This window comes from Polypterus senegalus, chromosome 15 (genome assembly GCF_016835505.1).
Source record: "Polypterus senegalus isolate Bchr_013 chromosome 15, ASM1683550v1, whole genome shotgun sequence".
NCBI lineage: Eukaryota > Metazoa > Chordata > Cladistia > Polypteriformes > Polypteridae > Polypterus > Polypterus senegalus.
The window spans coordinates 123,833,072-124,115,068 of NC_053168.1; the positions used below are offsets into that span (position 1 = coordinate 123,833,072).

At 41.5% G+C, this 281,997-nt stretch overlaps 3 protein-coding genes across 4 annotated transcripts; 2 read left to right on the forward strand and 1 right to left on the reverse strand.

The window, feature by feature from the left end:
* The first annotated feature begins 24,617 nt into the window (after nucleotides 1-24,617).
* Nucleotides 24,618-193,649, forward strand: LOC120515381 (pleckstrin homology domain-containing family G member 4B-like). 2 transcript variants are annotated; one of them, XM_039736316.1, is made up of 24 exons: nucleotides 24,618-24,694; nucleotides 91,145-91,342; nucleotides 96,572-97,844; nucleotides 109,315-109,518; nucleotides 116,303-116,426; nucleotides 123,453-123,546; nucleotides 126,349-126,435; nucleotides 132,584-132,700; nucleotides 136,713-136,811; nucleotides 137,478-137,620; nucleotides 141,424-141,562; nucleotides 145,792-145,914; nucleotides 146,009-146,200; nucleotides 151,511-152,337; nucleotides 156,761-157,013; nucleotides 159,012-159,101; nucleotides 162,006-162,230; nucleotides 164,802-164,972; nucleotides 167,844-168,021; nucleotides 169,030-169,146; nucleotides 174,604-174,873; nucleotides 180,036-180,256; nucleotides 184,966-185,029; nucleotides 192,874-193,649. In XM_039736316.1, exons 1-23 carry the CDS (start codon nucleotides 24,644-24,646, stop codon nucleotides 185,008-185,010), a joined length of 5,241 nt encoding a protein of 1,746 aa, XP_039592250.1. In that variant the 5' UTR covers nucleotides 24,618-24,643; the 3' UTR covers nucleotides 185,011-185,029; nucleotides 192,874-193,649. The 2 variants fall into 2 exon arrangements, with proteins under 2 accessions (XP_039592250.1, XP_039592251.1); XM_039736317.1 differs by lacking the exon at nucleotides 184,966-185,029.
* Nucleotides 193,650-195,623: 1,974 nt separating this feature from the next.
* On the forward strand, nucleotides 195,624-203,205 carry lrrc14b (leucine rich repeat containing 14B). The gene is made up of 2 exons (XM_039737272.1): nucleotides 195,624-196,580; nucleotides 200,862-203,205. The coding sequence occupies exons 1-2, from the start codon at nucleotides 195,676-195,678 to the stop codon at nucleotides 201,499-201,501; spliced, it is 1,545 nt and encodes a 514-aa protein (XP_039593206.1). The 5' UTR covers nucleotides 195,624-195,675; the 3' UTR covers nucleotides 201,502-203,205.
* Nucleotides 203,206-233,275: 30,070 nt separating this feature from the next.
* LOC120515525 (adenosine receptor A2a) lies at nucleotides 233,276-234,348 on the reverse strand. Its single transcript, XM_039736585.1, has one exon. The coding sequence runs from the start codon at nucleotides 234,346-234,348 to the stop codon at nucleotides 233,320-233,322; it is 1,029 nt and encodes a 342-aa protein (XP_039592519.1). The 3' UTR covers nucleotides 233,276-233,319.
* Nucleotides 234,349-281,997: the final 47,649 nt, after the last annotated feature.

Genomic DNA, 281,997 nt, shown 5'->3' on the forward strand with positions numbered 1-281,997 from the left:
GTGATGGTGCGAGGAACCTCATCAGAATTGGCCGATGTTAAGAGTTGTGACCAGCAGGGGTCAGTGCAGGGGCTGCTGCTATTTTTAAGAAATATAAATGATTTAGATAGGACTATTAATAACACGCTGGTTAAGTTTGCAGATGATACCAAGATAGGTGGATTAGCAGATAATTTGGAATCTGTTATATCATTACAGAAGGATTTGGATAGCAGACAGGCTTGGCCAGATTTGTGGCAGATGAAATTTAATGTCACTAAACGTAAAGAATTACACATAGGAAGTAAAAATGTTAGATTTGAATACACAATGGGCGGTCGGAAAATTGAGAGTACACCTTATGAGAAGGATTTAGTAGTCGTATTGGACCGACGCTATCAACTTCCAGACAGGAGGTTCTGCTCAACCTTTATAACACACTGGTGAGGCCTCATCTGGAGTACTGGGTGCAGTTTTGGTCTCCAGGCTACAAAAAGGACATAGCAGCACTAGAAAAGGTCCAGAGAAGAGTGACTAGGCTGATTCAGGGCTACGGGGGTTAAGATTAAAAGAGCTAAGCCTCTGCAGTTTAAGTAAAAGAAGATTAAGAGGTGACATGAGTGATGTGTTTAAAAATATGAAGGGAATCAGTCCAGTGGATCGAGACAGCGACTTTAAAGTGAGTTCATCCAGAACACAGGGACACAGTTGGAAACTTAAGGGTAAATTTCGTACAAACATTAGGAAGTTTTTCTTTACATAAAGAACAATAGACACTTGGAATAAGCAACCAAGTAGTGTGGTGGACAGTAAGACGTTAGGGACTTTCAAAACTCGACTTGATGTGTTTTTGGAAGAAACAAGTAGATAGTACTGGTAGGCTTTGTTGAGCTGAATGGCCTGTTATCATCTAGAGTGTTCCAAAAAACTGTGACGATAGCTCAAAATTAATTTTAGCATGTCTCAAAACTCATGAATAGTAGAAATAAATAAAAGCTTTAGCACATCATACACTTATGATGTATTAAAGTTTTTCCAGGTGTACCGTTAAAAGAAGCTTCTCTTTAGCCAGGGTAACTGGAATGGCAGCGGACTAAACTCACCTATAAAACGAGAAAAGAGAGGAGAATTCTTTGGATTAATGTAAAGAAGGAGTGAAGATGATTGAAGAAAAACAAAGATGTGGTTGGAGTCTGAGTTTGGGGTGCAGGGTGGCCCCTATCTTACACAGCTTCTCTGACGTGGAAAAAATACCAAAGCATCTTAACAAAAGTCCACCCAGACAAAGGGAGAACAATTAAAACCGCACACAAAAAACGACTGGCACCAAGATTCAAACCCAGGACTCATCAACTACATGACGGTACCACATTCAGAAATTAAAAAAGCCCACCTTCAATTTTTAATGCCCGCCTATCCTAACAAGCAGTAATAACAAGATGGGGTCCATTGGTCATAGCATAGAATGAGAGTTGTCATTGAAGAGACAAGTAAACCACAGTGGTTTGGGGCAGCCACCGGTATATTGTTTCCCGGCTGCAAAAGAGTGAATTGTTGTGTACATTTGAGTACAGATTCGAGTCCAGAACAGGACTGTCTTGATGGGGCAATGATGGTGGTTTTAAAGGAGGGGACAGGAAGTGACATCATCATGGCCGAAACTGGAAGTGATGTCATTGGACCCGGGGACCGGAAGTTGTGTCCTCTGAACCAGGCGGAATTTCCCAAATTCAGTCCGCAGTGGAAAGATAGAAAGGGTCAATACCCTCTGCCACCCCCTGGTCTGGCATGGAGTCATCTCTCATTTAGGCGCTTTAACTGCACTCCCATGAGCACTTGTGTGACAGAGTGAATATGCGGCCTGCAATTAAACAATTAGGAGGTGACCTGGAACTGATCAAAGCGGCCATAGAAAATAGCTGGATGGTGCAGTAATCTATTTAACTCGGCTCCAGTTTCATAAAATTGCTTGAAAATACGGGAAACTGCTAACCACAGTGGGCCATTAACACACAGGAGCTGGGCGGTCTTCAGGTTAAACAGATAAAATAAAACAAAAATCATGCAAATGGAGCGTAGGAGCCAAGAACAGACTGTGCTAAGGATTGCAGGACAAGGTGGGAGGCGAGGTTAGAATCTGTAACCTTGTGCTGACAAAAGTGTCTCCTTAAGCCATTACATCATGGTGCCTTTCCCTGATAAGGAGACTGCTCTTCAGGCCCAAAGCAAACACAACTGAAAGGGGGGCTGTCAACGTTCTGTAAACAGTCTGATGTTCCCAGCAAGAGACTTCAAATAATGAGCTTAAAATCTGTCCTAATATGCATTCTCATGTTCATTGAATTAGCTTTCTTCATATTATTAGCACTGATAGAGTTTAAACAGTAGCACAATTTTAAAAATACAATGTCATAAAAATGGTAAGACATTCCGTCACTGTGACGTTTGCTGAGCATTCGTGTAACTGCACGGACTTTCACAGGGACAAAGCATTTAGTTAGCGGATGCCATTTAAGTCCTGATTTGAGAGTTCAGTAGTTCAGCGTCAGCCACTAGGTATTGTTGTCCATACTGCACAAAATCCTTTCCTTTTAAATATTGTAGCGTCCCCCCTGGGTCCAGAACTGAGAGATATACATGTGGAGTATCTGGAGAAGCAGCCCCTTAAGCAGCAGGTAGGGGAGAGCAGACACTCCACTTAGAGGGCACCTTGACTGTGCCGCCCGGCTGCTAAAGCCCATTGACCCTAATGCGTGGCCACCGGCAAGTCTCAGATATGGACCCTGGGTGCCTCTGACCCCAGGTGAACGGACTGAGGTGGTACCGGGCAGTGTGTATGAACAAACAGAGTGACAAAGCCATTATAAGTGGGGGTCCACATCAATGACAGGTTGGACTGGTCTCAGAACAAGTAGGAACTATAGAAGAAAGGGCAGAGCAGGCTCATCTTCCTTAGGAGACTGTGCTCCTTTGATTTGGGAAGTAACATCCTTCAAAACTTCTACAGCTCTGTGATGACCAGTGTGGTGTGCTGGGCTGGTAACCTCACTTCAAGAGAGGCCCACCGAATCAACAAGCTAATTAAAAGGGCAAGCTCAGTTATAGGACCCCCTAGAGGTAGCAGAGGAGGAGAAAAATTATAACAAAACTGAGTGTCATTATGAACAATGCTACACATCCTCTCTCCATGACACAGCAACACTGAAGACTTCAGGCAATGAATTTCTAAGAAGTGTGTCAAGAAACGCTGCTGGGGCTCCTTTATATCAACATGAATATGCCTGCTTAGTGTGTCACTGGGACTGGCACTGCCAAGTCAGAACTTTTCTTTCTTCTTAATTTTCTTGCTTTAAAATGTGGCCATCAGGGGGCACTCCTGCTCCCCAAACTCCTGGCACAAAGGCTCAGACACAAGTATAAAATGAACAAGAGGATTTATTTTGGGAAATTCTCCTCCCCGAAGTGTTTCCCATAGCACAGTCACAGACCAGCACACAGCAATACTCTTTGTCTTCTCTCTGTAACTGTCTTCTTCTTTTTAGTCTCTGCCTTCTTCACTCTTCCCAGCAAGCTTCATCCTTCCTCCCGACTCTGTCTTCCAAAGCTGAGGCAGCCAGCTTCTTTTATGCTACACCCAGGAGCACTTCTGGGGTTCCGAAGCCGTAGCTTAGAAGCACTTCTGGGTGAGGTGAGAGCCCGACAAAGTAGTGTTCCCCACTCCCTGCAGCAACCCCTGGCAGCACCTATTGAACCCAACAGGGCTGAGGCCAAGAACTCCTGTTCACATGATGCCCTGTGGGAAACCGTGTTGCTGCCACAACCCAGGGAGGCTGCCGTTTAGCAGAGTAGGGGAGGCAATGCCCAGGGAAAGCTGTCTATCCCTGTCCTTCCATCTTGACGGCATCTTGGCAGGGTAAGGATGCCAACTGTCCCTCACATTAGTCATTCTGTCATGAGTTCAGACAAAACTGTGTGTGTTTATTTATTTAGGCAATGCCTCTCTGGGTACAAATAAAGTTTTATCTTATTTTATATTATCTTATCTTATGCTGTCTCTGAAGCTCTCAGCAACATGAGAGAAGCGGCTTCTGAAGAATCCAAAAGGTCCTTTATAGGGCTGATCACCAGCATTTAGTGGAAAGACGCTAATTCCATCTCTCTGTCTCTTGCACCCCAGGGTCATTACAATATCTTTTCTCTCAAGTATATAAGGCTGCCCATTTGCCTTGTGTCTAACTAGAAACCTGTCATAACACACCACTGCCGAAAAATGTTGGCAATACTTCCTGAACCTCATCCAGAATTTACAAGATAAGTCTGCAAATGATTCTATGGTTAATTTCTCTTCTCATCTCATTATCAAGCTTGCTTAATCCAATTGTGGGGTGGGGAGCACTGGGTGCAAGACAGGAAACAGAGCAGGAGAGAATGCCAATACAACAACAACAACATCAACAACAACGATGACATTTATTTTTATAGATAGATAGATAGATAGATAGATAGATAGATAGATAGATAGATAGATAGATAGATAGATAGATAGATAGATAGATAGATAGATACTTTATTAATCCCAAGGGGAAATTCACATACTCCAGCAGTTGCATACTGATAAAAAACAATATTAAATTAAAGAGTGATAACAATGCAGGTATAACAGACAATAACTTTGTATAATGTTAATGTTTACCCCCCCCCGGTGGAACTGAAGAGTCGCATAGTGTGGGGTCTCCTCATTCTGTCAGTGAAGCAGGACGCTGACAGCAGTCTGTCACTGAAGCTGCTCCTCTGCCTGGAGATGATCCTGTTCAGTGGATGCAGTGGATTCTCCATGATTGACAGGAGTCTGCTCAGCGCCCATCGCTCCACCACAGATGTCAAACTGTCCAGCTCCGTGCCTACAATAGAGCCTGCGTTCCTCACCAGTTTGTCCAGGCGTGAGGCATCCCTTTTCTTTATGCTTCCTCCAAAGCACACCACCTTGTAGAAGAGGGCACTCGCCACAACTGCCTTATAGAACATTTGCAGCATCCTATTGCAGATGTTGAAAGGCGCCAGCCTTCTAATGAAGTATAGTTGGCTCTGTCCTCTCTTACACCAAGCATCAGTATTGGCGGTCCAGTCCAATTTAACATCCAGCTGCACTCCCAGGTTTTTATAGGTCTGCACCCTCTGCACACAGTCACCTCTGATGATCAGGGGGTCCATGAGGGGCCTGGGCCTCCTAAAATCCACCACCAGCTCCTTGGCACATTTTCATACAAATGATGGAGCTCAAACAAGATGAAGAAAGAGAAAAAAGACAAAATAAATAAGAAAATAGAATTAGGGAACACTAATTAACATAGAATAAAAGTAAGGTCCAATGGCCAGGGAGGACATCTACCTAACATAAATGACCTCACAATCAGTCCTCATGGTATTCAGAGTTCACATGGAAGAACTTGATGATGACAGTCATGTGGACTTCTGGCCTTCAATCCATCAATGTAGGGACATCACGGTGCTTTGATCAGGAGGTGATGGCGCAGATTGCCACCACCGAGAACCGGAAAAAGAACAGAAGAGAAAGTTGGGGTTAGTACGGATTTTGGAGCCACTAGGAATGATAATGATAATTCAATGCATATACAGTGTATCAGGATTAATCTAAAATGAAGCTATGAGAAAGCCATGTTAAAATAATGAGTTTTTAGCAGTTTTTTAAAGTGCTCGACAATCAGTACAACACAGTACATCACAGAACTGCCCCAAACACACAGACAAACACAAACCACAGCCAATCAGAGGGGTACAAATGATATTATTTACTGTGTATTGATTTCTCAAAAACCTCATGAGAAGCAGCTTAGGACTATTAGTGGAATCAACCACTTTCTCCATCCAGACTGTACAAAAGCCAGTAAGAAGGCTAATAGGACATGAGGTTATATAGTATGTTCCCATCTTTTTGACTTCTGGGCCAACAAAAGTATGAGAAACATTTCACTGACCCTGTTGGTGGAAATTAAAGAACAGAGGGGGTGTCCCTCTTGGAGTTTGTGGGTCATGGGCTGCTACTGATGGGTTGTGAGCTGCTGTTGTCATATTGGTAGTGGGTCACAGCGCGTCATGAGTGGCTCATGCTTGATAAAGGCACTTGACTCAGCAACAATTAAAGCCATTGACAATAGAGCGTGATCTGTCTACAGAGACCCCAGCCCTTCAAGGTCAGAGGATCATCCTAAAGTCTCCAATGGTGGGGGGGATCCTCCATCCTTGATGGATTGCAAAGAAAGTTTCATGAGAAAAAATGACTCACAAGACCATAAAGGTTGGGAAATACTGGTCTAGATTAAGAAGCACTTAATTGGAATCTGAATCCTTGGAGAATCAAGGAATGTGAACACCTGGAATATCAAGTGTTCGCATTTACTAATATTACAATCATCATTACAAAACGTTTTTTGTTTTATGCAAAGTACAACAAAAACATGGAATAAATTATCAAGTAGTGTGGTGCAGTGGACTTTAGGGATCTACAAAACTTGAGTTTATGTTACTTTGCAAAAATGAGGTAGATAGGATTTTTGAGCTTGGTTGGGCTTAATAGCCTGTTATCATCAAACTTGTTCTAATATCCCAATTTAGAGGAGCCAATTAACCTAACCTAACCTAACCTAACCGTCACATTTTTCAAAGTGAGAATTGACATGTTGAGTTACCTGGAGAAAACCCCCTCAAAACATAGACAGAACATGCAAACTCCACCTGAGGAACACCTTGACGTGGTTTACCCGCTGCACCGCTGTGCTGCCCCTGTGCTTGATATAACTGTCACACTCGCAACTGAAGAGCCTGTTTCGCCAGGGCATGTGCAGGTGGTCCTGACGTTGTGCAATTTAAACACTTGGAGTGGGATATTTCTTCCTCCTCTGCCCTACAGCCCAGATCTTGCTCTCTGAGATTTCCACCTCATTGGAGCCACCTTGAGTGAAGAAAGGTTTGAAAGTGATGATGAGGTTAATGCAGGATTAGGACTGGCACAAGAAGGGGATACATGCTCTTATTTCCCACTGGCACTTACCTGTTGAAGTTGCTGGGGATTGTTTAGAAAAAAGAGACGTGTAGCAAATACATTTAGTCATCTGTTAAGTAGGTCCAAGCAATAAATTAGGAGAAATAAAAATAATTGTGTGGTGAACAATTCTATGGAACCCCCTTGCTCTGTAATATTCAGTTTTTCGTGGTGGCAAAATGGTAGACAATGATCCTCCTGTTTCCTTTGTATGTGTGTGCCTGCAATGATGGAGTGGTGACCCTCGCTGAGGTTGCTCGTGAAAACCCTGAAGTGGATTAAGTAGGCTTGAGAATGTTATATTATATCTTGTTGTGCTACTTAGACTTTTACACTGAGGAGTGTGGTGTTACATAACTAATTAAATTATCACTGGAGACGACGCATTAAAATGATGTTGTCTTAGAGGCTTAAATGCTGCTCTCAGCTTTCATGGCTTCATTTAAATTCCTCTTAGACGAGTGGCTCGCTGGAATACGAAACTCCCTGACGGTGAATACCTGTGGGTCTTTCTTGTCGAAAGTGCACTTAACTAACAATCACTATTTACCTTGTAGAATGGAAATCCTAAAAACTGTCTCCTAGGTCTGATCCTTTCCTCTTCTTTCTCATCTTGTTGATTTTGCATTCTGTGTCTGTTTTCATGCTCCGGCAATCACAGCAGTGTCCTGAAATGATGATTACTAAAGAAGAGCTAGAGAACTGCTTGTTAAATGGACTCCTCTTTTGAACTTATTGGCACCCTTTGTGTCCATAACTATATACACAGGCCTGCTTAATGGGCAAGCTTCAACTTACTGGAAAATTTGATAAAACATCAATAATACATATTTACAATGCAGGCATACACTCACCTAAAGGATTATTAGGAACACCTGTTCAATTTCTCATTAATGCAATTATCTAATCAACCAATCACATGGCAGTTGCTTCAATGCATTTAGGGGTGTGGTCCTGGTCAAGACAATCTCCTGAACTCCAAACTGAATGTCAGAATGGGAAAGAAAGGTGATTTAAGCAATTTTGAGCGTGGCATGGTTGTTGGTGCCAGACGGGCCGGTCTGAGTATTTCACAATCTGCTCAGTTACTGGGATTTTCACGCACAACCATTTCTAGGGTTTACAAAGAATGGTGTGAAAAGGGAAAAACATCCAGTATGCGGCAGTCCTGTGGGTGAAAATGCCTTGTTGATACTAGGGGTCAGAGGAGAATGGGCCGACTGATTCAAGCTGATAGAAGAGCAACTTTGACTGAAATAACCACTCGTTACAACCGAGGTATGCAGCAAAGCATTTGTGAAGCCACAACACGCACAACCTTGAGGCGGATGGGCTACAACAGCAGAAGACCCCACCGGGTACCACTCATCTCCACTACAAATAGGAAAAAGAGGCTACAATTTGCACGAGCTCACCAAAATTGGACACTTGAAGACTGGAAAAATGTTGCCTGGTCTGATGAGTCTCGATTTCTGTTGAGACATTCAAATGGTAGAGTCAGAATTTGGCGTAAACAGAATGAGAACATGGATCCATCATGCCTTGTTACCACTGTGCAGGCTGGTAGTGGTGGTGTAATGGTGTGGGGGATGTTTTCTTGGCACACTTTAGGCCCCTTAGTGCCAATTGGGCATCGTTTAAATGCCACCGGCTACCCGAGCATTGTTTCTGACCATGTCCATCCCTTCATGACCACCATGTACCGATCCTCTGATGGCTACTTCCAGCAGGATAATGCACCATGTCACAAAGCTCGAATCATTTCAAATTGGTTTCTTGAACATGACAATGAGTTCACTGTACTAAAATGGCCCCCACAGTCACCAGATCTCAACCCAATAGAGCATCTTTGGGATGTGGTGGAACGGGAGCTTCGTGCCATGGATGTGCATCCCACAAATCTCCATCAACTGCAAGATGCTATCCTATCAATATGGGCCAACATTTCTAAAGAATGCTTTCAGCACCTTGTTGAATCAATGCCACGTAGAATTAAGGCAGTTCTGAAGGCGAAAGGGGGTCAAACACCGTATTAGTATGGTGGTCCTAATAATCCTTTAGGTGAGTGTATATTAAATGTCGGTACAGAGTGAAAATTAAGGTAAAGATCGTATCAACACTGACTTAAGATACAAATGTGTTGTCCGGATTGATTTGTATAGTGGGTTACAGCAAGAGAGCAAAAGTTTGTCTTTTTTTAAAATGTTGACCATTTTGTCATTGCTGCCCAAAATCTATTTGTCCCATTTGTCATCTGCACTACTATTTCTCTTCTTATTAATCGAGTGTTATGTTTCAGCCAGGTTTGCCACCTCGCTGCTGGACTTCAAAGTCTTATTTAATGTCTGTTTTCTTAATATTGTTATTCACTTAGTTTCTATGTTTCTATTGTTAAGTTCCATGTGTTTTTTCGGTGGTTCCCCAAAATGAGGGACTCACTTGGCTATCACTGACCGGGACTGTCCTCAACATTATAAAGGCAAGGGTTTCCTGCAGTTGCTGGCAGTTCATCTTGAATGCTCTTGGGAATCAGTGAGTGCTTCTCTGTGATTTTTTATGTACTTTTGTGATTTATTGAAGTTCTTGACCCTTTAGATTTGTCAAAAATTTCGATCTCTGTGGAATTACAACAGCAAATTTAGAACACGTGGGTGAGGAGCAAACGCGCTCTTTCCGCCAGCTCTCACTGCTATAAATGTAATGTTCTTTCTTAGCCAAATATTTGCCTTACCTATGTGTGTGTAAAGAATGCTGATGAGATATGAAACATAAGCAGTAGTCAATGCTGCCAACTGAATAGTGAATAAGCTCCTCTTTTGGGTTCATATATTTGTAATTTTGACTCACCAGCCATGAACCTCACCACATATCACTGATTTGAAGGTACGAGTGTGTTAAATTCCATCAATTACAACAATTAACACTTAGCATGTGTGGTTGGGTGCAGGAATGGCAGCTCGTCCAAAGGAAAGATTTGAGGCACCAGCAGGGTCATCCTGTTTTATATCTAAAAGTATAACAAACAAATGTGTGCTTGTTCGGTGTACGTGTCCCACAAAACAGGGCTAATACTCCAAATAAAGCAATTGGCTGGTTAGCCACAAGTTAGGTCACTCTGTAGCAGAGTTCTGTCCGGCAAGTAGCTAAAAATGACACCTCCTTCTGAGAAGCTTGGGCTTTTATGGGGAGTGAAGTGGAATGGGTGGAGTCACTTGCCCTCACTGGGTGATTTCTGGGCACTGTGTAGAGAGAAGGAGATGACAATGTTAGCAATAGCGCCCCCTCTTGTCCTGGAGGTTCATTACATACCTCGACAGAGCCTATAATGAGATCCTATAATCCTATGATCCTATGATCCTATAATCATATGCATGAATATTGGTTATTTCACAAATTAGGAGATGAACATTATAAGAAATAAATGACCGTAACTGCAAACTACATGTCTCATTTTTCTGACAGCTTTCCTACTTTCTAAATATGATATAAAATTTGTGTGAATTTATATTTACTAGCCTTGATGAAGTGCATTGGAATCCATCTGTGAGAGAAATGACATTACTTTAGGCATGCGATAACATCACAGACATAACAATAATGTGCACCACACATGGAAGCTGAAAAAACTTTTTTATATTGTTTTTTTTTTTTTGTGACTCTCATATGAGTCTGGTTTATGGATGAAGAAAAACAAAAGAAGATAAAAGTTTACACCACCATGAAGGAGGCAAGCAGCATGTGAGCTCATTAGAACTTAGCCAAGTTTCTTTCATGATGGGTAAGTGATAAGTTGGCATAAATTATATTTTGTCTGGACAAAAAGATCATTCTGTGCCTAATGTGGTTATGTGAGCAAGTCAGAATAACACAGCTGCTTTTCTGAGAGCTCTGGTGCGTCTATAATATGCTGTATGCTGTACTGTGCCATCATGTTCTGTATAAGTGAAGAAACCTTCCACCGGTAACAGAACCAGTCTGGGTTATGAAGCTGTTAGAGACGAAACACCATTGCTCACCCAGGTCACTAGAAAGCAGACAACCCTACAGGTGCCAAAGAGGCCTAAACTTCGATACTGTTAAATTATGAGATCATGAAGAGTTGGGGTAAAGGCAGCACATATGCCCAGTGTGCTGGCACTCGTTAGGGTCTGTGGCAGCAGGCAAGTTTTATATCAAAATGGGGCGACTCGAGCTCCACAAGGGGTCTGTGTGTGTTCATCCTGGGGCTGATCGCACTTGCGTGTGAGGGTGCAGTTGGTTTCCTCATTGACTTTCTGTGAGTTGTAATGACGACGGCAACGCCATAGAGGTGTAAAGGGGAGCCTGAGCGAGTCAGAAGGGGAAAGTCTTAAAGAACTGTGAAGGCAACAGAAGAGGCAGGCAGACGTGGGGTGGGCGGTGATCCTGTGGAGGAGCGAGCTGACGGCACTCCAGGGGTGGATCATCCCTGCTGAACACTTATCAAGGATTGGGGGCAAAAGATGCGTCTTCTCTAGGACGTGGTAGATGCCAGGATTTGACACCAAAAATAAATGGAACTAAAGGTACCTAAATCACAAAAGGGCGAAAACAAAGTTGAGTCTAAGGAAATATAAAAGAGCTAAATATTGTTTCTTTTTCACCACAAAACACACAAAACATATACTTATCATCATTATTTTTTTATATTTTTAGAAAACAACTCCATGTATTATCATCCACTGTAGATAGATAGATAGATAGATATTACTTTTAGCATAGTAGGCAGGATAAGATAGATAGATAGATAGATAATGAAAGGCACTATAAGATAGATAGATAGATAGATAGATATAGATATTACTTTTAGCATAGTAGGATAGGATATAGATAGATAGATAGATAATGAAAGGCACTATAAGATAGATAGATAAATAGATAGATATTACTTTTAGCATAGTAGGCAGGATAAGATAGATAGATAGATAGATATAGATATTACTTTTAGCATAGTAGGCAGGATAAGATAGATAGATAGATAGATAATGAAAGGCACTATAAGATAGATAGATAGATAGATAGATAATGAAAGGCACTATAAGATAGATAGATAGATAGATAATGAAAGGCACTATTAGATAGATAGATAGATAGATAGATAATGAAAGGCGCTATATGATAGATAGATAGATAGATAGATATTACTTTTAGCATAGTAGGCAGGATAAGATAGATAGATAGATAGATAATGAAAGGCACTATTAGATAGATAGATAATGAAAGGCACTATATGATAGATAGATAGATAGATAATGAAAGGCACTATAAGATAGATAGATAGATAGATAGATAAATATTAAAGGCTGCAAGTCTGAGTGTCTGTGATTTTCTTTGCCTTGTTCTTTATGATTTTACAGAAACAACTGCTTTACAGTCATGTTGGTTCCTTTTAAGAAATTTTATGTAACTACCTGTTTTGAAATTCTTGGATTGTATATTTCTTTGAGCTTGATGAAAGAGATAATATTCAAAGAGAAGAGGAAATACAACAAAGTTCCAAACAGTAGACTTAGTGCCCTGGAAGGAGCCCCTTTCTTTCTGTCTCCACTGCTAGTGCTCACTAAAGGTGTGTCTCCAGTCGTGAGGGGGGCTTTATTGATTAAAGTCTTAGCCTGTAAAGTGCAAGTTTGCTAGTTCAGCCCCCACTGGCCCAGTGTGTGAGCTGACCTCCCTCCACTCTGATTGTAGCTTTATGATGATATCACCATCCTAAACTGTACATTTAAGTTCTGCCTAAAAGTGTGCCGTCATACAGTATGTTTTAAGCTCCATGGGCTGTGGCTCACAGCAGAAAGTTCCAATAGAAACTAAACTTTTCATGGAGGGAGTGTTTCCCTCTAGTGGCTTTGTCTGGAAAGTGAGTCCAGTATTTGGTGTGCCTGCAACTGCTTACATTATAGAAACACAACTGTATATATCAGAGGGCTTAAAGTGACTGTGATCATAGAAAGAAGAAATATTAAATGTGAGTTATGTACACCGAAGTGGATGAGCAAACATCAAGAGTGTGAAACAAAAATGTATTCATTGGAAGACAATGCTGTAATATACTTGCTTCTTGTATTGAGCACAATGTGTTGGTGTTCTCTTTATAAAGAAAGGGTACAAATTAGCTTCAGTCAGAGTATCTTTGGCATTCAGTTTATTTATTATGGCTGAGGAAAGCACAGCAAGCTCCATGGATAAATGTTTGGGTTACCAACCCGGTCATCCCTATTTAATTCTGTCCATAAAATAGCAAAAAGGGCTGCTATGCATACCAATATAAGGTTCAAAAAATAAACAAAACAAGAAAGCCTTCAGTCTAAGCAAATGTCAGGTTCTGGTCAGGGTGGAAGGAGCTCCATCTTGCTGTGCCGTTTGCTCCAAAATGAACAGATCCTTCCAGCAGCTGCTGACTTTATAGGTGGGGACCCAGGAAGGCAGAGTCATTTACCCTCACTGGGTGTCTCCTTTGTACTGCGGGGTGAACAAAAATGGAGAAAGTTAACGGAAATGGGGATCACCAGAGGGTGATCCACAAACGTGCATGCGTGACATTACACATATGCCACACTTATGACAAATGTTAGATGAGGATAACAAGAACAATAAATTATGCAATATGATTAAAGCCCATATGAAGCTATTAAAGATTTAAAGACCAGGTGGGAATGGAGAACAGGAAAATGAAACATACTGTAGCAACGCTGATGCATAGTGACACAAATCTTTGTGATCCTTAAATTAAATATTAGATGGGCCTAAGAGGTCAGGACATCCAACACCTATCTGAGCAATCTGCTGGTGTCGCTTATTGATTAATAAATCAATCAACAAGACAATCAAACTTGTATTTATATCTCACTAGCAAAATACCCACGCTTCGCAGCGGCGAAGTACTGCCTTAAAATTTTTATTAAGAAAATTAAACCTTTTTAAACTGAGGGAAAATATACCTATAATTATTTGTTAAGGATCTCTTTGTATACCACATTGTCAGTTCGGCCCTCCGGTTGTAATATGACCAAGCTGTGCGCTGAGCTTACTCTTGAGCATGCAACGTACAGTTGGCCATGTGAAAAGCAATATCGTCACAAATCTCACAGCTTGGATTGCTGCTGTCATAATCGATTTGAGTTTCATGGTTTGTTTCAATTACGACAGTATTTGTAGGACTTGTGTTGAAGAGACATTCGACATCTGTCAAGCGTTGTAAGCATACAACCGGTTTCATCGATAACTTTGCATCCAGCTTTTGAGAGTTTAAACATTCATAAACATCAAAGTGTCCACTACTGAAATTGTCACCTGTCAATCTAAGATGTTTAAGAGGCATTGGCGGTTGTCCAAAGGTGTAAAATATTTGGCCATTTCGGTACACTTGAAAGCGACAACCGAACAATTCAGCGGCAGCCATCAACTCACATGCAGAACCATAGGTGAAGGGCTTAAGCATTTCACTCTTCTAGTGCTCCTGTGTAGTATAATTATCTCCTGTACCGTCATCAGTCCACACCTTGAACCTTTCCCAGTCATTCAATACATAAGACACAATGTTCCTCCGGATATCAAGAGTGAGCCTGATATGGCCGTGCAATATGTAACATAGAGAATGGAAAAGGTAGGTGCCATCTCTGAGCATGGAAACCACTCGGTAAGTGACAGTTCTTTGATCGATGGTGATCACCTCGATAGACATGTTAATGGGGGTACGGTTGGAATGATAAAGGAAATGGGTACCTGAACAATGTAATGTAAGTCTAAAACACCTACAAAATAACTATAATCGTAATAAATGAACAATAAAACAGCAGAGAAGCCGTGGATTAAATAAAAAGGCTGTAGTTATCAGCAGGGAGACGTGAATCCCGTGGCAAAGCAAGGAAGGGAATGTAAAGACTGGAGCGACAGACGGCCTTATATAGGCAGGCAGCCAACAACGTGGGAAGCGTTGGGATGGGGGACCCAACACCGTCTCACACGGTGACCGAGCTGCAGGCTATGGACGTATATATGTACGTAAGTAGGATTCAGTTAGCGTTGGGAAACCGCGTACCAAATTTCTTGTAGATGGGCCCATAAGTAACAAAGACCATTGAAAAGTTCAATATGGTGGCCGACAGTGGCATCATACCACAGAAATAAGTACATACATTGGTTTCGGTTAGCGCAGGGAAGCCACCTACCAAATTTCGGGAAGATGGGGCCATAAATAAGAAAGTTCAACATGGCGGATGTTGTCAACCGTTATGACCATTACGCGTAGAATTTTGAAATGAAACCTGCTTAACTTTTGTAAGTAAACTGTAAGGAATGAGCCTGCAAAATTTCAGCCTTCTACCTACACGGGAAGTTGGAGAATTAGTGACGTTGGCAAGTTCAATATGGCGGCTGACAGTGGCATCATACCACCGAAATAAGTACGTACATTGGTTTCGGTTAGCGCAGGGAAGCCGCTTACCAAATTTCGTGAAGATGGGGTCAGCCTTCTACCTACACGGGAAGTTGGAAAATTAGTGACGCTGGAAAGTTCAATATGGCGGCCGACAGTGGCGTCATACCATCGAAATAAGTATGTACATCGGTTTCGGTTAGTGCAGAGAAGCCGCCTACCAAATTTCGTGAAGATGGGGCCAAAAATAAGAAAGTTCAACATGGTGGACGTTGTTGTCCGTTATCGACCGTTATGACCGTTAAGTGTAGAATTTCGAAATGAAACCTGCTTAACTTTTGTAAGTAAGCTGTAAGGAATAAGCCTGCCAAATTTCAGCCTTCTACCTACATGGGAAGTTGGAGAATTAATGATGAGTGAGTGAGTCAGTGAGTGAGTGAGTGAGTGAGTGAGTGAGTGAGTGAGTGAGTGAGTGGGTGAGTGAGTGAGGGCTTTGCCTTTTATTAGTATAGATTCTTTGTTGGGTCTACCATTACAAGCAATTTAAATGATCATATTCAAGTAAATCCTGGGTACCTGCTTATGTGTTTCTACCTGCAGTACCAAAAAGAACCACAAGGTTGTGGTGTCTCTGGGGTAAGACCGCAGGTCCAATTGTTTCTCTTTCCTGCCATTGTCCATATTAATTCATGGCCATACATAGTGCATTTTCAATCTATACAGTTTTTTTCATACTGTATATGAACTTTTACAGTGTGTGAAATAAAACAAGTGCAGAATAAATAAGGAACATAACAGGATAACACGATGTCAGTTGGGTGAAATGCAGCCATTGTTTTGCAGTAAATCCTAAATGTACTGACAACACTGTAACCTTCAGTAAAGAATATCGAGGACCTTCAAACGTACATCAGGAAATCAAGAACAACATGGCAGAACTACATCTACGAATAAAAAGTATTGTAGCACTAGTTGTCGTAGTATTGTAATGCCCAGAGGGGACTGGGCAGTCTCATGGTCTGGAATCCCTACAGATTTTATTTTTTCTCCAGCCGTCTGGAGTTTTTTTTTTTCTGTCCCCTGGCCATTGAACCTTACTCTTATTCGATGTTAATTAATGTTGATTTATTTTGTTTTATAATTGTGTCTTTCATTTTTCTATTCTTTAATATGTAAAGCACTTTGAGCTACTGTTTGTATGAAAATGTGCTATATAATTAAATGTTGTTGTTGTTGTAACAAGTACTGAGTACAGTGAAATTCTTACTCGTATGTCACACCAACATACAACACAGACATAGCATGGAAGGACAGATACAAGTCAGTCAGACTGAGGGAGACAGGATTAAACCAAAACAGCAAAGACAACTGAGATCCTTAAAGGAAGATGAAATCAACTGAGTCCCCATGAGAATACCAAGCGCCACATGTCATCTTAATTGGTGACTTTAAACCAGCCTTGATTGAATGAGGTGTGTGTGTGTGTGTGTGTGTGTGTGTGTGTGTGTGTGTGTGGTCTGTGATTGAATATCTCCCTGTCCAAACTTAACTCTAGAACTGTTAGGTTAACCTGAAACACAGAGCTGGATCAAGGGGTGTCCTTAATAGATGGATGGATAGAGTAATACTCGTGCACTCTTAGGTGACGTCCATACTACTACATTTTCTTAAATATTAGTCTCCATCTTCGCCTTTTGTCCACACTACTGCATGGAGACCTTTGAAAACGCTCTCCAGAACCGTAAACTTCTGAAAACTCCAGCTTGGTGTTACAATGAGGATGGGCGAAAACCCTAATTTCCCTTTGGGATTAATATAGTTTATCCAATCTAATCTAACCTAATCTAATTTAATGTAATTGAATCTAATCTAATCTAACCACAATCTTAATCTTAAAATATTAATGGGAGACTCTGAATTTAAAATTAATTTCTTAGGGTCCTATATATTTTTATAACTACCTCTACCCTTTAACCTAAATTTAACTAATATATACTAGCCCTGATCTTAATAAAATCCTAATGTTAAATTACTATTTGCAGCCAAAATGTAACCCTAGAGATCCTAAAAAAAATTTTAAAACAAAAATATATATAGTGCCTTACTTTAGGTTTATAGGATGAATTATAAAATGCTATATATTTCAATAATGCTGATGGATACAGCTTAGACATGACTAATTTATTTTTGAGGTTTATATAGATCTCAATGGTTAGAAAAGTTTATATCATAACAGATCTTTAAAAGACAGTATTTTAGGATTGTTAATATGAGCTTATTATTCACCAGGAAAGGAATATTTACGGCATTAATTAATTTATTCTTTATTTTTAAAGTTAAAAAGGTATGATTATGCAACTGTATGGTCACTGCGATGATGAAAACTAAGTAAGTCAGTCACTGTCCAACCCGCTATATCCTAATACAGGGTCACAGGAGTCTGCTGGAGCCAATCCCAACCAGTACAGTGTGCAAGGCAGGAGCAAACCCTGGGCAGGGTGCCAGCCCACTGCAGGGCACACACACACACCAAAACACACACTAGGGACAATTTAGGATCGCCAATGCACCTAACCTGCAGGTCTTTGAACTGTGGGAGGAAACCCAGCCAGACACGGGGAGAACATACAAACTCCATGCAGGGAGGGCCCTGAAAGCGAACCCGGGTCTCCTTACTGCGAGACAGCAGTGCTACCACTTTGCCACCGTGCCGCCCTTGAAAACTAAATGTACCAGAGAATGGCATTTTTGCCCTTGACTCTTCATTCTCTCCTAACCTAACCTAACTTAATCTAACCTAATCTAATCATATTTTATCTAATGTAATATAACCAAATCTAATCTAATCTAAAATGCAGACTTTCAAAAATGCAAACACCAGCCAACTCCGATTTTTTCGTGTTGATTATGTAGGCCTCCCCTGACCGAATTCTGCACATTACGACGTCTCATTGCCTGATTGGTCACCCTTCACTGAGGAACACCACATTCCAACATAGCGGACATCTAAATTACGCTTTCTGCAATTTGAACGCTATTATAATTTCATGTTCGCTACAATTTTGTGATGAATCTCAAGGCCCTTTACAGGATTTTTCGACCGATGCACGCATTGCCAGTGTAGGCGAATGTCTACGTCTTTTGCGTTTTTTGGTCGTTTTAGTGTGGATGGAGATCTGTCTGTAAATGATGTGAAAATGCTAGTGTGGGTGGAGAGCTCGAGCTTTCTGTTAAAAACACTGTTTTTAAATGAAAACATAGTGGTATGACCATAGCCCTAGGATGCTTGCTGAATGTGTTTTAATTACTTTGACTTGACCCAGTGATTTAATTTGTTGAAATTAGCATGTGCTTTTGTAATTCAATTGAAATGCCTGCAATTTCAAACAACATTTACTATAAACTATGAATATGGCATTACTGCTGTGGACTTGAACCCGGACACAGACAGACGGACATCTTAATTTCACCACACACTGTTGATTTACACTAATATTTACAATACTGATGTTAGTCACGTGCACTCCCCAGTGCCTCTTGCACCGTTTCCCCAAACGTCCAGGCCACACAGTCACAATGCCTCTCTCCTGGCCGCCTCCAGTCCTCTCTCCAGCTCCGTCTCCCTTCCACCCGACTTCCGCTATCGACTAAAGGGAGGCGGCCCCTTAAATAGGAACCCGGATGGGCTCCAGCTGCTTCCCGGAACTCCTCCATAGCCACGCCCCAGTGTGGCGGAAGTGCGGGTGTCCCCTGTCATCTACCCCCCAGCACTTCCTGGTGTGGCGGAAGTGCTGGGCTAAAGGGGATATTCAGGCACCGGGGTGCCACCTGGCGGTGGCCACGGGTCCCTACAGGGCTGGGCTTCTAAGCCCTGTACCCGTGGCCCCCAACATAACCAGGGCGGACGCCCCCTCGCGGTCTGGAGGAGGCACAAGCCCTCCTCCGGTCCTCCTACATACCACACTGCATACACAATTAGCCAGCCATTTTGTCCTAACAATAAGTCAGTATGAGAAACTGTCCCGGTAAGACTGACACCCCAATTACTTATCCAAGTTGAAAGCCAAGGCACTGTCTGTCACGAGGTGTTTGGTAACAGGACCTGCCTGATGCCCTGCCCTCTGCCCTCCTTTCTGCTGCCTAGTCATGGCTGGTTGTTAGCAGCAGGCATTATAAGACTAGCGCACCACAGCAAATCCTGCAGCTCATGAAGTCATTAAACACGGTACGAGCTTACAACAAGTACAGTTCAAAAAAGCGACAGCGCGTCTGAGAGAGGGAATTGTTTTCACAATTTTAAACCACCTCTGCACCATCACTGTGGCCATGATCTAACAGGCCCACCGCGGGTAAGTGGCAAGTCACTCACTGACTCACAATGTTTTGTGGTAAACACACAGGGAAAAAAATGTCGACAACATATTAAGTCATACAACTTTAATTAGACGTTAAATTAAAATTACGAGCCATCTTGTCAAACAGACGTCCTCATATCGCTGGAAAGCACCATTTAGTTCACCTTCATTTAAATGTAACACCATTGGCTCTCAGATGACCCTAAACTAGATAAGGGGTGGGCGGTCATTGGAATAACTCCACTAAAGTTTTAGAAATCGACCAGTCAGTCAAATGTTCAATTATTTTACATCTTTGGTTGTACACATCGTTTGAGTAATGCTTCACAGCATTTTATATACAATGCAGAGCTATTCAGAGAGATCCCTGTTTTAAGTGCTCTTAAAATTTCAATTAATACATTTTTATTTTAATTGCAGACATACAGAACACATCATTTTGATTTTTGTCTGAAAGAAATTTGCAAAAGAATATTGATTTTATTATATATTAACTGTGTAAGCCCGTGCTGTAAAAAGTCCCAGGGTCCTAGAAACTATTGAAATCGTCAGAAAAAAAATGAAATGTAGAGATGTCAGGTAATTGAAAGGAACTACTCTGAGCGTCTCTCTCCTAGGAGGAGGAGGAGGAAACGTAAATGGGATGCCGTTTTGCCGATGTGCTCGCCTTGCATCTGCGTTAGCAGCTAAGCGACTTTGTCTTTCTGCGGAGGTTTCGTTTTGCTAACGTGCTGGCACCACTTGTGTTATTAGCGGCTACGCGAGCTTTCTGTTTCCTCGGAGGCGAAGCCCTTACCCCAACTCCACCTCTCACTTCCGGGTTGGACAGACAGACACACACTTCCACGCCTAGACGTTTATATATAAGACAGAAAAATATATACCTTAATCAGAAATACTGTAATAAAAGCAACATCAATATTCATTTTCATACAACACCTTTCATATAGCATCTCCTCCTGCCTGATTACTGACTCAAAGAGGTTTGATCAGACTTGTCTTAGCAGAGGATGCGTTTCTTTTTTAAACTGATATTTAAAAAATGAATATTATTTTATTAATAATAATTAATATTTCTTCCACATAGGTGGAGGCACGTGATGTCACAGGCTATATCACCGGTGGTCACGTCATAACAGTGAGGGCCTGTATTAAATACAAGCCGGCGACCAGGCAAATTAATGGCACACAATAGTTGGAAAATGTAATGGTTAAAATTAACAATACTAAGAGAAATATTATAAAAATAAGAAAAACTACAAAAATTAAGCATACATGGAAAAAAATCAAAATTGTCCATCAGCAACACTATAACTATACTTTCTTTCATAATCTAACATAGACCCTTTACTTGATCTATCTATCTATCTATCTATCTATCTATCTATCTATCTATCTATTTTATAGTGCCTTTCATTATCTATCTATCTATCTATCTATCTATCTATCTATCTATCTATCTATCTATCTATCTATCTATCTATCTATCTATCTATCTATCTATCTATATATCTATCTATCTTATAGTGCCTTTCATTATCTATCTATCTATCTATCTATCTATCTATCTATCTATCTATCTATCTATCTATCTATCTATCTATCTATCTTATAGTGCCTTTCATTATCTACCTATCTATCTATCTATCTATCTATCTATCTATCTATCTATCTATCTATCTATCTATCTATCTATCTATCTATCTATCTATCTATCTATCTACTAGATGATATCCTTTCACATCAGTCTGTTAAGCAGCCTATGAAGAGTGCTATACTAAACTAAATTGATTGAAATTGGGCTCACTATCTTAAAAATCTTTGAAAAATACAATGACTATTTTATGTAATTATTCAGTCTCATTTATGTGACACACTATCTATTAGTGATTAACAAAACAAAATGATGGTATTTCAATCAAACAAATGGTGGAATGCACTAGTAATGTATCTGACAGAGACACCGTGACTGGAGATAAGATGTCACCTGAAGGCTGTTTATTATTTCATTCATATTTGTGATACTATCAACTAAAATCCCATTAGGGAAGTGATCAATGAAGAGGGATTGCTGTCTTTATGTTTTCTGCTTATCTATGCACGATGTTGCGGAATTTTATTTTAGTACATAACAGCTGAGATCACCACTGTAACAGTTCTAAAGGACATCCTTTATTACAACTGATCTGACTTATAAACATCGCGAGTTCACAAATACAACTAAAAAAAGTGAAATCATATAAGCTTATGAAAGCTAAGCTAATTTGCATATCATAGATGTAAACACACACTTTACACCCATCAAAATACAGAGAGTAGTGCAGCCCATCTTATCCTATGTTTTGTATTGATGGAAAGGCCCCAAGACACCTACATACAGTAGATTAAAAATCTTCAGAAAAGAAAACATCTTATTGAAAAGGAAATTCTTATTTATAAATGCTACAGTTAGGGAAAGGGTTAGGATCTAATCACCTCCATGGTAAATGTGCTGGAAGTGATGGGCACATGAAGTCTTGGCTAAACAGTCAATTTCCCTTACAATCCATTGTCAAGCCAATTCAAATCAAGTGGTTTTATCATACCATCTGTACACCATATTGAAGAATACAGAGGCATGAAACAACATTCTCCAGGACTGCAGTGCAACAAATACAGAAACAGAGGACAAGTGCAAGACAAGTAATGAACTGTACTATACTATACTATACTATACTATACTATAAATAGATAATAGGTAAATAAATTAATAATAGGTAATACATTGAAACAGATAGCAATGAATACATACATACATTCATACACACATAAACACATAAATGAATAAATAAATCTATCCATCCATCCATTTTCCAACCTGTTGAATCCGAGCACAGGGTCACAGGGGTCCCACCGCATAAATAAATAAATAAATAAATAAATAAATACATACATACATACATACATACATTCATCAGTGGTAACAAATGTAATACATATAAATAAACTACTAGGATGAGATCTACAGTAAGGAATGGCACAGAGGAATGGCCCAAGGGGTACAAGCTAATATAGATCCCGGCAGAATGGGTTTGAATGCAATGGAAGATGGAATGGAAGTGAGACAAAAGAGACCATGAGAAAGGTGGCAGCGGTCCTCCACAATGCTGTATGTTTTCTGGATGCAACACTTAATAAAGATTTCCTTAATGAAGGGCAAAGAGTTCCCAGTGATTTTTTTCTATAGGAGGTAGGACCTTGTGGTCAGAGGCACTGCAGTTCCCAAACCAGACCATGATGCAGCTGCTCAGAACACTCATGATGGTGTCCCTGTAGAATATGATGAGAATAAGGCAAGGTTCCTTCTTTAGTCGCCGAAGGAAGTGGAGATGCTCCTTTGAGGAAGTGGGGATGGAGGTGGACCGAGTAAGGTCAGCTGCCAGGTGCACACCAAGGTATTTGGTACTCTTCACCAGTTCCAGCTCTGTACAATGGGTGGCTGGGCCTTCCTGAAGTCTTTCATCTTGTCCTTGTTGCACCTGTACCAGCCCACCAAAGGTCTTATCTCCATTCTGCAAGCTGGTTCCTCAATTCTCCATTCTCTTAGCTGGCTCTTGCTGATGAGACCCACCATAATTGTGCCCTCAGCAGACTTAATGATGGTGTAAGAGCTGCAGCCGGGCAGTCACTCTGTTGACAGTAGTGACTCAGCAGTTTTGATTGGCTACTGTAAAATAAAACACAAAAAGAATGTAATAGCAAGTACAGTATGTTCAATGTATAATGTCAGTCATTTTCTTCTTCGTGAACAGTTAAGTCCTTTCACGTTTATGGTGCACTGCGCCCTTACCTGACTTCATTGCCGTTTTTGTGCGATCTGCTCTACTTCGTGTCTGTTGCTTCTCACCGGCCATCACACAGATCCAGTTACGATGACCGGTAAATCCTAATTTGCACGGTGGAGGTGACTAAGCGTTCTGACGAGAGTCCATTTACGCCTCCCACTCATTCTACTACACACCTTGGCGGACTAAGCCTGCTCGATGTTTGTAGAGTCTGTTGGCTCCTAATGTGAAAATGTGCTTTAAACATTAATGTCGTTGTGACTGTATAAGAGATAAATACGTAAATGAACAATTTGAATGACTTCTTTCGTGTCAGCAGATTTCGTTTTGAAGCATAAAGCGGTCTGTGAGAGCACGCATATCGCCACACGCTCCCACTGAAATGACAGCCGTGGGTCACCTCCTCTCCACCTGTCACGGTCACTTGTTGCAGCTTACACTCTTTGGGGTCCTTGATCCCCTTCAACACAGTAGGGACGATGAAAGTTCAGGGGATTCCCGCTGCCGACAACGTTTTTAAGTTGTTTTAGAAAGCAGGTGGACCCCCTGCTCATTGGTGTTCAGCACAAAAGAAGTAAATAATCAGCGCTCCCCCGCGGGGCACACACATCAGTACGGTATTGTTTGGACAGGAGGCTGATTGTTTCTGAATGGTGAAGGAAGTTGCATCAGTATGCATACTAAATGGGCAAGGAGTGGCTTCTTAGTCAGGGACACAGTCCTAGAACTCAGAGTCTCTCCCTCTCACTTTATCACTCTCGCACAACGGGAAATGTTTTGTCTCGCCGTGCTTCGATCGGAGAGTTCACTTGGTTATGCGTGCGCAACGGACAACTGGAAAAAGCGACTATGAGGCGGGCGCCTCAACAACACTTTGACACCTGACCAAATCGGATTGTAGGGGACATTAATCCCCCCATCGTCACCCCCCCCCAATCCCCTACTCCGCCTTCCACCCCGACCCCCTACTATTCACTGGACCCCACTACATCCCCCACTCTGGATACTTTGTGGAACGCATGCATCTGTCATCATGAATCAACGAATACGAGCAAGGAGCTGCGATACTTATCTCAGCATAAAGGTAAGAGCTGCAACAGTTCCTACCTTTTACTGCTTTGTATTTATCGGACATGCCTGCTCAGCTTTGGGTTACCGGATCGGAAAACAAAACAAACAAACACAAAAATTCTAAAGGCGCTTCTTACGTTTTTGTACAGCAAGACTGTTTGTTTGATTGCACCTGTGGAACCTAGTAAAATAACTTTGAAGGTGCGGGATGTGAATCTGAGTGCACCGTGTGGGTGGGAGACTTATTATGGTGGTGTGGTGGTCTGTGAGTGTGTATAGGGGTGGGGGGTTAAGGGAAAATTCCTTTTTCACAGACAATAGTCCATTGGAATTTCGCTCTCCCCTATTAACAGCAACCTGATCACAGGCTGCATTGTCCCACAAATACTGATGGTACAAATGAACATGTTCCCGCGGCGAGTTGTACAAAGTTGACTCAATGACTTATTATGTGTTGTGCTGCTAGCTCTTAAACCGCTGATTTTGAAGGCAGCTCAAATCCTGCTCTCTCTGTTGACATCACATGTAGAATGGATACACGTCTTATCAGTCTCCAAGCTGATTTATCAGTCACTCCTCAGAACCCCTTTTATTACCCCACCTATGAAGGGCGAATGTGCTTTTATACGTTACTTATTTATGATTATTACTACGAATATATCACCAGATTTTTTTTTCTTAACAAACCTCTGATCTGTTTCTTTCCGAACGCAATAATGACAGTCTGCACTTTGAATCACTCAGTATTGACTCTTAAGAAGTTTCGTTTCACTCCGTACACTTACCGGCTTTAGATATCAACACCTTATAGCAAAGTTGTTTGTTAAAAAAAAAAAAGGATTTCCAGATGGGAGAGAAATGTTAACATAAAATATAAAATAACCCTAAAACGGCTTGAATGGAGTTTATGGTGAAATACGCTATAGTAAATACAGATGAGTGGAGTGAAAAAAAAGCATTTCACTATTTTATAGTGCCTTTCACATCTATCTATCTATCTATCTATCTATCTATCTATCTATCTATCTATCTATCTATCTATCTATCTATTATATAGTGCCTTTCATATCTTATCTTGAGAGTTTTCCCCGGATTCACTGATTTCCCTGCATGCACAGATTAGATTAGCTGGTGAATTTAGATTGACATCGACATTGTGGTAAAGAGTGTGAACCTGTAATGTTTTGCCTTCTGATGTTTTTGTGATGTACTCTGGTTCTTCTTGTCTCTATAATAGAATATGGAGGTTCAGGAAGCATAGATGCCACATAACAGGGGGTCCTCAATCACGGTCCTGGAAGGCCGCAGCGGCTGCAGATTTTCCTTCCAACTGGTTTCCTAATTAGACCTCAGGTCTTGCTGATAATAAAACTTGGTATTTAACTGTACCCCTTGTTAGTGCTTTCATTCATCCAAGAGGAATTGTAATTGTGCTGTAGTTTCTTTACCTGAGAGCATTATCCAAGTGTTTTGTGAACCAGATCAGAATTAAACTTAACGCTCCTTCCAGTTCTCCTTTTATTTATTTCTAAACATTTTTTTTACACACACACACTTTTAATGGTGCAAATGCACTGGTTTAAAAGGAAGCACGTTGGCTGGAGAGCTGCTGGTTTATTGGTTATCTGCATTTTATTATTAACTAATGTCTGATTAATCAAACAGGCAGCGATTCAATTTTTAAATACAGCTGCTAAAACTAAAATAGGCAATTAAGGGTTCTGAATTGTAACAGGCAAGATAACTAAAATTAAGCCCAAAAATGGATTGCTTTAGTAGTAAATAAGTGGGCTCTAATGTAAAAAATTGGTTGAAGTGGAAACCTGCAGACACTGCGGCCCTCCAGGACTGTAACTGAGGACCTCTGATCTACATTGTAATTAAATTTGTCTTTGATAAATGGAAGTGCTAACAAGCCATAGAGTTAAACACCAAGTTTCATTTATCATCATGCGGCCCTCCAGGACCGTGATTGAGGACCCCTGCCATATAGGCTTAGCACAGTGGCACAGCAGTAGCACTTATGCCTCGCAGTAAGGAGTCCAGGGTTCACATCCTGGATCTTCCCCACATAGAGATTGCTTGTTCTTCCCTTATGTGGTTTTCTCACACAGTCCAAAGACAAGCAGGGTTGAGGATGCTGAATTGGCACTCGTGCTTGTCAGTCAGTTATTGTCTAACTTACTTTGTCATGAACAAGATCGCAGGAGTCTGCTGGACCCTATGCCAGCTAGCACAGGGCACAAAGCAGAAGCGCCTCTCCATCACAGGGCACAGAAGTACACACTAGGGCTAATTTAGGATCACCAATTCACCTAACCTGCATGTCTTTGGACTGTGTGAATAAACCTATGCAGACATGGGGAGGACATGCAAACTTCATCTAGGGAGAACCCGGGACGTGAACCCTGGTCTCCTTACTGTGAGGCATCAGTGCTACCTCTGTGCCACCGTGCCGCCCCTATTAGTGTATGTTTGTGTCTAAGTGTTCACCCTGTGATGGGCTGGTGTCCTGTCTAGGAATTGTCCCTGCTTGGTGCCCGATGCTAGTTAGGATGGGCTGCAGCTTCCCTGTGAACATAATCAGGATAAACTGGGTTTAGGTAATGGATGGATATAAATGTATACATAATCTAGTTAGTGAACAGCTGTGTCATCGAGCATCTTCAAAGGAAAACAAAAAAGGTTAAAGGTTATGTCCCTGCTAAAAAGGAAAGAAGGATAAAGACACAACGTTTTAGCTGTACATTTCAAACAACATCATCCAGCCAAAACGTTGTCTTTTACTTTCTTTCCTTTTCAGTGTGGAAATAATTTTTAACCCTCTTGCTTGTATGCATGGCTGACAATGTTGGGGTTTCAATGCTCCTAATGAGAAGATGGATAGTGTCCTGGGGGATCTCCTCCCAGATCTGGACCAGGGCATCACTGAGCTCCTGGACAGGCTGAGGTGCAGCCTGGTGGCGTCAGATGGACCGAAACATAATGTCCCACCCAGAGGTGTTCTATTGGATTTAAGTCAGGCGAGCGAGCGTGGGGGCCAATCAATTGTATCACTTCATTTACCCTCCAGGAACTGCCTGCGTACTCTCACCACATGAGGCCGGGCATTGTCGTACACCAGGAGAAACCCAGGAGCCATTGCACCAGCATAGGGTCTGACAATGGGGCCTATAGAGGCCTGTGTGTCCCTCCATGGATATGCCTCCCCAAACCATCACTGACCCACCACCAAACCGATGTTACAGGCTGTATAACGTTCTCCACGGCTTCTCCAGACCCTTTCATATCTGTCACATGTGCTCAGGGTGAACCTGCTCTCATCTGTGAAAAACACAGGGTGCCACTGGTGGACCTGCCAAGTCTGGTATTCTATGGTAAATACCAAACAAGCTCCATGGTGCTGGGCAGTGAGCGCTGTGACGTTGTGACGTTGGCCCTTCAGGTCACCCTCATGAAGTCTGTTTTTGATTGTTTGGTCAGAGACATTCACACCAGTGGCCTGCTGGAGGTACTCTGGCAGTGCTCATCCTGTTCCAGATACCGGTCAGTCCTGCTGATGGGTTAAGGACCTTCTACGGGCCTGTCCAGCTCTCCTGGAGTAACTGCCTGTCTCATGGAATCTCCTCCATGCCCTTGGAGGAGACAGCAAACTTTCTGGCAATGACACATATTGATGTGCCATCCTGGAGAAGTTGGACTACCTGTGCCACCTCTGTAGGGTCTAGGAATAGCCTCATGCTACCAGTAGTGACACTAACTGTAGCCAAATGTGAAACGAGTGACAAAACAGATGAGGAGGGAAAAACGTCAGTGGCCTCCACCTGTTAAACCATTCATTCCTGTTTTGGGGATCGTCTCATTGTTGCCCCTCTAGTGTGCCTGTCGTTAATTTCATTAACACCAAAGCAGCTGAAACTGATTAACAAGCCCCTCTGCTACTTAACTGAACAGATCAATAGCCCAGAAGTTTCACTGACTTGATGCTATATTCTAATTATTTTCCTTTCGTTTTTTTGAGCAGTATATACTGTATATATTTTTTTTTTCAAGTCCCGCGAGATGAGACTTTTGCCGAGAGATTTTTTCAAGTCCCGCCCTCCTCTCAACCAGTTCAGGTTAAGGGCCCACGCATACGGTCCTCTCACCTCTCATTTGTATGAATGCTTTTGTCAGAGATGCTTCCTGCGCTCTCAGCTTTTATACATTTTAACGTTTTCCTCACTTTATGTTCCCAATAAAAGAAGACTTATTATGTCCAAATCTTATTGAAGTATTTCATCCTGAAGGGTTACCAAAAATAGAAATGAGTACACAAGCAATCTTAGCACCAAGAAACGATGAAGTCAAACAAATTAAAGCGAAAATTGTTTATCGGTTACAAGCCAAATTGGTTAAATGCATATCAATAGACTGCTGAAACAGTTGGTGGTGATGGTGTGGAAGATGAGAACATATCACAAAGAATATCTACAACCATTAACACCGTCCACTCTTCCACTTCTTTACTCTTGAAGAAGGATGTATCGTAATGTTAGTGCATAATTTATGTCTGAGTGATGGGCTGTGCAATAGGACAAGATTAGTTGTATTCAAAATTGGTTTAACAATTCTGACATGTCAGATTTTAACAGGTGACAAGAAAGGTAATGTAGTTCCTCTGCCGCGGATAACATCAGACACCAAAGGAGATCTTAATAGGCCATTCGTATTAAAATATTTACAGTTTCCCATTAGAATAGCTTATGCTGTGACAATTAACAAATCACAGGGACAAACATTCGAAAAAGTCGGTTTATTTATTAGAGAGAAAGAAACGAAATTCACTCACGGGCAGTTATACGTTGGACTGTCGCGATGTAACTCCAAACACGGAATCAAAATAAAATGCGATATTGACGAAAAGTTAATTCCAAATATTGTTTTTACTCAAGTTTTACAGTAAAAGTGTAAGTTTAAAAAGTATTTGCATTAATTTCAAAGCCAAACAGAACAAAAAAGAAAAAATTTAAATTGTACATCTGCTTCCCCATATGTGAGCGGCAGATCTGCAAAGTGGCTAGCGTGTTAGTGTGTAGGGTGTTGGCGAGCAAAGTGAGATTGTATATATAATATATATAGGGCGGCACTGTGGCGCAGTGGTAGCGCTGCCGCCTCGCAGTTAGGAGACCTGGGTTCGCTTCCCGGGTCCTCCCTGCGTGGGGTTTGCATGTTCTCCCCGTGTCTGCTGTTTCCTCCGGGCACTCCGGTTTCCTCCCACAATCCAAAGACATGCAGGTTAGGTGGATTGGTGATTCTACATTGGCCCTAGTGTGTGCTTGGTGTGTGGGTGTGTTTGTGTGTGTCCTGCGGTGGGTTGGCACCCTGCCCAGGATTGGTTCCTGCCTTGTGCCCTGTGTTGGCTGGGATTGGCTCCAGCAGACCCCCGTGACCCTGTGTTCGGATTCAGCGGGTTAGAAGATGGATGGATGGATATATATATATATATATAGTAACAAAGGCACTTTATAGGTGCTGACCCGACACAGACTGGCACATCTTCCCTGTGACCCACAGGCACAACATAGCCCCAAGCATACCAAGCAAAACCCACACAGAACTTCTTTGCACCACCACTCCTCCCGGCAAGCGTAGTCCTCCTCCTCCCGACTCAGGCTCGGTGGCTGCTGGTCCCTCTTATAAGGGTGTGGTGAAAACACAGCAGGAGTCCCAGCTGCAGTACCTGTAGGAACCAACAGGGCTTCAACTAACTCCAATTCCCATGGAGCCCTGCAGGAAACCGAGGCACCGCTCCAACCCAGGGGGTTGCCATCTAGTGTCCAGGGGGAGGTATTGCAAAGTTCATGGCTGCTCCCCCTGAACATATACCGAAGGGGCATATGGAACCCAGCTATCTGCCACTATATATTTATATATATATATATATATATTGTGAACCTTGACCCGGACACAGACAGACGGACATCGTTGTTTACCCAACACACGTTTATTTATAATATTTACAAGTTCAGTGCACTTCCCAGTGCCTCCAGCACCGATCCCCCAAAGTCCAGGCCTCACAGTCAAAATACCTTTCTCCTGCCCGCCTCCAGTCCTCTCTCCAGCTGCGTCCTTCTTCCACCCGACTTCCGCTACTGAATGAAGGGAGGCGGCCCCTTATATAGGAACCCGGATGGGCTCCAGCTGCTTCCTGGCATTCCTCCGCAGACATGCCCCAGTGTGGTGGAAGCGCCCTCCGGGTGTCCCCTGTCTCCTTCCCCCTAGCACTTCCTTGTGTGGCGGAAGTGCTGGGCTCCAGGTTTCTCCAGGCACTGGGGCGCCGCCTGGCGGTGGCCACGGGTCCCTACAGGGTTGGGCTTCCAAGCCCTCTATCTGTGGCCCCCAACACAACCAGGGCAGCCGCCCCCTCGCGGTCTGGAGGAGGTACAAGCCATCCTACGGTCCTCCTGGGCGTCCCAGCAAAGAGTACGCAACACGTGTTTCGCCCTTATTTGGGCTCATTAGGCGTACCCACTCCACTGCACACCTTGTAGGGATTGAACCTTGGACGTCAGCATCAGAGATGAAGTCTATTTACGCTGCACCATGGCGAGTGGTTCATTTTATATGACAGCCTGGAGATTGGAGTAATTACATTCATAGCATCTGTAGTCTGAGTCCCGATCTGATTGTATGGGTATAACCACCTACACAATCAGATCGAGACTCAGACTACAGATGCTATGAATGTATATATATGTATATATATATATATATATATATATGCACATTTAACAACTCTTTTTAAGACTGAGCACTTTACACTCAGACCATTTAAACTCTCGAGTTTATGCAGTGTGTTGCAAGTCCAAGGGCGCCTCATCCCTGCTTTACCAGGATAGTTTAGCATGTCTCCATTCCAGCCTCACAAAACATCAGGGACAATCCGAAATAAACAGACCTCGAGATAAAGCCGTGAGCGCTCAGATCGGGCGTGACGTCTGCAATGAAGCCAAAACAATTAGCACAAAACAAACATCAAACACGTTATCAACTGAATTCGAGACATGGAGCAGGTGTGCTGCTGAATAAAAGAAAAATAAAGAAGCAGGAGTTTCATTTACAGCGTTGCACTGTCGAAATTACGGCTTATGAAATGCATGACAATTAACTAAAACGCCTCCTAATTAAAAACCATTTCATTCTGGTGAAGAGCTGGCTTTTCAGTTTATTACTTTTATTACCGAGCTCTTTACCTCGCTTGAACTCGGCGTATTTACCTACGCCCAGTCCTCTACATATGCAATCTCATACTCTTTCATTTTCTAATCATTTCCCATGAGTAATGGCTGTCAGTAGTGTTCCTGAAAAGCAATAAATCACAGCTGGACCGTGGACTGAAACACCAGGTTCCCTGTCTGGGCCGAGTCGGCATGCTCTGCCTGGATGTTTTTTTTTAAATGGATTTGTAAGTGAAACCTGGCATCACACTTTCTGTCTCGTGCTGAATGCTGCTGTCTTTCCATAACCTGTAATGAAACAGTAGGATTAGAAAATGCACAGAAGGATGATGTACAGATGACCTCATTATCAATGCATAAAGGGAGGCAGAGGAAAGATAATAGTGCTGGTTAAAAACGAAATAAATAATTCAAAAGAAGTAAAAACAGGTTACTGGTGAAATTAATAAAGAGCTAAGAAAACACTGGCCTTTCAACAATAGTGAAACTGAATATGCCACTTGAGAATTGTTTTTAAAAGGCCTTTCAGAAAGGGCGTGCCTTTTAAACCTACAAAGCCAATAGTCATTGTTCACAAGTCTTTTCTTTCCTCTCTCTATCAAAATATTGTTGGGAGATATTCATGCAGAGTAATATTATGGCAATGATGAGTTATAGCTCCTTTCACTGAAAAACCCCAGAGAAAAGGTCCATCCAAAGCAATTCAGACTTCAGGACACATGGAACCAATGCAGTGAGTGATAGTAATGGAGTCATTGCAAGGTGGCAATCGTAATTCTTATTAGTTATTATAATAGTTATTCACCAATAAGACAGAGGTTGGGAGCATGCGCTGATTACAGGGAGTTGGTGCACCCGCCACAAAATGAACCACCTGGATTGAGATCCGGCCGTGCAACGGGTTACACCTCTGCGCCACACTGAAGAGTATGAGGTTTTTTACGGTGGCTGGAGTGCCAATCCTACATCTGTCCCCCAGGTTTTTCCTGCATATTGGTGGTCCTTCTCACAGGGTTGGATGCAGATTAACATCATACCCAGGACGGAGCAATTGCAGGCTAAGGGCTGTGGCAGTAGGGGGCGCTAGTGCTCCCTTGAACCCTCAGGTAGAACTCCAGACACCGGGTAAAAGTCCAATACTTTTTATTTCGTTCTTCAGTGCACCAAGCACCCTCCACACTACTCATACACCAACACAATAATAACTATAATCAACAATCCACTACTAATCACTAAATACACACAATAATCACTCCTCCTCGCCCAGACACTTTGCTCCTCCACCTCCCAGCACAGCTCAGTGTCTGGACTGAGGCACCGTCCTTTTATAGCCCCTGACCCGGAGGTGTTTCTGTCCCATCAATCCATTGTTCCTTATTCCTTCCGGGTCAGGGCAATCAGTCCTTTTATTCAACCCAGGAGCATGACATTTCTTCCCGTCACGTACTCCCAGGTCATACGGCCTCACAGGGCCCATAAGCCCCCCCCACAGCGACTCCTGGTTGTCCCCAAGGTATCCAGCAGGGCTGTGTATAAACACTACAAAGTCCATAAGGCCCTGCTGGACCTCGGGGCACGATCCTGCTGTCGGGAGAGCTCCTCCTGCCGGCCTGGGGGTGATGAACGGCATGGGAAGCCGGCAGTCCTCCACAGGGCCCAACGGAGTAGAGTCACTTCTGATGTTTACGAGATTCGAACCAGCAACCTTCTGATAGTTGGTCCAAATCCCTAGCCTCAGGACCACCACTCCACCTACCAATAAGACAATAGATGTAACATCACAACTTATTATAGACGGAACACATCTGACCGTATATTATTTGAATATTGTGACAATTCTTAATATGAATGATCCAATACCTGTCATACAGTACCCTCTAATGTGTGTACAGACCAATATGTGTGCGTATAGTCATTTCTTTATTTACTTCTTTGTTTACCTACCAATTTCTGTTTTTATTTATTTAAAGAGCTCCAGCAAAAAGCTATTTCTCCACCTGAGAACAAATCAAGTTTGTTCTATCTATCTATCTATCTATCATATAGTGATTTTCATTATCTATCTATCTATCTATCTATCTATCTATCTATCTATCTATCTATCTATCTATCTATCTATCTATCTATCTATCTATCTATCATATAGTGATTTTCATTATCTATCTATCTATCTATCTATCTATCTATCTATCTATCTATGGAAGTATTGGATCAGAATTTGTGTTTGCTGCTCACTGAAGACATTTGGGTTTGAGATCAAAGGGTGAATTTTATAAGATGAGAGTTCAGAATTTCAGCTCTTACTGTATGCCATGGTTTTGAGATCTAGATGTGTTAAACAATATAGAAGATAGCATCTTTTACATATAACAGACCCCCCAATTATTTAGATGAGAAAAGATATAGGAAAACTCTGAGTCCATTTGCCTTGTTCCAAACCAGGGGATGATTCATTGTCTTGTTTCAATTTCCAGTTAGCTCGTTTTTGTTTTATGCTGCAAAGTTTTAAGTGAACTAAACATGCCAGTAAACACCATGTGGACTTCTTTTTGATAGATTTGGCAGCAGCCATACCATTCGTATGTCAGAAGTGGTCAGCCTCTTAAAGTTAAGCATGTATGGGCCATTGGGAATTACCAATCCACCTAACCTGCATGTCTTTGGGAGGAAACCCACGCAGAGAACATGCAAACCCCACACAGGGAGGATCTGGGAAGCGAACCCAGGTCTTCTAACTGCTAGGCAGCAGCGCTATCACTGCGCCATCGTGCCACCCTTCCAAATCATCTATCCTTTTTTTTACTGGTGACCCAATCTTGCCCTTTTTAGTGTCTTCAAGAACCATTTCTTATTTAATGTCAGAACTGGTAGTGTGTGTGTGGGGGGTGCTTAGAAATTTGTTGCCAACTGTCATAGCGAGGGGAGGAGGAGGTCCCATCATTAATCACTGCCAATCATCATAGCGGAGCAATGTCATTTGCATATACAACCCACAACGGCACACTTTACAAATTATATGCAACCCATTCCCATTAAGTACAATGGTGACTCTCAACACTGTGTGACCTAATGGCAGCAAACTGCGACCCAAAACCCATAGTTTAGAAAACCCTTTTCTGTCCAGTGTGTGGATTGAAAGATCAAGGCGTGTGCCCTTGGGCTACTTTAGGGGCTGTACAATTGCCACAGAGATCAGATGACTACCACATTCAATCGGGAATATCTGGGAGTGATGGTGCTGGGCACCAAAGATCAAAGACTAAGTGAAGCCCCCTGATGCCACCCCCTCTCAATGCTACTGTTCCAGAAGCAGCCACGCCAGCCCAAACCATGACATTACCTCCGCCATGCTTGTGGATCATGCTCGTGGATTATGGATAATGAGCAGATCCTGTCTTCCTCCACACTGTAGCCTTCTCATCACTTTGGTAAAGGGTAATCTTGGTCTCATCAGTCCATAACGTTTTGTTTTAGATCTTCTGTGGCTCATCTCTGTACTGTTTTTGCAAATGCCAATATGGCTTTCCAATTCTTCCTGCTGATGAGTGGTTTGCATCTTTTGGTGAAGCCTCTATTTGTCTGCTGTAATTGTCTTCTTGAAACTATAGATTGTGAAACCTTCACTCCTGCCCTGTGTAGATCGTTGGCATTTTCCTCATAGTTCTGCCTTTCTTCTGTCATCACCTGTTGTTGTTTACCTTGACTGTCCTGTTTCAGAACATTCCAGATTGTTGCGTTAGCTATGCCCAACGTTTGTGCAATGCCTACGATTGATTTCTCAGATTCCAAATGGCCTCACTTTTCTCCTGTAGACAGCTCTCTGCTCTTCATGTTGGTTTATGCCTTTTAAGAACAAATCCAGTCTGCACAGGTGAAACCCGTGGCTAAACCCGCGTGTTCATCATATTCAGAGCTGTTTATCATTGAAACGGTCAACCAAGCAAGACACACCTGGGGAACAAGAAACATCTGTCACTCACACGGACCCACCTAAAAAACTGGGTGGTCTGTTACAAAAAGTGCAATCTTCTACACTGTTTTAACATCTCCAAGATGGCAATACCAGGAAATAAAAGCTGAAATTCTGAACTTTCATCTCTTCTCATACTCATCTTTTGATCTCAAACCTGAAATGCCTTCATTGTATAACAAAAAACAAATGAATTGGTCTTGGTGTTCCAATACTTTCGGATGGAGCTATATTTGATATTATGAATGACAATCTTAAAAGACAGTTCAGGGTTGTGTGGCTGGAGTGGTCTATTATTATTATCCATCCATCCATCCATCCATTATCCAAACCGCTATATCCTAACTACAGGGTCATGGGGGTTTGCTGGGGTCAAACCCAGCCAACACAGGGTGCAAGGCAGGACACAAACCCCGGGCAGGGCACCAGACCACCGCAGGGCATGCACACACACTGGGGCCAAGTTAGGATCACCAATGCACCCAACCTGCATGTCTTTGGACTGTAGGAGGAAACCCACGCAGACACAGGAAGAACATGCAAACTCCATGCAGGGAGGGCCTGGGAAGTGAACCCAGGTCTCCTAACTGTGAGGCAACAGCGCTACCCACTGCACCACCGTGCCGCCCATTATTATTATTATTATTATTATTATTATTATTATTATTATTATTATTATTATTTCTTAGCAATTAGGAAATGTACTCTTCAATATTCACCTGATCCCTTATGCCAATGAGTTTGGGGCCCAGTCTGTTCCCATTGAGTCAAGAAGGATGCACCACATGTCTAGCAATAATGCCCTTTAAATGGGTGGCAGCTGGCTATTAATGCCAAGTATTACCAGCTTCCTTACTAATGGTTTTGTACCACTGCAGGTGCAGAGGTGCTCAGAAGCCTCCCATTAACGGTGTTAAGATGCCGCACATCTTTGAGGTCTTAAGCAGGTGTCACGTATTGGTTGATTTTTTTCCTCTCTAAGATGCTGCATGGGCTGGATAGACATCCCGGCCAGGAGAGAGGATGGTTCCTTACCCGGACGGGATGACCAAAAGGGATGGACTGACAGCTCACTAGGAAAGAGAGACATCGCTGGAAGCTTTTTATTCCCCCAGCACGCGAGATGGCAGCAGCCCTAGAAAACCAGCAAGGCATGCCGGGAGATGTAGTTCAGCAGAGCAACAACAACAACAACAACAACAACAACGTTTCTTTCTATAGCACATTTTCATATAAATAATGTCACTCAAAGTGCTTTACATGATGAAGAAAGAGAAAAAAGACAAAGTAAAAATTAAAATCAGAGAACACTAATTAACACAGAATAAAAGTAAGGTCTGATGGCCAGGGAGGACAGAAAAAAACAAAAAAAAACTCCAGACGGCTGGAGAAAAAAATAAAATCTGCAGGGGTTCTGAGGCCACAAGACCACCCGGCTCCCTCTAGGCATTCTACCTGACATAAATGATCAGTCCTCATGTTATTCAGGGTTCTCATGGAAGGACTTGATGATGACGGTCACGTGGACTTCTGGCCTTTAATGTAGGGACATCACAGTACTTTGATCAGGTGGTGGTGGTGCAGGTCGCCACCACTGAAACCTGGAAAAAGAACAGAAGAGAGAGTAGGGGTTAGTACGGATTTTGGAGCCGCCATGAATAGTAATGATAATTAATTGAACATGCAGAGCATCAGGATTAAATTAAAATCAAGTTATGAGACGGCCATGTTAAAGTAATGTGTTTTCAGCAGTGTTTTAAAGTGCTCTACTGTATTTGCCTGGCAAATTCCTATTGGCAGGCTATTCCAGATTTTAGGTGCATAACAGCAGAAGGCCGCCTCACCACTTCTTTTAAGTTTAGCTCTTGGAATTCTAAGCAGACACTCATTTGAAGATCTAAGGTTACGATTTGGAATATAAGGTGTCAGACATTCCGATATATAAGATGGAGCGAGATTATTTAAGGCTTTGTAAACCATAAGCAGTATTTGAAAGTCAATTCTGAATGACACAGGCAACCAGTGTAGTGACATCAAGCAGACCTGCTGGAGTCACTGCGGGCCACGAGAAGGCGTTGCAGGGAGACAAGCTTCCTGTTATAATGGACTTCCATGGGACCCAGAAGTGCTTCCATTGGGCAATTGCCCTGGTACCGGAAGTACTCCCGGGTCTGCAATAAAAGGGACCGCACTGCCTCCCAGCTCCGACTCCTCTGGATAAGGGAGTGCTGAGGAAATAAAACGTTTCCAGCGACGTCTCTCTTTCCTAGTGATCTGTCCGTCCATTCCTTTTGGTTCTCCCGTCCAGCCCATGTGGCATGTACACCTCCATGAAACCTCATGAGATTATAACTATGACTATTGATACAACTGGCTGCATGGTTTCTGTCTGTATGGAGTCTGCACATGTTCCTTGTGCCTGCACAGGGTTTCCTCAGAGTACTCGGGTTTTCCTCTCACACTGCAAAAAGATGTGCAGATTAGACTAACTGGAAACTCTCTGTGATTTTGGGGTGTATGTTAATGGATCCTGTAGTGAACTGGTCAACAGTTGCTGCAGCCCCTACAACCTTCAAATGAATTAAATGATTTTGAGAATGCTATGTTACTATTATTAATATCAACCCATGGCAACCTCTGACCCACCGGTGACCCATTCATTGAGAAACACTAGTTAGGATGACCCACTGTGACCCACTTGCAAACCAACAGTCCCCACAATCCAATGGCTGAGAAACAAGGCATTACATGGACCCAGCAAGTGTGCAGCAAGAAGCGAAAATCAGTTTGTGCTTCTCTATTACCAGTACTTACAGTAAGCGCACCACTGACCCACAGAGCCTTCATTGCAATGACCTGCACACTTCGTAACTGACATACAGCTAAACGGCCGAACAAGGATGGAGTCGTAAGTCATCACATGACTTTATATGGAGTGCGGTCATTAGCTGTCACTTGCCCTTACATCCCTCTTGCTTTGTGTTTCTTGCTGTCTCTGCTCAATGAACATCCTTTCTTTTCCTTGTGCCTCGCTTAGATTTTTAACTTCTTTCTCATGTTCTAATCACTGGTCGTCTGAAGAAGAGCTCATTTTGGGTTATACTAATACAAAGTAGCAACATTTTAAAAGGTATTCTTGAGGAAGCCGCACAACATGCATGACCCTGACACGTGTAAATGCTGCTATGGAGGTGGGCATATTTTCAGTATGTAAATACTGCTGTGTTACACCCAGGGCCGGCGCCACAATTACGACAAATTAAGTATTCACCTAGGGCACAGATCATAAAGGGGGGGGACCCAGCCGCACAGGTTAGCTACCTGTCAGTCGGTTGGCCTAGGGTGTAACATGACCTAGCACCGGGCACAGTTGGGTACGGGATGCTTTTCTAAGTTATGCCAGACAGTTTAGTATGTTATGCCAGTCACAGATGGATACCAGACAGACGATGGGCATTTTGTTATTTGTAGTTGACTCCATATTCCATGAGGAAATGTTGGGGTTCCAACCCAGTTGTCTCATCCAACCAAACAAAATAAACACAAACAGTCACTCTGGGCAGAAAAATGCAACAAAATGGTCTGAAAAGTAAGAGATAAGTAGTCAGACTTGACAGTTCCCAGAATGTTGGTCATTTGTCACCAGATAGGACCTGTGGTGTGTTCTGTTCAGAATGGTACTCCTCCTTGCCGGTGCTTGTGGGATTGACAGGTGGGGGACTGGGAAGGGGAGGAGTCAATGGCCCTCACTGGACACGGACTACGGGAAAAGTACAAGGTTAGCGTCAGAGCCCCCTCTTGACCTGGAGTGGTAGTACAGATGAATTCGGAGAGAAATCCACAGATGTGCATGTGTGACGCGTTTATATCGATATATAGAAATAGTGAATCTGTATAAGTCTTATGAAGCAATATAAATAATACTTGTATACTGAGTACTGTTATTTTTATTATTATTACTGTATATTCTAGTTTGGCAATACTGTTTTAGTAGATTCGATGCTATTAATTCTAATAGTGAAACGCACTACTTACTCTTCTCATGTTGCTAGTCCTACTGTATTCAGAAATGGTCATAATTATGAACGGAATGGACACAGGGCTGAGTTATTACAATAAGAATACACAAGTTCTCACTTTAGCAGATGAAGTAGCTTTGCTTTTTAATTAATTGACGAGGACAGTCCTCTCCCAGATGGCTTTGTTTTGTTTCTTTTTTCCAAAAGCTGCTGTTTGATTTTGTGCCCTTTGATTCAGTGCCAGCGCTTTCATGGTCCATTGTACCTGTGGCCCCCATTGCAGTCTTCATGTTCCCATGAAACGTGAGACAATGCTGTGTTTTCATAATTGGCAGAACAGTCGTGGCGCTACACCCTTGCCATCAGAAGTGCTCTAGCCTCAGGCCTGCTGGAGCAAGCAAAGCATGAAAAGTCTACTCTGTTTACGTCTGGATGGTGAAAGGTGAAAGGGCTGAAGGGCAATTTAAAAATCCCACGATGCAATTTGATGTTTAAAAACGAGACCATTTTATCTCTGTGGTCGGCAGGCGTAAGTCTGTTGTGTTTTGTCATTTTATTTTTTTTTTGTTGGTCAGATTTTGTTTTCTGTAAATCCTTCCGTGACTGATGGATGACATTTAATTTTTGTATTTCTTGCTTTCTTTTTGTAATCTATTGCATATTCCTGTTTTGTAAAGTATTTTACAGTGGAATTAATTATAAGAAAGAAAGAAAGAAAGAAAGAAAGAAAGAAAGAAAGAAAGAAAGAAAGAAAGAAAGATGTAAACTTTCATTTATGCATTTGTGTCAAATGACTTTCTAAATTAGCAGAAATAAAGTTCAGCAGGATGTGCAGCCTTTATGTTTTATAGAGCGGACATGAAACACATCTCGCTCCTGTAGGTTTTCATTGCTATCAAACTCTTAATCAGTATCTACTTCATTTCCGTAATGAACACCACGGCAAGGGGCTGCCCCAAGTGAAGAAACCGAGGCAGCCTAAGCCCCTTGCTGAGGACCACACAGCGAGTCATTCATTACTTTGTCATTTAATTTGGGATTTTTTTATTCAGAGAAGCCAGCAGCATGGCTTTTCCTCGTTTTAGGAATATTAACAATAACCCATTCTAGGATTACAAATCAAGGAGCAAGGCAAGGCAAGTTGCTAATTTCCATTTAAAATCTGGAAGATGTGGAGTAAAAACAGAATGATTGTAAATGGAAGGTGTAACCATAAGGGGGCACCACTGAACCCCCAAACCCAGGACACAGTAAAATCCAACACACTTGTAGGGTTAACTCATAGTTCTTTATTAAACCTTGGCATGTTCCAGACGACTTTTCCAAAGATCTGTTACGCAGTCACAATAAGCCAAATCAATTCTTCCTCCTTTCTTCGTCTTGTTGAGTGTTGCCCGCTGCCTCCCAACTCTGACTCCTTGATGTGAGGCAGTGGGCTCCTTTTTAAGCTGGAATGCTTCCATTGCCATGCCGTGTCTTCTTGGATCACTTCCGGACCATAAAGAATGAAGGAAGGTCCTCCCCTGACAGCACCCTCTATAGACACCCAGGGACCCCAACAGGGTTGCACTTCTGGACTCCAACTCCCAAGCACCCTTGCAACAGTCCTGACTTGGCTGTCACACAAGGTCCACTGCCGCCAGGTGTATGGGGGAATGGAACTGCTTCCAACTTTCGGCTTCTGCTGGTTTATCCATTATTTTATACTAGTAACGGTGCACTGCACGATAACGTGCAATGAATAAAGTTGACTTGGGCATTCCTAGTTTTCCTCCTCTTTCTCTGTACGTTTAGCATTCATTTGCTCAGAGGTTGATGCGCTTGCCACTTCCTGAGCAGCTCTTCTTTTCTCCACCCTAGCGGCCCGCTTCTTCTCTTCTTTCGTTGGCGTCTTTTCGGGTTAAAGCTGATTAAGTCAGCATTTGTGTTGTAATTACTTAGTATGGTTTCTTTAATTTTTCACTTAAGCTGGTACTTAACTGTTCAATCTGCTTCAAGAATGATTTAAGATATGAAGAAGTAGGGTAAGTGACGGCGAAGATGGTAAGGGTTTAAGAGAATGGCGCCTGTACACATGTGCCACACAGCTGCCCTGCTGACCGCTGCCAAGAGTTGATTCTACAATAAAATAAAATAAAATAAAAAGTGGAATAACCTTGGAGGTCAATCATCACCCCGAAAGCGGATAGTAGACGTCACGTAGTATATGTGTACCAAATTTCAGGTCAATGGATCAAACGGTTTACGAGCTACATGTGATTTAAAATCCTGGACAGACAAACGCACAGCCACAGTAGCATATTATATAAGAAGATTGCAATGTAGCCAAGAAAGCAAAATGGGGTTGACAACCTAAGATGTTTGGGGTGCCAGCTGGGTAACCACTTTTAATATAACAAAATGGAATATAACAAATGCCTCAAAACAGAAAGCGTTATTAGGCTAATCAAGAACCAACAAAAGATTGGGAGCTGAAACAATCTCGGGTGTCAGTCTGACACATGATGCCATGCCGTCCAGAGGCAGGCCAAAACTACAGGTGATTTAAAATCCTGGACAGACAAACATGAACTGCTGGCTTTTTTCTCATTTGCATCTCTTTGTTTATTGACAGCTGGTTAAAAACATAAGTCACAATTGAGAACTCAGCTGTCTAAGGGTTAGGTTAGGGAAAACGCAGGGCTCCCACAGGCTCTGTCCACAATGCTGCTAAGATGAGCTGTTTGTTTCCAGTCCGATGGGTGCCCAGAATGCACAGGCCATCAACACCAGTTTTTTTTTTGGGCTGTTACCGAGGTCCCCTTATGTTCAAACTTGTTGGGAAATGTGTCTAGAGTAGTTTTATCCAGTTCCTTTCTGCCCTTTTCCTCTCCCTACTCTGCCATCTTGGATTATGTTCCTCTACTGTTACTGTTAAGGCTTTCAGACCGTGTGTACATTATTGGATAAGTTTAAGATATTATTTTTAATTTTCCCATCTGCAGCTGATGAGGTCACGGAGGCAAATAGTTTAAAAACTTATTCCAATGAGCCAGAATTTAGGTTTAGGATTAGGGTTAGGGTTGGGGTAGGACTGTCTTCGTCCACAATAACCTCAGCATTTTGAAAACAGAGACTTTTGAAAAGCAGTTCACTTCTGAAAACGCCGGCACAGCACTGCAATGTGGATGAGTGAAAACGCAGCGTTTTGGAATCGCAGACTGTCTGATTTGTATGTGCTTATTATGTAGCCCTTCCCTGATTTGATCCTGCCGATTACAACATCTCATTCCATAAATGGTCACCCCTCATTGAAGAAAATGATATTGCCTCGTAACGGATATAGAAGAGTTGTTTTCTGTGATGCTTGTTGTCGAAATGTATTTTGTACAGGTTCAGAAGGCAAATTATTTACCAGTTGCCTGTTGCTGCCGACATTACCATCCCATCAAGGATTTTTACGCCAATGAACATGCGCCCAGTATAAACGGATGTCAATGTCATATGCAAATTTGTTCATTTTAGTGTGAATCAAGGTACCTCCATAAATGATGTGAAAATGTTAGTGTGGGCTGTTTTGATTTGAAAAGGCTGTTTTTAAGTGAAAACATAGTGGTGTGGGTGTAGTCTAATGCTAAGAGAGGTGATTTGTAGTTGGTAGTGTGAACAAGCGAATTAACTAAAGTGAAGCACAATGGCATCGCTTGACAAACAATGATCTTCTAATTAAGAAACTGACTTGTGTAATAGGATTAAGTAATAATAATAATAAGATTTATTTTACATTATTATACTTGTGCTCTTACTTTCTCTTGAATGAACCTGTTAGCGTGACGAAAATGACCTCAGACATAAGCATGACCCTGCGCTGGGTAACCCTGCACGCTGCGCACAGAATGTGGCGATATGGACATGGCACTGTGTATCCAAAGTGGTGAAAACATTTGCTCAGAACAGCAAGCAATTTGAAACTTAGGAATCGTTTATTTTTGAAATTTTCCATTTACTGTTTTCAGCCCATGGTAAACCGCAAATTGAAACTGAATTCACAGATACGGGGCTTTTACTGTATTTGTAGTTCAAAAAAATATATTAATAAGATTAAATCTGAAATATAAGGAAACAAATGTCTCCCTTAATATACTGTAACGGCCACATTTAAAAATATTTTGTGTATCAGACATGCAATACACTGTGTGTTCACACCCAGACAGATCATTCATGGCTTTTTACCTGGAAAGTGATGGGATAGGAAAAGGGTCCTTGTTGTTATGAATCTGGAGTTTGTTTGCTGTCCACTCATAATTTCTTTTCTATAGATAGATAGATAGATAGATAGATAGATAGATAGATAGATAGGACTGGCACTATATTGCTATATGATGCTATATGATAGATAGATAGATAGATAGATAGATAGATAGATAGATAGATAGATAGATAGATAGATAGATAGGCCAGTAAGCTTAACATGCACCACAGGAAAATGAATGGAAGGAATTACTGCTGGGAACATTGGACAACACATGGCAAGAACAGGAGTTTTAGTGAGTAGTCAGCGCGGGTTCAGGTGGGGAGGTCGTGTTTTACTAATATGCTGGAATTCCCTGAGAGACTAACAGTAGGATACAATCGGAGTTGAGCTTATCATATTAATTATCCTGATAATCAGAAATCAAGGCACATGCCCCGGGATGCGCACCCATAACACCCTGCCTGCAACCTTCGATTGGGATAATCAGCACCAGGAAATGGATGAGTTCATCAGATCTTATTGCAGGCTGCATGGAGGCCATTCTTGTGAAAAGCTCCTGGTGAAGGTTCCCAAACATGTCATGTCTGATATGTGGATGACTCAGTGTTGGGACAAAGGACACTACCACCCCCATCGCTGTCCTACTCGGTGTAGGCTTGTGCCTTAGAAATAAGCACACTGAGGCTAGAGGTCTCCATGCTGCACTCCCTTTTTTTTTTTTAAACAGTTTCCCACGTCTTCCCTTTCCCATTGAATCCCCCCGGAGTCGCCTTCCTCGAGTGTCAAGCAGTCAGTGGAGACAGTTCGGTTTTTTTTGAGTCTGGATTAAGGCCCCAGGACAGGGCAGGCAGCGTTGCAGGTTAATAACATTTGTACAAAATCCTCAGCGCTGCATCAACATGCTTGTGGTGCAGCGCTGGAAAGCGGCTTTTTTTCTGTACACGGAGGTGGGTGTATTGTTTCGAAAAGGCAGCAGCTAGCAGCTGTTTGTAAAAGAGAGTGAACAATGAAGGCCTTGTTGGTGAAAACCGGGAGACAGACTGCACAGCGGGCGTAGTGAAACTCGGCTAGAGTGACAAACGGTGAAAGGCAAAATGGAGAAAAGGGGGTCGGATTAAAATGGCATTGGGGGCAGTAAACTTTTATTAAAAAACAAGGCTCCACTGAGACCTGGTGCTCCTCAATCCTGGTAATCAGTGGCACACATCATCGTGGCATGGAGTTTCACAGAATGGCTGCTACTTTGGGTTTGGGAGGAGGTTGACCAGGTGTTAATGGACAGGTTACAATGTGGGTTGTAGGTGAGGTGACATAGCATAGGTCACAAGTGCGACATTATGGCTTTGTCAATAGCAGATATTTAACTAAGCATGAGAACGCAACAAAATGGGAATAGAAGCTGGTGTATAGGTATTAGAGCAGTGGTCTCCGACCTTTTTTCCCCTGAGAGCTTCTTCTTCTTCTTCTTTCGGCTGCTCCTGTTAGGGGTTGCCACAGTAGATCATCATATGGATTTGGCCAAATTTTTCACTGGATGTCCTTTCTAACTTAACCCTCCCCATTTATCCGGGCTTGGGACCGGCAGAAAGAAACACACTGGTTTGTGCATCTTCTGTGGCTGGGTTCTTTTTTCCCCTTCACAAAATGAAAATGGCCGAGAGCTATTCATCTTTTCTAACGTCTATCCTCATAGCTTATTTCAACCCAAACAAACTTAATACGCTTGTTTTGCCTGAACAAATATAAAATGTTGGTGTCCACAACTCACATTTTACATTAAAACATCACATAAAATATTGAGTTCACCTGCAAGTGTATTTTGTATGTCTAGTGTATCTCACACGGTTGAATTAAAACATGAATGCTGTCAAAACAGAACAATGCAATTCCAAATCCACAGATATGACTTCTTCATTTGTCATTTTGTCACATGTCACTGTGTCACTTTATTCACAGGTCCAGTTGCACATGTGATGTGTTTTTTAGTTAGTCAGATGACTGGCACTGAGGTGTATGGCGGAGTGGAGCCACTGAGGTTCGCTCTTCTGGGGTCATTTCAATGTTCGTCTGTCAGTCTCGTTCTGAACTTTGACTTCATGACATTCACGCCAGACTCTCAGAGGTATGGAGACCCAAACAAAGCAGACATTTTCAGAGCTGCTTGGTGAAGATTCTTCTAGTTATCTGGCTCTACTGAGCTCCAGAAATGCTGAGAATGCTACTGAGACTTTAACTGCACATCATTTTGAAGGCTTACTAAGATATAATAAATAAAATCCAACGTCTGTATGTCTGTCCACTTTTCACGAGAGATCTATTTAACGGATTTAGACCGGGGTGTTTTTTTCTATAATTTGCTAGAATATTCCGGTTGATTTTGCAACTTCTCTCGTTTTGCTATGTATCAGAGTTCGCTTATTTGTGCGAATCCAAGAGAGATGCAGCGGGCCGAGGGGAGGAGGGCAGGGCCCTCCTTATTCACGTGCCAGCCTCGGGGCATGTGCCTTACCTTTGCTTAGCTAGCGAACGAGAGAACTACTTAGCGGATCCGAGATCCACGCAACAAGCTGGAGGGAGGGGCCTTCCTCATAGATTCGTCAGCTAGCGAACGAGAGAACAATTGAATTCAACTTTGTTTGATATTTAAAATAAAGTGTTACTTAGGAGACCAGACGTCCACGTGACCGTCATCATCAAGTTCTTCCATGAGAACCCTGAATACCATGAGGACTGATTGAGGCCATTCATGTTAGGTAGAATGCCTAGAGGGGGCTGGGTGGTCTCACCCTGGAACCCCTGCAGATTTTAGTTTTTCTCCAGCCATCTGGAGTTACCTTATTTTTATTCTACGTTAATTAGTGCTCTCCTATTTTAATTCTTATTTTGTCTTTTTTTTCTCTTTCTTCATCATGTAAAACACTTTGAGCTACATTATTTATATGAAAATGTGCTATTTAAATACATGTTGTTGTTGTCTTGACGATTGTGAGTCCGGATATTCTCTTAAGTGTACAGCACATTGAAAAGATAGATTGCAATTCAGATTGTGGATCGTGATTTTGTGTTAAAAGGATCGTGATATGATTTTTTGGAAAGATCGCCCATCCCTCATTTGACTAATCAAGTTTTCAAATTTACGTAGAATTCATTAACCCTTTGGCGATCTACTTGGAAAGGGACTGTGAGCTACCGGTAGCTTGTGAGCGACGTGTTGGAGACCCCTGCATTAGAATCCTTGTAAAATGGTAACAACTGGCAAATCCCAAATTAGTGCCACACCCAGACCCAAATGGCAGTCATAAGCAAGATGAAGAATATTCTGTTTGTATTTTGACTGGCATCCTGGCTGGAGCTGTGCTGCCTCGGATCTTTACCCAGCCGGGATGCCAAGGGCATGGAAGGAAGGGGAAAGGCAGCTTACTCAGGGCATTGCCCACCCTGGGCTACGTTGCTACCACGGATTCCCAACAGGGCAACTACCATTCCCCTTGTGCCCTGTGATTCCAGAAGTGAGACTTCCTCCTGCAGTTATGCAAAATAAAAATAATTTCTCCTAAAAATGTGTCTGCTTGTGTGGACCTCATCATACTAGACACTGTACCCTACTGGGATCCCAGCATTCTGAATCAGGAAGTAAAAAAAATATCACAATTATATTGCATTGCACTTAAACACCTAAATATAGTGTATAATAGCAATTCATTTTCTGTTTTTAAAGCTATTCATTTCTTTTTGTTTTGTTTGGGTTCATTTTCGGCTATGTGCTCTTACAGAGGGGGCTGCACAGCTGCTTCTCGAGTCACGCCCGCTGGTCGCAGTGCCACTTTTACTAAGAACATCTCAAGCTGCCTCTTGGCACCGTCCGCCGCTGACAGGTTAGTCCTGAGGATCATCGAGATGACAGACCTGCTCTCAGATCTACAGCCTCACCTCTGAAGAGCTGATGTCATGCACTTTATTTACCAGGTCATCACTTGTCAGCAGCTGCTTTGTTTCCGTGAAAGACGCCCGTCTGTGGAATTTGTGTGTTATTACAGAGACAGGAAAAACATCCATTTGCCAATGAATCTGATGGAACGTTCCTGCTTACGCAAAGACGCAGAGGCTCTCACATGGGGAAAGCAATGGTGTTCCGTACTTGGCGTCTTTAGTTATTGTGTAACATTTGAAAAGGAAGCTGCAAAATGGACTCTACACATATACTGTTAAAAAAACATGAAAGGAGGCATTTTTAATCCGAGTATAGCATCAAGTCAGTGAAATCTCTGGGATGTCGATCTGGTCAGTTAAATAGCAGAGGGGCTTGTTAATCAGATTCAGCTACTTTGGTGTTAATGAAAATAACAAGAGGTGCACTAGAGGGGCAACGATGAGAGGACCCCCAAAACAGGAATGAATGGTTTAACAGGTGGAAAGACGCCACTGACATTTTTACCTCCTCTTCTGTATTTTCACTCGTTTTGCATTTGGCTACAGTCAGTGTCACTACTGGTAGCATGAGGCGATACCTGGACCCTACAGAGCTGGCACAGGTAGTCCATCTTCTCCAGGATGGCACATCAATACATGCCATTGCCAGAAGGTTTGCTGTGTCTCCCAGCATGGTCTCAAGGGCATGGAGGAGATTCCAGGAGACAGACAGGCAGTTACTCTAGGAGAGCTGGACAAGGTCCTTAACCTATCAGCAGGACCCACTGGTATCTGCTGCTTTGGGCAAGGAGGAACAGGATGAGCACTGTCAGAGCCTACAAAATGACTTCCAGCAGGCAGGGCGCTAATGTGAATGTCTCTGACCAAACAATCAGAAACAGACTTCATGAGGGTGGCCTAAGGGCCCAGTGTCCTCTAGTTAACGCAAGCTAACTTTTAGCCTAACATTCATCAACATAAATTTAATGATTTCTGAAATATCGAGACAGATTACTTCATGCAGGAGAAGGAATAATGCAATCGCTCAAACATTTGCCTCTCTAAATTTAATTTGTGGACTGTTCTACCCAAGGCTAAGCAAATGTACGTGCAAGCTGACAGAGAACAATGGACACGTGCAGACTACAAAATCCTTAACAGTAACCGGGTTAAGGGTTTACATGGCTACATAATCGGATTATTCGCAGACAGATCTACCTCTGTTACCCAGGTTCCTCAGAGGCCAATAACTACAGTGACCAGACATCCCGGTTTATCCGGGACAGTCCCTATTTTTGGATCACCCGTCTCGGCGACCCCAAAAGATCAGGAAATCTCCCGGCCTGTGGCGTTTTCCGACAAAATGTGTACTTTTCCCTAGAGGCCTAGAGCCCATTCAGTCTTTCTGATTCCAAATCATACTTTCTACCCATCATGGCATCAGACGGTTAGTCGACCTTCTTCTGAGTCTGACGCCTGCTGGTGGCCATTGTTTGCAGTATGGAAACGCACGGAAGGCGAGAAGGCAGAAGCGGACGCATCGTCGGATGGTATCGGCCGTGCCTTGTGATACGACACGTTTTGGCTCTGCTACGCTCTGAGCCAGGAATTATCTTATTATTCCTGCTCTGAGCCTGATATAAGAGCTGATGCCTGATTCAGTCATTCACTCGTCAATACGGCGTTCGAGGTGAGCCGTTTTCACTGAAGTTAACGCTTAAACTTAAAAGAGTTAAACTTGCCAATTTATTTTGTAGGACAAAATTGAAAGTGCTGACAAAGTTTATTTTTTTAACTTTAATTTTAACTCTTTATTCTTTAAGTAAGTACTGCTGTACACACTAATTTATAATAATAATAATAACTCAGCAATTGCAGGTTAAGGGTCTTGCTGAAGGGCCCAACAGAGCTGTATAGTCTCACGTCTGCCGACTGTACTCTCTGTAAATTTCGTCATAGTTGTGATATTATATATATTATATATATATAATATCACTATTAATATTATATATTAATAGTGAATGAATATTTGACACAAGTAACAACAACATTTGCGGATGCTTGCCTGTTCCTTATACTTACAGCTGTATTTTACTTTTTTTTCCTTTAGTTTAGAGTGTGGAGTCGAGTGACATTGCTTCGTCCCTTGCCTCTTTGGAATTTGGTTTGCTGTTTCTTCTTTTGAAGTCGGGACACGCACTAGCAGTAGCACATGTACGTGAGATGCAATATTGTGAATGAAGCACGTTTATCCTGCAAGTGTTACTGACCTAATAATGTACACTAATGAGTTTATTTGCTCTTCAGGAAAGCGTGTCTTTCAGTCAATTTTCACGAACTGTTTTTGGCAAGATCTAGCCTGTAATTTCACGAAAAATAGAATACAATGGTATAGAACCCTACTTTGAAAACGGGTATATGTTTGTGGTTTAATAATATGAGTGTTTCAAATGGAAGAAACTCATACAGAATAAGATGAAGGAAATACGAAAATAGGCATTTCCATTATTAAAGTCTATCTGGCTTCTGGGGGGCTCCGCCCCCCTGGCCCCCCGCCTGGTGTCCCAGGTTGCCCCCAGAAAAATCTGGTCACTGTACAATAACCCAATTCTTTTATTGAAATAAGAGTTTACATGGCACTTTAGAAATCACGTTTCTATGAATAATCAGGTTATTGAAGTTCAAGTAGACACACTAAACGAACTCTTCATTAAAAAATGACTAAATTTAGTTTTGCTAATTACCGTATATACTCTCGTTTAAGTTCTCCCGCGGCTAAGTTGGGGCTTGATTTTACCGTATAATTTCTAGTATTTTATAATGTCGGTCCTATAAGTTGAATGTGGAAAACTCCCACTATTGGTCCAAGAGATTTTGATATGCACACTGCCTTTTATTCTGTGTATTGTGCCTACGTGACCACACGGTAATACTCAAACTATTCCGAAGCATAGTTTGCATTGTTTTGTGTTTTTTGGTATCTCACACCCTCACACACCTTTATCATAAGAGCATCCCTTATCTACGACGGAGCATTCGATCAGATGAAAATATGAAGCTGGTTTTAAATTAAAAGTGGTAACTGTGCTGCTGCAACAAAATTCGATGTGTCTGAGAAACTGATGCGAGATTGGAGGAGGCAAGAAGAAAAAAAAAATAGTATTTTTGAACGGGTGTGCAAGCTGGGGTCTGATTTTATGATTGATTTTTTCAGGTTTCAAGACTCGACTTAAACGCAAGTATATACGGTACTTTTACTCATAAGCTCCACCTACTTGTTTTTTCCTTGCTCTTGTAATAGTAAGTTTGTCGCTATTAGAAGATCTACGGTTACGACTTAGAGTGTAGGGGAACAGGACCTCCAATATATAGGAAGGAGCAAGATTATTAGAGCTTTATACACCATTAATAGTCCTTTAATTCTAAAGGATACTGGTAACCAGTGTAATGATGCCAAGACTGGTGATATGCACTCAAATTTCCATTTCTTGGTTAACATTCTGAGCTAACCGATTGATGTCCTTTTTGGTATTTCAGCAAGAGGTGCAATACAATAACCTAATTGGCTAAAAACAACAACATGAAATAATTTTCAGCATTTTACAGTGCTATGAGATGGCTAACTTTTGCAATGTTCCTTAAAGGAAAAAGTGCAATTCAAAATATATGCTTAATATGCAATACCTTCATTAACACACTCTCCCAGTCAGGTAGAGGAAAAACAAATTGCTGTGCAGATGTTGCTGCTCTTCTTTTCCTTTCTACCATTGAGGTGGTTACCACGTAGTTTTGCAATTTTTTTTTGATGTAAACACATGAGCACAGGTCACTTTACTGTCCTTTAGTATATTTAATAAAGTTAATTGATCAATAAATGCAATACTTATACTTTGAATTCAGAACATATATGTACTATTTCCTGTGATATTATTAATAGATGGGCTTACAGGGACTGTGCTTTTATTACAGCAAAGTAACTATCAGGTTACCTAATTTTTTTTTGAATTTCCAGAATATATCAGGCTATATTAGATTCGATTAGATAAACTTTATTAATCCCATGGGGATAAAGGATGTCTTCTTGCTTGTCTAAGTACTTCAGCATCTTGTCACCTTATTTTTTTTCTACAGTGTACTTTATGCTCAGCAGATGTTGCTGCTCTTCTTTTTCTTCCTGCAATAGATGTACATGAAGGGAAGAGGCCAAGCTTTTATTACAATGAACTTTTCTGGCCACCAGTAAAGTAGCCACCAGCTTTCCATGACCTAAACTTTTTTGAATTTCCAGAATATATCAGGCTATATTAGATTAGATTAGATTAGATAAACTTTATTAATCCCATGCGGATACAGGATCTCTTTTTGCTTGTCTATGTACTTCAGCATAGTGTCAATTTATTCCTTCTGCACTGTGCTTTATGCTCAGCAGATGTTGCTGCTCTTTTTTTTCTTTCTGCCATTATGGTGTTTATCTGTTGGTTTCTCAACCACAGATCATAGCCACCAGCTTGCCACTACCTACATTTTTTCTTTTTGAAATTCCAGAACACATCATGTCATAAACTTTCAATTAAGACCAACATCAAGATTCTAGCCTCAGCAGCTTGCGAGTAATCCTGTGACAGATGGACAAACTTTAGCATTTTATATATACTGTATACTCGTATATATATATATATATATATATATATATATATATATATATATATATATATATATTGTGATGGACGGCTGGGTTCCATGCCCGGCCGGGAAGCCCCTGCTATGCATGTTCCGGGGGAGCAACTTTAGACAGCTCAATACCTTCCCCGGGATCCCTGGCAGCCTCCCGGGCCGACAAAGATTCCCCAGCCTCCCACCTGGCTCCTTGGGAGGTGGAGTATTCCATAGCCTGGTTGAGAGTTGGGATGGCCTCTAGGGGGTGCTGCCGAGTCTCGAGAACCCGGGTGGACGAGTCATCAGCCCCACCCAGAGGTGCAATTGGGACCAGGTGGTCAAACACCTGGAACACTTCTGGGTGGGCTATAAAACGGGCCAGCCTCCACCACTCAAGGGCCGGAATCGGGAGGAAGAGGACGAGGTTGCCTGGGAGGAGTGGTGGTGCAAGGTGGAAGAGTTGTTGTGTTGGAGTAAAGTGCTTTTGGGACAGTGTTAGGCCTGTGGGACACAGGGAAGATGTGTGCCCACGGTTGAAGACTAAAATAAAAAGCCTGTGTGTTTTTTACACGTGCCTCTGCGTAGTCTGTGCCGGGTCGGGCGCTATATAGCGTCTTTCACAATATATACTGTATACAGATTGCTAATCAATGTTGATTATTCTATTAACTGTATCTTGAATTGCTAATTGAATTGGAATCCTTTTTGTGTCAGTGATTGTTGTACGATTGATTTATTAACTCGTACTGCAGTGGTTCTCGACCTGTGGGACGGGTCCCCCCTAGGGGGGCATGAAGTAACAAAAAGGGGGGAAGATGTGAAAAAAAGAAAACAAGAATTGAAAATATGAAAAATACATCTATTGAAACCAAAACAAATGAACTTAAACTACATTCTGATACTAGAAAAATGAATATAGAGTTAGATAAATGTTGATAATTAAGTAGGTATAATAAAATATGCATCTATGATATATCATTAATTAAAAAAGAACAAATTGATATTAGTGGGCTCCTTTCAAAAAAACGCTAGGGAGGTGCAATTAAAACTGTTATGAAAACTCGGTTCACAAATATGTAAAGGTTGAGAAACGCTGTTGTACTGCATTATTTTATGATTTTTAAATATATATCAACTTCATTGTAATATTTGTAATATGAGTTTTATTACTGTTTATCCTAGAGTATGTTCAAAGCTTACTGCATGACACATTGGCAACGATGAACATGTTTCTGATCCTGAGAGGAAAAAAGGATTACATCACAAATATAATCAAATGTAAATAATTAGTCATCTGCCTGCTCGGCAAAAGATAAAGTGTTTTTGGATTTTTCCGTGTAGCCTTCAGCTGTGCAATGGCAACATTGAACTTCCAGCTGCTTCCCGTGTTGAGATGCCTCTTAGGCTGCTGTTTCCTTTGACATTTAACTTGTCAGATGATGCTTGGCACAGAGCGAAGTGCTCTCTGTTTCCCTGTTTCTCAAGAAAAAAAGGTTACAAAATTCTAAAAAAAGTAAATAATAATAAAAAACCGCCCTATCAGATAGAAACTCAACCCAATTTGAAGTTGATTAAAATATAGCATTTGTTAAAGCCTGGTGCTGCAGTGATTCACAATGCTGTCTGATAATCCTGTTGTCTGGGTTTAAATTCCACACCTGCTTATTATTGTCTGTGTGGAGTTTTCTACCCAACTCTGTGATGATTTTCTTGCAGGTTGTCCATCTTCTTTCCCTCATCCCAAAAATGCGTGCGTCTTAGGTAAACTGGCAAGTATAAAATAGCCTTGTGGTTGTGTGCAAGAGTGGGCCTTGCAATGGACTGGCACCACATTCAGGACTGGTTCCTACCAAGGTAGGCTATTAGATTAAACAGATTTGAGAATAAAATGTACTACTATGGCAAAACTGGAATGACATTTACATTTTCAATAGCAAGACGATGGTTGTGTGTGAAATACTTAAACCAGCCTGTCGGGCACCAACAACCATGCCACGTTCCAAGCTCACTTCAGTCACCCTTCTTCCCCATACAGATGCTCAGTTTGAACTTCAGCCGGTTGTCTTGACAATGTCTACATGACAAAATTCGTTGAGTTGCTGCCATGTGATTGGCTGACTAGATAGTTGCATTAACAAGCAGTTGAACAGGTGTACCTAATAATGTGGCCAGTGTGTGTGTATTTATATATAATGTGGTTGGCTGGCGCCCTGCCAGTTTGTTTCCTGCCTTGTGCCATATGTTGGCTGGGATTGGCTCCAGCATACCCCCGTGACCCTTTAGTTAGGATATAACGGGTTGGATAATGGATGGAGATATATATATTGTGAACGATAGGGGGCGCTCTCGCTCCCTTGAACCCCTGTCCACGACTCCAGACACCGTTAAAAGTCCAAATGTTGACTTTATTTTTCTTCCACAGTGCACAAAGCACACTCTCCACCACAATACTCATATAAATCAACAATTCTCAAATAAATCAATCCTCCAGCTCCCAGACGCGTTGCCACCCTTCCACCCAGCTCAGCTCATTGTCTGGGAGCTCCCACAGTCCTTTTATATCTCCTGACCCGGAAGTGTTTCTGCCCAACAGTCCACAAGTCCTTATTCCTTCCGGGTCAGGGTAAATAGTCCTTTTCTTCAACCCGAAGTCCGCTCTTCCTGTGACGAACCTCCGGGTCACAGGGCACGAAGAAGCCCTCGGTCCTCCCTGCAGCTCCCTCCTGTGGCCCCCACGGCATCCAGCAGGGCTTTGCATAAAAACTCCAATGTCCATGATGCCCTGCTGGTCTTCTGGGGACCTCCACGCTGCAAGGAGGGCTCCACCTGGCGGCTTGGGTGTATTGGCTGGGATAAATGGCCGGCCATCCTTCACAATATATATATATATACAGTATTTATATATATATATATATATACTATATATATATATATATATATATATATATATATATATATTGTGACGCCCAGGGTACGTACAGCATGTATACAGACAGGAAGGACACGACTTTGCCCCGCAAAACACAGTTTTATACACTCCAGCAATTGGCCCCCTTTCATAGGGCACCCGGAAGGAGTCCAGGTGCCCAATGAGCTTCTTCCAGCAGCACTCTCTGACGTTCTGACAAATAGGACCCTGTAAAAGTCCAGGCAGCCCCTGGCAGTGGCCACAGGCCGCAGCAGGGTTGAGCTGCCATGCTCATAAACTCTGGCCCTGCTGTAAACCAAGGGGGCTGCCCTCTGTCGATCTTGAAAATACTCTCTACCCCGGTCCTTCCATACTCAGGGCGTGTTGGTTGTTGATGCCTTTCTTGGATGGGAGGCCATAGCAGAAGGACAGGAAATGTCAGCTTCCCATTGTCATATATCCCCCCAATACACTGAGTGGCATCAGCCCCTGTTGGAGCTCCCATTTGTACAACTGCAGCACATAGTGAGGGTGGCAGTCCTGATGGTTTTCCTATTGAAGTACTTGGGTGCTGCCAGGGGGAGCTGCAAGGGAGCAATGTTCCTACTTTGGGGGGGGCTTCCTCTTGACCCTGAAGTGCTTCCAACATTGAGTGTTTAAGTTCAAAGAATATGCGACTTGGCCATTACTCTTCTGTGTTCAGCTTAGGCTTATAGGGACTGAGGAATTTGGTTTAGCAGTATTTGGTGAAAAATAGGAATTAACCCCAGATCTGACACCAGGCCTTCACAGGGCAAACGTATACATAAACCATACAAAGGGGACATCCCACAACACCCTAGAGGCAGGGGGCACTTCAGGGAGTACCACTGAATCTACACAATTCCATATTCAAACCACCAAAACAGAAGGTTGTGCTCAATTACTAGGACGTGAGCAGCAAATGATGCATTTGTGCAGACTTTATGTGTCCAGATCCTTTGGGTCTGATGCACCTGCTTACAGTACATTGTAATCTTAAACTGAACAGTGTTGCGCCGTCTTTTCCAGGTCCCCAAAATCAAGCAACTACTGAGTTGGCAAGGTGGGATCCAGGATGAGTCAAACGCGTAACAAAAGAACATTTTTACGTTACATAGAAAGGTTTTGTGAAAATATATAAAGGAACAAAGCACACAAAATTCAGAAAAAAGTTTTCACACGTGCAGAATAAAAAGCAAAAAAGGAAAGTAAGGCTTCTTCTCTGTCTTCTAAAGAAAAAGGCTTTAACTTCATTGTTGATTTATATTCCTTCATATGTTTGGTGTTGTAAATGTTTTTTTTGGGTCATGTTCAAGTTGACTGATCATAAACTCGATTGCCTTTCGTTCATCTTTCAAGCACAACAGCACGGCCTTGAACTGAAGAAACCGCACCACTGCTTCTTTCAGTTTCTTAGTCTGTGAGATCTTTTACGGTTTCAGTTTTCTCCTCCACGCTTATTGAGTTTACTACGCAGCCTTCGATTTCGGGATCATCTCTATATATAGAAAATCCAATGTCTGTCTGCCGGTCCACTTTTCACGAGAGAACTACTTAACGGATTTAGATCGGGTTTTTTTCTAGAATTTGCTTTTGTGACTTCTCTCATTTCGCTGTGTATCATAGTTCGCTTATTTGTGCGAATCCAAGAGAGATGCAGCGGGCCGAGGGGAGGGGGACAGGGCCCTCCTTATTCACGTGCCAGCCTCGGGGCATGTGCCTTACCTTTGCTTAGCTAGCGAACGAGAGAACTGCTTAACTGATTCAGATCGGGTGTTTCTCTATAATTTGCGTGAACATTCCGGTTGGTTTTTTGCGACTTCTCTCATTGCGCTAAGTATCATAATTCGCTTGCAGTATCGATTTATTTGCGCGAATATGAGAGACATGCAGCGGGCCGAGGGGACCGCCTCACTCACGCGCGCCAGCTTTGGGACGTATCTTACATTTGCTTAGCTAGTGAATGAGAGGACTACTTAATTGATTCAAATCGGTTTTTTTTCTATAATTTGCATGAACATTCCGGTTGATTTTGCGACTTCGCTCATTTCGCTATATAGTTCGCTTGCAGGAGTGTTATATATTTGCACTAATCTGAGACAGAGGCTGTGGGCCTGGGGGGGGAAGCATGATGTCAGGAGTGGGGAGCCGGGCAGGGCCCTCCTCTCTGTCCTATTTCACTACTACGCAGGCGAAAGCTACAGGGGATGGCTAGTCTTTAATGAGGAAAGTCCCCTTCATCAGGTCTTTTTGGCCATTCGTGTTCTGGCTTTAGCAGGAAGCTCGGGCCTTGAATCCGCGTCTTACTTTGGATGAAACTTCTTATGATCGATCCTCCTGATGCTTGGTCAGCTGGATTTAATGCGGTTGTGACATACCTCCATTGCGAGGTCTGAGGGTGTTCTCTTATCACAGTTAGCAACAAAGGTTCTGAAGCGAGCAACTTCATTTGCAATGTACCTTAACCTCCTTAGCGTTATAATTTTTTCTCAAAAAAACATGCAAAAAAACATTGCTTTTTGTGGCTTGAAAAATAACATTATTAAATGTCATCTTTCTACTGTAAAACGTGCAAAGCAATAAATGTCAGAATTGTAGAAAGTATAATAATGATACGAATAATAATGATTAATAATAATAATAATATCAACAGCACGCTCTACATGTGCAAGTGACGCAAACATCACTTTCGGATTCACTAGGTTGGTGTAACAGAGCAAGATACAGAGAAGAGGAAGATATGGAAAAAGATGATTTGCTGTGGTGACCCCTAACAGAAGAAGAAGAAGAATTTCAGTTTCATGGATCGTCTTAATTTCACTGCCTGAAGACAGATTCATTCCATCATCACTTCTAATGAGAGGAGTTTCTTACGATGCGCCATTATGAGGCTAGGAGATGACGTGTCTACACCGTTGCCCGGGTAACGTTTACACAAGGCACGCCTACACTGTTGCCCGAGTATCTCTTGCCACTAACGCTGTCACCACTTTCACGACCTGAATAATGACACGAGATGTGTGTACGCTGTTGCCAGAGAGACACCCGGGACTAATACCTTTAGCTCGGCTTTTACAGCCCGATTGACGCTCGGCAGTCCAAAAAGTTGACTCTTGTAGGGGAATTAGCCATTCATGTCTCAGCATTTTATCTGTTTTAACAGCTACTGTTAATTCCAACCTTGGTCTAGTGACAGGTTTCAGTGGTGCCTCTCTGGACTTCCCCATTAAAAATAAACAATGTCTCTTGTGTTCTTCATGAGTCAGGAGAAGATTAGAAGCAGAGTCATTACAATCTTCTGAAGTGTTACCAAAATGATGCATTTGTGCAGACTTTATGTGTCCAAATCCTGCGGGTTCGATGCTCCTGCTTACCTTGTAATCCTCAAGTAGCTGCAAATCGTCCATCCTTTTTCTCAATTGCTGGACTTACTTAACTTCGGCTTCTTCATCCTATTGGGTCCCTTAAAATAAGTTTAGCAGGCAGTATAACTGGTGCTGTGAATTTCCCCTTGGGATTAATAAAGTATCTATCTATCTATCTATCTATCTATCTATCTATCTATCTATCTATCTATCTATCTATCTATCTATCTATCTATCTATCCTTATTGTGTATAGCACATATCTATCTATCTATCTATCTATCTATCTATCTATCTATCTATCTATTATTGTGTATAGCACATATCTATCTATCTATCTATCTATCTATCTATCTATCTATCTATCTATCTATCTATCCTTATTGTGTATAGCACATATCTATCTATCTATCTATCTATCTATCTATCTATCTATCTATCTATCTATCTATCGTGCTTTTCCTATCTATCTATCTATCTATCTATCTATCTATCTATCTATCTATCTATCTATCTATCTATCTATCTATCTAATAATCCAAGTGGGTCATAAACTGAACTGACAACTGCCAGAATACCACATCTTACGGCGGGCCTGTCTTGTAACACACATGGAAGTGTCTCGGGTTTCTTCTTGCTGCTGTACAGTAGGTGGTAGTGCATTGCCCCCCTAAAAAGCAAGAGGGCATCACACGAGGGAGTGTCACTTTGGATCTCATTGTTTGAAAGAATTCTGCTGAACAAAACTTATGAAATGAGACCTAATCCACACTCCCTCATCAAAGATATAAGGATTGTGGGAAAAAATGTAAAAACTGAACAAAAAGGAAATCTAAGCCCTGCTTCTGTCAAAAAGAAGTCAAAGGGCAGCTCCCATGGGGTAGTGAAGCATTGATAAAATATTCCTTCTGAGCATTATAATCCAAACAGAAGCGGAGACAGGAAACAACACAGAATAATATTTACATCATGTAATTTCATTTGTGGACTATGAACATCTTTTAGGCGTGTATTCGTGCATGGGTACTATATTACAAAATGACCATATCTTTTCCCTGCTATACAAATTCATCATTTTTTTTTTTTAATGATTTTGCTGCACACTGTAAATCTCTAATAAAAGGTAAAATTTTATTCTGTCCTCGGACTTCTGAGTTTAGCAGAACTGCTACACACAAGTGGTCTGATGCTGCTCGGATAGGCTACAGTCCCCCTTTGATTGTTAACCGTAAGATCAATTTAGGGTACTGATGGCTGGCCTGACAGCAATGAACTCAGAGCAGGAATCAGGGCTATGGCATCATTCCATATCAGGTTTGAAACTAGAAAGGTGGACTTCCATTGAATGAAAAAGTATCATCCATCAATAAACACATGGAAGATATTATCAGGAAATCCAATGATTGAAGTTTTTAAAATCTTGAAATTAATAATAATCATAATTCTTTACATTTATATAGAGCTTTCCTCACTACTCAAATTGCTTCAGTGAATGTGGCAGTATAATTTGAAGTGTCCACTTGATGATTTTTATGGTCTACATGACAAAAAAAATTGGTGGGAGAGCCGCAGAAATCTCAACATCTTGCATTACTAGACATCGAGATGAGTCGAACGGTACGTCGTGAGACTTTTTTCATACCAGTGAGTCAGGAGACGTTAGACAAAAAGTGATTTGAAAGCATTCATGAACACAATGTCCATTGAAATCCCAGGCAGACACTGGAGAACATAAAAGCTCACAAGTGGACCATCAACAAGCTTGGGATATGATGTGAGGCAGCAGTGCTAACCAGTGTGCCACAGGGCAATGCCTGAAGGCAGACCTTAGCAATCAACCAATCAATCACTCAGTGTTTATTTGATACCAGTAATGGCGCACTGCTATAACAATAACATGCAGTGAAGACACTTGACTTATAGCTTTCATGCTCTTTCTCTGCCATTTACCATTCGTTTGCTCAGAGGTTGATGTGCTTGCTGCTTCCTGAGCAGATCTCCTCTTCTCCACTCTAGCGGCCCGCTTCTTCTCTTTCTTTTGTTGGCATCTTTTCGCATTACAATTGATTACGTCAGTTTTTGTGTTGTAATTACTTTGTATGTTTTCTTTAATTTTTCACCTAAGCTGGCACTTAGGTTTTGAATCTGCCTCAAGAATGATTTAAGATAGGGGTGGGCCACAGTGGCTGCAGGTTTTTGTTCCAGCCCAGTTACTTAATTAGAAAATGATCCTTGCCAATAACTTAATTTAATTGCTTAGTTACTGCTTTAACTCTGCAATGTCATGTCATTCCCATATCCTAGATTTTTTTCCTTTCTAAGGATTTCAACTAAATGATTTGTGGCCGTAAATGGGGGAGCAATTCTCAGTCCTTCACATTTTTCTCTTCACTTTCCTTCCAAGTATTTAGATAGATAGATAGATAGATAGATAGACAGATAGATAGATAGATAGATAGATAGATAGATAGATAGATAGATAGATAGATAGATAGATAGATAGATAGATAGATAGATAGATAGATAGATAGATAGATGGATACTTTATTAATCCCAAGGGGAAATTCACATAATCCAGCAGCAGTATGCTGATACAAAGAAATAATATTAAATTAAATAGTAATAAAATGAAAAGAATTAAAATAAAATTAATGTTCGCATTTACTCCCCCGGGTGGAATTGAAGAGTCGCATAGTGTGGGGGTGGAACGATCTCCTCAGTCTGTCAGTGGAGCAGGATGGTGACAAAAGTCTGTCACTGAAGCTACTCCTCTGTCTGGAGATGACACTGTTCAGATGCAATCTTCATGACTGACAGGAGTTTGCTTAGTGCCCGTCGCTCTGCCACAGATGTTAAACTGTCCAACTTTAATCCTACAATAGAGCCTGCCTTCTTAACAGGTTTGTCCAGGCGTGAGGCGTCTTTCATCTTTATGCTGCCACCCCAGCACACCACCGCGTAGAAGAGGGCACTCGCCACAACCGTCTGGTAGAACATCTGCAGCATCTTACTGCAGATGTTGAAGGACGCCAACTATCTAAGAAAGTATAGTCTGCTCTGACCTTTCTTACATAGAGCATCAGTATTGGCAGTCCAGTCCAATTTGTCATCCAATTTAATTTATTTAATTTAATTAAACCAATGAGTGCATGATAAATAGGCAAATGGAATAAATGGAGAAATGCTGGTTTCTTTTGTCATTTGCATCTTATTGTTAATAAAGAGTAATTAAAAACAGAGAATGCAGCTGTTTACGACTAAAATACGCAATAGGAGTTCCAAATCTTAACAAGCAAGACAGCTAAAATGAAGCAGAAGTGTTACTTGAGCGATAAGTACTTCTTATTAAGCAATTGGGTTGGAACAAAAACTGTGCCCCGCCCAGGATCGAATTTGCCCATCCTGATTAAAGATGTGAAGAGGTAAAGGAAGTGGCGGCAAAGGTAGGGGATGAGAACGGCGCCCGTATGCATGCGACGCACGGCCGCCCTGCTGGCTGCTTCTGAGAGTTGATTCTGCAATAAAATAAACAAAAAAGGAAAAAATAGTGACCCCCATATAAAAATGGGAAAAGTTAAGAACAAAGAAAAAGTATGTTTGCCACGCATACATGCTTGGGGACCACCTTCTTGGCTCTGGCGAAGTAAGCAATTCCACCCTGGGAAGAGAGGGGACGCTGATGCTAGCAATATCTTCTCTTTCCTGCTTCCGGAAGCAGCACGAGATACCCACAGAAGAAGCTTAACCCTCATGTCTAGAGAAAGCCCCGCCCCTTCCGGTACAAGCGCTATAAATTCGGCCTGCTTGTAGACGGCATGGCATCATGTGTCAGACTGACACCCAAGATTGATTCAGCTCCCAATCTTTTGTTGGTTCCTGATTAGCCTAATAACGCTTTCTGTTTTGAGGCATTTGTTATATTCCTTTTTGTTGTATTAAAAGTGGTTACCCAGAGTTGGCCTTAGGGTGAAGCAAACGAAGCGACCACTTCGGGCCCACAGCTGGAGGGGGCCCACTGAGCCCAAGATTTGTTTTTTCCTTTGATGTGACGCTGCTGCGGAGGGCCCAATGGAGCAACAGACTCCTTCACTAAAAAGCTAAAATGTAGCTTTATCTGGTAATGTATCGTCACTAAAGACATTTATGCAGGCCCATTCCGACCTCCATCACTCAGGGCCTTGCACGACAGTCTGCGCTGACAGCCTGCAAATTTGGCACCTGTCAGTGTGTTACGGTTACGGGTGTCAGTGTCAAACAGAAATCGTCAAAAAGTGATGGCTGTAGATGGAGCTCTGCCCCGGACCCCCTAGCTGCAGGGGTCGGGCCCCTTACGAGGCCCTCAGTATCAGTTTGCTTTGCGCCCGAAATTGTCTAGGGCCAGCTCTGGGTTACCCCAAACTTCTTAGGCTGTCGACCCCATTTTGCTTTCTTGGCCACATTGCAATCTTCTTATATAATACACTACCGTGGCTGTCCGTTTGTCTGTCCAGGCTTTTAAATCGCCCGTAGCTCGCAAACCGTTTGAACTATCGACCTGAAATTTGGTACAAATATACTACGTGACGTCTACTATCCACTTTCGGGGTGATGATTGACCTCCAAGGTTATTCCGCTTTTTATTTTTATTTTATTTTATTGTTGAATCAACTCTCGGCAGCGGTCAGCAGTGTGGCACATACGTACGGGCACTATTCGCATTCCCTACCACCTTCGCCGTCACTTCCCCTACCTCTTCATATCTTAAATCATTCTTGAGGCAGATTACAAAACTTAAGTGAAAAATTAAAGAAAAACATACTAATTGCAGCACAAGCACTGACTTAATCAGTTTTAATGCAAAAAGATGCCGACGGGAGAAGAGAAGAAGCGGGCCACTAGGGTGGAGAAAAGAAGAGCTGATCAGGAAGCAGCAAGCGCATCAACCTCTGAGCAAACGAATGCTAAACAGAGACAGAGGAAGAGGATGAAGACTAGGAGTGCTCAAGTCAAGTGTATTCAATACATGTTATCATGCAGTGTGCCGTTACGGGTGTTCTTATAAATGATGTCTCCTTATGACATTTCTAAAGCAAATGTTTATATATTGCAATGTGTACTGCGACCCAAAATACTTAACTCCTGTTACCTCTACATTATTCTCTCAAACTGAAAGCGGTGAAGAACTGACCAGTCAGTTCCCGGCATATTTGCACATTCACTTCCCTTAAGCATTTCATCATCATCCTCATGTTACACATTGCTGCCCACCGTACTTTTCCTAAAGACTCACAGATTACAGATCAGTGTAACACAATAGATATGATAACATTGCGTGTATTATTAGCAGAACTATGAATAGAACTCCTGATGAGAAATCTAATTTGGCTCCCGGCCACTCTCCCACATGTGCCAGATGCAGATTCCCATATCTGGAAGCTGTCACTCATCACCGTCAATGATTCGTTAAAAAAACTTTCAAAAAATAAGTTGGTTGATGCTGATCTCCGCTTCACCCACAATGACAGCCTGAAGCAATTGTCTTTGGATTTAGCGTTTAACAGGCCGTGCATTTATATCCATCACACACACAATGTAGTGCTAACTCAAGTGGTAACTGCTCCTAATTTGATCCTCCTTAGGAAAGCTGGGCTTGAAACTTAATTTCTAAAATGTTTGTAAAATCATAGTGCCGGGATTTTTACATATGATGATTACTGCCTGGAAGGTCTTTGGGAAAGCATTGAAATTCAGATTCACCATCTGTATGGTAAACAGTGTGGCGTTCATAGTAAGGAGGTGTGTAGGTTTAACTTACATTCCTGTTTAAATAAAACCACTAAGGACATAACGTAACTCAGGCTCAAATTTTTTGCCATTGTAAAATTAGATGAGTTTATTATATAATATGATATAAAGAAAGTCAAGCAGTAGAGTGTTTAGGTTCAAGTGCGTGATCATGAGTACATAAGTACAATGAAATTTATACTCTCGTCTCTCCCACAAACTAGTGACAGTAATGCAATACCAACAATATATAAAAAAGGACAATGGATGTGTCCACATTATAAAAACAAATAGGCAGACAAAATGGATTAAAAGGGCTGGGGAGACAAAGGAAGTCCTGCCAAATAGCCAGTTGTTGAACTACACAACCTGAAAAATAATGAATACTGAATAATAATAATAATAATAATAATAATAATAATAATAATAATAATATGGGAAAGAGTAGTGGAAGCTCAGTTAAGAAGTGAGGTGATGATCAGTGGGCAGCAGTATGGTTTCATGCCAAGAAAGAGCACCACAGATGCAATGTTTGCTCTGAGGGCATTGATGGAGAAGTTTAGAGAAGGCCATAAGGAGTTGCATTGCATCTTTGTGGACCTGGAGAAAGCGTATGACAGGGTGGGGAGAGAGGAGCTGTGGTATTGCATGAGGAAGTCGGGAGTGTCAGAGAAGTATGTAAGAGATGTACAGAATATGTATGAGAGAAGTGTGACAGTGGGGAAGTCTGTGGTAGGAGTGGCAGATGAATTCAAATTGGAGGTGGGATTACATCAGGGATCTGCTCTGAGCCCTTTCTTATTTTCAATGGTGATGGACAGGTTGAGGGACGAGATTAGACAGGAGTCCCCGTGAACTATGATGTTTGCTGATGACATTGTGGTCCGTAGCGATAGTAGGGAGCAGGCTGAGGAGACCCTGGAGAGGTGGAGATATGCTCTAGAGTGGAGAGGAATGAAGGTCAGTAGGAACAAGACAGAATACATGTGTGTAAATGAGAAGGAGGTCAGTGGAATGGTGAGGAGGAAGGAGTAGAGTTGGTGAAGGTGGATGAGTTTAAATACTTGGGATCAACAGTACAGAGTAATGGGGATTGTGGAAGAGAGGTGAAGAAGAGAGTGCAGGCAAGGTGGAGAAAAGTGTCAGGAGTAATTTGTGACAGACGGGTATCAGCAAGAGTGAAAGGGAAGGTCTACAGGATGGTAGTGAGACCAGCTATGTTATATAACTTGGAGATGGTGGCACTGACCAGAAAGCAGGAGTCAGAGCTGGAGGTGGCAGAGTTAAAGATGTTAAGATTTACATTGGGTGTGACGAGGATGGACAGGATTAGAAATGAGGACATTAGAGGGTCAGCTCAAGTTGGAAGGTTGGGAGACAAAGTCAGAGAGGTGAGATTATATTGGTTTGGACATGTGGAGAGGAGAGATGCTGAGTATATTGGGAGAATTATGCTAAGGATACAGCTGCCAGGGAAGAGGAAAAGAGGAAGGCCTAAGAGGAGGTTTATGGATGTGATGAGAGAGGACATGCAGGTGATGGGGGTAACAGAGTAAGATGACGAGGACAGAAAGATATGGAACAAGATGATCCGCTGTGGCGACCCCTAATGGGAGCTGTCAAAGGAAGAAGAAGAGGAAGAAGTAATCCATTTCTGATTGACGTATTTTCCTCAGCCCTTTGATTCTTGTCTGCCTGGTTTTATTTTTCACTGACTAGCTCTTGCTTAGTTCATACAATACAATGTATTTTTTGTATAGACCATAATCACACAAGGAGCGCTGCAATGGGCTTTAACAGGCCCTGCCTCTTGACAGCCACCCAGCCTTGACTCTCTAAGAAGACAAGGAAAAATGCCCAAAAAACACCCTTGTATGGAAAAAAATGGAAGAAACTTTGGGAAAGGCAGTTCAAAGAGAGACCCCTTTCCAGGTAGGTTGGGCGTGCAGTGGGTGTCAAAAAGAAGGGGGTCAATATAATACAATGCACAGAACAGAACAAATCCTCAATACAGTATAAAATAAAAATATTACAAGTACGGAGCAAAATTTAGCAGTAGACGATATCACATAATATGATTTGGATTTGTTTAGAGTCCTGGAAACCAAAAAAAAAACCCTTGTAGGGAAAACAAATGGAAGAAACCTCGGGAAAGGCAGTTCAAAGAGAGACCCCTTTCTGGGTTTGGCATGCAGTGTGTTTTAAAAAAGGGGGTCAATACACAGAACAGGAAACAAGTAATCATCAATACAATATATTAGTGCAATAGAAATATTACAAGGACAGAGCAGAATTCAACAGTAGATGATATTACATAATGTGATTTAGATTTGTCCTGGAGACCTCGGCCATCAAACTGCCTCCCCCTATTGGCCATTCCACAGCTGAGTCAGTCAATCCGATGAAAGATCCCCTCTACCCAACAATTCCTGCGATCCTCCATCAGGGATGACTTTACCTTAGGCAGGCAAAACAACTTGGCAGGTGGGCCGTGGCACCAAGTGCCACATTGGAGCGAGAAGAGAAACAGAATAGGTGAGGGTTAGTAACAAATTCTAACTATCATGTTACTTATGTTTTAGTGCTAATGACTAACAACAGACATGCAGTCTGTACAGTTAATCAGCAGCTCTAGTCAGGGTGTGCTAAACTGAAGTAGTGAGTCTTCAGCCAGGATTTAAAAGCTGAGACCAAAGGGGCATCACTTATTGTAGCAGGCTGACCATCCCACAGTTTAGGGGCCCTGTAACTAAAAGCTCGACCTCCCACTGTTATTTTTATTAATCCTTGGAATCGTAAGCAGACCGACATCTTGAGATCTTAATGTGCACTCTGGTTTGGAAGTCATGAGAAGTTCAGACAAGTAAGCTGGACCTTGGCCATTTAATGCTTTATATTTTAAAAGGAGGATTTTGAAATCTGCCCTAAACTTAACTGGGAGCCAGTGTAAGGATTTAAGAACTGCAGTTATGTGTTCCTATCTTCTTGATCTTGTAATAATTCTTGCAGCAGCATTTTGGATTAACTGGAGGCTGTATAAAGAACAGTTTGAACATCCAGTGAACACCGCATTGCAGTAGTCAAACCTACTAGAGATAAATGCATGAATTAATTTCTCAGAATCCTGTTTATTTAGAAGCACCTTAATTTCCCAACATTTTTAAGGTGGAAGAAACATGATTTGGACAACTTTGTAATGTGCGCTCTAAATGACATGCTAGAGTCAAAGAGAACTCCTAGATTGTGGAGATTGAGTTTACCATCTCCCGATTATTTTTCTCACAGTAACCCTCGATTGCGTGTTAGCGTCCATAATGCCAGTAACTTAAGACTTGCATATTTTCATAATCTTCAGGACATGGGAGGACAAGTGGAGTAGAGACAAACATCTGCAGAGACGGTGCCCAGGCAGAATTTGAACATCATGCCGGATGAAGGTGGCAGTGCCAACATCTGTGCCACTATGCCATCCTGTTATCCTTATTATTCAGAAGTAGTGCAAGTTATCAGCTTTAGATATGCTGCTGGTATTTGTTTGATACACATGCATTCCAGCTGCCTGTCTGAGCCTCAACATCTGCAGAATTTATTTTTTTTCCTTAAACAGTCCTGTCTGGTGTGAAAGTTTTCTCACAAAGTGCTGCGCTCGGAGATCTCCAAACAGGATTTACTGCACCGTTATTTACACAGCTGTAGCTGGAGATTAAAAAGAGCCACCTTATTGTGGCTTTACATGTCAGTTCTGTAATGCTGGATAAAAGGCAGTACAATAGATACCTTAGAGCCTCGGTTTATTTAATTTCCTAAGAATATTAGGATGAATAAAAACTTTCATCTTTGCAACCATTACCTTTAACGTTATGATAGAAAAAAAGGGAAAATTAAAAGGTGCATCACTGGTGTAGTAGGCAGGATAAATCATGCCATCCTCTAGATAAGCTTGTAACACTTTAAAGACCAGGCACATCACGCACAGTATCTAATTGAACCTCCTTAGCGTTATGTTTGCCCCGAGAAAAATAAGCCAAAAACTTTGAATTTTTTTCAAGCAGAAAAAAAATTTATTACGTGTAAAAGAAACATGTAAACAGTAAAATGTCAATAGAAATACAGTAGGAAAGTTGTGTCTAGTGTCCACTGCTGCACTAATGCGGATTTACTACACGGCTGTTGTGTACTTTGAGCCAGCGCACAGCTCAGCTGTAGACCCATGTTTCTTTACACACTTTCCTTATAATACATGAGTTTCCCGTAAGAGTGTTTTCCAATATATATGTATATAAATACTTTTTAAAAAACACACTTATATTAACTTAAAAAGTGTGCTAAAAAGTAACAAATAAGTCTCTCATACATCACTCATAAAATGAAAGGTGGGCACTTTTGCTAAGGTTTTAAGAAGTGTTTATTTAAATGATGATTGATGAAAAGCACCTTATATAACAGATAGATAGATAGATAGATAGATAGATAGATAGATAGATAGATAGATAGATAGATAGATAGATGTGAAAGGTACTATAAATAGATATGAAAGGCACTATATAACAGATAGATAGATAGATAGATAGATAGATAGATGTGAAATGTACTATAAATAGATATGAAAGGCACTATATAACAGATAGATAGATAGATAGATAGATAGATAGATAGATAGATAGATAGATAGATAGATAGATAGATAGATAGATAGATATGAAAGGCACTATATAATAGATAGATAGATAGATAGATAGATAGACACAGTTTGGTCTGAACAGAATGCCAAATAATAATAGCAGTAGTAATAATACCAAATACTGAGTATTAACATCTTTTGGCTAAAGATTTGTTCACACTTACGCTTTAGACAGTAAATGTGACCTCATCTGGTGGCCCTCCTGGAGTTTTGCTTTCCTGCAGATGCTACTGCTGCTGACATGTGTGCCCACCACTTATAATCATGGCTGGGCTGTGCCAGCCAGCTGCTACTTAAACCCACAAGATGAGCTGAGTGAGAGAACATTTGCCAAAAATGGCCCATATCCTGGCACATAGCGTTATCATAATAGCTTCAGCATCCAGAAATGTGCACAGATGCTGGCAATAAAATCAAATCTCAACAGCAAAAACCCAGAGGGGTGTGATTTGAGAAAGGAAAGGTGAAGTACTGTGCTTCCTGTAAGCAACATCACTGAGCAGTAAAAAAGGAGCAATCTAAATAATGTTAGCAAATGTGCTCATTCTTTTCCCAATGTCACTAAAATCGCCCACACTCAGCACACGAGTTGCAGGTCGCAGATGGTTTGATCCTTTTGAAAGCAAAGTAAGTTACATTCCCAATTACATCAATTAAACCACATCACAGGGAAACTGAATACATGATCAAACCCGTTTTATGTATGTCGAGTATAAAGAAATCAAATACAACACTCCATTGTAGAAGTCCTCTGAATTTTTTTTGCCCTCCAACTTGATGAGATATAAGATGCACAAATTATAAACTAATCTGTTTTATCAAGTTACACTTTCCAGTACAGGATCATTTGTATTTGAGTATCGTAAGGGACACGATGATTCACTCAGTTACACTCACGTAATGTAGAATCCTCAGTCAGTTGACCACAACTTCGGGGACTGGAAGAAGAAAGGGAAGTTCCCATACGAAATGAGGAAAAGTCAAAGAGAACATTGAAAATCTGCAAAGAGAGGTCTACATACAGTGAGGTGACAACAGATCCATTTTAAGCTACCATTTGCAGAATTTACAATTTGCCACTTTGAAAGCAAAGAAAGCAGAAAGCAAGTATTTGATAGGAAGCCAATGTATTGGAATGGAATCAACTCAGCTGTCATTCGACCGCTGCCTTCAAGTCCGGACCGCATTGTGAACGTCTGTGTAACTTAGTGAAGGAGGCCCACTGATGACAGAACTGTATGCTGCTTTGACTTACAATGGGTTTAATTTATCATTTTTGACACAGATTTAACTTTAATCTCAAAATGAAGACATTATGATGGAAATCCAACAAGTTATACGCATTTAACTGAAGGCTTGTCCGCAGCTGTTTTGCCACAAGGAGTGATTGGCTGGTGTTATTATGTTAGAGCTTATCAGGCAGAGTTGTGTTTATGTTAATAGTATTGGCCATTTAGTTTCCATGTATCTATATATCTTATTTTACATTCTGTGAGTTTTATGGGTGGTCCCCCAGGGGATCATTGGACTTGCCACAGCCTTATAAAGGCTGAAGAAAAGTTGATTGTGAATGCACTTGTTCTTGCGTTGAATTCAGTTGATTATTATTGTACTTTTGTGAGAGTCTGAATTTTTGTGAACTTTTTCTCCATTTTTACTTGGTTCTTGGATTTCATATTGGGCCTGTATTTTCCTTTGGGATTGTCTATTTTGAAAGTATGGCCTTATGCGCATTTTTGTATTGTGTTACTCAGAGCTTAGTGCCTTTCATATTTATCTACCTAGCCTTATTGTATATAGTGCCTATCTATCTATCTATCTATCTATCTATCTATCTATCTATCTATCTATCTATCTATCTATCTATCTATCTATCTATCTATCTATTGTGGCCACTAGGGGGCACTCCTGCCACCCAAACACTGACAAAGACAGATGGGAGCACAAGTTCAGCACACACCTTTTTTTATTTTTCCACGCAGGAAATGATTTCTCTCGTTTCCCACCTTCACAGCACAGTCACAAGTACAGCAAACGCAGCACATTTCTCTTCTTTCTATCTCCTTTCTCTCTGTCCGGCTCCACTCCTCCTGGCGAGCTTTGTCTTCCTTATAGCTGGTGGCTCCTTTTAAGCTGGTCCTGGGAGTGTTCCAGGTGACTCATTAATCTGACCTGGTGCCCAAAGTAGGGTTTCTGTCTATCTATCGTGCCTTTCATATCTATCTATCTATCTATCTATCTATCTATCTATCTATCTATCTATCTATCTATCTATCTATCTATCTATCTATCTATTATATAGTGCCTTTCATATCTATCTATCTATCTATCTATCTATCTATCTATCTATCTATCTATCTATCTATCGTGCCTTTCATATCTATCTATCTATCTATCTATCTATCTATCTATCTATCTATCTATCTATCTATCTATCTATCTCCTGTTCATTAGTTGACTGGCACTCCGGCTGTGGTGGAAGGTTCCTTACCCATCCAGGAAACCATGACAAAGGAAAAAGGTACATTGTCCATTATGAGGGAAGGACAGAGGGTGACTGCCTCCTGAGGCTTTGTATTTCCTCAGTACACCAGTTGGACTTGTCCCACTGGTATGGCTCCCATTTGGACACCTACAGGGCTGCATGGGAGTTGTGGCTTTACTGGGCAGCCCTGTTGAGGTTCTCAGGTGCCACTAGGGGGAGCTGCTATTTCATATTATGGAGAGGTTCTACCAGACCTGGAAGTGCTTCCAGTTGGCAATCCTGTTGCATCAGAAGTACTCCAGGGTTCTTGTTGAAAAGCAGCTGCTCCATCTCATCTAGCAGTCAGAGTCAGGAGGGGATGGACAAGGCTTGCTCGAAGGAGAGTGAAGGTGGAAAGTGGAAAGTAAAGGAACGGTGGCTGATTTATCTGGTGATTAAAACGTGTAGAAGGTGTTTTGTTTTCACAACAGTTGTGAGCAATGATTACTCATTGACTCACTCACTCACTCACTCACTCACTCACTCAATCAATCAATCAATCAATCAATCAATCAATCAATCAATTAGGATTGTGCTTAAAAAGTACATGTTGATGATTTTACTATTTAAGAATCATTAGATTCAAATCAGCACCTCAAGGCAATCAGTCAGTCAGTCAATTATGTCTGTCACAATCACACTCACTCATCACTCACTCTCTAGTCCAGCATTTACCAGACTGCATCTAACCAAACCACTTCATGAGCAAATATGTTTCCGTTTAACCTCCAACAACATAAAATGAGCCTCTGCTCGATCAATCAGTCAGTTCAGAATTTATATGAAGACATCACACATAATGGTTTTTGTAATAAAGGGCTTTGGCAGCTGTGATTTCTATGTAAGCTAAACCAGTGTAGCCCAACGACAAAACGCAATCAGATTTGTTCCCTCCAGCTGCTATGCAAGGCTACCAAAACAGAAAGCTTTGATTACCAAACATCTACGCTTTGCAAACCTGCAGAGCAGCTGAGTACAGTCAAAGGTATAAATTATCGGATAAAAGACGAACAAAGAGGGAGTGAAAATAAAAGCAGAGCCACGGGCTGAAGAAAGGATGTGTATGATTTTTAAATGCAGCCATCTACATGCTGCCAAACTGTATAGGGTTTCTGGTTTAAACTAGTTACATACGCTTAATCTTCTTCAAGCTGACAAAACGCTACTCTTCTTAAGTTCATTTTCGCTGCCCAAGAGATTCTTGCTGTACATTTTTTATGACTGCTGTGGTCACTTCTTCTATGGCGAGCACTTGATCTTCCTGCCACACGTCAGCCAGCAAACCACAAACTTATCAGATAAATAAAATGAGATGTGCCCCACAGTTACACACCACACCAAAGATGGACTTCTACATGGTGGTGTGGACAACAGGGAAAGGAGAGCTCCATGGGCCTCACTAAAGTGGAGAAAATGGTGTCACATTTCCTTGTTGTTTCTTACCACCCTCTAAATCCATTTCATCTCACCACCTAACTGGCAGCTTCTCAAGCAGATGTTGTTAGGCTACTGAAAAGTAGAAGGAAAGAAGAGTAGGACCAGGACAGGAGACTTAGCCCAAAACGACAGACATGGTCAAAGTCGTTGACGCAATAGCGATACCCAAAAATCGATTCAAATCAAGATAAAGATTTATTTTTAAAGCAAGACTTCTGTTGAGAATCGATCTTACATAAGGAGACGCATCAAATCTGCGACCTTTTAACTCACCATGTGGCGATGCTGAGGTCATGACCTGCAAGGACACGCCCCTAATCAATAGAAGAAATGTAGTTATGGTGAGAGGTAAAAAAAGGTCATTGACCATTACAAACAAATGGAAGCAAAAATGGTCCAAAATAGTTTATGGACAGGTTATTTAAAAAATAATAATAATAATGTTAAGTATGTGAATCCCTTATCCCCAAGATAATTAGTAAAAAGACCAAAATAATTAAATCTATTTAAATCAACGTGTCAAAATTTTAACAAACAAGCCAGTGTATAAAAGATCTTGCATTACACGACTACTCAGAGTCGATGACAAACCTGATGACTGCAGGTGCTGATCTCATCGTATACGGATATCAGAATACATACCTGGAAACTGCAGGGATGACAAATTAGACGACTACGTGATGTCTTTCCAAGACAGCTTCACATTTCCTAAGCCTTGCAAGCTCACACCATTCACTGACAACTGCTCTCCATATGAAGGATTTACAGTTAGATTGAGTTCGGCTGCTGCCTTGGCCCTTTTTTTCTTTCTGTCTTTTCAGTCTGTTGTGGTTTGTGAAACATCAGACAGACGAGTCTCTGTCTACTGCTTGTCAGGTCCGAAGCAACTGAATCGCTTGTTCCACAGAGCTGAATTATATTCATTGTACTTCTGAGTGAGTGCCTGTTGGTTGTCAGCTTTTATTCAAGTCTGCCTCTACGACTTTAGGCAAAATGAAACTGGTTTGATTTTACTGAGGCAAGTCACAGGCAAGTTAGACTGAGTCACTGGGGATGTCACACTAGATGACTGGTATCACAGAAGCGCACTGGTACTGCCTCCAACTCACTAAGGCTATGTAAATGATGTCTATACCTGAAAATCCCTGGAAATGTCATATAATGTCACCAGTGCCAGATTGTTTTGTAAAATAAGCCAAGATTATTAAGGCCCCAACCAATTGTTCGGTAGGTAACCCATGTGGTTGGGTCCCCGCATTATGATCTGCACCGTAGTGAATGCCTAATTTGCCTTAACAGTAGTGCCAGCCATTAATGTGAGATGTCCTTCTGGCATCATTTTATACATTGAACTTGTGTCAGGTGGGATCAGAATTACAGGTAACAGGGGGTTTCTATTGCATTATTATTACTAGTCATGCTACCTGGACGTTGTCTGGCTTTTATAATAATAATGTTTGGAGCTTTCAGGTGCAGGAGCACTTGGGGCCACCTGTGGAGCTCTAGGGATATGTCTGCAGGTCTTCTACACATCCTTAGGGACAGTAGGAAGCATTCATAAGTAGGGTGTACGTGTACTTTATGGCCAATGGACTGTCAAACCATCTATCTATCTATCTATCTATCTATCTATCTATCTATCTATACTAAAATTAAAGTCTATCTATCTATCTATACTAAAATTAAAGTCTATCTATCTATCTATCTATCTATCTATCGATTATATAGTGCCTTTCACACTATCTATCTATTATATAGTGCTTTTCATATCTATCTATCTATCTATCTATCTATCTATCTATCTATCTATCTATCTATCTATCTATCTATCTATCTATCATATATTGCCTTTCACACTATCTATCTATTATATAGTGCCTTTCATATCTATCTATCTATCTATTTATAGTGCCTTTCATTATCTATCTATCTATCTATCTATCTATCTATCTATCTATCTATCTATCTATCTATCTGTCTATCTATCTATCTATCTATCTATTTATAGTGCCTTTCATTATCTATCTATCTATCTATCTATCTATCTATCTATCTATCTATCTATCTATCTATCTATCTATCTATGTGTTAGTATAAATGTACTGATGATATATTCTATTTTGTGAGATTGATTACTATAAAGTCAATACATAAAATACACATTGATTAAGTCACTTTAACTTGATTAGTACACGTATTTAAAAAACCTAAATTCCTTAGATGAAACCAAAAGATCTGAAGCAGAAGTGCAAGCAAATTGAGATACATGTTAAAAAGAAAATTGTGCAATGAAATGAATGTGCAACACTTTGTAATTACCATTGAGGAACACTTTCTTGCTTTAGAAGTTTAGTCCTGGAAGTCTTTTCAGGCTTTGCCAACCTGCAAGCCTTGCATTTTTAGCTCTGTAATTAATTGTCTAACACATTTATCCAAGGCGACTTATGAGATCAGGGCATGGGGCAATTGTTGGCACACATCCTTTACATTTGGGGGAAAAAGAAGAAGGTGAAGTCACTTGTTTGAGGTAGCACAGTAAACTTGAAGTGGAAAGTAAGCCAGCAACTTTGTGGTTTAAAGATCAGTGGTTTAGTCACTAAATCATCATGCATGATGAACAGCACTTAGTAAAGTGTCCTTCATAGTGAAATAATAGCTTGAAATGCCACCTTAAATTCTAGAAAGAACATCAGTACACTTAGTGGCCACTTTATTAGGTTCACTTGATCCTCCAAATGGCTGCGGCTCAGCATGTACAGAATGCAGACCCAGTCGAGAGGTTTAGCTGCTGATTGGCCTAACATGCGAATGGACACGATTGAGGTTGGTGTGGCTCTTAGTGCCAGAATGTGATGGCTCCAGCATCTCAGAAAGGGTCGCCCTTCTTGGATCTTCACTTAATTGTAGTCTTCAGAGGTTACTAAGAGTGGGGATATGAATAACAAGAATTCAGTGAGGGACAGGCCTTTGGGCAAAAAACACCTTGTGTGGTTAATGAGAAAGGTCAGCAGAGAATGATCGAACTTAGTCAAGCTAACAAAGAAGCCACCAATATATGAGGTGCTGCTTAGGACATGAATCATTCTTAGCAGAGTGCAATGAAATGCTTACACTAAAACACCTCAACTGGTTCCTCTCAACTCCTCTTTGGGACTCTAATGAATCGGTAAACTTCTCAATCTGTCACGGAGTATCAACCCAGCCATCCTACGACAGGATATCATTTCTGCCGCTTGTACTTTTTCAGTCCTTAACCACAGCTCATGGCCTTCAGGAAGGACAGAGACGGAGATTGACTGGTAAGCCGAAAGTTTTATCCTCAGACTCAGCTCCCACTTCACCAGCACAGACCAGTTCGCTTACAGAGCACACCAATCTGCTGGTTGATCTCACTTTCCCCATTTTTCCTTCACTCAAGAACAAGATCCTGAAATACTTGAACTCTTCCATGGAGGCAGCTGTTCCTCACTAATCAGGGGTTAGATTTACGATATCAAGACAGAGCCAAGGATGAATGGATAGATAGATAGATAGATAGATAGATAGATAGATAGATAGATAGATAGATAGATAGATAGATAGATAGATAGATAGATAGATAGATAGATAGATAGATAGATAGATACTTTATTAATTCCAAGGGGATGTGAGGGTGTCTGGATGGTGAGGGTAGAGGTGACATTTTTGATTTATCCATATTATGTTCTCCTCTTTTCCTCATCGGACTGTGACCTTCTGCGTGCACCTGAGTGTAAACACTGAGTGAGTAAAAGCACAAATAATGTAGAAATTATGGACGTCTTGACATCTCACAAAGAACGACAGGCAACTGACATCCAGTCAGTATGCCTTATTTGTTACGGTTAACTTCCTGAGAAAAGGCCTTCAAAAAATACCTGTGCCGCATTCCTAAGAAGCGTATGCACGTTAAGCAGCTTTTACCCAAAGTATTTCTTCCTCCAGGGTCTGGTGAGTTTTAACATTCTTTTTATGACCCCTAAACAGGCCTTTGCTTGCAGAGTAACATTTATTATCCTGTGGTTAAAACAATAATTGCATTGTTGTTCATCCTGTTCCTTTATTTGCTGATGTGCCACATTTTGAAGAAGGAAATCCCCACGTTGGGTTTTAATTATCAGGAGTTAAACGATATGAATGGGAGCTTTCACGAATTTCCCACACTAGCTTTCCTCCGTTGGACTTGCCGCATTATGAATCTGTGTTACCTTGGGCTTTGTGGTGTTAGTGTGCTGGAGCTTCGGCTACCAAACCTCCTCCGCCTCTCTGGAGTGGTGCCTGCAAGCGGGCATCAGCACATGAAGCCACACTGCATATTGGCTCACACGGCCCACTGGACTGAAATGTGAACCGCTTTCTACTTTATCAAGAGTAGTCGAGCAATGCTTTATTCACAAATCCTTAGTCTAATGACAAAGGAATATCAATCTACACTCCGTGGCCACTTTATTAGCTCCACTTATCAAGTAGTAGGTAGGACCCTCTTTCACCTCAAGAACTGCCTCAATTCTTCAAAACATGGATTTAACAAGGAGCACCAAACATTCCTAAGAAATTCTGAACCATGCTGACATGATAAAGTCAAACAGCCCCTGTAGATTTATTGGTCAAAAATTCATCCTGTGAACCTCTCATCTCAAATCTTCCCATTTTAGACTGAGATCTGGGGACTGTGCAGATCATTAGACAAAATGGAGTTACTGTCCAACGAGAACCAGCTTAACAGTTTGGTTTTATTTGACATCAGTAAACATCATCCTGAAGGAAGTATTCAAAGGAAAAAGAGTAGAGGGTGAACACCAAGGGATGCACTAAATAAACTGAGCAAAAAGGCTTGTTCAGTCTTAGGCAGGAGTCACTGGTGGCAGTGGTACAACAGCGGTCACTCAGGAAGCTGCTGACGATCATGGACCATGACTCTCACCTCCTGTATGAGGTTTTGGCTAAGCAGAGGAGCACATTTAGTAACAGACTGAGACAAATGAGATACCCCAAGGAGCGTTCTGTCTCTGCCACTTCTACTTTTAGCTATCAGGATCTAGAAGGAGTCAGTCCTTAGCCATGGTGGTCTTGTTCCCTGTGTGCTGATTGCAGACATCTAGACAGACAATGATGGTATGTGCTATCTATTATATTGTGTCTTATCTATCTATCTATCTATCTATCTATCTATCTATCTATCTATCTATCTATCTATCTATCTATCTATCTATCTATTGTAAAGGAAATCAGGATGTCAATGGCCCAAACCCCTTAAACGAACACATCAAGAGTCTCAGGTGCAAAAAATGGATGGTTTATTCAATCCATATTCCTTCTACAGTAGCACAAAGTAACATAAGCACATGTTTCTCTCTCCACAATTCACAATAATCTCTCTCCTTCCAGCTCTTACCACTGCACTGCCCTCCTCCAGTTGAGTGTTGCCTTTCTTCCTCCCAGCCCCAACACACCTGGACATGGGAGTATGATCCCTTTTATTAAGGACCCAGGAGTGCTTCCGGTGCCAGGGCCACTGCCCTATGGAACTACCTCCGGGTCATGCAGAAGTCCCATTTTAGGTGATGCATATACCTGTAGCGCCCTTTTACAGCACCCAGGGTTTCCATCAGGGCTGTGTTGCCTGGCTACATTTCCCAGTATGCCCTGCCGGTTCCATACTGGGCGCCGCTATCCAGGGCCACTGCCATCTAACATTCTGGGGGAGTAAACAGTCCCCAGTGATATCTTCCAGTTCCGATGGGCTGTCCATCCATCCTATCTGGCCCCCTCTTCCCCTCTTTTAAAACCATCCCATCTTTTGGCTGTGATGCACCTCTATCTATCTATCTATCTATCTATCTATCTATCTATCTATCTATCTATCTATCTATCTATCTATCTATCTATCTATCTATCTATCTATCTATCTATCTATTATATAGTTCCAAAACTCAGGATGATTCAAGATGGCAGTGGAGCCCCTTAAGAAGTAGTCAAAGCTGAAGAGGTGGGCTCCACGTTACTGGTATAGCCGGTCATCAGATCATTTAGGGAGGTAGGAGGAGAAGTATTATGCAGCAGCTCCAGCCCTTGACTCAAGGTGATATTGCTATTTGATGAACCTGCAATTTGCCTCCCAGTCTCAAGTGTGTGACAGTATATATGAATAATCACACACATATTGTTTAATAATGTACAACTTCGTATACAATCCACTTTTGCAACTTCCTGATATCCAATGGCATACAATTAGAGTGCAGGTAGGCAATGTGACTAAAAGCCATGCGATATTACGTGACATTTCCAGCAATGTTCAGTCGTAGCCTTCATTTTCATAATCTCAGTGGGCTCCTGTGAAGGCCAGTCACATAATCATGACCAGCAATTCACTCCAACTAACCAAAGACTCGCTCTGAGAAGGTCACATTTTTTGAATTTTGTTTTTAGTTGCAAGGACAGGCTCTGTGCGAATGAGCTGACAACCAAGCTTGGTTTGTAATATTTTCATTATCATGGTGATTTGTATTCTGCTTTTCCAGATATTCTGATTATTTAATCCATGACTAGTGAGCGCATTAGTAGGTCTGACGTTGAAGAAGTTGCAGCCTTTCATCATTTGCTGTCTTCTGCCCAGCTGCCTGCTTGCCACTTGTTGTTAATTGTCATCATTAGGTGTAACCACAAGTAGGCGCCAATGAGCCCCCAAACCATAGAAACAGTAATGCGCAACACAATTCCAGGTTCATTAAAGGCTTTTAATTGTCATCAACATCTCCTCCAGAACAGAAGCAAAAATATAGCAATACACAATTCTCATTCCACTTCCAAGAGAGCGTTGCCCACCACCTCCTGGCTCTTACTCTGTCTCATTTAAGTGAGGTGGTGGGCTCTCTTTTAAATTTGACCCAGGAACTGCTTCTAGGACCTGCCTTTCTCGTCCAGAGCACTTCCAGGTCATCCAATGACCCCAACGGGGCTAAGTCTCTGGAATCCAACTACCATGCCACACTGTGGGTGTCTTAACCCAGTCCAGCCTTGAGGCCTCAACACTGCCACCTGTCGTGTGGAAGAATGAACTGTTCCTGGTATGCCTACTCACATAATCCATAGCATTAAGGCCTACTGGCCGAGCAAGACTCCTTCCTTTATCCCAGCCAGGATGCCCATCCTTCCTTCCTAGCACCTACATAGGATACAATTAAGGGAGCAAACTGCACAGAAAAAAGGCAAATCAACAGGAAAACAACCCAAATAAATAAAGCATTTAAAGTTATTACAGACTGCGGTGGGCTGGCGTGGATGGTTGAATGAAGTTGTTACAGAAATACAAATGTTTTTATACATCTCACAGATTCTCAAATCACACTGCCGTGCTTTTCTGAACGTAGAATAAAGAGAAGAAGAAAAAAAAAAAACAGACGAGCAAATGAAAATGAGACCAGTTAGAGGTAAAAATGACTCACGGATTGCGAAAACTGGCTGAACAAAAATCTGCAGCCACAGGGAGGGAGTTTGAGAACCGACGGCCAAGACACACCTGTTGACTCAGCCGTAGTATTTAACCCTGCAATCTTGCCAATCAATATTTGTATAAAATTGTGCCTTCAGGGGTCGAAGACATTCCACAACACTTGTACAACACGACACCCAAACATGCAGGGTGTGCTCATGGAGCTGAATGGCATCGGCATCTTCCTCAGGCTCAGAGAGCCAACTGGGGGATTTCAACGTGTGGCCTGGTGGTGTGTAGTATCGCGTTTTGACCATTTGTTTTAATACAAATTCATGCAACATCTATCTCAGACTTAATGTGAAAGTATGCAAGAAATGGAGTGTCTCGCAGCAGGAAAACCGAAGGTTGGTAGGCGTCTGCACAGGCACAAGCGTGTCATCCAGTGAGCGGCTCTTTTACTTTCTAATGACGGGTTGCGTCGATTTCACAAAGAATGCTTCACCGTTGACAATTTTATAAACTACCAGAAGTCAGTGATGCAGAGTCGGTGACTCTTGGCTAAACGGACAGATACGCACGATGGCTCATCAGATTTCTTATTTTTAACATTTTTGATGCTTCTTTTAAACGTTTAACAGGGCAAGTTGAGACTCATCATACGTTACCAGTGAAAAGTTTTAGCACAACTCAGTTTTTCTTGAAATTGAATCAGTTGAAATGCAATGCGTGACCTGAAATGGTGAAAAGGTAAGCAGTAACCTGCCAGAGCTTTACATTTAAAGTTTAGGTTAGCAAAAACTAAAAAGAAAGGACATTTCAGAATATTAGAAATGGGCCTTGTTCAGGGAACAACTAATAGGTGCGACTCAAACCACTTACACCTTAACACCAGCAAGACCAAGGAGCTGGTGGTGGATTTTAGGAGGCCCAGGCCCCTCATGGACCCTGTGATCATCAGAGGTGACTGTGTGCAGAGGTACAGACCTATAAATATCTGGGAGTGCAGCTGGATGACAAATTGGACTGGACTGCCAATACTGATGTTCTGTGCAAGAGAGGTCAGAGCAGACTATACTTTCTGAGAAGGTTGGCATCCTTCAACATCTGCAGTAAGATGCTGCAGATGTTCTACCAGACGGTTGTGGCAAGTGCCCTCTTCTACGCGATGGTGTGCTGGGGTGGCAGCATAAAGATGAAAGACGCCTCACGCCTGGACAAACTTGTTAAGAAGGCAGGCTCTATTGTAGGATTAAAGTTGGACAGTTTAACATCTGTGGCAGAGCGACGGGCATTAAGCAAACTCCTGTCAATCATGAAGAATCCACTGCATCCACTGAACAGTGTCATCTCCAGACAGATGAGTAGCTTCAGTGACAGACTTTTGTCACCGTCCTGCTCCACTGACAGACTGAGGAGATCGTTCCTCCCCCACACTATGCGACTCTTCAATTCCACCCGGGGGAGTAAATGCGAACATTAATTTTATTTTAATTCTTTTCATTTTTATTACTATTTAATTTAATATTGTTTCTTTGTATCAGTATACTGCTGCTGGATTATGTGAATTTCCCCTTGGGATTAATAAAGTATCTATCTATCTATCTATCTATCTATCTATCTATCTATCTATCTATCTATCTATCTATCTATCTATCTATCTATCTATCTATCTACCATCTATTTATCTAGGTTACAACCTGCAGATGTTCTGCAGCAATTCAAGTAAATGAAGCAAACAATTTGCACGAGTGTCTCAACTTCTGTTGATTACTTAAAAACCCCCTCCGTGTGTCTTAAAGCAGAGTTGGAGCAGACTGTGTTACTACACCCTAACGACAATTAACAAATGAAATGAGACAGAGCATTATTAACCTTACAAGTGTAGGCCTATCATTTAGACCAGTGGCTCACAACCTTTTTTTGGCCATGCCCCACCTAGACCTCTCTAAAATCATGATGTCCCCCACTGTAACATATACCTTGTTCTTATTATTACCTATTCAAAAAGTGAACTACTCATGTGGAGGAAGCCCATAATGTCAGTAATTTGGTCTGAACAAGCTTCCAAAGAACATGGAAACAAAAGAGGGAAAGGATAGTTGAAGTACTGACAAATTGTTAAAAAAAATAATGTAATATGAAGTAATATGAAAATACAGCTAATGCAGTTTTGAAAACATATAATAAGAGACGTCAGTCATTGTCCAACATGCTATATCCTAACACAGGGGTCTGCTGGAGCCAATCCCAGCCAGCAATCCTGGGCAGGGCACCAGCCCACTGCAGGGCACACACACACCAGGGACAATTTAGAATCGCCAATGCACCTAACCTGGGGAGGAAACCCACGCAGACACGGGGAGCACATGCAAACTCCATGCAGGGAGGACCTGGGAAGCGAACCCAAGTCACCTAACTACGAGGCAGCAGCGCTAACAATGTGCCACTGTGTCGTCTAATAAAAGATGTGACATTCATAAATATAAAATAAGTTTAATGACAGCTTTTTCTGTAATATTTTGATCATTTAATATTTTTTTTATATTGCAAAATGTTATACTCATTGTTACAATTCATATTATTTTAATGGTAAAAACGATTTCTAAGTGAAAAAACCCAAGCCGGCAGTAAAATCATAAATTAAAGGGTTCTTCACCATCCCTTCTATGTTTATATAAATATATAAATGTCTCTGTAAAAAATAAAAATTATTTATTTTTTTCTATCATTTTTAAAAGTGCATTTCTGTTTTTTCATTTTATAAATTGTTTAACGTACCTAAATTCTCAAATTGCCTCCCTAAAAAATCTAATTGCCCCCATGCCCCCCGTGCGCCCCATGTTGGGAATCACCGATTTAGAGAAACTGCAAAACAAATCCAAGTGTCGGCGAGTCCAGTGGTGTCCTACACAATCCAAAGGCAACTGGGAACTGGAAGAAGCTCTGATAGGAAGAGATGTGGCAGAACCAAAGTCACCAGCCAATCAGAAGCCAAGTTTGTGAGGACCACCAGCTTGCGTGATCACAGGCCCCTCACAGCACAACAGCTTCAAGCACAGCTCAACAGTGCAGGTGGACAAAAGCAAAGTGTCAGTTTGTACTGTGAAGAGGAGACTTTGTGCTGCAGGTTTGACAGAGCGAGTGGTAGGAAGAAAGCCATTCCTTAAAGTATAAAATAGACAGATATGATAATACCAGCTAGGATGGATGGATGGATAGATAGATAGATAGATAGATAGATAGATAGATAGATAGATAGATAGATAGATAGATAGATAGATAGATAGATAGATAGATAGATAGATAGATAGATAGATAGATAGATAGATAGATAGATAGATAGATAGATAGATAGATAGATACTTTATAATACCAGCTGTGGAAAATTGTAAAACAAATCCAAGTGTCGGCGAGTCCAGTGGTGTCCTACACAATCCAAAGGCAACTGGGAACTGGAAGAAGCTCTGATAGGAAGAGATGTGGCAGAACCAAAGTCACCAGCCAATCAGAAGCCAAGTTTGTGAGGACCACCAGCTTGCGTGATCACAGGCCCCTCACAGCACAACAGCTTAACAGTTCAGGTCGATTAACTCTTTGAGGGCTGAATATTTTTTCCGAAAAACTCAGTTTTCTGAAAAGCACACAAAGCGATGGTTACACACATAAATCAACATAAAACGTTTGTTGCTGTGTGCTGTGGCTGCTGATGGTGCATGTTCGGCATGTCTAGTGGCAGTGGGGGCACCGAGGTGGTCAGCAGGAATGCACAGTGGGCTGGTTGCCAGGTTGTCTTTGCACAGCAGGTTGGTAGTGGCCGCGGAGTGACACAATACAGTTTTTACCTCTTCTTATCATAAGTGGTGGTCCTCCCAGGCAAACTCTGCTGTAGGCGCATCAGTTACACGAACACGTTCAGCACCAAAATCACCTGGGGACTGATCAGCTGATGCCGGTACCTGACTTTCGTTTTCGATATCCATCTCCTGGTCACTTGCATCAAATTTGGAGTCTGACAAGTCATAGAATTCAACGAAATTTACGTTAAATGTCCATGGAGTATTTTGCTTTGCACATTCGCTTTTGAGTGTCGCCAGATGTCGGTGCCATTTTAGAGGTTGTTTGCTCTTTGCTACTAATGAATCAAAGTTAATCAACAAAGCTATTTAACTTTCCTTCTAGCAAAGAGAGTCAAACTAAAACGTAAGGGCGAGTTTTGTTGCAGTTTACAGCCGATTATTGTCCTCTACCCCTGAATTTTGACAAAAGTCGACATCAGCCCTGAAAGAGTTAAAGCCAAGTGTCAGTTAGTACTGTGAAGAGGAGACTTTGTGCTGCAGGTTTGACAGGGCAAGTGGCAGGAAGAAAGCCATTCCTTAAAGGACAAAACAGAGCCTTGAAATACCAGCTGTGGACTACTGCAGACTGGGAGAAAATCTTATGGACTGGGGAATAAAAATTGGAAATCTTCTGTTCATCACGCAGTGTGCTTGTATGCCATCAAGTTGGTGACAATATGGTTCCTCAGTGTGTGACATTAACTGTCAAACATAGAGGAGGAAGTGTGACGGTCTGGGGGCAAGGGTGATGACTGGCACAGAGTGACTGGCATTGTGAATGAAAACAACAACCACAGTTTGGCTGTTATATCATCAAAAGGCGCAGGCTACTTTGACAAATCACAAATTTGATAAAAACATAATGATTCCTTGACTTATTATTTTTTATTTTATTTGCCATTGCTTATTTGTTCTATTCCTTGATTTCATGAAACATTAAGACATTAAACTGCACGCATTTCCATAAAAACTGAAAAAACGGAGGAGTTGTAAAATTTTTGACCGGTCATGTAATGTGTTGGCCAAGATGAAGCTGGGGGTGCATGATAGGAGAAGCTGAGGAGGAATTTTAAACTTAGGGATTCTAATAGTTTATAGTAACCCTTAACAACCAAAATGAATGCCAAAAGGATACTGAGACAAAAAAGAAAAGTTCTTCTGCTCTAATCCCTTCCGCTTCCAGTAGGATTATTCCTTTTCAGTTATACAGGAGTGCAGGAGCACATGGCAGGGCATTCTTCTTATGTTTTTTACTTTGCTCTAATTGAGAAATCAGTGTTTTTGGTCCTTTTTTTTTTTGTTTTATATACGTAGGCTTGCCTTTGGAGCTGACCTACATTCAACATTCTTATTTCTCCTCAAAGTGTAAATGTGGCTCTTCTGCTCCAGGGTTTCTTATCCGCCCTCGTTCTTGTATTTATAATCCTAAAACTTTTGTTAGGGTTGCTCAAAGGGGTCCATTGAGAGCTTTCCTGTTGCCATTGTAACAGCGGGGATACAAATACGGCCCTGATATTCTGCAAGAAACATTCAGTCTGCTGCTGCTTAAAAAAAAAGTGCTGAGCTTAAGCTTCTGAAGTGGGCACTGCACTGTACTGGCAATGCCTGCTTCCCCAATTTCATTTTGGAGATGCTCAGAGATGTGGATCTTTAAACAAATCCATTTTTTAATGTAAAGTATGTGTATATAAATAATATTGTTTGTTATGTACAATTAATTATATGTAAATGTATACAATTGATTATATATTTAACATGGTAATTCTTTTGCCATTGTTCTGTTTCCATACTGAAAGCATGACAAACCATGTAAGATGCATATGTAATTAAAACAAGAGGCTTCATTACAGAATCACATGGGAATGACAGTTCTGCAACTCATAATAATTACTTTTGCAAATCAAACCAACAAGAGTCATTAGACTGATGTGTCGGGCAGTAACTCATTTACAAATCAAACCAACAAGAGTCATTAGACTGATTGTCAAGTAGTGATTTGTTCATGAATCAAATGAATGTGAATCGTTAGACTGTTTCTAGTGTAGCGACTCGTTCACAAATTAAACAAATGAGAATCATTAGACTGATTCTTGGGTAGTGACTTGTTCGTGAATCAAAATGAATGAGAAACATCAAACTGATTATCGGGTAGTAACTCATTTAAGAATCAAACGAACGAGAGTCATTAGACTGATGTCTCGGGCAGTAACTCATTTACAAATCAAACCAACAAGAGTCATTAGACTGATTCTCAAGTAGTGACTTGTTCATGAATCAAATGAATGCGAATCGTTAGACTGTTTCTAGTGTAGTTCACGAATTAAACAAATGGGAATCGTTAGACTGATTCATGGGTAGTGACTTGTTCGTGAATCAAATGAATGAGAATCGTCAGAGTGATTCTCAGGTAGTGACTCATTTGCGAATCAAATTGAATGAGAAGTGTCAAACTGATTTTCGGGTAGTAACTCATTTATGAATCAAATGAATGAGAGTCATTAGACTGATTCTAGTGTAGTGACTCGTTCACAAGTTAAACAAATAGGAATCATTAGACTGATTCTTGGGTAGTGACTTGTTCGAGAATCAAAATGAATGAGAATCGTCAGAGTGATTCTCAGGTAGTGACTCATTTGCGAATCAAATTGAACGAGAAGTGTCAAACTGATTTTCGGGTAGTAACTCATTTAAGAATCAAACGAACGAGAGTCATTAGACTGATGTCTCGGGCAGTAACTCATTTACAAATCAAACCAACAAGAGTCATTAGACTGATTCTCAAGTAGTGACTTGTTCATGAATCAAATGAATGCGAATCGTTAGACTGTTTCTAGTGTAGTTCACGAATTAAACAAATGGGAATCGTTAGACTGATTCATGGGTAGTGACTTGTTCACAAATTAAACAAATAGGAATCATTAGACTGATTCTTGGGTAGTGACTTGTTCGTGAATCAAAATGAATCAGAATCGTCAGAGTGATTCTCAGGTAGTGACTCATTTGCGAATCAAATTGAACGAGAAGTGTCAAACTGATTTTCGGGTAGTAACTCATTTAAGAATCAAACGAACGAGAGTCATTAGACTGATTCTCAAGTAGTGAGTTGTTCATGAATCAAATGAATGCGAATCGTTAGACTGTTTCTAGTGTAGTTCACTAATTAAACAAATGGGAATTGTTAGACTGATTCATGGGTAGTGACTTGTTCGTGAATCAAATGAATGAGTATCGTCAGAGTGATTCTCAGGTAGTGACTCATTCATGAATCAGATGAATGAGGGTCATTAGCCTCGTACTCAGGTAGTTACTTGTCTGTAAATCAAATGTGTGAGAAACATCAGACTGATTTTCAGGTATTAGCTCGTTTATGAATCAAACAAACGAAAGTCGTTAGACTGATTCTCAGGTAGTGACTTGTTCACGAATCAGATGAATGAGAATCGTTAGACTGATTATTGCATAGTGACTCGTTCACAAATAAAATGAACGTGAATTGTTAGACTGATTTTTTGGTAGTGACTTGTTCATGAATCAGATGAACGAGAGGCATTAAGCTGATTTGCAGGTAGTGATTCGTTTGTGAATCAAATGAATGAGAAACGGCAGCCTGATATTCATGTAGTAAGTTGTTTACAAATCAAACGAATGAGAGTCATTAGACTAATTTTCTGGTAGTTATTCGTTCACAAATCAAATGAATGAGAACCATTAGACTGATTTTGGTTAGTGATTTATTCATGAATCAAATCAAATCAACAAGAATCATTAGATTTGTATCTTGGGTAGTGACTCATTCTTGATTCGAATGAGCAAAATCGTTAGACTGATTCTCAGGTAGTGACTCGTTTACGAATTAATCGAATGAGAATCATTAGACTCATTCACGGGTACTGACTCGTTCTGGATTCAAATGAATGATAATCGTTAGACTGATTATCACATAGTAACTCATTTGTGAATCAAATGAATGAGAATCGTTAGACTGATTTTTGGGTAGTAAATTGTTCGTGAATCAGACGAATGAGAGTTATTAAGCTGATTTTCAGGTAGTGACTTGTTTGCGAATCAAATCAATGAAAATCATCAGACTGATTCTTGGGTAGTGACTCACTCATGAATCAAATCAAATCAACAAGAATTGTTACACTTGGGTAGTGACCCATTCTTGATTCAAATGAGCAAGATCGTTAGACTGATTCTCAGGTAGTGACACATTTTTTAATCAAATGATGAGAATTGTTAGACTGATTCTCGAGTAGTAACTCGTTCATGAATCAGTCAAGACACATGAATTAGGGTTCTTGCACTGCCACTTTAAAACTTCTATCAGTGAATCGATTAAAGCTGATGACATCACGTAGGAAGGACATGCATGTGCTTTAACACTTCCGTTGAGCTCTAATGAACCGGTTTGTTCATATTATTCACTGAAAACTGTTACTCAAAAAGAGCAAACTGTTTGTGAATCGTCTATCACTCTAAACCAGGGGTTTCAACTCCGATCCTGGTGGGCCGCTGTGGCTGCAGGTTTTCATTCTAACCCTTTTCCTGATCCACGAGCACTTTTTGCTGCTAATTAACTCCTTTTCCCTTCATTTTAATTCCCCTATTTTTAAGGATTCCTTCCCCTGCATTGATTCGTTTCTTCATTAAACGGCAGCCAAACAGAAATGAGATGTGAAATCGGGGATTCAAACTCCAACCAATTTCACTCCAACCAGTTTCTTAATGAGAAGCTGTTAATTAAAGCCGTTATTGAATATCACGACTTGTCGCTGCTTTCGTTCTGCTACAGCAGACTGTTGATTTTCTGCTTTTTCTAAGACCACCGCCAAGATGTTTTAAGGCGCTTTTCCACTGCATAGTACGGCACAGCACGATTCAGTACAGCTCACCTTGGTTCGGCTCAGTTCGGCTCGGTTTGCGTTTCGACTGCAGTTTAGTACCGCTTTAGAGTGGGCGGGATTATTCCGTGTCGTTATAGTTGCGCCGCCTCTACTGCCGTGACACCGTGGAACTTTTACAACAACACGCAGACAACGACAACACTTTAGCTCGACGATGCGCAAGGGTAAGCATCTAAAAAAAGCACGTCACTAGCTAACTTTTATCACTGTTGCAAAGCATAAAATGAACTTAACGGCCAGTGTAACATTAAAATGCTGATTCTGTATATTACAGATCTTCCACATTTTGCAAAAAAGTCGCCGCAACAGACCATCTGTTTGGACATTTAACCGTGCCTCAGAGTGGTGGGATGTGATTGTTCCCGGTTTTACAAACACTCAGTGGCTGGAGAACTTTCGAATGTCTGAAGAAACATTCATCCACTTATGCAACAAACTGCGTCCAGCGATGGAGAGACGCGACACAAACCTCCGCGTGTGTGTACCTTTAAAGAAAAGAATAGCCAGTGACGCAGTAATGACGATTTTCTCCGGCCAATCAGTGACCAGCAGAGTTTACACGTCACGTTTTGGTAACGGTTCGGCGCGCTTGGAACCTCGGCTGAGGTGGTACTAAAAAAAGGACCAGGTACCAGTTACTGTTCCCAGTGGAAAACGCCCCAAAAGTGAGCTGAACTGAACCGTGTCGTGCCGTACTATGCAGTGGAAAAGCGCCAATAGTGACCTGAGCAGACCAACATGGCCGAGACCTTCAACTTTCTTTATTTTCAGGTTAGCTGGTCATGTGGCAGCTTATTTTGTGTCTCATTATTGTTTGGCTGCTCATTAAGGAAAAAGACACAACTAAGGGGTCTGAGTCACGTAGATTAAAACTAAGTTAAAACAAGTTAATCAGCAGCAAAAATGGCTCACTAATTAAGAAGATTGTTAGAATGAAAACCAGCAGCTGCTGCGGCCCACCAGCACCGGAGATGGACACCCCTGTTCTAAACAGAACATTTATAGCAGCAGCTAGTTACTTGATTGACTGAATGATTGGATTAATGAATAATTGAATGAACCTTTGTCATACATAAAATATTCCATCAGCTTTTTAAAATGTTCACACTGTGGAACAAACAATCTAATGACATTTAGAAAGTCTTTAACTACTTCCCAGAATTCTATGGGATTCATTTGGAAGATTTATTGGATGACCCACCTTTGTTTTACAGTGAATTTCTAATATCTGAGAACAGGACTGTGTCATGTCTATGACGTGTTTTATTGCTAACCAAAATATTTAACAGAACAGATAATTGGCCGGTTGACTGCACTAGTTAATCAATGAATCCTTTTTGTTGGTTGTCTGCTTTATTTAAAGATCTCAAAGTGCTTTTGTTAAAACCATACATGATGTTTCTTCCATCTTTTCTTGTTCTTTTGCACAGTTTCCACAGAGAGAGACTCTTATTGTACTTTTGCCTTTTCAGTTAAAGCGAAGATTAAACCGTGTCTCAGAATTGGAGGATTTCTCTTGCCGTGCTAACACTCATTCCCTTTATCCTTGTTAATCCCGCAGGATTCGGAGTCACTTGACACCTGCATTCAGAGCACCTTGTCCGCTCTCTACCCGCCTTTCAATGCCACCGCCGCCACTGTATTGTGGCAGCTCTTTAGTGTGGTGGAGAAAGTGTACCGCGGAGATGGGCTTCGCTGCCTGATTGACTTTCTTGTCCCTGCCAAGAGGATACTTCAGTCCATTCAGGAAGAAACATGCGTAAGTAGAGAATCATCTTTGTTCTTAACTGATATCAAGTGAAATGCGATCTGCCTGATGTCAGCGCTGAGTTGTTTCAACTGGTGGGCATCTCACTGAAATGTGATCACCACTCTTAAGCACAGCTATTGTTAGACAAGAGAAGTCTGTCTGCAAGCCCCCGGGATTTTGTTTCCGGGGATGTCCCACATCTGCGCTTTCTGTGACAGTTCCATTGCGTTGGTGGATTTGTCCCTCACCAGACAGGCAGCATCATGCTTGGAACCGCAAGGTCAGGGGGTCACCCCAGGCCACCAGGTGTGTTTGCACGTATGTTGTGTTTTGTGGGTTACAGGGGTCAGGTGGGTGAGAAAGAAAGTTTAGGAATGTTCAGCCGTGATAAATTAGGAGGAATTTCCCAGAATGGATAAATGAAAGGAAGTAAAGCAAAACAGAGCAGTACAGCCCCTTCAAATTTTGTGGCAAAATTCTAGGTGGTCCCATTTTCTAAGCAAAATTGTGCACAACGTCACAGCAGAAAAGACGGTTTGACAAAGCCCAACAAGTTAAGAGTTCCCAGGTTAGGGAAGCACATTGTTAAACGATTCTCCAGACTGGTTTCCGGGACCGTCCGGTTTTCTAGAGCCCCGTCTGAAAAGGTCAGGGCAAGCTGTGGGTTAGTTGCCCTCGCTTCTCAGAGCTGTGGGTGGAAACGGAGAGACAGTTAGCGTGAGCGCCCCCTCTCGTCCCAGAGTGGTAATGCTTTCCTCAGCAAAACTAGGAAGGGAATCCTCAGGCACACTTTTTGTCATTTTGTAACCTATTTAATCCAGACCAGGGAAGTGGCGGGGTTCAGAGCCTATCCCATCTAGCATAGGGCATAAGGCAGAAACCAGTCCTGGACAGGCTGCCAGTTAATTACAGAGCAAACACACACACATACACATTGGGGTCAATTTACATAACCTGCATATCTTTGGGCAGTCGGAGGAAACTTGGAGCACCCAAAGGAAGCCCAAGAGACACGGAGAGAACATGCAAACCCCATTCAGGGATAGCCCAGGACATGAGCCTTGATCTTCTTACTGCGAGGCAGCAGCTCTAGCACTGTGCCACCATGATGCCTCATGTTGAATGGCATCCCTAAACTGAACAGAAATTTATGGGTGTGGTTTGGTGCACAAGCGCCTCCGTCCCCTCTGCAGCTTCCTGTTTTGAGCTGGACGCTGTCTGAACAAGCGCGTAAACAAGTGCAGAAACCGAATGGAGACTGGCCTCAGAGAGCCTTGCTTAGATTGCTCAATTTCACTTCGTAGGTATTAAGTTGAGATCAGGGAGATTAACACAACGGGCCAAGGCTCGTTCCCCTTGTTCATTTCCCTTCCCTTTGCATAATAATATTATGAACAAAACAGGTGGGGAGTTTAAAATAAATGCAAAAGAAAATTTCCAAATGGGTGGAGAACATTCCATCCATCCGAATGATTTGCTAGGTCATCCTAATAAAATATTTGAAAAGCTGGCAGAGTTATTCATTATGCATTTTCCGATCCTGCTTATTTTATTACAGGGTCACAGGCAGTCAAAGACTAAACCAGAAACTCTGAGGGGACGATCAGCCATTGCAGGGCAAAGTAAAGCATACAAACCTTCAAATTCTTATAACATGAGATGTTTGTTATGGGGCGGCACGGTGGCGCAGTGGGTAGCGCTGCTGCCTCGCAGTTAGGAGACCCTGGGTCCTCCCTGCGTTGAGTTTGCATGTTCTCCCCGTGTCTGCATGGGTTTCCTCCCACTGTCCAAAGACATGCAGGTTAGGTGCATTGGTGATCCTAAATTGTCCCGTGTGTGCCCTGTGGTGGGCTGCTGCCCTGCCCGGGGTTTGTTTCCTGCCTTGTGCCCTGAGTTGGCTGGGATTGGCTCCAGCAGACCCCCGTGACTCTGTAGTTAGGATATAGCAAGTTGGATAATGGATGGATGTTTGTGATATGAGATGAAAGTTCAAACACCCCACAAAATGAAAGTTGAGGTCCTTGAAACTGTGAGGCAGCAGAACTAGCTAATCCCTCTGCCACCATGGTACCCTGAAAGAGAATCCACTGCAATAATTCACATTTTTTTTCTTCATGATTTCATATACTATATATTATTATTCGGCTATTTATCCAAGGTGACTTACAACATTTGAGAGGAGCAAACTCTTAAATGGTGGGTCTGAGGCTAAGGATCTGCACTGGTATCCAGAAGGTTGCTGGTTTGAATCCCCATTACTGCCAAAAGGGGATCCTACTCTGCTGGGCCCTTTTGCAAGGCCCTTAACCTGCAATTGCACCAATGGCTGACCCTGCCCTCTGACCCCAAGGGGTCAACAAAAACTAACAAATTCCTAATACAAGAAACTGTATAAGATGAAATAAAGAGAAAAAATCCCAGGGTTAGAATTCCAAAGCCTTAATCACTACATTTTACCTCCTGCTTAAACTTTGTGCCTTGGCTAGAAATCAAACCTGGGTCAACTGCTTGGAAGGCAGCGATGCCAACCGCTATGCCACCAATGCTATGAGAGTCAGCTTCAAACTAAACGCAAATAGAATGTCAGATTAGAGAAACCTTTAGAATTAATTGCCTTAGCACCAATGAAAAATGGGTGCAAAATTAGCTCAGACACAGGAAGCAGAGGGCGATGGTGCCAAGAGCCCCATCAGAACTGGCTGATGTTAAGAGTGGTGTCCAGCAGGGATCAATGGTGGGATTGCTCCTATTTTTAATATACAGGGTGAGTCAATATTATGTTAACACTAATGGTACTGCTATGTATATGCTTATATACAATTGTTGTGGACATCTGCGTGCCACATATGGTGCATGATGGCGAACAGGTTGAGACATTCCTGTAAATCATCTTGCACATATGAAGTATGTTTTGTGAATAAATTGTTTCCACCATTCAAATGTTAACATAATTTTGACTCCCCCTGAATACAGTATAAATGATTCGGATATGAATATAAACTGGTTTAGAGATGATACTAAGCTTGGTGGATCTGCAGAGAATTGAGAATCTGAGGGACGTGGACATTAGACAGGCCAGGGTAGATTTATGGCAGATGAAATTTAATGTCAGTAAATGTAAAATATTACATGTAGGAAGTAAAATGTTAGGTTTGAATACACGATGGGAGGTCTGCGTCCACCTTATAAGAAGGATTTAGGAATCTTAGTGGACTTGATGGGCGGCACGGTGGCTCAGTGGGTAGCGCTGCTGCCTCGCAGTAAGGAGACCTGGGTTCGTGGAGTTTGCATGTTCTTCCCGTGTCTGCGTGGGTTTCCTCCTACAGTCCAAAGACATGCAGGTTAGGTGGATTGGTGATTCTAAATTGTCCCTAGTGTGTGCTTGGTGTGTGGGTGTGCATGTCCTGTGGTGGGATGGCGCCCTGCCCGGGACTGATTCCTGCCTTGTGCCCTGTATTGGCTGGGATTGGCTCCAAGACCCCCTATGAACCTATGTTAGGATTCAGTGGGTTAGAAAATGGATGGATGGACAGTGGACTTGACACTACCACCTTCTAGACAGAGTTCAAAAGCCTAAAAGGATTAGAGGTTATATAGCGCCTTGACATGTGGAGTACAAGTCACAGGAGGTTCTGCTCAGGCTTTATAACGCACTGGTGAGGCCTCATCTGGAGTTCTGTGTACAGCTTTGGTCTCCAGGCTACAAAAAAAGAAAAAGTCCAGAGAAGAGCGACTAGGCTGATTCAGGGCTACAGGGAATGAGTTATGAGGAAAGATTAAAAGAGCTGAACCTTTACAGTTTAAGCAAAAGAAGATTAAGAGGAGACCTGACTGAAGTGTTTAACATTATAAAGTGAATTAGTCCAGTGGATTGAGACTGCAACTTTAAAATGAGTTCATCAAGATCACAGGGACACAGTTGAAAACTTAACGGTAAATTTCACACAAACATTGGGACGTTTATCTTTACACAAAGAACCACAGATACATGGAATAAGTGACCAATTAGTGTGGTAGACAGGAGAACTTTAGGGATCTTCAAAAATGGAATTGATTTTATTTTGGAAGAATCGGATAAGACTGGTGAGCTTTGTCCAGATTGTCCTAATGTTCTAACTCAGCGCTTCCCAAACTCAGTCCTTGGGTGCTGGTTTTTGTTCCAACCAACGTCTGTTTTTCATTGGTCCCTTAGCCTAATTAAGTCAGTCATTATTTCCCAGATAATTTGGAGTCAATGCAGAAATTACAAACTAAGTTTGGTAGATTTTTATTTAAATGTAATAAGCAGTTATATGGGCAATATGTCATTTTTTTAAGTTATTAACAGTATCCATCCATCCATTATCCAACCCACTATATCCCAACTACAGGGTCACAGGGGTCTGCTGGAGCCAATCCCAGGCAACACAGGGCACAAGGCAGGAAACAAACCCCAGGCAGGGTGCCAGCCCACCGCAGGGCACACACACACACACACACACACACTAGGGACAGTTTAGCATCACCAGTCCACCTAACCTGCATGTCTTTGGACTGTGGGAGGAAACCCACGCAGACACGGGGAGAACATGCAAACTCCACGCAGGGAGGACCCGGGAAGTGAGGCAGCAGCGCTACCCACTGCACCACCGTGCCACCCTATTATCAGCGTTTTCAACCTTATTTTCAGTCTGCTTTTCCCGTTTTTCTGATTATTTAATTGATCATTTACTAATTAGGGGGTCTGACACTGAAGCCGTTGCTGCTTTCACCATCCCGGGTGTCTGCTATGCTGGTGTCACTTAAGGGTTAAGTGAAGGGAGCAAAATACACAGAAAAAGGGGAAAATAATAGAAAAACAACAAAAGAGAGTTAAGCCTTTAGAACTTTAGAAAAAAATATAAATATGTCTAAATGTCTTGTAAGTGTAAAAACCACACTGTTGTGTTTTTCTGAATGCAGAATAAGAGAAAAGTAAAAAAGACCGGCTAATTAAATGAGTTGTTATCGATTACTATCACCGATTGTGAATCTGGTTGGAACAAAAACCTGCAGCCACAGTGAGTCCCCAGGATCGAGTTTGAGGAGCACTGTTCTAACTTTGGCATTACTAAAGTTCATTTCTGGGTTCAAATTTAAAATTCTAAATTTTTGTTTTTGCCTAAAATGGTCAAACATACATTAACAATTTCAGTCTATAAACAGAACACAATGTACGCTCCATCAGTTTAACTTGCCTTTCCGTTTCTTTCCTTGCAGGCAAAGTTCAAAGGCTTTATTTTTTATCATGAAGGATGGCCTCTGTGCATTCATGAGAAAATTATCGTGCAGCTTACATCCCTTCACAAAGTAAGATTGAAACCCGGGGATTTTTACATACAAATCGTTCCACTGGGAAAGCAGTCGGCAAAACTAGTTTTGAAATGTCTTTCACGGAGTGGAGAAGGTATCCAAGAAATCCTGGTCCCGGAAAGCATGTATGGGGGTATCTTTACAACTGAGTTCCTGCAAAATGTGACAGAAGAAACAAATTGTTGCCCACTTCTAAACTGTTTACTGACCACGGGCACAGTGGTGTACAGGACGCCTTGGAGGAATATTGTCAATCCCGTTTTTGTCACCTCGCCAGATAGCATGCTGCCAATTTTTAATGGAAATGCTGGCCATGACCAAAACAGGAATAGTAATGTGCCAAGCGATAATGTGACAGATACTCTTGAAAGTCACAGCTCTCAAGACAGCTTCACCTCAGGTGACACTGACTTAACTGTCATTGAAGTTGCCCCTCAGGATAATCAAGGGAATAATTCTTCCAATGAGGTCTTCTCCCAACAAAACACGACTTTGGTGAAGGAAAACGAAGTTGGGAGTTCTGATAATCAGGACATGCGATTTTCTAACAGTAAAAAGACAGACGGACTATTGCTGGACAACGAAGAGCCGAAAGACGTAGACATGGAAGACAGAGGTCTGCCTCTGAAAGCTGATACTAGAAGTGGTTCACGCGTTCTTTCTTTTAACACAACTGATCTTAGTGATCCAGGACCTCGAAGAAGGCCACTCAGGGATTCTACCTATTTTGAAACAAGACGTTTGTTCAGGAAATCCTACATGGAGGCCTTACAAAATCCAATGCATCTCGGTTCCAGCTCAGAGGAGTCCATCAATGAGGAGACAGTGCAACAGAAAGATAATTGTTTAGATGTGTCTCACACTAGTAGTGACGACAAAGATAACCAAAGAGAATCCATCCCTTGTCCAACCAACAGTGTGCTATCCAGAGAGGTCTCTAGACCGCACAGCCCACCTGGACCTGCTTTAATTGAAGACAATAGGCTAAATCAACGACGGTCTAAGTCCCTAGATCGGACTCCTAAGGGTACTGCGTCCAAAACCCACAGGACGCGTTCATCTTCAGGTGGCCCAGCAAATCGAAGTTCCAAAACAGCTCTGAACGGATATGCCCAGAGGGTCGGGAAACTGGATTTTGATGAAAGTGACAAAGGGTCACAGTGCACTAAGGCAGACGCTGGTAAATAATTCTCTTTATTTTAATCTGGAGCTTTGTCTTTTTTGTAAAAACATTACAACAAAAATATACAGGGAATTGATGGAAAAGCACAACAATGCAAGCAAGTGTGTCGTGATACAAATAATGGGAAAACAACTTAAATCTCAAGGGTGTAATTATTTTCTGGGAGCAGGGAAAAACAAACTAAAATACACAGGAAATGATTTAAGTAAATTAAAGACAGAAAAAAACAAAAAAAAAAGAAAGAAAAAAAGACGAGGCTGTGTCCCTCCTACTGCTGACGCTAAGAAAAGCAGTTTTTATTTAGTGAAGACGGGAAAGACACGAATATCAGATGCAGTCAGATAATTCAAAGTTTTTCAGAAGAAATATTGTAAATAGTCGTTAGATAGACAGGAAATGCACTCTGTGATTGATAGATCATGTGGGAATAACAGGCTGAAATGAAAATACATTTTTGGGGCGTTGACCCAGTGGCCCCCCTTTACTTATAAGACTAAACAAAAACAGAGCTTGATCGTGTAAAAGGAAATGAAATGAAACGAAATCTATCGCCTCCAGAATTATGTGGCAGGTATTAGCTAGGCTTTCTTTTCTGCCGTCTGAAAGGTATGGAGCTCCTTAGCTGTAGTCACTTTGGACAGATGTAGCCCGATGATTCATGTTAGCAATGATGAAATGCCTTGTGTCTTGTGTGTTGTGTGATTTTAATCAACATAGAAAGTATGTTAGTCTAATTACAAATAGAGGAGCTGGAGTTGGTGTTGTTGGTGCCAGAAATTCAGGAATCACAGTCGGAGTCGGTGGTACAAGAAATTGCGGAGTTAGAGTCAGAGTTAATGGTGTCAGAAATTGAGGAGTCACAGTCAGAGTTGGTCGTATAAGAAATTGAGGAGATGGAGTCAGAGTTGGTGGGGTTGGAGTCAGAGTTGATGGCATCAGAAATTGAGGAGATGGGGTCAGAATTGGTGGTACCAGAAATTGAGGAGTTGGGGTCAGAGTTGGTGGTACCAGAAATTGAGGAATCAGAGTTGGAATGGTTGGAGTTGATGGTATCAGAAATTGAGGAGTCAGAGTAGGTGGTGTTGGAGTTGGAGTTTATGGTTATCAGAGATTGAATAGTCAGAGTTGGTAGTGTTGGAGTCAGAGTTGGTGATACCAGAAATTGAGGAGTTGGAGTCAGCGTCAAAGGTTTGTGTACCGACTCCACAGCCCTGCTCTTAGATTTCAATTCTGTGCCCATTGTTGGTGATGTGGGGGTCTGCACATTCTCCCTATGTCTGTGTGAATTTTTTCCAATGTATTCAAGTACATGTAGACAGTGCTGCAGCAAATACATATAGAAATGATAGATTTCAGTTTTTGATTTTTAATAAATTTGCAAACCTTTCTGGAAACATGTTTTCACTTCATTATTATGGGTTATTGAATGTAGATTGATAAGCAACAACAGCAAATTTATCCATTTAAAATGAAATCTACAGTTCAATAATGTTTGCTTTATGAATTAATTATGTTTTCCTCAAGCACACATTTCTAATCTGATTTTTAGAAATGGAACAGAATACTTTTGTTCACAAAATAAATCCGTTTATCTGGCATGGTTCTGGATCTCACACTACCAAGAGCAGCTTTTGGAGCTGGAATTGTAAGCTCATTACTGCGTCTCCATGCTATTGTTGAGACTTCTTATTTTTCATTACATTTGTACACTTTATTTGGGCCGTCATTTCCTGGCTTAATGTGTCACACTTGCTTTCTGGAGTCCTTGCTGTGCAAACTGACAGACACACACTGTTGCTTCAGACGGGTGACTGATGCCACTACTGGACTGTGCATCTTATTCTTATAACTTGTGTGGTGGCTCAGAGGCTAAGGATCTGCGCTGGTATCTGCAAGTTTGCCACTTCAAGTCCTGTTACTGTCAGAAGGGATCCTACTTTGTTGGGCCCCTTAACCTGAAAATTGCTCCAGGGGTACTGTACAATGGCTAACTCTACGCTCTGATCTACAAAGGTCATGTGTCAAGACAATTTCCTCTCTGGGATTAATGAAGTGCAACAAATTTAAAAACATATTCTGTCCTAACAACAACAACAACAACAACATTTATTTACATAGCACATTTCCATACAAATAATGCCGCTCAAAGTGCTTTACATGATGAAGAAAGAGAAAAAAGAAAGTAGGAATCAAAATCAGAGAACACTAATTAACATAGAATAAAAGTAAGTGGCCAGGGAGGACAGAAAAAACAAAAAACAAACTCCAGACGGCTGGAGAAAAAATAAAATCTGCAGGGGTTCCGAGGTCACGAGACCACCCAGCCCCCTCTAGACATTCTAACTAACATAAATGGCCTCAATCAGTCCTCATTGTATTCAGGGTTCTCATGGAAGGACTTGATGATGACGGTCACATGGACTTCTGGCCTTTAATCCATCAGTGTAGGGACATCACGGTGCTTTGATTAGGTTGTGGTGGTTCAGATTGCCACCTCAGAAAACTGGAAAAAGAACAGAAGAGAGAGTAGGGGTTAATACGGACTTTGGAGCAAACACCATGAATAGTTATGATAATTTATTTAATATACAGAGCATCAGGATTAAACTAAAATGAAGTTATGAGAAGGCCATGTTAAAGTAATGAGTTTTTAGCAGTGCTCCACCGTATCAGCCTGGCAAATTTCCATTGGCAGAGTATTCCAGATTTTAGGTGCATAACAGCAGAAGGCCGCCCGCCTCACCACTTCTTTTAAGTTTAGCTCTTGGAATTCTAAGGAGACACTCATTTGAAGATCTAAGGTTACGATTTGGAATATAAGGTGTCAGACATTCCGATATTTAACATGGAGCGAGATTATTTAAGGCTTTATAAACCTTAAGCAGTATTGCAAAGTCAATTCTGAATGACACAGGTAACCAGTGTAGTGACATCAAAACTGGAGAGATGTGCTCGGACACACACTGTGTCTTGTGCAGTGGATCCGTTTTACTGGAACAAGAGCAGTGTAGGAAGCAGCCGTTTGGTTATTCTCTTTTCCTCAAATTATGCAGAACGCAACATTTTCCTATTTTTTCTCTCACATCCTTTTATTCTGGCAGTGCAACAGATTCACATTCTGCTTCACATTTTTTGCAGCTTGCATCCTGACCATCATGACCTATGTGCCAATATCTGTTTCAGTTTTCCTTTTAACACTGGGAGAAAAGAAATAATACAGCATTAGACAAGCCGAGGTTTGATTAGAAAAATACAAATGTAAAATTAACATGCAAAAAATTGTGTTCTAGAACCATTTTGTCATTGTCCAACCTGCCTAATCCAAACCTGGGTCATGGATGGGATTGGGGGTACTGGAGTCTGTCCCACCTAGCAGTAACAAACCCTGAACAGGGCGCCAGGCCATCACAGGGCAAACTCACACGGGCCAATTGACCTAACCTGCATGTCTCTGGACAGTGGGAGGAAACCCAAACAGACGGGGGGGATGGCCTGGGATGTGAACCCCGGTCTCCTTACTGCAAGTCAACGACACTACCATTGTGCTACCATACTCTAACATTGGTGGGGAGAAAAGATCAAAAACATGAAATGTGCAAAAGAAGTTAAAAAAAAAAAAGTACCTTTATAGATCAGTGGTTCCCAAACTGTGTCCTGCGGACCCCCTATGGCTGCAGGTTTTTGTTCCAACCAGATTTACAATAAGTGATAATAACTGATCTCATTTAGTACGCTGGTCTTTGTTTTCTCTTTTCTTTTATTTCGCATTCAGAAAAGCACCGCAGTATGATTTTTATGTTATTAGATATTTATCAATATTTTTATGGTTTGCTATAACTTTAAATGCTTAAGTCATTTCTTGTTATTTTCTTATTATTTTTTCCTTATTCTGTGTCTGTTCCCTTCATTGCATCCTTCTAGCTGTGTTTTCCAAAATTAAGTTCAGCAGCTCTAGCATAAAAATGGAAATTCAACAAAAGCCTGATGTGCTGAAATGATTCCACAGACAATATATCTTCATTTTTAAAAGTTTTAGTTGAAATTTAAAGTAAAACAGTTCACACAAAAAAAAAAGAAAACTGAAATAGCAAAAAAGAAAAGTTCTTGTTAAGAAGAGTTCTGTCAGTCAATCATCGTCCAACCCGCTATATCCTAACTACGAGGGTCTGCTGGAGCCAATCCCAGCCAACACAGGGTGCAAGGCAGGAAACAAACCCCGGGCAGGGTGCCAGCCCACCGCAGGGCACACCCACACACACACCAAGCACACACTAGGGACAATTTAGGATCGCCAATGCACCTAACCTGCATGTCTTTGGACTGTACATATACACACGCACTATGATCTGAACACACACCAGAATGACTAAAAAGCAAGAAAATTAAAAACAAAAGTTCAGTCCCTGTGAGACGTTATGCAGACGTATTGCTGTTGGTATAAAGGAGCCGCTGTCCCGTTTCTTGACACACTCATTGGCTGAAAGTCCTCAGTGTTGATGTGTCACAGAGAGAGAGAGAGAGGGTGCAGCATTGGTCATAATGGCACTCAGTTTTATTTTAATTCTGTCCTCCTCTGCTACCTCCAGGGGGTCCAGAGTGTATCCCATAGCTGAGCCTGCCCTTTTAATTAGCATATTGATTCGGTGGGCCTCTCTTGAACTTTAGTTACCAGCCCAGCACACAAACACTATAGAAAATCCCACTGGCCATCAAAGAGTTTAGAAGATGTGAAGGAGGTTACTTCCCACATTAAAGGACCAGAGATCAGATGACATAAAAACTGTCAAAAGGAGTGACTTCTAAATGTGTTTTATTTTCATTAAAATTGTATGCATTTGCTATAAATATAACAAAGAATAAAAGCAGCCTTGTGGAGAAATTGAATCTATTAGGGTTTGTTTTTTAACAACTCTATTGTGGCAATGATGAATTATGGATTAGTAAAAAACAGCACTATCATCATCTTCATCACTGGCATATGAAGATCCTTTTAATCTGGCATTTGTATCACCTAACATATTTCTAAAGTATGCTTTAAATATTCACTTCTGTGGTAGAAGTCAAAATCTTAATTAAATAAAGAAACGTATCCTCTATCGGGACAAGTTTGATAAAACCTTTTTGAGTCAGTAATCAGGCAGGAGGAAGCTTGTCCATCATTGTCATTTATTAAAAGCATCACAGCAGAATGTTACAGCATGGTCATTATAGTCAAAAAGTACAGGTAGGGGGTTATATTTATAGACAATTGAATTTGCATAAGAGTGCTGAATTAATACTTGCATACCGTACTCTGATTGGTTAGAAGTCATAATGTGTTTAGCATAGAGCACAACCAGCCTCAGATATGAGTCTTTCTCCATTATATCCTTGTCCTACAACATTACTTGAATTCAGCTCTTATTGTGTTATAAAGACTGTATACCTGCCAACTATTAAACCTTACTACAGTGGTTCTCAACCTGTGAGGCGTGACCCCTAGGGGGGCACGAAGTAACAAAAAAAGGGGGCGAAGATGTGAAAAAAAGAAAACATGAATTGAAAATATGAAAAATACATCTATTGAAACCAAAACAAGTTAACTTAAACTACTGTACATTCTGATACTAGAAAAATAAATATAGAGTTAGTTAAATGTCGATAAAAGTTAAGTTTGTATAATAAAACTTGTAGCGGTGTATCGGCAACAAACAATATAGGAATACATTTTATTAGGGTTTCAAAAAAACGTTATGAAACGTAATGAAAACTCGGGTCGCAGATACTTAAAGGCTGAGAAATGCTGTTTTAATCCAAGTCCTTCTGTTGGTAAAGGTTGATAGCCAGAAGTTCAGCAGCGGCTATGAAAAGAATTGGTCAAATTGAGCAACCTCGTCTGATTTTATGATCTAGAATAAGATTTTCATAATTTTTTATATTTTTTTTGAAAACCTGATACTAGGCCTGTGCCAAGTCATTGTCAGAATTAGAATTAGAATTAGAACAATCTAGACGAGAACAGGCCATTCAGCCCAACAAAGCTCGCCAGTCCTATCCACTTGTTTCCTCCAAGAAAACATCAAGTCGAGTTTTGAAAGTCCCTAACGTCTTACTGTCTACCACACTACTTGGTCGCTTATTCCAAGTGTCTATCGTTCTTTGTGTAAAGAAAAACTTCCTAATGTTTGTGCGAAATTTACCCTTAACAAGTTTCCAACTGTGTCCCCGTGTTCTTGATGAGCTCATTTTAAAATACAAGTTTCGATCCACTGTACTAATTCCCTTCATAATTTTAAACACTTCAATCATGTCACCTCTTAATCTTCTTTTGCGTCAGTATGAAGTTTCCATGTGATTTTTCTCCCAGTGCTCCAGTCTTCCTACTACATCTCAAACCACAAGCATATCCAGATAACTGGCAGAGTGTGAATGTGGCTCGAGGCATGACCGGTCCTGGAATAGGCTGATGTCCATCTAGGATTTTTTCCTTCCTAGTTTCCAATAATGCTTTATAGGCTTTATAACCTGAACTGGATTGAGCACCTTTGAGAATGCTGAGGATTTGACTTACTGCTGCCTTGGAAATCTTCAATTTGGAATTGGCTGCGCTCTCACTTAGCGCGTTTGACTTGATCCATGATTAACCTCAGCTCGGAGAGTGAGGTGATATAATCATTGTTTATGTAAATTGAAGGTGTTTCAGAAATGCTCTTCAGCTTTGTTCTTTCAAAGCATAGGCTCATTTCCTTTTTTCAATTGAAGATGCCTTTGTTAAATTAAAGCTGTTAATTACAGTACATGGCTTTTATATGTTATGTCTAGTCAGCTGTTCTTGTGTTAGACAGGAAACAGCATCAATGTACTTCATGTGCCTTTGTACGGTTATTAAACAAAGACGTTTACTTTCAAAATTGAGAATATATCACCAAGAAACCAGTTTGAGCCACCATAGTAATTCATTATTGATTGTGTTGGAGCAGGTTAGCTACATAAAGAAACAATTGGGATTCCTACTGGAATCATCGCAGAATACATTTAGGTCATGCATTGAAGTATTCCATCCATCCATCCCTTTATCCAACCCCCTATATCCTAACTACAGGGTCACAGGGGTCTGCTGGAGCCAGTCCCAGTCAACACAGGGCGTAAGGCAGGAAATGAACCGCGGGCAGGGTGCCAGCCCACCGCAGACTTCTCTCTTTTAAATCCCTTAAATGACATTATAATATGGGAGAGAGGTTAGGAGCACGCACTGATACAGCACATTGCCCCACGACAAACTACCTCAGGATCCCAACTTATGACCTGCGGGTGACACCTCAGCACCACACTACTTTGAATGGAACAGTGTGAGTTTTTTTTTATACAGAGGCTGGAGTGCCAATCCTGCCACCAACCCCCAGATTTTCCCTTGCAAGTTGCAGGGCTGGATGCAGAACAACATCATACGCAGGATGGAGCAATTGTAGGTTAAGGGCCTTGTTCAATGGCCCAAAGGAGCGGAGTCACTTCCGGCATTTACAGGATTTGAACCAGGAACCTTCCGATTGCCGGCACAGACTCCTAATCTCAGAGGCACCACTCTGCCTATAACATGCAGTGATCATAATGCTAGTGATTACAAATACACAAAGAAGTGAATCAACAGCAAAAGCAACATTAACAAAGCAATGTTTCAGAAAACCAATGCAGTCTTGTGCACTTTGTTCATTTATCCTATTCTATTATTTTATTTCAAGAAAGTAACATTGCATATGGTGCAATCAAGTTGAACCTATGCAACAAATACCTTCATATTAAAGTAAAAAAAAATGTGGACGTGGGCGTCAGTAGGGAACGAAGTTACTCGAACTACTCTCTAACATTTCAGTAATTAATACTGCTCTGATACTGAACTTTCTGATCATATAATACGTCATTACGATAGCAACTGATGAGGAGAATTCATAATGAATTGTAGAATTTCGGTATTTGAGGGTTCCTCTCGAGTGCCTCTTTCTCTTGCACAATTTGGCTCAAAAACGTCATCTCATAACAGGGTTAAGTTTTGACTTTGGTGTTGTTCCGTCTAGACTGTCCTCAAGAAACTGTGATACACAGACAGACACACACCCATCGTTGAGATATCGATGTTTTCAGTATCCAGGGACCCTCAAATGTCGAGATACGATTAAAACCAAAGATTGAAATTTTTAACAAATCTAAAGCTTTCTCTCCTCCCCCCACAGACGACAGGTTATAGTGAGGGAGGGTTCAAAGCAGTAAAAGATTTAAAAAAAAATAAAAAGGAAAGTAGGAATAAAAAGAGACAAAACCTGAAAAAAAAAAAACAGAATTCAATCCCCACCCATGAGATAGAGAGGAGAGCCAACAGCATATGAACAGAAATAGTCAGGAGGAAAATGAACTCTTTGAGGGCTCTTTCGACTTTTGTCAAAATTCAGGAGTAGAGGACGGTAATCAGCTGTTAACTGCAACAAAACTCACCCTTACGTTTTTCGGTTGACTTTCTTTGCTAGAAGGAAAGTTACATAGCATTGTCGATTTAACCTCGATTCTCTACGTGAGCATGAGTAGCAAAGAGCAAACAACCTCTAAAATGGCACCAACATCTGGCGAAAGGCCAGAGCGAATGTGCAAAGCAAAATACTCCATGGATGCTTTACATAATTGAACTCTGACTTGTTGGACTCCGAGTTTGATGTAAGTCAGTGGCTCTCAACCTGTGGGGCGCGAAGTAACAAAAAGGGGGGCGTGAAGAAGTGAAAAATAGAAAACAAGAATCGAAAATATGAAAAAGACATCTATTGGAACCAATAGCAAATTAACTTAAACTACATAAGAACAAATTGGTGTTAGTGGGCTCCTTTCAAAAAAACGTTAGCGGGGCGCGATTAAAACTGTCATAAAAAACTCGGGTCGCAAATACTTAAAGGATGAGAAACAGTGATGTAAGTGATCCGGAGATGGATATCAAAAGCGAAAGTAAAGTACCAGCATCATCTGATCGGTCCCCAGCTGATTGTGGTAATAAACACTTTAGTGTAGGTGGTGCGCCTACAGCAGCGTTTGCCTGGGAGGACCACCACTTATGATGACAAGAGGTACAAACCGTACTGCGTCACACTGCAACCGCCTCCGCCACCCACCTGCTGTGCGAAGACAGCCAGGCAGTTGACCCACCGTGCATTCCTGCTGACCATTGAGGTGCCCCCAACACAGCCACTGCCGCCAAACATGACGAACATGCACCAACAGCAGCCGCAGCACATAACAACGGACATTTATTGTTGACCTATGTGTGAAAGCATGGCTTTGTGTGCTTTTCAGAAAACTGAGTTTTTTGGAGAAAATATTCAGCCCTCAAAGAGTTAAAAGAAGGGAAAATGTCCTTTTCCCTTGATACAAATGCTGATTCTAAACTTTTGTTAATTAAATCTTGTTGTATTTTAAAAATCTTTTGAACAGATCCTTGCAGTGAGAATTTTTTTTTTTCCAATTTCAAATAATAGAGAACATCAGTTACCCACTGAGATATAAAAGGTGGGTAGCAATTCTTCTATTTAAGCAAAGTAAGTCTACGTGTTAGTAATACTAATGCAATAAATGACTTCATAGTCAACCTAAAAAAAAATAAAATAAGAAATAAAAACCACACAAAGCATCAGAAAGTTGAAAAAGGGACAAAAGAGACAAAATCCAAAAAAATTTAATCCAGCCCCCACCTGAGACAAAGCGAAAACAGGTTCAAGGTAACCGTGCGAGTCATGTGGGATCAGCAATTACAATCAATGTGTCCTTCTCCACTTTAAGACCATCTGTGAGCCCACCAAACGCAGCTGGTAAGGAGTTACGAGTGATTAAGACCCCAAAACTGTTTGATAAGCATTCAAAGATTTTTCTCCAAAACGATGTTAATTTGGTGCACTTCCACAACATTTGGCCTAGTGGGGCTGGAGCTCGATTGCAATGTTTGCAGGTTGGATCTCACCCTGGATAGCTTTAATGGAGATAAATGCACTCAATAAAAGATTAAAAGAAGTTGACTGATTGTATGCTTTGCACATATGGAGCTGGAGAGTATTCTGTGCATGGCTGCCCTCCACCCCTTTTCTGAGATTTCCCACCGGACTCTGAGATATTTAAAAGTGAGAGACGTTGAGATGGTTTTATATACTGTAGAGGTGCTCATCAGTATTGTTTTCTAGAATAGAAATGAGTGGGAGGTGTGGAAAATTGGGTATGTTTCTTTTATCAAAATTTCTGATTTGAAAGTAGTGGGAAAAAAAATTAAGTTTAGTTAATAATAATAATAATTTTTAACATTTAAATAGCACTTTTCTCACTACTCCAGGCACTTTTCATTGTGAGTGGGGAGCCACTTCAACCACCACTAATGGATGAGGCGATGGCAGCCATTTTTATGTCAGTACGTTCACCACACATCAGCTTTTAGGTGGTGAATTAGAGATTATGGATGATTAGGGGGCCTGAATGACCAGGCCTTGGTGGGCAATTTAGCCAGGACATCAGGATACCCCCTACTCTTTACAAAGGATGCCCAGGGATCTTTTATGACCATTGAGAGTCAGAACCTCGATTTTATGTCTCATCCAAAGATACAATATACTGCTGCCTAAGTGCGTTAGTCCCGGACGTTTTCCAAAGATTAAAAACTGTGTAAGTTTGAGAGGTTTGACAAGTGGTGATTATCATGTAAAGGAGGCATATTTTCATTCCCAAGTGTATTACAATGCTTTAAATGCTTTATTGGTTGGTGTTCAGTAGGAAGGGCACTCTAATGTTATTTATTATTAGTAGTAGCAGTAGTTCTACCAGACGGTTGTGGCGAGTGCCCTCTTCTACGCGGTGGTGTGCTGGGGTGGCAGCATAAAGATGAAAGACGCCTCACGCCTGGACAAACTTGTTAAGAAGGCAGGCTCCATTGTAGGATTAAAGTTGGACAGTTTAACATCTGTGGCAGAGCGACGGGCACTAAGCAAACTCAATCATGAAGAATCCACTGCATCCACTGAACAGCGTCATCTCCATTGCAGAGGAGTAGCTTCAGTGACAGACTTTTGTCACCGTCCTGCTCCACTGACAGACTGAGGAGATCGTTCCTCCCCCACACTATGCGACTCTTCAATTCCACCCGGGGGAGTAAATGCGAACATTAATTTTATTTTAATTTTTTTCATTTTTATTACTATTTAATTTAATATTGTTTCTTTGTATCAGTATACTGCTGCTGGATTATGTGAATTTTCCCTTGGGATTAATAAAGTATCTATCTATCTATCTATCTATCTATCTATCTATCTATCTATCTATCTATCTATCTATCTATCTATCTATCTATCTATCTATCTATCTATCTATCTATCTATTATTTGTTACTACATAATCTAAATTCTTTTGATGTTCTGACCCTTTTTCTTTTCTTGTATCTCTTTTTAATTTGATTCATTTTTTTATCATTCAACAGGCATTCCTCAGCACTGCACACATGAAGAAGAAATCCGAAGGAGCAGTGAAAGCCGCGAGTCCGGCCAAGTTGTCTTTAGCCGAGCCCCCAAATGTGAGAACCTCTTCCTGCAAGGAACGACTTCCGAGCCCACTGCTGGTCTGCCAGGTCATGCGTCCGAGGTCAACCAGGATCTTCTTCTATCGGAAGCTGTTATTTTGCCAGGTGTGAGCACAACGGTTTGTCATCCAAAAATATTTTTAGAGTTAAAGGTTTATTATTTTTGATAAAAAAAAGCATGTATGACGGCTTAGTATGGGGGAGTAACCAATGTTTTTAAAGTACAAGGATGTTGACGTTCACCGCTGACCGCGGTGGCTTTTACCGAGCTCTAAATGATGTTCCCTTTCACCTTAGAGGTCAACAATCACTTAAAGAGAACTTTGCTTGTGGTTAGCTGGTGTTCTCTAGAACATTCAGGATATTAGAGGGGTTTTTTTTTATATATTTTTAGATATTTCATAGATAGCAAAATGGGAGCATTTGGTTATTCCAGAATTAAATAACTGAGCCTGTCAGTGTTAATCCTAATGCCAATGCGGTTTGTGATGTTAACGCTGCTGTCGGTCCCTTCACAGCAATAATCAGCGCCCTTAAAGCCTGTGCTGTGCATTATTGTAATAAGGGCAGTGGCCAGGGGTGTAAACTGCACTATCTTCTTCTTCTTCTTCTTCTTCTTCTTCTTCTTCTTCTTCTTTCGGCTGCTCCTATTAGAGGTCGCCAGAGTGGATCATCTTTTTCCATATTTTTCTGTCCTCTGCATCTTGTTCTGTGACACCCATGACCTGAATGTCCTCTCTAACCACAACCATAAACCTTCGCTTAGTCCTTCCTCTTTTCCTCTTGCCTGTCAGCTCTATCCTTAGCATCCTTCTCCCAAGATACCCAGCATCTCTCCTCTGCACATGTCCAAACCAACGCAATCTCGCCTCTCTGACTTTGTCTCCCAACTGTCCAACTTGAGCTGACCCTCTAATGTCCTCATTTCTAATCCTGTCCATCCTCGTCACACCCAATGCAAATCTTAGCATCTTTAACTCTGCCACCTCCAGCTCTGTCTCCTGCTTTCTGGTCAGTGCCACCGTCTCCAGCCCATATAACATAGCTGGTCTCACTACCGTCCGTAGACCTTCCCTTTCACTCTTGCTGATATCCGTCTGTCACAAATCACTCCTGACACTCTTCTCCACCCTGCCTACACTCTCTTCTTCACCTCTCTTCCACAATCCCCATTACTCTGTACTGTTGATCCCAAGCATTCAAACTCATCCACCTTCGCCAACTCTACTCCCTCATCCTCACCATTCCACCTTATTCTGTCTTGTCCCTACTGACCTTCATTCCTCTCCACTCTAGAGCGTATCTCCAACTCTCCAGGGTCTCCTCAACGTGCTCCCTACTATCGCTACACATCACAATGTCATCAGCAAACATCACAGTCCACGGGGACTCCTGTCTAATCTTGTATGTTAACCTGTCCATCACCATTACAAATAAGAAAGGGCTCAGAGCCGATCCCTGATGTAATCTCACCTCCAACTTGAATGTATCCGTCACTCCTACCGCAGACCTCACCACAGTCACTCTTCCCTCGTACATATCCTGTACAACTCTTACGTACTTCTCTGCCACTCCCGACTTCCTCATACAATACCACAACTCCTCTCTAGGCACCCTGCCATATGCTTTCTCCAAGTCTGTAAACTGCACTATATCAGTATTAAAAATTAGCTGTGTAAGCCCATGCTGTAAAAAGCCCGGGCTCCTAGAAACTATTGAAATATTCAGAAAATAAATTGAAATGCAGAGTCGGCAAGTTTGTTTTGTGGACGTGCTCGCCCCCCTTGTCTATCAGAGGCTAAGCGAGTTTCTTTCTCATTTGTCTTTCCTCGCAGTGTCATTTTGCCAACGGAGTCGCTTTGTTTTAGCTTCATGCTGTAGCCTCATACTTCCGACACACACACTTCCACGCGTAGATATAAGATGTAATTTCACCTTATTGCCTGGCCCAGGACTCTTCATCCATGTTCTGTGTACTCTTATTCTGAGCAGTGTCATGGGAAAACTGTATCTTATATCCCAGCAAGCATAGGGCTCCCGGCAGGAACAATCCCTGGACAGGATGCCATCCCATCGCAGGGTAAACACACTCACACACAACACACTTTACTACATTAATTCACTTGGGAGGCAACCAGAGCACCTGGAAGAAACCTACGCAGATACAAGAAGAAGATACAGGATACAAATACAGGGTGCACCCAGAGCACAAACCCAAGTCTACAGCAGCCCTACCACCATACCGCGTTACCCCTTATTATATAATGAGCAGAGATCATCTTTTTATGGGCTGAAAGTGTACCAGGGGCTGAAATCCATAATCCACAATCCAGTTGTGCTTGAAAGTTTGTGAACCCTTTCGAATTTTCTATATTTCTCCATAAATATGACCTAAAACATCATCAGATTTTCACTTAAGTCCTAAAAGTAGATAAAGAGAAACCAGTTAAACAAATGAGACAAAAATATTATACTTGGTCATTTATTTATTAAGGAAAATGATCGAATATTACATATTTGTGAGTGGCAAAAGTATGTGAACCTCACGGATTAGCAGTTAGTTTGAAGATGAAATTCGAGTCCGGTGTTTTCAATCAATGGGATGACAGTGTGAGTGGGCACCCTGTGTTATTTCAAGAACAAAGTCTGCTCTTCACAACACATGTTTGTGGAAGTGTATCATGGCATGAACAAAGGAGATTTCTGAGGACCTCACAAAAAGAGTTGTTGATGCTCATCAGGCTGGAAAAGGTTACAAAACCATTTCTAAAGAGTTTGGACTCCACCAATCCACAGTCAGACAGATTGTGTACAAATGGAGGAAATTCAAGACCATTGTTACCCTCCCCAGGAGTGGTCGACCAACAAAGATCACTCCAAGAGCAAGGCGTGTAATAGTCGGCGAGGTCACAAAGAACCCCAGGGTAACTTCTAAGCAACTGAAGGCCTCTCTCACATTGGCTAATGTTCATGTTCATGAGTCCACCATCAGGAGAACACTGAACAACAATGGTGTGCATGGCAGGGTTGCAAGGAGAAAGCCACTGCTCTCCAAAAAAAACATTGATGCTTCTCTGCAGTTTTCTGAAGATCACGTGGACAAACCAGAAGGCTATTGGAAGAATGTTTTGTGGATGGGTGTGACCAAAATAGAACTTTTTGGTTTAAATGAAAAGCGTTATGTTTGGAGAAAGGAGAACACTGCATTCCAGCATAAGAACCTTATCCCATCTGTGAAACATGGTGGTGGTAGTATCATGGTTTGGGCCTGTTTTGCTGCATCTGGGCCAGGATGGCTTGCCTTCATTGATGGAACAAAATGTCAGGACATCTGTCCATGAACTGAATCTCAAGAGAAGGTGGGTCATGCAGCAAGACAACGACCCTAAGCACACAAGTCGTTCTACCAAAGAATGATTAAAGAAGAATAAAGTTAATGTTTTGGAATGACCAAGTCAAAGTCCTGACCTTAATCCAATTGACATGTTGTGGAAGGACCTGAAGTGAGAAGTTAATGTGAAGAAACCCACCAACATCCCAGAGTTGAAGCTGTTCTGTACGGAGGAATGGGCTCAAATTCCTCCAAGCCGGTGTGCAGGAATGAGCAAAAGTTACCGGAAACGTTTAGTTGCAGTTATTGGGGGGTCACACCAGATACTGAAAGCAAAGATTCACGTACTTTTGCCACTCACAAATATGTAATATTCGATCATTTTCCTTAATAAATAAATGACCAAGTGTAATATTTTTGTCTCATTTGTTTAACTGGTTTCTCTTTATCTACTTTTAGGACTTGAGTGAAAATCGGATGATGTTTTAGGTCATATTTATGCAGAAATATAGAAAATTCTAAAGGGTTCACAAACATTCAAGCACAACTGTATCTGCACGATATGGAGGCAGTGTTTTACCACAGCAGAGTATTTACAAATGGGTTGAGAAGTTCAAATATGGTTGGACAACCGTTAAGCATGGATAAGAAACAGGATGCCTTTCTATGTCCACTAGTGATGGTAACATTGAACAAGTCCATACTGTGATTCTGACAAAGCAAAAAGCATTTTGGTCCTCGGTTTGATCAGCCCATAAAAAGCGAATCACTACTTGCTGCTCTCCTTTGGTGCAAATGGAAAGTGGAGCGGCCGTGTTTACTCCTAGAAAACAACAAGAAAAATGGACTGATCAAGGCTGAAACTTAACAACTGTGACCCCAGATACGCCACGTCTCCAGAGGTGCGCAGGGAAAGCTGTACAGTCAAACAAACAAAATAAGCGAGGATAATTATTGACTATTGATTTATATACTGTATATAATTTACAGTATACAGTATACATATTGCTTTGTAAATTTTGCTATAAAATAAGTTTAAATTTGATCATAGTGTGAATATCCATCGATCCATTATCCAACCCGCTATATCCTAAATACAGGGTCGCAGGGGTCTGCCTGAACCAATCCCAGCCAACACAGGGTGCAAGGCAGGAAACAAACCCCGGGCAGGGCGCCAGCCCACCGCAGTAGAGTCAATATTTAAATTAATAATGAAGTACAAATAATAGGCATCAGTAAACATCAAAGTGGAAAATTTTAGATTTTATCTACCATATATACTCACGTATCTTGAAACCCGAAAAAACGATCATAAAATCAGACCCCGACTTTTATGCCCGCTCAAAAATGCGACAGTTAATTTTTTTTTTTAACATTTTCTTGCCATTTCCAATCTCACATCAGTTTCTCAGATGCATCAAATTTTGTTGCAGCAGCGCAGTTACCACTTTCTTTCACTACTTCAACAACTTGTAATTTAAAACCAGCTTCATATTTTCTTCTGATCGAACGCTTCATCATAGATAATGGATGCTCTTATGATAAAGGTGTATGAGGGTGTGAGATACAAAAAACACAAAACAGTGCAAATGTTGCTTCGGAATCGTTTGGGTCTTACCGTGTGGTCACGTAGGCACAATAGAGAGAGAGACAGAGAGGTTAGGAGCACACGCTGATACCGCGCATTGCCGCACCCACATTGACAAAAAATGGTTACTCTCTCACGTGGACGTTAGCATATTTTAATCTCTTGTATCAGTAGTGTGAGTTTTCTAAATTCGACTTATATGACCAACATTATGAAATATCAGAAATTATACTGTAAAATTAAGTCCTGACTTATCTGTGGGAGAACTTATCCACGAGTATATACGGTAATCTTCAATTCATCCCTATTCTTTTTATATTGACATGTTAACCTGCTAAGTTAAATGAACCTGTGTCTATTATGATGGTGAGGGCTCAACGATCTATCTATCTATCTATCTATCTATCTATCTATCTATCTATCTATCATGCTTTTCCTGTCTGTCTATCTATCTATCTATCTATCTATCTATCTATCTATCTATCTATCTATCTATCTATCTATCTATCTATCTATCTATCATGCTTTTCCTGTCTGTCTATCTATCTATCTATCTATCTATCTATCTATCTATCTATCTATCTATCTATCTATCTATCATGCTTTTCCTATCTATCTATCTATCTATCTATCTATCTATCTATCTATCTATCAGTGGCGTGATTGGGTATAAAAAGAGCATCCCAGAGATCACAGCCGAGTCTCTCCCAAGTAAAGATGGGGACGGGTTCATCACTCTGGGAAAAACTGTGTGGGTAAATTTAAGAATAATTTTCCTCAATGTAAAATTACAAAGCATTTGAGGATTTTGTCATCTGTGGTACATGATATCATTAAAAGACTCACAAGATGGGACAAGGAAGAAAACAAAAGTGGATGGCTGTGATCTTTGGGCTCTCAGATGGCACTGCAATGAAAGCAGACACGATTCAGTAGTAGGTGTCACTGCCTGGGCTCAGTAACACTTTCAGAAACCATCTTGTGAACCCAGTTCATTTCTTCATCCACAAATGCAAGTTAAAACTCTACCATATAAAACAGTAACCGTTTATAATCATAATCTAGAAACACCATCACCTTCTCTGGGCCTGAGCTCATTTAAGATTGACTGAGGTAAAGTGGAAAGCTGTCCTGTGGTCTGACGAATCAAAATTTGAGATTCTTTTTTGGAAACCATGGATGCTGCATCCTCTCTCGACTAAAGGGGAGAGAGACCATCTGGCTTGTAATCAGCGTACAGTTTAACGTCTAGCCTCTGCGATGGTATGGGAGAGCATTAGTCAACATGGCATGGGTAGCTTGCACCTCTGTGATGGCACCATTAATGCTGAATGATACATACAGGTTTTGGAATAACATATGCTGCCATCCAAAGTCTTTTTTAGGGACCTTGTTTATTTGAGTAAGACAAGTTAAACCGCATTCTGCAGGTATTACAACAGCATGGCGCTGGGTGCTAAACTGGCCTGCCTGCAGTCCAGACCTGTCACCCATTGAAAACAATTGGCAGAATATGAAATGAAAAATACAACAAATGAGACCCCAAACTGTTGAGCAGCTGAAATCTGAGATCAGGAAAGAATGGGGCAACATTTCACTTTCAAAACCACAGCAGTTGGTCTCCTCAGTTCCCAGACGCTCACAGAGCGTTGCTAAAAGAAGAGGTAGACAGGCCCCTACCCCAACTTTTTAAAAAATGTGTTGCAGGCATCAAATTCAAAATGAGTACATATTTTCCCAAAAAAAATGAAATTTCTCAATTTCCACATTTTGTGATGTTTTCAATGAAGTATAGTGGTTGCGTGGTTTGCAAATCATTGCATTCTGTTTTTATTAATATTTTACACTGCACCCTAGCTGTTTTGGAAACGAGATTGTCTCTTATCTATGGTCATCTTTTTTTTTCAATTCACATTATTTGTTATGACTGAAAGTAATTTATTAAATAAGTGACTCTGATTTGCTGGCAGGAAGCAGAGACCGAACTGGACATGCTGTGATACAAGTGGATACCAGAAACAATATATGGGGAAATGAAAAATGCACAGCAAAAGAGCTCTGTCACCTGATGGTGTATTTCTACTCCATTCTGAGGTATGATTTTCTACTGCTTTAATATGTTCTGCTTTGTGTTTTGTCGAATTGAGGGATGAGAAATTGAATATGCAAAGAGGATTACACACAGAGGTTGTAGCAGGGGTGAATGGTGAAGCAGGGCAAATGCCAAATGCTTGCGGTGCCAACCATGCAAAGCCCCATTTAATTCCAGCAACAAAAAAGAAAACTGCAATGAAAAACACACAGACTCATTGGCGCTCTTAGCGGGGGACAATTCCCTTGAATCAGTGCTCTCTTAGGGTCGCATTTTCTCTCCTTCTCTCTCTCTGTTTCTAGCATTTGTTATTGGGATCAGGTCTGAAATGAGATGTCACGTTCCAGGCGCTTCTACCTTTTATACTGAGCAGCCCAGAAGGTCGGGGACGCCTTTGCGTTTGCTGCCCTGAAGCGGTGGAAATTCCTTTGGCTTTGTTGCCCTCAAGGGGCGGAGATTCCTTTGGCTTTGTTGCCCTCAAGGGGCGGAGATTCCTTTGGTTTTGTTGCCCTCAAGGGGCGGAGATTTGTTTGGTTTTGTTGCCCTCAAGAGGCGGAGATTCGTTTGGTTTTGTTGCCCTCAAGGGGCGGAGATTCCTTTGGTTTTGTTGCCCTCAAGAGGCGGAGATTCCTTTGGCTTTGTTGCCCTCAAGGGGCGGATATTCCTTTGGTTTTGTTGCTCTCAAGGGGCGGAGATTCCTTTGGCTTTGTTGTCCTCAAGGGGCGGCGATTCCTTTGGCTTTGTTGCCCTCAAAGGGCGGAGATTCCTTTGGCTTTGTTGTCCTCAAAGGGTGGAGATTCCTTTGGCTTTGTTGTCCTCAAAGGGCGGTTTCTCAAGACTGTGCGGAGAAATGGAAACAAGACTGTTAGCAATTAGTGATGTGCAAAATGATTATTTTTAGTAATTCAATTCATTTCATTTAGTTCACCAAAATGATTCGGATCATTAACTATTGATTCATTCACTTCAAAAACTACAAGCTACAGTAAAACCTTGGATTGCGAGTAACTTAGTTTGCGAACGTTTTGCAAGATGAGCTAAATTTTTTAATAAATTTTAACTTGATAAATGAGCGAGGTCTTGCAATATGAGTAGTATGTATACGCTTTGTCAGCCAAGTATCACGTGATCACAACTGAGCTGATGGTTCTTCTCTCTCTCACTGCAGGATTGTGGGTAATCATCTCCCATGCTCGTTATCAGTCGGCGTGCCTCACTCAACATTCGTACCAGCGTATACTGTTTACTATAGCATGGTGACCACGTGTGTGTGTTGTAACGTGTGAGTCCCCGTCTTACACCCCAAAACACGAGGCTGAGTCTCAGTACTTTAGCAAAACCAGCTTAATTCAGCGTGAAACAGGAACAGCACGGTTATTTATTGTAGCGGGATCTACCGCTCTCCTATACACAGACACAGCAGTCAGGCAAGGCCAAGTAATACTGTTTCCTGCATTTATAACGTTCCTTGCATCACCCATTGATGACAGGCGCTTATAGTGCGACTGCAATCTTTTCGTGTTTGTTTTCGTGACAAGGTTCTACAGCGCTGTGAGCCTGCAGTTGCTTCGGGACGCTCTTCCACGTATCGTCCTGTTGGGTGCATAAAGCCTTCTTTTAAATTTTGTGTCCAAGTGTAGTGACTCTTCAGGCAAAAGCAACTGTCATTGGAGAGGTTTCCTTGTTAAAGTCGCAAAAATAGAAAAAGATTCCAGTGAGCCAACCTATAGCAAGGATTCCATTAGTTAGAGTGAAAGACGTCCTGCACAATAATCCTCCTCCTCCTCCTCTCCTCTCCCTCGTCTTCCCTCACACCAGCCATGAATCTTTTCAAAGGTAAAGTGCAGGTTAATTTGTTTTACTTTTTTTACTTTATATTTTGTATTAATCATTTTTATATGAATATTTTTGGGTTGTAGAATGAATCATCTGAGTTTCCATTATTTCTTATGGGGAAATTTGTTGATATACGAATGCTTTGGATTTACAAGCACATTTCCGGAACAAATTATACTCGCAAACTGAGGCACCACTGTATATTCTAGTTAAAAATCTCGAATAGTATCATAACGGTTGTGGAATGAGCCCCAGACACAGACAGGCAGACATGTTTAAGGTCACCACCACACGTTTATTAACCCTAATATTTACAATGTTCTTGTGCACCACAAACCCCAATCTTCCCCAGGCCAAACCACACTGCCACTTCTTCAGACCGCCTCCTTCACTCTCTTCAATGACCTCGTCCATCTTCCGCCCGACTCCAGCTCCCCTTTAAATAAGCACCCGGATGTGCTCCAGGTGTGTTCCCAGCAATCTCCCACCGACACGCCCCAGTGTGACGGAAGTGCCGGATGCGTACCCGGATGCACTCTGGGTGTCCCGACTCATCTTTCCCCCCAGCACTTCCTGGTGTGGCGAAAGTGCTGGGTTCCAGGGTTCTCCAGTCATGGGGGCGCCCCCCTGGCGGTGACCACGGGCCTCTACAGGGTTGAACTTCCTAGTTCTGAACCCGTGGCCCCCAAAGGAACCAGGGCGGTCGCCCCCTTGTGGTCTGGAGGAGGCCTGAGCCCTCCTCCTGTCTTCCTGGGCGTCCCGGCTGGGTGCCACCCCCAGCCGCGTGCCACACCGTATAAAAACTTAACCACCAAACAATATAAACCATCTAAAAAGCAAGCAACAAAATAAATAATTCATACATGATAATAAATAAGCCTAGATGTCGAAAGAAACACAATATATGAGTGCTTACATCTTTTCTGACTAAATAAAATTGATTTCAGTTGTGGATTATAACCTACGTAAATAGAATGGGATAGGGGAGCATGACAAAGTTGTATGTGCCTACAGTAAGCTGTTAGTGTACGCTGCTGTCAAAACGTTGGCTGACAAAGTTGTATTGTTCATATTACAACTGCACATTTATAAATGTAGTTCTGTATAAAATATTAGCAATTTCCAGTAGATGGTGGGCGGCACGGTGGCACAGTGGGTAGCGCTGCTGCCTCGCAGTTAGGAGACCCGGGTTTGCTTCCCAGGTCCTCCCTGCGTGGAGTTTGCATGTTCTTCCCGTGTCTGCGTGGGTTTCCTCCTACAGTCCAAAGACATGCAGGTTAGGTGCACTGGAGATCCTAAATTGTCCCTGGTGCAGGGGTGTCGAACTCCAGGCCTCGAGGGCCGCAGTGGCTACGGGTTTTCATTCTTACCGTCTTCTTCATTAGTGACCCGTTTTTGCTGCTAATTACTTCTTTTAATTAACTTGACTCCGGCCCTTTAGTTGTTTGTTTTTCCTTAATTAGCAGCCAAACAATAACGAGACACAAAACGAGTCGCCACATGACCAGCTCCCCTGTGCCCATCACACAATATCTGAATATAAAGAAAGGTGAAGGTCTCGGTAAGGCTGATCTCTCAGGTCCCCAAAACATTTGATGGAAAAAAACAGAAAATCAACAGTTTTGGAAACGTCTGCTGTGGCAGAATGAGAGCAGCAACAAGCCGTGGAATTAAACAACGGGTTTAATCAACAGAAAGAATCAGCTTCTTCTGCGGTGGGCTGGCGCCCTGCCCAGGGTTTGTTTTCTGCCTTAAAAAAAACTCACACTGTTCCATTCAAAGTAGTGTGGTGCTGAGTTGTCACCCGCAGGTCATAAGTTGGGATCCTGAGGTAGTTTGTCGTGGGGCAATGTGCTGTATCAGTGCGTGCTCCTAACCTTTCTCCCATATTATAATGTCATTTAAGGTATTTAAAAGAGAGAAGTCTGTGGTGGGCTGGCACCCTGCCCTGGGTTCATTTCCTGCCTTACACCCTGTGTTGGCTGGGATTGGCTCCAGCAGACCCCCGTGACCGTGTAGTTAGGATGTATTGGGTTGGATGATGGATGGATGGATGGAATCAGATTCTTATTAAGAGATTAGTTAGAGTGAAATTGGTTGGAGTTTGAAGCCCCAGTTTAGCTGGTCATCTGTCAGCTCGTTTCACATCTCATTTCTGTTTTGCTGCGATTTAATGAAGAAAGGAATCAATTCAGAGGGCTGAACTCTTCTAACAGGGCTATTGAAATGATGAGAAAGAAGTGAATTAGCAGTGAAAACTGGTCACTGATTAGGAAAAGGGTGAGAATGAAAACCTGCAGCCACTGCGGCCCTCCAGGCTTGGAGTTTGACACCCGTGCCCTAGTGTGTGCTTGGTGTGTGGGTGTGTGTGCCCTGCCCGGGGTTTGTTTCCTGCCTTGCGCCCTGTGCTTGCTGGGATTGGCTCCAGCAGACCCCCGTGACCCTGTGTTAGGATACACTCACCTAAAGGATTATTAGGAACACCATACTAATGCGGTGTTTGACCCCCTTTCGCCTTCAGAACTGCCTTAATTCTACGTGGCATTGATTCAACAAGGTGCTGAAAGCATTCTTTAGAAATGTTGGCCCATATTGATAGGATAGCATCTTGCAGTTGATGGAGATTTGTGGGATGCACATCCAGGGCACGAAGCTCCCGTTCCACCACATCCCAAAGATGCTCTATTGGGTTGAGATCTGGTGACTGTGGGGCCATTTTAGTACAGTGAACTCATTGTCATGTTCAAGAAACCAATTTGAAATGATTCGAGCTTTGTGACATGGTGCATTATCCTGCTGGAAGTAGCCATCAGAGGATGGGTACATGGTAGTCATGAAGGGATGGACATGGTCAGAAACAATGCTCAGGTAGCCCGTGGCATTTAAACGATGCCCAATTGGCACTAAGGGGCCTAAAGTGTGCCAAGAAAACATCCCCACACCATTACACCACCACCACCAGCCTGCACAGTGGTAACAAGGCATGATGGATCCATGTTCTCATTCTGTTTACGCCAAATTCTGACTCTACCATTTGAATGTCTCAACAGAAATCGAGACTCATCAGACCAGGCAACATTTTTCCAGTCTTCAACTGTCCAATTTTGGTGAGCTCATGCAAATTGTAGCCTCTTTTTCCTATTTGTAGTGGAGATGAGTGGTACCCGGTGGGGTCTTCTGCTGTTGTAGCCCATCCGCCTCAAGGTTGTGCGTGTTGTGGCTTCACAAATGCTTTGCTGCACACCTCGGTTGTAACGAGTGGTTATTTCAGTCAAAGTTGCTCTTCTATCAGCTTGAATCAGTCGGCCCATTCTCCTCTGACCTCTAGCAACAACAAGGCATTTTCGCCCACAGGACTGCCGCATACTGGATGTTTTTCCCTTTTCACACCATTCTTTGTAAACCCTAGAAATGGTTGTGCGTGAAAATCCCAGTAACTGAGCAGATTGTGAAATACTCAGACCGGCCCGTCTGGCACCAACAACCATGCCACGCTCAAAATTGCTTAAATCACCTTTCTTTCCCATTCTGACATTCAGTTTGGAGTTCAGGAGATTGTCTTGACCAGGACCACACCCCTAAATGCATTGAAGCAACTGCCATGTGATTGGTTGATTAGATAATTGCATTAATGAGAAATTGAACAGGTGTTCCTAATAATCCTTTAGGTGAGTGAATATGACTGACAGTAGATGGCCCTCTAATGCGTCCTCCAGTCAGTCAGTGAACTGAGATTCATTGTACGGCGTGACACGTGTCTGCACTTCGTCCCTCCATTTGGTGCACAAACTGTTGTACTTCAGTGTACTGTACTGCGAGTGAGAGTGAGTCTCTTGTCTGCAGTTTGTGAATGAATTTGCAATGGTTCTCCAGATCAGTAGGGAGCATGCTGGTTCATTAGGTCAGTCAGTGTACTATTAGACTATCAGACGTTCATAGTCACTCAGTGAGAGAGAACCGATCAATAAGAGATGCTTGGAGTTATCTACCAAGTCTCTCATTGGCTACTTCTCATTATGACGGCTTACTGATAGGCTATGTCTATGGCTATTTAGTTAAGAGGATAGCTCCAGTCTGCCATGGAATTCAATATAAAACATAGCACGCACTGTGGATACCTCATAAAGATTGATTCTTTGACGTCACTGTGCCAGTTACATCATTCAGAGACTAAGAAAAATACAAAAGAACGATTAGTAACAGTGCCATCTCTTGTCCTGGGGTGGTACCACATAACTTAGGTGAGCGTGGAAGGTGACCCTCTGGCACACTTGTGTCACCAGGTGCATTTGCAACCTGCAATGTAAGGTAACTGATTAACACACACAGCACGGAGCATGCTGCACAGACCAGCCAAAAGAAATGATGGTAATAATAATGCTAATATTTAAAAGCAAGAACAATAATGCGTCAAAATAGTAATAATAAATAGGACGACGAACCTAACAGGTATGGAGTGAGCAATGACATCTCTATCTCACACGTAAAGAGAGTGACTGGAGCTTCTCATGTCACAGAAATGTCCTGTCAAGTTAGCCAGCAAAGTTGCTTGTTTTCCTGCTCCTTAGCTAGGCAGGTTGGTGCATGGCGATTGAATCTGAAAGGGATACGGACCCACAATGGACGTAACACAGACCTCTTATTTTGTGTAAAAAATAAACAGTTTCTTTTTGTGTCTGCATTATGTAAATAGCAATTTGTAATTGTATTTCGGCTCTGAAATTTTTACAGCCTTCTAAGCCTGCACAGCGAAATGTGCTGTACAAAAATAAAATGAATTGAGTCTTAGTGAAATAAAAAAATAAGGCATGCAATGTGGCCTACTGGTTAGAGCGCTGGACTGAAATGCAAATTTTCTGATTTTATTCTGTTTTATGTCATTTGGTATGGGATTTGTAAAAGAAGTGTTAATGTGTGTCATGCGCCATCTGCAGGAGTGACAAATGTAATGCATTTTATTACTAGAAATGCTTGTGGTGCACCATCTGTTGGAATGTTGAAGAGAGAGACACACAGGCACACAGGCACGTGTCCTTTTATTAAGGAGGATAAACTGACTTCAAATGTCAAACCCAGATCCACAACACTTTGTAAAAATGAAAAATATACCAAGAAGAGTCTATTTACATGTATTTATTAATTACTGTAGAATTGGATGAGTGTAGTGATGCATATTATCTTCTCTTCCTCAGAAAAGAGAAACAAGAATTAGGCCTGACTGTTGTGGTGGATGGCCGCAGATATCAGACGCTTTCAGTTGTCATTGACGCATTGATGGAGATGCAGGTAGGTGCCTTTAGGCCACTTGATCATTTTTTCTTGCTGTTCTCTCTGGTAATCAGAAGTTTGAGGGGAATGTTGCCTAATGTAAGTTTGACTGTATAAGACAGGCAGAGATAATTGGTGACAGCACCATGAAATTGAGGTCTTCTTCAGTTTGAGCCTTTTTTGAGATATTTTGCAACTCCCTAATTCAGAGTGCTTTACATTACTCAATGAGAGCTGTTTGCCTTGTTTTGAAAGCTAATTACGTTTTAATGATCATGTTTACAGGTTTTACAGTTCACGCAAGGCTGGATTTTCACATGTATATAATGGCTAATGACTGTTTTTCACACTAGTAATTATTTTTCCTTGCCAAACACCTTGTCACTCTTGCTGTTGCAATCTATTTATGAAACTAAAAATGTCCGTGAGAAGGAGTGGGGTGGAGATGGCGGTGTTTGTGCATCCTGCGTAGTCATAGTGGTGTTCAGAGGCTCCTGTTCAGTTTTTCATTACTTCTACCTTATCAACAAGCTACTTACTTATGAAATGTCTGTATTTCTTTTACTTTAATTAAATGAATGAACTCTTTGTTAAATTTCCACATCACAACTAACTAGAGGTTGCAGCTCCTTTATTAATCAGCAGCAGACATTCAAAGCAGCAGCCCAACAAGGCTTTAATCATCGGGCTATTGGCCACCATGGAAGAAAAAGGCATAAACTCATTGAAAAGCAACACTTGTTTAAGAATAAAAAATAAAAACACTGAATAGACGACATCTATTCCTTTGATTTGACTTTATGTATTTATTTATTTAAAGAGCTTCTGTCAAAAGTCCAACTTTCCTGTTAGATAGATAGATAGATATGAAAGGCACTAAATAATAGATAGATAGATAGATAGATAGATAGATAGATAGATAGATAGATAGATAGATAGGGACAAATAAAGTTCTAGATAGATAGGGACAAATAAAGTTCTAATCTATCTATCTATCTATCTATCTATCTATCTATCTATCTATCTATCTATCTATCTATCTATCTATCTAGCATTTCTTTAAGTCTACTAAATATCTTGCAGTTTCAAGATATATGGTGTGTGAATAACGCACTTTGTAAATATCAATAACAGTAACATATAACATATCAATGACAATAACTTGCTGTTTGTGTCCTGACTTAATAGTTTAGTTTTACTTATAAAATGGGGTCAATAAGCAGTAATCAGGATGACTGTGATTGGAGGGTGCAGAGAATGGGAGGGGTGTGGCTTTTGTAAGATGGGTGGGGTTGTATTTGTGTGGGAAAACATGAAAACGAGGCTGATAAAGAACTTGTCTTTGGGGCCTTGTCTAGAGTATTAGACTTCTATAAACGAAAAACCTATGTGTGTGTGTGTGTGTGTGTGTGTGTGTGTGTGTGTATGGAACAGTCCTCTCTGTTCACACTCAACCACAACCACGGGAGTTGGTGTGAATTCCACAAAAAATGTAGAGGCTTATGCAAGTGTGACTTGCACTTGGTGATAATGAATGGAAAAGATTTTAACACAAGGCTGCAACGTAACAAAATATGAAAAGAGTGAAGGGGTCTACAGATTTTCTGAATGTACTGTATGACACTCTCACTCAGCACTAATAATAGAGATGGAATGAAACAAGGCCGCAGAAGTCTGACATTTCCTGTCACTCAGACAGAAACTTTCCAGCTATTAGGAAGGCATACAGGAGGGGAAAGCAGGAGGAGGAAGCACACTCCCCAGCCCTTCAGCAAACACTGGAGAGGACAGGATGACTATGGAAATCATCTACAAAATGAAACAAGGACAGGTCTGGGGTCCCTTTAGACACGGAGCTCACTGTGACAGACAGCAGCAAGGGACTGGAAAATTCAAAATGTTTTGACTTGCCTGCTTGCTTTAAGATTGATGATTTGAATTAATGCAGACTTTAGAACTCAAATCTGCCTCATGATTTCTCTCTATCCGTCAGATTGAAAGGTAAGATAGATAGATAGATAGATATTAATTTTAGTATAGATAGATAGATAGATAGATAGATAGATAGATAGATAGATAGATAGATAGATAGATAGATAGATAGATAGATAGATAGATAGATAGATAGATAGATAGTACTGCTGGAAATTTGTCACAAAGAGAAATGTAGCCTTACAGAAGCTTAATAAATATAGAACTGTAACAAGCAACAACCCCATCAAACATACAGAAGAATTTCATAAAAGAATAAAAATAAAAAGGAGACAATCAATCTCAAGATCCTGAATATACTCTTCTCAGTTTGTCTATATGCCTCAAATCACACAGTTCCGCAGTTTCCGGGGTGTCTCTTTTGTCACATTATAAGATAAGAAAGGTTTATTGTCATTAAGTGACTTCATATTAAGTCAAGATATGTGGAAAGGTGAAATAATTTTAACCCAAAGGAGCAGAAACTGAAACCAAAATTTAATAACAGAAGCGAGTTCTCTACCACACAACACCCCAACTTGGACATAACATGACTGAAAGGCTGCATGGGAAGACACAGAAAAAACTGAAAACCATAGCAGATTGTGACACCAGGCGTGACTCCTAATGACAGTGGATGGACAAATGTTTTCTTTTCTCTTTCTTTCTCTCTCTGTTTCTCTACCTTATTCTCTCAACTGCTAATTCTCTAAAAAAACTGAAATGCTGAACCTTCTTTTCACAGCACATTATGTAAAGCACATCTTTTCTTTTTTGCAGAAATGGCAAGATGTTTCTTGAGAAAGCCCGTTCTTTGGATCAGTAATGTTTCCAAACCTTTCTCCACAGATTATCTTTCCAAACAGCATTCACTCTGTTTTGGTGCTGGTGGACAAAGAGTCTCCATTTAAATGTGAAAGAGACACAGCGATTCAGGTAAATAACAGTTTCATTTACTTTTAATGATGGGATAAGCACACTTCTGTTAAGGTGTATTGGATGATCAATGCAGTGGATGGTCAAGTTTATGGCCAGAGACAGAATCGTTATTATTATTATTATTATTATTATTATTATTATCTCTCAAAATAAATGCATTGTAAAAGAATGAATCTCAACACACTAGAGAGGTTTGGGACAGCCGTCCGTAGATTGTCCCCTGGCTTCAAAAAGGCTTTTGAAATAAGCACTGATGTGCATGGGTTGAGTTCCAAACTGAACTCATTTAGTGGTGGAAAAGATGGTGGCTTTAAAGGGTGATGCCGGAAGTGATGTCATCTGAGGTCAGAAACCGGAAGTGACATCTTTCTTGGTGCCGGGACTGGAAGTGATGTTGTTACATCAGGTAGGTTTTCCCGTATTTGACCTGCAGAGACAACAGAAGAAGGTTTAGCAAACCCCACCACCCGCTGGCCTGGTGGATAATTACCTCCACTTGGTCCACTCAGCTTCCTCCTAATCGCACGTGTGTGAAGACATGCATACATGTTAGTCAGTCATTTTCAAACCCGCTTAGCCCTGAACAGTCCTCGCGGGGAGTGCCAGAGCCTCTCAGCTAGCACAGGGCAGAAGGCTGGAACAAACCCTGGACAGAGTGCCAGTCCATCATAGGGCAAATGAACACACACACACACACACACACGCGTTAGGACCAGTTTATCATCACCAGTTCAGCTTACCTGCAGGACTTTAGACTGTGGGAGGAAACGGGAGCACCAGGAGGAAACCCTCACACAGACACGAGGAGAACACATAAACTCCATGCAGGGAGGTCCTGGGACACGAATGCCTGGTCACCTTTCTGCAAGGCACCCGCGCTACTCCTGCATCACCATGTTTCCCCATTTATACACGTGACAATACCACAATAAAAAGAGTACGAAACAAGCAATTCATGTACACACCGTATTAAAGATCACGTTACAATATGGAAAAACACAGCTGAATGAAAAATGCAGTCAATGCAACGTGAACCAAAATTAATTAAATTACAGCACCCCACCCTTACCCAATTTGGAGAGTTACTTAGAAAAAAAAAAAAGGCCAATTATAAACTAATTCTTCAGATAAATTAAAACACCAGAGGGAAAACAGAAATAAAGGCAGGAGTCTGGCAGACTCCCTCTAGAAGAAACGTTAATAAGATTTTGTCTTGCCAAACTTTGAATAAGCTCTACCCTGTTTAAAAAAAAATGCTTCTTTCATTTAAGCCAGCGTTTCTCAACCTTTAAGTATTTGTGACCAGTTTTAAAATTTTAAGTTTTCATAACAGTTTTAATCGCCCAAGGTTTTTTTGAAAGGAGCCTACTAGGCCCTAAACCTGCAATTGCTGAGCGCTTTGAGTAGTGAAAAAAGCGCTATATAAATGCAAAGAATTATTATTATTGTTATTAATACCAATTTGTTCTTTTTTAATTAATGATATATCATACATACATATTTTATTATACCTACTTAACTTTTATCGGCATTTATCTAACTCTGTATTTATTGTTCTAGTATCAGAATGTAGTTTAAGTTAATTAGTTTTGGTTTCAATAGATGTATTTTTCATGTTTTCGATTCTTGTTTTCTTTTTTTCACATCTTCGCACCCCCCTTTTTGTTACTTTGCGCCCCACTAGGGGGGCCCGCCCCACCTGTTATAATGAAAGTCAGTTGACGAGCTAACAGGGTGCTGTAGGATACCAGCTAGAGTCCAATGTTTCTCTGAGCAGTGGTGTTTAAGGATTAGGGGTGACTCCCGTACGGCTCAGTACTGTAAGTCAGGTAAAGCTAATCGTGTTCCTGAAATACATGACCTAATGAGGCCTGTGTGACGAATCCCAGCTTTTACATTTATAGAATCCATCCATCAAATTTGGATGTGTCATTTGTAACGGAACCGGGGTCGTCAGTGAGCCCCAAACCTCCAACACGATGACATTCAACACTGCACTGTGGTTCAAATAAAGAGTGTTTTATTAACCAAACTACCTCAAAAGTAGCATAAAGCACAGGTTCAAGTAATCTGTATCTCTCACAATCTCCATCCATCCATCCATTTTCCAACCCGCTGAATCCAAACACAGGGTCACGGGGGTCTGCTGGAGCCAATCCCAGCCAACACAGGGCACAAGGCAGGAACCAATCCTGGGCAAATCCTTTGGGTTTGGAGGTCCCCCTGTCTTGCAGGGGTTTCAGGGGCGTCTGCTTCACCTGCTGCTTTCTGGGCACTACAGAGGGGTATTATATGATGATTTCTTATTTCATTTCTGTAGTTAGTGGTCTTTCCCTTAACATGATTATCTAAAAGAGGACTTCACATCTGATGGCTCAATGACAGGGGTGGGCAATGTCGGTCTTGGAGGGCCACAGTGGCTGCAGGTTTTTGTTCCAACTCAGTTTCTTAATAAGACGTCAGTTATTGCTGATGAAGCTCTTATTGCTCAAGTGACATTTTGATGCTTCATTTTAGTGGTCTCGCTTGTTTGGTTCCCCACCCTTAATCGCTCATTTCAGTCGTAATCAGCTGCATTCAGTGTTTTTAATGGCTCCTTATTAGCACTAAGATGTAAATGACAAAGGAGCCAGCAGTTCTCCATCTGATTTGTTCCCACATCTCTCTGGATTCATCATGCACTATTTGGTTTAATAAAACACTTAAGAGAAAAAATATGACAGACTGAAAATGATCCATTTTAGGCTTCAAACCATTTGGGTGATATCCTTGGAAAGGAAAAAAAAAACAATGATATAAGAACCTAACAGTCTGAGATTGGCAAGGATTGGTTTCTAATTAAACAGTTGGCCCTCCAGGACCAACGTTGCCCACCCCTGCTCTGTGATTTTCACAGACCTTGGTTCTTCATTTCTTCTTGAATTGCAGTTCATCAGCAGTGGTAGTGAAGAGCTGCACTCCTTGGGTGCTGCATGTAGTGACCACCAGGGGGCATTGCAGCTCCTCCTGCTGGACACAATAGTAGGACACAAGTTGCCATGTGCTTTAAAGGTTTAATTCTTTTTCATACCTCATATATGGGGCTTCAAAACACACAAACTAAACACTCCGTAACCCTCCCGTCTCTCCTCCACTCCTCCAGGCAAGCTTTGTCTTCCTCCTCCCGACTCTGGCACCCCGTACTGAAGCAGGCTGCTCCTTTTATATAAAACCCGGGAGTACTTCGAGTGTGGCTGGGGAGTATCTCCAGATGTGTTTGAAACTCCTCAAAGGAGGGCTCCCTAATCCCCTTAGCGTCCAATGGCTGCCCCCACAGAACCCAAATAATTACAACTCCCAGTGTGGGTATCCGTAGCAGTACCATAACCCAGAAGGGCTGCCACCTAGTGTGTTGGGGAAAGGCAATGACCTGACTACCTTGTCTTCACTCTGTCCTTCTGTCGCACTGGCATCCCAGCAAGGTAAAGATCCTGGTACAGCTCTGGCGGAGATGCCAGTCCCTGCATGACGTCTCTCACAAGGTTTATACTCATATATAAAAGTTTGGGAACCCATCTGAGCCTGCATAATAATTGACTCACCTTTCAACAAAAAGATAACAGTGGTATGTCTTTCATTTCCTAGGAACATCTTAGTACTGCAGTGTTTTCTGAACAAAGATTTTTAGTGACGCAGTATTTAGTTGGATGAAATTAAACCAAATGTGAAAAACTGGCTGTGCAAAAAATGTGGCTCCCCTTGTAATGTTGCTGATTTGAATGCCTGTCACTGCTCAATGCTGATTACTTGCAACACCAAATTGGTTGGATGAGCTCGTCAAGCCTTGAACTTCATAGACAGGAGTGTCCAATCATGAGAAAAAGTATTTAAGGTGGCCAGTTGCAAGTTGTGCTTCCCTTTGACTCTCCTCTGAAGAGCGACAGACAGCATGGGATCCTCAAAGCAACTCTCAAAACATCTGAAAACAAAGATTGTTCAGTATCATGATTTAGGGGAAGGCTACAAAAAGCGATCTTAAACAACAGTTTCAACTGTAAGGAATGGAATCAGGAAATGGAAGGCCACAGGCACAGTTGCTGTTAAACTCAGCAGGTCTGGCAGGCCAAGAAAAATACAGGAGCGACATATGTGCAGGATTGTGAGAATGGCTACAGACAACCCTCAGATCACCTCCATAGACCTGCAAGAACATCTCGCTGCAGATGGTGTATCTGTACATCGTTCTACAATTCAGTGCAATTTGCACAAAGAACATCTGTATGGCAGGGTGATGAGAAAGAAGCCCTTTCTGCACTCACGCCACAAACAGAGTCGCTTGTTGTATTCAAATGCTCATTTAGACAAGCCAGATTCATTTTGGAACAAAGTGCTTTGGACTGATGAGACAAAAATGGAGTTATTTGGTCAGAACAAAAAGCACTTTGCATGGCGGAAGAAGAACACAGCATTGAAGAAAAACACCTGCTACCTACTGTCAAATTTGGTGGAAGTTCCATCATGCTGTGGGGCTGTGTGGCTAGTTCAGGGACTGTGGCCCTTGTTAAAGTCGAGGGTCGGATGAATTCAACCCAATATCAACAAATTCTTCAGGATAATGTTCAAGCATCAGTCACAAAGTTGAAGTCACGCAGGGGTTGGATATTCCAACAAGACAATGACCCAAAACACAGTTTGAAATCAACAAAGACATTCATGCAGAAGGAGAAGTACAATTTTCCTGGAATGGCTGTCACAGTCCCCTGACTTGAATATCATCGAAAATCTATGGGATGATTTGAAGCAGGCTGTCCATACTCGGCAGCCATCAAATTGAACTGAACTGGAGAGATTCTGTATGGTAGAATGGTCAAAAATACCTCCATCCAGAATCAAGACACTCATCTAAATCTACAGGAGGACAGCGTCTAGAGGCGTCTGTTAGATTTGCAAAAGGAGGCTCAACTAAGTATTGATGTCATATCTCTGTTGGGGTGCCCACATTTATACACCTGTCTAATTTTGTTATGATGCATATTGCATATTTTCTGTTAATCCAATAAACTTAATGTCACTGCTGAAATACTACTGTCTCCATAAGGCATGTCATCTATTAAATAGAAGTTGCTACTTTGAAAGCTCAGCCAATGATAAACAAAAATCCAAAGAGTTAAGAGGGGTCCCCAAACTTTTTCATATGACTGTATGTGGCAGGTGGATGCCATCCCCTCACATGTTAGCTATACTCGCTTCTACGCTTGGAACTGCAGTGAGATTAGAAAGTTAATTGTGTGACGGCATCACTAATGTCGGTGTCGGCGGCCATTAAATGCTCCTGGATATTGGACACGTTCCTTTAGCCTGGAAGACTCGCCACTCCATTCTGTGACATCCTGGAATGACTGATGAGAGGGCTGATGATGGTGGTGGAGCTCAGCTCACTGCACTGATTGTGTCCTGGTGGGCATACAGAGGCCAACGTTGACTGCTTTTAATGATTTTTATTCCTGAGAGAATCCATTATCCTACCCGCTATATCCTAACTACAGGGTCACGGGGGTCTGCCGAAGCCAATCCCAGCCAACACTGGCTAGGATTGTATAAATATTTGTATAAATAAAAATTTACCAAAGTAACCACACGCAACAACATAATGCATGCTTTCATTTTTGTCAATTATGACTAGCCTAAGATAAATAATTTTAATTAAAAAAAATTATTTCTGTCATGAATGTTAATAGAGTTTTAAACTGTTTATAATTATTTCATATTAAATATATTTAGAATGAATCAAACTTCCATCCATCCATCATCCAACCCGCTATATCCTAACTACAGGGTCACGGGGGTCTGCTGAAGCCAATCCCAGCCAACACAGGGCGCAAGGCAGGAAACAAATCCCGGGCAGGGCGCCAACCCACCACAGGGCACACACACTAGGGACAATTTAGGGCCGCCAATACACCTAACCTGCATGTCTTTGGACTGTGAGAGGAAACCCACGCAGACTCGGGGAGAACATGCAAACTCCACACAGGGAGGACCCGGGAAGCGAACCCAGATCTCCTTACTGCGAGGCAGCAGCGCTACCCACTGCGCCACCCCGAGAGATGTTCTTCTTTTTATTATTATGGGTAGATTTCTGACCACCTTTTTTTTCAATTGTCAGTATGAGGTCTTGATGTCCCTGAAAGCCCTGCACAAGCACGTCGACCTGAGTCAGCTGACGCAAGCCTTTGAAGGGTCTTTCCCTTATGACCATAATCAGTGGATACAGTTCAGGAAGGTAAGTAAATGCAAGTTAAGCTCCTCTGCCTTTTACATCAAAGCTGTTTTATTTTGGGATTACAGACGGTTTGCCTTTTTCTTAAAGCTGCGTCAGCATCACTGTGGATGAGCGGCCCTTCATTTTGACATTCTCTCCTTTGCCTGTATAATGAATACGCTCTCCTCCTGATAAGAATAATTTTATTGATCTGTTACTGCATAGTTATAATTCATTCTTTATTTAGTTATTGTATTGTAATGTAAAAGGTGGGCAAGGAGGATAAGCAGAAGAAGCCATTCCTGTCACTTTGCCGTGATGCTCCATTTGCCTAACGTACTGTGCATTGATTGGCTCAGTTCAGGACATTGGCAGCATTTTGCCAATTCACCCTTCCACTGATGCTTTAAGTCCAGACACCTGATCCTGATACATAAAGTATTTTGTGATAAATACTTGATATGCAAGGTGCTATACACTCACAGAACAAATGACATTAAATTGGGTAGGGCCTCCTTTATCTTTGAAAACAGCCCCAGTTGTTCACAGCATGGAGTCCACAAGGTGTTAGAAATCCTGGTCCATGTCGACATGATCGCACCAGGTAGTTTCTGCGGATTTGTCATCTAAACATTCATTCTGTTCTTCCACATCCCGAAGGTGTGCCACTGGATCCAATCGAAATGTTGGGACCAAAATGTATAAAAATCCTATTAAAGGAAAGTCTGTAATGTGCACTTTAATTACATCTGAATTGTCAGTCATTCAGTTATTGTCCAACCCGCTATATCCTAACTACAGGGTCACGGGGATCTGCTGGAGCCAATCCCAGCCAACTCAGGGCACAAGGCAGGAACAAACCCTGGGCAGGGCGCCCGCCCACCATAGCATCTGAATTGTTTGATTTGTAATTTTAAATTGTGGAGCAGAGGGGGAAATCAAGGGAAAAAAAAAAGTGTCTGTGTCCTAAACATTATGGGGGGTGCTGTGAGTGCTTCTCAAACTAAAAGGATGAAACGCAGTCCCTCTTCTTAAAGCCGACCACACGTGAAGACTGCTGAACAGGGTGATGTCACCATCTAGTGGTGCTTTTCAGATACTACACTTTACATTTTTACTTTCTCGTAAACGAATTTATTATAATCGTCCAAAGATTCGATGTCGAGATTTTGATGGATCTTGATGTTTTAGACCTTCCTGGCTCAGAAAATACCATTTTTGGATTTATGTCTGTGTGTGTGTGTGTCAGTATATGTGTGTGTGTGTGTGTAAACCCGATAACTTGAGTACACTTTCACTTAGGTTAACTAAATTTTGCATACAAGTATTAGGTACAAACTTTTGAGCTAGTCCGCTAACCGGAAGTGGTACTTTACCTTTTATTCGGTTTGGTGGCAACTGGGCGACAGTCAACTTGGCAAAAGACAACTCGGCGACATCCTTTACCTGCGCCACCACCACCTACTGAAAGCTTCATGATGCTCAAACAATGATGGACGGATTAAAAGGCAGAAGTCTACGTGACCATCATCATCGTCAAGCCCTTCTGTGAGAACCCTAAATCCAAAGAGGACTGTTTCATTTATATTAGGTAGAATGCCCAGAGGGGACTGGGCAGTCTCATGGTCTGGAATCCCTACAGATTTTATTTTTCTCCAGCCGTCTGGAGTTTTTTTTGTTTTTTCTGTCCCCCCTGGCCATTGAACCTTACTCTTATTCGATGTTAATGTTGATTTATTTAGTTTTATAATTGTGTCTTTCATTTTCTATTCTTTAATATGTAAAGCACTTTGAGCTACTGTTTGTATAAAAATGTGCTATATAAATAAATGTTGTTGTTGTTGTTGTTGTTTACCAGTTAAGTAATAGTTAGGTTCAAACAGATTTTTTAATTATATTTAAATGACAACGTTATTTAAAATGTTGAAAATAAATTTATATAATTGACAATGAACTTCATTTTGCAGATGGAAAAAACTTTATCTTACATTATCTTCTGTAACCAAAATTGCTAATCCTTTATATAAATTGTATTGATTGTAATCATATGATAACATTATTTAGAATACAAAAGGTGACCTGCGAGTTATGGCTTAAGGAATATCTTTACTCTCAACGTATTGGGACTCTCATAAAGCAGGCGAGTCTGTGGATTTCCTGTGCACTATACGTTGTCATTTAAATATCATTAGAAAATCTCTAACTATTACCTAACTGGTAAAGGATGTCGCCGAGATGTCTGTCTCCCAGTTGCCCCTGAACGCTTTTATTCATGCAACTGCAGAGCCCGATTTATTCAACTTTACTTTTCTAATACTTGTTTAATATATTATTCATTTGATTTGATTTGTTGTTGATGGTTCTTTAATGTATATAATCTAAATATTTAGTCATTGTCTAGCGGGCGGTTTACTCCCATACCTGAGTAAATGAGAAAGTCGAGGGGAGACAACTCCCGATTTGTTTTCTTCCAAATGATCACAATCTCCCGTCTAGGGATGTCACTCTGAGTTCTGGAGGCAGCTGAAGTGATGGCAGATTCTCACTTGTTCTGAAGATGTATTTGAAACATGTAATCTATTTCTGTGACTCGTTTCCATTCTTATTCTGCCATTTCACGCACTGTCTAATACTACGTCCGCTTTAGAATAAGTCCAACTTGTTTTGGACGCAAAAAATATTGCTTGGGATACGACCTTTGTTTGGAAAACGACTCACGTACCACCCTTGTTTACCTCTCTCGAGACAAAGCGTGTATGCGTGTCTGTGAATTAGTGCCTTTCCTTCCAACAGATGGTGCATCAAAACTGTTTGTACCATTTGTCATTCCAACAGATGGTGCATCACATACAATAACAATGCTTTTACAAATCTCATATCAAATGGCATATAAGAGATATGTATGCATTGCATTTCTCATTCCAACAGTTGTTGCATCACAAACATTAACTCTGCTTTTACAAATCCTATATCAAATTGCATATAACAGAGATATATGGATTGCATTTGTCATTCCAACAGATGGTGCATCACAAATATTTGTACTAATAAAATGCTTTACATTTGTCATTCCTCCAGATGACACATCTCAAAAATTAACCGTGCTCTTACCAATCCTATACCAACAGAGATATATGAATTATGTTTGTTATTCCAACAGATAGAGCACCAAAAACAGTTGTAGTAATAAAATGTATTGCATTTTTTATTCCAACAAATGGTGCATCACAAACAGTCCTACTGCTTTTACAACTCCCATATCAAATGGTGTTTGTCATAATAAAATGCATTGCATTTGTCATTTCACTACATGCTGCATTACAAAAATTAACACTGCTTTTACAAATCCCATACCTAATGGCATGTAACAGAGACATATGCATAGCATTTATAATCCCAACAGATGATGCATCACAAACATTTGTACTAATAAAATACATTGCATTTTTCATTCCAACAGATGGCATATTAGAAACACCAAAACTGCTTTTACGAATTCCAAGCAAGATGACATGTAACAGAGATGTTTGAATTACATTTTTATCTTAACAGATGGCGCATTACAAACATTAATATTGTATAACAGAGATATATACATTGCATTTTTCATTCCAACAGTTGGCATATTAGAAACATCAAAACTGCTTTTACGAATTCCAGTTCAGATGACATGTAACAGAGATGTTTGAATACATTTTTATCTTAACAGATGGTGCATTACAAACATTAATATTGCATAAAAGAGATATATACGTTGCATTTGTCATTCCAACAGATGGTGCATCTCAAACATTAATATTGTATAACAGAGATATACACATTGCATTTGTCATTCCAACAGATGGCACCTCACAAATGTTTGTAGTAATGGGATAAAACCCTGCAGCCACAGGGAACCCCTCCAGGGCCCTCAGGTCATTATATACTGAGTTCTTTCCTTTTGATTAGTTTACCATTAATTGCACAATCCCCTTGGATTATCTTGTTTGCAACAAGGCCCCTTATTATGTTGGTTTTTTTTTTTTTTTTACAGAAGCTAGAGCCTTTTTCCAGGAGCTGCAACAATGCCATCACATCTCTGCAAAGTTCAATTGCTACCCTAAATGCCAGCTGCACTCTCAATACAGTTCAGGTATGTGTAGCGCCAAACTGTGTGGATTTGAAGCCCATTTGTCTTCTTGAAACAGACTCGGTCAGTGTTATTGTTTCAACAAGTTGTTTTTCTTACAGTGTAATGACCATGTAAAGAAGTCTTAAAAAGGAATATTCTCAAAGCCACTTCATCCAGTTCAGGGTTATTGAGGCTAATTAGCTCCTTGTCCAAATGCAGACTTCAAGAAGAGCATGTATTCAGACATTTCAAACATTGTAATAAAATGATCACATCTTAGCTTAGAGAAAAGGCAATGTTATACAGTAGAAGTCAAATGTGACTGAAAACAACAGGAATATTAGGTTCAATATCTCTTAACTAGTATTTGTGGGAGGCACAGTGCTTAGGGCTTTCTCCTCATAGATCCAATATCCCAGTTTTGCAATCTCACAGCTGTCAGTGTGCACTGTGCATGTCCTCCATATTGTCTGCTAGGGTTTTCTTCTGGTCACTCCAGTTTCTCTCCTACACTTTACGCTAAGATTTTTTTAACAGTTTGAGGACTATGCCATAATTATCCACACTTCACTTGATTAAAAGGCAAAATGAGTTCCTGAATAAGAGTGTGACTTCACTGGACCTCACAAGCAGGCCCACTGAGGTGATGCCTTGTCCATAATTATTTTTTCTTTTTCTTTTTTGTAGGAAGTTGTAAACCTTACTGAGAAGCAAAAATCCCTGATGAGGTTTGTGCTTGATGACACCAGTCTGGTAAGACTGAGACTGGAGGGGGGCACCATTCTGGCAAGACTTAAGAAGGAGGAGTTCTGCGATACAGAAGATTACAGGTAATCAAGCAGAGTGGATATCACAAAATGTCACGGGATACGCCATTACAAGGTGCGACTGATAACTTGCACTCAATGTCATCATTATTTTATGACATTTACTAGTGCTGCTGCCTTCCTGATTCTGGAATGACTTGCCTAGTTGCTGCATGTCTGAAATTTGTATGTATTCCCATGATTGAACAAGCGTTGTGATGGCCAATGTAATGTGAGACACCATAGACAGAGCCGAAAACAGGAGAGCATCCAACCAGGCCTGGTGGAGGATCTCCTATGAAACTAATGAAGCCTGAGCCATAGGGCCCCTAATCCTGGAGGGGGCCCCAGAAGTGACTTTAGTCCACTTTTTGGGTGTCTACTTTATGAGAAGTGTTTTAAAAAAAGTAATAATATTAATTACATAATGGGGCGGCACGGTTGCGCAGTCTTGTCTCGTCCCAGGAATTTTTTATATAATAGAGAGATATTGTGACTGAGGGTGGCATGGTGGCACAATGGGGCAGCGGGTAGTGCTGCTGCCTCGCAGTTAGGAGACCTGGGTTCACTTCCCGGGTCCTCCCTGCGTGGAGTTTGCATGTTGGTCCCGTGTCTGCGTGGGTCTCCTCCGGGTGCTCTGGTTTCCTCCCACAGTCCAAAGACATACAGGCATTGGCGATCCTAAATTGTCCTTAGTGTGTGCTTGGTGTGTGTGTGTGTGCATGTCCTACCGTGGGCTGGCACCCTGCCTGGGGTTTGTTTTCTGCCTTGCGCCCTGTGTTGGCTGGGGTTGGCTCCGGCAGACCCTCGTGACCCTGTAGTTAGGTTATAGAGGGTTGGATAATGGATGGATGGATTACATAATGTAACTCAAAATAATAGTTAAAATAAGTATCATGTAGGCTAGCAGTAAACAAAAAAAAGATTGATTCATTCTAAATATATTTAATATGAAATAATTATAAATAGTTTAAAACTCTATTAACATTCATGACAGAAATAATTTTTTTTAATTAAAATTATTTATCTTAGGCTAGTCATAATTGACAAAAATGAAAGCATGCATTATGTTGTTGCGTGTAGTTACTTTGGTAAATTTTTATTTATACATTTCTATTAACATCCATCCATCCATTTTCTAACCCGGTGAATCCGAACACAGGGTCACGGGGGTCTGCTGGAGCCAAACCCAGCTAACACAGGGCACAAGGCAGGAACCAATCCTGGGCAGGGTGCCAACCCACCGCAGGACACACACCAAGCACACACTAGGGCCAATTTAGAATCGCCAATCCACCTAACCTGCATGTCTTTGGATTGTGGGAGGAAACCGAGCCGGAGGAAACCCACGAGACACGGGAGAACATGCAAACTCCACGCAGGGAGGACCGGGATGCAACCGGGTCTTCTAACTGCAGGCAGCAGCGCTACCACTGCCATCGCGCCGCCCCTCTATTAACATTTATGACAGAAATATTTTTTATTAAATTTATTTATCTTAAGCTAGTCATAATTGAAAAAATGAAAGCATGCATTATTTTGTTGTGTGTGGTTATTTGTAAATTTTGATTTATACAAATCATCTTATAAAACATTAAAATATACTAAACATATAGTATAACAATTTTATTTATGCACAATTAAAATGCAGTAAAAATTAAAATGTAATAAAAATATCTTCTCTGACAGGTCCAGACAGTAAGTGATGTGTTGTGACAGAAAAGGGGGGCCATTGAAGTGGCAATCGCGATGTTAATGTGAATCACGTTAGCATAGCAATCTGGACAAGAATCTTTTTTAATAAAGTGTTCATAAGGATGTAATCATTTAATTACCCCCTACTCAATAAATATTGTATTTAGAAAAGTAAGCTAAATATTAAGAGTGAAATAGTGTTAGAATAGCCTAAGCCTATTGTTTTTATGAACAGAGGTTATCCAGATCTAATTGCTGGTTGTGAAGGGGCCCCCATAACAGTTCAAGCCTCAGGACCCCAAACATGTAGGTCCCCCACCGTTCATGTCTGCTCAGAAAAAGCTTACCTTCCAGCAGCCGAAGTGACCATATGGTTTCAAAACTATTCAAAAATATGACAGTTGTTTAAGAAAATAGTCAAAATGCCCCACCAAGGAGAGGATAACAGTCCACCCCTGGTTTGTAAAGAGCACAGCCGAAAAGAATCTTTATAAAATAAAGACTTTACTCACAAAAAATAGAGAGTATGACAAAAAAAGCAAGAAAGACGCCGAAAGATTTGCCTTGAAAGGGAAACCTAAGATGAAAAAGTCCCAAAAACTCAATCCAAGCATAATCCAATGAGCATAAGCAAAACAGCGAACATAAAAATCATAATACTCACAGGAAAGACAAAATCACCTTCACCAGAGTGCATTCGAATGACATACAAGGGGCTGAAGTTCCCAGCCTACCTATATTGGCTCGGGGGCGGTCCCTTAGGGCGTGAGGTGAAGGTGGCCCCGCCTCTTCAGGAACTACCCACAAAACAAAAAGAACATAAGAAAACATAATTGTACACATAGAGTCTTCACATAAAATGCATAATTAGGCAAATAATATCAATACAGTAAATAACAAGAATTAAAAACAAAGATACAAATGAACAAATTAAGGCATAAAATATAATTGTATACATAAGTCAGGGAATGAACACTGACTTAAATATAACAATGAGTTTTCTTTGGTTACATCAATATTCTTTAGCATCATGTAACATGACTTCTAGTTGGAGGAGATGACAAACTGGACAATTGCAGTTGCTGATCTGGTTACTTAATGACGTCAGATTACATGTCTGGGAATCGTAGCAGATGACAAATTACACGTCTCCATGGTGACTTTGCAGCACAGTTTCACCTGTTCAGAGTATCGCAAACTCGCCTCTTTTTATGACAGCCAATATCATGCTGCCTGCCAATGCTGGTGCTGTATGAATGCTCTCCAGCCATAATCTTTCCCTCTTTAATCTGTAATGCTACATAAAATAGGAGGCATCAGGCAGATGAGCCTCTCTTCTGTTTGCATTGTCCAAAAGTCACATTTCCCATGTTTCAATGCGGCTGCATTGCATGTATTGAACTTGCTGCTGAGTGCTCATTGGCTGCCAGCTCTCACATGCACAGTGCTCTCCCCTATGACTTAAGACAAAATCAGAACTCTTTGATTTTGTCAGGATGAGTCACCGACTGGTGGGACCAAGTCAGTGGGCATGTCAGACTACACGACTTGAATATCACAGGAGTGCATCACGACTGCCCTCAACTCATGCAAATGAGTCTGCGACTTAAAATCATTTGAAAAATCTTGCAATGTGACAGGGCCTTAAGTGTCAAGGGTGTTGGTGAATGGGCCATATTATTGACTGGCATCCCAATGATGGAGGTTCCTTGCCTTGAGTTCCGTGTGGCCAAAACTGGTTCTAGCTCCCTATGACCCTGTAATATAAGTCCATCCACCCATTTTCTAACCCGCTGAATCCGAATACAGGGTCACGGGGGTCTGCTGGAGCCAATCCCAGCCAACACAGGGCACAAGGCAGGAACCAATCCTGGGCAGGGTGCCAACCCACCGCAGGACACACACAAACACACCCACACACCAAGCACACACATTAGAAAATTGAAAAATGACAATGAAAAAAGAGGAAATTAAAGAGCTCTTGACGGTTTTCCCAGACTGGTCACATTTCCATTTGCATGTTTGGAAGGAAACCAAATGACTGCAGCAAAGAGTTCAGCCTTATAGGTCACAGACTTTTTAGTTGATGTTCATCTGCAGAGAATAACCATTGTAACCGGTCATTTCCACAGGGATTCTATTGAGATGGTTACCGCGCTGTACAATCAAGTGGACGAGGAAGTGCACAAGCTGGTGATGCTGTCAAATAAGTCTCTTCAGCACTTGGAAAACCTCCTAGCTCTTCGGAAATTTGAAGAAGGCTGTAATCAGGTGAGTTCAACCATGTGACCTCTCAATTTTTAGGCGCACAGAAATGATGATTATAAGTCCTTTATTATACAGCTTTAATTCTGGAGTTAATAATTAGCAAGTTATATTAATGGATAATTTATAAAATGATATAAGCAATTACTAGGAAATCATACAATGTGATGAGTGGCCAAGGGAGGGCAACATTCCAGACAGACATACGGTACAAGAAGGGACCCAAAAATTCCCAGAATTGTTTAAAAAAATATTATAAAACATAAAGCAATTCCCTTTCAGTCACCTTCAAAATCCTCTCCATGGGCCCTAAACTTTAAAGGGCACGGACCACAAGGGGCAGAGTCAGCTGCCCTCATTAGGTGTGTTCTCAGTGCTGTGGAGAGAAAAGTAGACAATGTTATTTGTGTCGTGGAGAAAAACTCATTCTCGATTGGGAGAAAACATGCAGAGTTTCTGGTTGAGCAATAAGAATAAAACTTTATTGCATAAAGCACAAATCTAACTCAGTTCAATGAAGTGAGTGCTGTTGGTCCGGTGGAACCTCACATTTATTACATTTCTTATCACAAGATTACCTCACTCTATATATTTTTTATCATCATCATCATTATCCATTTTTCTCTCTTTGCTTACACCGCCCATGTCTTCTAGTGCTTAATGGACATTAATAATATTCTGATGGACATATTTGCTGCCATTATCTTGACCTGAGAGGCATGTTAGCCATCTGGCCAAAGGAGTCGCCACCTTTTAATTACCTGCCATATTCTTAACCCTTGGCTTGTAAATATTGGTGGCATTCCAGATTACTTAAGACAATAAAAACAATAAACATAAGCCTTTAATATTTAACTTTTTCATTGCCTGAAGCCATTAGTTACAATATCCATCCATCCATTATCCAACCTGCTATATCCTAACTACAGGGTCGCGGGGGTCTGCTGGAGCCAATCCCAGGGAGCAAGGAAAGAAACAAACCCCAGGAAGTGCGCCGGCCCACCGCAGGTCACACACACACACACCAAGCACAATTTAGGATCACCAATGAATCTAACCTGCATGTCTTTGGACTGTGGGAGGAAACACGGGGAGAACATGCAAACTCCACGCAGGGAGGACCCGGGAAGTGAACCCAGGTCTCCTAACTGCGAGGCAACAGCGCTACCCACTATGCCACCCTCAGTTACAATATCTCTCCATCCATCCATCCATTATCCAACCTGTTATATCATAACTACAGGGTCATGGGGGTCCACTGGAGCCAATCCCAGCGAACACAGGGCGCAAGGCAGAAAACAAACCCTGGGCAGGGCGCCAGCCCACCGTAGGGCACACACACACACCAGGGACAATTTAGAATCACCAATGCACCTAACCTGCATGTCTTTGGGAGGAAACCCACGCAGACACAGGGAGAACATGCAAACTCCATGCAGGGAGGACCCGGGAAGTGAACCCAGGTCTCCTAACTGCGAGGCAACAGCGCTACCCACTATGCCACCCTCAGTTACAATATCTCTCCATCCATCCATTATCCAACCTGTTATATCATAACTACAGGGTCATGGGGGTCCACTGGAGCCAATCCCAGTCAACACAGGGCGCAAGGCAGAAAACAAACCCTGGGCAGGGCGCCAGCCCACCGTAGGGCACACACACACCAGGGACAATTTAGAATCACCAATGCACCTAACCTGCATGTCTTTGGGAGGAAACCCACGCAGACACGGGGAGAACATGCAAACTCCACGCAGGGAGGACCCGGGAAGCGAATCCGGATCTTCTAACTGCAAGGCAGCAGCGCTACCCACTGCGCCACCGTGACAATATCTCTCTATTATATAAAAAAATCCTGGGACGAGACAAGTCTTTTTCATTGAGATACTTTCATGTCCCGCGAGACGAGATTTTGTGTCAAGAGATTTAACCACACCCGGTGCCGGAAATAAAAGACAAAGAGTAGAAGACAAAGTAGAATGTCGTAAAGAATTCAAAAACGTTGGCGCGATACACATTCAGAGCAGGTTAGAGATAATGAAAGTACTAAAATTCGAAAGTCTCAAAAAAGTGATAGTAAAGATTGCATTAGCACAAACAAATGGAAATTATTACTCGATGAAATAACAGAACAGTGAAAAGAGATCAAATATATGGACATAGGTGATATGACAGAAGTATGTAGATATTGTTTGGCTTTAAACTTTAAGTCGTAGACTTATAGATCGTCTAATTTGTTTTGCCATCAAGGTGAAGTAGTGTTTCATTACCAATGAAGATCTGTATCCACGAGAATTAAAAGATTTGTTGTTTGGTGAAAGTGAAATCCACATATGCGTGCGGCAGAGATGTGAAGTGGCTGGCACGTAGCGCAGGCCGGGGATTGGCGAACGAAGCGAGCAGGGGGTAAAGCCCCCTAGTATATACTTATAAATAAGTGTTATTATGAATGCATAGAAATTCCCTATGTTAGTGACAGCACCCCCTGTTATCCTGGAGTAGCATTACATACCTCTGATGAGCCCAGAAGATGATCCTCTGGCACATATTCATGACATAAGATTACCGCTAATTCATCTCATTTATTCTCTATTATAATATACTGACAACATAGCAAGCTAGGAAAAGTGGTTTGCTGAAAGTGTTCGAATACCGATATAAGAAAGTTAACAAATTTACCTTGAAAATTACCTTGTCCAATTTCAATGTGTTTGTTGTGTAGTGTTTTTCCGCAATACTTATATTGCAAAAATTGATTATTGGAAGTAACAGTAGAGAAGAGGGATAAACGTGATCCATTGCTGGCTGACTGACAAGAAGTACATTTATCTGTTAATGTGTCATTTTGTAAAAATATTGAAACGTGCATACTGTTTGCTCACATAGCTTTCATTCAGGTTCCTCCAAACCATTCAATTGGCCAAGAAAACTGGCAGTTGTGCGGCCCTTTAATTGGAAGCTGTGGTCCAGGATTGCATAACCATTCTTCTAGAACTTTCCCTAATAATTGTGGAAGTTGTCCTGGACAATTCTAACACTTTTTCCATTACAGGCAGTCCCCGGGTTACGTATGAGATAGGGACTGTAGGTTTGTACTTAAGTTGAATTTGTATGTAAGTCAGAACAGGTACATAAATTTAATAAATGCTATTGTTGACCGACTGTAACCAAGTGCTCTGCTAATGAATGATGGAGTTTCACCTCTCTCTGACCTTTTTATTATTTCTACTTTATTTTCAATGGTGATGGTTTTTCTCTTCTTTACTGTATCACCAGCACTTGCATCAGATTTGTGTTTCAGAGAAATTGTGGAAGGGTGAAGACTAAAGATTAAGATGAGCACTTCTGCACAGCACTGTACATGAGATCACAGCAGGAAGGCACCCATCGTCAACACGTCTGATGTACTGACGAGAGACAACTTCCTGCTATGTGTGTAACAGTACAAGCAGGCTTGCTATTGAGAATGAATGGGGGCATCGACGGGCGGTTCATCACCAGCCCACCTCACAGTCACTTCCAGTACAGTATACTGCCTGCAGCATCAGCCCACCGAGAACGAACATGGTACTGCCAAAGGCGGGTAGTGAATCGCCCCCATTCAATAGGCAGCCATTCGATGCACACTACAATACTTCCCCCATGCCTCCTCGTTCACCCTCAATGACCTCCGTTCAGCCACAACTGGGTCACGGCTCTACCACAGCATTACCAGTCACCCACCGAGAACGAATGGGCAGTCGTGTGTGGTGGGCAGACAGTGAAAATGCTTGCCGCCAGGAGCCACCCGAGGGACACTACACTGTGCGGGCAGCGAAATCGCCACCCTCCAGCCTCCGTCCAGCCACCGCTTGCAGCGTCCCCAGGCCGAAGATGACGGAGCAGCAGTTACTGAGGTGCATGCGTCGCAGCTGTGGCCCCGTTCGTAAGTCGTAGGTCGGATGTCCATAACCTGGGGACTACCTGTACAGGGCCAAAAGTGCATTTTACCCCAAACGAAGACATCATTTGCTCAAGTCTTCAAACACTGTAATAAAATGATTGCATCTTACCTTAAAGAAAAGACAACGTTATACAGTAGAACTCATATGTGAATGAAAACAACAGTAATAATTAGGTTCAATATCACTTAACTGGCATTTGTGGGTGGCATATTGCTTAGTGCTTTCTCCTCACAGATCCAGTATCCTAGCTTCATGCACGGCACTAATAATCTTTATGTTGCGTCTTTTCAGATTAAGCTGTGGTTCAGTACAGAAAATGAGAAACATTTCACTCCAGTGGACAATCTGACGCTTTCTTTGGATGTACTGAAACAAATGCAACAAAGCTTCACCGTATTTGAGGAAGAGTCTTCGGTACGTACTCTATCCTCTTTTTTCACGCATGTACACAATCTGAAGAATTTTCCTCTGTCGTTAACACTTCTGTTTGTTGTTTTATTTTGTACAGAAACGTCACAAGCAAGGCTTACAGCTCATCAAAGATTCCAAAAATATAAGCAGCTGCCCTCTGGTTGAAGCCACACATCTGGACGAGAAAGTGCAGAACTTCAAGCAGTTTCTGAACATAGCCCTCATTCGAGCAGAAAAGCGCAAGAGTGAGCTGAACATATTGGTGAACCTGTATGAGTTTTATGATACGGTAATTTGGACTGCTGATGAACTTGAATTTAACTGTCAAGGGTATAAATCTAGACTTACTCAGGAAGAACCAATAATCGTAGCAGAGAAATGTAACACTAGAATCATTTATAGTGTGTGGAAAGACAGCCCCCGGACACAGACAGACAGACAGACACCAGAATGTCCTTTATTCACACTAAGCACCACAATGCCTTGTCACCAACAATTCTTTCTTTCTTTCTTTCTTTCTTTCTTTCTTTCTTTCTTTCTTTCTTTCTTTCTCTCTCTCTTCCTTGGACCTCCTCTCCCCTCCTCACAAGCTCCGTCTCCTTCCTCTACTGGTGGGAGGTGGCCCCCTTTATAATGACCCAGATGCGCTCCAGGTGCTCTACCTGATGACACTTCCTAGTGGGGCGGAAGTGTCAGGAGAGTACCCGGCAGCACGTCCAGGTGTGGTGTAAGTGCTGCCACCCAGGGTTCCATAACCGTCCCCTGGCAGTGGCCACGTCCTCCCATAGGCATGAGCTTCCCCGCTCCGTTTCAGTGGCCCCCAAGCAGACCCCGGCAGCTGTCTCCTCGTGGCCCAGGGGAGGTATCGTCCCTCTCGTTGACCATCCAGGTATCCCAGCTAGGTAGGGTCCCCAGCCGTCTGTGACAAGTGGCACCTCAACAATAAAGAAACTTGGGGGCCACATTTATCATTTATCTTTATCATAAAAGATCACTTCATATACTGTACAGATACCATTAAATAACCCCAATCCACAAAATGTCGAAGAAGACACAACACATACAGGTGCTGGTCATACAATTAGAATATCATGACAAAGTTGATTTATTTCAGTAATTCCATTCAAAAAGTGAAACTTGTATATTAGATTCATTCATTACACACAGACTTATGTATTTCAAATGTTTATTTCTTTTAATTTTGATGATTATAACTGACAACTAATGAAAGTCCCAAATTCAGTATCTTGGAAAATTAGAATATCAATTAAGACCAATGCAAAAAAAGGATTTTTAGAAATGTTGGCCAACTGAAAGGTATGAACATGAGAAGTATGAGCACGTACAGCACTCAATATTTAGTTGGGGCTCCTTTGGCCTGGATTACTGCAGCAATGCGGCGTGGCATGGAGTCGATCAGTCTGTGGCACTGCCCAGGTGTTAGGAGAGCCCCTGTTGCTCTGATAGTGGCCTTCAGCTCTTCTGAATTGTTGGGTCTGGCGTATTGCATCTTCCTCTTCACAATACCCTGGCCAATCAAGAACAGGGATACCATGGTCCTTAAACCATGTACTGGTAGCTTTGGCACTGTGTGCAGGTGCCAGGTCCTGTTGGAAAATGAAATCTGCATCTCCATAAAGTTCGTCAGCAGCAGGAAGCATGAAGTGCTCTAAAACTTCCTGGTAGACGACTGCGTTGACCTTGGACCTCAGAAAACACAATGGACCAACACCAGCAGATGACATGGCACCTCAAACCATCACTGACTGTGGAAACTTTACACTGGACCTCAAGCAACGTGGATTCTGTGCCTCTCCTCTCTTCCTCCAGACTCTGCGACCTTGATTTTCAAAGGAAATGCAAAATTGACTTTCATCAGAGAACATAACTTTGGAACACTCAGCAGCAGTCCAGTCCTTTTTGTGTTTAGCCCAGGCGAGACGCTTCTGACGCTGTCTCTTGTTCAAGAGTGGCTGGACACAAGGAATGTGACAGCTGAAACCCATGTCTTGCATACGTCAGTGCCTGGTGGTTCTTGAAGCACTGACTCCAGCTGCAGTCCACTCTTTGTGAATCTCCCCCACAGTTTTGTTTCACAATCCTCTCCATGGTGCAGTTATCCCTATTGCTTGTACATTTTTTTCTAGCACATCTTGTCCTTCCCTTCGCCTCTCTATTAATGTGCTTGGACACAGAGCTCTGTGAACAGCCAGCCTCTTTAGCAATGACCTTTTGTGTCTTGCCCTCCTTGTCAATGGTCGTCTTTTGGTCAACTGTCAAGTCAGCAGTCTTCTCCATGATTGTGTAGCCTACAGAACTCGACTGAGAGACCATTTAAAGGCTTTTGCAGGTGTTTTGAGTTAATTAGCTGATTAGAGTGTGGCACCAGGTGTCTTCAGCATTGAACCTTTTCACAATATTCTAATTTTCCAAGATACTGAATTTGGGACTTTCATTGGTTGTCAGTTATAATCATCAAAATTAAAAGAAAAAAACATTTGAAATACATCAGTCTGTGTGTAATGAATGAATCTAATATACAAGTTTCACTTTTTGAATGGAATTAGTGAAATAAATCAACTTTGTCATGATATTCTAATTTTATGACCAGCACCTCTGCTGTCCACACAGAGTTCTCTTCCTGCTATGATCCTTGTCATTTTCTGGGGTTTTGATGTACCTCATGGTATTTTGTCACCTTAAATTATCAGTATTTTTTGTCCTTTTACTTGTTTGGCAGATGACATCAAGCCATACAACCTCATAGGAGTATTTTGCCATTTTGTACTCCCTTTATCTTGTTGTTTCTAGCCAACTCGTTATCTGTGGCATTGTTGCATTTGCTGTCATCATGCTGCCTTACATAAGACTAGCATAGTAAAACATCCATTTATTAAAATAGACGTAATGGCACAATAATAAGTCTGGCTGTTTCATCATATATTTATGCGCCTCTCTTTACCAGAAATGCCTTACTTCCCTCTTCCTTTGCTGCCTTTTTTCACCAGACCTTCTAGCCCTTACATTCCACTTTCTTTGTGGGCCTTGTTGCCTTTCTTTGTCAGCCATGCTGTTGACGTTGGATTATACGACACACGGACGTACGCCGCACAGTTTACTATCTTACACTGCTCATTTGCCATTGTTCATTGGACATTCCTGCCCTCTCATAGATGTAGGATGACACTATGCCCAGGCAAGGACATGGACATCAGGCAAGACGGGCGTCTTATCACTTTATACATTGTGGACGGGTTCGGCAATGACAGGTCTCCCAGACAGCAAAAGAGAGTTTGGGGTGCCAGTCTGGTTGTCCCTGTTACTGTCCATAAAATGCAAAAAAAAACCCCAAAACAAACCAAAAGAAATAACACAGTTTGTCGTGTGTCCCGTATGCAGAGATTCACTAAACAAGGGGAGTCAATTGTAGCTACTACTAACAGAGATCCATCCAGTGGACGCCTCTTTCCAAGATGCCCGGGGCTTTATGGCGGCTGGACAGGAAGGGCGGGGCATCAAATGCCTTCACCGGGTGGCTCCTCACTGCTGTGGGGAAAAAAGGAGAAGGCAAGGTTAGCGGCAGCGCCCCCTCTCGTCTTGGCAGGTTACTATATAATTCATCTGAGCTTGTGTGGAGGTCCTCTGATAACAATATACAGTCATGATCATTAATTATGTGGTCTGTTAGGCTTTTCTCTGAATGTACTATCTTACTCTTCTTTATTTATTTGGTTTGTACAATACTATATACTGTATACCCTGCCATTCTTTCTTAGACTCTGTGAAGTGCCTTGAGCATGGGAAAGGCACTATATATTGTAAATAAAATGTATTCATCCATCCATCTTCCAACACACTGAATCCAAACACAGGGTCACCTGGAGCCAATCCCAGCCAACACAGGGCAGGAACCAATCCCGGGCAGGGTGCCAACCCACCACAGGACACACACACACACTAGGGCCAATTTAGAATCGCCAATCCACCTAACCTGCATGTCTTTGGACTGTGGGAGGAAACCCACGCAGACACTGGGAGAACATGCAAACTCCACACAGGGAGGACCTGGCTACCACTGCGCCACCATTCCACCCAATGAAATGTATTATTTATTATTATTATTATGATTCAGTTAGCAATATCCGTTGTGCTTTAACGATGGAATTTCCATAGAGATACAATGAATAAAATTGGGTACTGCTGAAACGCCATTGTAAGCGGTCATATTACAGAATGAATATTATTTTTTAATGTATTATTATTGTTTTTCAATAATTATTAATTTATGTGATGTATATATTATGCTAATGTTAGGTTAACTTACTTGAGGTTAGGTTAGCTTAGGGTAGGTTATGTCAGGTCAAGTGTATACGTCATCACCGTGAAAATGACAGAAAGGCATGTCGCTGTGTGTTGTTGGCACCCAGCTTGGTTTGTCAGCGCGGCAAAAATGACATCAGACACAGATGGTCCACCCCCCCTAATATACATCAATGTGTTTAATGCCAAAACTGACCGACGACACACTGGTTGAAACCATATGCCATCATTAAGTGTGACGTGACTGTATAGAGATGGTGGCATGAAATGATCCTAATTTTTGGATAAACTCATTGGATACTTCACATTTCCTTTGTTCAAGAAAACTTAGTATTACTTTTGGTTTTGTTCTTTCACTGCATATTTCTGATTACGGTATTCTCCTCGCGTTTTGAACCTAGCTGCCAGATTATTGTGTGTCCATGTCCTGACCATGTCTGTTATAATGAGTTGGTCTTTTGCTTGAATTAAAGTACTTTTTTTTTCCCCAATCACATATTGTATACTTTCTCGTATACAAAGTATAGGGAAAGTATTGTAATCTTCCAAAGATTCGATGTCGAGATTTTGATGAATCTCGATGTTTTAGACCTCCCTGACTTTCTCGTATATGAAGTATAAGGAAAGCATTGGAATCTGCCAAAAATTCGTTTTCGAGATTTTGATGAATCTCGACGTTTTAGACCTCTCTGAGTCCGAAAATACCATTTTTGGAATTATATTTTATGTGTCTGTCTGTCTGTGTGTGTGTATGTAAATACGATAACTTGAGTACGCTTTCACTTTGGTCAGCCAAATTTAGCATACAAGTATTATGTAGATTTCTATCAACTTTTGAGCTATTTCTGCTCACCAGAAGTGGTACTTTACCTTTTATTCATGCAGTTGTAGAGTCCGATTTATTCAACTTTACTTTAATAGTAATTGTTCAATATATTATTCATTTGATTTGATTTATTGTCGACGGTTCTTTAATGTTCATACTATACAAATATAATCATTGTCTTGCGGTTTACTCCTCAAATAGCCATCCCCATATCTGAGTATACGAGAAACTCTAGGGGAGACCACTCCCGATTTTTATTTAGAAGTAAATCCCTTTCTTGTGGTTCACATCAGACATTTCTAATTAATCCGTAGCAATCCCACTCTTTTTCTCTCTTTATCTTCAGTCTGACACAACAACTCCATTCCGTTTGTGGCATCTCCTGGACATCTGCACAAGGTGATGTTGGTTTATTGAAATTTGACTAACTGTTTTTTATTACGTTCTTTACAGGCAAACCGATGGATTGAGCATTGCCAGGATTACTTGAGGCAAATGAGTGCAGAAAAGGACTCCACTATACCTTCTCTTACAGCTCTTCACGCTTTGCACAGCTTCCACAGAGAGGCTGGCAAATTTTCACCAGAAAACTTCCACAAGCTGAATGAAATGGTGTTAAACCTGAACAGTACCAAGGAGGTGAAACAGTGGAATTCGCACTGGATGAAATGTCAGACTGTACGTCAGGAGCTGGAAGAAATTTTGTCCAGGTCCTCAGAGCTCCCTAAAGGCTACTTGATCGATGGGAACAGTGAAAGGACATGTGGGGATTTTAATCATGTGGACATGACTCAGATGCATGGGCAGAATGTAGACAACAACAATAGTGCAGAAATACAGACTACTTGTCAAATGGACGAAAGTGATGTCAACAGAAACTCACAAAGCAGCCTCTTGTTTCCTGATCCGGAGCGATATATCAAGTCAGCATCGGTGTTTGACGACACCGACAGCGATTGTACTGTTGATTCTTTCTCTGTATCTTGCCAATCCGAGCCTCTTTGCTCACCCGTCTCTCGTCAGAGAAAACATCCGCTGAAGAAGATCATGAAAAAAACTCTAAGCTATGATCTGTCGCAAAGAGACACAAGCCATGGAGAAATCAGCCCTCTGGGATTCACAGGAGTTTATATTAAAGGCCTGGAAATCGGCAACAACATCTCGGGCGACAAAAAGACCCACAGAGCAGGTGTTAACAGTCCACACCTCAGCAGGAGTCGCAGTTTGTCATCGCCTCCCAGCGTGCACTGCAGACATGCAGATGACAACAAACCAAACAGGTAACACAAATCTGTCGAAAAGCATCGGTTGTGCAGTTGATCTGTTAAGGTCAGGGGTTAAAGTGACGATTAGGAAATCTCAATTTCTAACCGTTTCCTAACCCATATTATCACACAGCTGCCATGCCCAAAGAATCTTCTGTTTATGTGCCAACTTCGAGGTAACTCAAAAATGATTTTTCTTTTAGGGAAAGTACATTTTTATTGCAAGTTTTGCTTAAAAACAACATGTATGGAGGAATATTTCGGACAAAATGAAATAAATAAATAAATGCGTAAATAAATAAAAGTACTGTGAAATGTGAGCATAAATAAATAAATGTGTCATGAAATGAGAGCCTTAATAAATAAATATGTCATGAAATGAGAGCATAAATAAATAAATGTGTCACGAAATATGTTTTTCGTTGCTTATTTATTTATTTCATTTTGTCCGTAACATTCCTGCAAACCGTCATGAAATACGGCTTGAAATAAAACTGTCACTTTCACTCGTCAAAGTTGAGAGGGTGGGCTCTAACACGCCCTCTAGTTACTGATTGGTGAATCGATAGCACAAGAATTAATTAGAAAAATGCTTACTACTGCCGCTGAAATGGATTCTGCCGAAGATATTACGTATTTCAGAGGGAGAATTGAAGATTAATCGGAATGTTGCCGGCCCTTTTAGACTCCGATATAGATTAAACTGTTTTTGAAATTATCGAAGAACAGGTGGAACGGACTCTACTACACTCCAGTTCAGGTGATGCAGTACCCTGCTCAGGACGTCCATCCTTTGACATTCCAGCTGAGTCAATAGAACACCTTCTGTTATGCGTTTTAAAAGTACAACCGATTACAGATCTGTATGATGTATCAGAGAAGACGATCACAAGACGAATGAGCCAGTTTGATATACGGCTGTCTTAGTTTAGGTACTTTGACATGGAATGCCTAAAGCAGCGCCAACTAATGTTTTGAACTGAACAACTTTACCACTGATCAGAGCTGTACAGTTGTTTGAAAAAGTAGCTGTGAATATGCACCTGACTTTATACTCGTAAAACAAGGGTCAAATACTCAGTTCTAAAAGGGCCGCCAACATTGTAATTTCTTCCGATAAATCTTTAATTCTCTCTGTGAAATGCGTAATATCTTCGGCAGAATCCATTTCATCGGAAGTAGTAAGCATTTTTCTAATTAATTCTTGTGCTATCGATTCACCAATCAGTAACTAGAGGGCGTGTTAGGGACCGCCCTCTCAACTTTGACGAGTGAAAGTGACAGTTTTATTTCATGACGGTTTGCAGGAATGTTACGGACAAAATGAAATAAATAAATAAGCAACGAAAAACATATTTCGTGACACATTTATTTATTTATGCTCTCATTTCATGACATATTTATTTATTAAGGCTCTCATTTCATGACACATTTATTTATTTATGCTCACATTTTACAGTACTTTTATTTATTTACGCATTTATTTATTTATTTCATTTTGTCCGAAATATTCCTCCATAAACATGCGCTTCATTAGTAAATTAAAATAACACCCTGATTTTACAATGGTATCGGGAATATATTTGACTACATGTGGGTGTATTTGTGAATGTACTGTATGATGGGTGTCAGGGGTTTGGCTGGCGTCTTTCATTTTCTCTGTCTGTTCTGTGGTCTTTTACACTCACCAGCCACTTTATTACACTGCAAAAAGTTTGGTAATGATTCACACTTAATATTTTCAATCTGAACCAATATCATTCTTTTTAGCTTATTGATCCCACAATTTTTAAGTTGAGGCAAACATTTAGAGTGATTGGGTGCAATTCACTTGTTTTATACTGAAGTTAATCAATTTTTTAAGTTGTTTTTTTTTTGGCAGTTGGAAAGCCATCACTCTGGAAAGTTCGACTGGAAGAAAATACAAACACAGCACACGAACAACCTAAAATATTAGGCTAACTGAAATAGGATTTTTATGTTTATTCCCTCCACCATAACTTACTTTGGTACAAACATTTTTTTTTTACTTTGATTGATATCTGAAACCAAATATTTCAAGCTACGACACTAAATGACTAATCTTAAGTTGCTTGAAAGAGAAAATTTACGTTGAATGAACAACATCAATGTTATATTTTTTTCAGTGTAGGTACACCTTGCTAATGCCGGGTTAGACCCCCTTTTGCTGTAATTCTTCATGGCATTGGTTATTCAAGGCGTTTGGAACATTTCTCAGGAAATGTGGTCCATATTGACATGATAACATCAAGCAGATGCTGCAGATTTGTTAGCTGCACATCAATGATGCGAATCTCCTGTTCCACCGCATCCCGAAGGTGCTCTATTGGATTGAGATCTGGTGACTGTGGGGGCCATTTGTGAACAGAGAACTCATGGTCATGTTCAAGAGACCAGTCTGAGATGATTTGAGCTTTGTGACATCCTGCTGGAAGTAGCCATCAGAAGATGGGTACACTGCAGTCATAAAGGGATGGACTTGGTCAGCAACAATACTGAGGAAGGCTGTGGCATTTAAACGATGCTCAGTTGGTACTAAGGGGCCCAAAGTGTGCCAAGAAAATATCCCCCACACCATTACACCAGCACCAGTACCAGCCTGAACCGTTAATACAAGGCAGGATGGATCCATACGTTCATGTTGTTGATGCCAAATTCTGATCCTACCATCCGAATATTTCAGCAGAAATCGAGACTCATCAGACAAGGCAACATTTTTCCAATCTTCTATCATCCAATAGAAGAGTCTGTGTGAATTGTAGCCACCGTTGTCTGTTCTTAGCTGACAGGAGTGGTACCCGGTGTGGTCTCCTACTGCTGTAGCCCACCTGCTTCAAGGTTTGACGTGTTGTGTGTTCAGAGATGCTCTTCTGCAAACCTCGGTTGTAACGAGTGGTCATTTGAGATCCTGTTGCCTTTCTATCAGCTCAAACTTGTCCGGCCATTCTCCTCTGACCTCTGGCATCAACAAAGTATTGTCACCCAGAGAACTGCCACTCACTGGATATTTTCCATTTTTCAGATCATTCTTTGTAAACCCTAGAGATGTTTGCATGTGAAAATCTGAGTAGATCAGCAGTTTGTGAAATACTCAGACCAGCCTGACTGGCACCAACAACCACACAACGTTCAAAGTCACTTCAATCACCTTTCTTCCTCATTCTGATGCTCGTTTTGATCTTCTTGACAATGTTCACAGGCCTAAATACATTGAGTTGCTGCCATGTGATTGGCCGATTAGATATTTGCATTAACAAGCAGTTGTACCTAATAAAGTGGCCGGTGAGTGTACTTTCTCCCGTGGCTCTGTATTGTTTATTCGATGAAGGTTGCTATACATCTCGAGCGCGTCATCGACAACATGACTATATAAAGGTGCCCGATCATCTGAGAAATCAGATATCTTGGGAAAAACCTTTAGTGATCATTCGTATTGATATTTTCTGGTTTCAAATTCTTTATCTTTTCTTTAAATTTATTTAATGTCTGCTCAGTTTTTCTCTGGTTACTTGCCCCCTTTTGGCTATGAAATCCACTGCCATATCCCAATTTTGATGTCTGATTCACGTCTTAAGCTTTATCTCTTTATTTTATGTCTTCACGGTTCTGACCTTTGGCGTGTTATTTTGACTTTGTGATTTCTCCCAATTATCTTCTTATTTAAAATTACTTACTACACAGCACAGGCAGTACAATGAGCTGGGTCCTCATCCAGGACGTTGGCACCAGTCTTGTGCCAAACCCCTCCAGGATATACGGTACCTTAAATTTGAGTTAATTAAGCAAATTCAGAAAACCGATGAACGTGTTCATAAAATAAATGGATTTTTCAAACCAATATTTTTTCTTCCATCAGATAAAAAATATACATCAGAACGGGTAACCCACCTGAAGCTAAGCATGTCTAGGTCCGGCCAGTACTTGGATAGGAGAACATCTAGGAAAAGCTTGGGTTGCTGCTGGAGGAGGTGTTGGTGAGGACATCAGGGGGCACCTACTTTGCGTATCCCAGAGCCCCAGTGCAATGAGGGGGACACTGTGTTGTAAAAATGGCGCCCTCCTTCAGATGAGATGCAAAATGGAGGTGCTCACTCTCTGTGATCCTAAAAGATCCCTGGGCATCCTTTGAAAAGAGTAGGGAGTATCCCGATGTCCTGGATAAACTGCCCACCACAGCCCAGTCATTCTGGCCCCCTAATCACCACCTGTCTCTTATTGGCTATCCCTCTCACCACCTAATAGTGTGATGTGTGGTCAGCATACTGACACAAAATGGCCGCCATTGCATCATCTGGGTGAATGCTGCATGTTAGTGGTGGTTGAAGTGACTCCCCACGCATTGAGTAGTGAGAAAAGCACTATATAAATGTAAAGAATTATCATCAATATTATAACTGTTACTTGTCAACCTCCACAGCAACAGGCTTCACCACATCATGGATGAAATGATCATGACAGAGAGAGAATACGTCAGGTCTCTGGGTTACATCATTGAAAATTACTACCCAGAGATGGAGAGAATGGACCTGCCCCAGGACCTGAGAGGGAAGCGAAACATCATATTTGGCAATCTGGAAAAGCTCTATGATTTCCACAGCCAGTATTTCCTTCAGGAACTGGAGCAATCTGCTGAATGTCCACTGCTCGCCAGCAGCTGCTTTCTCAGACATGTAAGTTCAGTGTGGCATATTCGGGGAACAGGGGATAATATGTTAATATGTTGAATGGCACTATCATGGTATTGGTAGGTGTTAGTTAGAAAAGACAGTTGAATAAAACACGGGCGGCATGGTGGCGCAGTAGTAGCAATGTTGCCTCGCAGTAAGGAGACCTGGGTTCGCTTCCCGGGCCCTCCCTGTGTGGAGTTTGCATGTTCTCTCCATGTCTGTGTGGGTTTCCTCCCACAGTCCAAAGACATGCAGGTTAGGTGCATTGGCGATTTTAAATTGTCCCTAGTGTGTGCTTGGTGTGTGTGCCCTGCGGTGGGCTGGCACTCTGCCCGGGGTTTGTTCCTGCCTTGCGCCCTGTGCTGGCTGGGATTGGCTCCAGCAGATCCCCGTGACCCTGTAGTTAGGATAGAGCGGGTTGAATGGTAAATGGTAAATGGCCTGTATTTGATATAGCGCCTACTAGAGTTCAAGAACCCCCCTAGGCGCTTCACAACACAACAGTCATTCACCCATTCACACACATTGGATTGGTTGGATAATGACTGACTGACTTAGACATGCATCATCTCTTCAGAGTGCTCTAGCATTCTGAATTGGACTAGTTACTACACAACTTTCTGTATCTGCCTTTGATGGTGACAAATATGACATGCAGGCACCACAATGTCACCTAAACAAGTGAATAAGAATTTTACTAAGTAGTTTGGTAGACGGTAAAACTTTAGGGACTTTCAAAACTCGACTTGATGCAATTTTGGAAAAATTAAGTGGATACGACTGGCGAGCTTTGTTGGGCTGAATGGCCTGTTCTCGTCTAACTTTAATTCAAGGTCAGGTCAGGTTGGGTGGCATGAACTGGTGCAGCGCGTTGCCACACCCACCAGACGACAAAACCGCTCGAAATCCACATTGGCAACCTACCAGTCAGACACGTAGTCCAGTCCCAGCCTCTGGAACTGACCCTCTATCCACCGCAGCCAGGTGTTATGTAGGCGTCCCCTTGGCCTGGTCCTGTCGCTTGGGTCCTCAACAATGTGGATCCTATGAGCCGGATCACCCTTGGGGAATCGTGGCACATGGCCATAGTGTCGTAACTGACGCTTCCTCACAGTGCAGATAATGTGCCTCATTCTGGACTCCATGAACATTCGCTTGTTTGCATTAATTCATAGGGTTTAACAAAAATAGAAAAGACAGATATTTGGAATACATGGTCTTCCCATTTCCAGAGGCTCAAAAGTATTTGGACAAAGTAGCATAACCATCAATGTAACAATCAATTTGGTTGAAAATCCTGCCTGAAGTCTGGAACGCATGGCCATCTCCAAGTGCTGGGTGCTGGAGCTGACTATATGTTACACAAAGGCAATACAAATCAGTCTGATTTCAACCATGACATTCAAGTCCAAAGACAAGCAGATAGCACCAGTACAATCGTACAGTGAGAGCAAGAAGAAGAGACAATGGACCCATGTATTCATGAAAACTGGCACCATGGCAAAAAGTCAGTTGGCTGCCAGATCACCTCATTATGAACTGCTACACCACTTAGTGCAAACTGCTATGTCAAATCTAATTCAGCAAATATCTTTCCTTAATCTGATAAAGCTTTAATCCAAGCAGATGGCAGAAGCATTACACCGGTGGTCCTCGCAGTGTCACTGGCAGGACACCACAGATCAGCATAAACTTAAATGGCATTTAATAATTTTGTTTGTGTCTGCCACAGAACACAGAACAAATAATTTGGTGCCATCGGAGGGCCCACTCACATGTAGAAATGGGTCTTGCGGGCCACAAGCACAGCCCTGTCCCCAATCTCACTACAGTCACACTGGAAGGATGTGCCACCGTTAACCTAATGTCAGTTTCGGGGTGGTTTGTATATTATTGGAAGCCATTTATTTTATAGCTAATTAATTAATAGGGAGAAATACAAAAATGTCCCATTCTTCTTCTTCTTACTCTTTGTTTTATTACATTTTATTTTTTTTAAAGGAGGAGCAATTTGGGATGTACGCTTTGTATAGCAAGAACAAACCTCAGTCTGATGCTCTTCTTGCCAGTCACGTCAATGGATTCTTCCGGGTGAGTGCAGCTTGAGAAGATTATCTGGCTACACATGATTCTGTTATCTTCTGCTGCATCATCCTTCTCTCTTTCCTAATTTCTTCTTTTATTCATTTTGTAAATCAAAAACCTTCACACTACCCTGGAATAATTGACTTTTCAAATAGCTTTCAACACCTTTTTGCTAGGTAGTTAAAATGGCATGGTGGCAGGTTCAATGATTCACGGAAGGACATGGATTGTATGACCTGTAGGGGGCATAAGAGCAAAACAAACTTCTGGCACAACCTCACAGACAAAAGTCCGGGGGTCAAATATATGACTTATTGTACTTGTACCTTTAAACACAGGCTCCTTGTAGACAATATGATACAATAAATTAGGGATTCCATTACTCGGTCCTGGGGACCCCCTGTGGCTGCAGGATTTTTTTTCCAGCCAGCTTCTGTTTTTAATTGGACTCCTGGGCTAATTAAGTGAACTGTTATTTCCCAGATTCTGTTTTTTGGGAACAATACGGAAATTAGAAAACTAAGTTTGGTAAAAAGAAATAAATAAATATATAAAAAAATATATATATATATATATATATATATATATATATACACGCGGGGAAGTCAAAAAGTAAAGGGACATTTGAACATTTGAGAAAAGGGGCATTTATTCTAATGATAGAAATGTGAAACATACCTTATTTTTCTACATAACCTCCCTGGACTTCAATGCACTTTTCCCAACGTTTCACAAGTTTTTTGATTCCGTTGGAAAAAAAGTTTTTCGGTTGCATCTGCAACCAATTTTGCACCGCATCAATGACTTCTTCAACACTTGCAAATCTTCTTCCACTTAGCGCTTCCTTTAATGGTCCAAACATTCTTCGTCACATAAAGAAGTTCTTACCTGTTTGAAGCGCTCTATCCATTCGTAGATCTTGCTTTACAATAAACAGTTGTCACCATACTGTGCTTGCATGCAACGAATAATGTCCGCGAATCACTGCCCTCATTTCCTCCTTGGTGCAGATCGACAATGGAGCTGTCATGTTTAACGGTCTGCTACACTCCAACGAATAACGCGGGAATAAGAGTTACACGTTGTACAGAAGTGTTGGCGACTACACTCATTCAGCGCTGGATACGAGCAGTGTTACCAAACTCTGAAAAGAGAAATTAAAAAAATCCCTTTACTTTTGACTTCCCCTTGTATATATATATATATATATATATATATATATATATATATATATATATATATATATATATATATATATATATTTCAAGTATATTAAAATGCACTAAGCAGCTATATGGGAATAATGCATTTTTTTTTCATCTTCATTTTCATCCTCGTTTTTCGGGCATTCTAATTGTTTAATTAATCCATTATATACTAATTAGTGGGTCTGATGCTAAAGTAGTTGCAGCCTTTCATTATTCAGTGTTGTTTGCCAGCATATCTGCTCTGCTTTTTTGTAATTATCATTAATAAGACACAATGAAGGGAGCAAATTACAAAGAGAAAGGGCAACATATAATGAAATTAACAAAAGAGAGTTAAGCATTTAGATCTATAGTAAAAATAGAAATATTTGTAAATGTCTTATAAATGTTAAAATCATGCCTCTGTTCTTTCTTCATGAAGAATAAGAGAAGAGAAAACAAATACCAGCTAATTAATTGAAATAATTGTTATCACTGATTATGATTCTGGTTGAAGCAAAAACCTGCGGCCACAGTTGGCCCCAGGACCGACTTTGAGAACCCTGGGCTTAGCACATTTTAATATAATATATAACCAAACTTATTTTTCTAATTTCTATATTTTTCCCAAAACACAGAATCTTGGAAATAACAGTTTGCTTAATTAGCCCAGGAGTCCAATTAAAACATAGAAGTTGGTAGGAACAAAAACTCGCAGCCACAGTGGGTCCCCAGGACCAAGTGTGGGAATCCCTGAAATAAATTCTTCTCTTCTCCCTCTTTCTTCTTCTTGTTCTTGTTCTTCACCACCTCCTCACCTTCCTCCACTCCTCCCAGGTGAGCGTCACCCATGCTACGCACCCGACTCCAACTTCAACTATTTGTTGGAGTCAGAGCTGGAGGTGGCAGGGTTAAACATGTTAAGATGTGCATTGGGTGTGATGAGGATGGACAGGATTAGAAATGAGGATATCAGAGGGTCAGCTCAAGTTGGACGGTTGGGAGACAAAGTCAGAGAGGCGTGATTGCGTTGGTTTGAAAATTTTCAGAGGAGAGATGCTGGGTATATTGGGAGAAGGATGCTAAGGAAAGAGCTGCCAAGGAAGAGGTAGAGAGGAAGGCCTAAGAGAAGGTTTATGGATGTGGTGAGAGAGGACATGCAGGTGATGGGTGTAACAGAGTAAGATGACGAGGAAAGGAAGATACGGAAGAAGATGATCCACTGTGGCAACCCCTAACAGGAGATGCTGTAAGAAGTGGAAGAGGAAGTGAAAACATGAGTCACCTCCTTTCTGTATGCTGTTTCATTTCCATTAGTAATCAGTCCAATGATGATGGTGGTGTAATCAGCGAACTTAATGATTTTTACTGGTTATATTAAGACAATAAATGTGACAATATAACAACACATAGGGGTGGTTAATTTTGCATTAGGGAATGTGAAACAAGGAACAACATCTGTACAAATTGACATCATATTAACAAACAGTAGTCAGTGATGATAGGAGATATACACAGGCCAAGAACGAAGAGGAATCCTGAACAGATGAATAATTAGATAAGAGCCAATGATAAAGGGGGCAAACGTGAGGGTAACATTGTGACTAAACTCAGTTGTTTCCACATTTTTATAAAAACGAAACTGTGAGCTTCTCTTCTATTTCCTTTGTCTAAAACACTTGGTTTGAGTAACACATAGTTGTTTTTTTATTGATTATAACAGAACAAACAACTGGAGCTCGGTGACAAGATGGACTTGGCCTCTTATCTCCTGAAACCGATTCAGCGGATGAGCAAATATGCCCTGTTACTCAAGGACATGATTAAAGAGTGCAGCAAGTCACAGGAGCAGGAACTGGACGACCTCCGTGCAGCTGAAGAGATGGTGAAGTTCCAGCTACGCCACGGCAATGACCTCCTAGCCATGGATGCTATACGTGGATGTGATGTGAGAGCTTTTTTCTTCTTTTACAACAGTGAACGCTGCAATGTGATTAATAATTAATATTTAGTGTGCTGCGTCGTGCTGCCACATCCGACAGACGAATTATAATGCAGAGACTAGGAGATGAATATAAGTCAGAGCCAAAGCCATCTTCCAAAACTAGAGGATCCGTCTCATCTGTCATCTAAATCCAAAAAAGAGAAACTAAAATACAAAGTCATTAAATTCAGTAAATCCTCGCTATCCGTGGTATTCCAATTCCTTCGATTTCACTAATCTGCTGTTATATAAGTGTAACCCATTTTGTGACACCCGTGGTAGAATTGCAGATCTTCGTGGAGAAGGTCCTCGCAGTGGTGGGGACAGAATTCAGTGGTGTGTATTCACAGACATGCCCAGCAGAAAAATAAATTCCAAGAATCCTTTCGTTTAGCAGTGCAGCGTGTGAGATTGACCAATAATGGGTCTGTGATTCCCTTAGATACTTGGGGCTGCATGGGTGCTTCACTCAGTGGATCGATGTGTGTCTACCTGGTACTAAGAAGTGTGGGTATGCTGTTGAACTCCATTCATGATGGGGATCAGAGCTTAAGTGAATGGGAAATACCCAATAAGTTCGAGCCATAAGCATGTACTGATTAAGACCCTGCCCTTTGGACATACCACCCAACACTACTACCGATTGGATGGTGTGAAGGACAGCCAGAAGGCCCTCAACCTGGAAGCATACAGGGAGACAACTTCCACAGGCCTTTGTTTCTCCAAGACGCTAGATGGCAGCCAACCCAGGCTGGGATCCCTGCATGGATTCCCAGAACGTTCCAGTTTGTCTTTGTGAAACCAGCAATTGCCAGAACAGCGTAGACATATATGATAAAATAAAATCTCTTTATACTCTTGGAAGACATCATTCCATTTATTTTGACCAGAATGCCACAGTCTTATCTGAAATGGGCCACCAGACCAAGGAGATGTTTCACATGTGGTTACATACCAGCGTCACTGTACTTCTATGCAACTCTACTTCTAATTTAATGGCATCTTTGTTAACCAAATATTTCAAATTTCAAATTTCCAAATACTTTGTGCCATTTGTTGTCACTCCATGACTTGTGGCCTTCTATGTAGTGCAAATTAGAAGATTAGAACCATCTGGACAAGAACAGGCCATTCAGCCCAACAAACTTGTCATTCCTGTCCACTTAATTCTTCCAAAATAACATCAAGTTGAGTTTTCATGGTCCCTAAACTCCTACTGTCTACCACACTACTTGGTAGCTTATTCCAAGTGTCTATCGTTCTTTGTGTAAAGAAAAACTTCCTAATGTTTATGCGAAATTTACCCTTAACAAGTTTCCAACTGTGTCCCCGTGTTCTTGGTGAACTCATTTTAAAGTCATTTACATGCATTTTTATTACTCTTTAATTTAATATTGTTTTTTGTATCAGTATGCTGCTGCTGGATTATGTGAATTTCCCCTTGGGATTAATAAAGTATCTATCTATCTATCTATCTATCTATCTATCTATCTATCTATCTATCTATCTATCTATCTATCTATCATATAGTGCCTTTCACATCTATCTATCTATCTATCTATCTATCTATCTATCTATCTATCTATCTATCTATCTATCTATCATATAGTGCCTTTCACATCTATCTATCTATCTATCTATCTATCTATCTATCTATCTATCTATCTATCTATCTATCTATCTATCTATCTATCTAAAGTCGCAGTCTCGATCCCCTGGACTAATTTCCTTCATAATGTTAAACACTTCAGTCAGGTCTCCTCTTAATCTTCTTTTGCTTAAACTGTAAAGGCTCAGCTCTTTTAATCTTTCCTCAGAAGTCATCCCCTGTAGCCCTGGAGTCAGCCTCATCCCTCTTCTCTGGACTTTTTATAGCACTGCTGTGTCCAATTTGGTAGTCCGGAGACCAAAACTGCACACAGTACTCCAGATGAGGCCTCACCAGTGTGTTATAAAGGCTGAGCAGAACCTCCTTGGACTTGTACTGCACATATCAAGGCGCTATATAACCTCACATTCTGTTAGCCTTCTAAATGGCTTCAATAAACGAGAAAGCTAATGCTTGAGCAACTCACTATTTTTATGTCTGCTGTCCTTCCATCATACGAGTGCCACAGGCTAAGAAAGGCGAACAGATGGAAAGGACCAGGAGCTACAGGCAGGTCTATGGAATTGTTCGGGGTGGATCTGTGCACATAGCTGGCACCACCATCTCCAAAAATTGAGCTTTAGTCAGGGTAATCTTAGCAGCATCATAGGCCCCCAGGGTAAAGTAGTGCACTGGGGACCCTGTTGTGATAGCCAAACAGAAACATACATAGGCATCAGAAATATCGTGGGCCCCTATGCTTCTGGGATCTCTAGCCAGTGCCCATTGTGCCCATACATTAAGACAGCCCTGGGCCTTCAGTTAAAAAAATTTCAAAAGACAAACAATTTGTACTAAATGTTATAACAAAGAAACACATTCAATACACATTTGATAATGCCATATAATGCATGGATTTTAAAGAGTGGAAAAAATGATAATTTCAGGTTAACTTGAAGGAGCAAGGACAGCTGCGCTGCCAAGATGAATTTATTGTCTGGTGTGGAAGGAAGAAATATCTGAGACACGTGTTCCTGTTCGAGGATCTCATTCTGTTCAGCAAAACGAAAAAGATAGACGGAGGATACGACATCTACATTTATAAGCAGTCTTTCAAGGTAGGAAAAGTGCATTTGTTCATTTCCAGTTATGGAAATAATTGTTTCTTTCCTTTGTCAACTATTGCTTGTTCAGTCATCAAATGACTTTTAATATAAGTTGCATTCTTCATGGCGTGCAACAGTGTCAGGCACTTTTATGAATCATACAAAAATTAAAGCAACAAGTTATCAATCGTACAAGAATATGACTTAAATTAACACTGGGAAATGTGAGCACCCAGATGGCAGTTGTTCATTCAAGCTTCCACAGGGCACACCCTAGGGACAATTTAGGATCGCCAATGCACCTAACCTGCATGTCTTTGGACTGTGGGAGGAAACCCACGCAGACACGGGGAGAATCTGCAGACTGGGAAGTGAACCCGGGTCTCCTAACTGTGAGGCAGCAGCGCTACCCACTGCGCCACCGTGCTGCCCCTGCTTTCAAGCTCAGGTTTTAAAATTTTTTTAATTTTAATTATCTCTCTATTATAATAAGAGAGAAAAGAAGTAATTTTCTCAGAGAGACACTTTCATGTCCCGTGAGATGAGACTTTTTATCCTGGGATGAGACGTGACTTTTTCAGCGAGATACTTTCACATCCTGCAAGACAAGACTTTGAGCCGAGAGATTTAACCACACTCGGGTACGGAAATAAAAGACAAAGAGTAGATGACAAAGTGGAAAGTTGGAAAGAGTTCAAAAACGTTGGCGTGATACACATACAGAGAAGGTCAGAGATAATGGAAGTACAAAAATTCGAAAGTCTCAAAAAAATGATGATAAAGATCGCATTAGTGTAAATGAAAGCGGAAATTATTACTCGGTGAAATAATGGAACAGCGAAAAAGAGAAAACTTTAAGTCGGAGACTTGTAGATCGTCCAATTCATGTTGCCATCAGAGAAAAGTAGTGTTTCTTCCCAGTGAAGAGGCGTATCTGTGAGAATTAAAAGATTGGTTGTTTGGTGAAAGTGAAATCCCGCGAGAGAAAATTTCAAGCCCTGCAAGACAAGACTTTATGCAGATTTGGAGAAGTCCTGCCCACATCTAAAATATTTACAACCACACACACTGTTCAGTCATTTCTCATTCATGCGAATGCTATTGTCAGACACAGTTCGTGTAGAGAGAAAGAAACGATATTCACTCACGGGCAGTTATACGTTGCGTTGGCACGATGTAATTCCAAACACAGAAACAAAATTCAATGCGACATTGATGAAAAGGTAAAAGCAAAAAGAGATCGAATATATGGACATAGGTGATATGACAGAAATATGTAGATGTTGTTTGGCTTTAAACTTTAAGTCGGATTGCAACAGCCAAAACCGGAACATCTGCGGCTGTCTTAAGCTACAGCTCAGATATCCCAAGTCCTGCGAATGGGACAGCCGTGCTGAAGAGTCTCATTACATCAAAAAGATCTGGATGGGCAGGCACATGAACCACTTGTCCAACCAACAAAGATATTTTTGCCTCCTTTTCATTCAAAACAAGGACTGGGAAAAGGTTTGTGAAAGCGATGAACAAGCAATGTGGAGGATTTCAGTATCAAGATTAAAGAAAGGGGGCGGCATGGTGGCACAGTGGGTAGCGCTGCTGCCTCCTCGCAGCTAGGAGACCCGGGTTTACTTTCTGGGTCCTCCCTGCGTGGAGTTTGCATGTTCTCCGCGTGTCTATGTGGGTTTCCTCCCACAGTTCAAAGACATGCAGGTTAGGTGCATCGGCGATCCTAAATTGTCCCAAGTGTGTGCTTGGTGTGTGGGTGTGTGTGCCCTGAGGTGGGCTGGCGCTCTGCCCGGGGATTAATTCCTACCTTGCGCCCTGTGTTGGCTGGGATTGGCTCTGTGTTGGGATATAGCGGGTTGAACAATGACTGACTGACTGACTGACTGTTTCTAGAACTTGACCGGCAGCCCACCTGAGGTAAACTGAATTGACTGAACATCATTTAACTCTTTTAGGGCTAATGTCAACTTTTGTCAACAGCAGGGCTCAAGGTTGGATGTTGACTTTAGTTAACATCCAGGGGTAGAGGGTAATAATCAGATGTAGACGTCGACAAAACTCGCCATCACGTTACGGTAGACCACCTTTGCTAGGAGGACTGTTAGACTCATTGACTTGACATCGAATCCCTGTGTGTGTGTGTGTGTGTGTATGAGGAGCGTAGAGTGAACAACATCTAGAATGGCATTGATGTCGAACAAAAAAGCAAAGCGATTGTGCAAAGCAAAATACTCTTTGGGCATTATTAATTTTTTTTTTGCTTTATGCATATTATTGCTATGTCAGACGGACTTATCAAACTCCGATTTTGATGCAAGTGATGTGGAAATCAAAAACGAAAGGCAGGTAGCTGTTTCCTTTCTGGGAAGTGCCTTTCAGAATATAAATGGTTAGACAAACAGGTATGTAGTAAGTATGTAAGCCGTGTTACAGATGATCTTAGAAAGCTAATGTTTAATGTTAGTTAGTTTTGGGGAACAATATTCAGACCTGGGAGAAAAATGAAAAAATAATTAGCCCTGAAAGAGTTAAACAGGCACATGTGTATCTGTGTATAGAAGGTCCCACAATTTATACTTATGTCAGCAATGAAGTCCAAGTAACTCTCAGTAGACTGCGGCAATCAACTTCCTCGCAGTTAGGAGACCCCGGTTCACTTTCTGGGTCCTCCCTGCGTGGAGTTTGTATGTTCTCCCCGTGTCTGCGTGGGTTTCCTCTGGGTGCTCCGGTTTCCTCCCACAGTCCAAAGACATGCAGGTTAGGTGCATTGGCGATTCTAAATTGTCCCTAGTGTGTGCTGGGTGTATGTGTGTGTGTGCCTTCCTGGGGTGCACTCACAGAATTGAATATTTGTTTGTTTTTTTTGTTTTTTTTCAGACAGCAGAAATTGGCATGACCGAGAACGTTGGTGATAGCGGACTGCGCTTTGAGATCTGGTTTCGCAGGAGGAAATCCCAAGACACCTTTATCCTGCAGGCCAGTTCCGGAGAAGCGAAAGCTGCATGGACAACGATAATTGGGAAAATTTTGTGGAGGCAAGCCCTACGTAACCGAGGTGCAGTACAAAATCATAATTGCTGTTTTCTTCTTTTTGTAGTATGCACCTTAGCGTAGGGGTGGCATGGCAGCTGCATTTTATATACTTTATATACTTAGGAGTAAAAGACCCACCAGCGTGCAACTTCTAAATCTGCAAATTCTGTTGGCATGAAGTGTCTATTGTTTTGTCAGTGCCAGGAGATATGGGCACATGTAATCATTTTTAATGCACTTTATATTTCTTCAAGAGCGTGATCTTACTTCATTTTGAAATGTTAATATTATTATTGCTGACCAGAAAGCAGGAGACAGAGCTGGAGGTGGCAGAGTTAAAGATGATAAGATTTGCATTGGGGGTGACGAGGATGGACAGGATTAGAAATGAGGACATTAGAGGGTCAGCTCAAGTTGGACAGTTGGGAGACAAAGTCAGAGAGACGAGATTGCGTTGGTTTGGATATGTGCAGAGGAGATATGAGGGGTATATTGGGAGAAGGATGCTAAGGATAGAGCTGCCAGGGAAGAGGAGGGCCTAAGAGGAGGTTTATGGATGTGGTGAGAGAGGACATGCAGGTGATGGGTGTGACAGAACAACATGAAGAGGAAAGTGAGATACGAAAGAAGATGATCCTCTGTGGCAACCCCTAACGGGAGCAGCTGAAAGAAGAAGAAGAAGAAATGTGCATTATTTAGAATTTGGTGATGCTTGTTACTTTCTCGTATACAAAGTATAGGGAAAGTATTGTAATCATCCAAATATTCAATTTAGACTGAGCTATTGACTACATCATGAAAGGCGCAGGTATGTATGCTGTGTGTTTGCCACCCAAGAGAAGGTTTATGGATGTGGTGAGAGAGGACATGCAGGTGATGGGGGTAACAGAGCGAGATGATGAGGACAGGAAGATATGGAAGAAGATGATCTACTGTGGCAACCCCTAACGGGAGCAGCCGAAAGAAGAGTAAGATTGTATTTAACTCTAATTACTTCCCCTTTATTAATGTTGTTGTATTTTCATCATAGAACTTCGAATGCAAGAAATGGTTTCAATGGGAATAGGCAATAAACCTTTTATGGATATTAAACCAAGTGAAGCAGCCATCAGTGACAGAGCTATTGACTACATCATGAAAGGCACAGGTATGTATGCTGTGTGTTCGCCACCCACCAGAGGAGGGAGGGTGGGACCCCCTCCATGAATCAAGTGCAATCGTTTGAGTGTGGGTGGGGTGGTTCCCCTTGGTCAATCGAGCGTGATTGTCAAAATGGAGAGGGGGCAGGAGAGGTTGCTTGTTGGGGTGGGGAGGAGTTGGTTTGTCAGAGCGTTAGATGAATCGAGTGTGATTGTCAGTTTCTTTTGCTCTTTAGTGAATTGAGCACAATTATCAGGGACGGGCTGGGGAGGTAACAGGATCAGCCACAATCAGTTGTCAATCGAGCATTATTGGGACTAGCAAAAATGACTATATCCATTTTAAAAAATTGTTGGGTTTAGGGAATTAAAGTCTGTCTACTCTATCTATCTATCTATCTATCTATCTATCTATCTATCTATCTATCTATCTATCTATCTATCTATCTATCTATCTATCTATCTATCTATCTATCTATCTATCTATCTATCTATCTATCTATCTATCTATCTATCTATCTATCTATCTATCTATCTATCTATCTATCTATCTATCTATCTATCTATCTATCTATCTATCTACCATGCCTATCATTATGTGTTTATCTACTAGGCGTCCACCATGGCTTCTCCCGCATAGTAATTCCTGCAAGCGAACTATGATTCATAGTGTGATGATAGAAGTCACAAAATCAAACGCAATGTTTAAGCAAATCTCTCTATTATAATAAAAAAAAAATCCTTGAACTAGAGGAGACTTTTTATCCTGCAATGAGATGTGACTTTTTCAGAAAGGTACTTTCACGTCCCACAAGATGAGACTTTGTGCCTAGAGATTTAACCACACCCTGGGCTGGAAATAAAAGACATAGAGTAGATGGCAAGGTAGAACATTGTAAAGAATTCAAAAACGCTGGCATGATACACATGCAGAGCAGGTTGGAGATAATGAAAGTATGAAAATTTGAAAGACTCAAAAAAATATAGTAAAGATCGCATTAGTGCAAACAAATGGAAATTATTACTTGGTGAAATAATGAAACAGCAAAAAGAGATTGAATATATTGTTTGGATGTAAACTTTAAGTCAGAGACTTGTAGATCATCTAATTCATGTTGCCATCAGGGAAAAATAGAGTTACTTCCCAATGAAGAGACGTATCCATGAGAATTAAAAGATTTATTGTTTGGTGAATGTGAAATCCACATACATGAGCAGCAGAGATGCGAATTGGCTGGCGTAGCGCAGGCCAGGGGTAGTTATAGAAAATAAAATCCCGATCTAAATTCACTATGTAGTTCTGAGGCTGGCTTGTTAGTGAGTAGGGACCCTTCCTCCCCTCGGTCTTCTTCATCTCTCTTGGATTTGCGCAAGTTAATCACTACCGTAAGCAAACTATGATACTTAGTGCGATTAGAGAAGTTGCCAAATCAACAGAAATATTCAAGCAAATTATAGAGAAAAATCTGATCTTAATCCGTTAAGTAGTTCTCTCGTGAAAAGAGGACAGACATCTATCTGTCAGCCTGCCTGCCTGCCTGTCTATGTAATAAAGCAGAGCATGACATTTTTCTTGTCTAAGCCATATTAGCATAGATTTATGTGGTTTTGTAGTAATAAACATCTCAGAGGAGTGAGCGGTCCCTTCATTTGAAGACAGATTACATATTTCTTTGTTGAAAGTGAGCAATTTTGGATAACTGGAAACCACAGGTGAGAAATTGCAATGTATTCTTGGTGCGTAATAGGAAACACAGTTTTCATTCCCACCTGTGTGCTCTCCCTAAAAAAAGTCTGAACATGTAATCAGAGACACAAAATAACCTCGATAGAAAGCGAACACTTCAAGGTGAAATGAACATCTACTCAGAATTGAATTTGCAACTCTCATAAAGAGCATTTTCATAAAGTACTCCAGCCTACTCTTTTAAACTTTTTTTTTTGTTAGTTTCATTATGTACTGTTCAGTGATAATTTTTAATGCCATGTCTTGTTATAGCTCTTTTTATACTAAAACACTCCACAGACTACTTTAATTATTGATAAATAAGAAGCTTTTTACATTGAGAGTCTTTTCACAAAGCATTTTACACAGCAGTAATGATTCAAACTATCTTTTATAAGGCACTTTTTCTTTTTTAAACAAAGAATTACAAGTCAAGGAACATTGAGTCTTCCATACAGTGGCATTTTCACACAGAGAATTTTTCAAATCACTAAGCAATAGAACTATAGTATACCAAATATAGTGCTATTATGCTGAAAGGTTTTATAAATCAGCATAAAAACATAAGAATAACCAAAATGTGCATCACCTGTAATGTACTGTGTCTGTAAAAAGTATCCATTCCACATTTTATGGTTTGAATCTCAGTGGATTTAACTGGCTTTTTTTTCACACTGATCAACAGTAAAAATAGGAATCTAAATCAACACCAAATAATTGATCACTTGTGTATTGACTCCCTTCAAGTCCGTATTTAGTAGACGCATTGGTCAGCCATTACGGCCTTGATTTCAGGTCTGTCTCTTTCTATCTGCTTTGTTGTTTTTAAGCTACTCTTGCATAGCTTTGGCTTTAGGCTTGGACTCACTATCTTACTACAATGGACGTTCAAAAAGTTTCCACACTTTTTTTAACTCTATTTATTCAAAAAATTAAATGACATCATTTTTCTACATAGTCACCTCCATTTGCGATGCAATTTTCCCAGCGTCGTACCAACTTTTTAATGCCCAATTACTACTCCTCCCACTTTCACCATTTCCAACGAAATTATATAAAGTGTGTAAACGTTTTGAACGTCCCTTGTATAAAAACAAGCTATCTTTTCGAGATGATAAAGACTGCACCAGGTTTTCTTTAAGGTTTCCCCATATTTTATTGCATTCGTTTTTCCCTCACAAGTCTTCCTGGTCCTGCTGCAGAGAAGCATCCCCAGAGCCCGATGTTGCCACCAGCATATTTCATGGTCGGGATGGTGTGCTTTTGATAAAGTGCAGTGTAGGGTTTATACCAAATGTAGTCTTGTAGGAGAATGTGGGAGAATATGCATCTGGTGTCAACCCATTAAAAAGTGTGTAGTGAATGGGTGGCAAAATGCTGTGCTGTAAAGGCTACACACACAGGGCATCTTCCTAAAACTCCCAACCCTGGTTTATGATTAGGCTTTGGTGATTATGGGTTTGTTCTTTAAGGTTTGGACTCATTTCTGGTTTGACAAACATTTCATCTCCTGGTCCGTTTCTCATTTTTGGGTAGAATATTTATAATGTACTGTGAAAGATGCCTGGAGCACGGACAAAGACGGACTCAGAATGTCCCAAACACACATGTTTATTTTACTTTCCAGTCCTCAGCACAACACAATGCAATGCACAAACCCCACAGTGCTCACATTCTTTTTCTATTCCTCTTTCTTCTGCTGCCTCCACTTCTTCTTCACAAACTCTTTCCTATGCCTCCCAACTCCGGCTCCCTGAATGGAGTGAGGCGGCCCCTTTTATAATGCACCCGGATGTGCTCCCTGATGATCATCCTGCAACACTTCCTGGTGTGGCAGAAGTGCTGCAGTCCACGGCTCCGGAACCATCTAGGTGCCCATTGGTGGTGGCCACAGGTCCCCACAAGTTTGAGCTTCCTAGCTCTGTTCCCATGGCCCCCATGCAATCCAGGGCGGCTGCTGTCTTGCGTCCCAGGGAAGATACTACCCCTCTCTTGGTCCTTCCCTTCTCCAGGTGCCCCGGTGGAGCAAGGTCCCCGGTCATCTATCACAGTACATTACTCACTTTTGACATGAGTAACATATTACATTCTGTTGGTCAAACTTTTGCTTCCAATATGCAGAAGACCATCTTGTCCATGTTGCCTGAAGCAGAGTTAAAGATGTAGAGGAGCTCAAAGGTCAGCCCAGACTCCTAAATTGGGGTCTTTCTTTTTCAGTCTTGAGCAAGTCAATCAGTGTGTACTTCAAGTGTAAGAATAGTGTGCGTGTGTGTGTCTATTACAGATGTTTCAATGTTTATCGTTCTTTAGGACTGCTATCAGCATAAAATGTATTTTATAAAATTGGGATTATTGAATATCTCTTATCAAATATGCATTATTTAGAATTTGGTGATGCTTATTACTTTCTCATATGCAAAGTATGGGGTTAGTATTGCACTCGTCCAAAAATTCGATATTGAGATTTTGATGAACGTTTTAGACACCCCAAGTCTGAAAATACAATTTTTGGAATTATGTCTATGTGTGTGTGTGTGTGTGTGTGTGTGTGTATATATGAATACTTGAGTACGCTTTCAGTTGGGTCAACCAAATTTTGGATACAAGTATTAGGTACAAAATCTAGATATCTATTGTGGGGAAACAGCCTGGATACAGACAGGCAGACACCGATGGTTTCAAACCACACACACGTTTATTGTACATGACACCAACTATTTACAATATCGCACACAACCCAGTGCCCCTGCACCAAGCACCCTTAAGTCCAGTCCTCTCTCAATGCCTCTCTTTCTGACCGACTCCACTCCTCTCCTCCGAGCTCTGTCCTCTTCCACCCGACTCCAGCTGATGAATGGAGCGAGGGGGCCCCTTTCATGTTCACCCGGACATGTTCCAGGTGCCTCCCGATGAACCTCCGCCAGCACTTCCTGGTGTGGCAGAAGTGCCGGCTGAGCACCCAGAAGCACTCCGGGTATCCCTGGTAATCCTTCTGCCAGCACCTCTGGGTGCGTCCAGGGCTTTTCAGGCATCCGGGCGCACCATGGCAGTGACCACGGGTCCCTATAAGGTTGAACTTCCATGCTCTGTTCCCGCGATCCCCATACCAACCATGCCCCCTTGTGGTCCGGAGGAGGTGTAATCCCTCTTCTGGTCCTTCCTGGCGTCCCGGCTGGGTACTGCCCCCAGCCGCTCGCCACACTATCAGCTTTTGAGCTACTTGCGCTGACTGGAAGTGTACTTTTTTATTCATGCAGCCGGAGAGTTTGATTTATTCAACTTTACTTTTATTGTAATTGTTCAATATATTATTAATTTGATCTGTTGTTAATGGTTCTTTAATGTACATAATATAAAAATAGAATCATTGTCTTGCGGGTTACTCCTCAAATATCCATCCCCATATCTGAGTATACAAGAAAGGCGAGAGGAGACCAATCCCAATTTTTTATATTATTAGTCAGAAAATGAAAAAAAAAGTGAGTTGAAGAATGTTGTGTAGAACTATAAGGTTAATTTAAATTTTGAGTGTAGTTTTATATTTTAACTTGGATGCCCCTCAAACGCCATCATTTTATAAGTTACTCCTAACTGGAATCTGTAACGTTAATCAGTTCTTTAAGATGGCATTCCCGTATGAAGAGTCAGAAGTCACATGACTTACTGTAGGTAATATTATGTTATTTTTTTTTCTCCCCAGTCCATGTCTCACCCACCAACCTTTTTCTTTTTCTTTCAGAATCCAGATCAAGAGCTTCCATCGCCGTGTCTTCCTTTGACCACTCCACTCCATTCAAAAGGCCGCATTCGACCATCTCCAACAGCAGCACCTCGTCTTCCAGCAGCCAGTCTTCTTCTTCCATTCTGGGATCTTTAAATTTACATTTGTATCACACGCCCTCGTACGCGGCCTCGAACTGCACAAGTTATCCACACTGGTCTTATGACATCGGGACGTGCATTGAGGAGGATGAGCTGGAACAGGAGACAGGAAGCCAGCCTTCCATGAGTGAGTGAGCGTTAGTTTTTAATGTGAATTAATACTCCGCTATAGAGCAGAGTTGATCCGGAGTGGCTTGTGTAACCTCACCAGCATTTGAAATTACAGATCTAGGAAAGGATCTTACTTTCAAGCGAGTGGCCAATTCTTGTAAAACAGAATCAGTCTGTGCAGGTGGAGCACGGTAAGTATTGGAAAAGGGAGACACAAAGTAGATTTGTCTTGAAAGCGTTATATTGTGGTAGAGCCTCTCAAACAATACTGGGGTTTCATTTATAAAATTTTGCATGCATTCAAGTGTGAAAGTATGCGTAGACCAAAAAGCACAATAATGCTTACGCCCAAAAAATTGATAAAATATGCACATTTGTACTCAGTTGAACCTTTACAAATCACAATCATCTTTAAATGTTCGATCGTGCGCCTCAAACCCCACATGCTTACCGTGAAAGCATGAACTTTACATACTTTAGCGTGAAAGTATGCGTAGACCAATAAGCACAATAATGCTCACGCCCAATAAATGTATAAAATATGCGCATTTATACTCAGTTGAACCTTTACCTTTCATCTTTAAATGTCCGTTCGTGCTCCTCGAACCCCACATACTTACCGCCCTCAAACAACCATACATGGGCCATGCTAATCAACTTTTGTTTGTATTCTGTCACAATGGTGCAGACCTTCATTGGCTGGTAGAGCAGCCTCCCACCATCGAGACGGCGCCACCTGTATTTTTGGAGGTCTATGGCGGGCTGTACAAATGAGCGTGCCAAGGGCACACTTGGTATTGTAGTTGCTGTCCTCAGTGCTCAGGGGGTTGGGAACAAGGCATAAGGTGTGTCCCCACTATCTTCTGACACATGTAATGACATGATAACCGTTACAATGAACAGTACAGGCCATATGAAATACTGAGGGTTTCAGCCAGTTACCTTACCAACAAGGCAGCCATCATACAGCGCCATTTGAAAGTCATCTTCCAACATTACTGTTATATATTTTTAACTTTCTGAATACGTCTAAATACAACCAATCCCACAGGGTGATCAACAGCAGGAAAACTTTATTTAATGAAACTGAACCAACCACAAACCCTATTATCTTTCTCACACACTGGTCTCTCTATCACTCATTCTATACACACTGTTTGCTCTACACTCCAAACCTCGTAATTTATATTACACATGCTCACATAACCATGCCCTTTACCAAATAAGAAATAACAGAATACCCCTTGATATTTTACAAATCAAGATGAATACATAATAATTACTTAGCCTCAGAATAATTGAATCACGGGTTGATAACTGATTCGGCCATTAACCTTACCCACAAACCAGCCATCCTACCGCGCCATCAACAAGTTGTGCTACTAGCCTCAGAATAATTGAATCACTGGTTGACCCACAACATTTGTCGGCCTCATCTTGGCATCAATGATGACTTGTGCATTAATGGAAAGTCCCTCCTTGTGGTTAACAAAAGCAGCTTCATTCTCACTAAGTGCCCTTGTTGCAATAAGAGTGCTGTCAATTACCCCGTTGACGTTAGGAAAACCAGGCATTGCTGGAAGCTGCCTTTTTATTTTGGCCTGTACATCCACACCATATGGAAACTGAATATAGCACCTTATCAGCTGGTTTATTTCATGATGAAGTTGAAGTATGGCTGAGATATTCCTGACCTGTCCGCCAATTCCTTCTCATAGTTTCTTATTGCTAAAAACCCAGTCTTTGTTAAGACCTGAATATGAAAAGGTAGTGTATGATTACAAATGCCGGAAGCAAGAATGGCTCTTGAAAGCCTAAATCAGCTGTGAAAGGATTCAGACAACACAGGAAAAAGTTTGGGGGCAGTTGCCCATATACTTGAAGTATGGCTGCTGTCACACACGTGCGCATGGGAGGCAGCTAAAGGGCTTGAGTGAAGGCAGTTCGGAGGCATGCCGGGGTGTGGCAGAGTGCACTGACTCTTTTTCTCCCTTGCCTGTAGACCATCCCCGGGGGATTTCACCTGGCTCTCCTGACATCACTTCCGGGACTGAGCCAATGGAAGTCGGCCACACCAGCTCCAGTCCCTCTGATGTCACGTCCGGCTATGAACCAATGGTGGAAGACCACATGCCGGATCCATATGACCTCACTTCCTGTCTCCCCCTTTAAAACCTGCCCCTTTTCCTTTGTTTCCTCAGTCTTGTTCTGGACTCAGTTGAATGCACTTCAGTGCTGATTATTTGATAAAACGACCTTTTGCAGCCAGGATACCACATTATACGGGTGGCTGCCCCAACTCTTTATCTGTCCGTGTCTCGTTCTTGTGACACTGCCTAAGATGAAGGTTTGGTTCATATTAAACTGGTCTTAACAGATCTCAGTCCAAATAAACGAACCAACAGACTGGCAAACATGGCAGTTTTAAAGTCAAGCAGGGAAGTGACGTCATCGGGGCAGGAACTGGAAGTGATGTCCACTGGGCCTGAAACTGGAAGTGACGTCCACAGGGGGGCCCGGAACCAGAAGTGATGTCATCGGGTCCGAAAACGGAATCCAGGCGAAATTTCCCGTGTTCGGTCGGCCAATGAAAAAGAGAATGGATCAGTGCATTCTGGGTGTAGTGGTGGCTCTGAGGCTAGGGATCTACGCTGGTATCCCAAAGGTTGCCAGTTCAAATCCCCGTCACTGCCAAAAGAGATCCTACTCAGCTGGGCCCTTGAGTAAGGCCCTTAAACTTCAATTGCTCCAGGGGCTCTGACCCCAAGGGGTATGCGAAAACTAACAAATTCCTAATACAAGAAATTGCATAAGGCGAAATAAAGAACCAAACTCTGCCATCCCCAGGTCTGGCATATAAGTACCTTTATTTGAGCCCTTTAGCTGCCTCCCATGCACACGTGTGTGACACAGCTCATAAGACAGTCACCATAATCAGCAAAAAAATCCTGCAGGTCCCTAAAGGCTTGTTCCCTTACTGCGTGACCATTTATTTACTCTTCTAACAGCAGAAGAAAGCAAACCAAGTTATGTCAAACCATTAGGCTACGAATGAGCTGTAGGGCATGAGATTTAGAGCTCTCTCTACGTTGAGACTGAATCACGCCTCATTCATGTTTTGACTGCAATGGTTTCCAGTTTTGAGAAGTGACAACAGTTAGCCTACATAAACTGCGGAAAACCCGAGTAAATAAATTGTGTCAATGCCGATACTCAGCATTTGCCTAAAACAAACTGGAGTTTGTACATCATATTCATCACTTTGGAACTTTAATATGATTGTCATGTCGATACACGTTATAACAAGAGATATGAATTATTATGCATGTGAGTCGTCATTTAGCAGGTTTGTCTGCATGTCCCAACTTGATCAAGAGTGTCACCATTTCCAACTTCCTCCCAAATGTCGCATATGGAAGACTCAGTGTTGCCATAAATATGCACACATTCTCCCAACTAATGTTATCTAGGCCTCTTTTTGTCTGTACACAAGTTTTATAAATCTGACCCCTTGTCACTCAGATGCTTAGCATTCTTTAACAAATTTTGGCTCAAAATTTGGATTATTAATTTACAACTCAATGCAATAGGCAGGGCCAGATAAGCCAGATCTGTATTAATGAACAGTCTGGAACGACACTAGCGAAACCAGTTTATGAACTTTAATAGGGGCTCGTCTGTTCTTCTTGGTTCAGCTTTAGACTCACATTTGATATACCCCATCTGTGATAAGAGGTCCATGGTGAAGTGTGATTTTTAAATAAATAATCGAGTCCTGTGACGTGCAGGCGCCGAACGAGTGCGGGTGTGTGTGTGCTGGCGCCACTCTGAGGTTAATTGGGGTGCTTGGCTGATTCACATGTAAAAGTGAGCGGGGTCAGTCAGGTGCCCCATTCACACCTCGGGCTAAGTAGAAGATAGCACCTGCACCCAGCTGGCAGTATATGGGTAACCTGCACACCAGAGAGAGTGAACGAAACAAAAAAAGAAAGAAAGAAAAGTGAGACATGGAGGTTAAAGGAAAGGAAAGGGGAGAAGGCCAGAAACAGCGCAGAGACGGTGCGATATTAGAAGGGAAGCAGGAGGATGGGAAAGCGGGCCCTGGATGAGGAGTGTAGGGCCAGGCGCTCAGGAGGGGGTCAGAGGGGATCAGGGCCATCTTACAAACATTATAGCCCCCTGAGCAAAGTATTGCACTGGGGCCCCTGTTTTGATAACAAAACAGAAACATGCATAGGCATCAGAAACATGGTGAGCCCCTATGCTCCTGGGGCCCCCTGGCCAGTGCCCATTGTGCCCATACATTAAGATGGCCCAAAGAGGAGTTGCTCCTGCTGAGCATTTTGGAGCAGAATTGGCCAAGTGCTCTTCCCGTAGAAGCCCGACAGACCGTGGCGTAAAGGGAGAAAGGAGCAAAGCTCAGCACGACACCCTGCGAATTCAGACGGACTGGCAACAGGGGCCCGAGCCGGATTAAAGGGTTGTTGGTGCCTGCTGGTGGACATCTGCTCGTGCGGAGTAATCCACAAAGGGTAAGTCAAGGAGATGTCAGCTTTAGAGAGAATCACAGAGGCTCTTAGCTTTTACAATAGGGTGTTTGCACTTGGGCGCTACGGTGGTGCAGTGGTAGCGATGCTGCCTCGCAGTTAGGAGACCTGGGTTCGCTTCCGGGGAGTTTGCATGTTCTCTCCGTGTCTGCGTGGGTTTCCTCCCACAGTCCAAAGACCTGCAAGTTAGGTGCATTTGTGATTGTAAATTGTCCCTAGTGTGTGTGGGCTGGCGTTTGTTGGCTGGGATTGGCTCCAGCAGACCCCTGTGACCTTGTAGTTAGGATATAGCAGGTTGGATAATGGATGTTTGCACTTGATTTTAACCTCATTTTTATGGAATTATTTATTTGGACATTTTAACCTTAATGTGGCACTTGGATTTTATGGATTATTTATTTATTGATGATTGCTGCAATGAACTTTTAAACACTATAATAAAAGCACTTGGCATTTTTGCACCAAACCCCTTGCTGACTGTGTGTCCTCCTTTGTCCGGCTCATCTCGGTTTAGGACTATCAACGGTTTCCGGGTTCAGGAGGATACTGGAAGCTACCAAGGAGTGTGGAGCTGACCCGGACCGTCACACCCCGCCCTCAGCCGCTCACTGTTCTTGTTTATTTTGCTCAGTTACAGAGAGCTCCGAGACTTCATCACAGGGCACGTCTGCCGAGAGTATGAGCGGGTTCAGCAGCGTATCTCACATCTGCCACTCTCAGCTTCCAGTTGAGTCTTTCACAGATGAGGACGGCTCATTCTTCGCTTCGTCGTCACCTTCCCAATCCACCTCACCACAGCTCTACAAGAAAAGCGCCGACCTGAAACAGCCCAGCAACCAGTACATCACGGCGGTAAGTCGGTTTCTCCTTTTGTTTAGTTTTGTTGAAACTAAAGGCAGACAATTGGCATGTTTTGTTCTTTTTCATGTAAAAATTCCTTTCCATCCCTTCATTCCAAAATACATTCTACACAAGCTTGAGTTTTTAATCAACAAAATGTTACTTTATTTATACCATTTAGGGCTTAACAATAAGCGGCATAATAGAGGAAGCAGGGTTTACATCTCATTTTCTGTTATTATTGACCTTTGACCTCCTTAGCGTTAGTCCTGAGTGCATAGATGTGTCTCGTGTAAGCGTTAGCCCCGAGGACTACCTGGGCTGTAAAAGTGCTAACAGCGTTAGTCTCAAGCATTACTCGGGCAACGGTATAGGCGTGTCTTACATAAGCATCAGGCTCAAGTGGGAAATTGTGTAGATACGTTTTCTCCTAGCCTCATAATGGCGTCTCATAAAAAACGTTTTTTCGGCAGCCCAGGTGTTGTATGCTGTTGACGGTGATATGAGCAGTGATGTTAAGGAGCCTCTCATCTTGAGTGATCATTAAGTGACTCTGAAACTGAAACGGACAATGAATCCGAAAGTGACACTCAGTCGCGTTTTAGTTTCTGTTGACACTGCATCAAATAAACCAGAACCACCTCGTTTTGATTTTGTGGGGCGACCAGAAATAAAAGTGAACATTGACAACCAAGATCCATCCTTGTTGATGACGTAATCGAAGGAATTGCTGTCAAGATGAACCGTTATGCTGAACTGAGTCAAGTGAATGACCGTACACCTAAGTAGTTTTCCCGTTCAACGATATACCACAGAGAAAGACATATTTTGACAGTATATACGGGCATCATTATTATTATTATTATTATTTGTATCATTATTATGTGTTTTACAATTCTGACTTTGTACTTTTAGTGTTTTGTACAATTTACCAGTAGAAAGATGAGATTTAATAAAAAGGTCATTTTTTCTGAGCCAAAAAATGCAACGCTTTTTACGCTTTTTGGGTAAAAATGTAATGCTAAGGAGGTTAAATTCTAATTGTGACTCCCTTCCTCTACCACTCTGCAGCAAATCCAAAATGCCTACCGAAGTTCAGAAGTCTTCCTCATTGTCAGATGAAAATGGCAAGAAGGAATGGCGGCGTTGACTGCAGCATTTTTAATTCAGTCTCAGTACATGAGCTCAGGAAGCTGTGAATTACTACTTAAGATCAGTATTGACTGTAATGTTTATTGAATTAGTATTGCATTTAATATTTTATTAGTAAAGGGTTATCATTTTTATCTTCACCTCCAGTTTAAGAGCAGCACGTGGAATTTGTTGGCCTGACGTACAAAAACTACGCAGAAGTGTTTCTTTTCTTAATATGTATAAGATTGTATGTTCATCATTTCAATTAAAGTCCTTTCATCCATGTTCCAAGTCATCAAACAAATTCATGACAGTTACATGAAAAATAATACTTTACTAACATCATTTTGGATTAACAATTACTCATTACATATGAGGAGGACATACTGTATAGTCATAATATTAATAGTTCATCAGGACAATTAGATATAAGGACATCATTGATTGAGTCATAACCACCCAAGCAGAAACACAATTATTTATTTTAAAATGATAAATGAAAGTACCTTTTATTAGGATAAAAATTTAGAATTATTATAATGAGATGATTACGTTTTCTTATTCTAAACCTACACTCTTAATCCTAGATCGTCAATGGTACGTTCTGGTTCTTTACTGTGTTGTGTGGTCCCTTGAGGTATCATTTCATATTGGACGCATTCTTTGCATATGAAGTTGGTTCTTTGTGCTTTGAAAAACTTCCTAATATGTAGAAAAAAAATGAAATCTTTAATGCATAGTAGGTTAGAGCAGGACAGTACCAGATTAAGAAAACCTGGATGTAGTCCGTGTTATTGCATTATCCGTGTATGCAGAGAGAGTCCTTTTTAAAATCAGGAGCCATTGGGGTTTCACAGATATTTACTGTATGGAGCCTGTTATGGATTTAAATAAATGAAGGTTCTTTCTGGAACTTTCATGTGGATGGGTCTATTCCACTATGTCAGTGGAAGAAATCTTGGGAAGGGTGATTAAGAGAGAGACCCCCACCCCAGGTAGGTCAGGTGTTGAATGGGTACAAAAAAATATGTAAATACAACACACAAAACAGATGGCATTGTGGAGTGTCAAGATGGTCTTTGGCAAACTTGATGCACGGAGTGATAATTTGTTTTTTGAAGAGCAGTAACCTCCACGCGGGGACACCATGCCTGTTCAATGGGTTGTGTACGGTAGAATCATGTTCAGCTGTTCCAACGGTTCCTTTAGCTGTTACTCTAGGGTTCTTTTTTCACCTCATTGAGGCTTCTGCGTTGTTAGCTGGTGCCCATTTCTAGGGAGTGCCACCACAGTAGTAAATCATCTCCACTTACACACAGTTTATCTAACTGTGGACTGATGGATATCTAGACTCATTGAAATTACTTTGTAAGCCTTTCCTGCTTTATGTAAATTAACAATTCTTGATTGTAGATATGAGATTTCACTTTTGTGAGTCTTGCCCCCTGGGAATAGCAAACTCAAAATGTTTTGAGCCATTTTTTACTTTCTCATATACGAAGTATAGGGAAAGTATTGTAATCGTCCAAAAGTTCAACCTCGAGATTTGGATGAATCTCGATATTTTAGACCTCCCTGAGTCCGATTTACTCACTTGTAGCGAAAGTATTGTAATTGTCCAAAAAAGTCAACCTCGAGATTTGGATGAATCTCGATGTTTTAGACCTCCCTGAGTCCGATTTACTTTCTCGTAGGGACGGTATTGTAATTGTCCAAAAAGACAACCTCGAGATTTGGATGAATCTCGATATTTTAGACCTCCCTGAGTCCGATTTACTTACTTGTAGGGACGGTATTGTAATTGTCCAAAAAGTCAACCTCGAGATTTGGATGAATCTCGATGTTTTAGACCTCCCTGAGTCCGATTTACTTTCTCGTAGGGACGGTATTGTAATTGTCCAAAAAGTCAACCTCGAGATTTGGATGAATCTCGATGTTTTAGACCACACTGAGTATGATTTACTTTCTCATAGGGAAAGTATTGTAATGGTCCAAAAATTCCATTTTTGAGATTTTGATGAATCTCGACATTTAAGACTTCCCTGTGTCCAAAAGTACCATTTTTTGAATTATTTCTATCTGTCTGTCTGTCTGTCTGTGTGTGCATACACAATAACTTGACTACGCTTTCAGTTAGGTCAACCAAATTTGCATACAAATATTACGTACAAAATGTAGATTTCTAGCAACTTTTGAGCTATTTCCACTAACTGGATGTGGTACTTTTTTATTCATGCAGCTGCAGAATCAGATTTATTCATCTTTACTTTTATAATAATTGTTCAATATATTAATTAATTTGATTTGATTTGTTGTTGGTTCCTTAATATACATAATATAAAAATATAATCATTGTTTTGCGGTTTACTCCTCAAAATCCATCCCATAGCTGAGTATACGAGAAAGTCTAGGGGAGACCACTCCCGATTTTTTTACTGTGTATTGTGCTTATTCAGGTTGTCTTTTGTATTATAGTATTTTGAATTTTTTTTTTACTGTTTATTGAGTTTCTGACAGTCAGTCGTCGACTTACTACCACGTTCAGCTCAGACTGACCGAACATAAGTGGTATATGGTACGTTATTCTGTTATTACTGTTGTTCCCATGAATGTTGAACATTTATTAGCTTCACGAATCCTTTCCTTGTCCTAAAAATCATCGACACTGTAGAATAGAATAACTTGACGTGTCACATGCGATTTCATTCGCTTTCTTTCCTCCCTCATACTGCTTGATCACCTTCATTCGTGTGTCGAGATCAATGGCCTTTCTTTCCTTCTTGGCAGGTCCAGCAGTAGACAAAGGCACTTTCTTCTTGGTTGACAGGTTTAGCGGTTGTAGCGTATCAAGATTGTATGTTTGTGTTTTTTGGCTAAAAAGGCATTGTGGGGATTGTTCAATAAAAAAGGAAAGGAGAGAACAAAAAATTAAAACAGCAGTGTGTCTGACCTTTTTTTGGATATTGAAATTGATACAATTAAAGGGGTTTAGAAAAAAAATGCTAATTGAAAGACAAAGGTAAGTGAATGTGTCGAAACCACTACAGGTAATAAGATAGAGATGAATGAGTCATGGCATATGGCAGCTCCAAAGAGAGCTGACATGACGAAAACTGTGGTATGACCAGCTTAGCAACACTCACACTGCCAGACATGAGACGCGGTAGCAGTTGTTAAGCTGGACAGTCATAGAGCGCTTAGGTCATAAGTCGACGACTGACAATATACTAAATTTGTTGTGAGATCTGAAACAATTAAGTGTTATGAGTAAGCAAAAATTAAGGAGATCAAGAAGGAGTGAATACATTTTCACAGCCCTGGATGTGACAGATGCTATTATTCTATTTAGGGAAATAGGAAAATAATGTAATATAACTAACATTTGTTACAAATTGGAGGAAATATGTGTGACGCAACCCAAAAGCCTACCACTAATCAATTTGAGGCGGATGTTGATCCATCACAACTACAGTATTAAAGCAGTTCTGGCAGTCCTGGAGTTAAAACAGTTACACCTTACTTGATCTTGTGGGTTAATGTGCAATTGACTTGATTTATTTCCATATTTCACTTCTTTTTCTTACCAGAGCAAGACCAATCATATAACAATAGGCCTCTCAACAATGGTCTGAATGAAAAGTTTTTAGCTCAGTAAGTAATTAGTTTTGTAAGCTCAATCTTTCTCTGCAAAAACAATGAGCCTCACAAATACTAATAAGAAGGGAATTTCATTAATTCATTTTTTTTTCTGCTGTAACACTAATAACTAATACACACTGCCTCACGCTTAACTGTTTTGTCTGCATGAGAATATCACGTTAAGAGGGTACAGCGGTTAATGCTATTAACTGTGCCGGTTTGCTGCTTTTTACGACTTGTGCACTCAGTAACATGAGCAACGTACAGCGGATTCAGCAGGTATCCTGACCCTTCACTTTCTGCACACTTTATTGTGTTGTACATTTAATTTTCAATGGATAGATTTGCCATCGTCGCCCATCATCCTACAGTCAATAATCCATCAGGACAAAGTGAAATAATGTTTTCAGAAAGGTTTGCAAATGTGTTAAAAATCAAAAACTGAAATCCCTCAGTAAGTAAGTAGTCAGACACTCAATGCAGTGCTTTTCGAGGAGCTCCTTTGGCAGCAGTCTACATAGGTAAGTCTCTACAAGCTTTACATTTCTAAATATGGAAAATGTATAACATTCTTCTTAGAAGATTCACTCAAGTTCTGTTAGGTTGGATGGGAAGCATCTGTAAACTTCCATCTTAAGGTTTCTCCTCACGTGTTCTATGGGGTGTACGTTTGGGCTTTAGCTGGGACACTAAAATGGCAGTCAGCGTTGTCTTAACTGTATGCTTCGGGTCATTGTCACGCTGCAAGGAGGACCGTCACGCCAGTCTAAGGTTGTTTGCACTATATAGCAGGTTTTCTTCATGGTCCTGTCTGTACTTTGCTGCAGGTATCCTTCCTGTAACTCTGATCAGTTTTCCTGTCCCCAAAGCTTGATGCTGCCACCATATGGATGGTTTTAGGCAGGCAATGGGCAATGCTGAACTTTACTAGACATACTATATGGCTTAGAGTTCTGCACATAGACTCCAATTTTTGTATCATCAGACCAGCAAATCTTTTTCCTCATGGTCTCAGAGTCCAAGTGGACTGTCTGTCATATGCTGCTTTTTAGTCACCTCTTCCATAAAGCCCTGATTGATGGAGTGCTACTCCAACAGGTTCTTCCATCTCTGCAGAGAACTTCTGAAGCTCTGTTAGAGTGACCATTGGGATTCTTTGACACTTTCATGACCAAGGGCCATCTTGCCTGACCATTAGGATTCTTTGGCACCTTCATGATCAAGGGCCATCTTGTCTGACCATTGGGATTCTTTGACACCTTCATGATCAAGGGCCATCTTGCCTGACCATTGGGATTCTTTGGCACCTTCATGACCAAGGACCATCTTGCCTGGTTACTTAGTCTGGCTGGACTAACTCCAGAAACAGTTTGCAAGAGTGGTTGCAAACTTTTTTTTCATTTCACAATTAGAACATTAGAAAGATTTAGATGAGAACAGGCCATTTGGCCCAACAAAGCTCACCTGTCCTATCCACGTAATTCCTCCAAAATAACATCAACTTTTTTGATGCCACTGTGCTCCTGGGAACACTCAAAGGTTTGGAAATAGTTCAATCCCCTTGTCCTGATCTGTGTCTTACCACATTTTGATTACGGAGGTCTACATAGAATTCCTTGGACATCATGGTTTGGTTTTTGTCCTGGCGTGCAGTGTGAATTGTAGGACCTTCTCTACACAGGTACACATGTGCCTTTCCAAACAAGGTCCAGTCAACTCATTTTGCGACAGAAGGACACCAATCAAGTTCTCAACACATCTCAAGGAGGATTAAAGGAGACAGGAGGCACCTGAGCACAACGTGCAGTGCCATAGAAAAGGGTCTGAAAACATCTATGAACGGGAGATTTCAGTTTTTGATTTTTAATAAATTTCCAGACGTTTCTTCAACACATTATGGGCTATTGAGAGTATATTCATGGGCAAAAATGGCAAAATATATCCATGTAAAATTAAATCCACAACATAGTTAAGTGTAGAAGATATTGAAGGGGGTACAAGTACTTTCAGAATCCCCTGTACATCAATTGCATGTATTGCAATAAAAAACATATCGAAAGGAATTCAAGGATTTGCTTAAGTTGAATGAATTAAAGAAAATCCTAATGGAGGTGCGGTCACTAATAACCCAACTACTGTTTGTGTTTTGTTATTTTGTATTACATTTTTATTATTTGACTTGTAGATTGTGCTGAATGGATCACCCCATTTTCAATCCTCTTCTTCTACCTCTTCTTCTTCTTATCTCGCTTTATTCTTTGTTGATTAGTATTGCCTAATTTTATTTTTATGTTTTTCTTTTTTCTTCATCTTGTAAAGCACTTTGAGCGACATCATTTTTATGAAAACCTGCTATAGAAATAAATGTTGTTCTTCTTCTTCTTCATCTTCTTTGTCATCATTTCACACTTCTGTGTGGAGTTGATGTGCTTGATCAGCCTTCTCCTTACAGCTCAGTCCTGCACCTCCTCTCCACCTCAAGCCCTTTTCCCTCACATCTTCCTTTACTTTGTCCATTCACCTCCTCTTTGGCCTCCTTCACTTTCTCTGCCCTTGGACTTCCATTCCCATCACTCCTTTACTAACATCTTCATTGTTTCTCCTCATCACATGTCCACACCACGTCAGCCTCCTTTCGTGTAAATTCTTAGATGTCTCTCCCACTCTTGTTGTACTTTTCATTGTCTCATTTCTTATTCTGTCCTTTCTTGATGCTCCACAGTTCCATCTCCACCTTCTCATTTCTGCTACATCTTCTCGTACACTCCCTTTACTGCTCATGTCTCAGCTCCATACTCCATTGCTGGTCTCACCACTGTCTTCAAAACCTCAACTTTAACCTTCACCTTAATTCGTCCCGTTTTCAATAATGGGGCAATTTCAGATTAAACAGGAAGTAGTTTTATAATTTACAATAACAGGTCACATACTGTATTCTGATTTGCTAGCCTGATGACTTTTGAGATTTCAGAAGGCACTTACAAATATCATTAGAGTTTTACCACAACAAGGATCATGAGCAGGACTCACTGGGATGATTCCCAATCCAAAAAAAAAATAAAAATAAAAATAAGAGGTGCTGTAAAAATCTGGAGAGGTGATAAGAGAACTACAGGGCACCCCCTGAAAAGGGCAGTTTCATTTACTACATGAGAATGTATGGTAACCAGATGTGTTCAAAATGTTCAGATCACCTTATCTGACAAATACTTGTGAAAGGTTCCACTTTGAAATTATTTATGGGTTAAGTACCATCCAACACTGCATTTGTTTAGTGTGGAAACAGAAGGTGCAATAGCAGTATGGCATGCCTAGTTCTTCTTGTAACCACAATGGGGCGCCACTGAGCCCCAAACCTCAGACACAATACCATCCAGCACAACTCTGGGTTTAAAATAATGGATTTTATCTCCACACACCTCCTTTCACAGTGCTCACAGCCAGGAACAACATATCCATCCATCCATTTTCCAACCCGCTGAATCCGAACACAGGGGTCTGCTGGAGCCAATCCCTGCCAACACAGGGCACAAGGCAGGAACCAATCCTGGGCAGTGTGCCAACCCACCGCAGGACACACACAAACACACCAAGGCCAATTTAGAATCTCCAATCCACCTAACCTGCATGTCTTTGGACTGTGAGAGGAAACCCACGCAGACACGGGGAGAACATGCAAACTCCACACAGGGAGGACCCGGAAAGAAAACCTGGGTCTCCTAACTGCGAGGCAGCAGCGCTACCACTGCGCCACCGTGCCACCTGGAACAACACAATATTACGTTAATAAACGTCTTCCTCTCCTTCCACTACTCCAGTTGAGTGTTGCCCGCTGCCTCCCGACTCTGACTTCCAGATGTGAGGCTGTGAGCTCCTCTTCACGTAACATCCAGGAATGCTTCCGGTGTCACTACACCGCATTTCAGGAGCACTTCCAGGTCACGTGCAAGCCATTGTTGTCCTCCCCCCCCCCGAAGCGCCCTCTGTTGGCACACAAAGACGGCGACAAGGCTACACTTCCACACTCCAACTCCCATGTAGCCCTGCTGGAGTCCTGGTTGGTGATCAGCCTTAAAGAACAATGCCACCTTCTGTGTTGGGATATGAACTGCTCCTGGTCACCCAGTCCTTTCATTATACTTTGATGCCAGCTGGGATATAGATTACTGGACGCTCTGGCTGGATTGTGGCTCCACTTTTGCAGACTTTTCATAATAGCCTGCTAGCCAGGCAAGAACTAAGTCTCCATCCCATCTGGGATGGCACTTACGCTCTATAGTTCTGAATGATGGAATGTGTGGCATCATATGGCCGAGCACACCAAAGGATTTTCTGTCATACAGATAACGGGCTTAAAGAATTAAGCAAAATACAACAGCAGACTGGCAGGGAGCCTACTGCTGGAAATGGAGCCCCAGTATAGAGACTGGAATTTTACTAACTATAATACAGAGCAGGCGGCACAGTGGCACAGTGGGTAGCGCTGCTGCCTCGCAGTAGGGAGACCCGGTTTGCTTCCCGGGTCCTCCCTGCGTGGAGTTTGCATGTTCTCACCGTGTCTGCGTGGGTTTCCTCCCAAAGACCTGCAGGTTAGGTGCATTGGCAATTCTGAGTTGTGCCTAGTGTGTGTGTGTGAGCCCTGCGGTGGGCCAGGGTTTGTTTCCTGCCTTGTGCCCTGTGTCGGCTGGGATTGGCTCCAGCAGACTCCCGTGACCCTGTAGTTAGGATATAGCAGGTTGGGTAATGGATGGATGGATAATACAGAGCAAGCAGCCCAGTATGGAGGATTATCTGTGCCAACATTAAATGTAATCCAATGTGTTGGCAATGTTGAAATGCAATACGTATGCAAGTCGAGACATTTCCTTTTGGCACAGTTTTATCATATCACAATTAAAAACATATCAAGCCTGTTTTTAAGGATTCAGTCCTCTGACTTGATTCTTATCTTCATTAAATGGCAGCCAAACAGAAATACGATGTGAAATGAGTCAACAGATGACCAGAAAAGTCGGGGCTTCAAACTCCCAATCAGTTTCTTAATTAGGATATTCTTGTTGTTAATTAAACCTGCAATTTATTTCCATGGCTTGTTGCTGCTCTCATTCTGCCACAGCAGACATTTCCAAAATTTTCATTTTTTTTCTAAGAACAACATGAAGATATTTTGGTGACCTGAGCAGATCAGCCTTACTGAGACCTTCACCCTTTCTTTATTTTCAAATATTGTATGGTGGGCACAGGTTAGCTGGTCATGTGGCAGCTCGTTTTACGTGTCATTTTTGTTTGGCTGCTGATTATGGAACAATTCATGGATCTGAGTCAAGTCAATTAAAATTTAGGCAAGAGAGGTTAATTAGCTCTAATGAAGAAGATGGTTACAATGAAATCCTGAAGCCGCTGCGGCCCTCCATGTCCAGAGTTGGGACACCGCTGACCTAAAACATACTTTTTGCCGTTCCAATTAACCACTCCACGGTCTGTACTGATTAATTGTGCTCACCACCAGAATACAGACATGTTTAGAAGTGGACTGCCTCTTAGCCAGATTGTCGACGCCCATCGTGCCTCCTTTTGATGCTGATTGGTCGTGTTGGTTTTATATTTGTAATTAATTTAGACCTCTTTGTACAGACGTTAAAAATAGTCTTTTTTGGTTGATCAGTGTCAAACATCCAAATTAAATCCTGTGTGGTGTGTAATAATAAAATGTGCAATCTTCCAAGGGGGTGAATACTTTTTTAAGGCTGTAAGACACTAGGGGTCGCTGTCACTCCTTTAACCCCAACACTGGACATGGGATAAAAGCACCAAGAGGATATTTTAATTATTTTCTTCTTAATAATCGTGCCCAAAGCACCACAGCCACAATAAACACAAGTAAATCAATAATCTATTCATCCATCCATTATCCAACTCGCTATATCCTAACTATAAGGTCACTGGGGTCTGCTGGAGCCAATCCCAGCCGACACAGGGCGCAAGGAAGGAAGCAAACCCCGGGTAGAGTACCAGCCCACCACAGTAAATCAGTAATCACACTGCACAATTCCTCTCTCCTCCACACCTCCCAGTAAGGTCTATCACACTCCTCCCGACTTTGGCTCGCTTGCTGGGTCTCCTGCAGTCCTTTATATAGTCCTTGACCCAGAAGTGCTTCTGTTCTTCCTCCCACGTGACTTTCCAGATGGAGAATCCCAATTCTTCAGTCAGCCTGGAAGTACTCCGGGGCTTCCGTCCTCATGACTTCCTAGTACTCCAGGGGAGCTGCCACCTAGCATTTAGGGGGAGGCAGTGTCCATATGTTGCTGCCTTCCCCCATCCTTCCATTTCAGGGGCTGCCAGTCGTCTCTCACAAGGCACTGTATATATGTCCAAGTTATGAGAAATATTAACTCTTTGAGGGCTGAAAAGCACACTAAGCAATGGTTTCACCCATAAATCAACATAAAACGTCTGATGCTTCATGCTTTGGCTGGAGTTGGCACATGTTCGGCATCTCTAGCATCAATAGTTGCACGGAGGCACCTCGATGGCCAGCAGGAAAGCATGGTGGTCTTTGCACAGCAGGTGGGCGGTGGTGGCAGTTGCAATGTGACGCAATATGGTTTGTACCTCAAGTCATCATAAGTGGTGGTCCTCCCAGGCGAATGCTGCTGTAGGTGTATCAGCCACACGAATATGATCAAGAGCCCCGATCAGCCGATGCTGGTCCCTCACTTTTGTTTTTGACCGCCATCTCCTGATCACTTGCATCAAATTCCAAGTCTAACAAGTCAGAGTCCGGCTCAGCGATAATAAGTAAAACATCCATGGAGTATTTTAATTTGCACATTTGCTTTAGTCTCTCGCCAGATGTCAATATCATTTTACAGGTTGTTTGCTCTTCGCTACTCATGCACACGCTGGAAATCGAGATTAAGTCAGCCGAGGCTTCTTAACTTTCCTTCTGCCATAGAGAGTTGAACTAAAAGGTAAGGGCGAGTTTTGTTGCAGTTCACAGATGATTACCGTCCTCTACCCCTGAATTTCGACAAAAGTCGACATCAGCCCTGAAAGAGTTAATGCAAGCCTCCAGGGTCACCTAATGGCACCGTACATTTCATGGTCTTCCACAGTCCCTTTATGAAGAGTAATGAAGAGAACCTGTGCAGAGACTTTGGGTGTTGAGGTAGAGGAGCTGTGTTATGCAAATGGGATTGGAAAAATTTGGACGCGACCATCAGTAGGCTTTGAGGCCTAGGAACCAAGTTACCCAAACTATTCTATAACATTTCAGTAATTATTTACCACTCTAATGTTGATCTATATGATCATAAAATAGGTCATTACGATAGCATTTGATGAGAAGAATTCATGATTAATTGCACAATGACAGTATTTGAAGGATCCTCTCGAGTGCCTCTTTCTCTTACACGATTTGGCTCCAAAACGAATCAGCACACCATCATCTCATAACAGGCTTAAGTTTCAAGTTTGGCATTTTTCTATCCAGATGTTTCAGCTCTACACCGTCCTCAAGAAACTGTGACACACAGACAGACACAAACCCATCCTTGAGATATCGATGTTTTCGGTTTCAGGGGACCCTGAAACATCGAGATCCGTTGAAAACTGGTGATTGAAATTTTTGGCAAATCTAAAGCTTTCACTCCTCCATAGACAACATGTTAAGGTGGCTGAGTGCGCAAAGCAAAAAATAAACATGTGAAAAATGCAGCGTATTAAATTTGAACATGCTGGGTCGGAGAATTTGAAAACAACTGCTAAGACACCATTCTCAAATTGACTCACTTGGTCCGTTGTATGTTATGATTTGTCTGCTCATTGCCTTCTGCCTTCCCTTTCTTTTGTAGTTGTGAAGATGATCTGAAGACATCTGCTCACTCGTGAACCACCAAGTTGTCGACAGGATCGTTGTTTTTTTATTTTTATTTTTTCCATCGATGGAAGAAGAAATGAAAACACGGCCAAATGAGAGCGCCATGTGTGACCCTACATGTGCATCCACAGTAAAGACTTGGAACTGGAAAGCATGAGGAATATACATTGCACTGTTTATGGTCCAAACCCTTCCCCTTAGAAAGAAAATGTACATTTTAATTTAAAATAATTATATAATTCTATTAAAGTCGATGTAATAAATCTCATTGTATGCAAACAAGACGTCTGTGGAACATTTGGTATGATTTCTTTTGCAAGATAAAGAAAGTGCATCATGTGAACAAAAAAAAAAAAACGAGGCACCACAGCATCGCCAATTCGGCAGACTTTATGAATGAAGTGATGAAGACGCTCATTTATGAATTTCAATCGTTCACCCTTGACTGTTTAATGGACTTTATGGCTTTTGAAATGTTGTACAAAAATTTGTTAAGCGCTGTTTCACGTTCAATGTGTGCAGAACTTTTGTGTACTGTGTCGTGTAATACTAATCCACTAGCTGCCTGAAATGGCTTGGCCATGTTTACTGACAAAAAGTGTAGAAAGCCGTAATAAAAAACAAAAATGTCTTTGTCAAAAAAGGTTATGATGTGTATAGATTCGATGCTAAACATGTCATTTTTTTATCCAATGTTATTTTCTACATGTATAATATTGTAATACTAAACAGATGCATTTTGTACTGTAACAACTGGGCCTATTGTGATTTGTAAAAGCAGTAGAAGCAGATCACATGACTTGTTTTGGCAATAGCAGCTTTTATTTTATTCGTCGTTTCTCATATTGGCTGAACACACGATGTGAAATACTCCTCGAAATGGAAGCTGCCATTTTCACATGTCAAAGTGGAGAGGGTGGGCTTTAATGAGTACTGTACTTTGATTGGTGAATCATCGGTGAAACGCATGCACAAGGTTGTGACTGTGCGTCCTGCAACAGGTGACACCTCAGCATGGAGTTGAATAGCATGGGGGTTTTTAAGGTTGCTGGAATGCCAGTCCTGCCACCAGCCCCCAAGTCTTCCCTGTTAGTTGGAGGACCCGCTTGCAGGTCTAAGATGCAGATTAACGTCATACCCAGGACAGAGCAATTGCAGGTTAAGGGCCTTGCTCAACGGATCCAATGGAGTAGAGTCACTTTTGGCATTTATGGGATCTGAACCGGCAACTTTCCAATTGCTGGTGCAGATCCCTAGCCTCAGAGCCACCACTCCACCAAGTTCTCCTTAAAATGCCGTCTTGTAAAGTAAGCAGCGATTGCTTTGAGTTTGTAGCTCTCCTGGACAGGGAAACCTCCAGTGCCTTTTTGCTATGGACATTCTGTTTTTCAGTTGAAAGTTCTATAACCGCGAATTAAAAGGTTCGTACTGTGACCAGTTTTTGAGCCATTGGTAGGAAAAAATGATTTATCATAATAAATAGTGAACTTTCAAATCTACTCGCCCTAATAATCATTTTGAACTGTAATAGAAGCCATGACTTTCTCATCGTTCATGCAGAGCATCTGGAGAGGCTAGACCTCCATGGCCATGATGTAGCTGACTTCTACCCGGCAATGTTCTTCAAACTCCTGAGTCGTGCCTCCCATACTTTAAATCTGAAGGAGTCCAATGTTGGGGAGAACAATATTAATCTGATGATTGTAGCTCTGGTGCAGTGCCGGAAGCTTACTGAATTTAGGTTTTTAGGTAATCCTTTCTCTTTTCAAGCCCTGAAATTCCTCTTTAACGCATTTGTGAACTTTCCGCACCTGAAATATGTGGAGTTTCCAGTTCCCAGAGACTGCTACTCAGATGATGTTACTTAAACACTGAATGATGGTAGTTTAGGCAGTTATGACAAAGACCAATATGAAAGAATGAGAGAGGAGCTGATGAAGAACTTATATGAAGCCAACCGGGAAGACATATTGGCCTCCACTCCACTCTTTGGAAGCTACGACCCCAACATTCAGGAGACGAGTAATGAACTTGGGGTTTTTATGCTCCAGTCATTTAAAGACGCACTGTCAACTTTTATGGAGACTAAATATTATTTAGTCCAGGTGGGTGAGTTTGATATAAAAGTACATTGTGGATACCGCAGATCTGTCTGAAATCTTAATATTCCGTTGCACAAATGAAGTAAATGGCCGTGCACTTAATACAGTAAGTAAAGCAAGAGCTGCATACTTCTCACGTATGTAAAAATCCTAAAATAACCACAGAATGAAAATAAAGCAGTCATTATACTAATGTAATCACAATTAACTTTTTATACATTTTTCTGCATCGATTTTGCACTTTTTTTTAATGCATTCATAGGTTTTTGGTGTTGCTGAATTCAATTCTGACGTCGATTTGTTGCTGGAAGGCATTTTTCATCAAAATCTCGACATCATATTTTTGGACGATTACAATACTTTCCCTATACTTTGTATACGAGAGAGTAAAAAACAAGAAATTAACAAAAATAAGCTAAAAATCTAAACAATAGTCTTACTGTAGATTTTTGCAGCACAAACCTCAAACCTCAATGAATCTTTTAGGACATTTTGAAGTGTAACAGAAGCCATGACTTTAGGCAAAGATCACAGATCCAAAATTAGACTTTCCCACGTGACCCCGCAGCCTCCCCTGCAAGTCGCCAGACAGCTGTTTCTCAAAATAACCAGAGCTGCTTCACTTTGGACAAGACGCAGAGCTGCTGCCCTGGGCTCTGCTCTGTTTGTGACCAATGAAGACTTTAAAATTTCTTGCTGCTGAGAGTTTTGTACGGGACACCGAGAAGGCGCAGCAGAGCCTTTGCTGGCTGTCTCACAACCTGTTCCCGCTTCTCTTTAAAGCGTCTTACCTACACGAGCAGTCGCAGATTCTTCATGATGTCGTCCAGCACTGGCCTCTGGCAGAGCTCAGCCTCAAAGATCTGTTAGGCCGTACAGCAGACTGCGATGACGATTTGACCGATAGGACCTGCTCAGCCGCTTTGGGGGCACTTCTGGATGGTCTCAAGGATCATGTCCTTTGCCAGCCTGTAACCTATGCCAAGCACCTAAGGCTGGTGGATCTCACAGGCATCAGAGATGTTCAGTTCCAGCTGTGCCGCTGCGGGAGATCCCTGGGGAAATGGGCACGAACTGAGAAGGTCACCCGCATCTGTTATGAACTGCTTTTGGCGATGGAATCACAAGACGTCTCTCCGTCCGTGTTTGGAGTATCCATTGACATCCGGATGGACGTGTTTGTGACCAGTCGCAACTATGAGGCGGCAGTCCAGGCCTTGCTACTGAGATGCCACTGTCCACTGAAGATCCGATGTGTAGAATTCAGGGCTGACAGCCTGCCTCTCAAAAACCTCTTTTATATCATTAAACTTGCTGTGCCGGCATCCCTGCAAAAGCTGTCAATTGTTCACAACATTCGAATGGAAATGCCCTATCTGGAGGTGTTGCTAAGCCGCGTTTCATTCCCTAATTTGAGGGCCCTGACCCTTCCTGCCAGAACATTTGATGTGCGGAGATATGGTCCAGAAGACATTGAGATGTTAGCAAAAATTGGAGAAATGCTGAGCCAGCTAACCTGTCTGAGGGAACTGAGCATCCCTTTCTCTCCACTCTCGGGGCAAATAAGGAAGCTGCTAAGGTAACGTAATGTTATAGTTTTTAATGCCTTAAACTTATCTTTAGCTGCTGCTCAATTTTTGGAGTTATTTGAGACATCTGCATAACACCCACTTCTAAAAAAGTTTGGAAGGTATGGAAAATGTTAATAAAATCTAAACGGAGTAACCTGCAAATTTAGTTTGATTTGTTTTCAAATGACCTAATCAGCTTGTATTGTTTTTTGAAGATATACGTTTGTTCTGAAATTGATGCCCGCTGTCTGCTCCAAAAGCTCGGGATGGAGTAGTTTAGGTCTAATAATGATATAACACGTTGAAATAAAAAGGCAGTTTTAAAGAGTTTAACCAGTCATGTTAAAGTACATAAGGGGCCTCTAAAAAGAGGCCTAGTCCTTCAAGAGCAGGGATTGCTCCAGGCTCATCAATTTGCCGACATTTGTGTTGTAACCACAAGGGGGTGCAACTGAGAACCAAACCACAGACACAGCAATACCCAACATAATTCCAGGTTCAAAGAAATGATTATTATTCAACAAGACACCTTTTTCTGTTTTAAATGGGTTAGAAAATGACTTGTAATGATGAAATGCATTACATTTGTCATTCCAACAGATGGTGCATCACAAGCATTTTTAGCAATAAAATGCAATTTTATTATTATCATTATTTATTAAATCTATTATTATTATTATTATTATTTAATATTTAAATATATTATTATTATTATTATTATTATTATTATTATTATTGTTATTTTAAAGGTCATGTGGAAAAACAATATCCTCATTAGGATTAAAAGGTGGCTCTGAGGCTAAGGATCTGTGCTGGTATCCCGAAGGTTGCCGGTTTGAATCCCCATCACTGCCACAAGAGATCCTACTCTGCTGAGCCCTTGAGCAAGGCCTTTAACCTGCAATTGCTCCAGGGGTGCTGTACAATGGCTGACCCTGCACTCGGACCCCAAGGGGTATGCGAAAACTAACAAATTCCTAATACGAGAAATTGTATAAGGCGAAATAAAGAACAAAAAAAAAAAGTACTACAAATCAAAATTTAAAAATGATTATTATTTAACACATCAGAATGTATTATTATAATTTATTATTATCCATCCATCCATTTTCTAACCCGCTGAATCCGAATAGGGTCACGGGGGTCTGCTGGAGCCAATCCCAGCCAACACGGCAGGAACCAATCCTGGGCAGGGTGCCAACCCACCGCAGGACACACACACTAGGGCCAATTTAGAATCGCCAATCCACCTAACCTGCATGTCTTTGGATTGTGGGAGGAAACCGGAGTGCCCGGAGGAAACCCACGCAGACACGGGAGAACATGCAACTCCACGCAGGGAGGACCCGGGAAGCGAACCCGGGTCTCCTAACTGCGAGGCAGCAGCGCTACCACTGCGCCACCATGCCACCCAATTTATTATTATTATTTTTATAATAGTAATGTTTTTTTATCACTACAAATGATTGTGATGCACCATCTGTTGGAATTACAAATGCAATGCAATTTTTGTCTCCTCAGACCTGACAATCTTTTATCGCCATACATTAAGACTTCTTTAAATGCCATTTGGCAAACTGCAAACAGGAGTCAGCTACTCTATTGATGGAGTGCTGCTGAGATGGTCGCCCTTCCAGCAGCAGAGGACTTCTGAAGCTCTTTTAGGCCATTGGGTTCTTGGGCACTGCCCTGACCAAAGCCCTTCTTGCCTAGTTATTCACTTTGGCCAGATTGCCAAATCTAGGACCCAGTGGTTCCAAACTTCTTCCATTTCTTAAGGTCATTATGGTCTTGAAAGCACTGCAAGCTTTACAAATGGTTTCATCTCGTTGCCCTGATCTGTACCTGACCAGAAGTCGATTGCCGCAGTCTACTGAGAGTTACTTGGACTTCATTGTTTGGTTTTGTTCCTGACATGAGTATAAATTGTGGGACCTTCTATACACAGATACACATGTGCCTGTTTAAATGATGTCCAGTCAATTCAGTTTACCTCAGGTGGGCTGCCAGTCAAGTTCTAGAAACAGTCAGTCAGTCAGTCATTGTTCAACCCACTATATCCCTACACAGGGTCACGGGGGTCTGCTGGAGCCAATCCCAGCCAACACAGGGCGCAAGGCAGGAAACAAACCCCGGGCAGGGTGCCAGCCCACTGCAGGGCACACACACCAAGCACACACTATGGACAATTTAGGATCACCAATGCACCTAACGTGCATGTCTTTGGACTGTGGGAGGAAACCCATGCAGACATGGCGAGAACATGCAAACTCCACACAGGGAGGACCAGGGAAGTGAACCCGGGTCTCCTAACTACGAGGTAGCAGCGCTACCACTGTGCCACCGTGCTGCTCTAGAAACATCTAAATAAAAATTAAAGCAAACAGGAGTCTATCTATCTATCTATGTATCTATCTATCTATCTATCTATTATATAGTGCCTTTCATATCTATCTATCTATCTATCTATCTATCTATCTATCTATCTATCTATCTATCTATCTATCTATTTTATAGCGTTTTTCATATCTATCTATCTATCTATCTATCTATCTATCTATCTATCTATCTATCTATCTATCTATCTATCTATCTATCTATCTATATGTAGTGAGTAACACAGCAAAGGATCTGGAAACTTGCATGAACGAGAGATTTCAGTGTTTCAGTTTTAACAAATTTGCAAGCCTTTCTGACAACATGTTTTCACTTTGTCATTATGGGGTATTGAGTGCTGATTGATGGGTAAAAATGGCAAATGCATCCATTTAAAATAAAATCTACAACACAATAAGGTGTGCAGAATGTGAAGGGGTCTGAATGTAATTCTGTTATTTTTGAATATGACTCACTGTTACAAAATATTTAATAAGCAAAATTATGGTCACTAACTCTTTGATGAAGTGGCAGAAAAAGCACCATCTTTCACAATAGTTTAATATTCATTTACATTTGCATTTATTTGCTTAGCAGACGCTTTTATCCAAAGCGACTTACAAAAGAGTTCAACATAATCGAGTAACATGAGTCTAGGGCTTGTTAGTTCAGCAAGTGTAATGGGGCAGGCAACAAAAGTTGATTACCACAAGCTAAAATACGTAATAACTGATACATTTACAATCATAGATTACAATCACTAAAGCAATTAAACTTAAACAAATTAACCCAGTGGTTCTCAACCTGTGGGCGGCTCTAGGGGTGCTAAGTAACAAAAAGGGGGGCGCGAAGATGTGAAAAAAAATATGAAAAAAAATCTGTTGAAACCAAAACAAATTAACTTAAAATGACATTCTGATACTAGAACAATAAATGTAGAATTAGATAAATGTCGATAAAAGATAAGTAAGTATAATAAAATATGCATCTACATTTCAAAAAAAATGTTGGGGGGGCGCAATTAAAACTGTTATGAAAACTCGGGTCGCAAATACTTAAAGGTTGAGAAACTCTGAATTAACCAACAATATAAAAAATATTTCAGAGCAAATAGTTCGACAGATATTCACAAAACAGATGTGTCTTCAAAATCTTCTTAAATACATTGAGGGAGTCAGCAGTTCGGTTGGAGGTGGGCAGCCCATTCCACCAACTAGGGAATACAAAGGAAAAGAGTCTGGATTGAGACTTGATACCACAAAGAGATGGCATCACCAGACTCTGTTCCCTGGCAGAAATGAGTGGGCGAGAAGAAGCAGACCACCTCACCGGTGTCTCCATATAGTCAGGTGCTGACTCACTGACTACTCTGTAGGCAAGCATCAGGGATTTGGGCTTAATGGGTGCTGCTATAAGGAGCCAATGTAGCGACCTGAAGAGAGGAGTGACGTGTGCCCATCTCAGCTGGTTAAATACAAGACGGGCTGCTGCATTGTGGACCATCTGTGATGGATTGATAGCACATGAAGTGAGTTGCAGTAGTCCAGATGTGACAAGTCCAAAGCCCGGACCAGAGGTTGTCCTCTGTTCTCTGTCAGATAAGGTCTGATCTTGTGGCTGTTGTTCAGAGTGAACCTGCATGAACGAGAAACGGTAGAAATGTGGTCAGAAAAAGATAGCTGCTCATCGCTTTGCATATTAACTTGGCAGGTGTTAGAAATATATAGAATATTATGTGCAAAATATTTGAATGTCACACATGTTTTTGTAAATCTTCTTACTTTGTTTAATCCTGAGTTTCAATACGACAAGGAATTCTCAGTGAATGATTTTATTGAAGCCTCTTCCATTTGGTACATGCGGCATCTAAAGGTCTGACATTTTTTTTAATACTTCTCTGTGTTTCCTTCCAGCCCACTCGACACGCCACTGCAAGTACTTGAGGTTGCCAATTGTTCCCTGAGTCACACTGACATGGTCTACCTGGCAAACAGCGTTCACGCAGAGCATCTGGAGAGGCTGGACCTCAGCGGCCATGATGTAGCTGACCTCTACCCCGCAATGTTCTTCAAACTCCTGAGTCGTGCTTCACTCACTTTAAAAAGTCTTACTCTGGAGGAGTGCAATATTGGGGAGGAACATATCAATCTGATGATTGTGGCTCTGGTGCCGTGCCGGAAGCTTACTGAATTTAGGTTTTTAGGTAATCCTTTCTCTTTTCGAGCCCTGAAATGCCTCTTTAATGCATTTGTGGACTTTCCGCACCTGAAGTATGTGGAGTTTCCAGTTCCCAGAGACTGCTACTCAGATAATGTTACTTACCCGCTGGATGATGCTACTTTAGGCAGTTATGACAAAGACCAATATGAAAGAATGAGAGAGGAGCTGATGAAGATTTTATACGAAGCCAACCGGGAAGACATATTGGCCTCCACTCCACTCTTTGGAAGCTATGACCCCGACATTCAGGAGACGAGTAATGAACTTGGGGTTTTTATGCTCCAGTCATTTAAAGACGCACTGTCAAATTTTATGGAGAGCCTCAAAACCTAAATATAATTTAGTCCAGGTGGGTGAGTTTGGTGTAAAAGTACATTGTGGGCACCACAGATCTGTCTGTATCTTAATATTCCGTTGCACAAATGAAGTAAATGGCCGTGTACTTAATACAGTAAGTAAAGCAAGAGCTGCATACTTCTCACGTATGTAAAAATCCTAAAATAACCACAGAATGAAAATAAAGCAGTCATTATGCTAATGTAACAGCACCTCTGTTATAATTAATAATCCCAATGAACTTTTTATAAATTTTTCTGCATCGATTTTGCTCTTTCTTTTTCAATGCATTTATAGGTTTTTGGTGTTCTAGAATTCAATTCTGACATCGATTTCTTGTGCTTTTCCATTATTAGCAGATTTTGTTGTGCGTTATTCTGACTCCATCTTGGTTTTCTTGCGAGTCCCATTGTTAGGACACATTCCCGTGTGTCAGGGCCATCTGAATTCATTGACGTGATTGTGTTATACCCAATGAATTATGATTTGTTCACTTTGAGATCTTTTGTTCTTGAAATATTATTTTTGGAACGTTAATGTATGTGGGAATATGGGTTGCTTTTTCTCTAGAACTTGCGCCTTCACACTTTAAATTTGGAGGAGTCCAATATTGAGGAGAAACATATCAATCTGATGATTGTAGCTCCGGTGCCGTGCCGGAAGCTTATCGAATTTAGGTTTTTAGGTAATCCTTTCTCTTTTCAAGCCCTGAAGTTCCTCTTTAACGTATTTGTGGACTTTCCACACCTGAAATATGTGGAGTTTCCAGTTCCCTGAGACTGCTACTCAGATAATGTTACTTACCCGCTGGATGATGGTAGTTTAGGCAGTTATGACAAAAACCAATATGAAAGAATGAGAGAGGAGCTGATGAAGATTTTATACGAAGCCAACCGGGAAGACATATTGGCCTCCACTCCACTCTTTGGAAGCTACGACCCCAACATTCAGGAGACGAGTAATAAACTTGGGGTATTTATGCTCCAGTCATTTAAAGACGCACTGTCAACTTTTATGGAGAGCCTCAAAACCTAAATATAATTTAGTCCAGGTGGGTGAGTTTGGTATAAAAGTACATTGTGGGCTCCGCAGATCTGTCTGTATCTTAATATTCCGTTGCACAAGTGAAGTAAATGGTCGTGTACTTAATACAGTAAGTAAAGCAAGATCTGCATACTTTTCACGTATGTAAAAATCCTAAAATATCCACAGAATGAAAATAAAGCAGTCATTATGCTAATGTAACAGCACCTCTATTATGAGTGATAATCGCAATTAACATTTTATATGTTTTTTTGCATCGATTTTGCTCTTTCTTTTTCAATGCATTTATAGATTATTGGTGTTGCAGAATTCAATTCTGATGTTGATTTCTTGCCGGATGGTGTTTTTGCATTATTAACAGATTTTGTTGTGTGTTATTATGACTCCATCTTGGATTTCTTGCAAGTCCCATTGTTAGGACACATTGCTGTTTGTCAGGGCCATCTGAATTCATTGCCGTGAGTGTGTTATGCCCAATGTGTTATGATTTGTTCACTTTGACATCTTTTACTCTTGAAATCATTTTTTTTGGAACAGTAATGTATGTGAGAATATGGGTTGTTTTTTTCTCTGGAACTTTTCTGTATGGATTTCTTGGATTATAATACTTCCAAAATATACTGCTCAAAAGAATTAAAGGAACACTTTTTAATCAGAGTATAGCATCAAGTCAATGAAACTTATGGGATATTAATCTGGTCAGTTAAGTAGCAGAGGGGGTTGTTAATCAGTTTCAGCTGCTGTGGTGTTAATGAAATTAACAACAGATGCAGTAGAGGGGCAACAATGAGATGACCCCCAAAACAGGAATGGTTTAACAGGTGGAGGCCACTGACATTTTTCCCTCCTCATCTTTTCTGACTGTTTCTTCACTAGTTTTGCATTTGGCTACAGTCAGTGTCACTACTGGTAGCATGAGGCGATTCCTGGACCCTACAGAGGTTGCACAGGTAGTCCAACTTCTCCAGAATGGCACATCAATATGTACCATTGCCAGAAGGTTTGCTGTTTCTTCTAGGACAGTCTCAAGGGCATGGAGGAGATTCTAGGAGACAAGCAGTTACTCTAGGAGAGCTGGAGAGGGCCATAGAAGGTCCATAACCCATCAGCAGGACCAGTATCTGCTCCTTTGGGCAAGGAGGAACAGGATGAGCACTGCCAGAGCCCTACAAAATGACCTCCAGCAGGTCACTGGTGTGAATGTCTCTGACCAAACAATCAGAAACAGACTTCATGAGGGTTGCCTGAGGGCCCAAATGTCTAAAGCGCCCTTTGCTCACTGCACAGCACCGGGGAGCTCAATTGGCATTTGCCATAGAATACCAGAATTGGCAGGTCCACCACTGGCGTCCTGTGCTTTTTACAGATGAGAGCAGGTTCACCCTGAGCACGTGACAGAAGTGAAAGGGTCTGGAGAAGCCATGGAGAACATTATGCTGCCTGTAACATCATTCAGCATGAGCAGTTTGGTGGTGGGTTAATGATTGTCTGGGGAGGCATATCCATGGAGGGTCACACAGACCGCTACGGGCTTGACAAAGGCACCTTGGCTGCCATTAGGTGTCAGGATGAAATCCTTGGACCCATTGTCAGACCCTATGCTGGTACAGTGGCTCCTGGTGCACGACAATTCCTGGCCTCATGTGGTGAGAGTATGCAGGCAGTTCCTGGAGGATGAAGGAATTGATACCATTGACTGGCCACCACACTTTCCTGACCTAAATCCAATAGAACACCTCTGGGACATTATGTTTTGGTCCATCCAATGCCACCAGGTTGCACCTCAGACTGTCCAGGAGCTCAGTGATGCCCTGGTCCAGATCTGGGAGGAGACCCCCACAACACCATCTGTCATCTCATTAGAAGCATGCACCGATGTTGTCAGGTATGTATACAAGAACACAGGGGCCATACAAAGTGCTGCGTACAATTTGGAGTTGCTGCAAGTAAATTTGGGCAAAATGGACTAGCCTGCCACATAATTTTTTCACTCTGATTTTTGTGGCGTCTTTGAATTCAGGGCTCTGTAGGTTGATCATTTTCATTTCCATCAAACGATGTGGCATCCTTTCGTTCCTAACACATTACCCAGTCTATATCAGTATAGATATCCAGGAGGATTTCTTTTTCCCATTGAGATCTGATGTGTTTTCAAAGTGTTCCTTTAATTTTTTTGAGCAGTTTATAACGATTAATTCATTCACAGTTCCGCAACCTTATTTGGTTTTGTACTTGGGTGCCTCTATGTTGTGATTTCTGTTACTGCCCCACAGTTCCCAGATGCCATGGAATGTTGGGTCAGAAATTATAAAGCAGTCATTATGATAATGTGACGGCACCACTGTCATGATTGATAATCACAATGAACTTTTTATATGTTTTTCTGCATCGATTGTAAAAACAGCGCACCCTCTCTTGTTCTGTATCCATGACTGGGATTAAAAACACTATGGAATTCTTCCTCAAGTTCTGCCTTCTGATTTTACCATTTTCACTCTGATTTCTGGTTAGTATTGAAGCTTTGGCAGCAATGGACCAGCACCCTGTCGAGGGTTTGTTCTGTACGTACGGCACATTCAATACGGTCAATACGATACGTTACAGGATACGGTCTAAAAACGGTTTGCCCCCCATGCCTTACCAACTGCAAGGCAGATCATAAACTGGGACTGATCAGTAGTCAGAGGGACACGAGATAATTAGAATTCCATTACAGTGTAGCTTGTGGGGGATATAATAGAATCTCCCATAAACTATGAATCAAAATATAGGCAACCATTTTAAGATAACTAAGAAAATACTTGTGTCAATTTATCATAACCTAAATAACTAACAAATGGAACTTATAGCATTATATAGTCTGAGCATAACATCTCTTGACTTAAATTCAACAGTTTTTTTGATATAACCTAAAAGTTTATTTGCCTTGTTAATCGTTTCTGTACATTGCTTAGTCAATGAAAACGTTGCATCAACATAAACCCCTAAATCCTTTTCAGAGGTCACTTCCTCAGTGTCTCCCATCTTGTATTTCTAATTGAGGTCCCCATTGCCCACATGTAGCACTTTGCACTTTCCTCCATTAAATTGTGTATCCAGGTCTGAAGCTTGTCCCGGTCTTTCTGAATTCCTTTTGCTGCCTCCTCGGTGTCCGCCATCAATCCAATTTAGTGCCGACTGTAAATTTGACAAGTTTACTAAACTATACAAGAATCAATGACATTAAAATAAATCAGAAAAGGTATTGAGGGTCCAAGGACAGACCCACTGAGGACCTCGCTCCATGTAGAACATTCTCCTTCTCTTCAATTCAATTGGGGGAATACTGGACAAGCAAATGGATATCAGGCATGTGGATTATGCAACACATGTTACATGAGAATTTTTTATTATTTACTCCATGGACATTTTCCACATTGTTTTCCATTGCCCAGTGCTTGCCATTCTATCAGAAACTTTATTAAAAAAAAAAAAATCATGGATCTAGAGCCTATATAAAGTATCATCCTCCTTGGACGTTTTGCAATTTTATTGTAATACAACAGAGTCAATGAGTCACTAAAAGGTTCATTGAGGTTTGGGGTTTATGCTGCATGGATCTACAGTGTTTAGATTTTTATTTTATTTTTGTTAATTTCTTGCTTTTTACTTTCTCGAATATGAAGTATAGGGAAAGTATTGTAAATCGTCCAAAAATTCAATGTCGAGATTTTGATGAATCTCGACGTTTTAGATCTCCCTGACTTTCTCGTCAGTAAAGTATTGGGAAAGTATTGGAATCCTCCAGAAATTCCATTTCGTGATTTAGACCTCCCCGAGTCCAAAAATAACATTTTTTGAATTATGTCTGTGTGTGTGTGTGTATGTAAACACGATAACTTGAGTACACTTTCACTTGGGTCAACCAAATTTTGCATACAAGTATTAGGTACAAAACATAGATTTCTATCAACTTTTGGGCTGTTTCCACAAACCGGAAGTGTGCTTTACCTGATGTCAGTGTCCAATTCGTTCCAATCTGGCCGGGACGTCCCTTAACTAAAAGAGAGAGCCTTTTTAGGACACTACATCGCCCGGGACGCTAGATGGCAGCTCCCCTGGACAGAAATGGTTCCCAGGATTCCCGCAGGGCAGCATGGGACATGGAGTCCGGTTCTTCAGCCCTGTTGGGTACTGTGGGTGCTGCCAGGGGGAGCTCACCAAGAACCCAGGGATTATTATGGTGACATTAACCCGGAAGTACTTAGGAGTCACGAGGTCAGAAACCGGCAGTACTTCCGGGACATCTGAGGAAGGCGTTTTGACCCGGAGAAAGAATACTTTTGGGTCAAGGACTATTTAAAGGACTGTGGGAAACCCAGCAGGGAGAGCCGAGTTGGGAGGAAGGGTGACTGAGCTGCTGGGAGTTGGAGGATTGTGATTATTGTGATTGTGATTATTGTTTATGAGTATTGTGGAGTGGAGGGTGCTTTGTGCACGTTATTGTATTAATAAATCCAAAATTTTGACTTTTATCTGGGGTCTGGCGTCTGATCTGAGGGTTCAAGGGGACGACAGCGCCCCCAATCTGTCACACTGAACACATACTCGATTTTTGTTTTTAATTCATGCAGCTGCAGAATTCAATTTATTCAACTTTACTTTCATAATAATATAAATAATAATACTTCAATATATTATTAATTTGATTTGACCTAATGCCCATAAAATAAAAATAAATCATTGTCTTACGGTTTACTCCTCAAATATCCATCCCCATATCTGAGTAAATGAGAAAGTCGAGGGGAGACCCCACCCAATTTTTTTTTTTTTATTGCATCTTACAATTTGGGCTTATTTGCATTGTACAGCCTGCTTTCAGGTTTCAGGCCAGGTGAGCTTGTTGGGAATTGATATGAAGACCCCTCTCCCACACTACCCTTTGCAGCTAAAACAGCCTCCACTCTTCTTTCCATAAGATGTTGGAGTGTGTCTGTAAGAACTTGTGCCCATTCATTGATAGTTACTGATGGTGAACAAGAAGATCTGGCTGACAATTGGTGTTCAAGTTCATCCCAAAGGAGGAAAGCAGGCTCTATTGTAGGCACAGAGCTGGACAGTTTGACATCTGTGGCAGAGCGATGCCTGAGCAGGCTCCTATCAATTATGGAGAATCCACGGCATCCCCTAAACAGTATTACCTCCAGACAGTAGAGCAGCTTCTGCGACAGACTGCGGTCACCGTCCTGCTCCACTGACAGACTGAGGAGATCGTTCCTCCTCCACACTATGCGACTCTTCAGTGCCACCTGGGGGGTTAAACGTTAATATTATTCAAAGTTATTGTCTGTTTTTACCTGCATTTTTATTACTCTTTAATTTAATATTGTTCTTGTATCAGTATGCTGCTGCTGGAGTATGGGAATTTCCCCTTGGGATGAATAAAGTATCTATCTATCTATCTATCTATCTATCTATCTATCTATCTATCTATCTATCTATCTATCTATCAAAGGTTCTCCATAGGGTTGAGGCCAGGACTCTGTGCAGGCATCTCAAGATCTTCCTCTGCCAGGTAGTGTGGCGTAGTGGTTAAGTGGTTTGGACTTTAGACTCTGAGGCTGTGTGGAAAGGCTTTTAAAGGCCTATATAGGAAATGGCATCGGGGGGTTGAAACCAGAAGGGACTTCATTCAAAAGCTTCGGGCCTGAAAATGACATCAGTGGGGCCGTACCCGGAAGGGTCATCATCCATAGGCTCAGACCCGGAAGTGACTTCAAAGGGGTCGGAAGCAGGCTTGACGTCATCAGGACCAGGCGGAATTTCCTTTGAATGGTCTGTAGAAAAGCTAGAAAAAGAGTCAGTGCACTCTGCTACATCCCAGTCTGGCTCGGAATTACTCTCATTCCTTTAGTTGCCTCCCATGTGCATGTGTGTGACACCATATAACTGCTTGGTACATTTATATATATATATATATATATATATATATATATATATATATATATATATATATATATATATATATATATATATATATATATATATATATATATATATATATATATACACACCAGGTAAAAGTCCAGGACCTTTTTATTTTCTTCTAACACAGTGCACCAATCACCTTCCACACTACTCATTAACTATTAAATCACTATTAAACACCAATAACAAAACACTAATCACTCCTCCTCGCCCAGACACTTTGCTGCTCTCCCACCCAGCACAACTCAGCGTCTGGACTGAGGCACTGTCCTTTTATAGCCCCTGACTCAGAGGTGTTCCTGTCCCAACAGTCCACAGTTCCTTATTCCTTCCGGGTCAGGGCAAACAGTCCTTTTCTTCAACCCGGGGGCACGTTGTTCCTTCCTATCACATGACCATGACGTACTCCCGGGTCATAGGGTACAAAAGAGCCCATAAGCCCCCCCTTAAGTGACTCCTGGTGGCCCCCAAGGTATCCAGCAGGGCTGTGTATAAACACTACAAGGTCCATAAGGCCCTGTTGGACCTCGGGGCACGATCCTACTGTCGGGAGAGCTCCTCCTGGCGGCCAGTGCGGACCGCATGGAAAGCCGGCAGTCCTCCACAATATTATATATATATATATATATATATATATATATATATATATATATATATATATATATATATATATATATAAGGCATTCGTAGTCTGAATCACAATCTGACTGTATGGCTGGTTACCTACTAGGTAACGCTTGTGGTTGGTCAGCAAGTCGGCTAACATCCACCACGGTGCCCTCTTTCAGTTGCGAGAAGCAGACCATAGAATGGTTGAAATAGTTTTACTGTCAAATGATGCAAAGAGTACGCGACACGTGTTTCGCCCTAATTCTGGGCTCCTCAGGCGTACACACTCACTGCACTCCCTCTCGGGAATCGAACCTCGGACGTCAGCACTACTGTAGAGGCGAAGCCTGTTGCACTGTGCCATGGCATGTGGTTCGTTTATTTGACAGTATGTTCATGATCTGCTTCTCGCAACTGAAAGAGGGCATCGTGGCGGATGTTAGCCAACTTGCTGACCAACCATAAGCGTTACCTGGTAGGTAACCACCCATACAATCAGATTGTGAATGTAATTGAATGTAATTACCCCAATCTACATACTGTCAAATAAACGAACCACACGCCGTGGTGCAGCGCAAGACGTCGGAGGTTCGTTTTCCAAGATGAGGTGCAGTGAGTGTGTACGCCTGATGAGCCCAGAATTACGGCGAAACACATGTTGCGTACTCTTTACATTATTTGACAGTAAAACTATTTCAACCATATATATATATATATATATATATATTTATATATATTTTTTTTTTACCAAACTTAGTTTTCTAATTTCTATACTGTTCCCAAAACACAAAACTTGGGAAATAATAGTTCACTTAATAAGCCCAGGATTTCAATTAAAAACAGAAGCTGATTGGAACAAAAACCTGCAGCCACAGTGGGTCCCGAGGACCAAGTTTGGGAAGCACTGTGGTAAAATGTCGTTGTCTGATGTAGCATTAGCAACACCCTAACCATAGCCCCCCTCCAGCAGCCTTTACAGTAAGCACCATGCAGTCCTTGCACTAGCCAAACCCAGATTTGTTCATCAGACTACCAAACAGTGAAGTGTGATTCATCACTGCAGAGGTCACTTTCCCATTGCTCCAGAGTCCAATGGCGGCACGCTTTACACCAGCATTGCACATCACGATCTTAGGCTGGTGTAAAGTTGCTCGGCCATGTAAACCCATTTTATGAAGTTTCTGATGCACACAGTTCTTGTGCTGATGTTGCTTCCAGAGGCCATTTAGAACTCTGTTGTGAGTAATGCCAGAACAGACGATAGACGATACTTTCTCACTATGAGCAATAGCACCCACTCTGTGAGTTTGCGTGGCCTACCACTTCATGACTGAGTTGTTGTTGCTCCTCAACGCTCCCACTTCACAGCAACAGGACTTTCGGTCAAGCAGGGAAGATCTAACAAAGTTGAAATTTCCTGTTCTGACATCCTAAAACAATTTTAAAGTCACTGAGCTCTTCCATTCTACCGCCAATGGCTGTCAATGGAGATCGCATGGCTATTTGCTTGATTTGATCCACCTGAAACACCTGACCTCAATAATTTGGGTGAGAGTCTGCAAACTTTTTGTACCTCAATGTGTTTCTAAAAATTAATTGCTAAACTTAGTTTTGTAGCATTCTTAATGCTATGCTAATACATTAATAAAAAATATGAAACGCAGTAGCAACCAGTGCAACAGAAGCAGCGGATTGGAACAAAGACTAAAAAAAAAAATGATTCTGAGGGCATAGGCCATCCGCACTTGGGAGGCCATTGATAAAAATGTTACATTGCAGTCGAGCACTTGGCGGTGAAAGTCAATGGATTAAAGAGCAATTAGAGAAATAAGTGGGTGGTTGTCAAGCCTGTAATGGCACCATTATCTTGTCAAGTTAATACCACCAATAATCAAAGAAGAAGATGCATTGCTTCGGCCATGAGTTATTTTAGGACAATTCTTTGTTCACATTTTAATTAGCGAGCTTTGCATTTAGGAAATTTCACCACACACAATTTCTATCACGTCATGCAAACAAATGTTTCTGCTTCTTACTTTATTTTTTTAATTAGCTATGAACAGGGCTGTAAGCAGACTGCAGGCATCACGATCTATGGCTCATTTTCTTTCCTGTGGGATGACAGGATGCAGGAGCGAAAGAAAGTAAGAAATCTGACAAACGAGTGGAGAGCATTCAGTCCATCAAGCTCGTTTGTTTAGCTGATGCCAAATCTGTCACAAAATTCTCATCGTGATACTCCTTAAAGGTTGTCAAGGTTTCTAATTCAAATCCATGACATGCTAGTTTGTATCAAATTCCCACAACTCTGCTTAGAAATGTGCTTTCTGGCTTCAGTCCTAAATGCGCTTCCCCTAAACCATTAAATTAGAAGAATTCTGCTGGATCTGCTTTTTTAAGGCCTGGATTCTGACCCCAGGCGGTCTCCTCTGCTCAAGACTAATCAGATTTAAGTCTCCGTGGGCCTTTCGGAGTAGGACATACCCTTAAAGGCCGATTTATACTTCTGCATTTATCCTGTGACGAAGCCCACGTAGCTATGGCAAGGCCTGTAGTGTACCGCCTCAAAAACGTGAGTATGTGTCACATCAACACAGACCCCTAACATTCTGATTGGTCAGTCTGGTAACTACATATTTCCTGAAATGTGTTCATCTTCCATTTCTTCTTCTTCTTCTTTTTCTTTCAGCTACTCCCATCAAGGATTGCCACAGCCGATGTCCTCTCTTACCACATCCATAAACCTTCTCTTTAGGCCTTCCTCTTTTCCTCTTCCCTGGCAGCTCTATCCTTAGCATCCTTCTCACATTATACCCCTCATCTCTCCTCTGCACATGTCCAAATCAACACAATCTCTCCTCTCTGACTTTGTCTCCCAACTGTCCAACTTGAGCTGACCCTCTAATGTCCTCATTTCTAATCCTGTCCCTCCTCGTCACACCCAATGCAAATCCTAGCATCTTTAACTCTGCCACCTCCAGCTCTGTCTTCTGCTTTCTGGTCAGTGCCACCGTCTCCAACCCATATAACATAGCTGGCCTCACTACCGTCCTGTAGACCTTCTCTTTCACTCTTGCAGATACCTGTCTGTCACAAATTACTCCTGACACTCTTCTCCGCCCATTCCACCCTGCCTGCACTCTCTTTTTCACCTCTCTTCCACAATCCCCATTACTCTGTACTGTTGATCCCAAGTATTTAAACTCATCCACCTTTGCCAGCTCTACTCCCTCATCCTCACCATTCCACTGACTTCCCTCTCATTCACACATATATTCTGTCTTGTTCCTACTGACCTTCATTTCTCTCCTCTCTAGAGCATATCTCCACCTTTCCAGGATCTCCTCAACCTGCTCCCTACTCTCGCTACAGATCACAATGTCATCAGCAAACATCATAGTCCACGAGGACTCCTGCCTAATTTCATCTGTCAACCTGTCCATCACCATTGCAAATAAGAAAGGGCTCAGAGTCGATCCCTGATATAATCCCATCTCCACCTTGAATGCATCTGTCTCTCCTACCGCAGACCTCACCACGGTCACTCTTACCTCGTACAGATCCTGTACAACTCTTACACACTTCTCTGCCACTCCCGACTTCCTCATACAATACCACAGCTCCTCTCTCCTCACCCTGTCATATGCTTTCTCCAGGTCCACAAAGACGCAATGCAACTCCTTCTGGCCTTCTAAACTTCTCCATCAACATCCTCAGAGCAAACATCACATCTGTGGTGCTCTTTCTTGGCATGAAACCATACTGCTGCTCACTAATCATCACCTCACTTCTTAACCTAGCTTCCACTACTCTTTCCCATAACTTCATGCTGTGGCTCATCAATTTTATTCCCTTGTAGTTACTGCAGTCCTGCACATCCCCCTTATTCTTTAAATATCGCACCAGTACACTTCTTCTCCACTCCTTAAGCATCCTCTCACTTTCCAAGATTGCATTAAACAATCTGGTTAAAAACTCCAGTGCCATCTCTTCTAAACACCTCCATGCTTCCACAGGTATGTCATCTGGACCAACAGCCTTTCCATTCTTCATCCTCTTCATAGCTGTCCTTACTTCCTCCTTGCTAATCCGTTGCACTTCCTGATTCACTATCATCACATCATCCAACCTCTTCTGTCTCTCATTCTCTTCATTCACCAGCCTCTCAAAGTACTCTCTCCATCTGCTCAACACACTCTCCTCGCTTGTGAGTACGTTTCCATCTTTATCCTTTATCACCCTAACCTGCTGCACATCTTTCCCAGCTCAGCCCCACTGTCTAGCCCACCGGTCCTTTTCTCCCTCTTTAGTGTCCAACCTCTCATACAACTCATCATATGCCTTTTCTTTAGCCTTCGCCACCTCTCTCTTCACCTTGAGCCTTATCTCCTTGTACTCTTGTCTACTTTCTGCATCTCTCTGACTATCCCACTTCTTCTTTGCCATCCTCTTCCTCTGTATACTCTCCTGTATTTCCTCATTCCACCACCAGGTTTCCTTTTCCTCCTTCCTCTGTCCAGATGTCACGCCAAGCACCCTTCTTGCTGTCACCCTTACTACATCTGCTGTAGTTTCCCAGCTGTCTGGTAACTCTTCACTGCCACCCAGTGCCTGTCTCACCTCCTCTCTAAGCTCAACCTTGCAGTCTTCCTTTTTCAACTTCCACCATTTGATCCTTGGCTCTGCCCTCACTCTCTTCCTCTTCTTGATCTCCAACATCATCCTACAGACCACCATCCTATGCTGCTTAACTACACTTTCCCCTGCCACCACTTTGCAGTCTTCAATCTCCTTCAGATCAACTCTTCTGCATAGGATGTAATCTACCTGTGTGCATCTTCCTCCACTCTTGTACATAACTTATTCACCACAGCCATGTCCATCCTTTTGGCAAAATCCACTATCCTCTGACCTTCTTTATTCCTCTCCTTGACACCATACCTACCCATCACCTCCTCATCTTCTCTGTTCCCTTCACCAACATGCACATTGGAATCCACTCCAATCACCACTTTCTGTCGTCCTGGGTACACTGTTCGTTACTTCATCCAACTCACTCCAAAAATCTTCTTTCTCACCCATTGTACACCCAACTTGCGGTGCATATGCACTAACAACATTCATCATCACACCTCCAATTTCCAGCTTCATAATCATTACTCTGCCTGACACTCTTTTCACCTCCAAAACACTCTTGACATGCTGTTCCTTCAGAATAACTCCTACCCCATTTCTCCTCCCATCCACACCATGATAGAACAATTTGAATCCACCACCGATCCACCTGGCCTTACTCCCCTTCCATTTAGTCTCTTGCACACACAATATATCAACCTTCCTTCTCTCCATAATATCTGCTAACTCTTCTCTCCCCTTACTAGTCATACTGCCAACAGTCAAAGTTCCTACCCTCAGTTCCACTCTCTTTACCCTCCTCCTCTCCTCGTGCCTCCGGACACGTCTTCCCCCTCTTCTTCTTCTTTTTCTTCAGGCAACAGTAGCCCAATTTCTGCCAGCGCCCTGTTGGCTAACAGTGCTGGTGGATGTCGTTGTTAACCCAGGGCTCGACCGATCCAGTATGAAAATTTGTATTGTTGTCCGCATATTGATTTGGCAAAATATTACACCGGATACCCTTCCTGATGTAACCCTCCCCATTTATCTGGGCTTTGGTTGCATTCCCTGTGGCTGGGTTAAATTTCATGCTTCAGCATGTTTCCCATATGCAGGAATTCAGGTGTTGCAGGGTAGCTTTTGCTGCTAGCAGAGCTCCATCTGGCGGGTTACTCTAGTTGGTAATGATGGTCGGGGTCTTATGACAGCTGGACCAGAAGGGGCGAGACCATATACTCTCGCCTGGTGGCTTCTCAGTACTATAGGAAAAGAAGGAGATGGCAATATTAGTGGCAGTGCCCCCTCACATCTCGACAGGTTACTGTATACTTTAAATGAGCCTGTGCACAACTCTGTACAGTCTCTAAAGGAATGTTTGGATGATGAAAGCTGGACATGTTTTGCATTTTAACACGAACAAAACTAAGGTTTTGATTTTTGGTCCACTGGAACAGAATGGTACATCATCAGTTAGGAATCTGGGTTTTATTTTTGACAGCAGTCTTAAACTGGATAAACAGATTAATTATGATGTTAAATACTGTTTTTTCCAGTTGAGACTGTTGGCAAAGGTAAAGCCTTTTCTTTGTTTATCCGACTTTGAGAAGGTCATCCATGTTTTTATTTCATCCTGTCTGTGTAACTCTCTCTGCACAGGGAACAGGGAGTCCCTCCTGTATTGTCTACAGCTCGTTCAAAATGTAGCTGCTAGTCTTTTGACAAAAACTCAGAAGCGAGTACACATTACTCCCATACTGGCCTCTCTTCAATGGCTACCAGTTAGTTTTCGAATCAATTTTAAGCTTTTATTGCTTGCTTATAAGTCTTTAAATGGCTTAGCACCAGTATATCTTGCCAGTCTTCTTAAACCATATCCCCTGTCCCGGTCTTTAAGATTGTCTGACCAGTTGCTACTGATGGTACCTCAGACAAGGCTGAAGCACTGGGGTGATCGTGCATGTGTGGTGGCTGCTCAATGGCTCTGAAACAACCTGCATGTGCAGATTAGATCTGCTCTGAACTTGAACATTTTTAAATCCAGATTGAAAACACATCTTTCTTCCATCCATCCATCCATCCATTATCCAATCCGCTATATCCTAACTACAGGGTCACAGGGTCACATCTTTCTTCCCTGGCTTTTAATTCCAAATTAAAGGGGTGCTGGTTTGTATTTTAAGTATTGGATGGCCACTGTACTTTATACACGTTGACTGTAATTATGCAATGTTTGTCTATTATGCTATATGTTATTTATTGTCTTTCTGTCATTGCTATTATTTACAGTACAGGACTTTGGTCCAGCACATTTTGCATTAGAAAATGAGAACATATTGTGGTATACCAGGGCTGTACAGCACCCCGAACCCGGACACAGACAGGCACAGAGACTCAAGTGCAAAAACAATACACAATTTAATTCTTTCGTGGGGAATCTCTATTTCCCGCTCCCCACTTCAGAGCACAGTACACAAATATCCACAGCCTTAATGCTCTTTCCCTTCTTCCTTCTTTCTCCTTCCTTCTCTCTTTCTCTGCCACCTCCACTCCTCTCCTAGCAAGTTTTGTCTTCCTCCTCCTTGAATACGGAGTGAGGCAGCCTCTCTTATTGTGCGCCCAGAAGTGCTCCAGGTGCTCTCTGATCATCTTCTGGCAGCACTTCCATGTACCGGGTAAAGGCTTTTCGCGACAAAGCTCAGCCCTGTTGGAGCCTGTGGCCACCACCAGGGGGCGCATGGACAGTTCCGGATCCCTGGGGTGCAGCACTTCCGCCACACCCTGGAAGTGCTGCCAGAAGAGGATGAGAGAGCACCTGGCGCACTTCTGGGCGCACAATAAAAGAGGCTGCCTCACTCCGTATTCAAGGAGGAGGAAGACAAAGCTTGCTAGGAGAGAAGTGGAGGTGGCAGACAAAGAGAGAAGGAAGGAGAAAAAAGGAAGAAGGGACTGAGCATTAAGGCTGTGGATATTTGTCGCCAAGGGGTTGCATGAACATTTTCAGGGCCCTATTTAGCTACACTTCCGCCACACCCGGAAGTGTGGCCGCAAGAGAGTCATTGGTCACCTGGTGCCCTATGAAAAGGGGTCAGTTCCAGAGTCGGGAGGAAGAGGACAAAGCCTGAGGAGGAGTGGAGGCGTATGGACTGACGACAGAGAAGGGACTGTGTTGTGTCTTGGTGCTAATTCATTGTGTGCACAGAACTGTAAATAAACTGTATGCTTATGTCTGTCTGTCTGTGTCGGGTTAGGGTGGGCTGTACGTACCCGGGAGTCACAGTTTCTAAGCTCCAAACCCGTGACAATGATGTAAGCCGAGGGAGGTATTGCCCTGAATTTGTTCTTCAATCACTGATGTGTCCTAGCCATCCGCCACATCTGTGATAACGGTTTACATATGAGAACAGTTATTTCTTATACCTAGGATTTCTTAATATGTTTAATTAGTTTGGGACTTTACATGATACTTAATTCAAAGGTGTGTTTCCAGAATATCCTGTCTACCCAAAGCTGATTGGTGAAAATTAAAATATATTCAAATGTGTTATGTAAATCAACCCCACTGATCAAAGGAGGCCTTTCTGTTAGAGTCTTCAGTCTGGCATGAAGCTTTAAAGAGGTTCAAATAGGGTTACTACCTACATGCATAAATAAAGGATAGAGTCGCAAGAATGGCAAATAGACATCATAAAGGTTTGGGGCAGCCACCAGTATAATGTGCCTTGGCTGCAAAAAGGTATTTAAAGATAGTGAGTTGTTCACAAGACTGAGTCCAAAACAGAACTGCGGTATTGAATCAAGATGGCAGCTTTAAACGCCAGTGTAGGAAGTGATGTCATCGGGGGATCGGAAGTGGAAGTGACATAATCAGAGGCTGGACCGGAAGTGATGTCATCGAAGGCGCCAGAACCCTACGGGATTTCCCGAAAACGATCTGCAAGGGATCGAGAAAGACTGTTAGTGCACCCTGCTGCACCCTGGTCAGTCGTGGAATTGCCATTATACAGGCCCTTTAGTTGACTCCTACTCGCACGTGTATGACAATAGCCATGTTTGAATTTCACATATAATGATGGCTCACGAACTCTCCTTTATTTAGGTCAGCTCCAGGCACATCCTCTTATCTTGGACTGGATAATAAACATTTTCTTGTTGGTGAGCCTTTTCTTTTGTCTTTGTTCTCTGACTTTGAGGACCCTCTGCTTTGGCAAAACATAGGATGGACTTTTGGGTAAAGAAACTTGGCTTGGCTTTTGATAATGATTTATCTTCTTGTCGCACTGTCTTTCCTTGCTTGTTCCTGTATAGGGAATAGCAATCCTTGTGTATAGTTAGGCTAAGTTTAAAATAGTTTTTGGCTACGTTCTTCTTCTTCTTCATCTTTAAGCACTTCTATTGGGGTGGCAAGGGTTTTAGAAAATTAGAACATTAGAACAATCTAGACGAGAACAGGCCATTCAGCCCAACAAAGCTCACCAGTCCTATCCACTTGTTTCCTCCAAGAAAACATCAAGTCGAGTTTTGAAAGTCCCTAACGTCTTACTGTCTACCACACTACTTGGTAGCTTATTCCAAGTGTCTATCGTTCTTTGTGTAAAGAAAAACTTCCTAATGTTTGTGCGAAATTTACCCTTAACAAGTTTCCAACTGTGTCCCCGTGTTCTTGATGAGCTCATTTTAAAATACAAGTCTCGATCCACTGTACTAATTCCCTTCACAATTTTAAACAGTTCAATCATGTCACCTCTTAATCTTCTTTTGCTTAAACTGTAAAGGCTCTGCTCTTTTAATCTTTCCTCATAATTCAACCCCTGTAGACCTGGAATCAGCCTAGTCGCTCTTCTCTGGACCTTTTCTAGTGCTGCTATGTCCTTTTTGTAGCCTGGAGACCAAAACTGTGCTGTGTTGTAGGTTTCCACTATAATGGAAATTAACTGTATGATTCGACCAGGACAAGAATTTACTTTAAAATATCCTTTCCAAATATATTGCTATTAAGCCAAATGATTCAGCATTTGGTTATTTAAGTCGCATTAGCAATAAAGTCTACATTGAACATATCATCATTTAAAAATTGTAACAAAAGGTTGTCCAATTAAAAAACTAGGTATTACCATAGAGAAAAAAATAAACCACAAGATGTGCCCTGAATCACTGAAAAACTATGAAGAAAAAACTCAGCAGTGAGTCATCTTCACCATGTTTGAAGAAATGGCTCATGAAACTGGCAGATAAAACAGTAAACAGTTGCTAAATTTAGCTTGCGCTTAAGAGACAGCTACATCCAGCTTTGCCAAACACAATAGTGCACTTATGAGGCACATCATGGAGAAAATGCATTTTGATCAGTAAAGTGAAATTAAAAATCAGATAAATGAGAAAATGGAAGAGTGGATATGTGCGTGTATGACGGTGCTGAAGCCCATCCTTGAATGCATGGAAGAAGATCTCTGTGTGAGCGTCAGTTTTACCGGACCAGATACCCACATAAATATATGCATACAGTACGTAGCTAAATGTCTGAGGACACCTGAGCATCACATGCATATGAGCTTGTTGGGCATCCTGTTCCAAAATCATGGAAATTAATATGGAGTTGCCCAAAGCAGCAATAACAGCTTCCATTCTTCTGGGAAGGCTTTCCACACACATTTTGGAGTGTGTGGATGTGAGAATCTGTGCCCAAAAGAACATTTGAGAGGTAAGGTACTGATGTTGGACGAGATGATCTGGCTCACATTTGGTGTTCCAATTCATCAAACAAGTGTTCATCAGGGCTGAAGTTAGGGATCTGTGTTGGCCACTCAAGTTCCTTCATGTTTTTATGGATCTGGCCATGCTGGAACTTAATAAGGACATCACCAAGCACATAGTTGGAAGCACATAACTACCTAAAATGTGTTTACCTGGTGTAGTATTAACAGTACCCTTAACTGGAACTCGTGGGCCTAAACACTGAAAAACAGCATTCCCCTCCACCAAACTTTACAGTAGGTACTATGCTGTCCAGAAAGTAGAATTCTTCTGGTGTCCTCCAAACCCAGATTGGTCCATCTAACTACCAGATAGCAAAGCACAATTCGACATTCCAGTGAACACATTTCCACTGCTCCATAATCCAAGGTTGCATGCTTTACACCATTCCAGTCCACACTTGAAAGTAGTGATCAGCCACTGAAACCCATTTCATGACGCTCCCCACGCTTGGTCCTTGCGCTGAGTTACTCAGTTGTTGAGTGATGCTTTACTGATGTGAAAGAAGGTCAGTTCTTTTTACACGCTATGGGCATAGGCACTCAGAGCCTTCACTCTCTAAGGTTGTGTGTTCTCCCACATTACGGTTGAGCTGTTGTTGCTGCTCGACACTTCCACTTATTGTTGAATTAGCTCTCCCCTGTGGCTCTGCCCACATAGTAGTGAAACAAGACAAACTTTAAAAATCAATAAAAAACTTTAAAAAAATGTAATTCTGGGCAAGCAGAAGGTAGGTATGCTCCAATGTCAAACGTTGCCACTGTATCTTATCATGTTCAGCTCTTACAGGAGAGCGTCCTCCGCGTGTGGAGAAAAGCACGTGGCCGTGATATCTCTGCCAATCAGCAGGGCAGCACACCTCGCCCCACTCCTGAGGTCCTGCTTTCTGCTCCCCTCTGCTCGTGGCATCTCTGTTGGATTTGCGTGAATGAATTGGTACCGCAAGCAAACTATGATACTTAGTGTAATGAGAAAGGTAGCAAAATCAAATGGTATGATCAAACAAATTATAGAAAAAAATCCGATCTAAATCTGTTAAGTAGTTCTCTCATGAAAGGGGATAGACAGACAGACAGGTGGGCGGGTTTGGTTAACCGGATATTAAAGAGATCGTTATTTTCATGGGAATTGTTACATATGCATTATTTTCACTTTTTACTTTAAAACTTTACTAAAAAAATATTTGGAATTAACTTTTCTTCAAGATCGCATTGAATTTTGATTCTGTGTTTGGACTTACATCGTGACAACTATTTGTGCTAATGCGATCTTTACTATTCTTTATTTGAGACTTTCGAATTTTCGTACTTCCATTATCACTAACCTGCTCTGCATGTGTACCGCGCCAATGTTTTAGGAATCTTTTAACTCTCGCAGAAACGCCTCTTCATTGGGAAGAAACACTACTTTATTTTTTCCCTGAGGGCAATACAAATTAGATGATCTACAAGTCTCCGACTTAAAGTTTAAATCCGAACAATATATTTGATCCCGTTTTGTTGTTCCGTTATTTCACCAAGTAATAATTTCCGCTTGCTTGCGCTAATGCGATCTTTACTATCCTTTTTTTGAGACTTTCAAATTATCGTACCTCCATTATCTCTAACCTGCTCTGCATGTGTACCGCGCCTCATCTTGAGAGACGTGTAAGTATCACTCTGAGAAAATTACATTTTGTCTCCTTCCAAGATTTTTTTATAATAGATATATATATATATATAGATATATATAGATATAGAGATATAGAAATATATAGATATAGAGATATATAGATATATAGATATAGATAGAGATATATATATCGATGTAGAGATATTTAGATATAGAGATATATATATCGATGTAGAGATATATAGATATACAGTATATAGATATATATAGATATAGAGATATAGAGATATATATATATAGATATATAGATATTTATAGACAAGGCAGATCACAAATTTTACATACAGACTTGTGGCAAAGTTGACATCCTATGACAGTGCCACGTTTAAAGTCACTGAGCTCTTCAGGACCACCCACTCTACTACAAATGCTTGTCAATAGAGATCACCCACACGGCAATGTACTTTATTTTATGTACCTAAAAGATGTCAGCAGTAGTGCCAAATAGTTGACTTCATTAATGCCAGGAGTACGCTCCCTACGAAGACACCATGTCCTCCAGTTTCTTTTTTGGAATTCGGAGGGAAGTAGCCAGAGGCAGGGTTGCTTTCCTGTCTTGGCTTGGATTCCTCCGATCTTTCAAATAAAAGTCTTAATCACATATCATATTTTAGTACAGTTCAAGATAAAAATAAAACAGTTATTTTCATAGATAAGCTGACAACCATTTACTAAATATTTTTTTCTTTTGAATAAAATAATTAATTACCTTGGTTTTCATTTTCAAAGGTGTTTGTGAAAGGCTTTTTTTGTTTGTTTTTTGCTTTGGTTCAGTGACTGCAATTAAAATGAATTATTTTTTCCCCAGTTTGTGTCTTCATGAAATTATTCCAATGAAAATTCTCATTAATTTATGAGATATGCCGTCGATGACTCATGCATGTTGTAGAAGAATAATTAGAATATGTGTAAAGTGTGCATAATAATATTTTCATTGTTACTCCAAGTTTATTCAATGTAAGGAATTTTAAGTCTGGAATCAGGGCAAGAAATCTCATTTTCTTATCTTAGCAGGTTCAAATAAATGGTTTCTGAGTTGTTTTTTTTCTTTGGCTTTTTGTAGTGTGATGTAGCAGTTAACAACAACAATAACATTTATTTATGTAGCACATTTTAATATAAATAATGTAACTCAAAGTGCTTTGCATGATGAAGAAAAAGAAAAAAAAGACAAAGTAAGAATTAAAATAAGAGAACACTAATTAACATAGAATAAAAGTAAGGTCCGATGACCAGGGAGGACAGAAAAAAAAAAAACTCCAGACGGCTGAAGAAAAAATAAAATCTGCAGGGGATCTGAGGCCACGAGACCACCCAGCCTCCTCTAGGCGGTCTACCTAACATCAATGATCAGTCCTCGTTGTATTCAGAGTTCTCATGGAAGGACTTGATGATGACAGTCACGTGGACTTCTGGCCTTTAATCCATCAATGAAGGGACATCACGGTGCTTTGATCAGGTGGTGGTTGCGCAGGTCGCCACCACAGGAAACAGGAAAAAGAACAGAAGAGAGAGTAGGGGTCAGTATGGATTTTGGAACAAACACTATGAATAGTAATGATAATTAATTGAATATGCAGAGCATCATGATTAAATTAAAATGAAATTATGAGAAAGCCATGTTAAAGTAATGAGTTTTTAGCAGTTTATATATATACAGTGTAATAAAAAGGTATTATATATGCGCCTGACATGACACAGACTCACACTGGAGGCACATATAAAAACAAGAACCTTTTTATTTTTCTTCACGCCTTCCCCGTGACCCCCACAGGCACCACACAGTCCCAAAATACAAAAAATAAAGCACACCGCACTTCTCTTTTGCACCACCGCTCCTCCTCTTCCAAGCTTTGCCCTCCTTCTCCTGACTCTGGCCATTGAGTGGTGGCTGCTGGCCCCTTTTATAGTCCCACCCGAAAGTGCTCCAGGTGGTTGACGGCCGAGTTCCGGCTGCACGTCCATCCATCCATCCATTCATCCATCCATTATCCAACCCGCTATATTCCGGGTGTGGAGAATAAACTGCCCATAAAAGCTCAGGAGTCCCAACTGCAGCACCCCCTGGTGGCGCCTGTGAAACCCAACAGGGCTGCACCCAACTCCAATTCCCATGGACCCCCGGCGGGAAACTGAGCCACCGCTCCAACCCAGGGGGGCGGCCATCTCGTGTCCAGGGGAAGGTATTACACAGTCCAGGGCTGCTCCCCTTGAATATACAGTGAAGGGGCATCCCGGCTGGGCATGGACCCTGGCCATCCACCACAATATTTATATATATAGCTGGAATGCCCAGCTGTTACTCAGGTTGGAAAACAAATGAATCAGTTTCTATGCATTATTTGACAATTAATTTATTATTCAAATCTGAGACCCCCCCATCTAAAAGGGTGGGTGGTGAAATGCCAGTGTGACTCAGCACACACAGATTAATATCTCAGGGGACATGTTTATTTTTAAGTTTTGAACTGCCCACAGATTTCATTTCAGCAGATTTTAACTGGCCGACTGACAGCACTTCATGTTCAACGGCCGTTGCCAGTCCTTGCAGAGAGCTAATTTGCTTTCCACTGATTCATTTAAGCGAGGAGCAGATGGAAGCTTTCATTAAGAGTGTACAAAGGAAAACATTCTCTTGAAAAAAATTAAATGTGCCATTTACAATCCTGGGTATTTAGGAAATATGCTGTATTGATAGAAACCCAGTTGCTCGATTTTAGATTACGTTCATTTAGAGCAGCAGAGTACTCATTCTGTGGACAACCGAGGCTCCAAATGAGAAATGACCTGATAAGAATTATTGTGAGTTGGCCCAAGGGTAGAACCTGTGCTTTTATGAATATATGAATACAATGGAACCTTGGATTGTGAGTAACTTGGTCTGTGAGTGTTTTGTAAGACGAGCTAAAATTTTTAATAAATTTTGACTTGATAAACGAGCTAGGTCTTGCAATACGAGTAGTACATATACACTCTGTCTGCCAAGCGCCACGTGATCACAACTGAGCTGATGGTTCTTCTCTCTCTCTCTCGCTGCAGGATTGTGGGTAGTTGTCTCCCATTCTTATTCTAGGTTGGCGTGCCTCACTCATATAGTCAACATCCGTATGAGCGTATACTGTTTACTATAGCATGGTGACCACGTGTGTGTGTTGTATCATGTGAGTCCCTGTCTTGCACGGCCCTACCGTCTACATTTGAAACAGATACTCTTATTATATCGGACAGCTCCCTGTCCAATTTCAGTGTCACCACCCATCTTAGCTTGACCTTGCTAGTTATTAAAATTCTGACACTAGCGGGTCTATTACGTCATTTGGGCAAGGGACCGGTTATTGCCGGTTTAAAGAGGGTGGTGATACTGGCTGGATATTGGGATGTTGTCCATGTGAGTACTGGAGGGAAGGTTCAGATTTTATGGACCAAGATGTTTCCCACTTCACGGGGCATCTTCCCTAGAGCACAAATTTTTCTTGCTCAGGTACCACTCTCTGCGGACTCGGTTTTAAATAGAAAATTGTTCCAGTTTACTGAGCAGCTATTGAGATGCGACATGACGAGAGTGATCCTCACTCCAAGGTTTAAACTATTTAGGGAGGTGGATCACCTGGATCGTTTAGCTATGATATCTGCTCATGAACTGGTCAATTACTGGGTTAATAAGACCTTGAATGGGAATTAATGTACTGCCTACAAGAAACTTTTATTTTGATTTTAAGAGTAGTATAAACTGTGTGAGTGGGTGAATGAGTGGTTATTTAGGTTTTTTCTTTTTCTTCCTTTTTTTCTTTTTTTCTTTTTATCTTCTTCTTAGGAATTTCTTTGTTTTTTTTTATTTCCTAACCTTAGGCACTGACTGGAATTGAAAGCCCTGATGTTAAGACCTAGGGGTCATGGGCAAGATCCAGTTGTATGAGACAGATAGGTTGGGTGTTTTGTTTTTCTTTCTTATTTTCTTTTTTAATAGGAACTACCCCTGCCCAAAGACTAACCTTAACCCCAAGGGGGTCAGGGTCCCTGATGTTAAGATCGTGGGGATCGGCAGCTTTGGATTAAGGTGAGCAGGGTTAGCCTTGGTATAAAAAAAGTTTTTTTATGGAGGGGTCCTATTATATACACACCTACCCAAATTCTAACCCTAACCCCAGGTGACGGGGAACCCTAAGGCTAAAACAGTATTTTTTCAACCCTAATGTTAAGATCGTGTAGATCAGCAGCCTGTGATGAGGATGGCTTGGAGGTTTGGTGGGGTGATCTTTATATTTCTTTATAATTCTTTTTTTTTTTTTTTTTTTTTTAGGTTTTCTTTCAAATTTTGTGGGGTGTTAGGGAGGAAAGAAGTATGAAAGTGTGTGAATGGGATAGGATAGGCATGGTTAAAATAATGGAATGGACTAAATAAGGGAGATGTAGGGATAGTCCAGGGCAAACAATAGTGTATTGGATTACCAGGTTTTAAATTAGAATAGAGTAAGAAATGACTGATCAGTAATGTCTTCTCGAATTCAATAGGTGATTTTATATTAGACTCAGATGAGAGGGTTGAAAATAATTAATTAAAAGTGATGATTGGCTGTAAAAACCCGTTTTAGGGATAGCTGATCTTTGAAACCCCAAACAAATTGTTTTATTCAAATCTTGATTTAAGTTTAGTTAAAGGATCACTAATAGGATGATAGATAGACAATTGGGATTAGCCAATTAGATTACTCTATGAGTATAGGTGGAATGACGGTCCATAAAAAATATATATTAATATGACTACAGGAAGTGTACCAATGCATTGATTTTCACCGTAAGGTGATAATCCCCTACCCTAAACCTTACCCTAATTTTGTGAATTCCCCCTTGGGATTAATAAAGTATCTATCTATCTATCTATCTATCTATCTATCTATCTATCTATCTATCTATCTATCTATCTATCTATCTATCAAAACACGAAGCTGAGTCTCAGTACTTTAGCAACACCAGTTTAGTGTTTCAGCGTGAAACAGGAACAGCATGGTTATTTATTGTAGCGAGATCTACCGCTCTCCTATACACAGACACAGCAGTCAGGCTAGGTCAGGGTCAAGTAATACTGTGCCCTGCGCATTTATAATGTTCCTGTATTACCCATCAATGGCAGGCGCTTATAGCATCTCCGCGATCTTTTCGGATTGGCTTTTACGGTGAACTGTTACAATTGCTTCGGGACGCTCTTCCAAGTATCTTCCCATTGGGTGGAATCCCAAAAGAGTTTAGAAACTCATTCACACCACCAATGATTCTTTTCAAAGGTAAAGTGCAGGTTAATTTGCTTAATGTATTTTTACTTTATATTTTGTTTTAATCGTTTTTATATGACTAATTTTGGGTTGTAGAATGAATCATCTGAGTTTCCATTTTTTCTTATGGGGAAATTTGCTTTGATTTACAAGTGCTTTGGATTAGAAGCACGTTTCCGGAACAAATTATGCTCGCGATCCAAGGTTCCGCTGTACTGTATATGAATATACATTTTCAAATCTGCTTAATCCCCTGTGGTGGGCTGGCACCCTGCCCAGGGTTTGTTTCCTGCCTTGCGCCCTGTGCTGGCTGGGATTGGCTCCAGCAGACCCCCGTGACCCTGTATTAAGGATACAGCGGGTTGGATAATGGATGAATGGATGGATAGATGGATTTGTTCTCCGTTTCAGATGATCTCTTGGTGGAAGTGCAGCAAACCCTCTGTTTAACACAGGAAAACAAGTCGTCATTTAAGAAAACTAACATCGCACTCACATTCAAATTGTTTTATTGAACATGAAAAGTAGGACATTTATATTGAGTAATTATACGTGCAACATTTATAAGACATTTTGATATACACAAAGATAGGTGTTTTCTGAAGCAATCAAATGCAGTGTGGCCATTCAATGAGAAAGGCTGAAAAATGAAACCTTTCTCAAATAATACACATAATTCTTACTGAAGGGCGAAACTGCACGCAGACTCTCATCTTCTAATAGCACGTCAGTCAGTAATTGTCTACCCTGATAACATGTTAGGCTCCTTGAACAAAAAAAAAAAAGGAAAAATATTGTCGGCATACTTGTATGGTCAAGTAGCAAAGTTTTCCTCCTCCTGTCATCTGTGCTTTCACCCATCTTTTAGACTGATTATTCATTATACAGTATTGTGAACTATTACTAGGCGTAAGTCAGGAATCTACCCCAGGTTGGAGGTTGCAGTGAATCCATCCATTTTCTAAACCTGCTTATCCAGTGCAGGGTCACTGCTGCCTATCCCAGTTAGCTTTGGGGAAACAAGACAGGAGCATTTCCTGAGAAGGGTGCCAGCCCATGGCAGGGTGGTAAACACCCACACACACAAAGAGCAGGGCCCAAGTTAGCATTGCCAGTCCACTTAGTCTGCATGTCTTTGGACTGTGTGTGAAAACTGGAGCACCAGGGGAGAATATAGACGCTCCACATAGAAAGCAAAGGCCTTCTTGTTGTGAGGCAGCAGCCATACCAATGCGCCACCATGCTGCCCACCCAATCCACTTATCCATTTTATTATTTTAGGGCAGCAATAACCTGGGATCAGACTCAGAAGAATCAGCAGACTCACGCCCACCGCCACACTCAGTCACACAGGGCCAGTGGGGAGTCACCAGATGGGTCTTTTTTTGGGATGTAGGTGCACACATTTTGTTATTTCAGTTATGGCTGTTGCTATATGGCTTTTACTGTCACTGCTTGAAAACTGCTTTTTTTAAAGAAAACATCATGAATTAAAATGATTTTAGTTTTCTGAACCCGCTATGTTTCATTGTAAGGGGATGCCAATGAACCTCAATGGGCACTCAGGTACATTTCTTTAGTATATTTAATCATGTGAGGAAATTGGGAGACACAGAGGAAAGTCTCTATTGAACACAGGGAGAACATGAGACCTCCACACAGAAGACACTCCACACTGGAACTGTTAGGCTCAAGCATTGTGAGGCTGTTGTGTGAAGCCCTGCAATGGCTGCCTGTTTGTTTAACTTGCAGTTCTTAGGCATCTAATACACCTACTTTATGGTGTAACACAGTAGTTAGCGTTTAAAACTGAGGGTCCTTAGTCGTTCTTAATTGGCATGTCCCTTGATTTAGTGGTTCGTTATTTAAAGGAATCATTGTTATTAATGTGTATTATAATGATCAGGATGCACTCATAAAAATGAAGGTGCTATAGTGGTCCTTTAGGGTAACCACTTCAAATTCCCAAAAGAACTATCCTCATGAAGATTCCAGAAAGAACCTTTTTTTATTTGGACCCAAAACCATGAACAGATGATAACAGATTGGTGGCATACCAATAGATTTGTGATTTTAAAAGAACTAGTTTTGCATTCATTAACACAGGCTAACTTCGGGATTTCTTGATTTATTATACTGTTAGGTTGACTACTGTACATTAAAGATTTGTGTTTTCTTTTCTTCTTTTTTTTACATATAAGGAATCACTTTCAAGTTCTACGCTGAACCGCACAACCCAGTAAAGTGAAATTAAAGAGCCGTTCGTTTTAAGAGTGCGAGGCTTCAGATGTCCGTGTGGCTGGATAGCCGCCGAAATGTGCGTCTTGCGCTGAGGAGAGGGGAAGGGGCGGGGAAATGGGCGGGGAAGGGACGGGAAATTGACGTGAGGGGCGGGGAAGGGGCGGACGCTGGTAGCTTTAGTGGAAGGAGAGCTGGAGACGAACCGGGTCTTGGAGTGGAAAGTGGCGCATCACGGAGCAGAGTCTGAATACGAAAACAAGTATTTGCCGGACTGCACAGCGCGAGCCGAGCGAAGCAGCTGGCGGGAGCAGCTCTACATGGACATTAAGAATAGAAAGAAAAGAAAACGTGAATATCATGGCAGAGAGCCGGGGAGCTGGACTTTTATCTAAAGGGTGATGTGTATCGTAAAACACCAGCAACACTGCCCTTCGCTTCGAGAAGAAATTGAAACGGCATGAGCATCAGTCTCACTGGACAATTTGGCCAGCGTTGTTCAAGCAGAAATTCGCCGTAGCCAGTCTGGACGCTCATGGTAACCATTCTGAGCACCTGTTGTAAATGTAGAAGCCAAAACTGACGTAAATTCATCCTGATGCCCATATAATTTTAACAACACAGCGCAGGTTTTCTTTTATTGAAGCGTGTATACATTTTTTGTCCTCCTCTGTATTTTGTTTATGTACTTTCATACTCTTAAAAATAAAGGTGCCGGAGTGGTTCTTCGGAGTGATACCATAAGGGGAACATTTTTGGTTCCCAAACGATCCATCAGAGGTTCCAGAAAGATCCTTAATTTATTTAGATTTGTGTACAGCAAATCACCATGAATCACCATGTAACTGATTTGTGAAATACCAGTGGCCCCTGATGTTAAAAGGACTCTTGCTGTATACAATAACGCAGGGTAAGTTCAGGTTTTCTTAATTTGTTAATGTCCTCCTATGTAGCATGCCAAACAGTAAAAAAAAAAAAAAAAAATCCCTACATATTAGGACATTTTTCAAACCACCAACTTCATATGCAAAGAACTCTTCCATGAATGAAGTGATGCTTGGTCAAGCAATGGCACTATGAGAAACCACAGAACCCAGTACAGAAGCAGAAAGTGCCATTAATTTTTTGATTCTTTGAGTGTACCTCATGAAGAAAATCATTATATTTCACACCCTAAATTACTCTAATTCATACTTTTCATTTTGTTATTTTTGCTGTGCACCACCGGACTCTCGTTTTGAATCAGCATCTTTCTTTCTTTTTTTTTCCAGTAACGCATCAAATGTAATAATTTAATCTAATAAAAGTGACCTATGAGACATCTGCAACTCCTAACATCAAGCAACCAGAATTCGCATTTTTCTTTGAAAAGCTTTTTATTGGACTGGATATGGTATTGTATGTGAAAACCTGGTCCTTTCCTGTTATTTATTTATTTATGGCGAGCAAGTCCCTTTGATGGTTGATCCGGTCATTCCAACAACAACAACATTTATTTCTATAGCACATTTTAATACAAACTAGCTCAAAGTGTTTTACAAGATATCAAAAAAAGAAAGTTACAAGAAAAAAACAATAATAGGCAAGAATTTTAATGAATAAGTAACAAAGAAAAAAAACATACGACGTCAGTAAAAACACCCCCTTCCCTCCCTTTGTGATTTGAACCCCCAGCACGCGTACCCACATACTGCCTGGTATTCCAGTATATTCACTCTAACACAACTGGCCACCAACAGGACGTGGCGCCATGCAGGACCCCATTGCACGAAACATTCGTGCCCACCCGCATTATCTCATGATCGCCAATAAAAGCAATCTACACGAATAGAGGAATGTTACTTGCAAATAAAAAATGTAGAAAAAAAAGCTAAATCAAAACACGCAATGTTAAGGCAAACATTTACAAAGAAGTGTATAGTCGCTCAGTGACGATGCTGTGATTCTTGTGCCATTGATTTTTGTAGATTAATAACTAAATATCAGATGTACTGTATATATCTCTTAAAAATAAAGGTTCTAAAATGGCACTTTATTGGGTTGTGTGTTTATTTTTAGAACCATTTCATTCTGAGGGGCCTTCTTTGCATATGAAATTAGTTCTTCAGACTTGGAAATGTTCCTCGTTTGTGGATGAAATCTTTAATGATAGGCGACCCAGCAAATTGTGATAAAACTTTAATCACAAAGAAATTGGCTACCGCAGGTTACCTGCAGATGAAGAAAACCTGAGTTATTGTGTACACTGGGAGTCCATAAAATCAGCACCCTGCTGGGATTTCCTAAATCTGTAATCCCCTATTTATGGAAACTGTTAGAGATCTAAATAAATAAAGAGACTTCCTGGCCCGTTATGGTTCTTTTGGAATTCAAGAATGGTTTCCCTATGGAATGCTATCTTTATTTTTAACTCGTACTTTGTATCTACTCTGCACCATTCTGTTGTACTAGGTTGTTGTACCGTGTTAGCCATTATGAATGTAGAGAAAAGCCAAGCAAAATGACACCTTTTATTGGCTAACTAAAAAGATTACAATATGCAAGCTTTCGAGGCAACTCAGGCCCCTTCTTCAGGCAAGATGTAATCAATCACCATTCTGTTGAAAGCGTAGGGATCTCCAAACTTTTTTCCCCCGAGAGCTATACTTTTACAAAATGAAAATGGCCGAGAGCTACTCTTGTTTTCTAACATTTATTCTCATAGCTTGTATCAACCCAAACAAACTGAATAAGCTTGTTTTGCCTGAACATTTACAAAATGTTGGTGTCCACAACTCACATTGTGCATTAAGACATCACAAAAAATATTGAGTTCACCTGCAAGTGCATTTTGTCTGTCTAGTGTATCTCACACGATTGAATTAAAACATGACTGCTGTGAAAACAAAACAATGCAATTCCTAATACACATCCATTCATCCATTATCCAGCCCGCTATATCCTAACACAGGGTCACGTGGGTCTGCTGGAGCCAATCCCAGCCAACACAGGGCGCAAGGCAGGAAACAAACCCTGGGCAGGGCGCCAGCCCACCGCAGTCCTAATACACAGATAGGACTTATTCATTTGTCATTTTGTTACATGTCACTGTTTCACTTCACATGAGTAGTCACATGTCCAGTTGCATGTGTGATGCGTTTTTTAGTTAGTCAGATGGCTGGCACTGCATGGAGTCGACAAGAGAGGCAGGTGAATGGTGGAGTGGAGCCACTGAGGTTTGCTCTTCTGGAGTCATTTCAATGTTCGTCTGTCAGTCTCGTTCTGAACTTTGACTTCATGACATTCACGTCAGACTCTCAGAGGTATGGAGACCCCAACAAAGCAGACATTTTCAGAGCTGCTTGGTGAAGATTCTTATAGTTGTCTGGCTCTACTAAGCCCCATGAATGCGGAGAATGCTGTTGAGACTTGAACTGCACATTATTTTGAAGGTTTACTAATATATAATATATCAAATCCAATGTCTGTATGTCTGTCCGCTTTTCACGAGCGGACTACGTAACGGATTTAGATTGGCGCTTTTTCTATAATTAGCTTGAACATTCCAGTTGATTTTGCGACTTCTCTCATTTTGTTATGTATCGTAGTTCACTTGCAGTACCGATTTATTTGCTCGAATCTGACATCCACGCAACGGGCCAGGTGGAGGGGCTTTCCTCACTCACTCGCAAGCTTAGCTAGCGAACGAGAGAACAATTTAATTCAACTTTGTTTGATATTTAAAATAAAGTGTTACTTAGGTCTTGATGAGTGTGAGTCCGCATATTCTCTTAAGTGTTTGCCACATTGAAAAGACAGATTGCAGTTCAGATTGTGGATCGGGATTTTGTGTTAAAAGGATCGTGATATGACTTTTTGGAAAGATCGCTCACCCCTAATTTGACTAAGCTATCCATCCATCCATCCATTTTCCAACCCGCTGAATCCGAACAGAGGGTCACGGGGGTCTGCTGGAGCCAATCCCAGCCAACACAGGGCACAAGACAGGAACCAATCCTGGGCAGAGTGCCAACCCACCACAGATCTGACTTATCAAGTTTTCAAATTTATGTAGGATTCATTACCCCTTTGGCGAGCTACTTGGAAAGGGGTTGCGAGCGACGTGTTGAAGACCCCTGGTATAAATAATACCTCCTTTTAATACCCCATTTCTTTTAAAGAGCCCCTTTCATTCCATCCATTTCCTAAATCCGCTTTCTCCTCAGCGACGTCTCTGGAGCCTCTCTAAGTAGACATTGGCTGTACGGCATTACCAGTTCCTGAAGAGGGCGCCATAAACTGACTACACACAAAGTGGCCAATTTAGAATCGCCATTCGGCGTAATCTGCAAGTCTTTGGACAGAATCCGGGGCGACCGGAGAAAACGCAGGCACACACGGTGGAGAACACGCAGGCTCCACGCAGAGAGGTGAGCCCTGGCCTTCTTGTTGTGATGACAGAGCGCTACCACTGCGCCACCATTCCAACAATTTATGTTTTGTTTTATTGTGTTTATATTTTGACAAAATATATAAGACGTACACAGGCTCGTCATCCAACTTTCACAGTACAAATGAACACACTTTTTTTTTTTTTATTTAAGTAAACATTGTGGTGTAATCGTCCACTGTTCTAGACCGGTACGCAATGTCTAGGTGGTCTTCTCACCTGTCACTTCTGCCGCTCAGAGGTATCAGTTAACTCTTTAGAGTCTTTCCTCATAAAGCTGACCATCATGAGTTGGTGAGCTCTGTGTCTAAATTTCTGATCCCTAACGCTATAGATGATCACATTCCAGCAACTATTGGTGGTCAGAATCCAAAAGGCAAAGAAAGAGAAGATGCACCATTCGTTTCCGATGACATTCCCCACTACGAAAACTGCGATCGGGGTAAAAGAAACGGTGAAAGCCACCGTCAGTGTTCCTATTGTCTTTGCCGCTTTAATATCGGAAAACGACGGTCTGCTGACTTTACTATGAAACTCCGGTTGTGCCAAAAACTGCCTTCTCTGGGAATGCTGTCGGATTGTTGTTAATGAGAGTATGTTGATGACAATTGTACTTCCCAGGAGGGTAAAGTCAAAGGCCGGGAAGAGTAAAAGGACATTCCAGCCGGTGTCAGACCGGGACCGAACCCCGACGGCGTAGTTACACATCCTACTGCAAGAGTTGTACTCCAACTCGATCCCCTCGCTGAAAAGCATGGGCGACATCGCCAGAGAGAAACTGCATAGCCAAGACAAGAAAATGAGCACCACTGTCCGTTTTCTTGTAATGACCGCTCCCTTGTGCAGCGGCTTCACGATCGCCATGGTGCGCTCAATGGTTAACAGAAATATGGTGCTGATCGACACAAGCGTGCAGCCGGCAAACAGCGGACCGATGAAAGTACAAAGCTGGAAAGTGTCTCCGAAAGAGATGGCCCGGTTCTCCTTTAGCAGGAGGGTAATCTCCGCATACACAGAAAAGGGCACCACGAAAACACCAACGGCGAGATCGGCTACGGCCAAAGAGGCTTTGAGGTACCCCTGTGGGCTTCGGAAGTGCTTGCTACCCAGGAAAACTGCAAGAGTCACCGAATTTCCAAAAAGGATGGCGATGATCAGCAAGACCATAAAAACTATGATTAAGATTTTGCTCAGAAGCGTACAGCAGCAAATGTTACAGCTGTTTTTTGTGGAGTCGAAAGGTAGTGACATCTTTTATCCAAAGCGGGATAGATGCGCGTGCAGCTTCTGACTCGAGCCTGGGCGCAATAAGCAGACCTGCACAGTGAGGGGCCGCGCACAGGCGAGGACGCGCAGTTTAATCGGAGCCGTTCGGTCTACATGGACTTGCCGTGGTGTTCTGCGCTTCGTCTAATCCGCGTCCATTGCTACTGTTCGACTCTAAAAACAAGACGTGCAACGGCGCATTAGCACTGGAAGTGAGCGGAATTATTTAATCATAATAATTAATAACAATAAGCACGCATACACAAACACGATCACTGTAATATCCAATAAAATTATTTACATTAACCGTATATTTTCTATACAACATATAACTAAACTAGTATTCAATTAAAGGTTAAAATAATTAGATTAAGTACACTCTTGAAAGTACTGATTCTTTAATGTCACTTTATGGTTCTTTAGTGGGTTGTGTACAAGTGTTGCTTGACATAGCACCATATTATTCTTTGAATATGAAGTTGATTCTTTGTAATAATAATAATACATTTTATTTATTCGTGGATGCTTTGAAAAACCTCCTAATGCGTATAAAAAACTAAATATTTAATATGGTAAGTTATCTGGCAGGACACTAACGAATTAAGAAAACCGTGTATAGACAAGAACCCTTTTAAAATCAGGTCCCACGTGTGACGGACAGCCACGTCCATTACCTGGCCGGGACAAAAATAACAACAACATTTATTTCTATAGCACATTTTCATACAAATAATATAGCTCAAAGTGCTTTACATGATGAAGAAAGAGAAAAAGGACAAAGTAAGAATTAAAATAAGAGAACACTAATTAAAATAGAATAAAAGTAAGGTCCGATGGCCAGGGAGGACAGAAAAAAAAAAAAACTCCAGACGACCACCCAGCCCCCTCTAGGCCTTCTACCTAACATCAATAATCAGTCCTCATTGTATTCAGGGTTCTTGATGATGATGGGGACTTCTGGCCTTTAATCCATCAATGTAGGGACATCATGGTGCTTTGATCAGGTGGTGGTGGCGCAGATCGCCACCCCAAAAAAACGGAAAAAGAATAGACGAGAGAGTAGGGGTTAGTACGGATTTTGGAGCCACCATGAATAGTAATGATAATTAATTGAATATACAGAGCATCAGGGACGCCGGCTGGATGGATGGACCGGGACACAGAGCACCCACAAGACATTACTTTCCCCAGGACGATATCGGGCAGCCCTTCTGAGCGGCTGTGGCACCACGGATTCCAGCAGGACACGCTGTGAGTTTGAGTTTGGCACATCCCAGTTGGGTTCCGTGCATGGGGACCGCCAGGGGGAAGCTGTGAAACCCTACTTTGGGTTTCCATCACACCTGGGAGTGAATCCACTTAACAGGGATGAGCCACCTGGAGCACTCCCAGGGGGAACATAAAAGGACCCGCTTCACTCCATTCGAGAAGAAGAAGAAGAAGAAGAAGAAGAAGAAGATTGTTCTGTAGACTGTTCTGCCTGGTGCTTTGTACTGTACTGCTGTGGAGAGCGAGGGAGAACAGCATCCCCACTATAAATAAACGTGTCTGTTGCTGAACCTGTGGGCTTTGTGGCTGTTGTGTCAGGGGCTTGTGGAGCTGTACGCCCCCTGATTTCCATACATGGTATTTCACAAATCTGTTGACACCTAAACTTCTGTCTGTCTTTCTCTCTATTCATTTTATTTCTGGATGGAGCCTCTTACAGTGCTAAATAATTATATGTATTTTTTGATGGTACCTTCCTGAAGATGGGAACCAAAAATAGTTCCTCTATGGCATTGCACTGAAGAAGCACTCTGATCACTTTATTTTTAAGAGCGTAGATAAATGTACATCTCTTTAGATTCAAGAAGTGTTGTAGCTGTCGAGGAATATTTTATCAGTAATTGCTGCATTGCCGTAACCTCATAATGGTACAGAATTCTAAATTTGCATAAAATTAGTATATTAGCATAAGGGAACGCCCTCTCTGAAGCATGGAGGGCGCATTTTTCCTTATGAACCCCATAGGTGTGCAGTGTGAGAAGTAAAAAATATATATATATATGTTTGGCAAAATAATAATTCAGGCGTTTTGATTTTATTTTTTTGTTGTTATGGAAGCTGATATTTGCAAATTATTTTCACTACACTGGCAGATATATATATATATATATATATATATATATATATATATATATATATATATATATATATATATATATATATATATATATATATATATTATATTTCTATATTAGAAAAGATACATTTCCTTCTCCACTGGAGAGCATGATTTGATTCTATAAATACTGGTTTAAATGTAAATCAGGTATTGCATGTTGTACTGTGTAAATACATTATTTTTATTAGGAAATAGTATAGTTAAGTGTTGTAGTTCATGTTATACAGACACCTGTGGAATTCTTGTATTTAAATAAGTTAAAAACTACATTACTAAGGTATTTAGTGTGAGTTTTCATTTGACATAGTTGTATGATGTAATTAAAAAAACAATTCAACATTACTGATAATATACTGCTCAGAAAAATGAAGGGAACACTTAATCAGTCTAACACCAAGTCAGTGAAGCTTCAGGGATATCAGTCTGTCCACGTAGGAAGCACACGCGATTGTGAATCATCGTCACCTGCTTGGGTGCAAATGAAAGTGACAACAGGTGACCTGGAGAGGCAGCAGCAAGATGACCCCCAAAAAGGGAATGGTGGCCACAGACAGTTGCTCTCTCCTTACCCTTCCTGACTGATTCCTCTGTAATTTTGCATTTTGCTGGTGTCCTTGTCATTACTGGTAGCATGAGGTGGTACCTACCTGCAGCTAATTCAGGTTGCACTGGTAGTCCAGCTCCTCCAGGATGGCAAAGCCATATGTGCCATTGTAAGAAGGTTTGCTGTGTATCCCAGCACAGTCTCCTGAGCATGGAGGTGATACCAGGACACAAGCATATCCTTGGAGGGACGCACAGACAGCAGCGGTGCCCTGACCACTGTTAGGTACCGGGATGAAATCCTCACAGCTACTGCCAGGCCTTATGCCTATTGCAGTGAGTCTTGAGTTTCTCCTGTTGCAGGACAATGCCAAGCCTCATGTGGCTGGAGTGTATAGGCAGTCCCTGGAGTATTGATGCCATTGACTGGACCGCACGTTCCCCACACCTGAATCCAATTAAGAATCTGTGGGACATTACGTATCGGTACATCCAATGCCAACAAGCAAATTAAATTTGCAAAAACCTCAAGTAAACTTTTTTCACATTGTCATTATGGGGTGTTGTGTGTAGAATTCTGAGGAAAAAAATGAATTTAATACATTTTGGAATAAGGCTGTAACATAACAAAACGTGGGAAAAGTGATGCGCTGTGAATACTTTCCAGATGCATGACAGACAGACAGACATACAGACAGACATTGGTGAAAACAACAATAACAAAAAAAAAAAAATGCTTACGCCACGGCTCGGTGTGTGTCTGCTCGAGACTCACCTTTGTCTTACACCTTCTTCTTCGACCCTAACCTATCATCTCTTCTATGCGTTATTTGCTGTAGGGGCGCAAATATGAGGGATACGGAGGGTGCATTGCACAAGGTTCTATTAATAGCTTCATTGTCCCCTTCTTAAAGTACCGCGCTCAATCTTCAAATGGGGACAAACAGTCTAAACCCGCCCCCTTCTCCCGGAATCCCCTCGGACTGAAGTACATTTTGCATGCCCACTTCAAACCAGCTTGCTGCGCCGCCTACTTTGCCACAATAGCTGCAATTATGTATTACGCCTTTCATTTGTGAAAGTAAAAAAAGAAATCAAATTGAGCCGTGGCGTTAAATGTTCTTTTCTAATTCTGAACTGTGCGTAATTCACAAAGGTACAAAGAAAGAAGACGAGCCTCACAACAAATCTTTATTAAAAGGGTGGATGGATGGAACTGCCCATCACTCCTACATTCCAAAGCACACAATTGGTAGTACTGTGTAGTATAGCTAGGAATCCAGCTAGGACAATTTAGTAATTATTTGTGGACACGGGAGTCAATAATCGAACTAAAAATCTTTCTTCGATTACACTTATCTTGTTTAAATTTGCCCAAAATGTAATCAGATTACCATCCAACTTATGAGCGTTGCCATCTAGCATCACTAAGCCATATGTTCTGGGAGTGCACCAAATTAACATAATTTTGGACAAAAATCTTTGATTGCCAGTCAGACAGCCTTGGAGTCACAAGCACTCCTACCCCATGAACAGCTGCGTTTGGTGGACTCCCACAGGTTGAAAGCAGAGAAGACAAATTGATTGTAATTGCCGATACCACACCGCTAGCACGCAGACTTACCTTGCTTAACTGAAAGAATCCCAGCCCACCTTTTATATCTCAGTGGGTAACTGATGTTCTGTATTATATGAAATTGGAAAAAAAAAATCTAATTCTTTCTTAGAGGATCTGTCCAAAACAATTTTTTCGTTTTCATATTAGGACTCAATTATGAAAACCGGTATAATCATTCATACGGGAATAAAGATGTTTTCTTTTTTTCTTCTTTCTCTGCTCATGGCTCTCCTTGTTTTGTTCAGTTTTGTCTTTTTTCCTTTTTGTTTTTAAAACTTCTCAGTTTTTAATTTTTTTCTAGATTGACTTTTAAGATATTTTTGTTCTATAAGCTCTGCAAGTTGTATCTGCTGGATTGTATTCTCAGTTACTTTCCTGAAAAAAGGCAAACCAGAGGAGAACCAGACAGATAAATGTCGATATGGTTAGTGAACTATAGCAGTGCCGGTTAAAGCCAATTTGAAGACCAATGTGGGGTGGACCAGGGCCGGATTAAGACCTTTAGGAGTCCTAAGCACTTAAAAGATTTTGATGTCCCCCGTATATATGAGCTGCACTCACTGTCAGGGAATGGCTGAACAGGACTTACATGACCAAGGCAAGAGCGATCACGTGAGCCTCGTTGCACCGCGTGTGCCAGTTATCAGATTTTAATTTTGTTGTATTCTGAAAATTAATATACATCATGAACCTCTATTATTACTAGTTTATTATACATAAATATAATTTAATACTATCCATATGTATGGTGTTCGCGTCAATACCTCGATTCAATACAAGTTAGAAGCATGCAATGGGACTCTGCCTCTGTAGTTAGAACATAACGTGGCAAACGCAGACGCAGTATTGCATGATTGGCTAAGAATGTTCGAATGCTACGGTGACGCCGCTGGACGGCCGAGTATGGTAAGTCGGTGTTGGTTTGAGCAGATAACAGTAAGTTCGGTTGGTTTTTGGAACGTTGGTTTGGTGGGGCGTACTTTCCAGGACTAACATCGTTGACTGACTTAAACCCCTTGACAGCTCCGGAACCGTAAGTAATTTAGAACGTATCGCCTTTTGCGTGGTACGTCGAAATCTATCTTTGGGCAGTTCGGTTTTGGCATCCGTCTTTCTGGCATTTATTGGCAAACTGAGTAATGACGGCTGGGTATTAACAGCGGTCATTGTTCAAATTTTAGCCGTTTAGCTGTTTAGCTGTTTAAACAGGAGGCTCTTCATTTCATCGGCTGAAAAGGTCTATTTTAAGCACAAATCAGTGCCATGATAACAAAATCATTTCAATGACTTAAAAAAACAAATAATTCTTTGCAGAGAAAGTATGGATTTCACAAACGTAGAATTTGTTTCCCGATTCGATGGCTATATACACTGCCTGGCCAAAAAAAAAGTCGCCACCAAAAAAAAAGGTCACACACTCTAATATTTCGTTGGACCGCCTTTAGCTTTGATTGCGGCACGCATTCGCTATGGCATTGCTTCCATAAACTTCTGCAATGTCACGATTTTGTTCCATCCAGTGTTGCATTAATTTTTCACCAAGATCTTACATTGATGATGGTAGAGTCTGACCGCTGCGCAAAGCCTTCTCCAGCACATCCCAAAGATTCTCAATGGGGTTAAGGTCTGGACTCTGTAGTGGCCAATCCATGTGTGAAAATGATGTCTCATGCTCCCTGAACCACTCTTTTACAATTTGAGCCCAATGAATCCTGGCATTGTCATCTTGGAACATGCCCGTGCCATCAGGGAAGAAAAAATCCATTGATGGAATAACCTGGTCATTCAGTATATTCAGGTAGTCAGCTGACCTCATTCTTGGAGCACATACTGTTGATGAACCTAGACCTGACCAACTCCAGCAACCCCAGATCATAGCACTGCCCCCACAGGCTTGTACAGTAGGCACTAGGCATGATGGGTGCATCACTTCATCTGCCTCTCTTCTTACCCTGATGCGCCCATCACTCTGGAACAAGGTAAATCCGGACTCATCAGACCACATGACCTTCTTCCATTGCTCCAGAGTCCAATCTTTATGCTCCCTAGCAAATGGAAGCCTTTTTTTCTGGTTTGCCTCACTCATTAGTGGTTTTCTTACAGCTACACAGCTGTTCAGTCCCAATCCCTTGAGTTCCCTTCGCATTGTGCATGTGGAAATGCTCTTACTGTCACTATTAAACATAGACCTGAGTTCTACTGTTGTTTTTCTTCGATTTGATTTCACCAGACGTTTAAGTGATCGGCGATCACGATCATACAGGATTTTTTTACGGCCACATTTCATCCTCGAAGACGATGGGTCCCCACTATCCTTTCAGTTTTTAATAATGCGTTGGACAGTTCTTAACCAAATTTTAGTAGTTTATGCAATCTCCTTAGATGTTTTCTCTGCTTGATGCATGCCAATGATTTGACCTTTCTCAAACAGACTAAAATCTTTTCCACGACCACGAGATGTGTCTTTCGACATGGTTGTTTAAGAAATGAGAAGCAACTCATTGCACCAGTTGGGGTTAAATAACTTGTTGCCAGCTGAAAGATAATCGCCCGTGCAGTATTTATCCAATAGGAGGATGTGGTGTTATGGGTCCACAGCTCGTTGAGTAAAGGCCATTTTTAAATAAATAATCAATGTGCTCGCGGCTTAGTGAGGGGACGTTGGGCCATAGTGGGCCGCGGGACGATCCATAGGGTGTGGGCGTTTCTCACCTAGTGCACAGGTGAGGAACTGCCCACATTCATGATTGTCCCGTGGCTAATGCTGCAGCTGTGATGGCCCCTCACGTTTTAAAAAGAAGCGCGAGTCGGTTGTGGGGTGGTGTAAGAAACGATCGGGAAGAAGAAGAAAGAAACGTTCGGTGTAAGAAACGATCGAGAAGAAAAAGAAAGAAACGTTCGGGAAGAAAAAAAACGATCGGAGAGAGAAAGGAAAGGAAAGGAGAGGACGGAGGTTACAGGGAGCGTGGAAGCAAGCGGTGCAGGAGAGAGACGGACACGCGGAGCGTGTGGTGAGCGCGCGATCGAGCGCTCGTGGGCAGCTGCGAGGAAGCTGGGTGTTGGGCCGACACCCAGGTGTTTGTAGATGTCGCTCCCGCTGAGTGATCTGGTAGCGGGAGTGACAAGGTGAAAGCGACGAGCCGCGGAAAGGCAGCGGAAGTCGGGAGGCTTGGTGGTGGAGTCCCCAATATGAGCGACCTGGCTATTGGGGTAATCAAGTCTCGGGGACTGGGATGAGTGCCAGACCGAAGCCAGGGATCGGGAGGTCTCCAGTCTCGAGCGTGTGAAGTAGGAGGGCAGCTGCAGAGAGCGTCTTGCCTGCTGCTAAGCCGTACGGGATAAGCAGGTGAGACGCATACAGAAAAGCACCGGATTTGTTGATGGTTTTAAGACTGCTTCCTAAAAAGATTTTAACCTCTCGTTTTTAAGGATTGTTTTTTCTATTTATTGGTTTTACTCCACGTTCTTTTTATGGATTATTTATTTAATGAATTTGAAACTGCACTATTTATGGAACACTGTTTTTTTGTTGACTGTTTTAATAAAAGCACTTTTGCACTTTTTGTATACCACCCCTTGCTCAATTGTTTATTTGCCTCCACTGACTAGCTCACTCGGTTACATTATCGACGGTGTCGGGTTCAAGGGTTCCCAAACATCAAAGGGAGTGTGGAGCCTGAACCCACATCGTCACAGAGGATCGTACCTATTTGACTTTTCTTTTTGGCCAGGCACAGTATATATATATATATATATATATATATATACTGTATAAAGCACCATGCAGTCCCTACATTGATGGATTGAAAGCCAGAGGTCCGCATAACTATTACCATCAAATTCTTCCACGTGAAGGCTGTAAGCCATGAGGACTGATTGAGATCATTTATCTTAGGTAGAATGCCCAGTGCTGGCTGGGTGGTCTCTTGGCCTTGGAACCCCTGCAGATTTTGTTTATTTCTCCAGCCCACTGGAGTTTTTTTGTTTGTTTGTTTTTTCTGTCCTCCTGTTCATTCATCCTTACTTTATTCTTTGTTACTTAGTATTGCCTAATCTTATTTTTCTTTTTATATACTTTTCTTTCTTCCTCTTGTAAAGCACTTTGAGTTACATCATTTGTGTGAAAATAGAAATAAATGTTGTTGTTTTGCACCATACACTCCATGGTAAATCCAGCAATGGAAAATCTCTGTGGTGCCCCACTTCCCTTGATGCCCTAAGCATGTGCTTATTTTACTTCTTGGTTTATCCAGCCCTGTATGGACCATTACTAACCCACCGCTATTCTGTTTCTCTTCTTCATATCCTGCTGTGACTCTTGGTGCCACCACTCTCATTTCAAGCTGTTTTTCCAGCCTTGCAAAGACATCTGAGATACTGGGAGCACTGGGATCAATGGATGGGAAGAGTCTGTCATCAGATGAGATGGTTCAACTCAGACATGGGAAGTTATCCTGCTGGAAATAGCCATCTGAAGATGAGTACACTGTGGTCATAAAGGGAAGGACATGGTCAGCAACAATAATCAGGTAAGTTGTGGCATTCAAATGATGCTCAGGTGGTACTAAGGGGTTCGAAGTGTGCCAAGAAAATATCCTACACACCATTACACCACCACCACCAGTACCAGCCTGAACAGTTGAACCATGGGCAACATTTTTCCAATCTTGAATATTGTTGGAAAAGATTACTTTTGTGCTGCACAAAGTAGATGTTCTAAACAATATGCCAAATTTATAGTTTGTTAGTATAAAATCTGTTTGAACAAATTAAATACTGTTTGACATTGAGCTTGTTATGGCGGAATAGTAGAGTCAGGCAAACCTTCTTCTTCTTCTTCTGCTTCTTCTTTTGACTGCTCCCGTTAGGAGTTGCCACAGTGGATTATCTTCTTCCATATCTTCCTGTTCTCGTCATCTTGCTCTGTCACACCCACCACCTGCATGTCCTCTCTCAGCACATCCATAAACCTTCTCTTAGGCCTTCCTCTTTTCCTCTTGTCTGGCAGCTCCATCTTTAGCATCCTTCTCCCAATATACCCAGCATCTCTCCTCTTTGTCTCCAAACCATCCAACCTGAGCTGATCCTCTAATGTTTTCATTTCTAATCCTGTCCATCCTTGTCAGACCCAATGCAAATCTTAACATCTTTAACTCTGCCACCTCCAGCTCTGTCTCCTGCTTTCTGTTCAGTGCCACCGTCTCCAACCCATATAACATAGCTGGTCTCACTACCGTCCTGTAGACCTTCCCTTTCACTTTTGCTGATACCTGTCTGTCACAAATCACTCCTGACACTCTTCTCCACCCATTCCACCCTGCCTGCACTCTCTTCTTCACCTCTCTTCCACAATCCCCATTACCCTGTACTGTTGATCTCAAGTATTTAAACTCATCCACCTTTGCCAACCCTATTTTCTGCATCCTCACCATTCCTCTGACCTTCTTCTCCTTTACACACATGTATTCTGTCTTTGCCCAACTGACCTTCATTCCTCTCTTCTCTAAAGGATATCACTTCCTTTCCAGGGTCTCCTCAACCTGCTCCCTACTCTTGCTACAGATCACAATGTCATCAGCAAACATCATAGTCCATGGGGACTCCTGTCTAATCTCCTTTGTCAGGAAAACATATAACTAGAACATTAGCTACTCAGGCTACAAAGGTTTACCTTGAGGTGACATGATAAGTTCACTTGTGTGTTTGGGAAATGGAAGATCTTCCTCCAGCAGTGCAAATAATAAAAAACAAGAGGCTAAATACCTCAGCCTGCCTATCAGAGAGATCAGGTCAACATACCAGAGAGCTGGGCCTACCTGTGTGTTGCTTCTTCTGTCCTTCTTCTGTCAAAGTGACCGCTGTTAGGATTTACAAATCCAGGAGTTGATAGTAATATTATTATTATTATTTTGATCTTTTCACTTGTGGAAATCAGTGCTGTACCTTTGTCCTAAAAAACGTGTTTCCCCCAGGCTGCTGTTTACTCCAGCGAGCACATCACACCCATCCTGCTCCACCTTCACTGGCTCCCTGTGTCTTACAGAATCGAATATAAAATCCTACTAATAACCTACAAAGTCTTAAATAACCTCACACCAAACTACATCAGTGACCTTCTCCATCACTATGTGCCTGTCCGCCCACTAAGGTCCTCTGATTCTGGCAATCTTGTTGTGCCCCACACTAATCTACACTCCATGGGTGACAGCAGGGCCTTCAGCTGTCTAGCGCCCAGACTCTGGAATGACCTACCGAAATGAATCAGATCAGCTGACTCTATGAATTCTTTTAAAAAAACAACTCAAAACTCATCTGTTCAGGAAGGCCTTTAGCTCTACCTGACTTTATTACCCTTGTCTCAGTTTACCTCTCTGTCAAGATGCTCTTCTAACCTGTATGTGTGCTAGGCCACCAATTTTTCTCTGAATTCACTGTCGTGATCTTCTTTATTTATTTATTTGGTTTGTACAATGCTATATACTGTATACCCTGCTGTTCTTTCTTATATTCTGTAAGTGCCTTGAGCATGGGAAAGGCGCTATATAAATAAAATGTATTATTATTATTATGATTATTATGATTATTATGTTGGCATCTTTTGTAAGTCGCTTTGGATAAAAGGGTCTACTCAAATAACTGCAACTCTCCCCCTCTTCTGTAATCTACTGAATATTCAGTGTTATATGATAACTGAAAAGGTAACATTGTCAAACCCACATTGACAGTTAATCTATTTTTACAGGGGAAATATCTCATGCTCAATTGCTTCATAACCTGATAACGGCTAAAGACAAAGGGGAGCTCATGTCAAGAGAGACAACTTGATTATAGCAGCTATGAGATCTGTCCTCATAGTTTATGCATTAAGACCCAAGCCTCTTTTCCACAGTGGTGCCTCCATTAGTGAAACATCTTCAGGTGCATTTCATAGGCAGATGGCCCTCCTCTGTAGGTAAGATTTGCTCTTGGCTTAATTGCCAGAACGTGAAAAGTCTGATGGTTTCTTGATATAAAAACAACATCCAGCAGGGGGGGCTGGAGGTCAAGCGCTGAATGCATTTGCAGTTTTGTTTACCTTTTCAGAACTCTTTCTTTCGGTGAGAATCAAGCAGACACACCTTGACATTTCAGATCGAGGCTTCCACTCTGGAAGCTGCAGACACTTGCACAGTTGTGGCAATCCCAAAGTATCCCTCAGGCTAAATACATTTCATTGTGAGTTCTATCTCAAAACAATTATTACTATGCAACAGTAATATATTGCGATTTAGTCTGGCAGCTCTTCCCACACCACTGCATTGCTTGCTAGTTTCCTTCAAGCAGAGATCTACATGCACACACAAGCCATTCCACCTGCACTTCGGAACAGATAATTCACCTGAAACTAAATATGTTTTGGCCCAGCCTGTACTTGGGAAGGAGACCATCTAGGAGAACGCTTGAATTGCTGCTGGAATAGGTGTTGATGAGACCTCAGAGGGGCACTTACTCTGAGGTCTACGTGTGGATCCCAATGCCCCAGGGCAGTGACGGGGATAATGTGCTGTAAAAATTTGGATGAGATGTACAAACCAAGGTTTAGACTCTCTGCGGTCATCTTTTGAAAATATTACAGATTTTCCCAATGTCCTTGCTAAATGTCCCACCATGGCTGGTCACTCTTGCCTTATAACCATCCCTTCTCCCTTGTTGGCACCCCTCCATCACCTACAGCAATAGCTACTGTGTGGTGAGCATACTGGCACAAGAATAGCTGCCATTGCATCATCTAGATGGATGCTACACATTGGTGGTGGTTGAAGTGGTTCCCCAACATCTATGTAGAGCACTATTTAAGTAGGTTAGAAAACTGCTATATAAATGGAATTTTATTATTATTATCGGGCGGCACGGTGGCGCTGTGGTAGCGCTGCTGCCTCGCACTTAGGAGACCCGGGTTCGCTTCCCGGGTCCTCCCTGCGTGGAGTTTGCATGTTCTCCCGTGTCTGCGTGGGTTTCCTCCGGGCGCTCCGGTTTCCTACCACAATCCAAAGACATGCAGGTTAGGTGGATTGGCGATTCTAAATTGGCCCTAGGGTGTGCTTGGTGTGTGGGTGTGTTTGTGTGTGTCCTGCGGTGGGTTGGCACCCTGCCCAGGATTGGTTCCTGCCTTGTGCCCTGTGTTGGCTGGGATTGGCTCCAGCAGACCTCCGTGACCCTGTATTCGGATTCAATGGGTTGGATGGATGGATTATTATTATTATTATTATTATTATTAATCAGGTCAGGTCAGGTTGGGTAGCATGCACTGGTACAGTATGTTGCCGCACCCAACACTTGATAAAGCAGCTCAGAATCCCAGTTGGCAACCCCCCAGGCAGACATGCAGTCCAGTCCCACCCTCTGAAAATGACCATCTCTCTGCTGCAGCCATGTGTTATGTGGGTGTCCCCTTGGCCTGGTCCAGCCACTCGGGTCCCCAATAATGAGTATCCTCCAAGGCAGATCACCCTCGGCCATAGTGCCATCACTGATGCTCCCTCACAGTGCAGGTAATGTGACTCATTCAGGACTCCATGAGCAACACAAAGTCAAACCAGCGGTACCCAAGGATTCTCCGAAGAGACACAGTAAGTACCAAAGGAGTCCAGTCTTGGTCTCAGGTCACTGGATAGTGTCCATGTCTCGCAACCATATAGCAATAATAATCTTAATAATAATAATAATAATAATAATGATAGACCTAGACCAATTGATTATGCCATCAGGGTGACTGCCTTCTTGCTACAGTTTCTTGGGCTTCTGCTCCACATTTGACATTCATCTTCTTGTTTAACTGTACCCCTTTCTTCCCACACTGACCAGACATCTTATCTCATAATCAATAAACCTTAAGAAAGACAGTCATTTTTACTTTTCAACTGTGAAGGGAATACTTCTGGAGCCTGTAGCAGCCTTAAGAATGCCCATAATATTCCTGGCTTTGATTACTTCCCTGATATTTTGAGCACTTAAATGTATGAAGGCTGGGCACTATAACAAATTATTTTATGCAAATGCCATTTTTATGTAGAGCAGCTTTCCATTCATAGCAACAAAATGGTGGTATAGCTAGAAGCATTGTTTCACACCTTTAGGACTCTGGGCCTGGTCACTGTCTGTGTGGAGTTTACATTTATGCTGTACTTACCATATATACTCATGTATAAGTAGGGTCTTGAAATCCATCCATCCTGTTCCACTTATCCGAGATCAGGTTGCGGGGGCAACAACTTGAGCAGAGATGCCCAGACTTCCCTCTCCCCGGCAACTTCTTCTAGCCCTTCCGGGGGAATCCCCAGGCGTTCCCAGGCCAGCCGGGAGACATAGTCCCTCCAGCGTGTCCTGGGTCTTCCCCAGGGCCTCTTCCCGGTTAGACGTGTCCAGAACACTTGACCAGGGAGGCGTCCAGGAGGCGTCCTGATCAGATGCCTGAGCCACCTCATCTGACTCGATGCGGAGGAGCTGCGGCTCTACTCTGAGCTCCTCCCGGATGACTGAGCTTCTCACCCTATCTTTAAGGGAAAGCCCAGACACCCTGCGGAGGAAACTCATTTCAGCCGCTTGTATTCGCGATCTCGTTCTTCCGGTCACTACCCATAACTCATGACCATAGGTGAGGGTAGGAACGTAGATCGACAGGTAAATTGAGAGCTTTGCCTTACGGCTCAGCTCCTTTTTTACCATGACAGACCGATGCAGAGCCTGCATCACTGCGGACGCCTCAAATATCCGCCTGTCGATCTCCTGCTCCATACTTTCCTCACTCGTGAACAAGACCCCGAGATACTTTAACTCCTTCACTTGAGGCAGGATCTCGCTCCCAACCCTGAGAGGGCACTCCACCCTTTTCCGGCTGAGGACCATGGTCTCGAATTTGGAGGTGCTGATTCCCATCCCAGCCGCTTCACACACAGCTGCGAACCGATCCAGAGAGAGCTGAAGATCACGGCCTGATGAAGCAAACAGGACAACATCATCATCTGCAAAAAACAGCGGGTCTTGAAATCAATCATAAAATCAGACCCAACTTATATGCCCGTTCAAAAATGCGACATTTAATTACTTGTTTTTTTTTTTTTTTTACATCTTCTTGCCTCCTCCAATCTCGCATCAGTTTCTCAGACACATCGAATTTTGTTGCAGCAGCACAGTTACCAATTTCTTGCGCTACTTCAAAGACATTTAAATTAAAACCAGGCTCATATTTTCTTTTGATCGAATGCTCCATCGTAGATAAGGGATGCTCTTACGATAAAGATGTATGAGGGTGTGAGATACAAAAAAAGCACAAATAAATGCAAACATCACTTTGGAATAGTTTAGGTATTAGGCTACCATGTGGTTACGTGGGCATAATACATAGGAAAAAAAAGTCTGTGTGCTCCGTGCTTACTCTCTCCGGTGGGCGTTAGCATATCATAATCTGTTGGACCAATAGCGTGAGGTTTCTATACGACCGACATTATAAAATACCTGAAATTATACGGTAAAATCAAGCCCTGATTTATCCACAAGTATATACGGCACTTGATTCAGTTTCAAGGTTATGGGAATTCACTGGTGTTTTGTCAAGGACTCACATTATGACCCACCATAATCCACTCAGGTTTGGACATTTGCACTGTCATAACTGCCATTAGCCAGCCACATACCTTCAACCTCTAGTTTACAAAGACCTTTGGAGGCAGCTCTTTTATAGCCTGATCTGATAGGAGATCTCCAGTGAGTGGGCGCACAGTGACTTCCTGTAAGCACTACAAGAAGATATCACTTTCTGTTGACATCAGTAGGCTCAGCGCGAAAGCACTCCACCTGCCCACGGTGCAAATCTTGCCGACTAGACTACTGTAGTTTTTTTTATCTTGGGAGTAGACCACGATCGATACCAGTATGGACAATTACACTGTGGTAACTGCCATTTGCCCACTATGAACCCATGATTTCTGGATTACAAAGGCCCACAGAAGAAACTCCTTTACAGTGTGAGCTGGTAGGAGAGCTCCTGTGAGTGGCCAGTTATTACTGCGATCGGAAGGACTTCCTGGTGATGCTAGCCTAGCTCTCCTATTCACTCAACCCCCCAACAACTTCTGCACAGTTGTGACCCGACATTTGCGCGGTAGACATATGAGCGCCGACAAAATAGCGCGATTAAAACACGGAGTCAAAATCGCGCCGAAAAAATCACCCCAACAAAATCGCGAAAGTTTCATTAAATATAAATTACTAGTTTAAAGCATATATAATAATGTTTATTTTTAGAAGTAAATGTTATGAGACGCGTCATGCCATCAGCACGGCACGCAGATAGTCCTTAAGATCACGCCCTGCATATGTAGGAAGAACTGCAGCAAGACGTCTTGATAGTTGAGCGTATTTAGACTTGGTGACTGCCTGACTGTTGGTAATTCCGCTTTGTATACGACGCGTTATGCCAACCCTCGACTGAGTTATTTGTTCGCGGCATGCCATCAGCAGTTATAACAGTTATAACCTAGCACATAATGTGTACATAATGCGCACGTACGCGTCCCACTCTCTTGGCCTCTCGCGATTTTGTCGGCACGCATTTGTCGAAAACCAGTTAGCGGGTTTGTTGGTGCTTATTTGTCCGTCGCGGTTTTGCCACTTCTGCACAGCACCACTGGTACATTCCACCCATCCACAGTGCAAATCCTGCCCACTACTGAATCATTGAATCTCAATATGATCTATAGAAGTTTGGACAATTACACTGTAGTAACTGTTGGTAGCCAAGCATGAACCTGAAATGCCTGTCGATCTCCTGCTCCCTTCTTCTCTCACTCATGTACAAGACGCCGAGATATTTATACTCTTCCGACTGAGGGAGGCAGCACCTCCTCCCCAACTCGAAGAGGGCACTTCGCCTTTGTTTTGCGAAGAACGATGGCCTCAGGCTTGGATGTGCTGATCCTCACCCTGACCAGTTCATACTTGGTTACAAGCTGTCCCAGTGAGGGTCTGAGATCACAGCCTGATAAAGTCAGAAGAGCCACAACATCTGCAAAAAGCAGAGATGCGATCATAAGGTCCCCAAACTCAACACTTTCCATGCCCTAGATATGTCTACATAGTCTGTCTATAAAAATTATGAACAGAATTGATGACAAAGAGCAGCCCTGGTATCCAAACTGTGCGTGACTTACTTCTGGCAATGCGACCTAAGCTCTAATAGTACGGTGACGAAATAGCCCACAACAGCAGATCCTGTACCACATACTCTCAAAGCACAGGACACCTCCAGGGATCCAGCTATATGCTTATTAATATTCTATTAATATTGTTCATTTATCATTTAGTTGATATATTTATTATTTTTGGTATGTTCAACAATATTTTTGTACTGTGTCTTTAAATGTCTTTAAGTTGGCAGCATTTTATTGGTAGTTCTCTAAGAGGTGTGACCATCTATCCATCAACGTGCCAACACTTCACTACAAGGATATTCAATAAGCAGCAAAGGACTGCATTTCCCGTAAGCCTTAATGGGGCTGGGGGCGGTCCTCCAACTATGATGGACAGGTGGCCCCGCCTCTTGGGGAACTACTAATAAGATAGAGGCAACTTAAAGACATTTAAAGAAACAGTACATAGATATTCTTGCTATTGCTGTGATTATTGCTTTTGTCTTTAGATTTTCTTTTGAAACAATGTCCCAAAAAATGTTGGAAAAAAGGCCCCACAAAGAGAAAGATCTGTCAATCTTTGGCTTATAAAACATAAAGGGGCAGATGACGAATCATTATAAAATAAAAGATTTATTTTCAAAATTACCTCAGAGGAAAGAGTTGCCTGTCAAAAGGCAATCCAATAGAAAAGAAGTCCCAATACAAAATAAAAAAAATGGTCAAAATAGAGCAAAAAGTTAAAAAAAAAAAATACAGAAACACAATCAAACTGTAAGCAATAATCAAGAGAACTGACAAACAATAGTGCATACAATGTACTGCAAGACAAAGTGTGTGTCTTCAGTCTTTACAGAGCTTAAGGAAGTCTGTTAACTACGATGGACAGATGGCCGGCCCCTTGGGGAACCACCCACAAAACACATGGGCCATAATAGAACAAGCATAGACACACAGAAACTAAATGAACCACCAAACAAGTACAAATCACTTCATAATACAAATCACACACACCGATAACAATATTAACATCAGCAAAGGAATCAACATGAACAGAAAATGAAATAAAAAAGGAATTTGAGTGCCAGCCAGGGGAGAAATCATGGATTAAGTAGAACGGGGGCATCCTTTGAGCATTTTGAGACTCTTTGCTATCAGATTTGAACTTTAGAGGTTTGTTTTCCATTTTGGTCCCCAGACTTAAAGCCTCCCTATCACCTAGAGTCAGGCTTGCTTAGGTGAAGCCTAAATTGGGGCTGGCCAGTCAGGTTTCTGGCATGTTTTTTTTTTTTTGTTGTTGTTGATCCTTTTGAAGGTCTCACCTGTTTTTGTTATTTGGTGGTACCAGAACCCCAACAGGCATATGTGATCATTTATGTAATTTAGGCTGATTGTTCCCAGGATCCAAATCACACGCAGCAGTATGGCTGAAGAACAAGTTCAGAGAGAGGCAGGCCTCACCCCCTAAATCTATTCAGCCACTGTGGGTCCATCATTTATCCAGAGCAGTAGCTGATGTGAGATCTGACATCGCGCGCACACACACACACACACACACACATACACATTAGATTAGAAATCCTCTTTGAATATTTGTATCTGTTTTGAGGATCAGCAGCAGAGCAGCTACTCGGGACAAAGCTTTCCTGTGCAAATGTCAGCGGTTTCCTGCAAGACTAATCTACAACAAAGAAAGGAGATGTACCTTTTTCCTTCATTACTGTCCATGACTGCTACCTGAATATGCTGTATGTGGCCTTGACACCTCTTTGGGGGGCACTTGAGGTGGCACTGTACCCCAAATACTACTCATACACTTCCACAGTTCAGCAGAAAGGGTTTTACTGTGGAAGGTAAGGCGTCCAGGAAGAGAGTAACAGAACAGAGCTATAAACCTAATGAGTCAAGCGCCACTAAGATTCACACCATCAATGTGATGGTGATTTATTTATTTTAGTGGAGGAGATCCCAGGGACAACCCCAGCCTTGGATCAACCCACCCACACTCACTACAGAGACCAAACAAAGCACGCTGGCAACATTAAACAATAAAGAATATAATGAAATTAATTAAATGCAAACAATAATACCACCCCGACCCCTTCAGCCATATTACATTTAACATATAAACACAAACACCACACAGGAAAGTCCATGGAAAAACCAAACCAAATGAAATGGGAGGTGATCTGTATGTAGAAAGGAAAGGGAAAACACAGTCCTACCAGTAGTTGCTGTAAGGATGAAGACGGATGGATGGTTCAGGAGCGCTCCTTTTCTTACGGGAAAGCCAATGAATCCAAACACAGTCCTCAGTATACAGGTAGACAGACGATCCAGACCCCAACAAACAAATACAATCCAGGACACAATGATGAAATATGGCAGAATTAACAGCAGGCAGTCCGACAGGTAAATGCAACACACAACGTACAACAACAAAAACAACTTATTTTCTTCCTGACACCTGCCCTCCTTTTAAAACCCTCTGGCCACCTTTGACCCCAACAGCCCATGCAAGGACTGCTGGGAGATGCAGTTCTAACTACTAGCAGCATTGCTACAACTGTGCCCCTTATAGGCCTATTAACAATCGTCCCACTCCTTTAATTCCACCAATCTTACTCCAGCCTTTCCACAATTAAAGCCCTTGAAAAGCTGTTTGCATTTACAACCCAAAGAATTATAGCTTTGGGTGTCACATCGGATAAATGAAAAGTGGCAGAGATCAATAATTAGGAATTTCTTCAAGGACTTACAAATGCAGTATGTATCTCATTTTTTTATAAAGTATGTTAAGCTTCCTTCAACATATCAAAAATGTAGAATATTAGAACAGTAGAAAAGCTTTGAAGAGAACAGGCCATTTAGCCCCACAAGGCTTGTCAATCTAAATGTATTAATCCTCATGTATTTTACAAAATCAGGGTGAAATTCACATTCCTCATAATCCAAACAAAATATTTGGACAACAACCAGAGAAAAGCAGGGCAAAAAATAAAAGATATTAACTCATTATGACACAATCATGCTCAACAATGTGTTAGTCCAAGCTGGGGCCAGCTATGTTCTGTTCAATGGGGTGAGAGGGACAGTTGATGGACAAAATAAAAGTGTTAAAATAACCAAAACTGCTTGGGTATGAATAACAAAAGAGGAGACTATTGGAAAAGAAAGATGTAGGTAGCAAAGACAACGTTTTGGGGCTCCAGCTGGGAGATACCTGATTAACTTGTGAAAATGGAAAATAATAAATAAAAATAAAAAAATCAGGAATGATCTCCCCTAGACTTTCTTGTATACACAGATATGGTGAAGGATATTTGAGGAGTAAACCACAAGACAATGATTATATGTTTATATTATGGACATTAAAGAACCATCAACAACAAATCAAATCAAATGAATAACATAGCTGGGATTGGCTCCAGCAGACCATCGTGACCCTGTGTTCGGATTCAGCGGGTTGGATAATGAATGGATGGATGGATTATAAAAGTAAAGTTGAATAAATTGGACTCTGCAGCTGCATGAATAAAAGGTAAAGTGCCACTTCCAGTTAGCGGAAATAGCCCAAAAGTTGATAGAAATAGACGTTTTGTACCTAATACTTGTATGCAAAATTTGGTTGACCTAAGTGAAAGAGTACTCAAGTTATTGGGTTTACATACACATACACATACACAGACCGACACACAGACATAATTCCAAGAATGCTTTTTAGGACTTAGGGAGGTGTAAAACGTTGCGATTCATCAAAATCTCGAAATTTTTAAAGTATTCCAATACATTCCCAATAATTCCTGTATGAGAAAGTCAGGGAGGTCGAAAAGTCGAGATTCATCAAAATCTCGACGTCACATATTTGGATGATTCCAATACTTTCCCTATACTTTGCATTCGAGAAAGTAAAAAGAACAAACTTACACAAAAGGGTGATTTGGGCGCCCTCTAGAGGAGCCAGTAGCCAATTCCAGATGCATCTGTGCAGTGCAAGCTTTTGTGGTCATTTTTATCCTGACTAGGCCAAGCTGCAGGCTTCTTCCTGTTGGATGTCTTCCATTCTAGAGTGGTGAACGGAAACTGCGAGAACAAACGTTTCACTCCAATGCTACACCCCTGGCACACACATACAGAAGTCTGATTAGGAGAACCCAATCCTGTGTGTGAAACACCATTAAAAGAGCAAGCACTCCAGAAACACAAAGACTCATTCTTAAAATATTATGTCAGCATTCAGAGTACCCCCAGGCTTCTCAGTTAAGTGGCTTCAAAAGAAGACAAAGCAAAAACTAATAAAAAAACAAAAATCATACAGCATGATGACACAGGACGGTTTTAATGATGACACTATCTTAACAGGCTGGTGATGAACTGATGGTCTCTGCAACTATGATGGTGCACAGAATTCTGAAACATCAGCTTCATTAATGTGATAGTATCTTTTATTTATTTTTTTTTTTTAATTAATTTTATTGAAATCATTCCATACAAATCAATCAATTTTTACAAAAAGTAGGATTGAGAACAAGTCGACCCCCACCTCTGAGAGAGAGAGCATGGCCAATGGGGTAAAGCTTAAGGCTTGTAAACATACTGTGAAATATGGCCGGCTATTCATCCCGGCCAATACCCCCAGGCCGCCAGATGGAGCCCTCCTTGCATCATAGAGGTGCCCCGAATGCCAGCAGGGAATTATGGACAATGGACTTTTAATGCACAGCTCTGCTGGATACCAAGGGGGCCGCCAGGAGTTGCTGCAGGAAGGCCCAGGGATTTATGTTTTCCATATAGCCCGGAAGTATTTCCAAGTCACGGGAACGGAAGAAATGATATACTTCCGGACTGAAGAAAAAGAGTTTTTACCTGACCCGGAAGTGCTGGATAATCACATGGACTGAGGGCTCAGAAGCACTTCTGGGTCGAGGACTATAAAGGACTGTGGGAAATCCCAGACAATTGAGTTGAGTTGGGAGGCAGGGTGGCTAAGCATCTGGGAGTGGAGGATTGTGATTTATTTATAGGTTATTGGATTGATTTATTGAGTATTGTGGAGTGGAGGGTGCTTTGTGCACATTATTATTAAAATAATTAATTATTGGACTTTTTATCTGGTGTCTGACGTGGTGTCTGAGGGTTCAAGGGAGCGAGAGATCCCTAAACTACCACAATACCTAAATTGATGAGTTTGATAAGCAATAGAGATGAATGGAGAAGAAAAAGAAATGCGGAAATAATTGCTTCCTCGGTGCTTTAAGAGCTTATTCTAAAATATTATTGATTAGATCTTGCCAGGTTTTGAAAAAATTCTGTGCTGAACCTCTAACTGAGCATTTGATTTTTTCCAACTTCAAATAATATAACACATCGGTTTCCCACTGACCTAAAAGAGGAGAGTTTGGATTCTTCCAGATTAGCAAAATAAGTCTGCGTGCCAAAAGTGTAGTGAATGCAATCACAGTTTGTTTGTCCTTCTCCACTGGAAGAACCCCAAACACAGCTGTTAATGGGTTAGGAGGGATTGTGACCCCAAGGCTGTCTGAAAGGTAATTAAAAATTTTGGTCCAGAATGATGTTAATTTGGTGTAGGCATAACATGTGAATTAGTGAGGTTGGGACTTGATTGCAGCGTTTGCAGGTTGGATCTTGCCTTGGAAACATTTTGGAGAGCTTTAGTCGAGACAGATGTGCTCGATATATAATTTTGAGTTGAATAATTGTATGCTTTGCGCATATTGAGCTCAAGTGAATGCTCTGCATTGCTATTTTCCACTCCTTTTCTGATATATTGATTAAGAGATCTTGTTCCCAGTTTCCTCTTGGATCTTTGAAAGGGAGGGACTGTAAAATAATTTTATATATTGCAGAGATGGAGTCTAAGTCCTTGAAATTGAGCAATATTTTTTCCAGCATGGACGAGGGTGCAAGATGAGGAAAATCGGGCAGGTTATGTTTAACAAAAAGTTCCTAATTTGAAGATAGTGAAAGAAATGTGTAGCTGGAATGTTAAATTTGGAATGTAATTGTTCATAGGATGCAAAGATGTTGTCTGTATAAAGATCTCTCAGCAAGTTAATCCCAAATTTTTTCCAGATATTAAAAACTGCATATGTTTGCGAAGGTTGAAAGAGGTGGTTCTCTTGCAGGGGTGCCACAGAAAGAAGCTTCACCATCTTAAAATGCTTTCTACATTGGTTCCATATTCTGAGTGAGTGAAGCACAATTGGGTTATTATGGTAATAACAGTATCATTAATGCAATAAAACATTTCTGTTTTTTTTTTTTAAGGACAATTCCCATCTGGTTTGTATAGAATTGGTTTCCCATACACTTCCAAATTCTACCTGCTGACGAGTGCGAGAGATGGTGTATTAGTGAGGGGTTTGCTGTGGTGAACAGTCATTAAAACTTCAGAAACCTAGTAGGACTCAAGGTGTCTCATTCCACATTTAATGACTGTTAAACATGCAAGTGCCCTAGCACTACAATCTTTACTCTGTGTCTATAGACAGATGCTGGGTGACAAATCGATCTTATGTGTTATTTTCGATGTTGGGAATTCAAAATGGCAGCTGAAACGCTGAATGGCATGCACTGACCCTGGCGTTATTGGACGAAGAGTTATATATGGAGCACCAGCTGTAACGTGACAGTATATAACTCATTGGAGCTAATATGACCCCATTCCTTTTCCCAAATTTGCGATATCTTGATGAGTCCATGCCATTTTGAAAGCAGGCTACCCAGAGAACAAAACAGGGACCACCTCATGATTAGTTAGGTGTATCTAATGAAGTGCTTTACACTGCCTTGATCATAATATCTTCCAGTTATCTAACAGCAGTTTTCTCCCAAAATATCTGAAAAGGGTAGAATGTTTGAAAGGACAACTGCTCCGGCTGTGGCACAAGCAAGATGTCTTATCAGGCTTCTTGTCAGCTTTGAAATCATACTGAAAACCAGTAATGGCGCACTGCACGATAAAGTGCAGTGAATTCACTTGACTTCTAGTTTTCATCCTCTTTCTCTGTACAGTGTGAGACTTGCCCGGACACCACCAGTCGGAGACCACATCTTTATAAAATTCACACGTTTATTAAACATAATAAACACAGTCCCGAAACACCACACAATGCTCACAAAGCAATAATCACCACAATTCTCTTCAATAACTCTGTACTTGGGAGCTTTGTCCTGATCCCTCTCCCGACTCTAGCTCCCAGATTGCTGGGAGGCGGCGCCTTTTATTCCCGCCCGGATGTGCTCCAGGTGGCTGGTGACAATCTTCTGGCAGCACTTACTGGTGTGGCGGAAGTGCTGCCCTTTGCCCCGGAAGCACTCCGGGCGTCCCTGGCAGGTTCCTCCGCCATCTTGCCAAGTGTGGTGGAAGTAATGTTCTCCCGAGTTCTAGGAGGCTTAAGGCGCCCCCTGGCCGGGGCCACGGGTCCCATCGAGTTGGAAAGTCTCTCCTGCTCCAGGGCGGTTGTGTCCTCCTGACCCGGAAGCTTTTAATGCCACCTTCTGGACCTTCTAGTCATCCCTACCGGGTAAGAACCCCAGCCGTCTGTGACAACAGTTACCATTCGTTTGCTCAGAGGTTGATGCGCTTGCTGCTTCTTGAGCAGCTCTTCTTTTCTTCACCCTAGCGGCCCACTTCTTCTCTTCTTTCGTTGGCATCATTTCGTGTTAAAACTGATTAAGTCAGTCTTTGTGTTGTAATTACTTAATACGTTGTTCTTAATTTTTCACTTAAGCTGGCACTTAAGGCTTCAATTGTCATAGCACAAAATTCATCATCAGAAGGCTTTTTACCTAAAAATAAAATCTATTAGGACTCGAGATAGACAGACAGAGTTTTAAGGCTTTATTGCAATAAATCAACACAAAAATAACAAGGACTCAACCCAATACGGCCAAATTGAGCTGAGCGCCGAACATTACAGCAATTGAAGTTTTTATAACAATTTCTTATCATTTTTACCTCATTCAATTAGCTCATTCTGCACCTGGTTTTACTGTCCATTATTCCTCTTGGTGTATGTTCGGCTTATTTTGATTGGTCTAAGACTGGGTGGATGGCTTCCTCATACCATCTTTGGGCTTTTCTTATGTAATTTCCGATCTTTTCTGACCTCGCTCGAATGAGCTCTCTTGCCCATCTTCTCTGACTCCCTTCTACTCCTGTCCGGCCGAACCTTGAGTTTCCATGGGAACCTTTATCATCTCCTTACTTTTCCTATTACTGGCCCCCTTATGGAATTTGTAATCTTTCTATGCTGTTCCATTTTCTCTAACTGGCCAAGGCTCCAATTCCATATATGGGTTTTCCTCTCATCGTTTCCTCTCTTAAGCCTTCCAAACTTTTTACAATAGTGACCTGAAGCTTAAGCTTTAATTAAAAAGAAGTAGAGTATATGCTTTCATTTAATCATTGCTTGGCATGCTTGATTTGTCTTAATTTCTACACTAAAGTTAATTGCTAATATATTCTTATAGTATTTTTGCTAATGCCTGAATTTACTAAGATTTTCTCTTCATGCATTATGTCAGCGTAACCCTGCTTACAGCAAAAGCCTTTTGTTGCCTTTCTGCTGATTCATCAGCCCAGCTGCTTTTTGATATGAGCCTTTCAGAGTCATCTTCTCTGTGTTATCGCTTCCTAGCCTTGAATCACAGGTGTTCTCAAACTCTTATTCTGTCCAAAACTGGTCTCGGTGTATCAATTTGCTGTTCTTTTCTTACTCTGGAAATTTTACTGTAAGCCTAAAAAGTAATGCAATATAACTGATTTTTTAGTTAACTATTTGCTAGACCTATCTTATTTGCTTACCATTCTAATTTATGCTTAATCTTTTAAAAGCTTTTAATTACTTTTTATGGCTCTATATGTTAATTTGCTATTATCTATGTTAATATAAAAATTTTCCTTCTACACAATCTGCCTCAAGAATAATTTATGATATGAAGAGTTAGGGGAAGTGACGGAGAAGGTGGTAGGGATGAGAACGGCACCCTGCTGGCCGCTGATGAGAGTTGATTCAACAATAAAATAAAATAAATAAAAAGAGTAATAAAAATCATCACCCCAAAAGTGGACAGAAGAGGTCATGTAGTATATGTGTACCAATTGTCAGGTCAATAGGTCAAACGGTTTGCGAGCTACAGGTGATTTAAAATCCTTGACAGACAAACGGACAGCCATAGTAGCGTATTATACAAGAAGACTATGCTACTAATTCATAATGCCTTGTAATCACTGCATTCCTCAAGCAGAATACGTAACTGTCTGCACGGATTATCCCATGTTAGTGCTGAAGATCCTCTGAAGCTTTACTTCTCATTTTTCTGAGTATTGCTACATTCCTTCGTCTGAGGAACACCCAGTCATCATCATGGCTCCCTGCCATTACCTACTGATTGTCGGCTACATGACTTCATTTTCAATACTCAACATGCATTGTAAAATTTACTCTTTTTTTCCTATCTAACCTGAAGAATTTAATTTCTTTTAGTATCATACTCTTGTCTCGTTGATGCATGCATATTCATTTTACTGGGTTTAGTTAAGGGGTGTCCAATGATTTATTTACTTGACTATGAAAATAAAATCTGAAAGTCAAATTCACCTCATTGCCTTTTATGCAGCTCCCCTTGGTCCACTTTACCTCCAGTGATTAAATCTCTTTGGAACAGAAGGATTCATCTTGGTCCTCCAGCCTTCTCATTACCGTCTGTTTGAGGTCATTATTACTGGGAAATTGCCATCCATGTAGAAAAATCTTCAATTTTTGAAAGAGAAAATAATCCAGATCTGGACTGTACTGTACAGTTTGATTGTGGGACTTTTGTCACGAAGCGGCAACACATCTGTTGACAGCTTCCCACAATGTTTCTGTTTGATGGCTTAAAGCAGGGGTGTCCAACTCCGATCCTGGTGGGCAAGAGTGGCTGCAGGTTTTCATTCTAACCATCTTCTTCATTAGTGAGCCATTTTTGCTGCTGATTAACTTGTTTTGCCTTAGTTCTAATTGACGTGACTCAGACCCCTTACTTGTTTCCTTTTCCTGAATAATAATGAGACACAAAATGAACCGCCACATGACCAGCTAACCTAAAAATAAAGAAAGGTGAAGGTCTCGGTCATGTTGGTCTGCTCAGGTCACCAAAACATCTTGATGGTGATCTTAGAGAAAACAGTTCAAAAATCAACAGTCTGATGTTGCAGAATGAGAGCAGCAACAAGTTACAACAATTAACAGCAAGAACTGGCTTCTCATTAATAAACTGGTTGGAGTTTGACGTTCCAGTTTAGCTGGTCATCTGTTGGCTCATTTCAGATCTCATTTCTGTTTGGCTGCTATTTATTGAAGAAACAAATCAATTCAGAGAATCTTTAAAAACAGGGCTATAAAAATGGAGGGTAAAGGAGTTAATTAGCAGTGAAAACTGCTTCTTGATTAGGAAAAGGGTTAGAATGAAAACCTGCAGCCACTGCAGCCCACCAGGACCAGAGTTGGACATCCCTGGCCTAAATTAACTGCTTCATTTTGGAAGTGTAGATTTCTCCAGTGATGGCTGATTTGTGTGGTGTGGATTCTATCAGCAGCACACCCTGTCGCTGTCACATTCCTGGCAGACTGCTATACACAATATTTTTTGGAGAGAATTAAAACAATCAAATCAGTAAAGTGACTCACTGCTCTCCACTTAGGAATATTAAGGCAGAGGGAGGTCCTTCAGCAGTGACATCATGGTGACCCCGCCTCTTGGGGTTCCACCCACAAAACATAAAGAACAGAGCATAAAACATAGACACTAAATAAAAATAAACAGAATAATATAAACAAAAATACCAAATTATGATAAAAAAATGAAAAATAATAATGAAAAAAGAGTCAAAGAAGGTGTTAAAAAGTATAATAAACATAAGCGAAACAAACCCACATCATAAGATAACACAAGGCACTGTATAGTAAAGCAGTGATAACCAGTGCCCAGAGCATGCGATCCAGTTTAAACAGATACCGTATTCAGCTTTGTATTAGAAAATTTTACAACCATCCATTGTATGGTCGTAAGGAGCTGGAGCCTATCCCATCAACTCTAGCTTCTGCTGGGGAGAAAATGGTTTTCCTCTAGCTATGGCCCACAACTCATAGTGAAAGGAGCTATATTGAACAATATGGATTAAAGGATACTGGATTATATTCAGAAGACAAAATCCATTTTATCAAATATTGTGCCTGGGTGCAGGAATGACAGATTGTAGCAACAAAGGAAAAGCTGAAATACCAGCCAAGTCATCCAGTTTAATGTTTATTCCAAACCAAAACAATCACACCTTTAGGCGATAAAGCAAAAATCCTCTCAGGCAAAACTACAAGTAATAAGTGTTAGGCTGTCACAATAAGGGTCACTCACAGGAGCTCCATCCGGCAGGTCGCTTGTTGTGGAAATGACGCCTCCTTTCTGGTGCACCTTAAGAACAGGAAGAGGCGGGGCTAAGTGCCCTCAAGGGCAGTTTCTTGGTGCTGCAGGGAGAGATGGAGAAGAGACTGTTAGCGACAGCACCCACTCTTGCCCTGGTGGGTCATCCCATACCTTGATTGAGCCCATAAGGAGATCCTCCCATGAACATGAGTGGCAATATGCAGAATAAAATAAAAGGAATGATTAACAGAGAATGATTATTTTTTAAATAAAGTCTTGTCTTGCAATACCAGCTTTTTTATCTATTAGCATGAGAATTTGAATTATTCTGCAGTTCTCCTTCATTTGAGTGTCTCTAACTTTTTTGTGGTTATAGACGACATAACTAACTGTCTGCTCTATTTTTGCTAAACCACACTTTTGTTTTTCCCTTCAAGCCACATAGAAGAGTCTGGATGCCACTAGATTCTGTAACAACTGTCTGACCTGATTGCTTTTTTTGCATTTTTTTTTTTTTACATAAGGCCAGATGCAGTGCTTGGGGTTTCCCCCGATGTTAAAAATGACACAAACTTTACATCAAGCAAGGCCACTGGGCCTTTTGATGAAGCATTTCACACACCCTGCACTACACAGCATGGATGATTTTAAAGAAAATGACATGCATGGAAATGTTTTAGCATTAGTGAAAATAAAGAGAAATCTACTAAATCGATCTGCTCCTTTGTCTTGCTTTAGCTGCATGAAGGTGAACCTTTTGTACAACACAAGGAGACTGGACAGCTAGAAAGACTTGGTCATAAATAAGCTTCAGTAAAAACAGAAAAGATTAGAAACATTGTATATAGTGCCACACATGCGCGCCAGAGTCACCTTCCAGGTTCATTGAAAGTAAATAGTACCACCCAGGGACAAGAGGGGGTGCTGTCGTTAATGGTCTTGTCTCCTTTTTCCCTCACAGCCTCAACAAACTGCATCACATCTGACCTGTGCCAATGAGAAATTGTTCGGGAAGATGGGCGCACAATTATCAACGACCCTACTGAAGAATTCTAAGACAACTGTATTGTCCAAAAGCTTCTCTTCAGATCTATGTACGCTTCCGACTTCTCTGAAGATGACTCATGAAAGACCCATGGAAGAACTGAAAGACAAGTGTAGAGTTCAAAAGTTTCTTTTGGGTGGATGTAATATAATGTACTGTAGCACATACAGTACTGCATATATAAGATATCTCTCTATTATAAAAAAAAATCTTGGGAAATCTTGGGAGGGAGACGAGATATGATCTTCTTGGAAGACAATTTGACGTCCCGCGAGAGACATTTTAATGTCACGTGAGACAAGGCAGTGACACAGAAGGACAGCTGCTGTACAGGCTTTTAAATGATCGACGCGCAGCGCGACAAGCAGAACACGCACCTCGGCAGCAGCAGCACAAAGCCAGCAGCTGATCCCACCGCATCTCCTTATCGTGCATTCAGTTCCCCTCCTTCACAACGCGAGTGGGAGAGACATGAAGTGGCAGGAGTGTAGTGCACCTCCAATGGGGGAGCAAAGCGATCAAGACCTGATCATCTTGGAGAGACACTTAGGAGAACCTTAGGAAGCAAAACCCGTGAGAAGGTGACTTTTGCACGTCATGCCCTACTTACAAACAATTTAAAACAAGTTCACAGACATCTAACCTCGCAGTTGTTGGAATGCTTTTGGCAGACACACTTCAGGTGCTCCCAGCTCTTAAAACAATGACAAGCAGAACACGCAGCTTGCCAGCAGCAGCAGCAGCAGTAAGCCAGCAGATGATCCAAGCGCATCTCCTTAGTGTGCTTTCAACCCCCACCCCTCCCTTCACAACGGTAGCGGCAGAGACGCGAAGTGGCAAAAGGACAGCTGCTGTACAGGTTTTGAAATGATCGACACAAAGCGCGACAAGCAGAACACAGCTCACCAGCAGCAGCAGCAAGACATCAACTGAACTGACCACATCTCTTTAGCGTGTGTTCAGCCCCCCACCTTCACAACACAAGCAGCGTTATACATCCTGCAAGAAAGAGATTTAACCACGCCCAGGGCAGGAAATAAAGGACAAATATTGTTTTTATAAAAGTTTTAAAGTAAAATTAGAACCATGCAATGGGACTCTGCCTCTGTAGTTAGAACATAACGTGGCAAACGCGGACGCAGTATTGCATGATTAGCTAAGAATGCTCAAATTCTTCAGTGACACCGCTGGACGGCCAAGTATAGTAAGTCGGTGTTGGTTCGAGCAGATAAGAGTAAGTTCGGCTGGTTTTTAGAATGTTGGTTTGGTGGGTCGTACTTTCCAGGACTAACATCATCGACTGACTTAAACCCTTTGATAATAATTTAGAACGTACCGCCATTTGCTTGGTATGTTGAAATCTATCTTTGGGATATTCGGTTTTGGCATCCGTCCTTCTGACATCTATTGACAAACTGAGTAATGACGGCTGGGTATTAACAACGGTCATTGTTTAAATTTTAGCCGATCTCAGATCTAAAATGACCACGCCAACACAGTTATTACTCCGACTCTGATTAGAGTCGTAAAATACGGTTTGTTTTAAAAAATTTGTTTGCTGGAAAAAATCAAATGAGGTGCACCGAAGAGCTGAGTCCACGTCTCGCAGGAAACTCTTCATTACATCGGCCGAAAAGGTCTATTTTAAGCACAAATCAGTGCCATAATAACAAAATCATTTCAAGGATGTAAAAAAACAAATAATTCTTTGCAGAGAAAGTATTGATTTCACAAACATAGAATTTGTAGCCCGATTCGATCAGGCTTCCAGTCGCTAGTTTATTTATATTTTGACACTGCCGGGACTGCACCTAATTTCATTCTATTTGTTGCAATGACAATGAAGATATTCTGATTCTGATTCTTTAAATTGGTTATCCGGTTAACCAAACCCGGAGGTGGGCGAGCGAAGCGAGCAGGGGGCAGAGCCCCCTATTATAATATATAATTAAATACCTGCATCTGCGGTGGGCTAGCGCCCTGCCCAGGAATTTGTTCCTGCCTTGCGCCCTGTGTTGGCTGGGATTGGTTCCAGCAGACCCCCGTAACCCTGTGTTAGGATATAGCAGGTTGGAGAATGACTGACTGACTAAATACCTGCATTCTATTGTGTTATATTCCTCTTGTCTTAATGTGGCTACTAGGAAGAGATATGTACAGGTTCAAGTATGAGCTGCCATTCTAAATGAACACATTCCCTGTGAGAATGCACCCCTGTTTGATAAAGATGGCGTGAGAGAATTCGGGAATTTCCCAGGAGGAGATGCATGAATTGGTTGAGGACACGGTGGTCTTGTCTTTTCAGCTCAGTATGTTGCCAGTGCAACTCTAAAGTAAAGTGAAGAAATGAATTACAATAAAGTGACATTCTTAGGTAAGGCATCATGGTTGTATAATTTTGCTGACTGGCAGGTCTAGCTGTAAGGATCATGACAGAACCCAACAGCCCGCAGGCCTAATTAACTAGATTGGAAAATCAGGAGATGAACTGACAAAGGGGCCAAGAACAAATGTATGCGTTAAGAGCAGAAAACAAACCAAAACACAAAACCAAAATGCGAACTCAAGAACACGGTCTGAAAAATAATAGCAAAAGTCCAAATTACTTGGAATTCTTGCCCCATAGATACACAATATATGTCCAAAAGTATGTGGACATCCCTCCAATTCATTGAGTTCAAGCATTTTAGCTACACCCGTGCATAAAATCAAAAACACATACCCATGCAATCTCCATTGACAAACATTGGCAGTAGAATGGGTCATACTGAAGAGCTCAGAGACATTAAACATGGACCTGTTATAGGATGCCACCTTTCCCACAAGGCAGTGTATGAAATTTCTGCTCTGTTAGATCTTCCCTCATGAACTGTAAATGCTATTATTGTGAAGTGGAGGTGCAACAACAGCTCAGCCACAAAGTGGTAGACCACCCAAACTCACAGAGCAGGGCCGCTGGTTGCTGAAGCTCATAGCGTATAAAAATCACAGCTCCTCTGCTGCATCGCTCACAAGAGAGTTCCAAACTACCTCTGAAAGCACCTCTGACAAAGGAGCTTCATGAAATGGATTTCCATGGCTGAGCAGCTGCACAATAGCCCAGGATTACTATGGACAATGCCAAGTGTCAGCTGGAGTGATGTAAAGCAGGCTGCCTTTGCACTCTGGAGCAGTGGAAACGTGTTCTCCCGAGTGATGAATCACACTTCACTATCTTGTAGTCTGATGGAGGAGTCTGAGTTTGGCAGATGATAGTAGAAGGCCACCTTATGGACTGCACAGTGCCTACTGTAAAGTTTGGTGGGGTATAGATAGTGGTCTGGGGATGTTTTTCAAGGCTTGGGCTAGGCCCTTGGTTCTAGTGAAAGGTAATGCTACATTTCAGGATATTTCAGATAATTGTGCACTTCCAACTTTGTGGCAACAGTTTGTGGAATGCCCATTTTTGTCCCAGCATGACTGTGCCGCACAGTGCACAAAGTGTGGTTCATGAAGACATGGAAGAACTCGAGCAGCCTACACAGAGCCCTGACCCTAGCCCTATTAAAAACCTTTGGATTAAATAAACTGCTGATTGCGGGCCAGGTCTTCTTGTCAAATATCACTCTTTTATGCTGAATAGACACAAATTCCCACTACGGAATGGAATAACATTTCCAGCAGATTGCTGCACACATAAAAAACACCTGTGCCTCCTTAGCAAGTCCAGTCTGCTCGGGCCTTCCTTGTAAAGCACCACTGTGTTGTCAGAACAGTCCAGTTTGTTGTTTATGTGAATCCCCAGGTACCTGTAGCTCTGCACCATTTCCACATCCTTCCCCTAAATGGTGGCTGATCTCAGAGGTTTCTTGGCATGCTGGAAGTCCACCACAAGTTCTTCTCTCTTGCTGATGTTGAGTTGCAAGGTTGTTGTCACTGCACCACAACACAAGGTCCTCCAAAACCTTCCTGTACTCTGACTCATCTCCATTATGAATGCAGCCTATGATGGACAAGTCATCTGATGGTTTCTGTAGATGACTAGTGCTGGGATTGTGCTGGAAGTCTGTTGTGTAGAGAGGGCGAACAAGAAGGGAGACAGGACAGTTCCCTGAGGTGCTCCAGTATTACACACTACCCATTTCTGATACACAGTATCTCAGCCTAACATACTGCTGTCTGTTGGTTGGGTAGTCCATGATTCAGAAGATTGTAAGGAGCTTTAGTTGAGGGCACAGGCAGAAAAGACTTAGACGGCCATTTAGTATATTCTATAAATTATTTTTTATGTCATATTCTCCAAATAGCATCTTCTGCTCACTATTATTTACAGTTTGTTCACCACTTAGCACCTCTCACATTTACTGTATTACTATATGCTCACCAGTTAGTCTTGTGTAACCAGAAACCTTTGTTCTGCCCTGCTCATCCTTTAACAATTTTTTCCCTAAGACTAACTTTGAGGATATCTTACTTGCCAGATATCATGTCATCTTCACCAGATGAAACCTTGTACAAAAACCAATTACTTTGTCATACAACAACATCAACATTTATTTATATAGCTCATTTTCATACAAATAATGTAGCTCAAAGTGCTTCACATGATGAAAAAAGAGAAAAAAAAAAGTAAGAATTAAAATAAGACAACACTAGTTAACACAGAATAAAAGTAAGGTCCGATGGCCAGGGAAGACAGAAAAAACTAAAAAAAAAAAAGCTCCAGACGGCTGGAGAAAAAATAAAATCTGTAGGGGCTCCAGACCATGAGACCGCTCAGCTGCCTCACATAAATGACCTCAGTCAGTCCTCTTTGTATTCAGGGTTCTCATGGAAGGACTTGATGATGACGGTCATGTAAACTTCTGGCTTTTAATCCATCAGTGTAGGAACATCACGGTGCTTTGAGTAGGTGGTGGTGGCGCAGGTCACAGAAAACCGGGAAAAGAATAGAAGAGAGAGTAGGGGTCAGTATGGATTTTGGAGCCACCATGTATAGTTATGATAATTAATTGAATATACAGAGCATCAGGATTAAACTAAAATGAAGTTATGAGAAAGCCATGTTAAAGTAATGAGTTTTTAGCAGTTTGTTTTAAAGTGCTCCACCGTATCAGCCTGGCGAATTCCTATTGGCAGGCTATTCCAGATTTTAGGTGCATAACAGCAGAAGGTTGCCTCACCACTTCTTTTATGTTTAGCCCTTGGAATTCTAAGCAGACACTCATTTGAAGATCTAAGGTTGCGATTTGGAGTGTAAGGTGAAAGACATTCTGAAATATAAGATGGAGCAAGATTATTTCAGGCTTTATAAACCATAAGCGGTATTTTAAAGTCAATTCTGAATGACACAGGTAACCAGTGTAGTGACATCAAAACTGGAGAAATGTGCTCGGATTTTCTTTTCCTAGTTAGGATTTGTATACATGCCGATATGCCTGACTTGTCCATTAACTAGGTACTTGTGCCCACCAGTGCCTACACCTTGCACTGCACTGACCTCACCAAGTAACATGCCAAGCTCACCAGTTTGGCAACAGTTATTATGTGACATAAAGAAATGTCTAGCCCAGGGGTGGTGAACTCCAGGCCTGGAGTGCCGCCGTGGCTACACGTTTTCATTCTAACCTTTTTCCTAATCGGTAACCAGTTTTCACTGCTAATTATCTTTTTCCCCATCACTTTAATAGCCCTTTTAGAAGAGTTCAGCCCTCCGAATTTATTCCTTTCTTCATTAAATGACAGTGTAGCAGTAGGGGGCGCTATCGCTCCCTTGAACCCTCATGGACCACGCCAAACACCAGGTAAAAGTGCTACAATAATTATTTTTATTATAATAATGTGCACTAAGCACCCTCCACTCCACACTACTCATAAATAACCAATCACAATAACAAATCACAATCTTCCACTCCCAGACGCGTTGCACTCCTACCACCCAGCTCAGATCGCCGTCTGGGAGCTCCCATAGTTCTTTAATAAATCCTGACCCGGAAGTGTTTCTCATCCTTCAGTCGATAATTCCTTATCACTTCCGGGTCAGATAAAAGTCCTTTTTTTTCACCCCGGAAGTACATCATCTCTTCCGCTCATGTGACTTGGAAGTACTCCCGGGGCATAGGGCAAATAGCATTCCCTGGTTCTCCCTGGAGCCACCCCTGGTGGCCCCGACGTTATCCAGCAGGGCTGTGCACTACAACTCCAAAGTCCATGATGCCCTGCTGGAATTCGGGGCATCTCCACATTGCAGGGAGGGCTCCATCTAGCGGCTTGGGGGTCTTGACCGGGATAAACAGCCGGGCATAGACCACAACAGCTAAGCAGAAATGAGATGTGAAATGAGCTAATGGATGACCAGCTAAACTGGGGCTTCAAACTCCAACCAATTTCACTCCAATCACTTTCTTATTGAGAAGCCAATTCTTGCTGTTAATTAAACCCGTTATTTAATTCCATGGCTTGTTGCTGCTCTCATTCTGCCACAGCACACATTTCGAAAACTGTTGTTTTTCTGTTCTTTCTAAGAGCACCGTCAAAATGTTTTGGTGACCTGAGAGATCAGCCTTACCAAGACCATCACCTCTCTTTAATTTTAGATATTGTGTAATGGGCACAGGGGAGCTGGTCATGTGGTGGTTTGTTTTGTGTCTCATTATTGTTTGACTGCTAATTAAAGAAAAAGAAACAACTATGGGGCCCGAGTCAAGTTAATTAAAGGAAGTAATAAACAGCAAAAATCGGGCACAAATTAAAAAGATGGTAAGAATGAAAACCTTCAGCCACTGCGGCACTCGAGGCCTGGAGTTCGCCACCCCTGGCCTATGCTATGTTTAACAATGACAAACCCAGAAAAAAAGGATTTTGTACCCTTTCTTGACATTTCTCTAGGGGGGTTATATAGCGTGCACAGTTGAATTCCGCCTGTTATAATGAGAGACAAACGTAAAGAAAAAAGTTTGGAGATCTACCCCGCATATTGTAGGATTTGGGTCGAGAAAAAAGAGGTACGTGATACTCCGCCGAGTCGTCTGTCGAGACTGAGTCACCAACATGGACAGACTGCAGAGCAAAAGGTTCAGGCTTCAGATTTTTATAGCTGAAGGAAAGGAAGAGGCGGGTCGTCTGGAAGGAAAGCGGAAATTAGGTCGTCAAGGGGTGTGGTCTGAAGCCAGAAGAGAACTAGGCCTTACTACTCCTGTAAGAATGGGTAAAAAGGCATTAGCACACCTGAGTACCCCCTGTACCTGCATTTCAGCATTCGTTAGACCCCCCTGCTGCCTCCCATGCCCACATGTGTGACAACGTGTATTTTATCAAGTATTCCCACCTTTCATTTCCGCACTGCCACTGAAGTCTGGATTAACCAGCACCATCCACTAGTGAAGATATTAAAACAGCATGCACTAAACTGCTGCATGGAATAGACCCTCCACGTAAAGACATGTTTCTTTTTAGTGCTTGCTATGAACATATTTTATTTCCTCTTAAAACCTTTTCACCTCTGCATAGTACCCAGTACCCATTAAAAACAACTTGGTTAAAAGCTGCAATAAACCCAAACCAACTGTTACTGGATTACCACAACATTTGCATTAGAAGATAAACAGATATGCTATACTTGAGCTAGAGAGAGCACTCGAGAATTTGTGACAGGCCGACATCCTCTGCAAAGCTTTTGGTTACAATGTCAGCCCTAGCTGGAGGTAAGACAAGCATCCTTTATTGATTTTATTCACTAGGTCTTTCTCCTCTTCATAAGTGACACCCAGTTACCCAACAGTTACTAGTGAACATGTGAAAACTCTCTAGCTGGCCTCTCATTTGACCACCGCTAGTGCAACTTCTTCTGTCTTCCAGCTCCATGTTCTATCAAACACATTGAAGACAAAGATCTACCATATTCATGTACAGGCACCGTCCATATGGAATCCTCTTAAGTTAGTCAATGATGGTCTTTACTGGCTTCTGACTACTGTGTTTCCCCGAAAATAAGACCGGGTCTTATATTAATTGTTACTCCAAAAGATGCACAAGGGTTTATTTTCAGGGGAAATCTTATATTTATTCATGTACAGTCATGTCATCTTCTTCTGGAGTATCATCATAACTCTCCACATTCAAACTGCGCGTACTTTGATGTTTGAGGAATGGTTCAATGTGGTGAAGCAAAATATCACGTTGCTTTGATATTCAAAGGTCACATATTCCCCAAAGTAATTACATGATACATTTTAAAAGTCTCGCATACCATCTTCTGTGCCTTTTTTTTTTTTTTTCACCTTCACAGAATGTACGGCGACGTATTTGAGTCACAGAGAAAAAAAAATAATGACATAATGAAAATGTCTATTTTGTGATTAAAGTGTAAATTTTGACTTTAAACTCGAAATGTCCACTTTAACCTCGTAGTTTATTTATCATTAAAGCAGACTGTGATAAACGTCATTTTAAAACCGACCCAGTTGTTAAATCGCTAGGCGCTTCTGGGGCTTATTCCTGACCTGACAGCAACGGCAAGCAGCATCGCCACACAGAACACATTACATTTATGATATTCCAGCTCTCTGCACATTTAGAATTCTTAAATGTATACTTGATATCACTTTCATGATGAAATGCATTAAAGTATGTATGTTACATTTTACAGATAAATCGTTAACTTTGTTTAATTAATGAATAAGGTTATTAATTACACATATGGGGTGGCACGGTGGCAAAGTGGTAGCGCTGCTGTCTCGCAGGGAGTCTCGTCCCTTGTGATCCCTGCTTGGAGTTTTCATTTTTTTTCCCTGGTGGGTTTCCACAGTGTGCTCAGTTTTCCATCCAAAGACATGAAGGTTTGGGGATTTGGTGAAGATATAATGATGTTAGTGTATGTGTGTGTGCTTGTGTTTACCTTGCGATGAGCTGATGCCCCGTCAAGGGATTTTGTTTTCGTCTTGCGCCGATGCTGCTGGAATGGGAGCATCCCCGGATTGATGGATGTAATCATTAAACATCCTTTTCAAAAATATTGTGGCAAGGTGTCCTCGGAATGAGAAGTATGAACCTGGCCTCAGGCGCCTTACTTTTCAGCTGACGATCTTGACTAGGGCTTATTTTTGGTGTAGGGCTTATATTACAGAGCAGCCTGAAAATCATACTAGGACTTATTTTCAATGTAGGACTTATTTTCGGGGAAACACGGTACTAATGAATGTTAATGTTCGGAAAGTTAAATAATTTACTGCATATTGGGTTATTTTCATGATACAATTAACAGAGGTATAATATTTGTAGGACGAAAATACGTTTGTTTCACGCAGATTGATTTCATCTGTGTCCTCGTTTACGAGATTTTTAAAAATTAAAACATATTTAATCGTTTCTTTACATAAAAAAAATAATTAAATAAGAATAAATAATTTATTCTTTGTTTTTGGGATTAGAATTACTACCAAAAACCACACAAGGCATTTTAACAGTTATTAAAGCAGTTAAAAAAAAATAAATTGCAAATATATCATCGAAGTTAGCCAAACACATGCAAATCTTATGGAAGTAAAAATGATAGGATACCGCGACACCGCACGAGTATTATACCTTTGTTAGTTGTGTCATGAGTTATTCTCATCTACTAGCCATGTGCGCCCAACTACGTTGCGTGTGTTAAAGTTGTCTGTGAAGGGCTCCCTGCCAGTTGTGAACTGGGCCCTTCGTCGCACAGAATTATGATTTTTTATAAGGGAAACAAAATTACAAAAGAAAACCCTTGGACATTGATTTGATAGGAACGGCCTACTCGGAATCACTGTCCGAATAATAATTATGTGGTGGTGTAGGAGCATTTCTGCTTCTGTCCATTCACACTCCATCTCGTTTTCACGACGTTGTCGTTTCCTCTCATGATGTCTTCTCAACCTTTCTCCACTCTCGCAGGTTGCTTTGTGACAATCCAAAGAGTAAGGCAATATACACGGAGCAATGGTTATAAAAGGGCGACACATAGGTATCCAGGCTCTTTAAAGCATAAATAGGGATCACTTCACTGACATGTGAGCAAGCCACGGTACAACTGTGAGACAGCAGAACTCGCGGCTAGCGTAACAATAATAATTTCCAGAACGTGCCGTTACGTTGTCATTCATTTTACCCACTGTCTTTCTTTCATTCATATGTTACGCAGGCACGTACCTTTTATCTTCGGCAATCTCATTCTCTAACCAGGCGTCAGAAGCTAACCAGCATAGCACTGTCCACCACCCCTTTCGTTATTCCGGCACATTGTTGACATCTGTGAGTAACAACAACGTACTAAACTGTAAGGCGGTCTACGTATGCGTGGAATTCGCGGACAAACAAAGATCAAGATCTAAATGAAGATCTCTTTAGTTAATTTAAAGCACAACAATTTGTTTAGTTTGAATGTCTGTGTTTTGAGGTGTGACTGGAGTACTACATTCTTCAGTAGTATAAGCCTGGAGGAGATTCTTAATGCAATGCCTATGTGTTAGCTGTCTCTCTACTGCCATCTAGTGCTGCTTCTTCTAATTCATTCACGGACAAACAAAGATCAAGATCCAAATGAAGATTATATATAGAGATTTTATATTATGCAGGGGGCGCAAAATTAATCCAGCGGGGGCAAAATACGAAAGTTTGAAAAGCGCTGTATTATTGCATCTATATATTACAAGAAATGGTGATGTGACACAATGGGAAGCATTCAACTGTCCCAACTTTGCTTGTTGCAGGGATCAGATTTGAAAATAGTGTATATTGTCATAAAAAAACAAATTTGCAGGGTGAAGCATCAAATAATGTGCTATTGTGCTGCTTTCAAAATGGTACAGGGTGAAAAAAATTTTAAAAATCACTCCACTTTGCTTTATTAGCATATTCCATACTGCCTCAACTTTTTAAGAATTGACGTTGTATATGTAATTTTCATACACAAATGAGGCCAGAGAACTTCACTAACAACTGCTGTAAAAACTGCTTAAATCCAAGGAGATTCTATTCAGCCAGATATGGAAGAGATATGATGGCCTGACCCATGTGTTTTGCTCTGCTGTTAATAATATCAGGGCTCTTGTTTGGAACCACACTGATATTGTGGCAGCAGTGGCCTTTAAACCAAAACAGGTGGAAGCAAGTGATGATGAAAAATACTAAGAATGTCTGGCCCTTATGATGTAAGCAAAATGCCCACTATTGTTTTTACAATTAAAAGTGCAGAAGGATCCCGGGGCGAGGTGGTGGTGGTGGCGGGAGGGTTGCTTGGTATTACCACACACCTGGTGTTGTGCTCTTTCATTTATGCAGCAGGCAACTGAGCACTGATGTCAGTTGGAGGGAAAGAGTTGTTGAGGAATACATGAAATTCTTCATTTTTATGAGCAATCTTGAAGAAGTCAGCAGTAACAAAGTTGTCGGAAACACATTGTTCATACTCTTTTAAAATCAATAACACACTGTAGACACATTAAGAAAGTTCAGTAAATGAGAAGAGTTCATTTAGGTAAACAGAGTCAATTGGTGAGCCTATAGCTAAGTTGTCCCAAACAAACAAATAAAGTAATTCATCGATAGTGTCCTATAAAATGTATTCAACTCCTTTTCACATTTTATTGTCATACAACACTGAATCACAATGGGTTTAGTTTGTCCTTTTTTATATTGATTAACACAAAAAAGATTCTTTGATGCCATAATGAAAACATATATCTGATGGTACGTCGTCTAAACTAATTACAAATATAAAGTTAAGATTAAATTAGATAGAACTTTATATTTGTCCCCAGGGGGAAAACTGGTATTTTTACAGAAGCTCTTGAGATAGATAAGAGAGTGAGTGAAAGGACTATATTATAGATAGATAGATAGATAGATAGATAGATAGATAGATAGATAGATAGATAGATAGATAGATAGATAGATAGATAGATAGATAGATAGTGAAAGGACTATATAATAGATAGATAGATTGATCCACAAAGAGTTAAGATATGTGATTAATTTTCTCCCTTTATGGATTTCTAGCTTTACCTATACTGTATATATAAAAGCCAAATACCACTGACTCACTCATCACGAAATCTCCCAAACCTTGAGGACTTGGGACTTGAAATTTGGAATGTAGGTTACCCTTGGCCCATAGGTGCTCACTAAGAACAGTTCTAAAAATTTTGTGGGTCAAGTGCAAAATTTCTAAAAGTTTCTTATAGTTTTTTAGACCCATTTGTCTGTCTGTCTGTCTGTCCGCTTTTCACGAGAGAACTACTTAATGCATTTAGATCAGGTTTGTTTTCTATAATGTGCTTGAACATTCTGGTTGATTTTGCGACTTCTCTCATCGAGGTTAGTGTCATTGTTCATTTGTTATACCGATTTATTAGCGTGAATCCGAGAAAGACTCATCGGGCTATGGGGAGGGGTCGGGGCCCTCCTCACTCACACATAACCTTAATTCCGCTTAGTTAGTGAACGAGAGAACTTTTTTATTCTATAATTTGCTTGAACATTCTCATTGATTTTGTGACTTCTCTCATTGCGCTAAGAATCATAGTTCACTTGTAGGAGCAATATATTCGTGCTAATCTGTGACGTCAGGAATAGAGAGCTGGACTGGACCCTCCTCATTGTCCTGTTTCACTAATACGCGGTCAAAGCCACGGGGGATGGCTAGTATATATATAATTTTATATATATAAATATTTATAATTTTTAATTATATGTATATATTGTTTTAATGATATTTGTAATTGTGTATAATTATATATAATTTCTTTTCCTTTGGTATTTGGTATACTATATATCTGCACACTATGGTTTGAACACAAAACCACAATGACTTAAAACGAAGAAAATGTCCTGACTTGGCCCAACATAACAGCATAAAAAATTGCACTGGCTATCATAGAGTTATAGAAGATGTGAAGGATGTCACTTCATACATTAAAGGAACTCAGTCTCCTTAGGAAGAAGAAGAGTCTGCTCTGCCCTTTCTTCTATAGATCCTCTGTATCCTGAGACCTGTCCAGACCTGTCATTGATGTGGACTACCAAGTACTTATAAACTAGTGGACCACCTGTATATATCCACTCCCTGAATTGTGACCAGGCATAGAGGCTCTTTGGTGTGGTGAAAGTCTTGCACCAAGAAACAAAGTTCTCCCCTGACTCCTTTTCCCCCGTCTCATCCCCTTTATCAATATACACCATAAGTGCAGCCTTGCAGAATTTTGAATTAGTACATTTCTAGCATAACAATGATGTAGTAGTGTCTTACACAGTGATGCACAATCTGGCTTTACTGTATAGAATCCATCCATCCATTATTCAACCTGCTTTTATCCAATTCAGTACTGCTGAGGGCTGAACCTGCATTCACTAAATTAAAGTTAACAACAAGATTTTTATCTTATAACACCTTCTACATCTGAACATGTTGACAGATGTCATTGTCAGTTTATTTATAAAGCACATTTAAAACATCATCAATAATGCTGAAGCCAAAGTGCTTTACATTAAAACATACATTGAACATAAATAAAATCAACAGAAATAAAGTACAGTAAAACACTGATAGATCTTCAAGTTATATCACTCTTTCCATAGTAAGCTTTGTCACAAACTACTCTTCAAAAATTACATAATATTTGAAGTTCGGTTTCATGTTTACTGGCATCTGCACAAAGTACCCTGATGTTGTAACTCGCATGTCCCCCACAGTCTAGTGATAATCATGTAATAAGAACAGCAGACCATGACTACCAAACTTTATTTTAAAAATAACACCAGATAATACACACACACTGCCTATAAAGAGTAATCAACCCCTTAGTAATCAGTCAATCATTTTCCAACCCGCTATATCCTAACACAGGGTCACGGGGGTCTGCTGGAGCCAATCCAGGCCAACACAGGGCACAAGGCAGGAAACAAACCCTGGGCAGGACGCCAGCCCACCACAGGGCACACACACCCACACACCAAACACACACTAGGGACAATTTAGGATCAGCAATGCACCAAACCTGCATGTCTTTGGACTGTGGGAGGAAAGCCACATGGACATGGGGAGAATATGCAAACTCCACGCTTCCACTGAGCCACCGTGCCACCACACCTTAGAAGTTTTACGTTTAACTAATATACAACATTGAATCACAGGGTGTTTAATTTACTTCTCTCCATTCTTCTTTGAAATTTCAATCCACTGGGATTCAAAGTTGTTTAATAATAACATGTGAAGACTTCCAAGGGGGTGAATGCTTAGCTGCTCATCTATTTTGTGCTTTATATTTGTCATTAATTCAGACCACTTTTCAGTGATCTGCTTTTGCTTTGACATTAAGGAGTCTTTTTCTGTTGATCAATGTCAAAGACAGCAAATTAAATCCACTGTGATTCAATAATGCCTAACAATAAAAGGTGAGAACTTTTTTAAAGGTACTGCATGTATTTTTTGAGCAGCTTTTTCTATTTCAGGTTTGTGGATAGCCAAAGTCGCACTGCGACACAGTGGGTAGCGCTGCTGCCTTGCAACTGGGTTCGCTTCCCGGGTCCTCCCTGTGTGGAGTCTCCCGTGTCTGTCCAAAGACATGCAGGTTAGGTGGATTGGCGATTCTAAATTGTCCCTAGTGTGTGCTTGGTGTGTGGGTGTGTGTGTGTGTGCCCTGCTGTGGGCTGGCGCCTTGCCCTTGCACCCTGTGTTGGCTGGGATTGGATAATGGATGGATGGATGGATGGATGGATGGATGGATAGTCAAAGCATATGCCAGCTGCGCTTAATGGAAGGTGGGTGCCAGCATGGATGGGATACAAGTCCAGTGGCAGAGGCACTCATGCACATAACACAGTGAGTACTTTAAGATACTTTATCATGAAACACATATTTACGCTTACATTTATTTGCTTAGCAGATGTTTTTATCCAAAGCGACTTACAAGAGAGGTATGATACCTGAAATTTTAAAATAGTTTGTTAGTAAGTCAGTCATTTTCCAACCCACTTAGACCTGAACAGGGTCACGGGGGGTGCCAGAGCCTGTACCGGGTAGCACAGGGAGGAAAACAGGAACATACCTTGGTCAAGGGGTCAGTCCATCACAGGGCAAAGACACACACTCTGAGACACACCAGCCACACAGTAGTGACAATTTAGTATTGCTAACCCATCTCACCTGCATGTCTTTAAACTGTAGGAGGAAACCAGAGCACCCAGGGAAACCCACACAAATAACATGTAAACTCCACTCAGGGAGCCCTGGACTCCTTACGGCAAGACAACAGCACTACCACTGCACCACAATGCCACCCTAAAATACTTTGTGCCATGTGGTATTCTCCATGGATAAGCTCCAAGCTATTTCAAACTTATTTCAATTCAGACTTGTGGACTGTTATTCAAAACTCATTTTGCACATGGGAGGGACATTTTGCACACTGATGAAGAATCTCTTAGTGGGAAAATAAGCTCACTGTCTGCCATGTGACAATCAGTACTCTTGCACTTGAAAGATTCTCTAAAACGAGAGTCATTGAAGTTGGGCTGGGAATCATTACACCACATCTGTGGTATGAAATAAAAAAAAAATACGAAAAAATAGCTTTTACAATTTGACGAGAGTCTCCTGAAATAAAGCCTGGGAACATATAGATATCATACTAGGTATAAGACAGCAGTTAATAAAAATAGAAAACAGTCACAGAAGAAAAACTCGTCTTTGTTTAGAAGAATATAAAGCTGAGAACTGTCCAAAAAAACTCACAGATTCCATACCCTCAGCGTTTTAGGCCTTGCCTGAGGAATGAGGGCTTTCTGCAAATTAGTCACTGCTGTTACCGCAACATTCAGACAAATAATAAAACACCCAAAGTCTGGGCTGTATATTTTAAGAAAAAAGGTCTACATTTCTTTTGATTTTGTCCATACTGATGGTTTATTAATTTTAAGTATGTGGCCTATATTACTGTAATGCTAGGTCATTTGATGTTTCTAAACTGACCCATGGAGAGTTTCTGCAGGATAATCTGCAGCTCACGACAACTCTGCTGTACTAAGCAGAAATGAAAATGGACGAATAGTCATATATGAAAAGTATTAAGCAGATAATTCAATTTATTAACAAGTACTGTAACGTTTGAAGTCAAATCAAATGTACCATTATTTTAAATGAAACAGCTACAAAAAAGGAGATAAATTTAAAATCCTAGCCCAGCTTTATCTATTTTTTTAATAAAGAATGGGACTCTTCCTCACTCTCTTACTCTACAACAACTCATTCTCACTGAATAGTAACATGTTTGCCTGTGCAGGTGACATGAAGATTTAATGTATTTCTGTAAATGACTGTTTTATAAGGTTTTGCAAGGCACTCTGTTACTGTTATACTAGTATTTTTTTTACTTGCTCTCACAAGTTGCATCAGTCCAGGAATGAATCATCAACAGAATAAGCTGAAATTCCATCAAGAAAATGAGCAGCTTTACAGCCATCTGCAGGGGAGACTATAAGAATGTCAAGCCTCCAAAGTCATATAAGAATTCCAGCTAGTATGGCAACAGCAAGCTGTCCTTCTAAGGATAGTGAGTTGCCCAAAAGAGCCATGTTAAGAGCTGAGAGTCTATTGGCACTCAACACTGGTGCTATTTTGGTGTTAGAAGTGGGAAAAGGAAAAGACATACAGTCTAACTTAGCAAACCACCATATGTGCAGAGACCTAAAATGAACTTGTTGGGCTCTTCTGAGGAGGTGCTGGAGAGTCTTGAGACTGATATTGGGGATCTGGAATGCTGTTTGCAGCATCAGTAAAGGAAGGAAAACAGTTGAGAGACAGCTGCTTCTGCAGTTCTACCGCCACTTCTTCATCTAGTAAGCTCTATTGGTGTAGATGCGAGGTCGCTAGCAGAGTTTCAGGCTCATGGAGTTGGGGAAAAATGTTGTAGATCGAGGTGTCACTTACCACACAGGTAAGCGGTGTGAAGCAATGCCGTTGGTGAAAAGACGACTCTAGGGTGCAGGCCTTAGAGCCAGGATTTTGAAGAAAAATTCCTATCTGAAATTGGTAAATAAAAAGAAAAGATTAAAATGGGCAAAAGAACACAGACGTTGGATGGAAGATGACTGGAAAAGAATATTATGCCCAGAATCCTGGAATATTTTTTTCCTCTGTTGCAGACGACCATGGTATTTGACATATATTTAAGGAAGCAGTCAACTGAGGAGATGTTTCTTACACTACACACTATGATGTCCATATTCTCATATACAGTTGTGCACCTGGGCCTTTCTCTTCTTTTACTATCTTAGTTCAATCCAGTTTGCCCTCTTCTCTTAAAATAGTAATAGACACCTTTTATATGAAATCTTCAGTTTCTTGGCAATCTGTCACATGCAATAACCTCCCTTCTGAAAAAAAAAAAACAATAGACATACAGTATGTTTCTTGAGAAAGCTGTTTCATTTTGGACATTTTTAAATCCAAAACGAAACTTTGGGAATGCTAGTACCCTGCAACCCAAGCAGGTTTCAGCTGTGCTAATGCAATTGCAAAGGATTCTCTAGTAACCAATTAGTATTTAAAACCCAATTATTAATGGCAAGCTAAGGGAGCTGAACATGAGGACACTGAAGGAAGGGCTGCTGAAAATGAGCCTTTAGAGTCACATGGGAATGATAAATTTAAAAAGTCTGACTGAGCATAAGTCACCCTAATTAGAAATGTAGTGATCTACTTCATGAGGTAGAAGTACATAATAAACAAGAATAATTGCAGCATATGTTTGAAATATTAACATGTGTGCTTCAAATCAAAAGTTTAAAGTCTAAATTTTCTTGATTGTAATAGGAAGTAGTCACTTATCACCCTCTGATAGAGTTCAGTAGAGAGCTAGACACTAGTATATGATCAAAAATATTGTCATATGTGCAATCTTAGACCTTCTAAAATGATACCCTTACATGCTCATGTTTGAAAATTGTCATTTTTAACTTTATGGGAATGGTTATATACTATTGATATTTTTTCAAAGTTTTGTGAAATGGAGTAACGTTGACCCCTTGTATCCCACTAGTGGGTGAAACTCTGGAGTCGGTTTATGTGGCATGAACAACTTCAGATTCTTCTGATTGTTTTTTGATGAAGACACCTATTGATTTACTCTTTATCATAAGGGTGTAATTTCCTGCACAAAATATTGTCCAAAAATGAACTAAAAATGAGGGGTTTTGGGATCTACAGAGCCAAAAATAAGGGGAACCCCAAAAAGTTCTGGAATTTGCATAACTAGACATCAACACACATTGAGTGGTATATCATATGTAAGGATTTTCTAGGGCTGGTGAGCCAGGTAGCATTGGAGTAAAAAAAAAAGAAAATTTGTGATTTCATATAGGGTTCATACTGTAAGTAATTCTTAACAGATGCCAGTACTAGTCCATTAAAAACACTAGTAATATCATAACTGTATTTTTAAATCAAGTAAGTATCAAATTCTATCAATAACATGGACATTTCTGGGTGTGTCCTGACTTTTGACTGGTACTGTATAATTCATACAATTACTGTCCGAACACATGCTGCAATTTCATCCATCCATTTTCTAACCCGCTGAATCCGAACATAGGGACTGCTGGAGCCAATCCCAGCCAACACAGGGTACAAGGCAGGAACCAATCCTGGGCAGGGTGCCAACCCACC

Bases quoted from the DNA above. Each gene is read 5' to 3' on its own strand.
- LOC120515381 (XM_039736316.1), top strand. From the start codon at position 24,644: ATGAATCAACGAATACGAGCAAGGAGCTGCGATACTTATCTCAGCATA. The intron at 145,915-146,008 runs GTACGTACTCTA...TATTTTGTACAG, and splicing joins TATTTGAGGAAGAGTCTTCG to AAACGTCACAAGCAAGGCTT. The intron at 174,874-180,035 runs GTGAGTGAGCGT...TATTTTGCTCAG, and splicing joins AGGAAGCCAGCCTTCCATGA to TTACAGAGAGCTCCGAGACT.
- lrrc14b (XM_039737272.1), top strand. From the start codon at position 195,676: ATGAAGACTTTAAAATTTCTTGCTGCTGAGAGTTTTGTACGGGACACC. The intron at 196,581-200,861 runs GTAACGTAATGT...GTTTCCTTCCAG, and splicing joins CAAATAAGGAAGCTGCTAAG to CCCACTCGACACGCCACTGC.
- LOC120515525 (XM_039736585.1), bottom strand. From the start codon at position 234,348: ATGTCACTACCTTTCGACTCCACAAAAAACAGCTGTAACATTTGCTGC.